At 42.6% G+C, this 243,793-nt stretch overlaps 4 protein-coding genes, 2 long non-coding RNA genes and 1 pseudogene across 45 annotated transcripts; 4 read left to right on the top strand and 3 right to left on the bottom strand.

The window, feature by feature from the left end:
* The first annotated feature begins 15,528 nt into the window (after nucleotides 1–15,528).
* On the top strand, nucleotides 15,529–70,802 carry HNF1B (HNF1 homeobox B). 6 transcript variants are annotated; one of them, XM_043583751.1, is made up of 9 exons: nucleotides 15,536–17,138; nucleotides 21,887–22,086; nucleotides 26,986–27,250; nucleotides 28,922–29,157; nucleotides 48,448–48,608; nucleotides 54,324–54,456; nucleotides 58,478–58,672; nucleotides 61,573–61,691; nucleotides 69,859–70,802. In XM_043583751.1, the coding sequence occupies exons 1-9, from the start codon at nucleotides 16,795–16,797 to the stop codon at nucleotides 69,877–69,879; spliced, it is 1,674 nt and encodes a 557-aa protein (XP_043439686.1). In that variant the 5' UTR covers nucleotides 15,536–16,794; the 3' UTR covers nucleotides 69,880–70,802. The 6 variants fall into 6 exon arrangements, with proteins under 6 accessions (XP_043439690.1, XP_043439693.1, XP_043439686.1 ...); XM_043583750.1 differs by having other exon boundaries at nucleotides 15,537–17,138; nucleotides 54,321–54,456; XM_043583756.1 differs by having other exon boundaries at nucleotides 15,538–17,138; nucleotides 27,064–27,250; nucleotides 54,321–54,456.
* A 32,609-nt stretch (nucleotides 70,803–103,411) lies between these two features.
* On the bottom strand, nucleotides 103,412–104,680 carry LOC122485257 (annotated as a pseudogene).
* Nucleotides 104,681–118,937: 14,257 nt separating this feature from the next.
* Nucleotides 118,938–140,723, top strand: DDX52 (DExD-box helicase 52). Of its 2 annotated transcripts, none has more exons than XM_043583797.1 (15): nucleotides 118,938–119,086; nucleotides 120,138–120,333; nucleotides 124,766–124,893; nucleotides 125,834–126,019; nucleotides 127,864–128,007; nucleotides 128,691–128,802; nucleotides 129,651–129,723; nucleotides 130,203–130,406; nucleotides 132,048–132,138; nucleotides 134,601–134,723; nucleotides 134,857–135,007; nucleotides 135,200–135,275; nucleotides 136,555–136,626; nucleotides 137,196–137,288; nucleotides 140,045–140,723. In XM_043583797.1, exons 1-15 carry the CDS (start codon nucleotides 119,000–119,002, stop codon nucleotides 140,100–140,102), a joined length of 1,794 nt encoding a protein of 597 aa, XP_043439732.1. In that variant the 5' UTR covers nucleotides 118,938–118,999; the 3' UTR covers nucleotides 140,103–140,723. The 2 variants fall into 2 exon arrangements, with proteins under 2 accessions (XP_043439732.1, XP_043439733.1); XM_043583798.1 differs by having other exon boundaries at nucleotides 118,980–119,086; nucleotides 120,172–120,333.
* On the bottom strand, nucleotides 131,833–143,707 carry LOC122485262. The gene is made up of 2 exons (XR_006297827.1): nucleotides 143,385–143,707; nucleotides 131,833–132,451 (listed from the first exon to the last, which is right to left on the bottom strand). It is a non-coding gene; the product is annotated as an uncharacterized LOC122485262 (long non-coding RNA).
* Nucleotides 143,708–143,805: 98 nt separating this feature from the next.
* SYNRG (synergin gamma) lies at nucleotides 143,806–230,343 on the top strand. 34 transcript variants are annotated; one of them, XM_043583778.1, is made up of 23 exons: nucleotides 143,806–143,998; nucleotides 150,792–150,832; nucleotides 154,353–154,471; nucleotides 168,641–168,771; nucleotides 169,416–169,521; nucleotides 170,058–170,169; nucleotides 177,976–178,185; nucleotides 179,184–179,417; nucleotides 180,329–180,406; nucleotides 183,094–183,290; nucleotides 183,891–184,139; nucleotides 186,007–186,140; nucleotides 190,999–191,117; nucleotides 191,320–191,382; nucleotides 195,238–196,185; nucleotides 205,882–206,340; nucleotides 208,118–208,281; nucleotides 209,081–209,134; nucleotides 209,967–210,063; nucleotides 211,892–212,040; nucleotides 226,134–226,244; nucleotides 226,597–226,632; nucleotides 227,637–230,343. In XM_043583778.1, exons 1-23 carry the CDS (start codon nucleotides 143,922–143,924, stop codon nucleotides 227,766–227,768), a joined length of 4,020 nt encoding a protein of 1,339 aa, XP_043439713.1. In that variant the 5' UTR covers nucleotides 143,806–143,921; the 3' UTR covers nucleotides 227,769–230,343. The 34 variants fall into 34 exon arrangements, with proteins under 34 accessions (XP_043439713.1, XP_043439701.1, XP_043439702.1 ...); XM_043583768.1 differs by having other exon boundaries at nucleotides 143,835–143,998; nucleotides 154,350–154,471; nucleotides 177,976–178,278; XM_043583769.1 differs by having other exon boundaries at nucleotides 143,835–143,998; nucleotides 154,350–154,471; nucleotides 177,976–178,278; nucleotides 205,885–206,340.
* Nucleotides 230,344–231,618: 1,275 nt separating this feature from the next.
* Nucleotides 231,619–232,868, bottom strand: DUSP14 (dual specificity phosphatase 14). Its single transcript, XM_043583799.1, has one exon. The coding sequence runs from the start codon at nucleotides 232,866–232,868 to the stop codon at nucleotides 232,272–232,274; it is 597 nt and encodes a 198-aa protein (XP_043439734.1). The 3' UTR covers nucleotides 231,619–232,271.
* Nucleotides 232,867–243,562, top strand: LOC122485261. Its single transcript, XR_006297826.1, has 3 exons — nucleotides 232,867–232,971; nucleotides 242,470–242,484; nucleotides 242,720–243,562. It is a non-coding gene; the product is annotated as an uncharacterized LOC122485261 (long non-coding RNA).
* The last annotated feature ends 231 nt before the right edge of the window (nucleotides 243,563–243,793 follow it).

Here is a 243,793-nt window from a genome sequence, read left to right on the forward strand (position 1 = left end):
TCAGGAAAAGCACGGTTGGGGAAGGAAACCGAAGTCGTGTATACACAATAAGATCAGAGACATGTGGCATGCTTGCCCCACCTGGGAGGGTGGGGCCCCAGATCTTACAAAACAAGTCAGCCACAGCAGGCTGCACAAGCAATGTTGTGAGGTGGGGAAAGCCCTGGTTTTTTGAGTCAGAACATCTGGTTTCGAGCCCCACATTTGGCACTCTCTAGCCAAGGGATCTGGGCCACACCACGTATGCACTCTGTGCTCTGATCTACTCATTTCATAATCTGGACATATAGATGTGCTTTGTAAAACGCAAAACATTACCCCCAGGGGTGGAGGTACAAGAAGAGACTGGAACCGACAAGAGCTGGATTTGGAGGCTCTTACTAGAAGAAATCTGATGTTGGGCAAGTTTTGTAATCTTTTAAAGCTTTGGTTTCCTTGTGTGTAAAATGTGGATAACGCTGCCTACCTTACAAGACTGTCACGAGGATTCCTGAGACAAAGTTTTTAAAATATCTAGCAGAGGGCTCAGTCCACTGCCAGCCCCGTCCAGTGACTACACCTAAGAGGTTCGTAATGGACAGATAGGACTGAAGAAAAGGACCTTAGAGATCATTTCACTCCTTTTTGAAACTAATACACCAAGGTGCCTGGGTGGCTCAGTCAGTTAAGCATCTGTCTGACGCTTGATTTCGGCTCAGGTCACGATCTCATGGTTCATGAGTCGGAGCCCCAAGTTGGGCTCTGGTCAGTGCAGAGCCTGCTTGGGATTCTGTCTCCCTCTCTCTCTGTCCCTCCCCCACTCATGATCTCTCTCTCTCTCTCTCTCTCTCTCTCTCAAAAATAAATAAATAAATGTTTAAAAATGAATGAATAAATAAATAAGTAAATAAATAAATGAAACTAATAAGCCAGAGCCCAGAGAGGGCTAGTGACTTGCCAAAGTGATCCAGCAAGTGAGTAACAGAGCTAGGGCTGGTGGTCAGCATTCCTGATGGGTAGGTCAATGGCTTTCCACCGTACCTCTTTCCACTGTGCCACCAGTGATGATGAAATCAAGGATCTCTTCCTTGACTTGGGCCCTTTTAACTCTCTTCAGTGGGCTCATCCAGTCTGACAAAGATTCTGAGGGCTTCTTGGCAGTATAACAGTACAGAGAGGGGGTTCTTGAATGGTCCTTTGAGCCTCTTGGATTTCTCTGGGGCCCTGCAGTGTTTGCACTGGTCTAGACTTTTTCCACCAAACCTCCCGGCAAATATTTGAGGGCCTCGATACAATGCCACACAAATAACCATATCTAAAGCTCTCCCTCAGGTAAACAGCCTGAAGTCCTTAGTCAGTCGGCAGTGATCAGAGGAAAAACACCAAAACCAAAACCTGGCTCCTCTAAACAGTTTTTAGACAGTAAATCTCAAAGACCACCCAAAAAGTGATACATTTTTGGTGTGGTTAAAGTCCCAATTGTTTTGTATATCATTCATTGGAAACCCAGAGAGGTGTGTGTGCACTGTGTGTGCCTGTGTGTGTGTGTGTGTGTGTGTGAGTGTGTGTGTGTGTGTGTGTGTGTATTTTAACCGCTTTTCTCTGATACAGAAAAAATTCCCTATGGTAGGCAAATGCTGTTTTAAAAAGTAACTTTTAAACTTCAAAAACTGGTAGGAAAGGTTTAGACTTCCTCCCAGAGGAAGGAAAGACTTTAGAATTAGATTCAATGGACAAACTTTTTTGCTTTGGAATTATGAGATGGTTCACATAATAGGTTTCCTGTCAGAAAAAAAAATTGGCAGAGGAGAAAAAAACGGTACTATTTCCTCACATATTAGCAAATCTGGCAGGAGGACTAAAGCAGCTTTGGACAAGGGGATGGGGAGAAAGTCACATGAAATCTCAGGACTAGTGGTTAAAGTTTAGACCAAAGAAGCTACAGTGGGCCACCACAGGTTAGAAATCACCATCCACCACTCCCAATCTTCAAAGAGTCTTTATACAACCATCCTTACTTCTGCTCTACCTTCAAACCTTGTAAATTGAGAATCATAGTTCTTAAAATCATCGACATTATTTATCTCAGGTAATCATGGGTTAATCAGATCAACGACCCACTGGTAATCAATAAGCCAGTGGTCTGATAGACACAGGGAACAAAAGAACTTTAATGTATCATTACTGACAATAATAACAACTGATATTTATTGAAGACTCACTCTATGACATCACTGTGCATTATCTATTTTTTGATGTTTATTTATTTTTGAGAGAAAGACAGAGTGTGAGCAGGGGAGGAGCAGAGAGAGAAGGAGACACAGAATCCGAAGCAGGCTCCAGGCTCTGAGCTGTCAGCACAGAGCCCGACGTGGGACTAGAACCCACAGACCACAAGATCGTGACATGAGCAGAAGTTGGATGCTCAACCGACTGAGCCATCCAGGCATCCCTCACTGTGCATTATCTAATTTAATGTTCACTAAAACTATGAATTTACACTATATTAGATCCATTTTACCCATGTAGAACCTAGTTCCTAACAGGCACCCTATTCCAGTTTAAATACAGGAAGGTTTTTTAGAAATAACTAATAGAATTTCAGAATTATAAAAGATCATATGATCTTAATGTAGTGTCTTATATGTTCATCCTCCTCACTGATACTTGATTGGTTGTACTTCATAAGCCACAAAGAGGATCACACTATAAAATGTTTGAAACCTTTTATTCAGTTAACATATTGAGATATCTTTATATAAATAAATAAGGATTTAAAAGTATCAACAGCACTTGAGATTAAGGAAACAGGCACTTTCTCATTTTGCTTTAATTTTTTACGAAGAACACAAAAAAAGCAAATTATTTCCATTCCTAAAAAACAAAATCAGATTCCAGTACTACATCTGCCTGTGTGGCAGGACACTGACACAAATCCATTGACACAAAAAATCAGTAATAATCATTTACACCTGCTTAGAACTATATGGTTTGCAAAGCACGTTTGCATACAGCTTTACCTTATCTTCGTAGTAATCTTATATGACATGCAATATGATGCCAACTTTCTGGGTGAGAAAACTGAGGTTCAAAGAGTTTATAGGACGCATGACTCAAGGAGAGACAAAACCAAAAGGTAGAAGTTGGACTCAGGTCTCTTGATGCTAAGTGGTTCATATATTCCACTACTATCTTTCTGTGGTTACCTATCCATGTGCCCTGGGTCCTAAGTATTCTCTGGATTCTGCTTGGCCACCTCTTCCTAAAAGTTTACATTATGAGCTTTCACTCTGGGGATCTGCTGTTTTGAAAAGGACATCTGTATATAACAGCTGCTTTTGATCGCTGGAAAGATAAGGGTAACACCTTCTTAATCACTTGTTCTCAGATAGCCCCTCTGTGGAAAGATGATCTACACATTGCAAGTATGAGTATAGCACCTTCCAGAAGGTCCTTCTTCCCCTCCCTTGCCGTGGACTTCCCTGAGCCCTGACTACTTGCAGAGCCCAAGTCATGGGGGGACCTTCCAGAGAAGAACAACCACAGTCAGCCCTTAGTGTGTGCTTCCTATGTGCCAAGCATCTGCCACTCCTCTTTTTATTAAGTCCCAACAATGATGGTGTACCCATTTTCACATGAATAAACTGAGATTCAGGAAGGTAAAGTCACTAGCCCATGGTTGCAGTCAATAAGGGATACAATGGAAATTCATACCCAGTCATGTGTCCCCGCATGCCATGCTCCTCTTGGCTGCCCTTGAGAAGTGAGTACACAATGGAAAAGGAGGAATCAGAAATCCTGTTTGGGTTTTTAAAAGTATATATCTTGGGGGCGCCTGGGTGGCGCAGTCGGTTAAGCGTCCAACTTCAGCCAGGTCACGAACTCGCGGTCCGTGAGTTCGAGCCCCGCGTCAGGCTCTGGGCTGATGGCTCAGAGCCTGGAGCCTGTTTCTGATTCTGTGTCTCCCTCTCTCTCTGCCCCTCCCCTGTTCATGCTCTGTCTCTCTCTGTCCCAAAAAATAAATAAGGGGAGGGGCAGAGAGAGAGGGAGAGAGAGAGAATCCCAAGCAAGCTCCGTGCTGTCAGCACAGAGCCTAACTTGGGGCTCGTTCAGGTCATGAGATCATGACCTGGGCTGAAATCAAGAGTCGAATGCTTAACCAACTGAGCCACCCAGGCGCCCCTTGATCATTTGTAAATGTACAGTTCAGTCTTATTAAATATATTCACACTCTTGTGCAACCTTGATAGTGTCCATATCCAGAAATTTTTCACCTTGCAACACTGAAACTCTGCACCTGTTAAACTCTAACCCCTCACCCTTCCTCCTCCTTCACCCCACACAATCATCATTCTACTTTCTGTGCCTATGAATTTGACTGTATTCAGTATATCATATAAGTGGAGTAATATGTATTTGTCTTTTGTGACTGACTTTTTTCACTCAGCCAAGGTTCATCCATGTTGTAGCATGTGTCTGTATTTCCTTCCTTTTTAATGGCAAATAACACTCCATTCAAGGTACACACCACGTTTTGCTTACCCATTCATCCACTGATGGACACTTGGGCTCTTTCCACCTTTTGGCTGTTGTGAATAACGCTGCTATGAATATTGGTGGACAATTATCTCTTCGAGACCATGATTTCAATTCTTTCGGGTATGTACCCGGAAGTAGACTTGTTGGATCACATGGTAACATTTATTAGGTTTATAATTTAAAAAATAAAAGTTTTTTTTTAAGCGAACGCTCGCATAGATTAAAAAACATTTAATACTGAGGCATGGAAGACAATACTGAAAGAAGATGATGGGCTTAAGGGGTCATTGAGGTCACCATGGGCTCCAGGAGCACCTGTTGGACTGTGTGATGCCTGAGGGCAGGGGCCAACCTTGGAGCTTTATACTTCAGTCTACCCCATGCCCAACACCATGCCTGTTTTCTTGCAGGTGCACAGTATACATGGACTGAAGGAATGATTTCACCAGAACATCTAGGAAAGTGACAGATTTTCCCAAATGTAACAAAAGGACTGCATGGAAGCAGTGCCCCAGTGACAACGGAGGACAGGACTTTATCGCTGGGTGACCTTGGGCACTTAACTTCTTGGGCCTTTGTCTCCTGTTACATGAAGACACTACCACTTGGTGTCATCATCGCAGGATTACTGTGAAAATTCACCATTCGTTTTTTCAACAAATATTGTATGCCTCCTGGCCCCGGGCTAGATCAAATTCTAAACAAGCATTCAATGAGCATTGCTTGAGTTTTCATTTTGTACCATTTTACGCAGTATTTTTGTATTCTTTGGTTAGTTCTACACTGAAGTGACTGGTGTCATTCCTTTGCCTTTAAAGCAAGGCTCTAAAAAGAAAGTGCTCAGGGCTTTCTGAGGGCTTCAAACATGACTTTCTTCTGTTAGCTCTATAAACCAGAAGATTGTCTCCCATGTCCTGCAGGAGAGAAGCCCTGGGTCAGGTGCTTCTGGGAAACTGCATTCCTCTGCTCTCTGAAGAACCCATCGGCTCGCCTAAGCCATAATGGGCATCTCCAGCTGCAAGGAGAAATTAATGAGGTGTGCGGGACAGTGATGGGAAAAGGTCAGCCTCTCCATCACTCCTGACACCGCTGCTAAGTGAAGGCCACGGAAGGGAGCTAGCTATAGGGTAAGAGAGAAGGACCAGAAAACAATATCCACTTCATTAGCTGGTGATTCCGAATGTGTGGAGAGAGGCCAAGGTCCAGCCTACGAACTGTGACGGGACATTCTTACAACACGGTGAGGTCTGGGCAAAGGCCAGCCCGAGAGCGTCCTCACTGCCTCTATCCAGTGGCATCCTGGGGACATTTTCCCTTTACCCTTTGCCTGCCTGCCTCCCCCACACCTTCCTACCTTTCTTTTCTTTTCTTTTCTTTTTTCTTTTTCTTTTTCCTTTTTCTCTTTCTTTCTTCCTCTTTCTCTCCCTTTCTTTCTGCCTCTCCCTTTCTTTTTCTTTTTCTTTCCTTCTTTCTTTCTTTCTTTCATCTCTCCCTTTTACCTTTCTTCCTTTCCTTTTAAAATTGTATTAATCTGACCTCTTTTTCTCATTATCCTCCTTTTCTTCCTTTGATCCTTTCTCTCAACCTATGCCTCCAATCAATTTCCCCTTTTTTCCAACTCTTAAAAAATTCCTGAGAGGCAGGTATCTGGTGGCATGTAGGAAGGTTTTCACTTCTAAAATAAAATAAAATGTAGCACTTTCGTGCATTAGAACAGGGGTCCCAAAGCAGAGCTCACAAGGTGATACATTGCAGGGACAGGATGAAAACATGAGGTTTTATTTTCATGTTTATGTGAATTCTGCGGCCTTTTTTAATATTCCTGCTTGCTTTATAATGAGCACAAAGTATTAGCCCAGTTGCACACATAGTAAGTGTATTGATTACTTAATACAGATAATGGGATTGAGGTGCTTGAACATTTTTATTTTAACTGAGAGGAATAATTGGGAAAACCATTTACAGATTACTGCTTTAAAGAAAAACCCCTTAAAAACTAATAGTTCAGGGGCACCTAGGTGGCTCAGTCAGGTAAGCATCCAACTCAATTTAGGCTCAGGGCATGATCTCATGGTTTGTGGGTTCAAGCTCTACACTGTCGGTGTGGAACCTGCTTGGGATTCTCTCCCTCTCTCTCTCTCTCTCTCTCTCTCTCTCCACCCCCCCGCCCCCCGCCCTTCCTGTGCTCTCTCTCTCTCAAAAAAAAAAAAAAAAAAAAACATAAACTTAAAAAAAAAACAACCAACACCTCATTCAACCATTCAACCCATTCCTATTAACAGTGAGTGCCTTTGACTACACTCAGAGGGGATTTCTGGGCTCCCAGGGCCCCAAGCTGAGGGGATACTACAGGCTGAAAAACTACACCGAGCTTGATTTTCAGTTCTGTCACTGGAAAGCCTTCCCTGGGAAGACCCCTCAGTACCTCGTGTCTCCCATATGCTCCTTCACTTGGCTGCCCTTTGACCTCTCTCCAGAGCGTGCCATCCTCTGACCTGCTGTGGCTCCGCTCGCTCACCGGTTCTGTGGTGGGTCCCCCCACTCTTGTGGAGTGAAAGCTCCGTGAGGCCAGGCCTTCCTCGGCTTTCCTCCCTGCTGCCCCCTGGTATGAGAACTGTGCCCCCCACACATAGGCACTCGGCGAGCACACAAAGTGCCGCCAATGGGACCAAACAGGGCTTGAGGGCATTTCCTTAGAAATGGGGTCATGGATCTTCTCTCTCCTCTGTTTTATCATTAGTCTTCTGAAGGCTAATTTCACAGCAACTGTGATGCTTAATTTCACTGAGTTAGAACTGGCCAGACTGAACTCCTTGAGGGTAGGAGCTCTGCCTCTAAGGTCTCCAAGCTCCCAGCATTTCACGTAGAGTAAATGCTTGATGGCTGTTTGTTGAATGAATAAGTGAATGTTGTCTGGGCCTTGGACATGCAGAAAGGTGGCATCAGCACAGAGAGAAAGTGGTTTGCCAGCAAGCACCTTACAGACTGCCGGCAGGGCAGGGCTCGTTCTCAGGACCACAGACTAACACAGAAGATTTAGAAAGTTTCTTTCCTGTGGCTTTAGATATTTACAATCCACTTAGAGGAGATAAAACAGAATCATGTAGTGTCTCCGAAAAGCTCAGAGTGGTTTCACGTTTCCCACAACCACAAAATGACAGGTTTAAGGAAGAGAGGGTAAATTCGTAGGCCCCGCTGGTCAGTCCAGTCCGTGAGTGCTGAGAACCTACTATGTGCTGGTGCTGCCTTAGGATCTGGCAACACAAAGATGAATAAAACTGCAATCCCGCCTTTGAGGAGCCCCCAGGCTAGACAGCTGGTGAGGTCATTTCAACCATGTGGGCAAAGAGCAGAGGGAGAGATAAGTGCAGAAGATACTGGAAGCATAAAGGAGGAGCAGATAACCCCACGGGTGCTCAACCTCGGCACTGTTGACATTTGGACCAGATAATTCTTTGTTTTGGGGGCTGTCCTGTGCGTTGCAGGGTGTTTAAGCAGCATCCCTGGCCTCTACCTGCCAGGTGCCGTAGCAACCCCTAGCTAGGACAATAAAAAATGTCTCTAGACTACAGAAGTCGTGGGGCCCAGTGCAATATGAAAACATGGGACCCTTTATTCAAAAAGCAGGGAAAACGAGTGTTATTGAAGATCCTGAAATATAAAGATTTTTCAATTCTTCAGTGATCTCTCTCTCTCTCCCTCTGCCCTCCCTCCCTCCGTCCCCTCCCCACACACTTTTTCTCTCCTCCTTCCCTCCCCCCCTGTTTTTATTTGCTACCTCATGTCTCATTCCCTGGGGAATGGGGACATGCTACTGGGGTTAGTGCAAGCCCCCATAGGTGTCTGGGGACTGCTCTGTGACTCAGTGTGCAAACGTGCACTCCGTCACCAGCTGCCAGTTTCCCTCCTGACCTGTCAGCTGCCCAGGTCACGGTGCCCCATCTGTGGGCATGGAAATCAAGCCATGCATGTACCCTTTCCGCCACTGCTCCTCTGACACAGACAGGCAACCCCCAGAGGTATTACAAGGATGTGGCTTGGTGAAGGCCTTACACAGCCGCCTGCCTCATGCTCCGTGGCATTGCCAGCTTGTGTCAGGGATGCTCCACCCTGAGATACCACACGGCCAGAGCAGCCTATCCCAGTCTCCCCGTGCCCACAGTCAGGTCCCCTAAAGGCACAGAGGGAGGCAATGGCTGCCGGGTGAGCGTGGGGAGACAGGTCTGGCAGGGCTAGGGACACCAGGTTGTGCAGGAGCTGGACCTGAAATTCCATCCCAGAAAGTCAGGGAGGCGACAGGAGATGATTCCGGTGAGCTGAGGCTCCAAGCCCCTGGGGCCAGCTCTGTCATCCCACCAGTCTTCACTTACAAAATAGAAACTCAAAGGTAAAATTATTAAGAATTTCGGGACAGGGACTAAAGTGCGTTAAACCCCAAGCACATCCAGGAACACCCTGCCAGACAATGCCAGATCTGCCCTAGGGGCCCAAACCCGCCTCGGCTGAGAACCACTAAACTCATTCCAGGCTTTGCTGGGGTTTCCTAAGGGAGTGAGCCGTCAGCGGATCCCAGAAGGCCGTGGGGGACCAGGAATCGCTAGAAGGAACAGAACTCATCAGGAAAGTTTCCTGTGGCGCATGAATTTTAAAGCAAGTTTTCAGAGGAGCTGCAGAATCTGGTTTGCGCTTGAAGGCTTTGCTCAGCCCTTCTTTCTGCCTGAAACACTCTCTGACTTCTTGTCAAAATCCTACTTATCCTTCCAGGGCTCTGAGCCCCTACAACACTTTGCTGGCTCCCCTATGATTATTAGCATTTTTTCTATGATTAATTGTGCCAGGTGGTTTATGTATTTATCTTTCCTGCCAAATTCTACGCTGTTTTCTTTTTTCATAGGTGAAGAAACCGAGGTTCAGAGCGGCCCCTCGCCCAACGCCACACCTAGGAAGTGGAAGAGGCAAATTTCAAACTCAGATCAGCCTGACTCCAAGCCCCATGCTGATTCCCCTGTTGTATCTGCCTCTTGGCTACAGATGTTAGAAGCCAGACAGCGCTATTTTGATTTCTAACTTGGTATGATCAGTAACCGGCTTTCTGAACCTCAAGCACTCTGAGCATCAGCTGAGAAAACTAAAAGTAGGAGTAATAATACTGTCTCATGGGGCTGTTAGTAGGAGTAAGTGAGATGTCTTATGTAAAACAGTCAGCACAGGGCTTCTTATAAAGCCGCTCCATTCTAACTAGAAATAGAAGTGTTTACATGTCTCTACGTCCCACTATATAAATCGAATCTTGCCCATCTCAGTGGCCGGACACCTACCGCAGCACCTGGCACGTAATGGGTGCCCAGTAAATGTTTGCTACACTGAGTCAGCAACCCTGCAATGCTCTTTACCCCCAGGCCTGGGAGCAGGGACTGTGTCTAGTCACAAGAGCATTGAAGGACACCATCCCCTCAGTGTGGGGTCCCGTGGTCACTGTCATGCCCAAGGTGCATGCGGTGGACAGCACTCCTGCCCAGACACAGCAGGCAGAGCGAGCACAGGGGCCACCAAGGGGAGGGGGGCGGAGAGGAGACAGGTGGGGGAGGCACAGGGTAAAGCAAGTGCCTGGCAGGTCCTGCCTCACAGACTGGACCCGGTGTCTTTCCCAGCACTCGTGCAGCTTTTCAGGAGTGGAGATGGGAGTTTCCAGGCGTGTCTTATTCTTAGGTCTTGTACGTGGGCCGCACTTTGTGCTACAAACTGTGTTTGTCGTTACACACAGTGTTGTGGAGAAAACGCTGGCTTCTAGATTCAGAAGACTTGGGTCAAAAGATGGTGGGTCTGCCACCTTCAGGGGGTCGGTCGGTTTTCCTTTCGGAGCCTCGGCTTCCTCATCTGTGAAACGGGAATGGTAATGCCTGCCTTGCCTTCTTTACGGGACTGTTTTGAGGATCAAAGGAAAGGAGAGAGCTCTTTGCACACCACTAAACCCTGTTCAAGTATTACAGTTCTTTATGTGGCAGATATCTCCTTGGACAGGAAAGACTGATCTGTCTCTCACACACCTGATCACAAGATGTCTCTCTGTGCCGAGACCATCCGGGGTGCTCCTACATGCTCCCCCCTCAGTTTGGGTGGGTAGAGGGTTGGAAGTTGCCAGGAAGGGCCAGAAAAGAGGCACTGAGAACGCGGGATTAGAAGGTCCGTCATTCAGATCCCAGGTTCCGCTCCTTAACCATGTGTGGGTCTCCGGGCCAATCCTTCTCTCTCAGAGGTTCCATTTGCTCATCAATAAGGTGGGGTTGATACCACCTATCTCGTAAGTTCATGAGGAGAAGGGGAGAATATAGCAAGGGCACCTCACTAGCACTTATTTGAATATTAATCTGGAAACAGATTCCAAGGGATTTTAGTAAAGACTAGCACTCTTCTTTTTTTTTCTAAATACCATACCCGAGCCCACATCGTCCAGTAAACACTTATGGAGTACCTGCTGTGTGCTGGGCCCACTGCCAATCACTCTTCATGGCTGTGCTAGGAGGAGGAATAGATTATTGCTCTGGAATGAAGGCTCTCTGTGCGAGGTGTAGTATTTATTAGTTTAATATCGTACTAGGTTGCTAGTTTTTAATTTAATCTTTTACAAGCTACTGGGAACACCCTATTTCTAAAAATGACCCAGGAGAAGGATGTGGCTTGTTGAATCGAAATGAGAGAAATCTCTGCTACCCCTAGGAGTTTCCCCGGCGAAGATCATCTGATAGCAGCATGTTTGGGAAATAGAAGCACAGAGTGGGAAGGGGTTTCTAGAAAGAAAGCTGAGGCCTGGGGTTGGTGGGATTTGAGATTTTCCTGTATTCATTCGTTATTAGCTCACAGCTCTCCCGTCAAAGGACTTCACACATAGCAGACGCTTGGTAGTATTTGTCAGTGAACTCAATCCAGAAGCTCTCCATTTAGAGAGGCAGTGGGGGGGACGGGGAGGGAGGGAGGGAGTCCCTGAGCCATGTCCTGTGATTGAGGAAGCAACTTGGTTGTAGGTAAGCCCTACTCTGGCCAGCCCGAATAACAAGATGTTCTCCTGTTTTATCGAATTTAATTCTTCTATTAACCCTATAAGGGATAAATTCCATTATTATCACCATCTACATGTGGTGATGATATATACAAAGACTCAAATAAATTAAGTAACTTGCACAAAGCCATAGCCATACCCACCCCCACCCCACCCCCCAGAAGCAGCTGGTTTGTTTGGCTCCAATGCTAGGATTTCTCTAGTGCAATGTTCTGTATCTCTTGGGAAAGGCATTTCTCCTTCCTATATCCGCTTCCCCAACCTGAAAATACACTGTGATATGGGATGACTACAAGATCTCTTCAGATCTCTGGATTTCTACCTGTGTAAGTGCTTTACCCAAGGGTTGAGAAACTGTGGCCCATAGGCCAATTCCAGCCAGCCAGTTGTTTTTATAAATAGTTTCATCAGAACACAGCCACACAGGGGCATCTGGGTGGCTCAGTCTGTTGAGCATCTGACTTACGCTCAGGTCATGATCTCATGGTTCATAGGTTCGAGCCCCGTGTCAGGCTCTGTGCCGACAGCTCAGAGCCTGGATCCTGCTTCGGATTCTGTGTCTCCCTTTCTCTCTGCCCCTCCCCGCTTGCACTCTGTCTCTCAAAAATAAACATTAAACCACAACTTAATTGCTGACAATTTGGGAAATTGAGCAGTACACATAAAGCAGCAAAAATCTTCCTTAGTGGCGGCATCCAGAGATGATCTCTTGTTCCTTTGTTCAACAGCTATTTTATTGAGCATGTGCTATGTATCAGCCATCTCTCCAGGCATTGAAGAGGAGGACTTGAGACAGTTCCTGCCCTCATGGAGTCTCCTGTCTATGGTGTACTTTTTCGAGAGCTGCTCAAAAGCCCCGTGGCCGGCATTACACAGAAGTCCAGTCTGAGCTCTTAAGCCATCTGCTCAAAGGCCTGGAAACAGACAGCCTGGTAATATGGAACCATTTAGAAATGTCAAATCATAGAAGATTTATTTTTCAAAGAGCAGAATCAGAGGCTCAGAGAAGGATGCTCACCAAAGCCCTTGGGAAGGTGAAAGAGTCCTCCAGAAAGGAGTATTGTATCCAGAGCTGGAACCTCAGACTCTAACCCTGCAGTGCAGAAAGTTCTCTAGGCTACGGACAGTGCTAATGGTAAGACCCTCCCCTGCTTCGGAGCAGGATAGAACAGTATTTATGTTTTACTCTAGAGAAGATTTCGTTTTGATGCCTTCTAGGGACTGCCAAATCAATGGGAGAGCCTTGGAGAGTGGGAGTGGCAGGAGGTAGAGGACCAGGCTCTCTCTGCTATAAGCAAAGGAGGGTAGCCATGGAAAGTAGGGGGAAGATGGTGTGCCCAAGAGCAGAAAAGGAAAATCACTTATGCTATGAAGTCACAGGAGAGTTGAATCCACTGGAACTATGTTTGCCATCCTGTGAAATTTCCAACATGGTGCTCCAAAGGCCTTCATCCAGTAATGAGCCAATTGAATTTTAAATGACCTTACACCAGGGCCTGCACTTCCTATAGCAAATCTTGTGATTTAACCTGCAGGTGCATTTTTTGAGTAGAAGAACTTAGTATGATCTCTTTAAATACAGTGACTACTAAAAAAAAAAATAAGCTAGGAATGAACGATATCAAAGAGATCAGTTGCCTCACTTGTTTGCATGTTTTCATGACCTATATCTCTGCTTCTTTCTCAACTGTGGGAGCCGGTCATCCTCTGGGAACTCACGATTACTAACTCATTTAACCCTCACACAAAAACCCAGTAGGGCATATTATTATCATTTTTCACATAAGGAATCTGAGGGTCAGAGTGATGATGCACTATGCGGAAGTCACACCGCTGGTTAAGCAGATCTGAGACCCAAACTGAGGTCTGTTTGATTTCAACACCTACCCTCTATTTCTCTGTCGTGGATCCTTCACTTCTGCTGTTTCAACTTCCCATCTCCCAAAGCAGTAAAAACTGGAGACTTTCCTCTTTTAACCCTGCTCAAAAGTCCTGAGCCCCAATCCCAGCCCCTCATTTACTCCAAGAGCTGCAAGCCACCTCCTTTAAAGTGTCTTATGGGGGCGCCTGGGTGGCTCAGTCGGTTGAGCGTCCGACTTCGGCTCAGGTCACAATCTCACGGACCGTGAGTTCGAGCCCCGCGTCGGGCTCTGGGCTGATGGCTCAGAGCCTGGAGCCTGCTTCCAATTCTGTGTCTCCCTCTCTCTCTGCCCCTCCCCCGTTCATGCTCTGTCTCTGTCTCAAAAGTAAAATAAACGTTAAAAAAAATTAAAAAAAATAAAGTGTCTTATGGTTTATTTTCCCACCTTTAAAAGGAGGCTACTATATCAGTTCATCACCATTGTATCCCGTGTGAAGCATAAGTACAAAGTATTTCAACTGTACTCTTGTTTCCCCTATTTGGGGGAAGTTTCACCAAAGGGTTTTAAGAGATAACTCATTGAATTAGCATTTATGACCCACATCCTGAAGAACTGTCTGCTGAGATCATTACACTTTTCCTTTTAAATGTCCATATGAAGAGGTAGGTATTGGATCTGCTCACAGAGCTATAGTTGCTGTTACTTACTGAGCACCCATATTACACCAGGTATCGTATCCAAGGTAGGAATGAGCAGGAGGATTACAGGAAGTTGCTGGACATGAAGAGTCAGGTTGACTGAAAGGCATACCTGGACACTCATAGGAAGTTTCCCTCTGAAAGTGAAACTTCCCCTACGTTCACATCATTGGCCTGGGGTAGAGGGGAAAGAATGGGTTTGCTACCACCTGAATTTTGAGAGATAAGAAAACTTGAGTCAGACTGGGCACATGGTAGTTAGAACTACAAATCAAAGCTTTGTTGTTAAAAGGGAAGTGATTGCTGGTTTTTTAATGGGTTTTCCCAGCCGAACACAGAAACTGATCTTCAATTACACTTGACTGCTTCTATCATGATAGCAAGTGAGACACAGAGAAAAAGAGATTGTTCTCCAGGGACATTTACTCTGAACACTTCATTATCCTGGCTGAGGGGATCTCGGTAGGCAGAGAATGTTCTCCCATTGGGCCGAATTGTGAGGGGCAAGGACCTGCCATATGTCACAACAAACTAAAAGACAATAGGGTGAAATGAAGGACCCTCATTTCCATGAACTTATTAACCCTTTCTCAAGGGAAGAGCCTGAGACAGTGTAAACTTCCTGGAAGGCTCCATACACGCCATGCACACAATCACCCCCTTCCTTCTGGCTCCCGGGCACGTGTCCCAGGCATCCCCAGCAGACCCCGTGTTTAAGAGGCACCTCACTCTTAGCAGTCAAACTTGGATCAGCCGCCCCTGGAGCTTCAGCTCTAGCACACCTAAGAGATTTGATCCAGAATGAAGCAGATGAGAGCCGCTGATCCTTCCTCCCCCTTGCCGAAATTCCACATTTCCCAGAACTAGTCCCAACTTCCTCCTGCCTTTTAAAGGTGGGAATGGTAGGAGATTTTGGTTAGAAGCCCCTTTGCAAATTCCCTGCTGATTCTGAATTTTTGTCCCTAATCTCCCAGTCCCTCCAACCCCAGTGCTGGATCTGCCCGATTCTGAGAACACTAAGCCCCCAGAGGGGTTAGATTTTCCTACTGGGAACTGGCTTCCTTCCCTTTCCAGGCTGAAAAGCGTGAACACCAATTATTAGACCAAGGGGTTCACAGGTGGTCTCATTCAATGTATGCACCACCCCTCCCCCTGCACTGTCCGCTGCAGTATTTCTCGGATGAGGAACTGAGGCTTAGAGAGGGTCAGGGGGTGTCCTCTGCCTATGGGTCTGTGAACGGTGGATCCTAAAAAGCCCCTTGCCCTGTTCTTCTGCAGGTCAGAACCAGCCCGCACGTCCAGGTGCGCCGCAGGCCTCCTTCCTTTCCCCCCTCGGCGCCCTGGGGAGATGCAGGTGAAACTCCCACAAAGCTGAACTGTTCCGGTTTCATTCCTGACCGGACCCAGGTGGAAAAAAACTTCATTCCCTCAGCGGCTTGGTGGGCGTCTGCTCCCACCAGTGCTGCGGTGACCTCGCGGCGGCAGAGCGCCATCCTGGGAACTGCTGTGTCCTGGAGCTGCGAATAAACCAGCAGGCAGTGGCCCCGGGGACACACGGCTCCAACCGTCCGCGCAGCTAGCTGCTGGCCACGCGTTGCTTTCGCGGCTAGCAAGAAGGCCCGGCGATTCTAGTTTTGCCCGGAAAGCGGAGGCGCTTTGATATTCCGGGTTTAAACAGGAGAGCATGGCCCAGGCGGCCAGCTCCCGCGAGGCTTGGGCAGCCTAGGTGCAGCCTGGCTGCTTGCGGGGCTCACCTTTGGCTACTCCCCTGACCATAAATTAGTGGGCGCCTCCTCCCAAGGGTTCTCCGGGCCTCCGTCCCGCTCGCCTACGCTCTCCGGGACAGCAGTTCTGCAGATCCAAACCTCCAGACCCGTGTGGTAAGGGCCTGGGGTCTGCAGAACGGTAGGAGGGGTAGAGCTAAATGGGGTCGCGGCGATCCGCACTCACCCCGCCTGACACCCCCACTTCCCCCGGGTCTCCGCGTCCATTCCCAAGGAGTCAGTTTCTCCTCTCCAGGCTGGCTCTCCCTGCCGGCCACCTGCGTCTGTTGGGATGCCTCCGAAGGTCTCTACTCTTTGCATCCTCTTCCATCTCCTTTCAAGAGCACCCTAACTTCTTCCAGCTCTCATTTGAACCCCCAAAGGGCAGTTTCTTCTCTCCAGACTAAAACTGGACCCGCAGCGGGTGGAAAAGCCCCAAAGCCTCCCACACTACGCTGCAAGCTACTTGCTTACCAAGTCCAAAGGTCAGCTAAAGTTTGGCTGATAAACAGAACCAGTACAAGAAGGTCTTCAGCCCCCCAGCGTGAGTACAATGGACCCTGGCAAGCCCTGCTCCCGGCCCGGGTCTCCAGCTCTCCACGTCTGCTCCTCATGCGCTCCCTCTCTCGCTTTTCCCCCCTCCCCACGACCATTTGCATCTTGCCGAAAGCCGGGCCCTCCCCACTAATTTGCATATCTTATATGGCCTAATGGTGGCGATCATGGCAAGTTAGAAGTTTTCTGACTCCTCTCGGAGGAGACTCCGGGACCCCGGGGAGTAACAGGTGTCTGAAGGGTGGGGGGGCTCCTGGACTTGGGGTTCGCTTGTGAAACTCCCCTCCACCCTCCTCTCTCGCGCCCACCCCCTCACCCCCTTCTTTTTCTGTCCTTGGAAAATGGTGTCCAAGCTCACGTCGCTCCAGCAAGAACTCCTGAGCGCCCTGCTGAGCTCCGGGGTCACCAAGGAGGTGCTGGTCCAGGCCTTAGAGGAGTTGCTGCCATCCCCGAGTTTCGGGGTGAAGCTGGAGACGCTGCCCCTGTCCCCCGGGAGTGGGGCCGACCCGGACACCAAGCCTGTCTTCCATACTCTCACGAACGGCCACGCCAAGGGCCGCCTGTCTGGGGACGAGGGTTCCGAGGACGGGGACGACTATGACACCCCTCCCATCCTCAAGGAGCTGCAGGCGCTCAACACCGAGGAGGCGGCCGAGCAACGGGCGGAGGTGGACCGGATGCTCAGGTAGGCGCGGACCGAGGTGGAGCCCCTAGAGCCCGGGCCTTGTGCCTGAGCTCCCCTGCTTCAGACCCCTCTCGCCAAGTCCGTTTCCCACCAAGGAAGTCCCCCGGGGGGCGCTCCGCTTCTCTCCCGACACCTGGACCCCTCCCAGTACCTCAGTCGGAGGGCCCTGAATCCGGAGCTCCCTCTCCCCCTGCCCAGGCCAGCGCCCCGGTCCGCGGGGTCCTCCCGGCCTGGGAGAACCGCAGCGGCGGAGCCCTTTGCGGGAGGATTGCGCGCGCTACTGAAGATGCGGGTGGGTGCAGTGAGACGGTGACCACTTCCCAGGAGCAGAGACTCGGGCCGCACAAATCCCGGGCGGAGCATTTCTCCCGGGCCAACCTCCTACCCGGTCCCGGGAAACGCAGGCCGGCCTCGGGCGCAGCGTCCTGCTGTTCTTTGCAGAGGGCCTGGGGGCACCCGGGGCCGGGACTCGGGGGGCCAGTGCTCTGGAGGGCACTCCCATCTGCAGCGCCCATGCAAGGCCCCAGGATTATCCGGAATCCTCAAAGCCGGTTCAGATTTGCAAAAGGAAATGTTTGCGTGTCGCAAGGCCCGGCCTGACCCGCACCGGGCAAAAGAAGCACGTATCTAAGCAAGCGCGGGGGGGGGGGGGGGGGGGGCAAATGCGGCTAAGACCACATTCGCCGAGGATTTGGTCGCCTACTGAGAAAGAAGGGCGTTTCCAGATCTCGCCCCCGACATCCCGGCGTCCTGGGGAATTCAGGCAGGCTGGCGGGTCCGGGATCCTTTGCAGGGCCTCTCCGACCGGCCGAGGGCTTTGACAGCTGGTTACTAATTATCCAAGGAGCCCAGCGGTACCCTTAGACCGCACGTCTCTCTCGGCCGCTTGGCTTGAGGACCGAGCCCCTCGCGTGGCCTCGGACACTTGAGCGCCACGGTTTCAAGGCAGGGGCCAGGACCAAAGTTGCGCTCTGATTCAGGCAGCCTCGGTCGCACGGCCGCAGCAGCAGTTTGGAGTGGGATGTGACCTTGCATTTGAATTTGCGATCTGAGGGCCCAGCGGCTTAGTCTCTAGCAAAGACAATGGGGGGATTTCTAGTCCCCCCCCCAAAGTATTTGGCCATTCGTAGGTTTGGGGTTCCTGCCTCGCAGTTTCCGCGAGCGGCGGCGGTTTCTCCCGCGCCGGGGTTCGGTCGCAGGAAGGCGAGGGGTCGGAAGAGAAGCAGCCAGGGCTCCGGGGCGACCGGGAGGTCTAACCGAGCTCCCGCCGCCTGCCACGGGGAGCCAGCGGGGCCCGGGCCCATCCACCTGGCTGCAAGCGGCCGCTTGTAGCGGGGCTCTGGGAAGATTTGGGCAGCGCGAGGCGACCCTGGGCCCCCTCCGCACCCAGCCCCGCGCTGGGCTGGACGCAGCAGAGATGTAACATAAACGGCAGCACGTGGAGTTAGGGTGTTATTAATTTATTTCTATAAATCATCAACAGAAAGATACACAAAGAGTCGTGATTAGGTTGAAAAGAGAGGCGGGTTATTCATTGGTGAAGTTGTAAAGGCGGCTTAGAGGGGGAAGGAAATCCAAACGCCGACGCGGGTCGGCTAGCCGCTGCCCTCGCGCACGCCGGGCGCTGCGGGGCGCTCCCAGCCAAGCCCCCCCCCCCCCCCCCCCCGGCGCCGGACCTCGACTGCCCCGGCCGCCCCGGGTCGCGCGCACCTGCAGGCCCTGCCCGAGCCTCGGCCCTGTGCCCTCCGCCCAGCTCCTGGCTCCAGCGAGGCGGGGAGGAAGGCGAGGGGCCGAGCCCCTCACCCCGGTATAGACGCTGGACAGACCCAAGGTTTCCCCCCCCCTTTCCCCGGCGGGCGCCGCCTTCCCTCCCCCCACCTTCGGGAGTGCTCAGACTTTATTAAAGTAATTTTTCAAGAAATTGCTAGCGGTTCCCAGGTCATTGCACGGTCGGCTCCTGAGCACTCCCTTTTTTGCCCACCCTGTTCTAAAGCCGAGAGAACAGAACTAAATTCACTCTTTGGACTGCCTGGACGCTCTTTATACCTCCTAGAAGGGAAAGGCGACAAGGGAAGGTCCGGGGCTGAGCGTCGCCCAGCCCCGGGACCCGGGCTCCGGGCTCCGGGCTCCGGGCTCCGGGCTCCGGGCTCGGAGCCTCCAGCGCCGGCCTCTGCCCTGGGGCGCCTGCAGCGTTTGCAAAGTGGGCTGCTCCCTGAGGAAGCCAGAGCTGAGGCTTCTTAAGGAACGCGAGGCGAGCCGTGCTGGGGTCCGGGGCTTTCCTGCTCGTGGGCAGCAAAGTCTCGGTTGGAAAAGGAGCGTGCTGGGCCCACTCGGGGCGCTGGGGTCGGGCGTTTGACACCTGCGCCCCGAGCACGGTGGCGGCTCGTGCTTCTCCGGGTCCGTGTATTTTTGGGGGTCGGAACCCCCCCCATATAAGCTGTATTTCCAATGAACAAATGTAAGCGGCTCTCAGGGCGCTTCCCGGTGAACCCAGGTGAATTCTGTGGTCAGAGCTGGAAAGGTAGAAATAACTGCGCCATCTTACCCCTGACTCCTGTCCTCAGATGCGGGCTTAAAGGTTTGCTGCATTGCAGGGTTTCCCTGAGCTTTTTTTTTTTTTTTTTAACCTTCCAATTGTTAGGCTAATATTTCTTTCCACAGAACCCTTCCCTCTAAAGAACATTACACTATTTTGCTAGGTTTCTTAGACACACGAAATGAACACAGGTGAAGAAATTTGAACAAAACGGAAATAGTCAAAGAATCTGTTAAAGCGGTATTAACTTTGAAAATCCAAACACTCTAACTTTTGAAGCAATTGTATTTGTTGGAAATGTTTTTCCGCCCTAAAAACCTCTGTGGAAATACTCGTCAGAAGTAAGCTTTAAAATGATCGCGGGTGTTTATAGGGGTATGTGCATTCCACGGACCTGTTAACACTACTTTTAGTCAAGGTGAATTTTACATGTATGAAACTGGAACGTATTTTCACATTTTTTGTTTTTGTTGTTAGTTTATTATGTTTTGTTACTTGGATGTAGCTTTATAGATACTCGGGAAATGTACTAACTTCTATATAATTAATCTTAAAAGTTTGTCTTTCCCAAAAACATCTCCACCAAAGCCTGTGATTTCACAAATTTAATACCAGACTTGTTAAAATAGCCACAATTATTCAAATGCTTACAAAATATGTTTAAATTACTAGGTTTCTAAGTTCATCAAGCAAAAACTAATTTTATTTGACCTACGATAGGCACCATTTAGAAATGAATTGGCTATTTAATTTACAACACTATCCGTTTTGTCCTCTGCTTTACACGTTCTTTATTGTTTGGTATGAAACTAATTTTTTCCCTTTTTTTTTCATGTTCTATGAGGCTACTATGCACATCAGCATACAGTAAAGGGGTGCTGGGTCTGTTTTAAAAGTTAAATATACAGCTGTATTAAACAAACAGTACATGTGACGTATTGCATTAATACTTTTGTTCTATACTTTGCCTCATTTTCTTAATTTCCTGTTTTAAATTATATCTCTCACTTTTAAGTTAATAAGCAATAAAAGATACTAGCGAAGTTGAAAACACTTTAAATAAGTGCAGTTCAAAGGCCCTAATACATTGCTGTAAAGAAACTTATGCGTGCCTGTGTTTATGAGAAATGAAAGCATACACAAGTTCTATCCCAAGCTTGAAATTTATGAAAGCCATTGCCTTCCAGAAACCCTTACCCTATATCAGGTAGGAACTGTAAGAATACAGGAAACCACGGCATTTGGAATGCTTAATATCTGATTTAGAAATTGAAAATATCCCCACTCTGTTTCATCTGAGAGGTGGGTCTCTGGTGACTTGTTTTTTGTTTTTGTTTTTGTTTTTATGTTTATTTATTCTTGTAAGAGAGAGAGACAGAACAAGAGCAGGGGGCGGGCAGAGAGAGAGGCAGACACAGAATTGGAAGCAGGCTCCAGGCTCCGAGCTGTCAGGACAGAGCCCGACATGGGGCTCGAACTCAGGAGCCGTGAGATCATGACCTGAACTGAAGTCAGACGCTTAACTGAGCCACCTAGATGCCCCTGTTTTGTTTTGTTTTTTTAAGTTGCCTCACCTCACTGGAACAATTCTTCACTCCAGGAGGAACCTCATTGTAGTTCTTAAAACTTCTGAAACTCTGAAAACTGTTTAGCATTTGGCCAAGAAGTTCTCCTTGCTTCTCAGGAGATGGGCACACGTTTCACTCCAATCGCATAAGCTAAGACACCGAGACACCCACTCGGAATGGAAATAAGGTAGAAGAGGTCTAGCATCAGAACTGATGCTGGCCCCCATCATTGCAGGATCAGCCAGCCCTGCCCTGAGCTAATGGCATCTCCACTTTTCAGAAGTGGAAAATTCTTGCCTTCAGGTCCCTCACTTTCCAGGAAAATGGAGGAAAGCAAAACAAAATGGGAACTTTTCTTTCTGCTTAATGAGAGAGAGCGTTGATGGTGCTGTCCCATCCCTGAAGACAGGAAGTCCTCCTCACCTTTACCCTCCTGATCTCATGTGAAAGGGACAGAGTGTACTGTATGGAAGATTTCATCTCCCTTTTTTCTAGGTTCTGTTTTGGCCTCCCCTCTCTCCCAAGGATGGAGAAATGGGTGAAGATCAAAGTTTTGCAGAGAGTTTAGGTAAAACTCCTAAAAAGAGAATCTTTCTCCCCAGACATCTTCCACCAGAATCCTAACCATCTGCTTATCTGTCTAGTGAGGACCCCTGGAGGGCTGCCAAAATGATCAAGGGCTACATGCAGCAACACAACATCCCCCAGAGGGAAGTGGTCGACGTCACAGGTCTGAACCAGTCACACCTCTCTCAGCATCTCAACAAGGGCACCCCCATGAAGACCCAGAAGCGAGCAGCCCTCTACACCTGGTACGTCCGAAAGCAACGGGAGATCCTCCGACGTAAGTGCTTTAATCCCCCCTCGACCTCAACCTGTGGTGACCTTTGCCCTGATTCTGACCCCCATGGATGCCTCAGTTTCCCCTTCATTGAGAAGGCCTACATAGCACTTGGCAAATATAAGGAAGCTGGCAGGTGGATTTGGTTTCCATAGTTATTGTACAATGGATTGGCTTCAATCATTTTCTTTTCCCATGGTCCTTACTACCCAGCCAGCTACCTTTACAAGTGCTTAGTGTATGTAGTGTACCTTGAATTTTCTGGTCCCTGCTTCCAACACCCTTCTCTTTGAAGCCAAGTAAGTCACAGTGGAATATTGTCCCCCAAGTCAGCCAAGCAGCTGCCCCTTGATATATAACCACAGATCCGAGTTTCCAAGGAAGATATTTTGTAGCAATCAATAATATTGATCACTGTTCCTGCTCTCTTTCCCCCCCCCCTCTGAAGAGAGCATACAAAATTGAAGATATTTTTATATATAGATGTACTCAGAACTCGACCCTGATATTTGGGAGGGCGGGGGGAGGGTGCGCGTGCATCCTGAAGCAACTCAAGGTGATTACTCACATTTACCAAAATCCATAAAGCTTTGAGACTTGAGCCAGTGACGCTGCCTGATGAAGAAGCTTCTCTGGCTAAATCAGGACACAGCACAAGTGTCTGCATTTGGAATTCTGACCGATCAATACTTGTCATTTCCATCCCCATCCTCAAATCTCCTTTCTGTCCCAACATCCCTTCCTCCTAGTAATACCAAGAGATTTTTGTTTTGAAGTGTCGGGAAGTTGCAACAGCCTTTGAATGATATTCTATGTTTATTTTAGGACAGCATACTTCCATTATCTTTTAATTATTTCCATCAGCCCCTTTCCTAGTAAAGTTTTGTATGAGTTTCTGCCCTTCCCGTTATACTATCCTCTGGGCCGTGGGCTTCTCTGTCTTTAAGATATGTTTCCACTGCCTTCTGGGTTGGAATTTCTCCCTTCTCACTGGATGGCCACTTTTTAAAATCATTCTTGTTTTCTGTCCTACACTGCTCTGAAGTGATTGTTTCAGTATTTATGGTCTCAATGTCTGTGGGCTGGAAAGGCCTTCATGGCAGAAGGAAAGGTTTTAGACCTCCATCTCCTATTGTGGCTGCTTGTCTGAAGCATTAAATGGATAGATTAGAAGAAGCAAAGCGGCATAGGAGAAGAGGCCCACTCTGGGTTGACTCACCATCCATGGTGACTAGGTCTTTAAGAATTTGTGTGTCTGACATGAAGCAACTCTCTGTAATTCCTGAAAAGGCCTAGAACATTCTCAGGAGACACAGTCTCCGAAGGCCAGGGAACCGTTGGGCCTGCCCTCGCTCCAATCCAAGCCCCATGTGGTGTCTCCAGTTTGAGCTGCCTCTCTGTGTTCAATGGGAGTCCCCCCAGAAAGGAGAGGGAGACAGGAAAGGCCAGCTAGAAGCTTTGAAAAACACACAAGTCCTAGAAAATTTCACCACATGCTTAAGAAGAAACATTTTACAAAAACATACAACAGGCTCTGCCAGGGATTTTTTGAGTTATTGTTATTACTGGTTTAAAGCCACGTGAGACCTAAACCTTAAGAAACATTCCTTCATTCTGTAAATACTGTATGAACATCTATTAGGTGCCAAACACTGTGTGGGGCTGTGAGATACAAAGGCCCTCTTCTCCAGGGACTTACAGCCCAGTGGGGGAGATGATATGTTTGAGTGGATCATGACAGCAGCTTTCTAAGAGCTGTTATAAAGGTGTTATAAAGGTGTACACAAGGGGCAGCAGAGGAACTGCTAAATTGCCTAGAGACCTCACAGAGGGCTTCCTAGAGGAGGTGACATTGGAATTAATTCTTGAAGGATGAATATAAGACACGTAAACACGGGATAAAAATTAGGAAATGAGATGAATAAAAGAGAGACACAAGTGAATGGGGTGTCTGGAAGGAGAAAGAAGTGGGAGAATTTAAAAAGATGATACATGGGTGCCTGGGTGGCTCAGTCAGTTAAGCGTCCAGCTCTTGATTTTTGGCTTAGGTCATGATCTCACGGTCATGAGATCAAGCCTTGAGTCAGGCTCTGTGCTGACCGTGCGGAGCCTGTTTGGAATTCTCTCTCTCCCTCTCTCTCTGTCCCTCCCTCATTCTCAAATAAATAACCTGAAAAAGATTACATAAATTGTCTTGAGAAACTAAAACTAATAAGTGATAATATTCATGGGCCCATCTGCACATAGAGAACCTGCTTGTCCAAGCTGGCTCTGAGTCTGTAAAGAGGCTGTTGAAACCAGCTTCTCCAAGGTAATTTTTATGGGCAGTGAACATTTTCTGTCTCTCTGCTCCCCTCCCCCCACCCCACATTAATCTAGAAGGAAGTGGAGGAGAAGTGGTAGAGGCCAGAGTTTGCTTCTTCAAAAATTGAGAAGCTAGGGCCCTGAGGTGGGTAGAGCCTGGATGGTTCTGGGCCCCCACAGGCAATGTATCAAGGCTGATCCCGGCACACACATAGTTCTGAACACAGTGCCAGTGGCTGCCCCCTCAGAGGACAGCCCCGCGCTTCTGGGCAGCTGAGTGAGCCTCACACCTGCCACAGACAACAGTGGAGTCCATTGTACTACCTCCATCCAAGTCAGATTGGAAGGTTTTGGGCATGTATTGGTTGGGTTTTGTTTTTAGCAAGAGATGATGCATAGGCTGCTGATAAGGAACTTCGTGTCTTTAGGCTGGGTTATGTCGTGGCTGATGCCCTACATTCATGTGACTTCGGACAGGTACTATAACCAGTCTGAACCTCTGTTTCTTCAGTTACAAAGTGGAGATAATGATACTTCTTGCATGTAGAGGTTGTGAGAACTAGACAAAGGGATATGCTTAGAGGACCTTCTACGATACCCCTCCAGGGGAGTGGTTCAATAAATATTCATGGTTATCACATCTCTTCATAGCACATGAAAAGCCTCATGTTGATCCTGGGTCCTTGGGATTATTCATACTGGCTTTTGGCTCTTACTTATGGTGACTCCACAGGGTCACAGTGAGGAGAGAAGACACTGAGCGGGGAACTTCTTTCTCTCCCTCTTATTGTCCCTGAGGTAAATGCATTAGTTGGCTGCCATGAAGCCAAATGACATAAGAGGTATGAAAGCACTTTGAGAGATATGGCGTCCATAGGAATTCGGGTCCCCATCACCATTCTGACTAGAGGTAGATGTTCTGAGAGACTGTTGAGTGACCCTTAGGTGTTCACCCAGTCCCATTCCACAGGCAGGGAAGCTGAGGGCAGGGGGGAATTAGGTGACTTGGCTGGGACCCACCAGTATCCAACCGAGGCAGTGGCTTCCTGCCAGTAGATTTGGCAGAACTTTCCCTCAGGTATCTAAAGCAAGTGTTGGGAACCAGTGAAAACACCGCTTTAAGTAGCCTGAGAATTATCCAAAGTGGGTGGGGCCCAAATCAAAAGCCCCAGTGACATGGTCGGTCCATCCACCGAGGAGTCTGCTTGTACCTTGGCCAATCGGCAACCGGTTCAAACAAAGCCCAACACCACCTATCGCTGAGTCCTGAGTCCAGGCTGGTTAGAGGCCCACTGCTTCTGAAGATGGAACCAAATGGAAATGGATCCTTAGATTGGTAGTAGGTTCCCTATTGCCAGAGGGAATAGACTGGAAAACCACATGGTAGGGTGTTGTCAAGGGGATTCAAGTATTAAATAGTAGCCCCAACTTTGAACCTTGGAGAATTTTGGATCGAGTTGCCTCTGAGACCTGCAGGAGGGACTCTAGGAACGAAGAAAGAAAAACATCAAGGTCCAGAACATGGGGACCAGGAGTTAGGAAATGAATCTGTTATGTGTCCTTGCTCAGCAGGGCGGTTGGCCTCTATGCTTATTCATCTGTAAAATGGAACTAATGACCCTGAACCCTGCTTCATGCAGATATGAGGAGGACAACAACAAAGTTCGCCCACAAGTAAATATCAAACCTCATTTAAACCATATAGGCTAGGGTGTCATCACTGGGTGAGCTGCCACCTTTCATTCATTCATTCAACCAAAAATGTATCGAGGGTCACTATGTACCTGGACCCTGGGAATTGGGTGGACAGGGAGCATCATTTCATCTATATTTATCTTTCTCCAACTCATTAAATGCCATTGCTAGAAAGATCCTGTGTCTGTAGACTTGTGCATTTGCCATCTTTTAAATGTGCAGGCAAGTCTGTGAGACATTTCCCTCTGGGGCTATTTTCCTCATAAATGGACCCCTGGACACACACATACACACCATCACTTTTGAAATGATCTGAAATCAGAGAGCTTCTTCTCTTTCTAATATAAAACTCCAGTTCTATTTATTTCAAAGTACCAGTCGACAGGTTTGGGTCCTGGGTTTTTCTAAGAACATAGCATCATAATGTGGACCCCTAGGATCTATGAGGAGAGAGGAGAGGTGGGGAAAGCTGTTTTTAGTCTCTGAATATTTTGTCTAAGTGCAAATTGTACCTTTGAGCCCTTTCCCTCTAGACCTGAGACTTGGTTGAGCTCATCCTCTTGGACACCAAAACACAAGATGTCAGGATTCAGAGGGTTGCTTCATTGTCTGAGAGCCAGTGATCCAATGAAAACACATTACCACTAAAAACAATGGTTGGTCATATTTGAGCTCCTTTAAAGAAAGGAAAGGGGTGGCTTTGTGGGGCAGACTGAGGTGGGCAGAGAGGAGCCTATCATGGGCTTCCCCTCCGTACCCCACACCCCACATGTAATAACGGCAGATGGCAAAGCTTCGGGGAGAAGAATAAAGGTGTTTTTGTCTGTCCGTCTGTCTGTCTGTCTGTCTGTCTGCCAAGTGAAGGCTACAGACCCTATCAAATCTACTCCTCTCTCTTTGCAGAATTCAACCAGACAGTCCAGAGTTCTGGAAATATGACAGACAAAAGCAGTCAGGATCAGCTGCTGTTTCTCTTTCCAGAGTTCAGTCAACAGAGCCAGGGGCCTGGGCAGTCCGATGACGCCTGCTCTGAGCCCCCCAACAAGAAGATGCGTCGCAACCGGTTCAAATGGGGGCCCGCATCCCAGCAAATCTTGTACCAGGCCTACGACCGGCAAAAGAACCCCAGCAAGGAAGAGAGGGAAGCATTAGTGGAGGAGTGCAACAGGTAACACGACCAGAAACTCACTCAAGCAGGCAGGCAAGCACACGGACCTGAGATCCATCCCCTCAGTCCCAGGATATTGAAATACTGATTATCCAGCTAAGTGTGGCTAAATTGGGGTTTCCCAATGTGTGTTCCACGGAACCCCAATTTCAAGTCAAATAAGACTTGAATAAGTCAAATAAGTCTCAAATAATTTGAGAAACATCAGATGCATACTTCCTCTTGGGGAGTCATGGCATAAAGTAACATATTAAAGATTCCAAGAAGGCCTAGAGTCAAGAGACTTACTTGGCTTTGTTGAATTGATTGTTAGCTGTGGAATCTTTTTTTTTTTTTTTTTCTGCGGGATATTTACACCATGAGCTATTATTGCAGGGAAGATACTCTGGAGAGTCTAAAATATGCCAGTGAAATGAGAATCATGTGTCTGACCTCCATGCAGACTAGGGAAAAACCATTGGTCTAAAAGGAAACTTGGCAGAAAAGACCTGGTCAGATCTGTCCAATCCACTCTGCCCACACTGAATAGAGTTCTTTTGGTATCTTAACAACTGCATGTAATTTTAAAGAAAACTATTAGAAATCCTTGGGATATCTTATTCATTCATTCATTCATTCCTGCCATCCTCCCTGACTCCAACATTGATTTTTTTAAGTTTATTTATTTATTTTGAGAGAGAGAGAGAGAGAGAGAGAGAGAGAGCGAGCACTCGCATAAGTGGGGGAGGGGCAGAGAGAGAGAGAATCCCAAGCAGGCTCCATGCTGTCAGCATGGAACTCAATATAGGGCTGGAACTCATGAACCATGAGATTCAGACCTGAGCTGAAACCCAGAGTTGGACACTTAACTGATTGAGCTACCCAGGTGTCCCTCCAACATTGACTTTCTTAAAAGTCTGGTCTTTGCTCTGGCCAACACCTGTGGTCTCTCTGTTTCTGGGCTGGGCTGGCTCTAGCAATAACATATGGCTGGGGAGGTCAAGCCAGGAAGGGGGAGGCAAAGCAATCAGCTTGGACATGTCACAGCCTATACTCTGTCCCCCAGCTAATGAGAAGCCCCCTAGCATCCAATAGTGTCTAAAAGTCTCTCTGACACGTGGAATTGGGGTTTCATGGGCAATGATAAAGCTGGAGACCAGCCACCTCGGCATGTTCTCCTTGTACCTCACCCAGCCTGCCTTTTGGGGAGGATTCCTGTGGCACAAATGAGGAATTTGGTTTCCCTGGCACCCTTTGGGGATATCCAAACCCCAAACGGCCAGAAGTCCCTTTGAAGGGAATCAGAGCTAGTGAAGGACGTCACCTTTTGTAGGTCGGGAAGGGTAGCAACATAAGATGTCAAGAGGCCTGGTGTGGACCTTCTCCCTGAATTACCTGCCTCTCGACTACTCTCTTCTTGTAAGGAGCCACACCAGAGGCCTATGCCCCTCACTGACAGGGCCACAGAGCTTGTGCTGCACCTGTGTTTGGCCCTATTCCCACCATGTCATCAGAGAACTACTACACAGGCTGGACTTTTCTCATTACAGGCTTTTCCCCAGGATCTAGCTCTACCCTTGGCCTCTTCGTACTCCTAACTGAGACCACTGGGATTGTGTGTCTGGGGCCAAACACCGGCAAGCCTCCCCCTGGCTGTCCTTGCTCACCATCTCCCCCACTGTCCATCCTCAGGGCAGAATGTTTGCAGCGAGGCGTCTCCCCCTCCAAAGCCCACGGCCTGGGCTCCAACCTGGTCACTGAGGTCCGTGTCTACAACTGGTTTGCAAACCGCAGGAAGGAGGAGGCGTTCCGGCAGAAGCTGGCCATGGATGCCTACAGCTCCAACCAGACGCACAACCTGAACCCCCTGCTCTCCCACGGCTCTCCCCACCACCAGCCCAGCACCTCTCCTCCAAATAAGCTGTCAGGTAAGCCCAGCCCAGGCCTCACTGCCTTGGCAGCCCAACCGTCCTGCTTCCCGCCATGGGTCTCATCTGGGTCAAGACTTTTCAGAGGAGGAAATGCTCTGGGATGGTGCTCAGGCTGGCCTCCCGTTGCCAGAATGTTCTTGTGAAAACAGTGTTTGGCTGTGGTCAGGTTTCCTCTGAGTCCTTGCTCAGCCTCCAAGAGCCCCTCTCCCCAGTCTTCTCTGGTCCCCTTTCTTCTCCCTGTGTGGCTGCTGACTCAGCAAGTCAGTGCGGCTGTCAGATTAGACGGAGAGGCTGCCTTATTGGCATGCCAGGTCCACACTGCGGGCAGAGGGGTCACCTCCTCCACCCCTGTCCATATCCTACCCCAGGGCTCTGTCCAGCTCCAGCAGGAGGAGCCCAGGGGCCTCTGGGGAAGGGCCACTCTGTTGACAGTCTCTGCTTGTTCTCTGCCAGAGTTTGGGTGGAAACAGCCACATAAAGTCTTTGCACTGATGAATCAGCCAAAACTCATTGAGTACCTACTGTGTGCCAGGTCCTGGCCTGGATTAGCATGCCTCTGCTGTGGGGTGTGGGTTTATCAGGGTGGAAGCCCTATATGCTGAGTGTTCCATCACACATAGTCTGAAGGCACTTCTCTGCCTGGGGCTTAGTTCTTCCAGGAAAGCTGGCTTCCCAGAATTAGGATGCTTATTGAGGCCGTCATGGTGCCCGTGTAGAAAGAGTATGGCATGGTCTCCCACCTGCTCTGGGGAAGGGCTTGCAAAAGGAGAACCAAGCACCATTTCCAACTCAGGGTTGGTTCTGAAGTCTGTTGCTTCCTTGCCTGCTGGTTGCCCCACTGCTTGGAGAGCCCTGAGGTCTGGGGCTGGCCTAAGTATTGGGGGGCCCAAGCTTTTGTTCTACTCTGTGCTCCCACCAGGATCTCTGGGAGCCTGAAACTGTCCGGCATAAACCAGGGCCAGGGCTAGGGGCTTCTCTGGATCCAACTCCCATAGAAGGGGAGGCTCAGCCACACGGGGAGTAAGTTTTGGTTACTTTTGAGAGGCAGAGGAGCCCCTGATGGACACTGGTCCGATTGCAGAGTAACCCAGTGCCTTAATGGAAATTCAAAGCAGGGTTCAGAGGGCAGTGGCAAACGGCATGTGGCCGGCACTGAGCAAGACTGGAGCACTTGCCGCCTGCAGTGATCCACGGAGCTGGCTCTGGAGCTGTGGGGGGCGTGGTTGGGGCAAGGGGCATTATTGAGGAGACAATGGCTATTGTGTTGGGACCTGTGATCTCCACACCAAAGTCAGGGAGCCTGCAAACCAAACAAAGGCCCAGCAGCTTTCTGACAAGCTGGGGTTGTGGTGAGGTCACCACAGGGTCGTTAGCTTAGGCCTTCTGTATATGGACAGGAGACAGAGAGGGGCTGGAGGGACAGGGGCAGGTCCTGGAAGCTGAGCAGGGTGGGTGGAAAATACAGTCCCAGAGCCCTCTGAGTGGAGTCCCAGAAGGCATGGCCCACTTGGAGTGGGTTCTCTGGGGTCTCCCTAGATGTTGGCCTTTGAAAAAAATCATGGAATGCTAGAACTGGGCAGAACGTCAAAGAAGGAAACTGAGGCTCAAAAGAAGCAGTGACTTGCCAAAGTTATACAGAGCGATGGTGGCAGATGGGACTGGAACTCAGGCCTGCTGATTCCCACTTGGTACAGCATAGATGCACATGTGTCCCTGCCCACAGGAGCATATTGTCGTCTTGGGAAGACATTGTGCTGGCATGGAGGGCCCAGAACCATCTAGGGACCAAGGCTGTCTTTCAGGGTTTTGTGTGTCTTTCTAGGGAGAGACTCCTATTTATGGAGCATTAATTATGGGACATTGTATATTTTCAGTGGCTGCCCTTCCCCTCTGCCTTAATTTTCACTCGGGGCTCATCAGGATAGTCCTTTCCATGCCCAGAGAGTGGATGCTCTGGACTTAGTTTTGAAGCCCACATCTAGCCAGCCAGATTGATTCCCATAACTGCAGCGTGACCCAGCCATGTAACTTCTCTGAGTCTGACTTTCCTGTCTGTAAAATCAAGAAGTCAGACCTACCTCATCGGGTCCACGTGAGGATTAAATGAGAGAATGTATAAACACCATCTTTCCCAATAAACTGTAATTGCTATCATTATCACTCTTGTTATTACAGCAATGGGAAGAAGGACCGGCAGCAGAAATCCATTTCCTTCTAAATTTCACACACTGGGGCATTATTCCTAAGAGGCAGTGACATGTGACCTGGCCCTGGGAGTGGAAGCAGAAGCGGCCACTGGGCTGGGGCCTGGGGTGCAGGATGCTGGCATGCATGTCTGTTTCCCCCTCTCAGGTTGCGGGGGTGGGGGGGGTGGGGGGGTGGGGCACGTGAGGTGAAATGGGGCTGCTGGGGAACGCACCCAGGGCTAGGCCGACAGCAGGCTGGAGCCCAGCACTCAGGGAGGGCTACAGTCCAAAGAGCCTCATGGTGCACTTCCTATCATGGGCCCCATGGCCAAGGTACGCTCTCTAACGAACCCCAGAATGTACGTGGGTGTAGAATACAAAACGAGCTCTGTGGAGGCCGAGGAGAGACCAACACCCAGAGTCAGCAGCAGCACCAAACACCCTCCAAGGCTAAGCTGGGGAGACAAGGCCCCCGATCTCCCTTCCCCGCACTCCCTCCCCTCTGAACGCCAGCCTCTGAGCCAGGAGGACTGGAGGCACTTTAGAGACAAATCTTTCCCTTGAACCTTCTTCCTGGAGAGGAGAGCATCCCTTCCCTAACGAGCCACCTTCTCTCCCAGCCACTCTGGGTGTGCTGTGGCCCACTTGCCCACGGTGACCACAGTGTGACCCTGGTCCTGGAATGTCCGGCACAATAGGAGTGGCAGGAGGAGCACTTTGCCTCTGTCAGCGGCTGATTGGTTACAAGGTGCCCTACAAACACGCTGTCAGCAGAATCAGCTGTTTTCGGCGTTGCCCCTCCCGGCTTTACAATCACACACCAGCATGCAGCCCAGGGTTGTCATGGCTTTGTCTCCCTTATGCATGCTTAATTGCCAATTAAGTTGGGGCTTTGAACCAGCCTGGCTGCCGCTGATGGGCCTTCATCTTTCCAGTGAGTGTCACAGGGGCACCCTTTGTTTGCTCTTCTTGGGGGCCTGAAGTTACTGTAGCAGGCTGCAGGCAGCCATTTATCTTCAGCCTGGAAGGCCTTTATCTGCACACACACCCCCCTCCCAGCCCTGCTCTCGCCAGCAGGAGCTGTCCCTGGTTATAGGCCCCATGACAGCCCATTCTGAGGCCATTGAGCAGGCCCGGAGTGATGGCCCCTACCTCCATTCTGGAGTGGAATCAAGAGAAAGGCCCCCAAAAGGTCAGAGAGCAGGGCTGTGGCGAGGAAGGGGACTGGTTGGAGACAGGTGCTTGTATTGATTGTCTCGAGGAGGAGGAGGAGGAAGTTGGTGTGGAATGGAAGCTGGGCTAGCCTTGGCCCAAGCCTTGGGGCCAGGCTGCATGATCTGTGGTGGCCTGGCTCACTGTACCCTTTGCTCCAGCCTGCAGCTGTCTGCGACAGCAAGGGGGGAGCGGAAGGTCTTCATCAGCTTTCATTCAGCCAACACATCACATCCTCACTCTTCTATCATCTTTTGGGAAAGAGATTGAGGCTCATTCTCCCAGAGGTGAGAGGAAGCCCTTCCAGAAGAATCTTTGGGTACCCTGATGGACAGCCTCTTTAAGTGGAGACCTTTATTTCTGTGGCTGCTTACTCCTGCTTCTCTTGCCCTTTCTCCAAGCCTAGTGGACTTGATGGTCAGATCAGAGCTTGAAACCCAGAGAATCCTGCCTCCCACCTCCCCCTTGTGGCCTCTCGCATGCCCTACCAAGTCAACCACAAGAGTCCAAAGACTGAGTCTTAGACAAATCAAACTCTGGGCCAGGATATCTGTGTGGTTGCTGCTGCTGCTTTCCCTGATGCTGAAATCTGTAGGACCCAAAGAAATCTCAAAAGTGCCCAACGGAAGGGTTATGGCTAATGTGAATAATCATAACAGCTAGTATTGATTAAATATTTCCTGGGTTCCAGCCCCTGCGCTGAGCGCCTCCATGCATCATCTTATCTAATTCTCATGACAACCTTGTAGGGTAGAAACTTTCTGTACCCATATCCCCATTTTACAATCAACGAAGGTGAAATGTTTGGAATGTAGATAATTTGCCCAAGTTCATATAGTTAGCAAGCAGTAGAGACAGGTTTTGAACTATTACACACTGACCATCTCTTCTGCTTTATGCAGATGCTAAGAACTTTTCAGGCATGGAAACCAACACACACACAATACCCCCACAGTCCCTTCTTTTCCCACATTCTTATTGCTCCCCTCTGAAAGACAAGAGGCTTTAGGAGAGCATGGCCAAGGATGGGGGTCTCCCAGTCTGGCTAGTTTACTGCTTCCCCTGCACCAACTGTTGCCCCTGACCAAGGTAGATTCTGCACTCTGCAGAAAGAGATGTGAGCCCCCTCTTCCACCACCCCATCCCCATCTGGGCAGGGATTTGAACTGCCCTTGCATTCGGCACTGTCTGGGGCACTAAATGCCTTAACAACTTAATGGGGCTTCTGAGACAGCCCGGTCACCTCAGCTCACCTCTGAAGCTCCGCCCCCTCCCCAGGCAGCAGACAAGGGGCGGGGCGTTTATGAGGGTGGTCGTAAAAATATTCATCTCGGCAGCAAAGGTCCCCACAGTAAATAAGCCCTATTGTCCCAAAGTAGCAGCTTATTTCAGTTCAGAAAAGAAACAAATGCCACCTTGAAACATCTGGTGTTTTAGGAAACCCTTTTGTACTGACTGGGAGTCCAGGGGTGGACCTGGCTCCACAGTTCTCCTTCAGAAGGACTTTATCTGACGGCCATTTTATCTGCTGAATTTGAAGGTCATTTTATCTTGCGGTACCACCCCATCGGCTGCCGCTAGATTGAGGAAGACAATCAGGATATTAATGAGATTAAGAGGCCCAGCCTTCAGAGATTCTGCTGGCAACCTCCTCCTGATAGTGGACCGAGCCTGGTCTGCATACAAAGAAACCTGGCTGCTGGGCTGGTGGGGCTCAGAGCTTGTGCACAAAGGAGCCAGGAGATACTGGAGTGCTATCACTGTAGGCAGCCCCCGTGGGCCATGCCTAATCCCCCTGAAGGACCCTTAGAAGATTCAAGGACTCCTTGTTGCCTCCAGTCAGCACTGAGGAGGAAGGAAGCTGCCAGTAAACACACAGCCCCTGCCTGCAGGTTATAGAAGTGCCCTTGGAATCTGTTTGTTGAAGGTTTGATGGGAACGGACAGGAACTTGGGGGGAATTAAGCACCAGAGGTACAGAGAGCGGCCAAAATCTGTGCAAGGGCCTTTGAAGCTAGCTGCTCGATGAGAAGGCACAAGATCTGGCATTTTGCCTCTACCCACTTTTCGATGAGAAGTACAAGCACAAATGGGGAAGCTATATATATATATACACACACACATACATACACACCCACATATATGAAAATTCATATATATATGAATGAAACATAGCCCCAAAATAAGGTCAAATGAAGCATTCAATTGTGGTTATCATCCTAGGAACTCTGGTATAGGGGTTGACAAACTTTTTCTGTAAATAATTTAGGCTTTTTGGGCTGTATAGTCTGTCTTCACAATTACTTGACTCTGCCTTTGTGGGATAAATGTGGCCATGAACCATATGTAAACAAGCGAATGTGGCTGTCTTCCAACAAAACGTTATGTACGGGACTGAGATTCGAATTTCTTTGGCCTGTTTGGACCACAGTTTGCAGACCCCCACTCTAGGATAATGGTTCCCAATACCTTGCCACACTTTAGAATCAACTAGGGAGCTTCTAAAATCCCAATGCCCAGGGGTGCCTGGGTGGCTCAGTTGGTCAAGCATCCAACTCTTGATTTCGGCTCAGGTCATGATTTCACGGTTTATGAGTTCGAGCCCCTCATTGGGCTCTGTGCTTACAGCACAGAGCCTGCTTGGTATTCTGTCTCCCTCCTTCCGTGCCTCTCCCCTGCTTGCTCTCTATCGCTCTCTCAAAATAAAAATAAATGTTAAAAAAAAACTTAAAAATCCCATTGCCCAGGCTGTGCCATAGATGCCTGACCATCACCCGGATGTGTGATACAGATTGAAGATAATCTGGGGAAATGCTTTTCTAAATCCAGTGGACGTAGCAACGAGTCATAGACTATGCAGGCAGACCTGAATTCCAACCTCAACTTGGCCTGTGTGACAATGGGCAAATCTCTGGGATCACTAAGCCCCAGTGTTTCAATTTGTAAAACGGGACACCAACTCATGCAGAGGCTATGAGGATTAAATGAGCTGGTGTATGTAAAGCACCCTGGATGTAGCAGGTGCTCATGAATGGTAGCTATTGCCATTCCTTGCAGGGCCTTGTTTTGGGTTTTTATTCTGCCTCTTTCTCTCTGTTCCTCTTGGAGGTTTCTTTCAACCCTGACTTTTGGAGAATTTGAAGGGTTTCCAACTAGACACTCATCTTGGTGTTTGTGGCAGATTAAGTCTGGCTTCTTGTATAATGCAGTTTCTCATTCTTCCAAGAAGGACTGCTCTGTGACATCCATAACACATGTCCAGTGCCATATCCAGTACTATAGGCATTTAGAGCAAAAAAACAGAGCTGGGAAGCGCCAAGGATTGTGGGGAGGAGCGGAGGCTCATGACCATGTAGCAGGAGGTCAGGTTCATAAGATGACCCTGAATTTCCTGTAGGGCATTTTTCTCCTTTAAGGAGGCGCGAGCACCCTGCTTGTTAGTAATTAGCCCTGGGATCCTGCCAATTAGAGGGGGTGTGGTACTTTCTTGGTGGAAGCCTGATCAGAGAAGCTTAATGGCTTTTGTTCTTAGGAAGGAAGCTCCCCCAAATTTCAGGCACAAGAGCAGTAAGAAGGGGAGGGTGGACACAGCTCCTGCAGTGAACGCAGGAAACCTCAGAGGCTCCAGAGGGCTGATTCTCTGGAAGCTGCTTCCCTCAGCCTGTGAGCCTGCATCTGCCTAAGATACGCCTTCCTGTTGCCCTGTGCTCTGGCTTCAGCAGCCCGACAAAAGCACCACTGTGTAAGTTTAGCCACTGAGGAGTCAACCGATGAAGCCCAATCTCTAATGCTTTCAGGAAGTCAAGAACCATCTTTCTCAGAACACACACTCACCTCCCTCCCAAGCTGGAAGAACACCATGCAGATATCTTTAGTGTTTAATGACTCTCCCAGGGAAGTCTCCATCCCCTGAGGCAAGCTGCCTACCGGCAGGCCCTTGCCTGGACTGCACTCAAGAAGGGTGTATCTGGGTAGCAAGGGGTAGCATCCCCAAAGAGGCTTGGGCTTGATCTATGGTTCTTTCACTCTCTGATGGTTACTTGGGCTCTTTGAACCTCAGTGTGTTCATCTATAAAATAGGGATCAGGGATGTGATGTCTGTCTCCTCAGGGCTGATGTGAGGCTTAAGTATGATAAAGGGCCCAGCAACAAGGTGCCTGACAAGGTATTGTTGGGTTGGCTCAGGAGCCCTTAGGGCCTTGAGAGAGAGGAAGAGCTTTGGGTTTCCTTGGGTTCTTGACTAGGGTGTGGCTTGCAGTTTCACCCTGGAAGTTTCCTTTTCCATGAACCCTGCTTCTCATTTGAGACGTCAGAAACCATGAAACCCAGGTATTGGCAAGACCTGTGCTTCTTACACCTCCATCCCAGCCCACATAAAAGGCATCTTGGGAGCTCATTAAAAACACCCACATCTCCCCCACCTACACCTTTTAGAATCAGAACGTGATGTTTTGGGGGGGGGGGGGCGGCGGGTCAGGCGTGGAAAGTTTCAATAAACTCTCTAAGAAATTTGGATATACAGTCAGGGCTGGACGTCACAAGGCCAGATGGAGCAGGAGGGTCCTGAAGGGGTTGATGATGATCCTGAAGGCCCTTTGCTAAACTAGGAGAGGTGAGGCAGCTGGGGGAAGGGCCCTGGACTAGGATTCAGGAGACCTGAGCCGCGAATGAGAAGGGGTGACCTTGGGCCAATCACCTAACTTCTCAGGGATTCTGGCAAATGAGGGTGTCGGACCTTTCAGCTCTGACAGGTGAATATTTGGAGATTGCATGTAGCATCAAGTGTTGGGGCCCAGGCTCCTGCTGCCTGAAGTAGCAGAGGGACATTGGTCATTGTGATATCTTATTGTTAAGCTCATCATCTGTCTGTCTCTCGCTCCGTCCCCATTTCAGGAACTGTGTGCTGTTACAATCCTTCCACCTTTATTAGGGACCATTAGAGCTTTACAGCAGCGGCAGATTGGGTGGGGCCAGTCACAATAAACAGATTTATAATGGGTGTAAACGAGACACCTATCACTGCTGAAGGTTAACACTTTCAGGGCCTTTGAGTGGCAGCCTGCATGCCCATTGCCTTCTGGCCCTACCCAAGGCAGGGTGCCGCTTCCTGGTCAGCACCTCTTGGACTGGGTTGGTGATGAAGCCCAGGGAGTTCTTGTTCAGCGAGCGGGGAAAACCTCTGAATAACATCTCCCATTTATGTCACATCAATTTGCATGGTGGGTACAAAATAGCTGCTTGATTTATCTCAAGATGTTTTACCAATGGAAACAGAAACAAGCCTTCTCCTCCTTCTTGAGAATCTTCCTGCTGGGTGAAGTATAGGGTTTGCATCCCTATATGTCAAAGAAAAAGAAAGAAATCCAGTAAGTCTCATTCTCCCTGTGAGGAAAAGTAGTTCCCGGAGTCTCTAAAACTGTGTATGTATGCTGAGTGGTGGAATTCCAGGCTGTACCCACATTGAAGCCCGAGTTGGCTTTCTTCACCACTATGTCCCCAGTCCATAACCTGTGCCTGGCACATGGTGGACATTCCATTATTTGTGCGCTGACCGTATCTATTATAAAGGGCTTCTTGTCCAAAACCTGAATGCATAAATCCCCTATTTTGTAATCTGTTTTTTCAGGTTTAGAGTTAAACTGACAAACTCCATAGTTTGTCTCGTTTTACGTAACATAGTACATATTATGATTTAAAGCATATTTTCCCTTTTCTAGAAACAATGACATCCAGCTCTACTTTCATTGATACTGCTTAACCAAAGTATACAGTGTATACACACACACACACACACACACACACACAACCTCCAATATTTAATGTTACCAGGAAGTTTTCAAAGAACATATTATTGGGGTGCCTGGGTGGCTCAGTCAGTTGAGCATCAGACTCTGGATTTCAGCTCAGGTCATGATCCCCGGGTCGTGGGATGGAGCCTGGAGCCCCATGTTGGGCTCTGTGCTAAGCGTGGAGTCTGCTTAAGATTCTCTCTCTTTCCCTCTGCCCCTCTCCCCTGCTCACATGTGCTTGCTTGTTCTCTCTCTCTCTCTCAACATAAAAGAGAGCATATTATTATTCTTTTTCTCTTAATGTTCTACTGGTTTAGTTTACTAGCTTAGTCTACTAGTTTAATTTAGTTCTACTAGTCAGCTTAATGTTCTACTACATTAGTTCCTATTATAATTTCTTACCAGCATGTCTTGGACAAGAAAAGAGCTAGAATAGATCTTCCTGAGTTTATGTTGAGTGAGCCAAGGTCTAGAAAAGGGCCTGGGTTTTTCTTGCAGATCAGAGTCATTTGGAGAGATGGCTCTAAGCAGCTGCCATCCTTGGGGGACTGCTCCCTGAGTGCTTCGCTGGTGCTCCTGTTCAGTGGAAGCCAGTAATCATCCAACCTCCAAAGCCTCAGCCCGATGCCTGGTGCAGCCTGGGACCAGCGTCCGTGAGCTGGTACCCAATGGCTATCTGTCATGCTGCTGCTGCTGCTGCTGCTGCTGCTGCTGCTGCTGGGGGAGCTGCCTCCAACGGTGGTGATGAAGAGGCTGGGGTCTGGCCAGGCAAACTCCCGTAACTGGGCAGCTCTGACACTTGCCAGGCCTCAAAGGATCTTCTCCCCGGGTGTCACTTCCCAGCGGGGCCCTGCTTATGAATGGGTCGCAGTGGAAAACCTCTCCTTTCTAAGGCAATTTTATGAGCCTTTCAGTCACAATACAGATGTCTGTTTTTAGGACCTTACTTTTGTGTGGACACCCAGTGGCTCAGTCTGCTGATGGCTTTATAGCCTTCTTCGTTCCCCAGATCCACTAGAAGCGTCATCGTCCTCCTCGCCAGCCAAGCCCAGGGGCCTTTGTTACAGCTACATTACCCCTCCCTGCAAAGGCTGCCTCTGAGAAAAGAGACCCCAGGAGCCAGACTGCGGCAGGGCTCTGTCTGTCCTCACAGCCTTTAGGCCTAACGATGTCCGCTTTTAACCCTTCTAAGTTTTCACTCCAGCTTCCTTTGGAGAAAAAGGCATTTAAGTGACATTTAGTGTTGCCACAGTAAATTCCCATTAATTGATCCTTCCTCAAAATCAACCCGATGAGCCTCAAGCTGGGTTCTAACAGAGTGAGTCCAAATTCGGGCTTCCCACCCACAGCCCCAAACCTTTAGAAATGCTCAGCCTGTGCCCATGGAAGCACCCATTTCAACACCCCCCCGCCCCCTGCTTAAAGCATCCTAGGTAGTCAGAGTTATGCTTAGGCCCCAAGAAGTCAGGAATGGGTAGGCCCCCTACAGGCACCCCCATTGGCCTTTTTCACCCTAGGTAAAGCACTAACGAGATCCAGGCTGCTTCGTAAGCAATACTCCTCGGTGCACTCACCCTGCGCCTCCAAACACAAAATCACCCCAATGTGTCAGTGCTATTTCTATTTTGATTATATTTTACTCTTGCTTTCTCCTCCTCTCTCACTCCCCCTTCCTCCTTCTTTAAGGGGCATACCTCCCACTAACCTCAGCAAAATCAGGAGACCTAGAGGAGAAATGTATACCACTGTCGCTTTTGCACCCCTCAGCTCCACAGACCATGTGGAACCTGGTCATCAGTTGCTCATTCCACCAATATTTACCGAGCACCTCCCACAGGCTAGGCTCTGTGCGAGGTGCTGAGGACACAGGGGAGACCGCAGGCAAGGTCTTGCCCTCGTCGGGCTTACATTCCAGTGACAGAGACAGTCAAGAAATGAGTAAACAAAATCATTTCAAACTCCTTGGGGGGTCACGATGGAGGCTCAACCTACCTGGAATCAATTTGGGGCTTACGGGGAAGAAGAAGAAGGGTCGGCTTCAGGACGCCGCTGACTTGCTGGGGGCCCCTTCACAAGAGGTAGTGAAAATAACCTCTTCCTCTTCGAACCTCAGCTTTCCATTCTGTCGAATGGGCACCCGTGACACATTGAGAGCAGGCTGCGTAAAACACTCACAGATGTGAGGGCTTCTCAAGTTCTCGAGTGCCGGCCTGGTTTCTTTCACTTGTAACAGCGGCCTCCGGGCTGAAGGGCTTGTTGCAAAGCATCTGATGTTTGCCTGCAGAAACGGGCTCTCCAGTAAGGACCAGGCATGCTGGCCGGTTTCTGTGGCCCTCCTACCTCCCCACATGTGTGATTTTCTCAGGTGCACTGTGCAGGTCAACTTCTGTTCCCGGCCAAGATGCTTTTGATGGAAGACGATTTTTTTTTCCCCCGTTGGTTACATTTGCTTTGATTTTTATAAGAAAACCAGTTTGTGGGCTTTCCTTAAGTATCACTCAACTTTTACTCCTTGAGTTCAAGAATGTTTACCGTCCCCGCAGGCCTGTCTGTGTTTCTCCTCTTAGGAACTGGGCTCCTAACCCAGCCACCTCGGGTAGAAAGAGATGTGGAATTAAAACCCAGCCCAGTGTTTCAACTGCTTCCGCCTTGCATCAGCTTTTTTCCTCTCAGGCTTTCGGATTTTTAATCTGAACTCTTCGCAAATGTTAATCTTTATCCCCAGAGGGGAGGAAATGAGAATAAGAGCTGGTGGTAGTCCCGTGTTACCAGTGAGGAAACTGAGGCAGCCGTGCTATCTCCTTTATTTAAAGCTTTTATTTCTGGACCTCCCAGTTCACATTCTTTTATCCCAGATGAGCCTCTCAGACGGTCACTAGACTGAATCATTTGCGTGTCTGCCTCTTTTCTCAAGAAAGTGACTCCTCTATGGGGAGAGGGGGAATGGATTTCTGAGGATAGGTTCCCGGGCCTAATTCTGCCTGGCCCCCTCCCCGGCCGTATGTGTTGGCGTCATAGGAAAGACAGCTCTGTCTACCCGTAATTGATGGGCAGAGTTGTTTCCTTTGGGAGGAGCTTTCTCTGTCGCACGCTCCCGCTTGCCTGGGTTTAAATTCCCAGGTTCTAGACCCAACAGGGTTGGGCTGTGCTCTGCATGAGGTTAGAAACACAGGGGAAGAATGCGTGTGACAGAGCTCTGGCCAGTTGAGTAATGTTTACTCTGTTGGTGGCTGGGACGCTCATTCGCGCTGGCAGAGGTCCATCAGCCGGAGGAACATTCCTGCATTATCAGGGATGGGAGATTGGTTTTGAAATGTCAAGGGTGAAAGGCATCCCACCAGATCCTGGGTGAGGCTCACAGACCCCAGTAAAAAGGACCCCCTCGCTTCAGCACCAAAGGCCACGTGGGGGTAAGCTGAACCTCACGTGGCCCAGGAGGCCACACCTCCCACTTTTCTTCTTGCTAAAAGGAGCGATTCTGGTCATGTTTTCCTGGCTGACGTTGCTCTTCTCTTTGCCTAGCATTTTCTCTCTGAGCAAAACCCGGTGTTTCTCTTACCTTATTTAATTCATTCATTGTTATGGCTTCTGAGGAAGGAAGATCCATATGCCCATCTTGTAGATAAAAATACCAAGACCCGGGGCGCCTGGGTGGCTTGGTCGGTTCTGCGTCCGACTTCGGCTCAGGTCATGATCTCACGGTCCGTGAGTTCGAGCCCCGCGTCAGGCTCTGTGCTGACAGCTCAGAGCCTGGAGCCTGTTTCGGATTCTGTGTCTCCCTCTCTCTCTGCCCTCCTCTATTCATGCTCTGTCTCTCTCTGTCTCAAAAATAAATAAACGTTAAAAAAAATTAAAAAAAAAATACCAAGACCCAAAAGTTGATTGGTCCAGAATCATCAAGGCAGAGAGACAGAAAGAGAGAGGGTATTAGTTTCAAGTGTCTAGTTGCTGGTGTCCTGTTGATTTCTGGAATTGTGGAATTGGGATCTCAGCTGCTTTTAGAAGCTCTAAGAGAGGGGTGCCTGAGTGGCCCTGTCAGTTAAGCATCTGACTTTGGCTCAGGTTATGATCTCATGATTCGTGGGTTCGAGCCTGTGTTGGGCTCTGTGACAGCTCAGAGCCTGGAACCTGCTTCAGATTCTGGATCTCCCTCTCTCTCTCTCTCTGTCCCTTCCCTGCTCGCGCTCTGTCTCTCTCCCCAAAATAAATAAAACATTTAAAAAAAATTTAGAAGCTCTAAGAGGGCTATAGTTCTAAGCCCCTGAAGCACAGGTTTCTGAAAAGTCCCCGTGGTTGATTACTCCCTAAGCAGGTCCTCTCTGGGGTCCCTCCCACAAGGCAGTTGTGTCTGTCTTTGAAAACAGATACATGGTCAGTTCTATAGAACCCAACATTCACATCATAAAAACCACTGTGCTCTGTAAAGTAACCCAATAAAAACTATGGGGTTTATGGGGACGAAATGGGGTTAAGGACACAATACTCAAAACTTCTTCAATGACACCCCTTAGAAAGATAAGAATCTAACAAAAACATTAGCCGAGTTTTACACCTGTTACGTGGTTAGGAAATACATAAATGCTGTAGAATGATAAATATGGCCCTTTACCTTGAAAACAGTCCTGCAGTTTGCCTTCCGAAGCAGGCATCAGAAGGGCTGTGGCTTGAGAGTTAATGTGAAGTAGGAGAAGGAGGGTTGTCGGAAATCGGAAGGAAAATTGTAACTCTAGCTGTGGATCAATGTGGCTTATAGCACATGCAGTGAACTGTTGGTAGGTGCTCAGAGTGTGTGTGCGTGTGCGCACGCGTGCGCATGCATGTATGTACGTGCACACACGCTAGTATGGTTAGTGTTGTCCTTTGTGGCTCCGTTCAGCTGGGTGCCGATTTCTGAATTCCTCAAGTGTGAAATTCATGTTACACTCAGATTATCCCATATTTGTCAGTAGAACTGGAACACATCCACACTTTAAATACCAACATTCCCGCAGGACTGACAGCATTCTCTCCTTCTGCCAGAGGGATGCTCCCTTGTTCTAGAGCATGAATGCTCAAAGCAGCTGAGGGCTCATTCCTTCATTCGGGAAATATTCACAGTCCCAAGGCCCTCTGTGAGGCTCCGAAGAAGCAACAATGAGTAAAAAGTCATCCCTTCCTTTAAGAGGGAACAAGAAGTATCCTATTATCAGAACATTATGGTGCAGGGTGTCCGACTCCTACTGTAAGAGTCTTGACTGCATGTAAAATACCAAGGGCGAAGCAGTTAACTATCAGAATGAATCAAAGCGAGTTCCACAGAGGAGATGGCATTTAACCCTCTTAAAAAATGTGGCATGGAGAAGAAGGGAAGAGCTTTCCTGGCAGAGGGAACAGCAGAAGCAAAAGCACAGAGGCAGGAGATGGCAGGGCCAATGTGACGAACGGCAGGTGCTCTGACATGGCTGTATGGGATGTGGTGAGAGATGATACAAATAAGGCGAGCTGGAGTCACAAAGACCCCATTCTGCTAGTCTTGGGTTGGGGTTTTTCCAGAAGACAGCGAAGGGCCATCATAGGTTTCCAAACAGGACAGTGACGTGGTACAAGTTTGTTTGAGAAAGAAATCCTAAGCTCCAGCAGTGAGAAGAGTGCCCTGGAGGTGGTGCTGGTGCAGAAAGTGGAATGTGGAGACGCTGGCTTCTGGAACCCACAAGCTTCTTTCATGTTTTGATGTGTTTGTCACTAGATTCTAGCTGGGATGACGTTTACTGCTTATGCCGTGGTTCATAGGACCAGCGATGGGGGCATGGCCAATTAGTGACTTGAGCCAGGAAGAGAGTGGAAGGTACAGGGCCACGTCTAGTGTTGTCATATCTCCTGTGGGGCCTCTGGGGCTGTTAACCTGGCATCTTTGGCATCGTAACCCAGAGCCCTTGTGGTATATTCATTTTCAGAGCTTGCAGTGGTGAAGGAGGAAGGGAATGTGCTCCATTCCCCGAGCACAGTACCTGCCACATGATAGGTACTCAATAAAGTTTTGTAACCTCAGCCTCTTGAAAATGTCTTTTAAACAAAGACAGTCCCAAAGTAGAAGGAATGAGGTATCTTGTGCCAAACACATTCTGGGGACTTTCACAACCACTGAGTCGTTCATCTTCTCCCCATGACCCTAAGGGGCAGATACTGTTAACAGCAGAGAAACTGAAGCTTGGGGTGGTTAAGTAACTTCCCCAAGGCCACACAGCTAATCTGTGGTAGAGCCAGGATTCAAACCCAGGTTGCCTGACTCCAGAGCCTCCTCCACTTTGGTTCTCCTTTGAAGTACCCTTCTGAGTTTGTGAAATACACAAGGACCTGGCCTCTTTCCTTCCTCTGACAAGAACACCTATTTCTGGGGGATCGCCAGTGGATACTTTGTGATACACCTTCCATCCCCTTTAAGGTGGCTACCTGATTATAGCCACCTTCTCTGGGTCCAGAGTGACTGCCAAACTCCTTGGTGGGAGAAGCACCAGTGGGAAAGGTTACAGGTGAATCTGGAGCTGGCAAGCAGCCCCACCAGCTCCCACCACACTCTGCAGTGAGAACAGCACCCCCTCCACACACCCCTAACAGTGGGCAGACCTCTGGCTCAGAGATGAGGAAGCTGAGCTCACCCAGGACACTGATGGCTGAGCTGAGATCAAACAGAGATGATCCCCTGCCTGCCAACCGATGCTGTCCCTTAGCCAGAGGCCTAGGCCCCTGTCTTTCTTTTTTTTTTTCAAACTTTTTTTTTTTTTTTTGGGACAGATAGAGACAGAGCATGAACGGGGGAGGGGCAGAGAGAGAGGGAGACACAGAATCTGAAACAGGCTCCAGGCTCTGAGCCATCAGCCCAGAGCCCGACGCAGGGCTCGAACTCACGGACCGCGAGATCGTGACCTGGCTGAAGTCGGACGCTTAACCGACTGCGCCACCCAGGCGCCCCTCTTTTTTTTTTTTTAAGTTTATTTATTTATTTATTTTGAGAGAGAGAGAAAGCACAAGTGTGGGGGGGGGGAGAGAAAGTGAGAGAGAGAGAGAGAGAGAGAGAGAGAGAGAGAGAGAATCCCAAGCAAGCTCTACCCTGTTAGTGCAGAGCCAGATGCAGGGCTCAATCTCATGAACCTGAGCTGAAGTCCTACGCTTAACCACCTGAGCCACCCAGGCGCCCCAAGGCCCCTCTGTCTTTAAACAGAACAGCTCCACCCTTACATGAAGCTGTGCTGGGGGAGAAAACAAGGTTTGAAAACCACAGCAGCCTTGGGCTACCCTGGCTGGATTCTAACAAATGGCCCTTGACGCTCTTCTGCCAGGCTCCCTCCTAAAGAAGGCTTTGTTTCCTATGGGTATCCTTGGTTAATTATTTTTAAATACATAATTATGTAGCCTGCAGTAGGGGAGAAGCCTCCCTGTGACCCATATTTGATCACCAAAGGACGGGCCCTCTTCCTTTGGCCAAATTAAATAGGCTAAAACCAGAGTCTGTTTGACTTGAGGCTGAATCGATGATGGGGACAGGCTGGGAGGTGAACACACACCTGACTCCCAGCGTTATCACCACTCTCTCAGGAGCAGAGCATCTTGGGGAGGTAAATAGCTGGCCGGGGAGTCAGAGAAAGCAAGAGAAAAACAAGGTGAAGTGCAGTCCCTCCAAAAGGAAAGAACGAGAAAACAGGAGCCAAGCTTGCCTCCCAAGTAGTTTCCAGGGCAAAACACATAAGTGGTTCTTCAGAGTAGGATTCTTGGGGAACTATGCTCCATGGACAGGTCATTCCATTCAGTACTTAGAATCTGCCCTAAGTTGCCTAGAATTCTAGAGTCTTAGGGCAAATATCCTGGGGTCCATCCCCATACTAGCTGCCTCCCGACCGATAGTTACCATTTCTTTAGCATCATGCTAGGAAACTTTTAGATATATTCTCTTATACAGAAATTGCCCTGTGAAGGAAGTGTTCCCTTCATTTTATAAGAGGAGGTGAAGGCACAGAGAGAGAAGTAATTTTTCCAAGATCGAACATCTCCTAAGGGCAAAGTGGGATTTGAGCCTGAGTTTGTCTAGCTCCTGAGCCCACAGTCTTCCCATTGTCCCTCCTCAGAAAATTCTTCCTATTATTGCTTTGAAACCTGCCTCCCTCTTTTCTGTTGGATCTTCTCTGCCTCCTGAGCTCACAAGGCACAAATCTTTCTTCTATGTCACAACACTGTGAGCTGTTGGATGTATCCTGCCAGGAGCCCAGTGGTAAATGTGAGTGGAGAAAAAAGACCCAGTGTGATCCAATGGGATGAATAGAGGGTAGGAGATAGGAGACACAGGGACTGCAAGATAGGTATGGAGGACCGCGGGCAGGACTGGGGAGGGGGTGTTGGTTCAGAGGCAGGGGAGCCTTCCTCCTTTTAACCTCATGGCTCCTGTTCCCCCAAAAGTGTGGTGCCCCAGACCAATAACCACCAAATTCCAATTTGCCACCGTCACCCCCACTGACAGCCCCTTGAATCAAAGGATGAGGACAGCAACCAATAGAGGAAGCCCATAGAGCATTCATCAAGCCACTCAGAGTCAAACACGTTGCTCTTGAAGGTTAGAACCCTGCCTTAGCATTTGTTTGTTTTCTTCCCAGCCCTCTTAAGCTCTAGGTCATATCAGCCTTGGGTAATGTCCTTTGGATGATGCCAGAAGAGTGGCTTGGGTCTCCTCTTGGCAAGCTTCATCTTAGTGATTTGGAGGCTGCTGGTTATGGCAGCTTGCCTGGCCCCTGGGAAGGGGGGCTTTGTAGCCTCCTTGGGCAGGTGGGGCTCCAGGGGGAAGCAGGAAGCAGGACAGGGGGAAACAGACCAATAGAATCAGTATACTTTATACAGTAATGGTTTGTCTTGGGAAAGCTGGCAAAAGGAGAAGCGTAGCCAGATAGTTGGCCCACCCCTCCAAATAATTGCATGCCCAGAGCACTGGTCTCCCTCTCCTGCAGGTAGAAATAGGGTCCCCCAAGCCTTTTTGTCAAGTCCAAAGTGCAACACAAGAACACAGTCTTTGTAGGCTTTGAGCTTAGGGTGAGATGCCCCAGCTGCCTCCAGCTTTGTCTTTGTCTGTTTCACGGGCACATCTAGCAGGACTTGGACTCTGCAAACTGGGTCCAGGTTACTTGTGCCCCTTCGGTAGCCTTCTCTGCCCAGTGCTTTTCCTTTCCTGAGCACAGACCTCTGTTTTGGTTCCTGAACCAGAGGGAGGGCCAGAGTAGTGAGGCTATAAACATGCTTGGTTCTCCCCTCCCTTGCAGACCTAACTGCAGTGGTTTACTAAAGCATCCACATCCCGCCTGTGTGTGCTGCCTGCCCCACCTCCCGGCAGACTCGCCTTTCCCTGGGCCCTGGAAGTCAGCCAAATGGGACCCCATCAAAGGAATGTGAGTTCCAGAGCCACAGACCCCCAGCTACAGCCCCATCCCTGACCTGTTCTGCCTGTGTGCAACACCCTCCGCCTGCCCACCCCAGCCTCTTGTGCTCAGCCATAATAGTGGTATGCAAAGACCGATGCCTTCCACTCTGGCTCTTACAGGGCTCCCTGGACAAGTGCCTCTTTGTAGGACGGGTCTACTCATGCTTTGCAGCCCCACATTGCCAAGAGATGCCAGGGAAACATTTCTAGAAGACATTTTGAAGAATACAAGAAATACTCTAGTTAGGAAGAGAAGGCCAATCTCAGCCCCTAAATCCCTCAAGAAGTATGCTGAAGCAAGAATAAGCAGAATCCTTTTGTCCACTCGCTCATTCGTTCGTTCATTCATTCATTCATTCATTCATTCCTCTGACAGATATTTATTGAGTGGTTACCAAGTGCCAAGGCACTGGGGATACAGCAATGAGCAAAAGAAAACAGATAAAAATGCCCTGCCCTCAAGGAGCTTACATTCCAAAATTAAGTAGAGTCCACGCCAGCCTTTACCCTGGAGAAAGCCAGCCAGTGTCTCTCATAGGAAACAGGGGAGGAAAAGGCAACTTTGGGTTCTTGTCATCCACCGTGTGAAAACAAGGGGAGTCAAATGTGTGTTCCAGGGCCCTGAGGACACTCATGTCTGCTGTTGGGTCTGTCTTGTTTTGCAGGAGTCCGCTACAGCCAGCAGGGAAACAATGAGGTCACTTCCTCCTCAACAATCAGTCACCATGGCAACAATGCCATGGTGACCAGCCAGTCTGTTTTACAGCAAGTCTCTCCAGCCAGTCTGGACCCTGGCCACAATCTCCTCTCACCTGATGGTAAAATGGTGAGTACACCTGGGCCATTGTAGCTCTGGAGCTGATAAGATAAGAGGCAAAACAAACACAACTTCTCACAAGGCCTGCCTCAAACAATGAGCCATTGTAGCCCCGGAGGGGAAAACGGGGGCTGTCCAGAGTTGGGACGGAAAGGTAGAGCTGGTGACCCAGCCTTTGGCGGGTGGAAGAGGTGTTCGGTTTGAACCCAGCCAATAAATCTGACAGAGTCCTGCTCTCATTTTATTGATTGAATGCCTCATAAAGGAGCAAGCCGGGTGGGACACTGTTTGTTTTGGGGCAGGCAATGACATTTGTGTTGATAAAATGTTCATTCGTAACCCCCCCCCCCCCAAGGCCTCCAAAGCCAGTCTTTTAACCTTAGAGAGTATTTCACTTTGAAACAAGCCCCCTCTTTCTCTTTGCCACACCCTGGTGCCGGCAAGGAGAGAAATTAAGTCAGGATGTAGTGGGTGGCAGGAGATGGAGAGAGGCTTCTTGAACTGGGACATCAGGTGGTATGTCAGTGCGGAGCAGGGCACAAAATGGCGGTGGGGCGGGGCAGGGTGAGGTGAGGCTTACAAGGAAAGTGAGAAGCACCGACTTTGAAGTTCCAGTGACCCGGTTCAAATCCCAGCTCTAGCATTTAATAGCTGTGTAGCCTTGGGCAGGTTACTGAACCACTCTCCGTCTCTCTCAACTATAAAACGGGCATAATAACAGTGCGGTTGTTGGGGGGAACAACTGTGATAACAAGGGAAATACTCAGCACCGTGTTAAATATTCAACAAGTGACTGGTGTTATTGTTAATGTCAGTGTTCCTCTCTTTAACTGAAGTTTTCTACAATCATAACCACAACCCACACCCAGATGTAAGTTTAGCACACTTGGCGAGGAATAGACTCTTTTTGAATTTGAATTTTCAAGGCTCTCATTCTCTAACAGCACGAGTGCAGGGGAGCGCAGCCCTGGAGAGAAACAAGCATTACGACACGAGTAAGGGCAGGAAATGGAAAACTTTATTCTTTGGGTCATGCTCCGTGTTTCAGTGGGGGGGGTGGGGGGGGGAGGAGCTGCAGGTTCCTGGCTTCCACGCTCAAGGTGGAGCCGCACACATTCCCTCAAGGTGTCTGACCCAGGGGCAGGTGGGGGCCAGCGTGGGGGAAGGGGATGGGGAGCAGATGCCATTTTAGACCTTGACGTGTGTGCTGTGTAGGCAACACAGGAATGGTGAGTCACAGGTGATTGAGTCCCCAGCTCCCTGGAGGAAAAACAAAGTGTAGTTTCCAAGAGGAGTGCTGGCTCGGCCAACTCTTGTCTCGGGGACGCGAGCTGCTTTCCCTGGTAGTGGTCTGTGCAAACAAAAATGAAAAGGCGCTCCTGGGGGAGGCATTTTGTAGCCCCCTTTCCCTCCCCTCATCCCTTATGCCTTTTCTTCATGAAAAACCGTTTGTGTGGCTACTTTGTAAGAGGCACAGACAAGTCTTCATGAGTCACTTTGAGACCCAAACAGGTTAAGAGTAAGGATTGCCCAAGCTGCCCTGGGGAAGAGGGTCTTGTGGAAGAAGTCTTGACTTCTCAGTGCATGAAATCCTTCAAGTCTCTGCTTCTACTGCTTGAAGGTCCTTGGGGTTTCCCTTGCACCCTCCTGCTCTTTTTCGTAAGAGGCAAGTGGCCTCACCCCAAGCCGGGGCTGCTCCAAAGGCAGCCTGCAGACACACTTTCTGCTTCCTGTTCTGTTCAGCAGTGCCCTAATGGCCAGTATATTATTGGATTGATGATTGACCAAGAGAGCACACCTCAACGTTAGCAAACACCTGGAAGCTTGTTTGCAGGGACCAGCTTTTTACTAGTCTCCAACACCCTGGTTCATATGTTATGTCACTATTACTGGATGCCCAAATTCAAGAATCTGTTTTCTGTTAATATCTAACAGGTGCATCACAGATTGTGGTCCACCAAGGCAAGAGTGGAGTATGGTTAAAAATAACACGGGCAAGAGAACCAGTGTGTGTAAGCCTTGGGCTCAGCAATCAGATGGATGTTGCTTAACTTTAGTTTCCTCATCTATAAAATGGGGGGTAATAATGCCTGCGTCATGGGGTTGGTGTGAGGGCTGCTTATAGCTCCGCTGTTGTTTGGGTAAGCCCCATGTGAGGAGTGACAATCTCTTGTGTACTAACTGTCAGTGGGATGTGAATTGGAAATCTTACCCCAGTAATTAGTTTGGGAAATGCTGCTGATCATTTGAGCTTTCTTTTGCACTATCTGTCCCCTCTCCCATACCCAAATGCATTGACAAAAAGCTGGCCAGATTCAGGGTTGCAGTTTGTGTATGTTGAACCTTGTTGTTGTTTTTTTCATAGATAATTTTTTCAATGTTTGTTTATTTTTGAGAGAGAGACAGAGCATGAGAGGGGAGGGGCAGAGGGAGAGGGAGACACAGAATCTGAAGCAGGCTCCAGGCTCCGAGCTGTCAGCATAGACGCGGGGCTCGAACTCATGAATGTTGAGATCCTGAGCTGAATTCAGGTACTTAACCTACTGAGCCACCCAGGTGCCCCCCTCCTTTTTTTTTTTTTTTTCAAAAGCACATACTGGGGTGCCTGGCTGGCTCCATCAGTGGAGCATGTGGCTTTTGATCTCAGGGTCGTGAGTTTGAGCCCCACACTGGGTGTAGAGTTTACTTAAAAAAAAAAAAATAATAATAATAATTAAAAAGCACATTCTGGATTCTTTCACATTGAAGCAGTATAGCCTAACAGTGAGAAACCTTGGCAGCAAATGGCCTGCTTTCAATACCAACACCACTTCTTGTGCAAATTTCTTTACTTCTTCAGCTTCAGTTTCCTTGTCCACAATGTAGGGGCAATAACACTAACCTCTTAGGCTGTAGGCAGTAAAGCACTTAGCATAGGTGAAAGTTCTGCAAATGGCAGCATTCATGTAATTCAAACCCAGCTGCGTCCTTGGCAGCCTGGGCTTCCTTCAGTCTTGGTGACAAATAGAAAAGAATGGTTGCATTTTAGTGGGAAGGCACTTGACCAGGGTTACCCCCAAACAGTAAGTATTTGAACTCTAGTAAAACTGAGTTTGAATTCTGGCTTCCTCACTCACTATTCAAGGGACCTAGTGTTAGTCTTGCAACTCTTCGGGGGATCAGTCTCTTAATCTGTAACACAGGGGCAGTGATAATAATGCCCTCCCTAGCTGTGTCGATACCTATTGAGGACAGTCAGTGGAAGCACACTATAGACTCTGAAGCCATGCACATTTAAGTTGTTTTTATCGTCGGCATCTGCGTTTGTCTTTCACCATTAAAATCAAACATTGAAACAGGAGAGATTACCGTCACTTCATTGACTTTCTCCAAAGGACTACATTACCCAAAGGAAGTCCGAAGGCAGGTTACTGATTTTTTTTTTTTTTAATGACTCTGACATTTTGAAAAACAAGTCCAGCAAACAGGCTGGTTCTCTCTTGTTTGATGTGGTCGGAATTCCTTCTTGGTCACGTGACCCCCCCAACTCCTTTCTCGATGCCCATTTTAAAAACACAAACAAACCTGTTTGGTTTTTTCTTTCTTTCTTTTTCAAATTAACCTTGGAAGCTCTGTGGCTGACCAGGTCAAGGTGGGAGATAGTGTCTTACCTGGGTGCTGGTGTGCGACCTATAATTTGACAAGCTCTGGGAGGAAGGGCAACTGAGTTACTCAGACACTGAATGTTTGTATCCTAACCCTAAAATGTTTCCCAGTGGTCCTGATACCATCAAGAATGTCTGGAGCAGTTCACAATGATGGGAGACCTCTATTTTCCTTCCTTCCTTCTTTCTTTTCTTCCTTCCTTTCTCCCTCCCTCCTTTCTTCCCTCCCCCCCTCCCTTCCCTCCTACCTTCCTTCCTTCCTTCCTCCCTACCTTCCTTCCTTCCTCCCTCCCTCCTTTTCTTCCTTCCTTCCTGATTTTATTTTTAAGTAATCTCTACACCCAACGTGGGGCTTGAATTTACAACCCCGAGATCAAGAGTCATGTGCTCCACCAACAGAGCCAGCTAGGTGGCCTGAGACACCCTTTCTTAATAATTTTAGAAATTATTTTAAAACTGTAAGTATTAAAATGCTTCATCACCAAAAGTGTGTGTGGGTGTGGGTGTGGGTGAAAGTGATAGCTCCTTATAATTAATGGGGAAACACTGGAAGCATTTCTGAAAACATCAGAATCAAAGCAAGCACATCTATTACAGCTGTTACTGTTTGATACTATTTAGAAAGTTCTAACCAATGCAGTAGACATGTACACATATGAGTACTAGCAAGGAAGAGACCCAGCACATGTGCTTGTGATGTCATTATACGTTTGGAGAAATGAAGAAAATCAAAAAGGAAAAGACACCGTTAGGAATAAATAAAAGGATTTGATCCCCCCCCCCAAGGATGTATGAAGTAAACACGTGAAAATCAGTAGCTTTCTCTTACTAACCTATCACTAAAATATAATGGTGAAACAGAATGGGGGCACCTGGGGCCGAGGGCTTATTATTTAGTAGCTTTCTCATTACAACATCAGTTCCTTGACCAAAAAAAAAAAAAAAAAAAAAAAAATCTTTTAATGGATAGTGGAGATTTGGAAAAGGTAGAGAAGCCCAATGATGTCTGATCCCTCTGCAACCCTTGATAATAATTGCAGGGGTGGGGAAAGTTTCTTTCTAAAAGAAGTTCTCTAAAAGAACTCAAATTCTAGAGGCAGACAGACCTGTGTTTGAATACCAGATATACCATTTACTAGGTTATTGGATCTTAGGCATTATACATATCTACTCTGAGCCTTGGTTTTTTTCATCAGGGAAACAGGGATGGCAGAAGTATCTGCCTCATGGAACTATCATGAAGTTTGTAAGTTAATGTACAAGTGGTACTTAATGGAGCCTGTAGTCCGTGAAAGCTTTCTTGCACTTCTGCCTGGTCCCCAGTCTGCTCTCCCAGAGCATTTCTTCAGTTATTATTTTTAGCAGCCACGTGTCTTTAGCTCCAATAATATACAAGGTACAGAGCAGAACAGAGGATACTTCCAAATTAAGCAAGTGACAGTCCTCTAATACCCCATGGGCAGAAGAATGTCTGAGGCAGGCTAGGAACTCAGAGATAGTCAACCAATGAGGGGCACCTGGGTGGCTCAATCAGTTGAGCCTCCAACTTTGGCTCAGGTCATGATCTCATGGGTTGTGGGTTCGAGCCCCACATCGGGCTGACAGCTCAGAGCCTGGAGCCTGCTTCGGATTCTGTGTCTCCTCTCTCTGTCCTTCCCCTGCTTGCACTCTGTCTCTCAAAAATAAATAAATGTTAAAAACATTTTTTACTTAAAAGAAAAAAAATAGTCAACCACTGGAAGCATCATAGGGAAGGGATTATTGGGTATTTTACTTCTCTATCTCCAGCATCTAGAAATGTGCCTCAGTGTATGCTTAATAATTTTTACTGAATGAATGAATGAATGAATGAGCTGTGCCAAGGAATTGCTCAGTCATGTCATTAAAAAAAAATTTTTTTTTTCTGTCAGCACAGAACCCAATGCAGGGCTCAAACCCACAGACCGCAAGATCATGACCTGAGCCAAAGTCAGTCGCTTAACCGACTGAGCCCCTAGGTGCCCCGAGTTATGTCAATTTGGACACTGCTTTTTGCAATCCCAGCTCCACTCATGGTGTTTTTGTTTTTTTTCTCCAGCAGATCTCAGTCTCAGGAGGTGGTCTGCCCCCCGTCAGCACCTTGACGAATATCCACAGCCTGTCCCACCATAATCCCCAGCAATCTCAAAACCTCATCATGACCCCCCTCTCTGGAGTCATGGCCATTGCACAAAGTAAGTTCTGTTCTTGGTCAGAAAACTTCGGGGGTAGGTAAGGAGAAGTGTGGGAAGTAAGTCAACCTGAGTTTCAAAACAGTTCCTGGCAGACCCCCTTCAAACTCACCCACCACTTGTAGGATTTGATTCCACTTGTTTAGTTCCTTTTCTCTCTCCTCAACCATATTTGGATTGTTTAGCCTAAAGAAAGAGAAAATAACAGAATCAAGGTGAATCTTGGGCACAACTCACCAGCTGTGCATCCTGGGGCAAATCATTAACCTTAATGAGGTTCCGTTTCCTCATCTGTGAAATGGGTTGCTGAGGTGATCAAATAATAGTGTGTAGAAAGATGCTTGCCAATCTATAAGGCGTGAGTATGTATAATATCATAGCTTATACTTTTGTCTAGTGTTCATTTCGACCCCTAAGTTTGCGGTGGATTTTCCACGAAGTTATGCTGATGTTTCTTTGTGTTGGCAAAGATGGAACAACGATGGGCTTCCTTCTAAACAGGGAATTTCATGTGGTCATGGGACGCCTGTTTGCCCAGTGGTGCAAGTCCAGTGAGAGGGAGCTCTGAGGGAAACTGGCGGAGCATCCCCGAGTCTTTAAGGAGAAACATGGCTGGAGACTGGTGAATGGATCAGGTCCTCCCAGGTCTAGGAGGCCCTCATTCCACATCCTCACAGATGGGCCAGTTCAGGGCATGGGAAGGCTGACTGGGGCCATGTCTGTGGATGGCTCTCTCAGAATCCTAATGTGGATGAGTGTTCGGTGTGTTCTCAGCTCAGTCGTGAGCTCAGACCAAGTTACCACTGTGACCCTGGGAAGCGCTCCCAAGAAGTCTCAGGAGGGATCGAAGGAAGGCGCATTGCTCATCTTTCTTTTAACGGACATTGTTCCTCTGCCCTTGTGGCCGCACCGACCCCTCTGTATTTTATCACCTTTTCCTCTTTCTCTCTTCTCTCTCTCTAAATCAGCCCCAGCAAAGGTAGCAACTCATCCCTTCTGAGGAGATGGCTTATGTGTTCTTTGAGGGCAAAACAGGGCTGGGCCTACGGGAGGCACAGCTTTCCTGAGTATGTGTGGCTCTCGCTGTATCCTCAACTGCTCAGAAATGGATGCACCCAGGGCGCCTGGGTGGCTCAGTAGGTGAGCGTCCGACTTCAGCTCAGGTCATGATGTCACGGACTGTGCGTTCGAGCCCCACATCGGACTCTGTGCTGACAGCTCAGAGCCTGGAACCTGCTTTGGATTCTGTGTCTCTCTCTGCCCTCCCCCACCCCCCCGCCCACTCTGTCTCTCTCTGCCTCTCTCTGACTCTGAAAATTAAACCTTAAAAAAAAATTTTTTTTAAAGAAATGGTTGCACCCTGCATTTCTTTGCAGAGAGAAATGGGAGTAGAGAAGCATTTAGAGGGCTTACCAAATAAAAATTTATTTTGAACTTACTGCCTTTTCACAGGAATATGGTAACCAGACTAACCCCAGGGTTTGATAATGAGATAGGATATCTAAATCCAGCTTGCTCACCTTCTAGAAGATTTGAGTAAAAGATCCATGAGTAAGATATGCCACCTCTTTATTTCCACAACCAAAATGATACACGAACCACCCCACTCTCCTCTTTTCTTCCCACATCAAGCTTTGGCCGACAGCTACACAATTACATATTTTCTTTTTTTTTTAATGTTTTTTTTAATGTTTTTATTTATCTTTGAGACAGAAAGAGACAGAGCATGAGCAGGGGTGGGGCAGAGAGAGGGGGAGACACAGAATCCGAAGCAGGCTCCAGGCTCTGACCTGTCAGCACAGAGCCCGATGAGGGGCTTGAACTCACGGAGTGTGAGATCATGACAAGCTAAGTCGGACGCTCAACCGACTGAGCCACCCAGGCGCCCCCACAATTACATGTTTTCTTAGGCACTATCTGAACTAAAATTTTTCCTGGAGCTATTCCATATTTTTCAATCTCGTTCCTCCTAATCTCCTCCACCCACACTTGTCTACCTTCTCCCTGTAGTCCTAATCTACTGCAGGTGGGCAGCACCAGAGTGTAGGTGGTCCTTGGAAGGGTGTGCGTGTGTGTGTGCGTGTGTTTGGAGTGGAGGGAGCATGAACAATGGTGAGCATCAACAGAAAACCCAGCTGAGACACATGGTCCTACCCTACGGAGTGTCAGGATGAAGAATTGCTTGCAGGCACCCTCATGTGGCCAACTGTTGGGTTGAGTGTGTGGGTCCTGCCTGGGGACCACAGAGGCCCATGGAAAAGTGATAACAAAGGCCCCGGCACTGCCAACTCCTCACTCTGTCTTCATCCCCTGGGCTGCACAACATGCTTCTTGGGCAGGAACCAGTGCGCAGAAAGCAGGGGGAAAGGCCACGAGTCACACTTCATGGGAGCTAGGATGACATCAGTGGCTCTGGATCCTGGAATTGAGGCACAGCAACATCACAGACGGTGTTGAAAATAAGATTCCTGGGCCTCACCTCGGAAGTTTCTGACTCATTAAGTCTTGGGTGGGGCGGAGGAATGTGTATTTCTTAAAGAGCTCCCCCAGATGACTCTAAAGCACAGGCAGGTTTCAGAACCGTGCCCTCAAATGTCATCCACTCTAGGCAGGGTAATTTGCTTTTCTGGGCAGGGATTTCCCAAAAGAGCAGCTGTAATGGGCTCCCCGGGGGAACAGCAAGCATCTGGGGCCTTCCAGGAGACTGAGACCACAGTGGAAGGCAGGAGAGGGAAACAGGATATCAGGGTATCAGGTGAGCCCCTGGGGAATGGGAGATAGTGCTGGTGTGAGGGCGATCAGACGACCCGGCCCCATCCCCACCCAAGGAAGCCAGGAGGGGGCTTCTTCCTTCACTTCCGCTCAGGAGACTTGCCTTTTAGGGTTCTGATAACAGTATCAGCTAAAGCCCTGAGTAAGCAGCAGCTGAGGTCTTTGTGCTATCTCCCTGGAGGACTTCCCACAAACCCACTTCTGGAACCCTCTCTGTTTCAGGAAAGGCTCTCTAGGTGTCCCTTCCGCACTTGCCTAGACACCTTTTTCTGGATTTTCTTCTTCCCTCCCATCCTGCCCCCCACTTCACAGAAAGCACAGTCAAAGGAACATTGACAGCCCCAGGAAAGAGGTCAGGGTGTCTTGCCCCTGATCCTCTCATCCCTACTCATACTCTGCCTCAGCTGTCTCCCCCACACTCCTGCCCAGAGATGCGGGACCAGGGACCCAGTCTCTGTAGTGCCGGCCCTGGTTCTGAAGAGGCTTCAGGACACAGGCATGGAGCAGTACCACAGAAGCCTCCCACCCCCAGAACAGAAAGATGGCAAGAACCACTGTAAACTGTCAACCTTTCACTTACGACTTCCTCCTCCCAGTACCTGGACCTCTGGATGCCACAAGCCCTGTGCCACCGGATGAGTTACGTCCACTTCATAGAACTGGCTGAGGTCTGCTGTTTTTCCTGCTCTCTGCTATCAGCAAGAGAATGAGCACCTGACCTCTGTCGGGGTCTTTGCACAAGTCCACTAAATGAGGGTGTTCTGGCTTCGTACTCCTAGGACTGTGGAGGTGGTTTTGTTGTTTTGTCGAAATGTGAGTTCCTGATCACTCCTGCCCTCTGCTGGACAGACAGGCCTGGGCACTAATCTGCCTCCTTTAACTGCCCTGAGGGCACCGGGCAGCCCTCTCAGGGAGTCGGGCCTGGAGGGAGTGGGCAAGCAGAGGCAGCTTTCCCAGGGTCCTGGCAACCTCAAGTTTGGGAGGTGCCGGGATGACTTTGGGAGACTGTCATGCCTCGGATCTGTGTAAGCCCATTTCCATCTACAACTCACTGTGGAATGTCAGCAGGTCGATCTCTCCAAGCCTCAGTTTCTTTGTATAACGGATCTAGAAAGTCGTTTCCTGTGCAATCTCTCAAGCAAAGCTCAGCCTTGCCTGGCTCACAGCAGGGGCTCGGTGGGTGACCTCATCCATGCACTCAACCCTCACCTTCCCGGAAGCCACCTCTGATCTTTCCTTCTTGCTCCCACAGGCCTCAACACCTCCCAAGCACAGAGTGTCCCCGTCATCAACAGTGTGGCTGGCAGCCTGGCCGCCCTGCAGCCTGTCCAGTTCTCCCAGCAGCTACACAGCCCTCACCAGCAGCCCCTCATGCAGCAAAGCCCCGGCAGCCACATGACTCAGCAGCCCTTCATGGCGGCCGTGACTCAGCTACAGAACTCCCACAGTAAGGATGCAGGCGGGTTGGGGTGGGGTGGGGCGGAGGTACCAGCAAGGGCCCTACGCAACCCACCTCTGCCCTCTCTGGATCTGTACTTGCTTGGAAGTATACTGATTTGGTCACTTTTCTCTACCTGTTATCAACCCAGACAGTGTCTCAGCATGACCTTCCTGTGGTCTGTGCCTTTCCTAGATCCCCCCCCCCCCTTCCTGGAGGGCGGGCAGGTTTGAAGAGGACAGTTGAGGGCCCACTTTACATAAGTGGAGTTGGAGAAAGAAAGCAGGGTGTAGCACATGTGTGGGACACATGCCACCATTGCCCACTTTGGTACCCATGGAAGATATCATCGATCAGCCACAGTACCTTTTCCTGATGAGCCTCAACTTAGCCTTTTCAATCTGAAAGTCTGAGCAGCCATTACCAGATGGCAAGAGTGGGTATGCAATTTGCATCCCATGTGCCCTCCCTGAAATTGAAGAATCTTCTAGAATCCCCGTGCTCTCCAATTTACACACCCCAAACATCTCGAATTGAGAATCATGAGCACAGGTGGAAAATGCCATCTGCATGCCATCCTGGATAAGGAATATTAGCACTTCTCCCCTCCCCCAACCCCCCCCCCCCCCGCTAGTTCTCATATCCTATTTCTATACCTACTCTCAGTCCTGTCTTTCAACCACTTATTTCCCACCCACAGCCAGCCACTAGATCTCTGCCCTCCACCCTGAGCCCCAGGCCCCCAGCCCTCTGGCCATGTCAGGATACAGCCCCTGGCCTACAAGTCTGGGGAGAAATCATGGCAGGCACCATCCCACAGGAACACCAGAGAAGTCTCTGTAATAGAGTGATCATCTCTTGGAGTCAGACACACCTAGATTTAAATCCTGGTCCTGAGACTTACCAGCTGTGTAGCCATTGGTAAGTTATTTAGCCACTCTCTGGGCCTCAATTTTCCTCATCTGTAAAATGGAAATAATAATGTAGAGTGATAATGGAGATGAAGTAAGACTTGGTATGAACCGTGTTTGGTGAGCATAAGAGTGAAAGAAATGCAAGTCATTGTTTATTAAGGGAGTTTTTAATAAGAGGAGGCAGGAATGGGGAAGGGGAGTTTTGTTTCTCCCCGGCTGCCTCAATCGGAGCCATGGGTCTAAGGAAGAGCAACCAAGTTCGGCCTTCTATCCTCAGGCTCTGTCCCCGCCTCAGGCCTGTGGAGCTTGTTTCTACGCACCATCTCACATTCCAATCACGTTTTGTTTTTTGTTTTTTTTTTTTTTTGTGGCTTTAAAAAAAAATCTGCCATAGCCTGTAGCAGAGTCTGGGACCATATATCATGCCCCACTTTCTGTCTTTTCAGGGCCTGGCAATATGCCCCCAATTGTCCCTGCCCCCTCACCCGGGCAGGATTCCTCCATGGCCAGGCCCAGGTGGGACAGCCAGAGACTGGTCACCAGTGACCTGTGGACCACCAAGGACCAGCTAGGGGCCCCGGACCAGGAAATAACCGGCCTCCCTCCACAGGAAGGACAAGCTGGGCTAGCAAGTGGTGACATTTACCCCATTCCCTACTAGAGGATGCTTTGGTAGAGAATAAACTGCTCCCTCCCTCATGGCCCAACAGCCACATGCTTCTGTTAGGTCAAGTGACCTGGAGTTTATATGAATCTAATGGTCAGTTACAGAACTCAAAATGTTCTAGACTTGGTGAACAAGTACTGTTAAAGCTAAAAACCGAGTCACATGCTCCTGGATGTTTTATTTGAATCTTGTCTCCCTTCGTCATCCTTCCTATTTCTGCGATGCCATGATGTGACATACAATGTCATTTTAGTGCGGTCTGGAACAACCCAGATTTATATAATTATTTATAATTGTACAATTGTTGATTATACAATTAACTATATCCATGTCTAATTATCATTGTTAATTCATTTATTTTTTTTTAATTTTTTTTAACGTTTATTTATTCTTTTTGGGACAGAGAGAGACAGAGCATGAACGGGGGAGGGGCAGAGAGAGAGGGAGACACAGAATCTGAAACAGGCTCCAGGCTCTGAGCCATCAGCCCAGAGCCTGACGCGGGGCTCGAACTCACGGACCTCGAGATCGTGACCTGGGTGAAGTCGGACGCTTAACTGACTGCGCCACCCAGGCGCCCCTGTTAATTCATTTATAATTGCTTGCATGAGGCCAGGTGCTTGAGTCACGGCAGATACAACAAGCATGCGCTGGCCAGTTCGTTTATGTTTGCTAACTGCTTAGAACTTTTTTTTTTTTTTTTTGTCTTAAAATCTCTGATGCGTCACATATGCCTGAGGGGGCCACTTGTTGATGTCTGGGCACCTAACATTTTATTGAAAGTCAGGAGAACACGGGGCACCTGGGTGGCTCCGTCGGTTGGGCGTCCGACTTCGGCTCGGGTCATGATCTCACGGTCCGTGAGTTCGAGCGCCGCATCGGGCTCTGTGCTGACAGCTCAGAGCCTGGAGCCTGCTTCAGATTCTGTGTCTCCCTCTCTCTCTGCCCCTCCCCCATTCATGCTCTGTCTCGCTCTGTCTCAAAAATAAATAAACACTTGAAAGTCAGGAGAACAGAAGTGCCGTACACTACTACATGAAAGACACTGTGCAAAGCTCTTTGGTACAAAGTACTTTCCACATGATGTTTTCTAACCCTACATTCCTATTTTACAGATGAGGAAATTGAGGTTAAGTAATTGAGCAAGGATTTAAACACATGGCTGGTGTTTTTACCCCAACACACTGCCTTCCAAAACATCGCCGCCGCCACCACTGCCCTTCCATCTGCCTGGGGACACAGGAGCGATGGGATGGGATGGGGTATCTGTAGCTGTGCATGTGCTTGTGTGATCTCAGCTTGACTCTGTCTTCACTCTGTCTCTCCAGTGTACACACACAAGCAGGAACCCCCCCAGTATTCGCACACATCCCGGTTTCCGTCTGCGATGGTGGTCACGGATACAAGCAGCATCAGTACGCTTACCAACATGTCTTCCAGTAAACAGGTAATGCCGGCAGGAAGTCAGGAGAGGGCAATGGCTGGGGCTACTGACGTGCAGAGAACGTGGTGCGTGTGGACTGAGCCATAAGCCTGGTCCTTCCCAGGCTCCTGGTTACTTGCTAGAGGAATCCCTGAGGTCACAGGGCAAAGAAGATGGGCCACAGGCTAAAGGGACTGACTGCTCCCCCAGCTTTGCCAGCAAGAGCAAAAAATGACTACAGCTTGATAAATCACTGGAGACTGGGTGACACAGAGCCTTTAGGTAGTGAGACTGAGTATTCCCCAGGGGATTAATCAGTGAGCCATAGAAAAGGTGTTTCCAAGGGAGACTCAGGAAAGTCACACCCTCTAAAGAGTTTCATGCTTTGCAAGAGGGACCCCTTTGAGGATTTTCCACAAGTTAATCAATGGAAAAAGGGAGTAAGCAGTCAGGGTCCTGAGGCCAATTCCCCCAGTCCAAGACCCATGCTGGACCCAGAACGCTGTAAGCCCCAGAGAATGACTCAATTCAACCGACCCATGGAGATGCCCCAGTAGACAACCTGGCCTTAGAGGGGACCTGCATTTATTTGGTCTGCTGTCAAGAAGCTTGGAATTGACTTCCTGGTGCATGAAAACTGGGAAATTCAGAGGCTTAGTCACTCTTTCAGTGGATGGCTGGTTCCCACCTCCATGCAGGGTTGATGGAGTAGCAAAGACAACCAAAGGTGTGGCTCATCATTGCCGCTTGGACAGCTGGACTGTCACGGGACACCGAGAGTTAGGAAATAGGACAAGATGTCTGAGCATGCATGACAATTCCAGAATAATACAATAGGACCTTTTAGGAGCTGGGGTCTGTGCAGTGTGGGAACTGTTTGGCCTTTATTGATTACTAGATAAGTAGGCAACAACCTTGAACTTCATGTCAGTGGCTCTCAGCAGGGTTTGGTCTTGTTGATGGTCTTTTATCCACCTGAGCCCTGCGAATCACACCTCCTCCACTGCCACATGCTGCCGAGCAAGTTCTTTCATGGGCTCAGGTTCTCTGTTCTTCCCTTTGCCCACATCTCCTGGTCCTGCAGTGTTGTGGAGCAGTAGCTTCTGTTCCTGGTTTGCCACTTGTTTGGTGACCTTGACCTGTCTGAGCCCTTGTTTCTTCAGCTTTAAAATGAGAGTTGTAACATCTCCTTATTCTGGAGATTCAATGAGGTCATGTAGATTAAGGGCCTGGCATGTCCTGGGTGTGTGCGTGTGCGTTCATGAAATGCGTGCACACGCGCGCGCGCGTGCACACACACACACACACACACACACACACACAGCCTAGGTAGCTGGGCTCTGGAGGTGGGGAGAGAGGGAGCATTGTGTGGGACCGGCTCTGCCACTCTTCTCTCACCCAATGGAAGATGAAAGGACACCCCCTGTTGCTCTGCCCTTCGACTCCCGTGCGATTTCCCACTCTTTGTAGTGAGCAGGGAAAACATTTATCTGTGCTCACAAATCTCAATCAGGGGGGCAGCCAGGCGCAGCAGCCCTGCTTGGGAATACCTTCCCCTTTGAAAGGTTTATCAATCCATCTGCCGCTTGGTCAGCCCTAGACAGGGCTGTGATTAATTATTCCTGTCTTCCCCAAGTTGACTTTGATGCTTGCTTGTTGAAACAGGCCCTCTGAATTCAGGAAATTGTCTCTTAATCAAAATACTTGGAGATGCTCTCTGAGCATCTGGCCCCCAAATGGCGTCTCCCCTCCACTGGACAGAGTGGCCAGCCGACCTTGAAGCTGCATGAACAGCCCTCTAGAACCACCGTGAAGTTGTCCCTAAGTCCCTGGATATTCCAGGAGTCTGGTAGTAGACACATTTCTGGGATGATAAGAAGGATGATCACGCTTAGGATAAAACTATTCACATAGCATTTTATGTTTACACTTCTCATGAACAGGATCTCATCATTTCTTTGTATTGAAACTTCCTTAGTACAAAGGAATGAACTGAGGCTCAGAGGTGGAGAGTGACCTTCCCAAGGTCCAACAGGTGATCACTTCTAGAGCTGGACCTTTAGACTCTGGGCTTTGGCTCTAAATCCTAGACTCCTTCCACCTAAACAATATTTGTCTTCCAATATCCATCTCTAAAATACCCATGGTATTTGCTGCTGTTGTGGAGTTAACGGTCAGGAACAAGGGTAAAATCTAGCCCACGTAGGTGTTCCAATCAGGAAACTTCCTTCCTACAAACTGAAGAAGAGGAAGCGGGGGGAAGGGCAGAACGAAGTCAACTGAGGGTACAGGTGCTGCCTCCTGACGGCAGAAAGAACCAAGGTGAAGAAAATTTGCACTAACTCTGTTCCCAAGACAAAGGGTCAGAAATGAGTTCCGGTGGCAATTCTGCTTTCTCTTTGTTTTAAAGTATTATTTTCCAAAAGGAGTTTTAAGACCATTGCTGGGAGTTGGGGGCACATGGTGTGAGGAGGGGAAGATCCCTTGGTTATAAGTATTGGGTGAACGGCTGGGTTAAAGGCGGGGCTTCTCCGAATCTTTCACATGCTGCTGTGTGCCTCGAATGGGGCCATTAGTGTGCACAGAAGCTCCGGGCAGAGGGACACATCCTGGGCAGTGCTACTGTAGAAGCACCCCAGAGTTCTAGGAAAGCCCAGCAGCCTTGCATTAATCCTGGTTCCTTCCCCACTCGCCATGTGACCTTGGGCAGTTGATTCACCCTGCGAGACCACTTCTGTGTCTCTCGTGGAGAAAATCCTACCCACCCCCCACCACACGATCTTCAAAGTGTAGGAGACAGTGTCTGGTACATGGTCAAGTACTCAGAGTGCTAACCCCCCCCCCCTTCTCCTTGCCACCTGTGATCCTGTAGGAGATACTTTCTATCGACTTCTTCAAAATGTAACTCACTGAACTACATGGGGTCAAAGGAGGTTCACTCCCAGGATAAAAGCAAATAGAGCAGGGAATGCCTTTGTGCTTAGCCAAATGCCTGGGCTATAGTAGACATTCAGTAAATATGAGTGAGTGAGTGAGTGAGTGAGTGAGTGAGTGAATGAATTCAGAACTAACATTTTTTGAGTGCCTCCCATTTCCATAGCAGCACTCCGAGTGCTTTTCCATTCTTACCTTTCGTGGCCAACCTTCCCCACCCATTCTGCGAGGCCGACTTACAGAGCAAAACACTGAGCTTCGGAGGTGGGATGGGATCTGGCCAAATTCACAGATGATGAACCTGGAACTCGACTTCCAGACTACTGGTCTTCTCACTCCAAATCCATTAGGCAATGCTCTCCTTCTAATATCCATTTTTAAGCACTCATAAAAATGACCCGAGGTTATGTAGGTAAAGGCTAAAACTAGGATTTGAACTTGTATCTGATCCCAGTGTTTTCCATTGTCAGGACAGACGTGCCCCAGGGCCTTGTGGATCACATTTCAGGAATCTCAGGGTGGGACTGTCTCACCTGCAGCTCCTGCCCTCCGTCCTTTCCAGAGCTTATGCCTCCCCCTCCTCCTCAACCTTGGGTGCTGGCGAGTTACCATGCAAGTGGGTCTGTGCCTGAGCTCCTGCAAAACAATGCCCCGCCAGTCTGGAAACCAGACCGCAGCAAGCACCGACCTTGGTTAGAACAAGTGTGGGCAGGCTGAGAGCCGAATCCTGTTTCCACAACCTCTGTGCCTACAGCTCCACTTCCTAGTTTATAGAGAGGTCAGGAGAGGGCCCCCAGAGCAGCCACCAGTCAGGGGTGCTGACAGGGAGGTGGACAGCCTTGCCATAAATCCCTGGCAACTATTCCACAGCTTCCAACCGTCTCTGCTGGTGGTCAGCCAGTATGGTGTGATGATTAAGAGCACCGACTTGGGAGTTAGGCAGACCCAGGCCCAAGATTCTACCACCTTCTACCTGGGTGACCTCAGGCAAAAGTCCTAGCCTCTCTGAACTTCAGTTTCCTCATTTGTAACATGAAAATAATGATTCCTCTTCTGGACGGTCATTAAAAAGACTGAATGCTATAAATCTTGTAAAATACCTAGCTTGGTGCTTGGCCCAGAACACCCAGCCCATGGCGGCTGGGGTGAACTTGGCCTCCCCTGCTGGCAACCCTGAGGAAGGAAGACTGTAAGTAGCATTTATTTCTCCGTGGCCTCCCTGTGACCACACTCAGAAGGTAGAAGGAAATAACCTTCCTCGTGTTTAAGAGCATAGACTTTTCTGTTGTGAGACCCTGGGCAAGTTATTTATAATCTTTCTAGGCCTCAACTTCCTTGAAGTATAATCATTACTTCTAATTAATGGAGCCATAATTAATCTAACTTAATAACAGCAGGAAGTTATCTGTACTCACGGTCCCTACTTCCTCACCCCCAATTCTGTCTTACGGCTATTCCTGATGGGCATTTGTCCTGACACCGCATTAGAACCTCTCCGGTCCAGCTCACAAGTACCACCATATTGTCAAACCCAATGGGGACTTTCCGACCTCTGCCTCTGACACAGCTGATCCTCCCTCCTTTTTTCACTTGGTTTCTGGAACGATACCCATTCCTGGTTCTCCCCCACTGTGGCACTCCTCATTCCCATAGCTGGCAGCTTGTTTTCCCAACATTTTGTTGTTGGAGGGCCCTATCACTCATTCTCTTCTGTGTTCACTCCTGGGTGATCCCCAATCCCATGGCTTTGGATCAAGCATACACACTGATGGATCGTGTACTTCTGTCTCCAGTACAGACCTCTCCCTTGAGTGGCCCATTCACAAAGCCGGTGCGGCTCAGGCATGTACATGCAAATGCCCGGTGTATCTGACAAGCCTCACCAAAATAGGAACTCTTCATTTTGCCCGTTTCTCCCTACTCACACTGCTTCGTCCTGGGGCTTCTCCGTTTCCAGAAATGGTAACCAGTTATTCAGGTGAGGTCCCTGGGAGTCTCCTTGATTCTTCTCTGCGTGCCCTACAACCAGTCCATGGATAAGCTCTGCGTCCCACATCTGAGCACTTCTCACTCCCCACCAGTCCAGCCCCTGCTCTCACTGATGCCCTGCACTGGCCCCAGCTTCCCACTCCTACGTCCACTCCTGCCCCACGATGGTGGTTACTGTCTGTTCACTACGCAGCAGCCAGAATGATCTCTTAAGAAGGGAAACCAATCATGTCACCCCCACCCGCGTCAAAACTCTCCAATAGTGTCCCATTGCAACCAAGCTGAAATGGAGGCTTCCAAGGCCTCCTGCCGTGTAATCAGCCCCCTGCCGGCCCTGCCCTTCTCACTTCCTTCCTCTCCTCCCTCTTTCACCTGGCTTCAGCTGAACCAGAATTGAAGTGATCTCACTTCAGGACTTCTGCATTTGTGGTCTCTTCTGCCCCCCAAATTCCATAATGCACATCTTTTCATGCTTGCTCCCTCATTTCATTCAGCTCAAATGTCACCACCTCCAGGAGGCCCCTCCTGATTCCCCTCTATAAATTATTCCCTTTGGCTTCAAATCACCCTAACCTATCTATCATCATGCTTATATTTCTACAGAGTGTTCATCTCCATCTGAAATTTTATTTTGTGCACATATGTACAATATGTATACACATGTGTGTACACATACATATATATTCATTCACTTTATTGTTCAGATCTCTCTCTAGAATATAAACTCTGTGAGGGTATGGACAGGGTCTTATTTGTGGCTGCATCCCCTGTGCCTAAAAAAGTGCTAAGTATGTAGAAGACATTCAAAAATGTATTAAATGAATGAATATAATTACCTGCTTCAAAGGGTTGATGTGTGAATCCAATACAATGACGTGAGTAAAGTCCTTCCTTAGCACAGTGCCTGGTACACAGTGGGACCTCGATAAACGTTAGCTCTTACCATACATAATCACCACAGCTACCACCCCTTTCAGAGGGAGGTTCCCTCAGATCCTCTGGGCAAGGCCCCCGAGGAGCTGGGTGTGCCAGGCCTTGGTTCTGAGGGACCACAGCGCACCCCTTATCAGCTGTTTGTGTTTAGACTCTGAAGGGGACAAATAACTCTAGTTCCTTTGACAACATTTAGGGCTCTGCCACCATTTTATTATGTGAGCAAACATTTGATAGCTGGGAAGCCCATCCCTAATGACAGGTCATAGAATCTCGCTGGCGTCTCCTTATCTGCCCTTCTTGTTTGCTCTTCTATTGAAACCTGCAAGGTCACAAGCCATTTTCTCTCTCCTTCCCTGAAATCTGAAAATTGGAAAAGGGCTGATAGTGGGAAGTAAAGAGACTCAAAAGTGGGGGCGGGCGACGGGAGGAAGAGGAGGCAAAGGGTATCAGAGGACCCTGACAAGGGCCTCAAGAATTTAAAAGGGTCAGAACTGGTCCCTTCAAATGAATGCACAGCTCAGTCGCATTCTGAAGAGGTCTCGAGGGCCGTACGGACTAGGGCACCACCCTGTGTAGCCCAGTGTTAATTCTGAACACTTCCCATGTATCGGCTCACCCGATCCCTCTACAACTTCCATTTTACAGATGAAAAAACTGAGGCACAAAGAGAATACCTTGACCAAGAGCACAAAGCCAGTAGAAGACGCTTAACCTCAGAGCATAATAGAAAGAACATGTGCCAGGAGGGTACCCGGAACCAGTTTGAATTTCTGTCTCTATGCTGTCCTAGTTCTAAAACCCTGGACAATTCATTTTCTTTGAACTCGTCTTCCTAATCTGTAAAATGGGCATAATGGCAACCTCATACAGGATTATGGCTGGGAGCACTGATTTATGAGATAATAATGGGATAATAGGCCTTTCATAGTAACGGTAGGGGGGGCTGTGCGTGTGTGTGTGTGTGTGTGCGCACGCACACTTATGTGTGCTCCTGAGTGTTTAGAGAAGAGTCTTTAGAGAAAGAGCCATTAAGTCAAAAGGCAGAACTTTCCCTTAGATGCCCAAACAAGTGAAAGGGAAAGAAGAGACAGAGGGAAGCAAAAAGGGCCTCCCTGGAGGGAAAAGGACGGGAATGGTGTGCCATGACGGTTGAAATGAATGAGGCCGAGGGCTCTGGAAGGGGTGACTCCTCTCAGGAGGTTTCTCCATCTGTTCTGGGGTCTCCTGCCCTCGTCTGGGCATCAGAGGCCTTCAGCCCAGGTCTCTTGTCCTATTAGGAGCAAGCCTACAGAGAGCACTTTCCCACACTCCTTCCCTGATGGGTCGTTTGAGCAAGTGGCCATTTTCTCATGTGCTCAAGTAGATCGGCAGCATTGGCACAATCTGGGAACTGATTAGAAATGCATGTTCTTAGGTCCACCACAGGCCCACTCCATCAGAATACGCATTTTCACAGGATGTCTGGTATTCTTAGGTCCATTGAAGTTTGGGGATCAATGGTCTAGGGGACCCCAGCCCTTAGAGGTCTTAGGAACAGGACCCTGACTTCCATGAGAGGCAAAAGCTCCTGTCCAGCTGCCATTGCAACCACACCAAGCACATCGTAAAACCCACTCTCAGGGCACCTGGGGAGAAGCTTCCAACTTCGGCTCAGGTCATGATCTTGCGGTTTGTGACTTTGAGCCCCACGTCGGGCTTTGTACTGACAGCTCACAGCCTGGAGCCTGTTCAGATTCTGTGTCTCCCTCCCTCTCTGCCCTCCCCCCTCTCAAAAATAAATAAACATTGGGGCGCCTGGGTGGCTCAGTCGGTTAAGCGTCCGACTTTCGCTCAGGTCACGATCTCGCGGTCCGTGAGTTCGAGCCCCGCGTCAGGCTCTGGGCTGATGGCTCAGAGCCTGGAGCCTGTTTCCGATTCTGTGTCTCCCTCTCTCTCTGCCCCTCCCCCGTTCATGCTCTGTCTCTCTCTGTCGCAAAAATAAATAAATGTTAAAAAAAAAAAATTAAAAATAAATAAATAAATAAATAAACATTAAAATAAAAACCCACTCTCAAAGAAAGAGGAGCTTGACTCCAGAATAAAGGTCAGTGAGTTATGATTAATTCAAGGTCCCCAGCAATTCACTTCTCTCTTCTGAAGTGGCCAGAAGATCTGGCTCCCGAGTGTTCCTAAAGGGAGTGTGCTTCAGGACCAACACTGTGGCATCGAGCAGGCACTAGGTCCTTGGCCCTTTGGCGGCTGACTTGGGTCTCAGCTCCCCTGGAGAAGACAAACCAAGGGCCATTGTCCCCGCTAACTGCACACGGCTGAGCTCTCTCTGCTCTCTCTGCAGTGCCCTCTCCAAGCCTGGTGATGACCACACATCACTTGCTTTGTGCACAGCAACAAGGACCCTATTTTCCACACCATCACCCTCCGGGCAGCTGTCACAGAAAAGCCCAGTGACCTGACAAGCACCTTCGAGAGGTCTCTGCTTACCTGACATCTTGCTGACGCTTCAGACAGCCGCTCCGAGGCGCAGCCCTTCCCTTCTATGCAGTATTGTCGCCATGCCTCTCCCAAGACGTCAAGTACTCCCATCCCGCCCACAGGCGGGAGACAAGAAACCGCAGAAGAGGAAGAGAGAACGCTGTCGTGCCTGCATTATGCTCCTTCATCGAACAAACTGATGTGAAAACTTGAATCTGTTACTGACAGGAGGAGGACACGTGCTGTTGAACTGAGCCAAACACACTGTAAATATCTGCAGACTCCCCCCCTCCCCACCCCCTCCCAGCTGATCTCGAGATTTCTTTTGAAGAAGTAAATTTGTCCAATGGGTGTAAACTATAACCTACTGTAATTAAGTGCAATTTCCCCTCCACTCCCTTTCGCCCCTACCCTGTATATAATACTAAAGTGTCTATTAGTTTTCTTTGTAAAGGTCAGAGTTGAATTTTCAAAGTGATTTGCCCCCTTTTTTCTCCCCCCACGGAGATGTATCCTGAGTCGGAAGTGAAGCCTCTGCCCCTTTCCCTCAGGCCTGGACACACACAGGCACTGTACGTTTGGGACTGACTGCCAGCCGACTCCAATCTCCTGATGTTAAGACACACCTCTGGATCCTGGAGGGGCTGAACATAGTGTCAGACTAACATCCTAGCTTCCGGTGGGGCTAGGGGTTCAGTCAGGACACCACCCAAGAAACCCCCAAGGCAAGGAAACTGGCTGCTTCATAGCACAAGAAAAAGTTACCCTTTCAGAAAGCCTCCCATTAAAACGATTTATTTTATCACCGCCCAGAGTCTCATATTTCTGTCTCTGACATTTCCCCTGCCCCGGTTCCACCAAGAGCCCCTGGTTCCTGTTCCCCTTGGAGTTTTCCACTTAGTCCATTGGATTCATGGCTACACGTCCTAGTGTCTTCACACCAGCTGTACTGCTAAGGTAAGAAGAGTTAATTCCCCTCGCCAGACTCCACAACCCCCCACCCCCACCACCAAGGGATCTGGCCACAGTGGGAGCCCACACCTTTGTCTTCCCTGCAACTCACAGGAACAAAGGAATAGAGCCAGCTCTTGGTGACTCTTCGTCATAGGGACAGATTAAAAGCGGAAAGAATGGAAACCCTGTGGGTAACTTTTTTGGTCTCGTTTCAAGCGTTAATCCCAGTCTTCCTTCTATGGAGCTGTTAGTCACTAGGAGAATGGGAAAACTCTTGTGGTTGCCGCCTCCTGTCCAGCTTTGCCCCTCGGGCCAGGATGCTGACGAATAAAAGCCAAAGGCCTGGACACTCCACCAGCAAGGACATTGCCACAAACAATCCAGTGCTGACTTCAGGAAAGAGGATGTACCTGTCTTCCTTGCCATCTCCTCTTATACAGCAGAGACCTACCAGCATGTGGTTTCTTGCTTCAAGTCAGAGCATTTGCCAGGCGCAGTGTGAACGAGGGAATTGTGCTGAACAGGTTGCAGGCAATAGGTGCAGTGGAAGACGCACTTTGCGGTGATCTGGGCAGATTTACTGAGTATGTATCCTACTATGTGCCCAGGACAGGGATGGGTAGATAAGGAAATGCCGACCTCCTTTGGTTCCCGGCTCCCCTGGACGATGTCACGTGAGCTGAAGTGGTCAAGAGGACATTCCTAGTTTGGTTGAGAGGAGCTGGGGCGGGCCACTGCCAAGCACCACGTGTCAAGAGAGGCCAAGATCCCCTGTCACTAGTTGAGATGTCCTATTGGATAGCTCCTGTGAGTTCCAGCATGAGGAAGGGAATACAGGCCTCAAGCCCGAGCCTCAGTTGGAACCCCATATCTGGACTCACGTTGTTTCTGGAACAAGTATCTTAATTGGGTACATTTTAGATCTTGCATTATTGCGATAGCCCCGAGAATGCAGAAGGTCTTTTCATCCAAGCAGTCATGTGGGCAGAACTGGAGGCTGACGGGAGTGAGGATAGGTAGGCTGGGGAAGGTTCTAGGGACTTTTCCTAACCAAACCCTATATAAACCAAGACATGTGGAAGACAACCCTGGCAAGGTTAGCACCTCCCTTCTGCATCAAGCAGGGACCTTCTATACTGGCTCTACAAGGGACAAGGAGGCCACCATGTAGGGTTCAGGTGGAATTACCCCCTCTGAAGATTTACTTGTAACTAAAAACTCTCATTCTTCCCCCAGAACTATATGGACTGACATTTCCAGGGCCTCTCTTTACACCTGGAGCCCAGACTGACAGATGGCTCTGTTTTCCCATGACCTACTGTCATTTTCTGGGAAAAGCTCTGGGGAAGCAGATTTCATTTTAACACTCATGGAAATGAAATCAGTAATGAAGACCTGCCTTCAAATGCATTAACCTTTTCCATGTCAAACAGTGGACTCTTCCCCCAACTAAAGCAGAGATAACTGGGGGGTCAGCCGCTAGATTCAGGCGGATAAGAACACAATGTAGACACCCAGGGAATCTGATTTCTTGGCCCACGGCTGGAGGCAGGTCTTTGGTATTCATTTGGGAGCCAGAATGCCCTGATTAGAATCTCCAACTCCAGCACTTAACCCCATCCTCTGTGTCCTCCATTAAATTGAGTAATGATAATAGTACCTCCTGTATAAGGTTGTTTGAGGAGTGAATGAGTTGAGACACTTGGAAGTGTAGCTGGTATGTTGTGTTATCAGTACTCTCTCATCCCACAGTGACATCTTGCATGGTCTTCCAGGCTTTGTTGCTATTTCCAGATAACCTCACCACAAATCTGATGCTTGATAAAACAGCTGGTAAAGTGATTTTCTTCATTTCTATGGTGTATGGCAAATCCAGCCAGGGACCAAGGATGAGTCAGGGAGGAGGCATCTGAGGAAAGGAGAAAGGCCTGACCGAAGAGAGTCTTTGTCTCCTAAAGGGAAAGAAGAAGGTGAAATGTGGTGACCATTGCAGGAAGTATGAGAGCCAGGAGGCTGAGACTACAGCTGGTAGTGGTCCTAAGGGTTGGTGGGGGGCATGCCAGAGGAGTGCCCAGAGCAAGCAATGGTGTGGGTCAGGAAGAAGCAGGAGCAAACTTCTTCCCAAGGAAAATCAGGGCTGATGTGTTCCCTTCGAATTAGGAATTAACTCAAACAAACACCGTCAAAATCTGCTCTGGAATGTGAGATTGCTGATAGGGGCCCATGCAGTGATATATGACATATCCATGTTATAATACTTCAAACATATCCCGATTGCATCCTATAGGCTGAATACTCATGAGAAGCTGCAGTCCACTAAACCAAATGGCTATAAAGCCTGCCCCTCCCTCCCTCTCCCCCTCTCCTCCTCCCCTCTCTCCCTCCCCACTCCCTCTCCCTCTCCTTCTCCTCCCTCTCTTCCTCCCTCTCTCTGCCCCCAGTTCTGGTGCAGAGGTCATTCTGGCTAGGCAAATACTAGATTGTCAGCCAAGATTTATAACATGCCTGTATTTTTTAAATGAATCTTTGGGGTGTGCAGGACTTGACACACGCCTGAATGACCATTTTTTCCTGGGTGTCTGTACAGAGATGTGTGCATGTATAGGGAGGAAATGTGTTCTAAGGGACAGCAGAGCAGAGCAAACAAAGTGAGGGGAGTGGGGGTAACATCAAAAACAGGACTCATCAAAGCAATTTTCACACAGTCCGTGTATGTATGTTTACGTCAACAAATCGTACAACACAAACGACATATTTCTTCATAGTTTCCACATAATTAATTTTCTTACATACTGTCATATTCCCAAAAGGCAGGTTTCTTTTCTCTGCCCTATTGTCCAGAGATCCTTACTAAGCCAATCACATCAAACTATTCTCAATTACGAGAGGGATAAAAAGAGAAAGCTAATTTTTTTAAAAAACAAAAACAAAAAAATCCCAGTATAAGGAAAATGTGCCTGGTTTCCTGAGCTTTATAAGTCCTTCCATGTATCCCTTTGCTTTTGGAAACATTACCTAGTCCAAAATTATGTTTCTCATTTATTCAAGAAATACTTACTGACACCTATTATGTGCCAGGCACCATTGTTCTAGACACTGAGGGTACATCAATGAACCAAATAAAAATCCTTCCCCTCTTGGGGCACCTGGTTGGCTCAGTCAGTGGAGCGCGCGACTCTTGATCTCAAGGTCATGAGTTCAAGCCCCATTTTGGCTGTAGAGATTACTTAAAATCAAAATCTTGAAATCCTTCCCCTCTTGAAGTTCATTCTAGTGGGGGAAACAAGCAGTAACTGAATGCGTGTGTGTGATGACAAAAACTTCTACGGAAGCAGGGAGGTTAGAGGAGCTCGAGTTGAGTGACAGAATGGCATGTCAGGGATGTGGGATATGACAACAAATGACAGAGGGCAGTTGTCACTGCCATCTGTAAGCACTGCTGTGAGGACTTGGCTTTTCCTCTGAGGGATCTAGGAGCCATCAGAGAGTCATGAACGAAGCAGAGACAAGATGTAACTATGTTTTCAGAGGATCCCTCTGGCTGCTGAGTTGTACGGAGGGGCCAAGAGTGACGGCAAAAAACCATCAGAAGCCATTGCTGTCATCAGCCTGAGACCAGGAGTGGCAGAGGAGCAATGGAAGTGAAGAGAGGCAATGGGATTGTGGGTGTCCCCTTGAAGGAAGAGAATTTGAAGGCACCAAGATTTCCCGGTGGTTTGGACATAGAGTGTGGGAAGGAGAGGCTCTGAAGGCCATTGCAAGGTTTGGGGCCTGAATGAAGTAGGAAACAGAAATTGATGCAGAAATGAAAAACAGGGTTGCCTGAGACTAGACTCTATCCCAGATTTTTTTTTTTTTTTTTGAGAAAGAGAGAGTCGGGGAGGGGTAGAGGGGGGGTAGAGAGAGAGAATCTTTTTTTTTTTTTTTTTTTATTATTTTTTTTTCAACGTTTATTTATTTTTGGGACAGAGAGAGACAGAGCATGAACGGGGGAGGGGCAGGGAGAGAGGGAGACACAGAATCGGAAACAGGCTCCAGGCTCTGAGCCAGCAGCCCAGAGCCTGACGCGGGGCTCAAACTCACGAACCGTGAGATCGTGACCTGGCTGAAGTCGGACGCTTAACCGACTGCGCCACCCAGGCGCCCCGAGAGAGAGAATCTTAAGCAGGCTCCATGCTCAGTGCAGAGCCCAACACAGGGCTTGATATCACAAACTGTGAGATCATGACTCTTGAGCTGAAATCAAGAGTCAGATGCTTAACCGACTGAGCCATGCAGGCGCCCCTCAGATATCTTTTAAAGTGGCACTTTAAAAGTGGTAGGTCATGCTGTGATGTCTGCTACTATATCCCTGATGTGATCTCCGAGCTCTCCAGGTGGCAATAACATGACATTCAATAATGTATCCAACCAATGTTTATTGAGTACTTACTATGTGCCTACTCTTCTAGGCATGGGGAGAAAAGCGGTTTAAAAAATGTCACTTTTCCCGTGGCGCTTATGTTCAAGTGGGAGGAGCCAACAATAATACACAAACATACATCATGCCAGGAATTGTTAGGTACTAGAAAGAAACACAAATAGCCAAGAAAGGGGCTGGAGGCAGGGAAGGAGGTGAATTCATTTGTAGGGGGATCTCTGTGGGAGACTGTATTCATTTCCTGTGGCTGCTCTAACAAATTACCAGAAATATGTTCTCTCACAGTTCTAGAGGCCAGAAGTCCACAACCAGTATCATGGGGCCAAAACCAAGGTGACAGCAGGTCATACTCCCACTGGAGGCTGTAGAGGAGTCTCTCTTGCTTGCTTCTTCCAACTTCTGGTGGCCCCATCACCAGTCCCCACCTCCATGGTCATTTTGCCTTCTCTTCAGTGCCAGATCTCCCCCTTCCCCTTCTCATGAGGATACATGTGTTTGCGTTGCATTTAGGGCCCACTGGATTATCTAAAGTATTCTTCTTTGGAGCACCTGGCTGTCTCATTTGGTAGAACGTGCGAATTTAGATCTTGGAGTTGTGAGTTCAAGCCCCATGTTGAGATTACTTAAAAATAAAATCTTAAAAAAATAAAGTTTATTTATTTATTTTGAGAGAGAGCAAGAGAGCACGCATGTGCGTGCATGTGAGTAGGGGAGGGGCAGAGAGAGAGAGAGAGAGAGAGAGAGAGAGAATCCCAAGTAGGCTCCATACTGTCAGTGCAGAGCCCAGCAGGGGGCTCAAACTCACAAACCATGAGATCATGACCTGAGCTGAAATCAAGAGCTGGATGCTTAACTGACTGAGCCACCCAGCCCCCCCCCCAAAGCAATAAAATAGAATAATCTTCTTTAATCATATCTGCCCAGACTTTTTCCTTTTAAGGTAACATTTACAGCTTCCAGGGATTAGGACCTAATATATTTGGGGGTCATTATATAGTCTAATACAGAGACTTTATGACAAACCCAGAATAGAACTTAGAGTGATAGTTTCTTTTGCACAATTTTTGAATTAAAATATGATTACTTCACAATAGATATAAATCAAACTATCATGCTGCATGCCTTAAACTTATACAGTAATATATGTCAGTTATTTTTCAATAAAACTGGGGTGGGGGCAGGAGGGAAATCATCATTATATTTGTAAAACAGATTGCCTTGCCCATGAAACATGAATGACAATGAGGCTTCTTAATCTTTAGGAAATCTACTTTCAACAGAATCCATACTTTGGAGAAGCTTAAATTAATAAGTAAATGAAAAACCTAAACATGTTGCTCATGTTTGTATCATGGAAGCCAAACACCAAGCTACCACTGTAGTTAGGGTTAACCATTCATCCACTTCTTTGTTCATCTAGTAAATATTTGCTGCTGCTGTAGAGAGTTGTGGTTAAGAGCTCAGGCTGGAGAGCAATAAAAAATCTGGATTCAAATTCTGGCTCTGCCCCTCACTAGGTGTGTGATCTTGGGAAGTCTACTTGGTCTGTTTCCTTATCTGAAAATAAGGTTGGCATAGGATTAAATGAGAGACAAGGTGCATCAAGCCCTTTGCCTGGTACATAGAAAGTGTTCAGTAAGTGTCAATTATTGGCATCCAGTCCCTCCAGGATTACAACATGAGAAAACATGATGGGCCCCAACTTCACTGTCACTGAATGTTTTTCCCCAACTAGGATGTAAGTTCTATGAGAACAGGGGGTTGGTGTTTTGTTCACTGTTTTGGGCCCCATCTTTTGGTACCTGGAACATATTAGGTACTCAGTAAATATATTTTTTTAATGTTTATTTATTTGAGAGGGAGAAAGAGAAAGAGAGAGAGAGAGAGGGAGACACAGAATCTGAAGCAGGCTCCAGGCTCCAAGCTGTCAGCGGGGAGCCCGATGCAGGGCTTGAACCCATGAAATGTGAGATCATGACCTGAGCTGAAATCAGATGCCTAACCAACTGAGCCACCCGGGCACCCCCTCATTAAATATTTTTTGAATGAATGAATGTGCATATGTATGTCATGGAGTTTACTAGTTAAATATCTGGAAAATGACCCAATGTATACCTACCACCACCATGTCAAACTCGTCAAACTTCAAAGGAAGGAGCAAGTCATTATTATTGCTTTTATAAATGGAGATAAGAAGAAAGGAAATAGATAATAGATAAAAATGGAGCTCCTACATGCAGAAAAATGAACCTGGACCACTTTCTTACACCATATACAAAAGTAAACTCAAAATGGATGGAAGACCTAAACATAAGACAGCAAGCCATCAAAATTCTAAAGAAGAAAGGGAGTAAAAACCTCTTTGACCTTGGCTGCAGCAACTTCTTACTCAACAGGTCTCCAGAGGCAAGGGAAACAAAAGCAAAAATGAACTACTGGGACCTCATCAAAACAAAAAGCTTCTGCACAGCAAAAGAAACAATCAGCAAAACTAAAAGGCAACCGACAGAATGGGAGAAGATATTTGCAAATGACATAACAGATAAAGGGTTAGTATCCAAAATCTATAGAGAACTTATCAAACTCAACACCCAAAAAACAAATAATCCAGTGAAGAAATGGGCAAAAGACATGAATAGACACTTCTCCAAAGAAGATATCCAGATGCCAACCAACACATGAAAAAATGCTCAACGTCACTCATCATCAGGGAAATACAAATCAAAACCACAATGAGATACCACCTGACACCTGTCAGAATGGCTAACATTAACAACTCAGGCAACAACAGATGTTGGTGAGGATGCGGAGAAAGATCTCTTTTGCACGGCTGGTTGGAATACAAACTGGTGCAGCCACTCTGGAAAACAGTATGGAGGTTCCTCAAAAAATTAAAAATAGAACTACCCTATGACCCAGCAATTGCACTAGTAGGTATTTATCCAAGGGATACAGGTGTGCTGTTTCGAAGGGGCACATGCACCCCAATGTTTATAGCAGCCAAAGTATGGAAAGAGCCCAAATGTCCATCCACTGATGAATGGAGAAAAAAGATGTGGTATATGTATACAATGGAGTATTACTTGGCAATCAAAAAGAATGAAATCTTGCCATTTGCAATAACATGGATGGAACTAGAGGGTATTATGCTAAATGAAATTAGTCAGAGAAAGACAAATATCATATGACTTCACTCATATGAGGAATTTAAGATGCAATACAGGTGAACATAAGGGAAGGGAAACAAAAATAATACAAAAAGAGGGAGGAGGACAAAACATAAGAGACTCTTAAATATAGAGAACAGAGGGTTGCTGGGAGGGTTGTGGGAGGGGGGATGGGCTAAATGGGTAAGGGGTATTAAGGAATCTACTCCTGAAATCATTGTTGCACCACATGCTTACTAAGGTGTAAATTAAAAGAGAAATTATTTTTAAAAATGGAGGTCCTAGGTAATGCCTTATGGCTAGTGTAATACTAAAGTTAGTTAGATTGGCTTGGAACCCATTCTGGCTCCTGAGCTGGCACTCAAAAAGGAAAACCAACAACAAACCACTTCTATCTATCTACCCATGGGCCCAACCTCTATACCTCATCTGCAAATATTCCTATAATCTGCAGGAATATGCCAGATTGCACCCTTCTCAAGTACAGAACCCCTTGACTATGCCTTCTTTACTAGCCTAACCCAGGTCTTCATTCCTTTAACTGTGTCCTTTGTATATTTTCATTATGCAGAACATCTAAGTATGGTGGAGAGGCATGTGAACAGGTTCCCATTCACTCATTCATTCAACAAACCTCTTTTGCACACTGACTTTGAGCCGGTGTAGTGTGGTGGGTACTGAGGGCTCCAAGATGCCCTGAGGGAGTTCCCAACCTGGCTGGGGAGACAGACAAATTAACAAGTGATTGTAATGCAGTATGTAGGTGTTAGAAGGTAGAGTGGTAGGACAGTGGAAGCAATTCTGTTTAGATAGAAATCAGAGAAGGTCCTTTGAAAGACGCTTGACATCATAAAAAATGAGTGACAGTTCACCAGGCAGATGGGGGATGAGAAAGACATTTCACGTTGAGGGACCACAACATGCAAAATGAATGTCCAAATCAATGAGTTCCCAGTGTTGTTTCAGCCCATACCTTCTGTCTTCTGCATGCCTGGGACCCCTGCCTGAACTTCTCTTGCCCTGGTTCTGTAAATCATGATCTGACAGGCTGCAGGGTCCTCAGGTCAAGGTAATGGGTCACTAGCCAGCTGGTGCCTCTGAGGAGTGGACCAGAGTCTGAGAATCAAATATGTGGGCCCCACATCTCAGATGAGCAGAGGTAAGGCGTGGGGTAAGGCATGTGATGTTTACGTTCAGAAACTGCAAAGCCACTAGCCTTGCAAAGTGTCATTATGTCCGCAGGTGGAGGGTAATTTTCTTGTTACTCAAGGACTCTTGATCGGGTGCAAATTGGTGTCTGGGGAATTGCTTTATGACCCAGAGCCAGGCAGCGATAGATAGGAGATGTGGTTTGCTGGGCAGAAGTTTACAAGGCAGGAAATTGCTTCACTGGGTACAACCATTCATAAGAAACACCTCTGGGAAAAGGGAGACTGGGCTCCTGGCAGGTCTGCCCCTGGCCATTTGTTTACATCAGCAACAACCCATGTTCCTGGTTACACAATGTGGCAGCGTCACTTTGAGTGGGGGCTCTTTGCCCCATGGAAGAATAAACACATTCCTTACTCGCAATGGAATTAGCAGACCTCACAGGCTTTTCAGTGACTCTCCTGGAGGCCTTAATGTCATAGGAAGGTGACTCTAAACATGATTAGCTATACAACCAAACTTAGTCCAAATTTGGTTGAATTCCCCTTTAAATGGCAGTGCATGTTTAGATGAAGATGCCCCAAACGTGAAGGGTGGAAAAGTGTGACAATCTTTTGTCAGTCAGTAGCCAAAGCCACACAAGGTTTCTTAGAAACAATTCAGTCACTGGTGTAGGGGTCGTTGGTCAATCTTTGGGGAGGAGAGGACAGGGCTGTGGGTTGTTTGGGTATATTTCAAAGCCCATATTTTCATTGTCCCACCAACTCTTAGCTGAGTTCTAGAGTCCAGAGTTTTTCTGCATTAGAGCCATCAGATCTGCACATGTCATGGAGAGGAAAGATAAGGGCAGTGGCCAGTGTCTCCAGAACCATGGCGGGTGGGGGGGGGGTCTGTCTGGCAAGTTACTGGAGGCCTCCAACCCAGCACTGCTCATTAGAGGCAAGAATCATGAGGCACCTGGGTGGCTCAGTCAGTTGAGTGTCTGACTCTTGATTTCGGCTCAGGTCATGATCTTGTGAGTCATGAGTTCAAGCCTCGCACTAGGCTCTGTGCTGATAGCACGGAGCCTGCTTGGGATTGTCTGTCTCCTCTCTCTCTCACTCTCAAAATACATAAACTTTAAGAAAATGAAGCAAGAGTCACGCCCTGGGCCCTGCTCTTCCCCACTGCCTTAGTCACCCCATCTTGGTCCCATCCTGGCCAGGTGAGTTTCAACGGGCTGCTTTGCTTCTCTGAGGCCTTGGGTTCTGTATCTGTGAAATGGGGGACTTAATGTCAATGTGCCACTTAGGGTCACAGCTCTGAAGTGAGAATCCGGTGAGACTCTGAATGTCCTCCTCTCAAGTGTGTTCACACACCATGGTTTGGTGCATTGTCCTAGGGCACTTGGGCATGTGAGGGGACGTGGATGGAGATTTTGTTTTATGTTTCTTACCTTTCTAAGAGGAGCTTCAGATGGTAAACCCGCCATTACCTCTGACTTAGTCCAGAACCTGTTATTTGTGTACCTACGCTTTTGGACAGAACATTCCAGAGCAGGAGCAGTCAAAGGTAGAAGGACCTGGGCCTGCCCCATCTGTGTTTCTTTCATTTACTTCCTTGGAGATTATTCATGTAAATCTGTTTCCCATTTGCAAGTTCTTTTTTTTTTTTTGGTAGTTTTATGGTTTTATTAACACAAATATCACATGCACATAAGCTGTCTGTCTCTTCAATTTCTTTGCTGCGCAGGCTGGCGTTGGGATTGGTGGCTCTGATGGCCAGCTAGGCTGCTCTTTCTACAGTAGCTTTGTGGTTCTTGGAGGAGATACTGTGAGCAATCTCTGTACAGTAAAATTTGTTACACATCAGCAGCACTTCAGCCTCCTTGACATTGTGAACTAGGAACTTCTGGAAGCCACTGGACAGCCTGTGCTTTGTTTTTTTATTGGTCCTGTAACCAGTGTTGGGCATTAAGATCTGACCCTTGAATCTTCTGCACACCATGTTGTCAATGCCTCTGGGTTTCCACTGGTTGCACTGAATTTTGACATATCAGTCTGAAAGGCACCAGATGAACTTCTTGGCCCCCTGTTGCACAATCTTGGACTTCACCAGAGGTCTGAGAGTGGCCATGATGCCAAGTAGGAGCTGGCTGCCACCTCCGCAGGTAGCCGAGGAAGAGAGGAGAAAGTGGCGTGTGAGGGCTTTGCATTTGCAAGTTCTACAGGGGCCAGACCATGTCCTTCTTGGTCACCATTATACCTCCAGTACCTCATAGGGTGCCTGGTGCATAGTAGGTTCTCTATAAAGACATGTTGAGTGGATAAAAGTTCATCAATGCATGGATGAATAGATAAACGGGTTGCATTTTTTTTTTAATTTAAAAACCATTGGTATACTGAATCCACAACAAACCTATGATGGACTTCGGATCGCCCAGTTTCTACCTCATCAGATAAGCAGGCAGCCTGGATTCCTAGTTTCCTTGTATAGATGGAGCAGCTGTGTCAGGGAAAGCAAGGTGGGGCATAGTGCTAAAGCCCACCAAGGGAGTCGCAAGGATAGTCATTAGCCATTTGGGTAATTAGTTCCTTAAGTATCCATGTTACTAGTTATTTTCCAGCCACCTCAGGATCTCATGCTTCTGTTGCCCGGCCCTGCCCATTCCCTGTGAAGGAGACTGCAAAAAGGTTTAGAGTCACTGTCCCTAGACATTTGGGGAATAGTGTTACAGGCACTCTATCTCCAAATCCTGCTATAGGAACCGGGACGAATCCAGAGGAGAAAGGATGATCCTATGGGTCAGCCTGGAGGAGTGTGTGGCCAGCACAGCATAGGACAAACCCAGAGGAGTGTTTTGGTATCAAGGGTGTGGCAATGCAAGCATGTTAGAGACTTGCTTCAGGATGGCACCCCTGAATGTGGTGCCTGTGTATGGGTCTGATGTCCTAAAAAGCATGCTTCTCACCCCCAGGGTACAGGAGCTGCAGTAAAAATAGTTCATTTTCCCAGAGCATTGATTTTATTCAGAGATAAGTAAATTGTTTGAGTTTATTTGTTTAAATTCAAGTTAGTTAACATACAGTGTAGTGTTGGTTTCAGGAGTAGAACTCAGTGATTCATCACTTACATACAATACCCAGCGTTCCTCCCGACAGGTGCCCCCCTTAGTGCTCATCACCCATTTAGCCCATCCCCCCCACCTCCCCTCCAGCAACCCTCAGAACCCTTTGTTCTCTGTATTTAAGAGTCTCTTATGGTTGTCTGCCTCTCTATTTTTATCTTATTTTTCCTTTCCTTCCCCTATGTTCATCTGCTTTGTTTCTTAAATTCCATGGATGAGTGAAATCATATGATGGTTGTCCTTCTCTGACTTATTTCCTTTAGCATACACTCTATTTCCAACCACATTGTTGAAAATGGCAAGATTTCATTCTTTTTGATGGCTGAGTGAATATTCCATTGTGTGTGTGTGTGTGTGTGTGTGTATCACATCATCTTTGTCCATTCATCAGTTGATGGACATTTGGGCTGTTTCCATACTATGGCTATCATTGATAATACTGCTTATAAACATTGGGGTGCCTGGGCCCATTCAAATCGGTATTTTCATATCCTTCAAGTAAATACTTAGTAGTGCAATTGCTGGGTCATAGGGTAGTTCTATTTTTAATTTTTTGAGGAACCTCCACACTGTTTTCCAGAGCGGCTGCACCAGTTTGCATTCACACCAATAATGCAAAAGTGTTCCCGGGGCGCCTGGGTGGCACAGTCGGTTAAGCGTCCGACTTCAGCCAGGTCACGATCTCGCGGTCCGTGAGTTCGAGCCCCGCGTCAGGCTCTGGGCTGATGGCTCAGAGCCTGGAGCCTGTTTCCGATTCTGTGTCTCCCTCTCTCTCTGCCCCTCCCTCGTTCATGCTCTGTCTCTCTCTGTCCCAAAAATAAATAAACGTTGAAAAAAAATTAAAAAAAAAAGTGTTCCCTTTTCTCTGCATCCTTGCCAACACTTGTTGTTTCCTGAGTTGTTCATTTTAGCCATTCTGACAGGTGTGAGGTGGTACAGAGATAAGTAATTTTAACTGCATTTTTATATAAAAGCAAATGCATGAACATGATAGAAAATACAAAATTTACACACATTTTTAAGATAAAATACGGGGCTTCAGAGAACTCTCCCATTTGCAGTGATCTAAAACCACAGGCCCCTTGAGAAACACAAATTCAATCTTCTCTGGCATTAATGGTACTTCAGTAGAAAAGTTTCAGAAGCACTGGCCTGAAAGAGCCATGCAGAAAATACCACCCATTGACAGTGTCCCCACCTTCCATGCATGATGCTAGACCCTTACTCCATGCAGGGAAGGTCCCCTTGATGAGACAAAGGCATCGGTACAGCAACAGCCTCTCACTTCATCTGGGCTGACCCTTGGATCCCAAGAGATCAACTTGCTGTCCTTCTTCTCCCAGGTTGTCCGAGACATAAGTTTGAGAGGAGAGGAGTTACATTCCTTTTGTCATTTGCTGTATTTCCCGTGGCTAGTACAGCGCTCAGCACAACGAAGCACTCAGTTAAGTGGGTTAGGATGAACTTAACTCCAGACACCTGCACTTCCTCCTTCCTTCCTCCTGAGGGCAGTGGCAGCTCTGGTCTCGGATCCCTAGGGAGCCCAAAGCAAACAGCACAGGCCCAGCTAACAGCAAGTGCAGCTCTAGCTGGGACGTGGTGAGGAGGGGTGGGGGAGGGGGGGCAACTTACACTTCCTTTGTTCCCAGGCTAACAGCTTAAGAAATTCTTTCCAGAGACACTAGTTTTTTACTTTTATTCACATTTTTGAGCCGAGGACGCTGAGATGACAAAGGAAAAAGGCTAGACAGGCAGATAGTGAGTTAGCAGCTCTGCTCTGAGTATGCAGAGATCCATAGTGAATGGGATCTGAGTCTGGGGTTACCTGCAGTAAGTTTACTCTTTGGCAAACTATGGTTGCCCAAGCAGATTCCCTGGGGGCCCCCAGCTCTAGCTCCTTCCTGAGACCTCCTGCCTAGTGAAGCTCCTCTGTGTCTCCCTGGCATAAGTCCCCCCTGAAAGCGGGAATGGTGTCTAAACAATCTTTGTGCCCCTTACTGCTTAGTGGAGCCTCTGCACATAAGACACCCCCAATAAATATTTACTAGTGATGAGAATGATGGCAACTTACCAAATAGTTATGAGTCATTTAGCGAAGTTGTATTCTGTGCAGTCTGCTGGGCCTAGAGTTTCAATGACAAATAAGAAGCAATCTCTTCCCTCAGGGGGCTCTTGGCTCAGCAGGGAAAGCTGCCTTCTCAGACAATATGAGTGCTGCCTGCTCTCTAGCCAGTGGACCCAGTAGCTAACGTGAAAACTTCTAAAGCCTCTGAGGTGGGCTTGGCCTCCCACAGCTGAAATCATGGGGGGCCAAAGGGTCCCTTTGGCATTAAAGGGGACCTTTCACAATCACAGGAATGCCCAGAGTGGGTGGGCTGGAGGGTGACCTTCCCATCACCCCGTAGGAAAGTGAGGCCAGGCTAACACCTGTTGAGACAGGTAACTCCCATTTGCCCATTGTCCTGTGTTTGCAGAGGAGAAGCAGAGAACTCTGGGGAGGAAGGGGATGGGTCACAAGCAGGTGAGCCTGCTTTGGCTGGCACCAAGGCATCAGCACTGAGGTGGGGGGCCATCCCAGGAGGATGTATAACTCCAGCTTTCCAGGTCTTACCGTAAACAAGCTGTTTCTCAAGCACAACATTGGGGGGAGGGGGAGGGGAGCAGGTAGGTGGGGACAGACTGGAGAGGGGCACTGGGGGGAGGTAGGAATCTAGCACAAGTGTGCACATTAGGTTGTAGAGATATAAGAGTTCAGGAGGGAGGGAGAATGGGAGGAGGGGAGAAAGAGGGAGAGGGAAGCTAATATTGTATGGGATATTGAGTTGATTAATAATAATGCTTGATCTCTTGTATCATTCCCTGTGGCCCAGGGCCTGAAAGGTCTTAGCCGTGCTTTGGAATGCAGTGAAATCCTGAGGCAAGCCCAGAGAGCCAGCCCAGTGGAAACACTGTCTTACCCAGGTGTCTACTCTCTAGAAGTTTCTCCCCCATCCCCAGAGTTCCTCAGTGAATTTCATTGCTTGGGGGAAGGGGCCGGTGGGCAGTGTCTCTGGTCACAACTATAGCTTCTGAGTCAGGAGCACAGCAGAGGAAGAGCAAACTGTCCACTGGCGCTGCTTTTTTGGTGGAGGGGAGATGGGGAAGAGGAGACTCTAAGCGGGAGGGGCAGGCCCATGGCCGTGAAGCATCAGTGCTGCCTTTAGATGCCTCTTTCTCTCTTCAGGTCTTTCCCTGCCATTCATTCTTACCTGATGCCACTTGAATAAAAACCTCGCCCAGGGGAAGCAGCACACTGCAATTCGCCCTGGACCACACCCCAGTAGACCACCTGGAGGAGAGGAGACTAGGTATTTCCTTCTAGGTGGGAGGCCTCCTCTGGACTCTGGCCCCAGTCTGCATTCTGCTCCTGGGTGAGACTGCAGGCTCAGCAGGACTTGAAAATATCCCCCCCCCCCCCCAGGACCCCTGGAGCATGCCTCCTTCCTCCTGCTTCCCCCAACACATCAAATACAGCAGACCTGGGTGGGAGGGTGGAGTTAACAAACACAGCCAGGCTTGGGGGAGGCTTGCAGGCCTCTCCTTCACACTCCCAACTCCAGCCGGAGGAAATCTCACCACCGCCCCTCCCGGGACTTCAAAGCCAGCTGTTTGTTTGCCTGGCTACAGAGCAGCAACAATGCTTTCCCTTTTGACCTAAGAAAGCATCCCTCCATGTTGCAAGAAGACTACTGGCCAGGGGGGGCAGCCTAGAGCACAGGACCCTGCTAACAGGGCTGTGAGGTGGGCATTCCTGTCAGCCTGCCCTGCCAGTATCAGACCAGAGAATGTGTTGAGAAGGCCTGATAGGAACTGTGTCCCCAGACCCCTGGATACACCTCTGGAAAGACTGCCCCAACCAGGACTCAGTTCAGAGAGGGCAGGTTCCAACCCATCACAGGATGGTGTAACTGGCCACCAGAATGTACCGGGGAATGGAGACCACAACCCCATGTACTACCTGCTCCCTTGAAGGCTACCCTTGGTTCCAGGAACTGCTCACCACAAAAATGGTTGTATGGTGTGTGTGCTTGTCCATGTCAGGTGTATGTGTGTCCATGGGCATATGTGTGTACAGGAATGTGCATATCCCAGTGATCCCAGACACCAGCATACAGTTCTCGAGGAACCATGCCCTTGACTTACATTCTGAAAACAAACTTTCATGCTTGATCTGAATGCAAGAGCAGAGAATGGTACATGAGAAGCAGTACATTAACCCAGCCAATCAGCTCAAGAAATGGAGAAACCAATCTTAGGACTTACTTAGGCCTTATTTAGCCTTCAACTTACTTCTGCCAGGTCAATGATACACTCATATTTTCAGGGATCCTCAAAGAGGCATGAAAAGTCATCCCAGGTTGTAGCACCCAGCATGCAGTTAGACCTTTAACAAGATTTTTTGGTAATGATGATGATGATTTTTCCCTGAAGAATGCCCCCCCCCCCGCCACATTCTCTATCCCACGCAGAAGAGGATACTAAGAGCATCTAGGCTCTTTCTGAAGAGATGGCCCCACAAGAGACACACTGTAGTGTAGGGGAAAATGTGTGGACACTAAAGTCACCAACCGCTGGGTTCACATCCTAATTGTGTCACTTATTCCCTGCATGACCCTGAGAATACAATTTAACACTCTGATCTTACATTTCTTCATCTATAAAGAGACTGAAGCCTATCAGAAGACTCTACCTTCAAAAAGGAATATTGCTGGTGATTATCATAAGAGGAAATTATTTGGCGAAGGACAGCCTTGGGGCAGGAACCCAGGTCTGGGCTGCAGGTTCCACGCATGTGACGTCCTTGGTAGCTCCCTTCACAGTGTAGAGACACAGCACCCATGGTAGTTTAGAGCGCAGACATCACTGCTGGACTGCTGGAGTCCAACCCCACCTACCACTTTCAGCTGCTTGACCTTGCACAAGCAAGGCACTTAATTTCTGTGCCTCAGTTGCCTCATCTGTAAAACAATGCTAATAACAGTCTCTACCACAAAGCACTGTTGCCAAGACAAAATGAGTTAATGCATATGAAGTACTTAGAAAATGGATGGCACATCGTAAGTGCCATGTAATGTTTGCAATTTTTATTATTGGAATGCCAATACTGGATTCACATAACACTGTCCTTGTAAATACTGTTCAGGAGAAATTACAAATATTTGGTGAAGATGAGAAGCATGTGTCAGAGTAGGAGAAGGCTTATTGATTTACAAGTATGCATTGTGAGCAAGACAGGGGCAAGGCAGATTTGGGCAGCTAGGATTTCAGTCTCAAAAGCAAACCCTGAATTCATTTGTGTTAGTCAGATAGAAGGATGGATGGTAACCCCACTAAGCCAGGTAGTATAAAGCTGAGCAGAGAACTCTGTCTCCTGCTGTCCCCTCCCTTCCTGGGGTTCTTCTATCATCTCTTAAGAACATTTTAAAAACCGTGAGCTTCCTGGTTTCACATAAGAAATTTAAGTTTAACTCTATGGCAAAAATCTCAAAGTACCAATGCTCTGAAATTTGAGTTTTATCTTGTCCCAGAACAGCAGCCCCAAATGACTTCACCTACCCCTGACTGATCAGGTGTTTGCCGGTAACCTGTCGGCAGCCTCCATATTTCCCCTTTTGTCTCTGTAACAGAATAGATTTCTGTCCTAGTTTCTCCCTACAGACCTCGCCCTGACCTAGAGAGCTCCGAAGTGCTTCAGGAAAGGATATGGGGGATGGAATGGGGAAAAAGCCAAATAAGCCACCATGGCTCCTAGCCTGAATTAGTAGGCAATGCAGAACAACCTCTCTTTGCATTCTCCAAGTCCAGATCTCACTCTACACAAGGCATGCTTTATCACATTTATAGATGGCTGGTTATGAAGTAGGAACACAAATGACTAAATTTAATGAGAATATGCATATATATATATATATAAAGCATATATATATATATATTTCTTCTTTTGGGGCTTTTTTCTTCTCTTTTTAACAAATAACAGATTTCCAGAAATGTAACTCAAATGAAAAACATATGGGTTTAGTTAACCCTAAACTTAAGTCAACAATGTGCCATAGTTGTTGAGAAGACAAAAATCTAGAGTGCATCAATAGAAGCAACTGTGTCCAGATCATGTGACATAAGAGCCCAGCCATGTTTGCAATCAGACCCCACCTTAAAATCTGGCCATCACTTTTCTTTTCTTTTTTCTTTTCTTTTCTTTTCTTTTCTTTTCTTTATTTCCTTTCCTTTCCTTTTCTTTTCTTTTCCTTTTTTAAGTTTATTTACTTTGAGAGAGAGAGAGATAGCAAGCTGGGGAGGGGCAGAGAGGGAGAGAGAGAGAATCTCAAGTAGACTCCACTGCCAGTGCAGAGCCCGATGAGGGGCTCAAACTCATGAACTATGAGATCATGTCCCAAGCCGAAATCTAGAGTTGTTCACTTAACTGACTGAGCCACCCAAGTGCCCCACTGGCCATCACTTTTCAAGAGAGATATTGACCAACTGAAAAGCATTGAGAAGAGAATAATCAGAATAGTGAAAGGTCTGGAAACTCTCATTCAGACAACAGCAAACATCCTAGAGATGAGTAGTCTCACAGGGAAGATCTAATGAGAACATATACTTGAAGAGGTGTTATGTAGAGGAGAAAACACATTGCTCTCTGGACCAGTGGGCAGATTGTGGATCCACATGAGAATTATTTAACTGTTTTCAATGAGGAAACCCTACCCTAGCAGTTGGTGAAGGCTGGAGGATGATCTTGCTGGGATGTGGTATAGAAATAACTACATTCAATAGGAGGTTGGATAAGATAAGCCATTCAACTGTAAGAGTCTGTGAGTTTATATTTTTAAAAAAGTTATAAGTAGGCCAAGTCTTCTGTTTAGGCAAAACAGAATATCTGCCTCACACTCCCAATATTAGAGTCATTTAACTGGGTAAAGCCATTGTTTGTTCTGAAATATCTTTTTTCTTTTCTTTCCTTTTCTTTTCCTTTCCTGTTATTTTGAGAGAGAGAGCAATTGAGGGAGGGGAAGAGAGAGAGGGAGACAGAATTCCAAGCAGGCTCTGAGCTGTCAGCACAGAGTCCAATGTGGGGACTCAAACTCATGAACTGTGAGATCATGACCTGAGCTGAAATCAAGAGTCGACACTTAACTGACTGAGCCACCCAGGCGCCCCTGAAATATCTCTCTTAAAGTGAAATATGTTATCTAAGAAGCATGACACATTAGCACAGATAGCTAGTTAGAGGGAAGTTTGGAATCATGGAAATAGCATTCAACTATGAATGATATTGAATAGCATTCAACTATGAATCAGATGATTGTGGTTTGAACCTTCCACTTATTATCTATGTGGTCTTAAGCAAGTTATTTACCTCTTTGAGTCTCTGTTTCTTCATCTATTAAATGATAATAAAAATGCATATTATCAAATACCAAAGGCATATACATTTTGCTGGTACAGATCTAGCAGGCACAGCATAGCTCCAGAGCCAATAATTCTGGTGACATATCATAATTAAGATAATATGTTCCTTTAATAACAGCTATCAACTTTCACCACTTTCATTCATATTTTAGCGGCTATCCCAGGCAATGCAATAAGGCAAGAAAAGAAATAAAGGGTATAATGATTGGAAAGTAAAAAATAAAATTACTGCTATTTGTTGACAATGTGATTGTCTTCATAGAAAATTCAAGAGAATTTATACACAAATTATTGTAACTATTACAAGAATTGTGCAAGGTTGCTGAATTCGTACTCATCATATCAAAAAAATCAAAAGCATTCTTATACACCTGCAAAAACGAATTAGGAAGTGTAATCTTTAAGAGTTCCTGTCACTATATGCACAAAAACTAAAAAGTATATTGGTATTAGCAATGGATCTAATAAAATTATGTTGACCCAAATGGAGAAATTATAAAACCTTGACAGTCAGAAGGCCTAAAAACAGAGCAATATACCATGTTCATCGATGGAATACACAATATTATTTTTTAAATCCCAAATTACTCTATAAATTCAACATAGTTCCAATAACAATCCCAATTTGGCCATATCTGTGCATAGAGAACTTTCAAGCTAATCTGAAAATATGATAGAAAACAGCCAAGAATAGTAAAGACAATTTTGAAGAAGAAGGAGGCATTTTGCTTTACCACAAGTGAAAATTTTTAATAAGGCCATAGTAATTAAAATGATGTGATTCTGACACAGAGAGAGATAAGTAACTCCAATGGAATGGAATAGAAAGCTCAGAAATAGACCCACACATTTAGGAATTTGGCATTTACAGCAATGGTATCACAAATCACTGAGAAAATGATGGACAATTCAACAAATGGTGCTAAAATAATTGATTATCAATATGGAAAATTAAAATAATATTATCTTCTTACCTTACACTGTATATAAAGCACAGCTGAAAGCTTTGATGTGAAAAAAGCAAAAATTTAAAGCTCTTAGAAGAAAATATTGGAGAATAGTTTTGTGCCCTTGGAGTAGGACAAGATTTCTTAGGTAAGATCCTAAAAACACAATAGTATAAAGAATAAATTTGAGTATGTTAAAATATAAATTTAATATATTAACTGTGTTTAATATATTAATTATATTGAACTGGGAAAAAAATCCACAACAAACAAAGTTAAAAGTCAAGCCCAGAGTGGGAGAACATCTTTACGATGAATATTACTAACAAAGGGTAAGATCCAGATTATTTAAGAAATTCTAACAAATCCACTTTTTAAAAAAGGATCAGGGGCGCCTGGGTGGCACAGTCGGTTAAGCGTCCGACTTCAGCCAGGTCACAATCTCACGGTCCATGAGTTCGAGCCCCGCGTCAGACAAAACAGCAGACAAATGTGAGGGGCGGTAATTATACAGAGAACAAGAGGATTAAGTGAATGTTCATATACCAAATGCTGATGAAGTGAAGGGACCCTATACCCTCCAGGAAAAGATTGGGAAATGCTTCTCTAAGGATTCTGACTGGTCCAAGGGGAAAAGCTTAACACTTCTGACATCAGGGGCTCCCCCAAGGACATGACCCAGCCACATAACCCTACAGTGAGCCCCATAATCTCAAACTCAGAGCTCTCAGTTTTTTAGTGCCCCATGTTTATATATTAGTGAGCATCTGGGGATCACCAGACTACTAAGGAAGATCTCTACCATAAACAATAGAGATGAAAACAAACACAGAAAAAAGCAACCTGGAGAAAACAGGTTCTAAGTAGGAAAAGGAAACTAAAGACAAATAAACAAAATCTGAACAAATAAAAAAAGATTATTATTCTTAGGTAAGAGTAGATATTACTACATCCATAAAACAAGAGCAGGAAGCTTTGAAATGAACAGTCAGGGAATTAAAAAAATGTTAGAAATTTAAAATAAAGAAATTTAAAATACATATGATAACACCAATGGAAAACGTAATAAGTGGATTGGAAGATAAAGTTGAGAAAATTCCCTGAAAGGTGAATAAAAGACAGAAAAAAAAAAAAAAGAGAGAGAGAAGATAAAATAAGACCAATCCAGGAATTCCAACATTTGAACTATAGGAGTTCCAGAGAGAACAGAAAAAATGGAAGAGAGGAAATTCTCAGATAAATAATCCAAGAAAAATTTTCCAGAGGACATGGCTTTCCAGATGGAAAAGGCTCACCAAATGTCCAGCATATCAGATGAAAACAGATCAATCCATCCATACATATTCTTAAACACATAAAACACAGAATAGATTCAAACCAACTTCAGAAAAGTAGTTACTGTGAAAGTATGAGAGGGGAAAAGAGTGGGAAGGAATACAGAGTGAGTTTCAACTAAATCTGTAATGTTTCTTCAAGAAGGAACTGGATATGGCAAAATGTTAATTTTTGTTAAATATGGGTAGTAGTACATGAGTATCTGTAATCTTCTCTGAACTATTCTTATATGTTTCATAATTAAAATATAAATGCAATGAGGCTCAGGAAAATACATAAGAATAATCACAGCAGCCAAAAACTGGAAATAAATTAAATGTTCACCCCAGGAATATAGATAAGTTGTGGTATATTCATATGAGGGATTGTTCAATAAAAAGGAATGAACAACTAACACATGAATAATGTGAATGAATATCAAAGATATCTTAAGAAAGGGAGCCAGGTACGAAAATGTGTATGATTTAACAATAGGCAAAATGAATAGAGGGTGATAGAAGTCAGAATAGCCTAAAGAGAACAGAAGGATTAGGGGATTGAATGGAAAAGACAATAAGGGAACTTTCTGGGTTGATAGAACTGTTCTATACCTTGCTTTGAATGGAAGTCACATGAGTGTATGTAGTTATCAAAGCTCACTGAACTGAATACTTACAATCTGTCATTTTATTTTCTGTAAATTACACTTCAATGATGAATGAATGAATGAATGAATGAAGTGGGAAAAACAGGTGACAAAAGGGAACTTCAAAATTAAATTTTGGGTAGAAACTGGTGGTCTCCACTCTGTGTCCCTTCATGTCCACAATGTAAAAGTCCCACGTGGGTTTGGAGAGCAAAGGTTTATAGAGAGGGTCTATGTCTCTTTTGTATTTTCATCTTTTTATTTGCTCCAGAATCCACATGTAATGGTACCAGTGTGATGGTCTGCTTCAGAAATCTGGGAAGAGGTAGACAAAAATGCTACAAAGAAAAATCACAGAACTCACATCTCATCTTGGCCAGCCTCCTTCCGATCCTATCTGTGAAGCTCCCTGACAACATTCCTGACCAGGGGTGAGTCAGTCTCATGCCTGAACCTCTGCAGTGACAAAGAGCTCCCTCTTTGGTGCAAACACCAATAATACTAAGTGGGAAACCTTAGTGAGTGCTGTGCCTGTCACCATTCTCAGCCCTTTTTGTGTATTGACTCATCCCAAGTCAGCTCGTTCTAAATTTGGACAGCTCTACCTGCAGAAAGTTCAGACAGGACTCCCAAATTTCCCTGCTATCTTCATAGGTCTCTTAACTGAGGGGGAATGAGGATTTTCGCTTTGGAACGAGTTGCCCATGGAGATGACAGGGGAACAGGGAGTTGGTATTCATTGTGCTACACGTTTATCTTCGTAAGAACATCGTTTCCTGGGCTCTGAAGTAATACCAGTAGTAATAGGAATAGTTAACATTTATTGAGGCACATGCTCACTTTACTTGCATGTGCCTCATTTAATCCACAAAACAACCCTGTTTTTCTATAGACAAGCAACTTGATGCTTTGAAAGTTTAAGTCACTATCTTAAGGCCCCGGAGCCGGTTGCCAGAATTCCAGCCCAGGCTCTCTGACCAGAGGCTGAGCTGTTAAGCATTCCAGTCCTCTTCTGGTACCTCTCTGTGGTCTGAGCAAATTGCCTTCCCCGTTTCCTTAAGTATGAAACAAGAGAGCAGCATTTGAAGACCCTAAAGCCCAGGCCTCACTCCCATAATCTGTGTTCTAAGCTATAGGTGTCTATAATCCTTTCCCATCTGGAATGTGCCCAGCATAACCTTTCCTAGGGCATCCAGCTAACATATGGAGATTAGGAAGAAGGGGAAGATGAAGAGATACATGACCCTATGACCCAGCAATTGCACTACTAGGAATTTATCCAAAGGATACAGGAATGCTGATTTGAAGGGGCACATGCACCCCAATGTTTATAGCAGTGCTATCAACAAGAGCCCAGTTATGGAAAGAGCCCGAATGTCCATCAACTGATGAATGGATTAAAAAGATGTATGTATATATGTACATATATATATACACACATATACATACATCTTTTTAATCCATTCATCATTTTATATATATATATGTGTGTGTGTGTGTGTGTGTGTGTGTGTGTAATGAAATACTACTCGGCAATGAAAAAGAATGAAATCTTGCCACTTGCAACAATGTGGATGGAACTGAAGGCTATTATGCTAAGTGAAATAAGTCAGTAAGAGAAAGACAGATATCACATGATTTCACACATATGTGGAATTTGAGAAACTTAGCAGATGATCATAGGGGAAGGAAAGGAAAAATAAGATAAAAACAGAGAGGGAGGCAAACCATAAGAGACTCTTAAATACAGAGAACAAACTGAGGGTTGGGGGGGTGGGAAAAATGGGTGGTGAACATTAAATAGGGCACTTGTTGGGATGGACACTGGGTGTTATATGTAAGCAATGAATCACTGGATTCTACTCCTGAAGGCAAGACTACACTGTATGTTAACTAACTTGAGAATTAAAAAAAAAAAAAAAGGGTTAAATTCCAAGCTTTTGAAGCCAAAGAGAGAGAGGGAAAGAAAGAAATACATGAATGAATGAGTGAACGAATGAAGAGGAATCTAGCATTTTCCTTCCAGAAGGCTGTCCCCAGTAAACTTTTCCTGGAGTGAAAAAAAAAAAAGAAAAAGAAAAAGAAAAAAGGGTCCTCATCTTACTTTTTAGTTTCAGTTGCTTTTCACCAGTTGGCTTCAAATCCCAGGGCATGAATAAAGCCAGCTTCAACCCCAGGGCTTTCTCTCAAGGCCCAGCTGTAGGCTAGAAGCAGAAAGTGAATATGCGCAGAGTGGCCAATTAGTTCACTGACTGCCCTCATGACCTCTGACCCCTGCTGGGCCACCCCATCCATTAGCTGTCCTCTGCCCCTCCACACTCCTCTCTCCCAGTTAGAGTCGATGTCGGGCCATTCTCTTTCAGCAAAGAAACATGCTCCCGCATTCAGCCAGCCGCTTCCACTTGCTGTTCTTTTGTCTCCTCCCTCTGTTGCCCTTGTTGCTAACCTGGTCACCACTCCTTGACCCTAGGCTGGGCTCTCTCCCCGCCTGGGAGTGGGGAGGGGCAGTATGCCAAGGCAGGGCTTGCTGGGAGGAAGAAGGCACACTCTTGCTTTTCCTTTCCACTTGGATTTCAGCCCACAAGCTTTGAGTTTTAATCCCATTCCTCATCGTGAGAGAATCCCTGTAATGCTTTCTCTGGGATGATGATTTCTTTCAAAGGCAAGTGTTTTTGAAGATTTCTGTGAGTTGGGAAGTCAGCAGTATGTTCCTTTGAGATGTTGGCTATTCCTCTATGAGGTTGGGGGGAAAAACTATATGTATAGAATTTCTGTGTATATATATATATATATATATATAATATGTATAATATATATGGTTGATTAAGAGAGAAAAGGCTAGTTCAAGATTATGGGTGTGTGAGTGCCTATTTGTGAAATAAGGTAAAGCATCTATCAAAAGAGGAAAGTGAACTAATTTCATTGCACTTGAGAAAAGCCTTCTAAGTGTTCATTGCATCTGCTAATTCTTTAGCCTTCCAGCTCAGAGAGCAAGGGAGCTAGTGGTGAGTTTACTAGAAAAGGCTACGTTTGGGGAAGTCAGACCCATTGCATTGAAATCCACGTCCTTCCACTTGTCAACTGGGTGACTTTTGGTAAAAACAGTGGCTTCCAATTTTCTGAGTGCATTCCATGTGCCGATCACTTTACATACGTCATGTCATTTAACCTCATAATATAAGCAGCAAGGCAGACGTTACTAGCCATCAACCTCTCTGTTGTCCAATAAAGAAATGAAGGCTAAGAGAAATGAAATTATTTGTTCAGGGTTGTATAAATAGTAATTGGCACGAAAGGAATGGGAGTGAGGTATACATGACCTCAGCATCCTTAAAAGCAGTGCCATACCACCTCCCTGTTACAGCGCACCTGAGTTATTTAAGCTTTATGAGCTTTGGTTTCCACACCTGTGAAGCACCTGATAGTAATGACTAACCAGTCCCGAATGCTTATTATATCTCAGGCATTTTTCTAAATACTAACATTCCATATCTCACTTAATCGTCTCAAAGTTCTTTTTTTTTTAATGTTTTATTTTTGAGAGAAAGACAGAGTGCAAGCAGGGGAGGGACAGAGAGAGAAGGAGACACAGAATCCGAAGCAGGCTCCAGGCTCTGAGCTGTCAGCACAGAGCCAGATGCGGGGCTTGAAGCCACAGGGCCGTGAGATCATGACCTGAGCCGAAGTTGGTCGCCCAACCGACTGAGGTGCCCCAATCGTCTCAAAGTTCTAAACACAAGAACTGTCTTATTCCCCTTTTACAGAGAAGGAAACTGAGGCTTTGAGAGGTTGAGAATCCAGATCGTACACGGCTAGTAAGTAGCAGAGCTGGGATTCTATTTTGAGCCTGTTTGGCACCAGGCCCAGGCTCTTTCTTTTTTCTGCTCTAGGATAGTTGCCTCAAGAAGGCCTGCTGACCAAGAAGATAGAGTCTGTACACGAAGAGAGGGCTACAGGAATGTAAGGAAGGAGGAAACGAATCCCAATGGAGAGCAACGCGGCCGGTTTTGTGGGTGGAAATTCACTTTAATGCCGGTAAGGCTCAGAAATACCGCTGTTTTATCAAGTGAGGCACACCCTAATTATGTACTAGTGTTTATGCTGAAGATGGGGGCAGAGTCCTTGCCATAATGTCTAATAAATAGTAAGGCAGGTGCTGTATCTTATTTATCTTGGTCTTACTCTCCCTTTCCCTTCCCCTGCCCACCCCCATGGCAGCTTGCATAGTGCCTTGCACCATAGTAGATAGAGGTCCCTCTGCCCCTATCTTTCATTCCCTAAATGATAAGTTCCTACGTCAGGAAGGATTTGGTTGGGGCTAAGTGGCTTTCTTGGTTTGGAGGACGCTGCAGTCCCACTGGAAGACCCCACGCTGGAAGACCCCATTCCCTCTCCTCTCTCTCCCTGCAGCACCTCTGTCAAGAAGCCCACAGGCTGAATGATGGGGGGCCCGCTGCACCAGCAATGATTTATGGTTCTTTGTTATACAAGCCCTTTCACATTCCTCCCTGTCCTCTTTTTTGCAACCAATTCATCATGACATTTAAATGAAACTTCGGATAGGGAACTCTGGTTCACAGTCCCGAAGACAATCATTCAGGACACCTGAGCAACAATAGATCTAGTATTCAGATCTATAAAAAGACCACTCCTCCATCAGGATTATCTCAGATTTCCCTGCTTTTCCCAAGGACCCAGGGAAATGCTTTTATTTCTACCTTAAAGAATCCCAGGACTCAGCCTGAACAGTGAAAAGAAAGGGGCCACATGCAGCAAACTGCCTAGGGAGGACAGTGCTCTGTAATTTCCCCATAATTAAAATAACAGAGGCCCCACGGAAGATATGAAAACAGTATATCAGTCCGGGCTGCAGAATAACTTTGCAAAGGTGCCTCAGAGTTGTTTTACTCAGTGCTCTGGGAACCCCAGCTTTGTTGGGTCAATCAACCATCAAAATGATGATGGCAAAGTGAAGTGAAATTTTCTTGGTTCTTCATTCTATTAATATGCGCTGATGTCACACTAATCAAAGTAAACCCTTTAGCATGGCTGTAGGAGTAAACCAGCAGTGAGCATCTCCTTCTGCTTGTTATCAAGCCTCTATCACTCAGACCACTCATGACATACCGTATGCTGGCATTATCTTGACTATGTCAGTACAGTCAGCAGAATTGAGACTTCAATTCTTCAGGAAAAATCACATACACTAACTTTAGTACAAAATCATTGTAAAAAAAAAGAGCATTTTAAAATGTTTATTTATTTATTTTGAGAGAGAGCACAAGCAGGGGAGGAGCAGAGAAGGAGGGAGAGAGAGAATCCCACGCAGGCTCTGTGCTGTCAGCACAGAGCCCAACGTTAAGACTCAGACTCACAAACCGTGAGATCATACCCTGAGCCAAGATCAAGAGCCAGACCCTTAATGAACTGAGCCATCCAGGAGCCCCTGGGCATTTTTTTAAAAATTTTTTTTTAACGTTTATTTATTTTTGAGACACAGAGAGACAGAGCATGAAGGGGGGAGGGTCAGAGAGAGGGAAGCACAGAATCGGAAGCAGGCTCCAGCCTGTCAGCACAGAGCCCAACGCGCAGCTCGAACTCACGGACCGTGAGATCGTGACCTGAGCCGAAGTCGGCCGCTCAACTGACTGAGCCACCCAGGCGCCCCCCACTGGGCATTTTTAATTTTATTGATTGACTGTTGTGTATCATCACCTTATTGTGAAAAGAACTATGATAGTTAGAGACTAGCATCCATACATGATTTTTTTTCACATGATTTTTCATAACCAAGATAAGTAGGTGATGCCTTCTAATTTCTTATTGCACAATGCTAAACTCACTATTCTCTGTGCCTCATTTTCCCTTTGTACACAATTAGGAGATGAATGTTTCACTTCCTACCCTTCTCAAAGACAAAACACAAAATGCAATGTAAACAATGAGATATTTTCTATAATAATGTGTCCAAAAAGTTAGGCATACATCTTAATTTCAGGGAACCACATCCTACTTTAAATGCACCAAGGACTCTCAAATCATATCATTTGTAAGACAAATAAGCCCCTTGTATACTGGTTTAAACCATCCACATTTTCAAGTAATAAGGTTGCTTAAAAGAGAAGTTCATTCAGTTAAACTTGCAAAGTTCCTAGAGTTCACTCTATGCACTTGGTAGTATAAAGTATTTTTAAGTATATATATCAGCTTCAAATGTTTATCATTTCAGGAATGTCTTTGCTTCCCATTCCTTAAATGCAGTGATTTACCTTTGACCTTAAGATGTAACATTTCATTGTTCATTCCAGATGATTCTGTTTCTGCTTTGTCATTTGCAAAATAGGAGTTTATCCCAAAGCAATTAGACAAAACAAAGTAAGAGACATGCATTTAAAAGATACATGGAAGGGCACCTGGGTGGCTCAGTCATTTGAGTGTCCAACTCTTGGTTTCTGCTCAGGTCATGATTTCACAGTTTGTGGGATTGAGCCCTGCATTGGGCTCTGCACTGACAGCATAGAACCTGCTTGGGATTCTCTCTTTCCCTCTCTCTCTCTGCCCCCTCCCTCTCAAAAATAAGTAAATAAACATTAAAAGAATTTTTAAGGGGCGTCTGGGTGGCTCAGTCGGTTAAGTGTCAGACTTTGGCTCAGGTCATGATCTCACAGTTCACGAGTTCAAGTTCCATGTCAGGCTCTGTGCTGACAGCTCAGAGCCTGGAGCCTGCTTTGGATTCTGTGTCTCCCTCTCTCTCGGCCCCTTCCCCACTCGTGCTCTGTCTCTCTCTCTCAAAAATAAATAAACGTAAAACATTTTTTAAATTTTTTTAAAAAGTAAAACAAAAAAGATACATGGAAAATAAATAAATAAATAAATAAAAGATACATGGAGAGCAAGATCTTTAAAATACTAATGTTTTATAAAATTTGTTAACATTCACACAAATTAAGTAATATCAAATATGACAATCTGAGTTGTATTTTTGCCCAAGAGTTCTGTCCCTCAAACTGAAAATAATTCTGTGTTAGATCCACAGTTCTTAAACTGTAGCCCAAGATACCACAGGGTGCATAGCAATAAGCCTATGGGGAAGCACAGAATATTTAATTTGTTTGTTTATTCCAATATGCCTAACATATAGTGTTACATTTGTTTCAGGTGTACAAAAAGCTATTCAATAATTCATACATCACCCAGTGCTCATCACAAGAGTACTCCTTAACCCCATCACCTCTTTCACCCGTCCCCCTACTCACCTCCCCTCTGAAACTATCAGTTTGTTCTCTATAGTTAAATTTCTTGGTTTGTCTCTCTCTCTCTCTTTTTTTCCTCTTTGCTCATTTGTTTTGTTTCTTAAATTCCAAAAACGGGTGAAATCATATGTTATTTGTCTTTCTCTGACTTATTTCACTATAATCATATATATGCCATGTCTTATTTATCCATTCATCTATCAATGGATGCTTAGATTGCTTCCATACTTTGCCTACTGTAAATAATGCTGCTATAAACATAGAGATGTATGTATCCCTTTGAATTAATGTTTTTGTGTTTTGGGAGTAAATGTCCAGTAGTGTGATTACTGGGTCGTAGGGAAATTCTCATTTTAACTTTTTGAGGAACCTCCATACTGTTTTCCACAGTGTCCGCACCAGTTTATATTCCCATTAGCAGTGCACGAGTGTTCCTTTTTCTCCACATCCTCTCCAAAACTTGTTTCTTGTGTTTTCGACTTTAGCCATTCCAACAAGTGTGAGGTGATATCTTGCTGCTGTTTCAATTTGCATTTCCCTGACGATGAGTGATGTTAAGCATCTTTTCATGTGTCTATTGGGCATCTGGAAGTCTTTGAAGAAATGTCTGTTCGTATCTTCTGCTCATTTTGTAATTGGATTATTTGGTTTTTGGGTGTTGAGTTGTATAAGTTCTTTATATATTTTAGATACTAATCTTTTATCAGATATGTCATTTGCAATATCTTCTCCCATTCCATAGGTTGCCTTTAGTTTTATTGTTTCCTTTGAGTGGAGAATCTTTTTATTTTGATATAGTCCCAATAGTTTATTTTTGCTTTTATTTCCCTTGCCTCAGGAGAAATGTCTAGAAAAATGTTGCTATGGCTGATATCAGAGACATAACTGCCCATGCTCTCTTTTAGGATTTTTATGGTTTCAGGTCTTACATTTAGGTCCTTAATCCATTCTGAGTTTACTTTTGTGGATGGTGTAAGAAAGTGGTCTCATTTCATTCTTCCACATGTAGCTGACCAGTTTTCTCAATACCTTTTGTTGAAGAGGCTTTTTCCCATTGGATATTCTTTCCTGCTTGGTCATATAATTGTAGGTTTATTTCTGGGTTTTCTATTCTGTTCCATTGATCAATGTGTCTATTTTTGTGCCAGCACCATACTGTTTTGATTATTACAGCTTTGTAATATAACTTGAAATCTGGAATTGTGATACCTCCAGTTTAGCTTTTCTTTTTCAAAATTGCTTTGGCTATTTAGGGCCTTTTGTGGTTCCATACAAATTTTAGGATTGTTTGCTCTAGTTCTGTGAAAAATTCTGTTTGTATTTTGATAGGGATTACATTAAATCTGTAGTTTGCTTTAGGTAGTATAGACATTTTAACAGTATTTATTCTTCCAGTCCATGAGCATGGAATATCTTTCCATTTCTTTGTGTCAACTTCAATTTTTTTCATCAATGTTTATAGTTTTCCGAATACAGGTCTTTTACTTAGGTTTATTCTTAGGTATCTTATTAGTTTGGATGCAATTGTAAATGGGATTGTTTTATTAATTTCTCTTTCTACTGCTTCATTATTAGTGTATAGAAATGCAACAGATTTCTGTACATTGATTTTATATCCTGTGACTTTACTGAATTCATTTGTCAGTTCTAGTAGCTTCTTGGTGGAGTCTTACGGGTTTTCTATATATTGTATCATGTCATCTGCAAATAGTGAAAGTTTTACTTCTTCCTTACCAGTTCAGATGAATTTAATTTCTTTTTGTTGTCTGCCTGTTGTGGCTAGGACTTCCAGTACTATGTTGAATAAAAGTGATGAGCGTGGACATCCTTGTTTTGTTTCTGACCTTAGGGGGAAAGCTCTGTTTTTCCCCATTGAGTGTGATATTCACTGTGGGGCTTTCGTATATGGTCTTTATTAGAAACATATAATTAAATTTTTTAAGGGCAACATAGTGATACTCAACATCTGTTAAATTATGTGAACTTCTAGTATGAGGTAGATTATGGTTTCAACATTAAACTTACTCTTTTAATGATGTCATATCTTTGCAAAGATGAGTTTTCTGCACTTGCTGTAATGAAAAGCAAGTACTGCATGAATACCATCAGTATGGAGCAGGAAATGAGTGTGGTGGTGTCCATTATGAGCTCAAGGTTGGAGAAGTTGTGCAGCACCCAACAGCCTCACATCTCCCATTAGCAAGTAATTTGACTATTTAAAAATGAAATAGGGGCACCTGGGTGGCTCAGTCAGTTAAGCATCTGACTTTGGCTCAGGTTATGATCTCACAGCTTATGAGTTCCAGTCCCGCGTCGGGCTCTGTGCTGACAGCTCAGAGCCTGGAACCTGTTTCCGATTCTGTCTCCATATCTCTCTGTCCCTCCCCTGCTCACGTTCTGTCTCTCTCTCTCAAAATAAATAAACATTAAAAAATTTTTTAATGAAATAAGAATACTATTCGCTCTTTCAATTTGTATGTATTTTAATGGCTACTCAATTGTGAAATCATAAATATGTGTTAAGATATTTGGATCTAGGGGCGCCTGGGTGGCTCAGTCGGTTGAGCACCGACTTCGGCTCAGGTCACGATCTAGCGGTCCGTGAGTTCGAGCCCTGCATCGGGCCCCTGTGCTGACAGCTCAGAGCCCGGAGCCTGCTTCAGATTCTGTGTCTCCCTCTCTTTCTGCCCCTCCCCCACTTGCGCGCGCTCTCTCTCAAAAGTAAAAATAAACATTTAAAAAAAACATGAAGGCTTAATAAAAACAGAGAAACTTTTTTCTGTACTCTCTCTCAAACACACAAGACATAATGAGGCCCAATGGGTCCCTCATCTCCAAAAGTCTAGGATCACTCAGGCAGGTAGCCCTACACAAAGCACAATGATGAAGGGTATAACCAGGAGCCACAAGTATGTTTTTCTGTCACCTTTTCTTAGGTTATCAATGCATTCAAGAATCTCGTGATTTCTTTGCAGTGATTCAAAATCCCTAGAATAACAAGAATGTGATCAATGTCCCAAGGTTCCACACCATGTCATGTTTTTGTTTTTTCAAACTCAGAGCTTGCCAGTGCAAGAACTTTGTCTCCAAAGCCAAGGTCTGTAGAGACTTTCTCAAACTGGCTGAGTGTAGCACCTGCATGTGCTGACAAGAAGCCTCATCATCTGCAGTCAGCTTCTCCCTAAGTTTCCTGAGAGCTGCTAGTATCTCCACTTTGTCTTGAGTGTACAGGCCTCTTTCCAACTTTCCTGCCATGAGATCTCCATCCATCCCTGCTCACCTTGTCTGAAGGTGCCCTGGTTCGTTCGTTTTCTTTCTTTCTTTCTTTCTTTCTTTCTTTCTTTCTTTCTTTCTTTCTTTCTTTCTTTCTCTTTTAATGTTTATTTAATTTTTGAGAGAGAGGGAGACAGAGCAGGAGTTGGGGAGGGGCAGAGAGAGAGAGAGAGAGGGAGACACAGAATCTGAAGCAGGCTCCAGGCTCTGAGGCATCAGCACAGAGCCCGATGCAAGGCTCAAACCCATGAACTGCAAGATCATGACCTGAACTGAAGTCAGACGCTTAACTGACTGAGTCACCCAGGTGCCCCTGTCCTGGTTGTTTCTTTGCAAATAATCTGATGACCTCCAAGGTTTTATTTTGTTTTGTTTTGTTTTAATGTTTATTTATTTTTGAAAGAGAGAGTGTGAGCAAGCAGGGGAAGGGCAGAGAGAGAGGGGGACAGAGGATCTGAAGTGGGCTTTGCACTGACAGCAGAGAGCCTGATGCAGGGCTTGAACTTGAGAACTTTGAGATCGTGACCTGAGCCAAAGTCCTAGGCTTAACCAACTGAGCAACCCAGACACCCCTGAAAACCTCCAGAGTTTTAAAGGCCTGGCTGATAGCTGCCTTCCAGTTGCTCTCCACTTAGCAGTTGCTTTCCACTTAGCTCATCTATCACAAAGTCGTATTTTCAGACTTTTAAATTTTCTCCATTGAATCATTAAATTCACTTAGTTGTTCCAGAGTTTCCTCTTTGGTTTCTTCATATTCATCTCTATCACATTCCTCTTTGCATTCCTCCAGAGCTTGTAATTGCTGCATTAGTCTGTTCAACTTTCTTCTTCCAATTTAGTTCTCTAAACGCTGCTTTAATTTACTTGTCTCTGTCTTTCCTCTGGAAGCCATTTTGATCTCTTGTCTCTTAGCACTTTGAACTCTGCACCGTGTTGACTGGTCCCAAAGTGCATAGACCCACAGCTGTTGAAGTTCCAACTGTTACAAACTTGAGGAAAGTGAAATTGTTCATCAGGACTACAAGAGGCTCAGAGTTCAAACAACTTGGATGTGCAGTTGGGTCCTCAGGCCGTCGGGTTCCCCTCTCCCCAGGACAGTTCTTTTCAATGATCTTTTTACTTATTTCTGTGTAAAAGGAAAGAAAAAAAAAAATCCAATTGCTTTTTTTAATAACTAGAAACAGAATTTGTCTCTGGTAATAACAGGGAGTTTTTAAAAATGCTATCAAAAACTCTTTTCCAACAGGTTTACAGCTTTTCAAAACAAAATATTTTTAGGGCGCCTGGCTGGCTCAGTCATTAGAGCATGCAACTCTTGATCTTAGGGTTGTAAGTTTGAGCCCCTCCTTGGATGTCGGTAGAGGCTACTTACAAAAAATAAAATCTAAAATAAAAAATGACCAAAATATTTTCTTAAAATTTTGTCCAAGGAAACATCTAATAAGATTTTTGACCTCCCACCACTCCCCTCTCCAAATTGATGGCTAAGGAGGCAGGCAGAATCAACTTGCTATGCATTGATTACAGCTTTTGTATTGCCGTAGCTTAGCAAACTCCTTGGAGGTGTTTTAATTACCATTTATTTTTAATTTTTATATAATCTCAACCTTACAGAAGAGTTGTAAAAATAGTAAAAAAATCCCTGTAATCTTCACCAAGATTTCCCAAAATTCATATTTTACCACTATAAATTTACTACTTTTCCCTTTGTAGTTAGTTAATATTTTGTGACAACATACTTTGTAACTATGTAAATATCCTGTTTCTCATCCAAATGTCACCCACTAGCTTAACCATCCTCTACCAATTCAACTATTACTATGATGGTTGCCAAATAGTGATTTTCTAATCATTCCTTCTACATTTATTAGCTACCATTCTACTGTAAGGACTCACTTTCCCTTCTCCCACATTTGTTATTTACTCTCTTATTTACTTATATGTTTTTATATTCTTATTTTAGTCCATAGGTGGTACTATATTACTATTATTTTTTATTTTTATGCTTAATTGTCCCAGATTTGGCTGGTTGGAGACTTTTCAGTATGGCTGTTTATCATTTGGACATGCCCCACCATTGTTTGAGCGCTTCCTAACTTAGTAGCTTAAAATGATGCATAATATGAGGTTCATCATATTCCTTCCCAGCTCAAGCTCTAGAATCAGCCAATTCTTCAAGGAGCTCTGGCTCCTTTCAGTAGCAAACAGGATTTAGAAACCACATTCTGGGTGCCCAGTGTGCTTATTACTCCTGGGACGTTATTGCTTCTGAGATTTCTCAGTGGACAGAGCTAGGAAATTATATCCACATCTATCCACACATATCTATATCTACTATGTTAAACACCATGAGTTTGAACTGTCTTGTCCAATTCTAATCCATTATTATAAGATATATTCTACTCTCCTCTCTTTCCCTATTTGTAACTCTCTTTTCTCTCAGTGAGAAAATTGAATTCCATTGTTCATAATATTTTTACTCATTTACCCAATCCCAGAATACACGGCAAGAAGTTCTAGAATTGCTACCAAAAACAAACAAAAACAAAGACAAAAAAACTAACCATTGTAAAAACAAACCCACAAAGTTTTTGTGGTTTTTTTTTTTTTAACATTTATTTATTTTTGAGACAGAGAGAGACAGAGCATGAATGGGGGAGGGTCAGAGAGAGGCAGACACAGAATCTGAAACAGGCTCCAGGCTCTGAGCTGTCAGCACAGAGCCCGACGCGGAGCTCAAACTCCCAGACTGCGAGATCATGACCTGAGCCGAAGTCGGCAGCTTAACCGACTGAGCCACCCAGGCGCCCCCAAACCCACAAAGTTTAATATTCATTTATAGTTCATTTTTTCTGTAGTCTGAGAATATACAGTTTTTTAAAAATTGTATTCTTAGGTTATTTGGCTTGAATTAGTTCCCCTCCCAACCCTCACACCTACATTTCAGTGTGATTTTATTATTCATTTGAAATGTAGTTTGATTTGTTTGTATTCCGTTGTTAGGGTTTCCCTTATTTGCGTGTGTGTGTGTGTGTTTCTTTTTTTTCCTCAATATACGAATCATGAACATGGCTCTAAAAGAACCATACAAAAAGGAATCTTCAAAAGAAATGTCATTTTCCATCTTCTGCTTAGTGTCCACCCTCCTCACCCTTTCAATCACATTCCCACCCACCTCTGGTAAATAACCAATCTCATTAGTCTCTGGTGTATCTTTCCTGTTTTCCTTTTTGACCAAAAAGCAGGCACAGGCCTATTTTCTCACTTTCCTTTTTTTCTTAACACAAAGGTAGCATTCTCTTTTGTTTTTTGCTTTTTTCATTAAACAATATATACTAGAAATCATTTCACATCTGTATGCAGACATCTACCACATTCTTTCTAACAGATGTAGAGTGCTCTATTTTGTGCTTATATCATAGGTTATCCAACCATTCTTTTATAAATGGGCATTTAGATGGTCTTCAATATTTTGTAAATACAAACAATGCAGCAATAAGTGACCTAGAGCATATGTATTTCCATATTGTTGGAGGTATATATTTAGGGTGAATTCTTAGAAGTAGGATAACTAGACCAAAAGTAAACATATTTGAAGTTTTTAAGATATGTGGTAAAGTTCTAATATAGAGCTTTAAAGTAATTTTTGTGATAATGTTCACTACGTATTTATCCATATAGGTATTTTTGTTTTAGATTCTGGGCTACTAGACTTTGTATGTCTTTTAAGCAGCACAATTATATCTTAGCAAATGTGTTCTGGTGATTATAAGCAATTGAATAACGAAATCCTTCTTAAGTAGATTAGATTTTGTACATGTGTATTTAATTAGATTTTAGCACCAACAGTAGTAATGTCAAAAATAATGAAGGAAAAATCCCTTAGATCTGAAAAGCAATAGGTATATAAGGCTAGATCACATTCTATCTATGGGGATGATCAGGGACATCGTATTTTTACATCTCTAAGGAGGAGGTATTTCCTCCCAGTAGAGTTGATGATCTGAAGTCACTGGAAAATGATGAATAGTTAAGGGAGCCAGTTTTCTGGTGCTACAAGGCTGGTTAATTATACTGTAAATCATGCAAACACCGACATTTTGAACAAAAAGCTCTCCAGACATCATTTCCTTCTCACTGAAAGAACAATTCTTTTAAAAATAGGCAGACTGGTAATTATCTTAGGCTGAGAATATACAAAATACAGACATTAATCCCTAGAGATGCAGAGAAGCTTTATGGCTTTGAAGTCTGTGAGGCATTTTAAAAATGCTTTATAAATATGATTTGACACTCTTGATTAAGCATTGTAGAAGCAAGAACAACCAACTCCCACCTCTGTAGTCTGTGGTCAGTATAATAACATTATTCTTGAGTTTTATTATTTATGCCTTTCTTTTGGGAGTCTTCCTTTATATAAATTCTGGGATTCCCCAGTAATTCTCTACCCTTTAGAAAGGTGAATGTTTCATTTGGAAACCTTTGTGGGATTTGAGCTTTCACAGATGAAGATCAAAGATAGAAATTAGTCCTCCACTCCGTTGCTAACTGACGTCAACAGATCCTCCCTTGTCCCTTTTGTTTTTTCCACTATAAAAGGAAAAGAATTTCTCTATGGCCCAAATATTGCTATTTTACCACATTTGCTTTATCATTTGTACTTTGATGATTTTGTTAATATAGTGTCTGCAAGGGTTCTCCACTGTAAATTTACTATTTTTCTCTTTGTAATTAATAAGTACCTTGTGGGACATACATGTGATTCTAAATATCCTCATGTGTTTCTCACAGGCAGGGAAGAATTTCATGAAGAGGCCTCAAATTCACAATAGGCGTCCTCACTAGATCTCTTTAAATATGGTATTATTGAAATTACCTCATGCCAAACATCTATACCCAAAGAAAACCACATTTCATCTGTTACTGCTTTCATCTTGGCATCAGTAAGATGAGGCAATGCAGCCTTGCTTAAGGCTGGAGTCACAAGTTTGGGAATCACACAACCTGGGTTCAAAATGTAGCGTGGCTATATACTGCCAGCTACTTAATGTCTTTGAGCCTCAGTGACTTCTTCAGAAAAACAAGAATAATTACCAATCCCATAGGGTTGTTGTGAGGGTTCAGTGAGCCCTTCTAATATGAAAAGTACCCAGAACTGTGTGCAGCATTCAATAGGCACCAATAAATGGTAGCTATGGATAACTAATAATGAGAATATTATTTTGGTTAGTTTTCAGCCCTGATGGAATTTCTGTTTCGGATGGAGACATTCTGCTATATTAAATACCTATACCGTTGATCCAGCCTCAGGCCAGAGCTGATTTAAAACCAGAAAAGCATACCCTCCCCTGCAATTTCTCCCCAGGAAGTTCCACTGTGGGGTCTGTGGATCTAGAGTTTATGCCAACTCTTTACTTCAATGCGGACTGTCCTCTTGGAGGTTAGTAACAGGATTCCAGAGCCCTTTATTCCGACAAGACTGGAGTGCCACCATGAGGTCAGCTTTTGTCCTGATGATATTTACTTGAATTCTGTCCTGATGACAGGAATATTTGAGTAGTTACATTTATATTGCATTATACTTACATTAAAGCCTAAAAAGTACACTCTATTGACTCTTGATGGGAAGAAAACAATGTACAAAAGGTATAAAAATTTGGATTTCTTAAGGTACTTGATTTGGATTTCTAAACTACCACAGTACTGGTGACTCTTGAGAATTTGAAATTGAATACTTAGCTCCAAGGAAACTGAGATTTTTATCCAAGTGTGAATGGTTGCTGATTTGTTACCTTTGGCCAATCACCCTCTCCTCAACTTCTATTTTAATTAAGCCCCTGAAGCTGTGATCTAGAAGTCTCTAGCTCCCTTTGCAAAGAAATAATTCCTATTTCCAAATGTCCCATTAGAAACTCCACTCAGGTACCCCATAGAAATCTCAAACTCAGCCCACACAACATTAAAGTGACTATATTATCCTCACACAAACCTAGCCCTCCAATATTCTGCATCTCCACAAACAGAGCCACCCTCACCCAGTCACCTAAGTTTGAGACGTGGGAGTTGTCTTAGGTTTCTCCCTTTCCCCATCTTCCTACATCACTAAGGGAGTCCTCTCATTGTCACCTTATTGTCCCTTAATTCTGCTTCTTTATCCTCCTCCCTCTTGCTACCACCTCTTCTCCTCCCTAGACTACTACTGCAATATTCTTTAGGTCTCTATAACTTCAGACTTGCCTCCCTTCCATGCTGCTGCTAGAGTGATCTTGTAAAATGAAAAACTGCTTATACCACTTGCTTAACATCCTTTAATGGCTCAGTGCCTTCAAGATCAAGTCAAAACTCCTTGGTATCCCATAAGGGATAAGGAGCCTAGTCCTTACCCACCACCCAGATCCAACTCTCGCTGCATGATCTGCTTCTACCTTGTTTTTAAATTAACACAAATGCATGCAAATTATTTCTTTACATTATCTCCTTCATTATTAGAATTTGTAACCTCACGGGGCGCCTGGGTGGCGCAGTCGGTTAAGCGTCCGACTTCAGCCAGGTCACGATCTCGCGGTCCGTGAGTTCGAGCCCGTGTCGGGCTCTGGGCTGATGGCCCAGAACCTGGAGCCTGTTTCCGATTCTGTGTCTCCCTCTCTCTCTGCCCCTCCCCCGTTCATGCTCGGTCTCTCTCTGTCCCAAAAATAAATAAACGTTGAAAAAAAAATTAAAAAAAAAAAAAAAGAATTTGTAACCTCATGTCAATAAGTAACTTATGTCATACATCTTTCCATCCAGAAATAGGGCATTTAATATTTTTTATATCAATGGCAAACAGATTTGCTGTTTGTTCCATTTGGGTCACAGCTGTGACATTTCTGTGCACGTGCAGAATGAAAACACTGTAGGATAGCCCTATACTGAGGTTCATGGAGTGAGGAATATTAGAAAGTTGGAGGCTGATCTCTTTCTTCTGTTTGGCAAACCACTAGATCTCGGCACTAAGCTTCTATTTTTTTTTTTTAATTCAAGTATAATTAACAGATAGTGTTATATTAGTTTCAGGTATACGGTATAATGACTCAACAACTTTATATGTTACTCAGGACTTATCATGGTAAGTGTACATCCCCTTCGCCTGTTTTATCCAGCCCCACCACCTCCCTTCTGGCAGCCACCAGTTTGTTCTCTGTATTTAAGAGTCTGGTTTGGGGCTTATGGGTGACTTTGTTGGTTAAATGTCCAACTCTTGATCTCAGCTCAGGTCATGATCTCACCGTTCATGAGTTTGAGCCTCCATCAGGCTCTGTGCTGACAGTGCAGAGCCTGCTTGAAATTCTCTCTTTCTTCCTCTCCCAGTCCTTCCCTTGCTCTCGCTGTCTCTCTCTTTCTCAAAAATAAATGAACCTTTTTAAAAAAGAGAGTCTGGTTTTATCCATTTCCAGCTTTGTTGAACCACTAGTAGATCCCCAAACACAACAGGCTTTTTTCATACCTCTTTATGTCTGTTGCTACTGTTTCCCTTACTTAAAATAGTTTTACCTGTCTTGTCTAATTTCTCAACATCTTTTTAAGGGTATGCAAACTTTATCTCCCCTATACACCTTTCCTAACCTTCCACAAAGTCCATACTGCCACCACAGAGCAACTACCTCCTTACCTTCTATAACTTACACAACTGTACCTGTAGAATTTTCTTGCTTTCTCTGAAAGAAGCCCTCTATCCTTAGCAGACTTGATGCTACTTGAGAGCAAGGACTGTGTCTAATCTGTCTGTATATCCCTAGGCCTAGGGCATGCCAAGCACCCTGAAAACAACAATCACAAAATTGGGGGAATAATAGGCGGGGAGTAGAGAAGAAAAATATTTTCAAAGACATAATTTGAAGGCATGGAGTCATCACTCTGTTTATAAAAACAAGATATCCCAACTAGCACCCACTGCAGTGTTATCCAGACTTTGTGTTCTCAGCTGTCCACTTGAGAAACCATGTGTGTCTACCAGTCAGACCATACTGGTTTTTGGAGAAATTCCAGTTCTACAAAACCATGATTCCATTTCCTTGCCACTTTTATTGACGATGGTTTTAAATTGCTTTGTTTCTTTTTTTTTTCCCCAAGAGGAAATGGTCTCTTAATGAGTCACTTGGACATTGTCAAGATCAGAATTGATAGAAGTCTGACAATTTCCATTTGACTTTTTCATTCCTTCAGCCCAAATTGATTACAAAGCACCAAACAAAAGACATAGGTCCTTTCCTAAATCCACAAAGTTGGCAGTTTCAGAGATCCTTGTCTATTTTTATTTCACCTCATTAATTCAACAAGATTTATTGACCACTTACTATGAAACAGGCTCCATGAGAGGCAAACATAATATAAGGATAAGTGAGATACAGGCCCAGCCCCCCAGAGGCTTAAAGTCTGGTGTGGGACAGATTTGGAAACAATTACAGTGCAATAGGAAAAGAGCTAAAATAGAGGTATTTACGAAGTGGCATGAGAACTCATAGAAAGAAGACAGATTATGTCAAGGAGGGGATATTCAGGGTAAGCTTCACAAAGGAGAGGAGATATAAAGCTGAGTTTTGAAAAATATAGGAGTTTTCCAGGGAGGAAAAGGAGAGAGGACATACCAAAAAGAAAGAAAAATATGTAACCAAGGTTCAGAGTTAGAAGACTCTGAAAAGCCAAAACGAGATGATAAAATTAAAGCTTAGAGGAGTTAACTTGCTTAAGGTCACACAGTTGGTAAGTAAAGGGCTGAGGGAGGCGGGGTGTTGAACCCAAGCTGGAGTTATTTGTGGGAGGATGTCATATTTCTTAAGAGTGTTGAGAATTATTGCTCAGGGCCTGGCATACAAGTTACAGGAACTCAGACTACATTCAGTAGACAATGGCAAATTACGAGAGGTTTTTAAGCAGAGAAACAACATGGCCCCATTTGGGCTTCCAAAAGATAATTCTAGCAGTGATTTTTTTTTTTCAAACATTAAAAATAAATTTATTCAGGGGCACCTGGGTGGCTCAGTCAGTTAAGTGTCCAACTCTTAGTTTCAGCTCAGGTCATGATCTTGAGGTTTCAAAGTTCAAGCCCCTCGTCAGGCTCTGTGCTGACAATGCAGAGCCTGTTCGGGATCCTCTCTCCTCTCTCTGCCCTTCCCCTGCTGCGCTCTCTCTCTCTCTCTCTCTCTCTCTCTCAAAATAAATAAATAAACTTAAAAAAACTAAATTTATTCATTAATTTTTTTGAACAGTGCTATTATGAACATGCATGTACATGTATGTATTTGAGTTCTTGTTTGAGTGCCTGTTTTCAATTATTTCAGGCATATACCTAAGAGTAGAGTTTCTGGGTCATATGGTAATTCTATGTTTAATGCTTGGAGGAACCAACAAATTTTTTTCCACAGAGGCTGAATCAGTTTTGCCTTTTTAACATAAATATATTTAATGCACATACATATATTTTACCACAATGTATGAGAGTTCCTATTTCTCCATGTTCGTTAACTTAGCAAATACACACGGATTACTTTAAATGTTCAAAATATAGTGTGAGGCTATAAAGAGGAAAGAAATGGAACTGATATTTTAAGACATAATGAGGCCAGACGTCATCTAGTTGATTAAATTATGAATGTGTCATCTAATTCCTCAAATTCTTCACAACTCATGATTTAAAAAAATTTTTTTGAATATAGTTGACACACAATGTTACATTAGTTTCAGGTGCACAACATGGCGACTGAACAAGTTTATATGTTATGCCATGCTTACCACAACTGTATCTACTGTCGCCACACAACACTGTTACAATCTCATTGACTATATTCCCTATGCTGCACCTTTTATTCCCATGACTTATTCATTCCACAACTGGAAGCCTGTGTCTCCCACCCCCCTTCACCCATTTTGCCCATCCCTCCACACCCCAGCAGTGATTCTTAACCCTGACTGCAATTAAAATCACTTGAGAAGCTTTCAGAAATTACAGGCCAGCTACTCTGATCCAAGGCAACTTGCTGACTTTGGTGTTAGGCAACAAATGAAGGTGGTTCCTAACACAATCAAAACAGAATTTCTGGGAATGGGACCCAGTTTTCTTTTGTTTTGTTTTTTTTTGTTTGTTTGTTTTTAATTTTTTTTCAACGTTTATTTATTTTTGGGACAGAGAGAGAGACAGAACATGAACGGGCGAGGGGCAAAGAGAGAGGGAGACACAGAAACGGAAACAGGCTCCAGGCTCTGAGCCATCAGCCCAGAGCCCGACGCGGGGCTCGAACTCCCGGACCGTGAGATCGTGACCCGGCTGAAGTCAGACGCTTAACCGACTGCGCCACCCAGGCGCCCCTTGTTTTGTTTTTTAAGTTGCTCAGAAGATTCTAATGTGCAGTGAGGGTCAAGAACTACTCAACTAGGAGAAGGGCTGAAAGATGGAAAAGAACTATTACGTATTAAGCACTTACTATACATGAGATTTTGTTCCAATAACTTTAAACAATAACTATAATCTCTATACGTTAGGAGATGTATATATATAGTATCTTGAGCCACTTAAACCATTTTGAGCCCTGTGTGATGAACAACTCTATTGTTCCTAGCCTTCAAGGTAAATATTATAATCCTATAATCCCTATTTTAACAATGAGGAAATTGAAGCAGACTGGTGAAATAACTTGTCTAAGGTTGTCACCATTAGTAGATACAACTGGATTCACCTGTAAGTCTTTCTGATAGCCCAAACCCATGCTCTTTTCACTATACACTATGGCCTATGAGCCAAGCTCAATTCTCAGAACAATCCTTAAGTGTCACGATCATCATTTCACAAATGAGGAAATTGGTCCTGATGAGGAAATTAGTCCAATCAGGCTCATCTGAATAGGTCACAGCCTACATGGACAGGCTGGGAGGGATTTAAACTCAGACTTCTTAAACTCCAACTACATGCTTATGAGAATTAAAGTATAGAGCATATATATTCAACACTCAATACAATTCGTTCCTCTGAAAGAATGGAGGCATAATGGATTAATATAATCTAGAGTATTCTTTTTTAAAAAATGTTTATTTATTTTTGAGATGGGGAGGGCAGAGAAAGAGAGAGTCTCAAGCAGACTCCACACTATCAGCACAGAGCCTGATGCAGGGCTTGGACTCAAGAACCATGAGATCATGACCTGAGCTGAAATCAAGAGTCCAACACTCAACTGACTGAGCTACCTAGGTGCCACAACCCAGAGTGTTATTCTTAACAAGGAGAACCATCCCTAGGTCTCAGGGGGCTAACCCTCTGTTGAACCACCAATTCCAGGGGGCTTTTGCAGGGGGTGGGAGGGGGGCGGAGATTGGGTCACAAAGAATTCTGTGACAACCCTGTATCATATTTACCTGAAAAATTTTAACCCTGGCTAAATTCAACACTACAACGTGTTCATACCCTTATCTAAGCAACTGAATCATGCTGATTGGTTTCTTTTTTAAGTCACTATCTCCAACTCCTATGGGCATTCACTGCTCAGCAATGTTACACATTTTCCTACTAAGTTCATTTTCTCACTCTTAGAGGACACTATTTTCATATCATTTCTTGCATCCTCAACCCTCCAATGCTCCCTGACAAAATCTCATCCCATTCCCTTCCTATTAGTTTGCCTCCATTCTCTGTTGCATCAACAATTTCTATCTTTTCACTGGATCATTCCTTATGATTTACAAGCATCCCTTAGCATCTATCTTTAAAAACATCAAAAACAAAAAGCGAAACCTCCTTTGAGCCCACATCTGCTTCTAGTTAACACCCTACTTCTCTGTTTTCCTTCCCAGCCTAACCTATTGCAAAGAGTTCGCTTCAACACAGTCCACCTTTATCAATTCAATCATTTGCATCCATCATGCCACTGAAACTGATATTATCAGGGTCACTAATGACCTCCATGTTGCCAAATGTAGTAACCTTTCTCATTGGTCCTCAGTCTCTCAACAGCCTTTAAAACAGCCTACCTTGACTTCTTCCTGAAATTTTCTTCTGTCTTTGGTGACACCACATTCCTTGTCTTCCTACCTCCCTGGTTACTTCTTCCCAAACTTCTGTGTTATAGGTGTAGTCTTCTCTAATCTACCTGATCTCTAAATGTTGGGGTACTCTAAGGGTCAGTCCTGGGTCCCCTTCTCACCCCTATTCACACAATCTAAGTAACCACCTTCATAATCATGCTTTTATTTTTTTATTTTATTTATTTTTTCATCATGACTAGTCTAATCTTTAATCCCCATCCCCTATTTGCCACCCCCCCCCCACACACACACCTTCCCTGTGGTAACCATCAGTTTGTTCTCCATAGTAAGAGTCTGTTGGGGGTGTCTGGGTGGCAAATCTTGATCTTGGGGTCTTGAGTTCACACCCCACACTCAGTGTAGAGATTACCTTAAAATTTTTTTTTTAACTAAAATAAAATAAGGGGTGCCTGGGTGGCTCAGTCTGTTAAGTGTCCAACATGGTTCATGGGTTCAAGAGTCCTGCCTCCTGCTCTGTGATGACAGCTCAGAGCCTGGAGCCTGCTTCAGATTCTGTGTCTCCCTCTCTTTCTGCCCCTCCCCTGCTCATGCTCTGTCTCTCAAAAATAAATAAATGTTAAAAATTTTTAATTAAAAAAATTTTAAATATATTACCCAAAATTTTTTTTTTAATTTAAAGAAGAGTCTGTTTTTCGGCTTGTCTCTTTTTTCCCCCTTTGTTGTTTGCTTTTTAAGTTCCACATATGAGTGAGATCATATAGTATTTGTCTTTATCTGACTTATTTTGCTCAGCATTATATATCATCTCTCTCTAGTTCCATCCAAGTTGTTATAAATGGCAAGATTTCGTTCTTTTTATGACTAATATTCCCATATATATAATGACAAATATGTATCTAGATAGATAGATGATAGATAGATAAATAGACAGATAGATAGTTATCTCACAGTTCCTTTATCCATTCATCTATCAATGAACACTTGGGCTGTTTCCATACTTTTGCTATTATAAATAATGCTGCAATAAACATAGAGTTGTATGTATCCCTTTGAATTAATGTTTTTGTATTTGGGGGGTAAATACTCAGTAGTGCAATTCCTGGATCATATGGTAGTTCTATTTTTAATTTTTTGAGGGACCTCCATCCAGTTTCCCACAATGGCTGCACCAATTTGCATTTCCTTTTTCTCTATATCGTTGCCAACACCTGTTGTTTCTTATGGTTTTGATTTTAGCCATTCTGACAGGTGTGAGGTGATATCTCATTGTAGTTTTGATTTGCATTTCCCTGATGATGAGTAATGTTGAGCATCTTTTCATGAGTCTGTTGGCCACATGATTATGCTTTTAGATATGGCTTGTCACCACTTACATAGGGATTGGGTTCTGAAGTCAATTCATGAAGAGAAGAAAATTCATGAAATAGAATTATTCTTGGAAATTCCTTAAATCTCCTATAAAGCATGGTAGTTGTGGTTTCACACGTTGATTTTTTAAATAGTTATGACCATATTTATGTGCCAAATTGAAGGCCAACATTTCACTTCCTAATAAGCTCTACGTCAATTATTTTCCTCCCATGTTGAGATAAATTGTTTTCATGAAGCAACAGATAAAGTACTTCAGGCTTTCACTTATGGGTCAGGTTTCATGAAAAATACTTATTTTTAAAAAGTGGACACAAGTTGAACATCACGATTCTCCTTCTATGAGAGGGAAATGGGGGGGCTGATTCCATCTGAGAATACAGCAGATTTACATTCCCCATCTCATGCTTACTCCACACTTGCTTTCCTTGAATGTAAAGGAATTACCCACACTATTTAAAGTATTTCTTACACTCTTTGGTTGAATATGTATAACTCAATTTTAATAAGTTAAATGCTTTTTAGATAGTATTCCATTGTACCATTTATATTTTGATGGCTCCTAGATTTATTTCTCCAGCCTTGACCTTTCTCCCTGAGATTCAGACTTAGGGAACCAACTACCTACCCAGACTTCTCCGCTTAAAGTCAATTAGGTATCTTAACATGTCCAAAACATAGCGATTAATTCCTCACCACCACCACCACTCCCATACCTCATCCTCACCAAAAACCTGTTCTTCCATAGTGGTTCCTAGCTCAGTAAACGGCATACCATCTACCCAGGGGTCTAGGCAAAAAACCTCGGAGTGATTTGTGTGATTCCACCCTTTCCATTACCTCCACATAAAATCAATCAGGTGCATTTAGCTCTACCTCCAAATAGATCCCAAATCTATCCATTCATCTCTATCCACACAGAGACCCACCCTAAACTAAGCCACCATCATCATTTCTACTTTGACTAGCCTTCCTGTTTCCAGTCTTAGCCTTTCTGCATCCATTCTTTAAATAGCCAGCGTAATCTTTTATAAAACATTCATTCAGTCATCAAATATTTATTGAAGAGTGCACAGAAACTGGGAATACAGTAGTGAAGCAAATTAGATTCCTGTGCTCATGGACTTTCATTCTAGAACGGGGAGAGGCAATGCATAAGTGAATAATTTTGTACAGTACAAATACAATGAAGAAAATAAATATAATGTAGTATGCTAAATCATGTTCTCGCAGCAAAAAAAAAAAATAATAATAATAATTAAATAATTAATACCTTCACAGCAAGTTTAGATTAAAATCCAAACTCCTTACTATGACCTCCTTATACGACTCAATGAGATCTGGTTTCTATTTGTCCCTCCAACCTTATCTGTACTACACTTCCTCATTGCAACTTGGCTCCAGTCACCCTGACCTTTCTATTTCCTCAATGTTTCAAACCTTTTTCCCCCCTTCTTCAAATACATGTTTCCTCTACCTGGAATGCTGTTCCCGGATCTGAGAAAGACTGCCTTCTCTTAGCTCAAATATCACTTCTTCAGAATGAACCTGACTAATTTGCCTAGAAGTTGCTCCCGGTGCCTTTCTCTATCAATTACACTGTTACTTGTTTCATTCACAGCGCTTTTCACTTTCGAAATTATCTTGCTTAGTTAACAATTTTGTCTCCACTTATATGTAAGTTTCCTGAGGTGGGGAATCTTAAGGTGTCGTTCACCAAACTACCCATAAAAGTCTAGAACAGTGCCCGGCATAAGAGCATCTTGATAAATAATTTTTTTAATCAACAAAGACAGGATATACGATCCAGACTCTCAGAATCGCCAGGCTCCGCCCCCTCCTCCCCGCCCCCCCGCAACCACTTCCGCCCTTGGCTCGGGCCCCAGACTTTCTAGGAGAAGTTCTCTGCGCAGGCGCCCTGCGGTCGCGGAGCTGTCTGGGTAAAAATGGATGCTCACGATCTCTTTCGCCGGCTTGGCGTGGGGGCCAAATTCGACGTGAGACGTTTCTCGGCGGACGCGGCGCGATTCCAGGTACCGTGCGCAGAGCAACAAGTCTGAGTAACAGGGAAGGCGCAGGAGCCTGAAAATGATCTGGCTACTGGTAGAGCCGGCACGCGGAGGCCGTGGCCTGGTCGTGAGGCATTTCCCTTCTTTTTGCGTTGGGTTCGAGCGCAGACCTATCCGGTCAAGTCCTGCCTTCCGAGTGAACTCTTACTCCTCTTTTATAGTCTTAGGTGGGCCTGGCACGGAAAGCCTTGCCCCCTCACCGGTTTCTAGCTTATTCAAAGCACAATTAGAATCCTTTCAAAAGTAGCTATTTCTCCAAAACTGGTGGAAAGGGATTTCAAAAACAGAATTAACCCCAAATGAAGAGAACAGTTTCTTTCACTGTAGTCTACCCAGGTTGGCTTGCCGTGCGTATAGCTTTAGTGGGCATGGGTCTTTTTATTCCCACAACCTCATGGCGTGTAAAGTTACCTATGAGAAGAGTGATTTAGAAATGGGGAATCTTACATAGGAAAGTGGCGGGTGAATGATAAGCCAGGAGAAGTTAGTTGGAGCCCGATTATGGAAAATCTTAAGTATCAACCTTGCCATTGGGCGACACGTGTGTTTCACCTTTCTCTGGCAGTATGGTGTTAGTTAAGAGTCTGAACTCGAGACAGATTTTTGGGGTCCAAATACTTTTGAGACCTTGGTCAAGTTGTTTGACCTCCAAATGCCGAGAATTTTTTCATTGGTAATATCGCTGTTTACCTCTTACCGTTGTTGAAGGCTGAGGTAATTTAATATATACAAACATGCTTAGAAATCTGTCTGACAGCATATAGATGTTATGCTGATAAGCATATATGTGTTAACTGCTATTATGATTGTTATTACTGTTAAAAGGTCAGGAAAGTTGTCATCTTGTGTTCTATTTGCCCAAAACACACTTGTCAGTTCAACAAACACCTTTCACCCTTGGTGAAAGGGTAAAAAAAGATGGTGAGTTATTAGACCCACATCCTTACTTGCCAATACTGCTTGGGTGAAAGCAATGTCAGTCGGTAGATTGCTTTTTAAATTTTTTGGGTTTTAGGTAGGAAAAAGGAAATATGACTTTGATTCTTCAGAGGTGCTGCAGGGACTGGACTTCTTTGGAAACAAGAAGTCTGTCCCAGGTGAGTTTGGAGCATCAAGAACTCATCAGGAGCTTCAAGATGAAGAGAAAAAAGAAAGCCTAACTGAAAGGAAGAGGGAGCAGAACAAAAAAAAGAGGAAGATGATGACTTCAGGTTAGTTCTTGGTTTCTTTTTTTCCTTCTTTATTATTTTTTTTCAGTTACAAAAATATTAATACAGGCTTAAGGTCAGATAATATACTGTCATTCCATTAGTTAATGGCATTCAGGTTGTTTCCAGGTATTTCCCATTACAGATATTGTTACAATAAAGATATTTGTGGAGGGCCTTAGATATTTGTGGTTCATTGGTTGAGCCTCCGACTCTTGATTTCGGGCTGAGATTATAATCCCAGGGTCGTGGGATTGAGCTCCAAGTTGGACTCCGCACTGAGTGTGGAGCCTGCTTGAGATTCTTTCTCTCTCTGCCCCTTTCCCCCTGCTCACTCACACTCTCTTTCTCTCTCCAAAAAAAAAATACTTGTACATATATCCTTTTGTCCTGTTATTTCTTTTTTTTTTTTTAAGTAAAAATTTAAATAAATGTTTATTTACTTATTTTTGAGGGTGGGGAGGGGCAGAGAGAGAGGGAGAGAGAATCCCAAGCAGGCTCCACACTGTCAGCTGTCAGTGCAGAGCCTGACTTGGGGCTTGAATTAACGAACCTAGAGATCATGACCTGAGCCAAAATCAAGAGTCCTCAAAGGACTGAGCTACCCAGGTGCTCCATAGGTCCTGTTATTTCTGTAATTAGCATCCCAAAAGTAGAATCACTGGCTGAAAGAGTATGCTCACTTCTTTCTCTAAACATATACTGAAAAATGACTTCCCACACCCTTGTCAATGCTGGATACTACTGGTCTTAAATTCTTTGTCAATCTAATGAATGAAACTTTTTTTGTTTATATTTTCTTGATAACTGGTGAGGTTGAGCATTTTTTTATGCTTTAGTGGATATTTACATTTCAACATTTGTGAACCATCTGTTCTTACTCTTTGCCTATTTTTCATAGGTTTGGTTTTTCTTTTTTCTGTACTGTATCTTCTTCGTTATAGCTGTTAAGTTTTCCTAGCTATTTACCTTTTTCAATAAAATCCTTATACATGGTTTTTAAAAGTTATACAGTGGTTAGAAGTAAATCTTCTCATTCTTCTCACTATTTTTAGTCCCCTATTTCTCCAGAGGCAACCACTATTAATCATTTTCTTATGTATTTTTGTAAAGATATATATTCATTATAATTATACTTCCTTTTATTACCTGAATAATAGCATACTGTATATGTTATTCTATCCTGAACCCTTCCTCCTCCTACACTTTGTTAAAACAACAACAACATATTTTGGAGATTGTTTGCAACCAGTAGGAATTGCACTGCCTTTCTCATTTTAACAAAATAGTATCCCATTGTACATTCCATAATCAATTTAACAAATTCCTTTGTGATGGACATTTAGTTTGTTTCCTCACTTTTGCTATTATGGTGTTGGCAATAAATGCCATTCCACTTATCTTTGTGTGTATGTGGGGGTTATATCTGATAAATTCTTAGAAAAGAAATTTCAGGGGCACCTGGGTGGCTCAGTTGGTTAAGCGTTTGACTCTTGATTTCGACTCAGGTCATGATCTCATGTTCCTGTGATGGAACCCCACGTTGGGCTGTTGGGCTCTGTGCTGAGTGTAGAGCCTGCTTGGAATTCTCTCCCCAGCCACTCCCCTGCTTGTATGCACTGGCGATCTCTTTCTCTTTCTCTCTGTCTCTTTCTCTCTCTCAAACTCAAAATAAATAAACATTAAAAGAAAAAGAAATGGAATTTCAAATAGATTAACAAATCTGTTAATCTATTGTTAATTTCAAATAGATTAACAAATAGATTTAAATTTAGGTATTTTGGAATTGTCCACCAGAAACATTGTATCAACAGGAAGTCCACTGCTGTGTTCATTGAATCATAGTATAGGGTATGCCATTACACATTGTAGGGATGTTATTACATAATTCTTGACAAGTCCTTGTATAAGGACATTTACTTTGTTTCCACAGTTTTGCTGTTACAGTGTTACAATAAAAGTCATTTTACTTCCCTGGCTGCAAAGCCTTCCACCAACATTAGTTAAAAGAAAAAAAAAATGACCAGCCACAAATTTGGGAAAAGGATTCAAATGTTAAGCAACCAGAAATATAACTTAGCACATATGTGGCATAGTACAGAGTGGTGTGGCACACCATGTTTTTGTTTTTGTTTGAGAAAGAGAGAAAGCACATGCACACATGTGTGGAAGAGGGACAGAGGTAGAGAGTCTCAATCCTACTACCTTAAGATCATGACCTGAGCCAAAATCAAGAGTCAGACGCTCAACTGACTGAGGCACCTGGGTGCCCCATGGCATATCATGCTTTGATTGTTCAACTAAATATTTTCTCCCTAAAATGATAATGTAGAATCAATGTAAAACAAACTCAGTTAAAATTCCAGTAGGCTTTTTGGTTAGAAATTGACAAAGGAATTAAAAAAAAAAAAAAGTTAGACATACACCTACCATATGATGCACGTATTTCACTCCAAGAATTTACCTAAGAGAAAGGAAAGCCTATGTCCTCACGAAGACTTGTACACACATGTTCATAGCAGCTTTATTTTCAGTAGCTAAAAACTGGAAATGACCCAAATGTCCTTCAATAGGTGAAGGATAAACAATTTGTATATCCATACAATGGAATGCTACGTATAAGTAAAAAAGTTAACTAACTATTGATACATGCTCAGCATGGATGAATCTCAAAATAACTATTCTCAGTGAAAGAAGCCAGACTAAATTGAGTATATACTACATGATTCCATTTATATAAAATTCCAGAAAAAGCAAATTATCTCTAGTGATAAAGCAGATATGTGGTTGCTTAGGGATAGAGCAGTGCATTAAAAGGGGCCACAAGGAAATTTGGGGTGGTGATGGGTATAGCTTGAATGGGGTGATGATTTAACAGGTGTATACATATGTTAAAATTCCTCAAATTTATACTCTTTTTTTAATGTAATTTATCTATTTTTGAGAGAGAGAATGAGAGTGCAAGAGGGCTAGGGGCAGTGAGAGAGGGAGAGAAAATCCCAAGCAAGCTCTGCACTGTCAGCACAGAGCCCAACACGGGGCTCAAACCCATGAACCGTGAGATCATGATCTGAGCAGAAATCAAGAGTCGGACATTCAACCAACTAAGCTACCCAGGCGCCTCTCAAATTTATACTTCAAATAAATGCAATTTATTGTATGTCAATTGTGCCTCAGTGAAGTGAAAAAATTTTAAAAGAAATATCAGAAGTGGTCTTGCTTGTTGTTCTTCTTAGAATTTTTAAGGTTATTCTTACATATTTATTTTGCCATGTGAACTTTTTTTTTTTTTACGTTTATTTTTGAGAGGCAGAGAGAGCTCAAGCTGGGGAGGGGCAGAGAGAGCGAGGGAGACACAGAATCCGAAGCAGACTCCAGGCTCTGAGCTGTCAGCACAGAGCCCGACACAGGGCTCGAACTCATGAATCATGAGATCATGACCTGAGCAGAAGTCAGACACTCAACTGACTGAGCCACCAGGTGTCTGCCACATGAATTTTAAAGTCAGCTAGTCTGGTTTCCAAAACAATCCTGCCATGACTTTTCGTTAAACTAATTTTAGTTATAGTGAGAATAGCTATCTTTATATTACAGTAGTCCTTACTATGCTGTGTTCATTGCTATTATATTTTCTTTCATATTTTCATATGAAATATTTTCTTTCATAGTATTTATTTTCTAACTGTTTACATACAGAAAAACTGGTTGTCTCATTGAAATCTCTCTTAAATTTTTTTAAATGTTTTTATTTATTTGGAGACAGAGCAAGAAGGGGAGGGTCAGAGAGGGGGGGGCGGGGAGAGAATCCCAAGCAGGCTCCAAGTTGTCAATGCAGAGCCCCATGTGGGGCTCAATCTCAGGGACCATGAGATCATGACTTGGGCTGATATCAAAAGTCAGACACTTAACTGAGCCACAGAGGCGCCCCTGGAATCTGTTATTTAAGTATTTTCAATTTGATCTCTTGTTGTTTTCAAGTATACAGTCATCTACATATTACACAGCTGAAATAACTTCAGAGCTCTGATTTTACCAACAGAGAACTTGCCTCTCCGTTTCCAATTTTTATACCTCTTATTACTTTCTTTTCTCTAGTTGTATTAGCTAGTGCTTTACTTTTGTTTAGTGTGAAGCTATGGCCTGTTTGCTACACTCAAGAATGTTGCACTTAAGGGGCGCCTAGGTGGCTCAGTTGGTTAAGCATCTGACTTCGACTCAGGTCATGATATCACAGTTCATGGGTTCTAGCTTCACATTGGTCTCTGTGGTGACAGCTCAGAGCCTGGAGCCTGCTTTGGATCCTCTGTCTCCCTCCCTCTCTCTGTCCTTCCCTGCTCATGTTCACTCTCTCTCTCTCTCTCAAAAATAAATAAACATTAAGAAAAAAAAAGGATGTTGCATTTAAAATCTTTTAATTTTTTGATATATATTTTAGAAATTACTTCTCAAGAAGAAGGTTCTATACAGTGGATATCATCTGTGGAAGCAAAAATTGAAGATAAAAAAATTAAAAGAGAAAATAAACTAACTTCAGGGAAGTTGGAGAATCTCAGAAAAGAAAAGGTTAGAAAAATGTCTTAGCCCCAGTTGATTTTCTGACCTAGTGAATTTTCCCTTGTCCTTGGAGTGTTCTGTTGGTAAAAGTGAATACAGTATGTGTGTATACACACATACACACTATTCTTATATAGTATACTATATTTATATACTACATACTATGTAATTTCTTGACCTGTTCAAATTTCAAGATTGATAATGTATTTGGAATGAATCTTTTTAAATTTCATATCCCCTTTGATAAACAAAATTTTCCCCCTTTCTAATCTTTGTTAAGCTGGTTTAGAAAGATTTCCTCTGACAGGGATTTGAGAGTTAGAAATCTTAAGAAACCTATTTTATACCTTGGGACTAGGGGGAGTAGAATACAGAAAAAACAACAAATATATCATTGTCATGTCTGTTGCACGCCTGCCATGTTACAGATGAAGAATATTGTTCAGCTCACTTCAGGAACCCAGAATCCAGAATTTGGCTCTCTATCAGAGAATGGAAAATAAACCAAATCAACACTCTAGACTCTGTTTTTGGTCCTCAGTTTTAATAAGTAGAGTTTAGAGTAAATCATCAAAAAGCATTGGCACTTGTGTGGTTAAGTGGCATATAAAGAAAAATACTAGATGGATTCAATTTCTGCCTTCTAGAAGCTTATATAAAATTACAAGTTAATAATGATCATGGTAGCATATTAATATGAATAACACATTACTCATGGTATTGACACATTGATATGAAGAAAGTGGATGGATGGGTTTTATTGTTATAAAGGTCTTCTGTCTATGAAAGAGCATGAAATATATCTAGTATCTGTATGTTTTAGTGCTTGGAATTTCACCAAAAAGTTTCATGCTACTAAAGCTTATCCTGGAAACTGTTATTGTTGCTTTATAACATCTTATAAAGTATATGACCATAGTTATGGTGACCCCTTTCTTTCACTTTTCAGATAAACTTCTTCCGGAATAAACACAAAATTCATGTCCAAGGAACTGATCTTCCTGACCCAATTGCTACATTTCAGCAACTTGACCAGGAATATAAAATCAATTCTCGACTACTTCAGAACATTCTAGATGCAGGCTTCCAGATGCCTACACCAATCCAAATGCAAGCCATTCCAGTTATGCTGCATGTGAGTATGAAGGTCTATGATGCCTCTAACATTCCTTCCTCTATGTATTAGCTCATTCTCTTCCATATTTGAAGTTTTCCTTTCTACCTTATCTCCCCCTGTTGAAATCCTCCCTTTACTTTTAAGGTTCATCTCAAATGTCTGTGCCACCATATCACTATAATTCGATGTGATCTTTTTCTTTTACCAACCCTGTTTCCTCTATCACCAGTTCTCCAAGGTATTCAGTGTGTTCTTTTTCTTACCACATTTATCTTACACTTTACTCTATGTTTATACTAATTATGTTTACCTTTTGCATTTTTCTAGAGTGTAAACCCTCTGAGGATAAGGACTGTTCTGTTTATTCATCCCTGATTAATTTATAATTCCCAGGAACTATTTCTGAAATATAGAATTCTTGTACAGCCTGACTTTTTTTTTTCCCAATACTTTTTGCTATTCAAGTATACTTTATATATTAAGATGCATACATTGTAAGTTCACAGTTCAGTGAATTCCAACAAGGCATATCCTGTGTAACTGTCACCCCAGTGGGGATGTGTAACATTTCTGTTGCTCCAGAAAATTCTGTGCCCTTTCCATTCAGTCCTCACTCCTGCCCAGAGGTAACCACTGTTCTAGTTTCTATTGCATGTATATTAGTTTTGCCTCTTCTAGAATGTCATATAAGTGGTATCGTCCATTATTTATTTTTATTTTTTTATCTCTGGTTTCTTTCACTCTGCATAGATTGTTTTTGAGATTTATCCATGTTGCATTGATCAGTAATTTGTGAGTAGAATTCTGTTGTTTGAAAATACCACAATTTGTTTATCTACTGGTTGATAGAGGTATGGATTAATTTAAGAGTTTTGGAAATGAAATTTTTCTGAGGTTTCTTTTTGTACTAATGAGAGCTGACTTCCCCCCCCCCCCCCCCATGTAGCCAAGATGGCCTTTGGTTCTGGTAGCCAAAAGATATGTGTTACCTTTTCATCCATACTTGTCCTTTCTGTTTTCTTTGGGAACTGAAGTGAGAGTACTTTTGAATGTTGTTGACTCACAGTATAGTAAATTTGCTTCTAATTTTCATTTAAGATTATTTCTGTTGCAACTTAAAGCTTTAAAATCATAGTGACTTTTTGAAGACTGCCACATAAATTACTGTCACTCAGGATATTGCCAGTTTTTATTTATTACCTTCAGCCATTCTGTTATTTATTAAAACCTTCGCTATGGAGGGGCGTCTGGGTGGCTCAGCTGGTTAAGTGTCCGGCTCTTAATTTTCAGGTCAGGTCATGATTTCATGGTGCATGAGATCAAGCCACGAGTTGAGCTCTGTGCTGATGGCATGGAGCCTGCTTAGGATTCTCTCTCTGCCTCTCCCCCCACACTCACTCGCTAACTCGCTCTCTCTTAAAATAAATAAATAAACTTAAAAAAAAAAAAAATCTTCCCTAGGGATTGAGCAATACTGATATTGGGGGAAAAGTTGGTTTTAGAATTTTGCTTTGATAAGAGTTTAGTGCAAAAGAAAAATTGAAGTAATGGAAATTGAAATTGGAATTTCAATGGAAAAGTAATGGAAAAGTAATGGAAATGGAATTGAGGTTTTGAATTATCTTTGGATTTTAGTTATCCATATTCTTTACCCAGTTCAAATGGAATTTGGTGGCAATGCTCAAACTCCACTGGGGCACTGGTGGATGATGTTAGAAAAGCAAATGTGGGAAAAGTTAGATTAGCAGTGGGAATATGAATGACTGCATTCATTATTATTTTATTATTTCTGTGGCTGGTTGCATAACTTAACCACGCTCTGAAAAGTTTATGTACTTATATGTAATATGCCTTGTTTTTAGGGTCGAGAACTTCTGGCTTCTGCTCCTACTGGATCTGGAAAGACTTTGGCTTTTAGCATTCCCATTTTGATGCAACTAAAACAACCCACAAATAAAGGCTTCAGAGCCCTGATTATATCACCAACACGAGAACTTGCCAACCAGGTATGACTTGTAGCTTTGAAAGAGGATGGGTTTGGTGTTTGCTTCAGTCATTTCTTTTATGAGGGTAATAAAAAGATCTCAAAAAGAGTAAGGTCCTTGTTTTTTGGCATGGGCAAGTATTCTGTACAGGCACTCTATTCTGTATCTTACTGTTCATGGGCAAGTTTTTTGTCTTTTTATGATGTTCTAAAACAACGATTTTAACATTAATGATTCTTTGGTAAATGCTCTAAGACCTTTTAAGCTTAGGCTACGGTAATATATAGGTCCTCTCTAAAATGTATTTTTCTCACCTAGATGAATGAAACCTCATCTCCGGTTTTGAGAGGAAAAAAAAAACCATACAGTGACCTGTTCTACCCTTCCAATGTGCTTAATAGAAAATACATGCCAAGCATGAAATAGTTTTATAATAGCACTATGTTCTAAAAACAGTACATAGCAGATTAGAAAATGCCGAGATTCCAGGTTAATGTACACGTGTACATGTGTACACGTGTACATTAATGTAAATGTGGTTTAATTTCCCACATTGAGTATAGGGTTTACTTAAATAAATAAAACTTTAAGATAAATAAATAACTTATTCATGGGTTGGTAATAGATTTATTTTAATGTAAACAAGACAATACATCTCATTTAAGTATCTTAGCAGCTAATGTTTTTATCATTTTCCATTTTAGATTCACCGAGAGTTAGTAAAAATCTCTGAGGGAACAGGATTCAGGATACACATGATACACAAAGCAGCAGTGGCAGCCAAGAAATTTGGACCTAAATCATCTAAGAAGTTTGGTAAGGGATTCGTGTTTGAGCTGTAGAGCATGCAAGGGACTTGCAAATTACAGATATTCTGTCACCTAAGAGTTCTTAAAAATGTAGGCATGCACACAATCAGTTTGGTTTTTAGAGAAGCTAAAAGAGATCTCCCCGTTCCCACTCAGTAGTTATATAAATATATACCAGTGATTCTCAACCAGAGGCAATTTTGCCCCCACCCACCTTCCACCCCAGGGACATTTGGCAATATCTGGAGACACTTTAAGTTGTCAGAACTGGGGTGCTACTAACCTGTGGTAGGTAGAGGCCAGGGATGCTGTTAAACATCTTGCAATGCACAAGACAGTCCCCTACAACAAAACATTATCTGGACCATAATGTCAGTAGTGCTAAGGCTGAGAAACCCTGCCTTATACTATTGATTTTTAATCTGCCATGGAAATACTCTGCAGGTAAGAATGGCTCACATCCCTACCCTTGTATCAGTCAGAAAACCAGCTTTTACCTGTCTCTCATCTTGAGCTTCTAAGTAAAATTTCATTTAAAAAAAGGATTTTTCTGAAAAACAAAATGAAGTATTTGAAAATAACACTGTTGGATTTTAGTGTTCTTGCTTCTTAGAAGTTGAGTAGGCAGATCAAATATAAAAGAGTAAGCATAATTTGTGCTATCATGGATTAAAAAAATATATATGTTAGTTTACAAATAAGAAAGAACTCGTGTTGGTGTAGTAAGATAGCGAGTATAACCTCCCCCTCCTCTCCCCTCTTCAGGTTATTCACTGAAATTCAGGAGACTTAATTCCCTAGTTTGAGGGAGATGAATCTTGCTTTTACAATCTGTACTATTTGTTTCTCCTATAGATATTCTTGTGACTACTCCAAATCGACTAATCTACTTATTAAAGCAGGATCCTCCAGGAATAGATTTAACAAGGTACAGATAACATTTTAATCTCTCTTATGTGTATTTTCACTTGGTTGATTATATTTTGTCCTTGATTGCTTGTATTATTGCCTTTTGAAGCTTGCAGTCTACCAACTTCTAGTCAGTGTTTGTGCTGAGAACAATGGTTTTTATTAAACACAGGAAAATAACTGTCTGGTCTAGAAGAAAGTTACAGATTCTGATAAGCAGTTAGTACAGAATTCCCTTAGATGTTTTCATAGCTTTCAGCAGTGGTGATGGAGTTTATAAGGTCTATGTGAAGCTCTGTTGTTGCTATTGGGACCTCCTTTCTTTGAGGCTAACAGAATAGAACACTACTTTATGTTTATCTTGTTTTTACCTTTTTCTGGTATGATGTGTGGATCTGAAAAGGAGCATAATGGTTTGACTTCTTGTGTCCCCACAATTTAGTGAAGCATCTTAGATCTTCCAGTTCAATACCCACAAATTGTGTTGTTATTTCTTAGTGTTGAGTGGCTGGTGGTAGATGAATCAGACAAACTGTTTGAAGATGGCAAAACTGGGTTCAGAGACCAGCTGGCTTCCATTTTCCTGGCCTGCACATCCCATAAGGTCAGAAGAGCTATGTTCAGTGCGACTTTTGCATATGATGTGGAGCAGTGGTGCAAACTCAACCTGGACAATGTCATCACTGTATCCATTGGAGCAAGGTAATTGTTCTTCTGTGTTATCCACTGATTTTTGTTTTTTTAATACAAGTCCTTTCTTTTTTTAGATTCAAGGAGATAGGTTGTTTGGCCTTAGATTAATAACAGGGAAAGTTTTACTGAATTCTTTAAAGTCAAGATTGATTAAGCATTTTCTATTTTAGAATAATCCAAGGGGAGATTCTCAAGTTGTCATGTTAGTATTTCTGTCATTCAGTTGATTTTTTCCCATCCACAAAGCATGACCTGAGTTCTGTAGCCACCCAGGGGATTTAGTTTCTTGGATGGCTTAATTAAGTAGGACGACAGAGGAGAAAGCTGATATTACCAAGCCCCTTGATTTATAATTCCTTTAAAAAAATACTTGGGGGAGCATTTTATGCTAAGTGAATGTGCACTAGTAGAAAAAAGTTGTAGGAAATTATAGCCACTTGATAGAATATTGTGCAACCTAAGAAATGGTAAGTATGAAAATTATTATGAAAAAGTTCTTTATAATACCATATTAAGTTAAAAAAAAAAAAAAAGCCAAATGGGACAATAAAAAATACCCTGCCTACTTTAAACTTAAAACTTCTGTTATATAAAAAGAAAGTAGGGGCACCTGGGTGGCTCTGTCAGTTGAACGTCCAGCTCTTGGTTTCAGCTCAGGTCATGATCTCGCAGTTTGTAGTTCAAGCCCGGCATTGGGCTGTGCAGTGACTGCCCAGAGCCTGCTTGGGATTCTTGGTCTCCCTCTCTCTTTGCCCCTCCCCCACTCTTGCACAAAATAACTCTTTCTCTCTCAAAATAAGTAAACTTGAGAAAAAAAAAGAAAGCAGAACAAATTCACCATAAATATAAAGGCAGACAACAGAAGGGAAAAAATATTTATGACATAGTGTAATGTACTACAGCATCCTGCAATGTTTATAAAGCCTTAAGATACCTCCCCTCCAACTGTCTACTCAAAAACTCTTGCTAATCATTAAGAAAAAAGCTCAGACAAGTAATAATGACCTTAAAATTGTTCTAATTATTTGATCCAGTAATTTTATTTTTAGAATTTTTTTGTAATTAAATACATGAAAATTTATGACCAGACTACAAAAAAAATGTCAAAATTTATTCTAAAATGGTAGAATTATGGACAATTGGTTGTTTATTTTTGAGTGAGAGAGAGAGAGACAGAGTGCAAGCAGGGGAGGGGCAGAGAGAGAGAGGGAGACACAGAATCTGAAGCAGGTTCCAGGCTCTGAGCTGTCAGCACAGAGCCCAACGCGGGGCTCAAACTCACGAATCATGATATCATGACCTGAGCCAAAGTTGGACGCTTAACTGACTGAGCCACCCAGGTGCCCCAAATTTTCTTTAGATAACATTTATAGTTAGAATAAAACATTTAAAAATAACTTTGGGGCACCTGGATGGCTCAGTTGGAAGATTGTGTGACTCTTGATCTCGGGGTTGTGAGTTCAAGTCCCCCCTTGGGTATAGGGTTTATTTTGTCTTCAGATTAAGGTATAAATAATTAAATGCTTATATTGACAATGGAAAGGTTGATTCTTTGGGGGTTATATGTAAGTTTTTTCATTTATTTAGAATTCAGGCTGTGGGGAAACAAAAATTGGTTCTTGTAATCTTCAAGGTATGTTTTCCTTTCAGGAATTCTGCAGTAGAGACTGTAGAACAAGAGCTTCTCTTTGTTGGGTCTGAGACTGGGAAGCTTCTGGCCATGAGAGAACTTGTTAAAAAGGTATATTTGGATTATCTTCTTGAATTTGGATGAAACTCATCAAGACTTAGATGACTGGTGGGAGGCTGAGCACTATTCCTATATCATATTAGTAATCCAGTGGTAAATTTGTAAGCACATTAGGTCAACTGTTGTCCCAAGGCTGGGAGGCTCACCACTTAGAATATGCTAAGTTTTCTGTTCCAGGTCAGGGTGGGCTAGGAAAAGACCTACCTCCTGCCCTGAAAGCCTCTTTTTTCCACATCTTCCATATCTGTATTGGCTCCCTTCATCTCCCACCATCCTTCTGCTGGTTTCTCATAGAACTGGAGCACTGTAGAACGAGTAGGACACTGAGTACAGTTTTCTGTTTTTATCCCTTCAGTAAGTATTGAGTAGAAGCCATAGTTAAAAAGTTAACTATGAGGGGTCAGGGCAGGGAATAATAAAACAAATAGAAATCCTAAGCCCTGCCCTTAGAATTTGTTCTTTTTTAGGGGATAAAAGAAATATACTTGTGTAAGATAGTTTGCAATAAAGTGTCATAAAAGGGTTTTTCTTAAAAAAATTTTTTTTTCCTAACGTTTATTTATTATTGAGAGGCAGAGAGAGACAGAGCATGAGCATGGGGGCGCAGAGAGAGGAGGAGACACAGAATCTGAAACAGGCTTCAGGCTCTGAGCCATCACCACAGAGCCCGATGTGGGGCTTAAACTCACAAACTGCGAGATCCTGACGTGAGCGAAAGTCGGACGCTCAACCGACTGAGCCACCCAGGCGCCCCATAAAAGCATTTTTCTTAAGCATCCCTGTAGTCTTCCTGGGGCCAAGAGGGAGAGTTGAATTGGTTGGGGATAGCCTTATGGAGGAAATGCTACTACTGTGGGCCTTGAAGGATCTGTGAGATAAAAGGGTGGGGGAAGTTAGTGGTTGGAGGAGTAGCTAGAGCAAAGTCTAAGCAGTGCACGTGAACACAGTGGGTTTGGGAGACTCATGAAGAGGTCACCTGTCTAAGGCAAAGAGTTTAAGGTGAGAATTAAAGATCAAGTTGGACAGGAAAGTAAGGGTCACCTTAAGAGAAACCACCAGACATTTTAAGGAAAATTACTTAAACAGTGACTAAAAGTAAGGAAACCAATTAGTACGTTGTTAAATTAGGCTGCTTAGAGATGAGGAGGAAATAAATGAGGGAAATGAGGGTGACAGCCTCAGTGGTGGAAAATTAAGAGTAGTTGGAGGATGCAAGTACCTAGTGACTATAGAAGGGGTGAAGAGCTTCAACTTTGGAGCCAGACTACCTGGACTGGAATTCTCGCTTTAGGCAAATTAGCCTCATGCCTTTGTCATGTATAAAATGGAAATAATAGTATTTCCCTCAGGGAATAGTTTTAGTATTAATGAGTTAATATAAATATAGCGCTTACAATAGTGCTTGGCACATGATGCTTGTGCATTAGTTTCATCAATATTCTTAAAGATATCATTTGGCTCTAGGAAATTTAAGGTTTTCCACATGGATACTCAACCTAGAGATTATACATCAGGGATCTCTAGCCATGTCTGATCCTTAGGAAGTCTGTAAACCCTCTGATGATATGTCAGATTTTGTGTGAATGCATGGTTGCCTATTAGAAAGCTTCATAGCCTCGGTAGATTCCAAAAGGGGAGTTTGTGAACCAAAGTAAAAAGGTTAAGCCCTGGGGCGCCTGGGTGGCTCAGTCGGTTAAGCATCCGACTTCGGCTCAGGTCATGATCTCACGGTCCGTGAGTTTGAACCCCGCATCAGGCTCTGTGCTGACAGCTCAGAGCCTGGAGCCTGTTTCAGATTCTGTGTCTCCCTCTCTCTCTGCCCCTCCCCTGTTCATGCTCTGTCTCTCTCTGTCTCAAAAATAAATAAACGTTAAAAAAAATAAATTAAAAAAATTAAAAAAATTTTTAAAAAAAGGTTAAGCCCTAATACAGCAGTTGAAAATATAGAAAGCTGGTTTGAAAGAGACATGGGGTTTGATGATAGAAATGTAAACATCTGGTTAGAGCTGGTAGTTGATAAAAGATTCTGTCTAACATAGTAAGATAGCGGTTATATTGAGAGACCGGAGAACCAAAGACTAAGCTTTGGAGGAATACCCACAATTAGGATAAACAATGAATTAAAAAGAGAGTTAATACATTTTAGCAGAATTTAAAAATCTCTGAGGCACAGAAGCCAAGAGATGATTGTTTTAAGGAGTGGGCATCTATCATTGTAAAAGAGTAAAGGGGATTAATTAGATATTATTGGAATTGGCAAGATGAAATAAGAGTTCAAGCTGAGAATGGATGGTGAAGAAGATGGAAGCAGGTGTAGACCACTGATCTGAGAAATTGGCAATAAAAAGTGCATTAAATTGAATTTGGTGCTTTTATGAACTAAAATCATATGAAATACTGTGATTTTATTCTTGATTATGGGTTATATGTGCTGATTTTTGCCTTTCTTTTAGGGTTTCAACCCACCCGTTCTTGTTTTTGTTCAGTCCATTGAAAGGGCTAAAGAACTATTTCATGAGCTCATATATGAAGGTATAAATGTGGATGTTATTCATGCTGAGAGAACACAGCAACAGGTAAAGCCAAATGTGTACTTTGAAAATGATAAAGAACAACTAAATTTTAAAATATTGGCATGAAATTTATGAAGTACTTGTTTTCTGTTCCCAGAGTGGTACTAAAACATATAACACGTGTTTTATTAAACAGAGAGATAACACAGTCCACAGCTTCAGAGCTGGAAAAATCTGGGTTCTTATTTGTACAGCCTTGCTAGCCAGAGGGATTGATTTTAAAGGTGTGAACTTGGTGATCAACTATGACTTTCCAACCAGCTCAGTGGAATATATCCACAGGATCGGTGAGTTGTGTCTCCTGTCCCCACCCCTGCCACCACCGTTGGGCACCACTCATTTTAATGCCTCCTGTTCTCTTCTAATGTGCTTATTTTTTTAGTGCTCATTTTAGTCAAAAGCTAGGGCCTTATATGTAAATCTTGAAGTTCCCTTTCCCCAGAAAAGTGTTTTTATGGTCTGATTTTTTTTTTCCTTAGGTCGAACTGGAAGAGCAGGGCATAAAGGAAAAGCTGTTACATTTTTCACTGAGGATGATAAGCCATTATTAAGAAGGTAAATTAGGAAAAATAACTTAGTATTAAGATGGCAAGATCACTTCATAAGTATATGTACACACAATTAACAGATAATTACAAGATGGTCAGGTCCCAAATTCTGTTATGGTGTTAGTCAACCAGATTTTAGCCATGACCAAGGGAAAAATGATCAAAGGGCCTTGATTTTGCCTATCCATTATTAGATTTTGGAAGTACTCATAATGGAATGTTCGTTGTTAAATTTCAGACTCAGGATTCTCCCAATAGCCATTGGTTAATATTACTTATAATTTAATAGTGAGGTTTTTGGTTTAGTGAATAAAGTTAACCCCTGAGTCTTGTCATCCCAGTCAAAATTATCCCTTAACCATGGTGCATCCTTCCCTTTAATCTTAGGGGCATATGGAATTTTATGTTTAGTCCTAGGAAAAACTATTTTAGTAACATATTCCAATATTATTCAGTTGCAGCCCCTTGAAGCCTGGGTAACATATGATATACTTTTAGAACCTTGGGTCTTAATTTAGCCCATCATCATAGATTTTAAAATAAAAGCGGAGTTTCCTACATTTTAGCTGCCTACAGTGAATTTAGACTCACGATAATTGATAGCACTTCACATTTCTAAGAAATTAGTTATGGCCAAAGGCAGTTTGTACTTTGATCTGTTCAATTTGTGCCTTCTGAACCTTGGCTCTGGCAGCCTTGGATTCACTTTGAGCAGACTTTTCACAAGTTCATGTGTAGAGTAGTATATTCCAACAGCCTAGATTGATCTACAGTCTCCTCAGTAACTCCAAGCATGTGAATATGATGACCTCCATATCAACATAACTATGCCTCTCAGTTTTCCATCTGGGAAATGGGGATAATGATAGTATTTCATTAGTAAAGGGTTGTTGTGTATGTTGAATAAGTTATTATATACGTGAAAAGCCTAAGATAATGCCAAGTGCATAGGTAAGCACTAGTATCTAATAAATTGAAGCTTGTGCCTTCTTTAGTTCGTGCCTCATCCAGGATCGGGTTTAGTAGCTTTTTAGGGCTTGATAAATGTTGAGGAGAAATAGCTGCTAGATAAAATTCCTCATCGTCACATGGATTTCAGTCCAGCAGATAGTTCTAATTCAGTGTGATTACATCTGGTGGTAATTTACAGCAGAACACTATACTACATTAGTTTTTTTGTGTGTAGTTTTAGTTCCTCTTGAGTTGCACAGAGGGTTTAATGCATAAACATCACTTTAATGCTTTATGGGTTTATACAGATTTATGCTTATGGGTTCCTTTTTCAGTGTTGCCAATGTTATACAGCAGGCCGGATGTCCTGTACCAGAATACATAAAAGGTTTCCAAAAACTACCAAGGTACAGTCTTGAATTTACCTAGATCTTCTCCCTCTCTTTCTCTCTCTCTGTATGCATTCTTGCTTTCACACTCTTACAATTACAGTTCTAGCAATACTACTACTTTTAGAAATTTTAAAATAAAAGTTAATTCCTTTTTAATATCTGTGAATGTTATATCTTGTCAGTTTTTTCATTCTTGAAATATTAAGTATTCAGATTTTTAAAAAATTATTCAATGTAAGTGACGAAATATGCTTAGAATTGATTTTAGTTCATAGCACTAATAGAAAACAGTTGCTCAAAATCAAACTGTAATGCTTGTTGGCACAGGCTATAAGTGTGACACAGGACATATTTTAATCATAATCAGTGGCTTTTTAAGAAATTGAATTTATCATCCCTTTGGGTTACCTCTCTAAATGCTATTAGGTAATTTGGCATTTTAAAGTGGATACAGTGTCATCATAAACCCGTAAGTAGATTAAAAAGTGAATTTTTATGATCAAGAATCAAAACCAGTTTTAGCTTTAGCTATTTTTGATTAAGTTCCACTGAATTTAATTCTTTCCTCTCTTTGTAACTTTCAGCAAACAAAAGAAAAAGATGATTAAGAAGCCATTGGAAAGGGAGAGCATTAGTACAACTCCAAAATATTTCTTAGAAAAAGCTAAGAATGAACAGTAAGTATATGATGAGAAAAGTTGGCTGTTCGACTCTGTCATATAGTAGGCGCTATTTTTCCTTAGAATAATTTTTTGAGGTAGAATTGATAGGTTCAGTCTGTTATATAGAATGTGATAAAAGTAATACATCTTAGGTTGCCTGTGATTTGGGAACTTGGATGATTCAATCTTGGAATTTTTCTGTATTTGTATATTAATAATCAGGTTTTTTCTATCTTTGAAAGTATGATTTCAGTTCACTTTGAATTAGGATTGCACTGCCCACCACCTCCACACAGCCTACACCAGGACATTTTGCTGAGGCAGTTAGGGCTATTGACTCACATTGATGGAGTCGTCCCTGAAGCTCCCTATTCAGGCAGGATTTCACTATGATCTTAGGCTTATGCTGAAGCACACTGTAACACCTCTAAAAAGTATGCTTTGGGTAAATTTGTAGTGGCTTAGCTGAGTTTTATGAGGATGTTAAAGCATTGATTTTTTTTGGCACACACAAGACTACCTTTTGATAGGGGTAGTCAAAACCATGCTAATCAATGCTACTCTTTACACTATTGAAGGAAAATGACACTTCAAATTCTACTGGTACCAGTTAATATATAATATATATAAAATGTAGGCATTTACCAAGTACCTTTTCTCCTGCCAGGTGCTTGCGTAAATGAATGATTATAAAATGAGGCTCCTTTCCTAGAGTTAGGGAAAGGAGATTAGTATACATGAAAAAAATTAGAGAATAATTTTAAAAAAAAATTTTTTTTAACGTTTATTTATTTTTGAGACAGAGAGAGACAGAGCATGAATGGGGGAGGGTCACAGAGAGAGGGAGACACAGGATCTGAAACAGGCTCCAGGCTCTGAGCTGTCGGCACAGAGCCCAACGCGGGGCTCAAACCCACAGACCGTGAGATCATGACCTGAGCCGAAGTCAGACGCTTAACCGACCGAGCCACCCAGGCGCCCCTAGAGAATAATTTTTAAATAAAAGTTTAGAGATGAGAAATATTTTGAATTGGTGTCATTACAAAAAGCTTCAAGGAGGTAGAACTGTCTTTAAGGACAGGTAACATTTAGGCCATATAAAAGAGACAGGCATGAAAACTGGCATTGCACTTTCCTTCTACGTCTTACTTGACATTTTGTATTGACTATGAGAAAGTGACATTTGGTTCAAGTATATAGAGTGAACACAGTGTCCCAAAGTTTCAGTGAGGTTTTAGGCTTTAATAACTTGGTAAAAATAAATGCTACAAACTTACAAAAGTGTCATTTGAAAACTTAAAACATTTTGTTTGTACTTATTTTTGTTAATTCTTAATATGTTTTTAAATTTTTTTGTGACAGCAGTTCTGGGTAACACTTAAACCAGTGGATTGGTAGAAACAGTCACCCTGCTTGGCCACCTTGGTCACCTAACCTGTCTTGTTAGATGTTTTCTTGTGGTGGGCTGTATCATAACTGTTGTGTATGCATCAGAACCTTATTCTTTGAGTGATCTTAAAGCAAGAATTAGAAATGTAATCTCTTCAGGCACTGAGCAGCAGCTGATGAAAGTTTTAACAAAAGTCAGAAATCAACTGGAGTATAAGATGCTGGCTATGTTGAATGTTAATAAGAAACTTCAGTATTTTAAAGAATTATACTTTGTTGATTTTTTAAGTTTGTAGCATTTACACTTGAGGTGTTAAAGCTTGAAGCTGTGCTTTGAGACTTTGAGGACACTTGGTATAAATCTCGTCATTGCAGCCCCCCATGTACAATGCTATCTATGGCTGTCTCCATTGTCCTTACATTTAAAAGCCATCCTTCATAGAGCATGTAAACAACACCTGATCTGACCCTTGCTCACCTTTTTGGTGTTTCTTTAATGACCCTAGATGACCCTAGACCCAACACTAGATGTTCCTTTAATGACCCTACCCACACCTTGCTGATAACTCTGAAGTTCATATCTTCAGGCCCAGCTTTCCACATCAACCTGAATCCTGTTGCCTAGTGGACCTGACTTTAGTCCCTATAAACTCAATCTGGTATAGTGAAGGGAAAAATTGGATTTGGAGTCAGAAGAACTGTCTCTAATACCACCTGTTCTTGGGGTATTAGTGACTTTGGACAAGTCACTTATCCCTATGTCTGATGGAAATAAGTATGTAAATCATTGCCAACTCTGCTACTCAAGGTTGGTTGAGGATTAAATGAGTTAGTATACATCCAGGAGCTTTGCATTACTAAACTATAGTATGAAAACATTGGTTATCTTCTCAAAACTTTTTTCCTTTTTCTTTGTTAAACACCTAATTGATGGGATTCATCAAACTCTAAAATCAGACAGTCAGGGTTCATATTTAACATTAATTACCAGTGTGTGATAATCAGCAAGTTAACCCCTTTGGCTCATAAAATAAGGGTAATAATCGAATCTTTTTCATAAGTTTGGGAGATTATCTGAGTTGATACATATGAAGCACTTATAGCAGTATCTAGCTCTTAATCAATGTGAACCCTTATTAGGCTACAGTCAGGCTGTCTTTTATACCATGTTGTAGTGTGGTTTCCTGTGATGTTCTGTCTTACTTAGGGGTTGTGGTTTTCTAAAGGGCAAAAACCACATCTAATGCATCCTTGTGTTCCTAGTGCCTCATGTACTTGATTATACAGTAGGCTTCAGGAAACGTTTATTAAACTGGCAGAGTTTTAGACAGTACGTATATCTAGAATGTTAGATTCAACTTTCTTTAATTTTCTTGTCACAGGAAAAAGGTCACTGGTCAGAACAGCAAGAAGAAAGTAGCTCTTGAAGACAAAAGTTAAAAACCAACTTTCTAAAAGACTTTATCAGAAATGGAGTTTAATGATCCCAGCATGAATGTTGTTTTCATGGAATACTTCAAATCCTGTAATCACCTGTAACATTTGAAAGCAACTACAAGAACATGGGACTGATGAAAAATGATCCTAAACTATCAATGCATCATGTCAAATTTCAATCTGTAGGTGACTTTTAACTGATTACACAATGGAAATAACATTCATTGACATTTCTGCGGTTTGAATCCAGAGAGATACTTCTTATAGAAGAACAAAAGCTTATGCTAAAATTAACACCCAAATGTGGTGAACTCTTAAGGATTTTTCCCTTCAAGTATGAAGGAAGGTGTGATGTATGCTGTGGAGAGTCATCTGGAACCAGATTTAAAAGTAAAGCCTTGAGGGGCGCCTGGGTGGCTCAGCCAGTTAAGCGTCCGACTTCGGCTCAGGTCATGATCTCACGGTCCGTGAGTTTGAGCCCCGCGTCGGGCTCTGTGCTGACAGCTCAGAGCCTGGAGCCTGCTTCAGATTCTGTGTCTCCCTCTCTCTCTGACCTTCCCCCGTTCATGCTCTGTCTCTCTCTGTCTCAAAAATAAATAAACATTAAAAAAAAAAAAAAAAGTAAAGCCTTGAGACTGAATGGCCCTTTCTACCACCACCACCCATTCCACCCTCACTTTTTGAGGAGGGGAGGGTGCTGGACAAGAAGCAGCACAGGCTGTCTACCAAGATTAACTGCTCTCTTTATTTTACTATTTCTTACTTTGTTGATGGCCTTTTGTGGCATGAGCCACAACAAACAGCCTCTTCTGTGGCTGATTATTCAAGTTCCCTAGGATTTTAAATTCTTTGATCTATTAAATATCCTTCTACCCCATTGGTAAGATAGCTTATACCTTACTTGTCATAGTGTTGCAACTGTGAGATTATGGTCAGCCTCTCCCTTTCTTTCTTCCATTTTCTATCACTTAATCATGCCCTTCCCTGTCTCTTTCCATTCAAGATTACTTTGCTCGAAAACTGATAAACACTTTATCCTGATAAGGAAGAATGTTCCTGTTACTTGATATACCTGTGGCTGCATTCTCTTACAGCTTGTCTTTCCTGAGGTTTTATGGCCCTGTATCCATTTAGTAAACAGGTCTCTGCCAAAGCTAAAGAATTAAGGTTATATAGTGATGGAGACTATTCACTCTTAGCAGATTTTTCTTAGTTGCTAGTTTTGTACAGCTGGAATAAAAAATCAACTCCATACATGTGAAGTACTTAGAGTGGCATCTGAGAAGGTTGCTAGTTATTATCAGTACTACTACAGTACTATAAATAATCTTAGCTTAGTAGCATTTGAATTACACTTAATAATTTCCTTTATTGTCAGCCTTTTATTCGAAAGTCAGAACAGGTAGATTCCAACTTGAGTATTTTAAATGAGACAAATTGTTCACCTTCAGAATTTATGTAAATGGAGACCATTTGCTATAAGGTGCAAAAAAATAACTACAAGCATGTGATTTTTCTCTGTTCTTGCAAACACATCCTTGCCACTATATATCCTGGAGGTAGTTGTGATGGTGCCACCTCTTTGCCAGCTGTGTGACTTTGAATAGGTTCTTTAATTTCTCAGAGCTGTTTTTTCATGTATGAAATGGGGGTAATACAACTATGTCTCAACATTGGAAGGACCCAGCTCTGTGCCTGACATGTTACAAACTCCTGCCAAATATTCCTTAAACAAACATGATATATTTGGTGAGGAATACAAAGCTTAATAACAGAGTCTGTGCCCTTAGAGTGTAGCAGTGACTATAAAGTAAGGGAACAAATAGTGTGGCAAATGTTGTGTTAGACGTAAGGCCAAGGTGCTGAAGCAAGGGAGGATTGAGGATTGGCATCTAACATGTCATGGAAGGCTGACATCCTGTGCTGAGTCTAGCAGATGTAGGAATCCACAGGCAAAGGAGAACAAAGTATCCAGGCAGAAACAAGAGATCACATCTTGATCCTTCATATAGTCCCTTCATTTGTCTTTATTTCCTTTTTTTTTTTTTTTTTTTTTTTTACTATTTTCTTCTGTGTAACTACCCATCCTTAAATAACAGTGGCGACATCAACTTGTATCAACTTGGTTTGTCAATGGATTCATACTGAATTTAGCATATTTATGTCATTTGGAACTATATGCTACACAAATTTCAGTTTCACCTAAAGAGGAGGAATGAGATTAGTTATGAAAAGAGAACAGGTGATAACAAATAGCTGGTCTAGTGAAATGAGCAAGGACTTTTATGTGAAACGTGGGCTTGAATCCTGGTGCTGCTGCTTTGCAGCTCTATGACCTGGACAAATTACAACTTCTTTTAACCTTGGTTTTCTCATCTGTAAAATTCCAATACTAACTCTTAGGGCCACTGAGGATTTGAAAAAATGCAGTAAGGCTCCCCACCAATGATTTGTGCCCAATAAAGGATAACTATGATAAATGGTTTCCCTGGGGGTACCTGGGTGGCTTAGTTAAGCATCTGTCTTACATTCAGGTCATGATCTCACAGTTCGTGTGTTCCAGACTGGCATCGGGCTCTCTGCTTAGTGAGCAGATCTCACTTCACATCCTCTGTCTTCCTCCCGCTGACCCTCCCTAGCTCCGCGTGTGCGCGTGCTCTCTCTCAAAAATAAACCTTAAAAAAAAAGTGGTTTCCTTGTAAAACACCTGAGGCAAGAGTGAAAGATAAAGCCAGTTATAATTAATCCACTACTTGCTAATAAGCAAACTGCTTTAAGACTTGAAAAAGTTGGGGCGCCTGGGTGGCGCAGTCGGTTAAGCGTCCGACTTCAGCCAGGTCACGATCTCGCGGTCTGCGAGTTCGAGCCCCGCGTCAGGCTCTGGGCTGATGGCTCAGAGCCTGGAGCCTGTTTCTGATTCTGTGTCTCCCTCTCTCTCTGCCCCTCCCCCGTTCATGCTCTGTCTCTCTCTGTCCCAAAAATAAATAAACGTTGGAAAAAAAAATTAAAAAAAAAAAAGACTTGAAAAAGTTTACATTGGACTTTTGTATTTTACTCACAGTAGTTCGCACAGGGGAAAAAAAATAAAAGTAAAAATATGCCCAGGTGGGTTCAGAATAATGATGACCTGCTTTCCAAACACCGTTGTTTTGCCCTGCTTGCAAGTACAGGGAAAACGGGTTTTGGGTGGCTTGGTGGCAGAACCAAACACAAGCACGTTGGAGGTTTATACGTGGGTTGTGTTTATGTGAGTTAGGCTGCTTTACTAAGTTAAAATTTAAATACCTTCATCTTCTGGGGTGGGTACCAAATGGAAGCTGCCGGGTTCTGGGGCAGAGATGATCACTCATCAGCGCTGTGAAGCTATCAAAGGAGCGTCCAGGATCCATCTATTCTTTACGGGTAAAAATCATAAAGGAATACCCGTGCACTCATCATTGCAGTTTTCAAAGCAGGATTCGATCTTCTCTTCACTAACCAACAAGGTGCTTTTTCAAACTGAGGAACGACAGTGCTTTACCGCTGGGCCGCCAGCCGGGCCCTGCAGAGAGCCTTGCCAGACAATGAATCAGCTACCCGAGCCGCCCAGACAGCCTCAGAACTAGAAACACACGTGGAGGACCCCGGGGGGGCGGTGGAGTCACGGGGCGAGAGCGCGCGGCCGCCGCCCCTGCCTCCGCCTCTGGGGCGCGGGGGATCACGTGGGCGCAGGCCCCGCCCCGTCGCCGAGTTCGCGGCTTGGTGGGGCTGGCTTTTGCCCCGGAAGTGGCTGTCTTCAGCTGACAGCTGCTTGTAAGGTGGCGACGGCGGGCCCGGAGAAAGATGGCGCTGCGGCCAGGAACGGGAGCTGGGGGCGGCGGGGCCGCGGGAGCCGGCGCGGGGGCCGCCGGGGCAGGCAGGTGGGTGTGAAGAGCCGAGTCGGGTCCCAGGGCTGGCTCCGCAGGGGCGAGGACTGTTTGGAGGTTATGACGATTTTCGCCCGCTTCGACCCCTTTTTCCTTTGGCACTGGGCTACGGGAGAAAGGGGTCCCCCCGGGGATCTAGGCCGAGTGGGTGGAGGAGCCCGACATCCGTGTCCTGTTTCCCAGGCTCAGGGGCACTGGTGCTGGGGCCGAGCAGTGAGCGAGAGCGTCCCAGTGCGGGGAGGAGAAGAGGAGGAGGAGCAGGAGGTGAGGGTCCGCTTGGCTGAGCTGGCACCCAGCCAGGCTGGGGAGAGCAGCAACCCCGACGCCTCGCTCCGAGCGACCAGACTTCCCTTTCCCAGGGCTTGCCGGGCTTGAGCAGGGATAGAGTCGGGAAGGCTCTGGTCACAAAGGGAAAGATCTGGTCACAAAGCTGAATAGCTGTTTGCAAGAGGTGTGTGTACTATTCGTCTTCCCCCCCCCCCCCCTTTTAGAATGTTCTGTCCTTTTTATCTCCTTAACACACGACAAACAGCAGGAAAATCTGAAGACGTTTGAATGGGCGTAGACGTAACTCTTAAGTCTTGTCTCCTTATTAAAATCAAATCACTATTAAACAGCAGTTACGCAGTTATTAAAACAAAGCTTCCAGGCTTTTACTTAGACCTTAAACAAATCTGCCCTCTGCCATATAAGTAATTGCCTGTGGTTCTCATGTCCAGAATGATAAAGGAGAAGAACGTTTGCAACTTGACAAGTTCATCACTGAAGGAAATTTTGTTCTGGGAAGTTTTCACCCCACTTGTATAATGACCTAGGCTGAGTTTGTTTTGTTAGCCAACACATAGTGCATACACATTTGAAGATAAAATTAGCGCTTTATCTTCAGCATCCTAAATTATTTTTGGAAAACAAAGTGTTAGTTTTTTGATAGGCAGTGTTTTAATTTTGGAGTCACAGACACTACTGAAGTGTAGTCTTTAAAATTATCACCTCCTGCAGTGTTTATATATAGGCTAGGAAAAAAAGGCGGTGGCTGTTGAATAAACCACCTGTGTGCAGCCCCATTTTTCGTTTCCTCTACACATCTTTCACTTTAGATTTAAAACTGTTTTTCTAATTTACGCTGTTTCATCGCAGTCTTTTATGAATACTTGATATAAGTCAGGTTTTGGCTGCAGAAGACACATGTGTAATAATGTCTTTTCTATATGTGATAACAGTTTCTAAAATGTTCTCGAGTGGCATTAATTTGATCAAGTATATGATTAATCATAGCACGAAGTTCTGGGAAAAATATAAACTTAAAAGAATTTGGTATTTTAGGCCCAGGGGTTTTCTTTTGGTGGTTTGGTTTCGTTTCTGTTTTGGGTGGGTGGGGAAGACCTTAGGTGCAGAAAGTTGAGTGGATCATTCTCCTTAGTTTACAGTATTTTAATGTCACCAGTCCATGAACACACATTTTAAAAAATAAGTGTGGCCTGAGTTGTGATAGAAGTTAGAATGATTGATTTTAAAATTTCTTTCATCTATAAAATTTGTTTAGAGTAACATCTGCCTTCTAAAACTAGAGGATATATATGAGAAGGAAAAGTAGTTAAAATGATCCTTGCCTCGAAAAATGTGTGGTGAGCGTTACATATATTGGAAACTTTCTGGGGCTGAAAAGCTGTATGCTCAATAAAGAAAGGATAGTATGGTTTTTAACATTATGGTAGCCTAAGTATATTTCTAAGGGAAGAGCCAGGCATTGTTTCTTAGCTTTTAGTGGAGAAAATCCAGAAGCTGTAAGGTACCATTTTTCTTAGATACTTGTTTCTATTCTGAGAGACTAAACAAAAAGCAGTGGCATTTTCCAGCTTTATTAATGTTAGCCTACTTTTGATAGGTATCCTGATTGGGCTACTTTAAAATAAATGGTAGAGTTACATAAAAAGGGCAAAATTTACCCAAGAGATGTGAAGTAGAAAAAAAAAAATTTTTAAGACAACTACAACAGAGAAAAAATTGTTGAAAGATCTTGATTAGTCTGTATCCTTCTGGAATATTATCATTTGTCTATTTTTTTCCTGCTCTTTTATAAACTCCTTAAGGGCTTCCTCATCTTTTTCTCTTCCACTTTCTCTTCCACTGCTTCTGGCACATTCTAACATAGAAAACATTCTAGGGGCGCCTGGGTGGCTCAGTCGGTTAAGCGTCCGACTCTGGCTCAGGTCATGATTTCATGGTCCGTGAGTTCGAGCCCGGTGTCGGGCTCTGTGCTGACAGCCTGGAGCCTGCTTCGGATTCTGTGTCTCCCTCTCTCTGACCCTTCCTCGTTCATGCTCTGTCTCTGTCTCTCTCAAAAATAAGCATTAAAAAAAATTTTTTTAAAAAAGAAAACATTCTATAAATATTTGTGGATTCAAGACACATTGAAAGCAAAGGACTATTTTATCTGGGCCTCAGTTGGAGGAAGAGGAAGTGGTCAAGGGATTGTCATAGGAGATGTGAAGGCCTACTGAACGCAAGGGGAATAGCACATAGGCCAGATGGATTGTGACACTAAGTGGGAGATGAGATTTATGAGATAAAACTGAAAAAAAAATTGTGCTGGAACAGGAGGGGGCCTTGGATATAAACTAAGGAAATTCCATATAAGGGGGAATCAATACATAGTTTTAACCCCAGGAATAGCCTTATCAAATGGTCCTTTAGGAAGATGCGCCTCACCTCTGCTATATGAGCTGTATCTTGTAGACTCTGGAGGTAGGGAGATCCTTGAGGAAGTGTTGCTGGAGTCCATGCCTGAGAAGTGCAGGTTAGTAGCAAAGGTAACTGAAAGGGGGAACGAGTGAGGTACGCATGTGGCAAGTAGACATCAGTTCTGCTTTCGTGCTAGGCTATCAGTAAAAATAGTGGGTTTTACCTTTGAAAATAAATTGTTGGTCATCTTGCTGCCCAGTTTTGGGGGGCTTTTGTTTGGTTGGTTTTGGCTTTTTTTTTTTTTTTTTTGGCCAAACTTATGCTTTCTTATCAGTGTCTTAGCTGCTTGTCCAACCAGTCTTGAAGCACGTTGCTGTTAGTCTAAACATTCCAGAGAATCATACGAATGGTACATAGGTCACTAAGGAGTTTGGGTTGCTAAATAATTACTGGAGCAAATCATGTTTGTCAGTAATGTTCTTCATTCAGTTTTTGTTTGTGTTTTCAAGGTAACCTTTATGTGTGTACATTTATTCTTGTCTATTTGATTGTCTTAGTTGGGACCTTGGCAGACTTGCAGTTCTGTGTCCTCATTTGACAGAGGGGGAACAGGACAAGGTGGTGAAGGGGTTTGCATGGAGCTTTACAGTTAATTTATGGCTGAACTGGAAAAAATGTAACTTCAGTTTCCAGTTTTTACTTAGCCACTAAGACATACTGGTAATTGTAAATCTTTAAGATTTGGAAAAGTCTTGACAAGTTGATTATCTAAATGCATTGTTTCTAAGTTTATAAATCTTAGTGTATGTAAGTACCTTTAAAAAAAAAAACGATACTACTGAATTTCAACTTGCAGTTTAAACATTCTATCCAGTTAAACAAATTACTTAGCTAATACATCTTGTGTGCAGTACAGAAAAGTCCTCTCTTTGGGTGCAGGCCTGCTTGTCAGCAGAATTTGCTAACAGTTCAGATCCTCTTCAAAGCTATAAATAACATATAGTCAGATAGATGTCCAACTAGAACTTGGTAAGCCACCTGAGAACTTTTTTTTTTTAATTAAAAATATGTTAGAGCCAAAAGACTGTAAAGTTTGGTTTTTAGCCTTTTTCCTGGGAAGGGGGGGTATTACACACTAGAAAAATGCAAGGACACATAAATTTGGCAAATAATTTCTAGCTTTCACTAGATTCTAAAGATTGCCTGAAACCCCCTTCAGATCCTTGACTCCCAGATTAAGAATCTTTCCCACTCAGACGTTTTCTTCCTTGAATTGTTCCATTTTCTTTCCCTCCATTCTCAAAGAAAGAAGTCCCTCTTCCTTTTCAAAGCAGATCCCTTTTGCTGCCAGGCTGTGTCTAAGCATATCTTTTGTATCCTAAACCTTTCTCCCTACAGATCCAAGAGTTTCTCCTCCTCTTAAAACTGTTTACTCAAAGATCGGCATTTTCGGAAGCAGTGATCTTTTTTGTTAATCCTCATTCTGATCAGCTTTTCTACAGCATTAAATACTGGTGACTACTTCCTTCTTCCTGAAATATGGTTCTTCCTTAGTTATAACTTGCAGTTATAACCAAGTCCCTTGGTTCTCAATGACCATTCTCTACTCAGTTTCACCATAAGAATTCTCCAAGTTGCTCGTTGTTGTCGTCTCCCTATATATGCACATTCCCTTGGCTATTTCATTCACAACCAGAGCTTAATTTTTTTTTTTTAACCTTTATTTAAAAGAGCCTAGCCATGGGCCCCTGGGTGGCTCAGTCTGTTAAGTGTCGGACTTCAGCTCAGGTCATGATTTCGAGGTCCGTGGGTTCAAGCCCCGCCCTGCGTTGGGCTCTGTACTGACAGCTCAGAACCTGGAGCCTGCTTCAGATTCAGTGTCTCCCTTTCTCTCTACCCCTCCCCTGCTCATGTTCTCTCTCTCTCTCTCTCTCTCTCTCTCTCTCTCAAATAAATAAATGTTAAAATAAAAGAGCCTAGCTAGATTGATCTGGACTCTTCTCCTGAGCTTGAGTTACTTTTCTGATTGCCTGCTAGATCGCTCCTCAGGGATGCACATCTACTGCCCTTCCCCCCAAACCTACTCAAGGGTTCCTTCTTTTAGGAAACAGTATTACCATCCTTGCCATTTGCTCAGGCTCAGAATCTCAGCAATGTCTTCAGCTCTTTCTGCTGCTTCACTGCTTTTCCCCATTCTGCCAATTGCCAGGTCCTCTTCATTCTTCCTTTTGAATAGCTTTCATTCACTGCCTCTTTTCCAGTATCACTATTCTGGTTATAGCTCTTTTCATCTCTTGTTAAGATTATTGTGGTAGAGGGTGCCTGGGTGGCTCAGTTGGTTGAGCGAGCGACTCTTGGTCTCACAGGTCATGCATGATCCCATGGTCTGTGAGATTGAGCCCCACTCTGGGCTCTGCACTGACAGCATGGAACCTGCTTGGGATTCTCTCTCTCCCTCTCTCTCTGCTCCTCCCCTGCTCACGTGCACATTCTCTCAAAATAAATAGGTTCTCCCAGAGTAAACTTAAAAATAAACATTATTGTGCTAGTTTTTTTGCTGATTCTTTTTGCTTCAAAGCTCTGCCTTACCGTGTTTCTAGAAAAACCTAAACTACATTTCTGATCATTTCACTCTCCTGCTTAGAACCTCTCACATCAGGGAAATGCAGATCCAAATCATGAGGTAATACTTCATACCCCTTAGCATAACCATTATCAAACAAACAAAAACAAAGTAACTACTGTTGGTGAGGATGTGGAAAAATTGGAACCCCATGCATTGCTGGTGAGAATGTAAAATGGTGCAGCTGTTGTGGAAAACAGTTTGGCAGTTTCTCAGAGAATAAACACAGAATTACTATATGACCCAGCAATTCTACTCCCAGGTATATGCCCAAAATAATTGAAAGAGGGACTTACACAGATACTTGTATACTAATGTTCATAGCATTATTTACAACAGCCAAAAGGTGGAAACAACCCAAGTGTCCATCAGCAGATGAATGGATAAGCAAAAGGTGGTATGTACACACAAGGGAGTATTTGTTATTCAGCCATAAAAAGGAATGAAATGCTAATACCTGCTACAACATGGATGAACCTTGAAAACATTATGCTAAGTGAAATAAGCTAGCTATGAAGTATAAAAGTATCATATGATTTCACTTAGTGTGAGGTAGCTAGAATAGCAAATTCATAGAAACAAAAAGTGGTAGCTACCAGGGGTTGGGGGAGGGAGTGATCGTGAGTTCTTGTTTAATTGGTATAGTCTTTGTTAGGGATAATGAAAACATTCTTGAAATGGATCATGGTGATGGTCGTACAACATTGTGAGTGTACTTAATGGTACACGCTATACACTTAAAAATGGTTAAAATGGTAAAATTTTGTCATGTGTGTTGTACCACAATTAATAATCTCTGACTTCATACAATATTCAAAGTAAAATCAAACAGCTTAAAGGTCCTCTACTGTCTGCTTGCTTCTCTAATCCTGTATCTTATATTCAATCCTAAATCTCTAAACACAAAGCTCTGGCCTCAGAGCTTTTGCTCAAATTATATGGTATGACTCTCTTCAAGGTTCAGTTTAAAAGATAACTTCACAAAAGTCCCCGAGATATAACCCATCAAATTAATCTTTTTCTTTTCATCTCTACTAGTATTTGGGGCCTCTCATAGCACTTAGCACACTTTATTTGATGCTGCAGTTAGTAGCTTGCATGCGTGTCTTCAACAAGACTGTGCACTAATTCAGTTCCCTCATGTAGTAGTTACTCAGTAAATGTTCGCCAAATTGAATATAATCCAACCTTCTCAATTTATGGATGGAGAAATTGGAATCCAAGGAAGTCACATAGTGACAGGCCAGGACTAGTTTCAACGTCTTGTTTTCTAGTTCACAACTTTTCTCCCTGCACTGACATGCCTGCCGTCATGCATCCTGTGGATGTTCGATCTGTGTTGATATCGGGTAGTTCAGTATCATACTACAGAACAAATGTCAGGACCCTGTCCACAGTTCTTTTGTGTATATAAAGAATTACATGTTTTGTTTGAAATCTTTGTACATAGAAGATCCTGATATGTTTTTCTTCTGTTTTTAGCTTCATGTTTCCGGTTGCAGGTGGAATAAGACCCCCACAAGGTATGTGAAAGCTGAAATTTTAAACTTTTTATTTTTCACTGTTATGTTTCTGAACTTAGGAACTAATTGGATAAAGAAGTCCTATTGCTGCAAAATAGAGTAAAATTTTCCTATAGTCTTGAACCCGTATGCCAGCTATGCTTGAAATTTCTCAAAAATTGTGTAATTCTAGATTGTTAGCTCCCTAGGGCAGAGGCTATGTCTGCCTTATGCTAGTTGGTATCTACAGCACCCGGTATGCTGATAGAAAATTATAGGGGCTCTGTGGATGTTTGTTGAGTGGATAAAAGAACCTCTTTAATTGTTTGATACTACCGTGTTTTCTCTGTATGAATTTGGTTTTATGTATATAAGAGATCACGTATTCTGATTCAGTATAAATTATTTTAAGTCTCATTTTTATTCTCTTCAATTTCTTTAGTGGGTATATTCCTTCTCTCTGTTTCAGACAAGGCCCCACCAAAGTCAGTTCTAGCTGTGTCTTCAGGGAAACCATAGTGAACTGATCTAATCTTGACTCATGGTACTGTGCCACTGGGACACAGTGTCAAAGAAAGAATATGTCTGCCCTTCTCTTCTTTCTGCTCACACCCTCTTCACTGTACCCCCGACACATACCAGTCTGCTTCTGAAAGCTGGCCCTTCTCACAAAGCCAATATTGATTGCTTATGGTAGAATTGCTGGAGAAACAGAGACTCCCAGATCACCAATAGAGATGAAGGATAACGAGTGGCTCAGTAGCAGGTGGTCAGTGCCTCATACTGACTTTGTCTCCGTTTGTAATCAGTGATGGAGGTTGAGTTTCAGGTAAATTTTTCCAGGAGTCAGTTGTATTCCTTTCATTGTGCCCACATTTATGCATTATTTAAGCTATCTGTAATTAGATATGTCCCAGATTTGGATAGAATAGTTTGAGATCTTTTGTTCTTTAGGAAAGCATTACAGTTATTCATTTTCATGGCTCAAGATTTTGCATTTTTATAAACTTTAAAGTAAGACTCTGTATATAGAGCAAGAAGAGAGCCCCAAAGATTGCCTGATATTTTTTCTTTTGGAATTGTTTTGAGATTTTTTTCTTTTTATGAAGTATGTTAGAGTAGACTTTTCAGTCATTAGAAGACTTTAAATTATGCATGGATTGTTTCTCAAAGCATATACGAGAAGCTGACAGGAAGAGTCGCCAAAAGATCATGAGTAGGTGAACAGGAGACGAGAGAGACCAGAGTTTTCACTGTGCATACTTTTATGCTTTTAAACATTGTACCAAATACCTAAATTACCCATTCAAGAATTAAATAACAATAATTCAAATGAATAAGACTGTAGGTCCAAAGAGGCAAAAGGGAGAACATGTAAGTTCCATGAGGGTAAGAACCTCTTGGAACTTGTTCACTGCCATGTCCCTAGAATGATGCCTGACAAGGAGTAGGCCCTCAAATATTTGAATAAATGATTGAATGAATAAGTGAATGCCAATACTTCTGTTACTTACAAATGTGGATGTTCATGCTTCTAAAATTAAACTGTGAATAAGTAACCTTTAAGGTACACAGAACCCACAAGATAAGCATGGTTACTTTCTCAGACCTTTAATTTTTTTTTTAACTAGTTAGAACCAACATAGATGTAATAAAATGCAAAATTGGATTGAAATTTGTGTTCGGCACGGGTAGGGAGTTTTGTTTTTTAAGTTTATCTGTTTATTTCAAGAAAGAGAGAGAGAGAGAGAGAGAGAGAGAGAGAGAGAGAGAGAGAAAATCCCAAGCAGGCTCCGCATTGTGAGCTCAGAGCCTGACATGGGGCTCCATTTCGTGAACCATAAGATCATGACCTGAGCTGAAATCAAGAGCCAGATGCTTAACTAACTGAGCCACTCAGGCACCCTGGGATTTTATTTTATTCACAGTTGAATACCAGCTCTCTAGAACTGTGCCTAAAATATAGTAGGCACTTAGTATTTATTAAATTCCCAAAGGGATGTTTCTTCAGTCTCCTCCCCTCTTGGGAATACTAAATTGAAAAAATTTGGGAGATACTATCCTCATGATCATTTTCCTGCCATTGCATCATTTAATTGTCATGCTGATGGTTATTTGTGGTAAATGTTATATTAACTATTCATATAAGGAAAGACAAGAGGAAGATCATTCCTTCAAGCATATTAGGTATTAAACAGTTATACAGATGAGAAACCGAGGCATAGAAGTTAAGCAAGTTACTCAAAGTCGCAGAGGTACCAAGTGACATTTCTAGTTGGCATCCAGAGTTCATGCTATTTAGTATATGTGTTATTGTATTAGTTATATGCTGCTGTGTAAAAAATACCCCAAAACTTTTTTTAAAAAATCCATTTTATTATTTGACACTGTGTCTGCAGATCAGGTATCTGGAAATGGCTTCACTTGGGTGGTTTTGGTTCAGGGCCAGAGAGATTGCAGTAAAGATGTCAACTAGGGCTGTGGGCATCTTAAGGTTTGTTAGGGCTGGGTCGTCTGTTTCCAAGATGGCTCACTCTCATGGATGACAAATTGTGCTGCCTTTTGGCAAGAGGTTTCAGTTCCATGCCACATGGATTCTCTGTAGGACTGCTTGAGTATTTTTTTTTTTAATGTTTATCTTTATTTAAAAAAAATTTTTTTTAACGTTTATTTATTTTTGAGACAGGGAGAGACAGAGCATGAACGGGGGAGGATCAGAGAGAGAGGGAGACACAGAATATGAAGCAGGCTCCAGGCTCTGAGCTGTCAGCACAGAGCCCGACGTGGGGCTAGAACTCACGGACTGCGAGATCATGACCTGAGCCGAAGTCGGCTGCCTAACCGACTGAGCCACCCAGGCGCCCCTGTGTTTATTTTTGAGACAGAGCATGAGCGGGGGAGAGGCAGAGGGAGAGGGAGACACAGAGTCAGAAGCAGCCTCCAGGCTCTGAGCTGTCAGCACAGAGCCCGACACAGGGCTCGAACTCGTCAACTGTGAGATCATGACCCGAGCCAAAGTCGGACGCTCAACCAACTGAGCCACCCAGGCGCCCCTTGAGTATTCTTATGATGTGGCAGTAGCTTTCCTCAGAGCAAGAAGGAAGATACATTGGCTTTTAAGAACTAGCCTTGGAAGTTACACACTGTCATTTCCACCATACCCTATTGGTTACACTGGTGAGCCCTATTCAATGAGGGAGGGAATTACAAAAGGTATGAATATGAAAGGGCAGAGATTGCTGGAGCCCATCTTGAAGGCCAAATGTCACAATTAGGTCATATATTAGTTTTTTTAATATGCATAAAAATTCTGTTATCTTCGCTTTACAGATGAAGTTTTGTAACTCGCCTAAGATCTCATAGCTAAGTAATTAACTAATGGAGTTGGAATTCATATTCAAGTCTGTCCCACTTCATGGCCTGTGCTTTTCCACTAAACTGTGCTGCTTCCCAAGTAACAAGTTGTTTATGTACTTACAGTTTTTGGAAAATAGACTGTAAAATATATTGACTTTAATGATGCCCTTATGTTTTTCAGCAGGACTGATGCCAATGCAGCAACAAGGATTTCCTATGGTCTCTGTCGTGCAGCCTAATATGCAGGGCATGATAGGGATGAGTTACAGCTCTCAGATGCCCCAAGGACCTATGGCCATGCAGGTACTGGCTTTTTTAACCAATAGTTTACACAGTTATTGTTTGTTGTTATGTGTCACATACTAAGAGCTGCATACTAGGAGCCTAATGTTCTATTTGGCAGTAAATGTAGTCTGAATGTTAGGTGGCTTCCTTCAAAATGAAATGAAGATATGTTCATAAGAGTGTGGGGGGAAACCAAGATAAATCATTTAAGGAAAATCTGGTGACTACTTTATTTGATTAGTGACTTAGAATTATTATTATTATTATTATTATTATTATTATTAGGACAAGAAGAAGAAGAAGAAGAAGAATTTTAGAATGACATCTTGGGAAGTTCAGGGACCTAATGCCATGAAGTAGCATTGATAGAAGTAGCATTGCTCTCATGAAAGGAACAGTGTCATTGTTTGGAAGACTTAGGGCCTTCTTTATATTGAATTATGTAATCCCCATAACAACTTTTAAGAGGTAGTGTCTCCATTTTTCTGAGGAGGAATCTGCAGCTTTGTGAGGATGCTCACATTGCATAGGAAGTTGGGATTTGAACCTAAGTCTTGAGTAAGTTTGTATTATCCAAATTATACATTGAATTCTCTCTTAAGAGCATTAGGGAGCCACTGAATAGTTTGAAGCAGTGGAATGACACAATCAGATTTGTATTTCAGAAAGATCATCCTGACTGCTGACTAGAGAATGGTTGGAGGGAGAGAGGAGGGCAAAAATGGATGGAAGGAGAATCATTAAAAGGCTGATGTAGTGAGAGCAGGTGAGATGTTGACTAATTAAAGCAAATACTATTACATCTTTATTTTAGAATCGGTAAATGAAATTGATGGTGTCAGGATTTAGTAAGCACAGCCTAAGATGGGCTGATTCATTTTGGATCTCCATGTCTTTGTAAATTATCTTCTCTAGCTATGATATCCATTTAAACCAAGTAACCAAATAAACTGAATCCAGGAGTCTGATCTTTGAATGGTTGAATGCAAAGTGTTATGGTGTTATTTTTTAAGTAAACATATTCATTCACAAATCAGCCAGAATAAAAAGTTTCCATACTGTTAAAAAATATTTTCATGCCATATATTTTGATTTTACCCAATTATTTAAAATTTTCTATTTCAGTGCATTTATCACGTATAAACACATATATATGATTTATAAATAAGTAATATTTGGGATTTATAAGCAGAATTTAAGTTGAAACTTGTTATGTTGAAGTTGTATAGGCAAATGAGGCTTCATTTGTATGTAAAGATTTAGGAGGACTTTTGGAATCATTCCTTATTCCTCTCTAATAGAAAGAAATAGGAATAGATTGAGCTTTTGTAGGTTTTTTTTTTAATGTTTATTCGTTTTGAGTGGAAGAGAGTGCGCATTCACAAGCAGGGAGGGACAGAGAGAGAGAATCCCAAGCAGGCTCCATGCTTAGCACAGATGTGGGTCTCGATCTCACCATGACATCATGACCTGAGCCAAAAACAAGATTTGGACGCTTAACCAGCCGAGTCACCCAGGCACCCTGAACTTTTGTAGGTTTTAAATCCGTGTTACTCAGTTTTTGCTAGGTTATGCTGTAGAAAAAGCAATCCCAAAGTCTCTGACTTACAAAAACAAAGGCATGTCCTTTGAAGGTTGGCTATGACCCCACTCTGTGTTCTCTTTATCCTGAGACTCTTACCTAGGACATCCCAGACTTTTGGCATAGGGCAAAGAGATGGCCAAACGCTGTTATAACTTTTAAAGCTTCTTCTCAGAGGTTGCATTCATTAGTCACTTCTACTTACCAAAGTAGTGTGACCAAAACGAACATCAGTAAGGGGAAGAACATACCAGGAAGAATGCACATCACATAGATGTGTAATCTTAGAGTAAAGGCAGCAAATAAGTGGAAACAGTTTACCAGAGAATGCAATATTATGTTTTTTGTTGAAAAGTGTACAGTATAATGATTAAATAATTCTATACAGGGAGCCTGCTTGGGATTCTCTCCCTTTCTCTCTGCCTCTCCCCCACTTGTGTGCTATCTCTCTCTCTCAAAATAAATAAACTAAAAAGAAAACAATTCTATACATTACTCAGTGCTCATCAAGATAAGTGTACTCTTGATCCCCTTTTTTCCAACCCTCCTCCCAGCCACCTCCATCTAGCAACCACTAGTTCCCTTTATTTATTTAAAATTTTTTTACATTTATTTATTTTTGAGAGAGAGAGAAAGACAGAGAGAGGGAGGGAGGGGCAGAGAGAGATGGAGACACAGAACCCGAAGCAGGCTCTAGGCTCTGAGCTGTCAGCACAGAGCCCCGTGTGGGGCTCAAACCCATGAACTGCGAGATCATGACCTGAGCTGAAGTCAGACACTCGACTGACTGAGCCACCCAGGCACCCCTAGTTCTCTTTATTTAAGAGTCTGTTTTGGGCACCTGGCTGGCGCAGTCGGTTAGCGTCTGACTTCGGCTCAGGTCATGATCTCACGGTCTGTGAGTTCAAGCCCCGTGTCCGGCTCTGTGCTGACAGCTCAGAGCCTGGACCCTGTTTCAGATTCTGTGTCTCCCTCTCTCTCTGCCCCTCCCCCACTCATGCTCTGTCTCTCTCTGCCTCTCAAAAATAAAGAAAACTAATAAAAAAAAAAAAGACTGTGTTTTGGATTGTCTCTCTTTTCTTTCTTTTCTCTTTTTTTTTTCTTGGTTGGGGGTGGTGGAGGGAGCTGTTCCTTTGTTCTGTTTCTTAAATTCCACATATGAGTGAAATCATGTAGTATTTGTGTTTCTCTGAGTGACTTGTTTCACTTGGCATTATAATCCCTAGGGTCTTTCTATATCATTACAGATGGCAAGATCTCATTCTTTTTTTTGGCTGAGTAATATTACATTATATATATATATAAAAGATGTCATATATATGTATATTACATCTCTATCCATCTATCAGTAGACACTTGGGCTGCTTTCATATCTTGGCTATTGTAAATAATGCAGCACTAAACATAGGAGTGCATAGTGTTTTCATTTTCTTTGGATAAAAAATACCCAGTAGTGGAATTCCTGGATCATATGGTAACTCTATTTTTAATTTTTTGAGGAACCTCCATACTGTTTTCCACAGTGGCTGCACCAATTTGCATTCCCACCAAAGGTGCAGGAAGGTTCCTTTTGCTCCACATCTTGTCAACACTTGTTATTTCTTGTATTTTTTATTTCAGCCATTCTGACTGGTGTGAGGTGATGATCTCATTGTAGTTTTGATTTGCATTTCTCTGATGATAAGGGATGTTGAGCATCTTTTCATGTGTCTGTTGGCCATCTGGATGTCTTCCTTGGAAAAATGTCTATTGAGGTCCCATTTTTAATTGCCTTGTTGTTTTTATGGTATTGAAGTATATAAGTTCTTTATGTAGTACTTTGGATATTAACCCTTTATCGGGTATATTATTTGCAAGTATCTTCTTACATTCAGTAGGTTGCCTTTTCATTTTGTTGATGATTTCCTTTGCTTTGCACAAGATTTTTATTTTGGCGTAGTCCCAAAAGTTTAATTTTCCTTTTGTTTCCCTTGCCTGAGGGGACATATCTATAAAAATGTTTCTGTGGCCAATTTCAAAGAAATTATTACCTATGTTTTCTTCTAGGAGTTTTACAGTTTCAGGTCTTAAATTTAGGTCTTCAATCCGTTTTGAACTTATTTTTCTGTATGGTGTAAGAAAGTGGCCCAGTTTCATTATTTTGCATGTAGCTGTCCAGTTTCCTAGCACCATTTGTTGGAGAGGCTGTCTTTTCCCTATTGTATGAACTTGCCTCTTTTATTGTAGATTAACTGACTGTATAAGCATGGGTTTATTTCTAGGAGCTCTGTCCTGTTCCAGTTGATCTTTATGTCACTTTTTGTACTGGTACCATATTGTTTTGATTACTACAGCTTTGTAATATATCTTGAAATTTGGGATTGTGATACCTCCAGCTTTCTCAAGATTGCTTTGGCAAATAGAGCTCTTTCATGGTTCCATATAAGTACATCTTAGTATATTATTTGTTCTAGTTCTCTGAAAAAATGTTGGTATTTTGATAGGGATTGCATTGAATCTGCAGGTTGCTTTGGGTGATATGAATATTTTAACAACATTAATTCTTCCAATCTATGAGCTTGGACTATCTTTCCATTTGTTTGTGTCATCTTCAGTTACTTTTATCAGTGTCTTATAGTTTTCAGAGTATGAGTCTTTTGCCTCCTTGTTTAAATTTATTCCTGGGTATTTTATGACTTCTGGTGTAATTGTAAATGAGATTGTTTTCTTCATTTCTTTCTGCTACTTCCATTATTAGTGTGTAGAAAAGCAACGGTTTTCTGTATATTAATTTTGTATCCTGAAACTTTACTGAGCTCATTTATCAGTTATCATAGTTTTTTGGTGGACTCTTTAGGGTTTCCCATTGATAGTATCATGTCATCTGCAAATAGTGGCAGTTTTACTTCTTCCTTATTTTGGATGCTTTTTATTTCTTTTTCTTCTCTGTTTGCTGTGACTAAGACTCCCAATACTATGTTGAATAAAAGTGGTGAGAATGAATACTCTTGTCTTGTTCCTAATGTTAGAGGAAAAGCTCTCAGTTTTTCACTGTTGAATATAGCTGTGGGTTTTGGGTATATGGCCTTTATTATGTTGAGATATGTTCCCTCTAAACACATTTTGTTGAGTTTTTACTAATGAATGGATGTTGTATTTTGTCAAGTGCTTTTTCTGCTTCTACTGAAATTATCATACAGTTTTTATCCTTTCTCTTGTTAATGTGATTTATCAGTGTTGATTGCAGATATTGAGCCACTCTTACATCCCTGGAATAAACCCCATTTGATCATGGTGAATGATTTTTTTAACGTGTTGTTAGATTTGGTTTGCTAATATTTTGTTGAGGATTTTTATATCTATGTTTTGCAGACATATTTGCCTATAGTTTTCTCTCTCTCTCTCTTTTTTTTTTTTTTTTTGTTTTTGTTTTTGTTTTTGTTTTTTTGTAGTGACTTTATCTGGTTTTGGTATATGGGTAATCCTGGCCTCATAGAATGAATTTGGAAGCTTTCCTTCCTGTTCTATTTTTTGGAATTGTTTGAGAAGAATAGGCATTAACTCTTCTTTAAATGTTTGGTAGAATTCACCTGTGAAGCTGTCTGGTCCTGGACTTCTGTTTTTTTGGGAGTTTTTGATCACTGATTCGATTTCATTGCAAGTAATCAGTGTTCAAATTTTCTATTTCTTCTTTCTCATTCAGTTTTAGAATGTTACATATTCCTAGGAATTTATCCATTTCTTGTAGGTTGCCCATTTGTTGGTATATAATTTTTCATAGTATTCTCTTATAATCCTTTGTGTGGTTTTTTCTCCTTCATTTCTGGCTTTATTTATTTAGAGTCTTCCCTTTTTTCTTGGTGAGTCTGGCTAAAGGTTTATCAATTTTGTTTACCTTTTGAAAGAACCAGCTCCTGGTGTCATTAATCTGTTCTATTGGGTTGTTGTTGTTTTTTGTTTTTGTTTTTTTTCAGTCTCTATTTTACTTATTTCTGCTGTAATCTTTATTATTTCCTTCCTTTTACTGTCTTTGGGCTTTTTTTTTTTCCTAGTTTCTTCAGATGTAAGGTTAGGTTATTTATTTGAGATTTTTCTGGTTTCTTGATGTAAGACTATATTGCTATAATCTTCCCTCTTAGAACAGCTTTTGCTGCATCCCAAAGATTTTGGACAATTGTGTTTTCATTTTCATTTGTCTCCATCTATTTTGAGATTTCCTCTTTGATTACTTGATTGACCCATTCATTGTTAAGTATGTTATTTAGTCTCCATATATTTGTTTTTTGTTTTTTTGTTTGTTTGTTTGTTTGTTTTTTCAGATTTTTGCTTGTAGTTGATTGTTAGTTTCATACTGTTGTGTTTGGAAAAACTGCATAATATGATTTCAGTTTTTTTAATTTATTGAGATTTGTGGACTAATATGTCATCTGTCCTGGGGAATGTTCCATGTGCACTTGAAAAGAATGTGTAGTCCACTGTCTTGGGGCCAAATGTTCCGAATATGTCTGTTAGATCCCTCTGATCCACGTGTCATTCAGAGCCACTGTTTCCTTGTTGATTTCTCTCTGGATGATCTCTACATGGATGTAAGTGAAATGTTAAAGTCTCTTACTATTTTTGTATTACTGTCAATTTTTTCCCTTTATGTCTGTTAATATTTGCTTTATGTATTTAGGTACTTCTATGTTGTGTATAGGTATTGGCGATTGTTATATTCCCTTGTTGTCCTTTTGTCTCTTGTTAAAGTCTGTCTTGTACGATGAAAAGAAAGCTAAGGTAACAACATTTACACTTCCATTTGCATGGCAAATGTTTTTACATCCCTTATTACTTTCAGTCTGCATGTATCTTTAGCTCTGAAGTGAGTCTTTTGTAGGCAACATATAAATGGATCTTGTTTTTTATCCATTCAGTCACCCTATGTTTTTTGATTTGAAAGTTTAGTCCATTTACATTTAAAGTAATTACCGAGGGGCTCTTGGCTGGCTCAGTCAGTAAAGCATGCAACTCTTAATCTTAGGGTTGTGAGTTCAAGCTCCCTGTTGGACATAGAGCTTACTTTAAAAAAATAAAACAGGGGCGCCTGGGTGGCTCAGTCGGTTAAGCGTCTGACTCTGGCTCAGGTCATGATCTCACGGTCCGTGAGTTTGAGCCCCACGTCGGGCTCTGTGCTAACAGCTCAGAGCCTGGAGCCTGTTTCAGATTCTGTGTCTCCCTCTCTCTCTGACCCTCCCCCATTCATGCTCTGTCTCTCCTTGTCTCAAAAATAAATATAAACGTTAAAAAGAAAAAAAAATTTTTTTAAATAAAACAGGGGCACCTGGGTGGCTCAGTCGGTTAAGTGTCCGACTTTGGCTGAGGTCATGATCTCGCAGTTTGTGAGTTCGAGCCCCACATTGGGCTCTGTGCTGACAGCTCAGAGCCTGGAGCCTGCTTCAGATTCTGTGTCTCCTCCTCTCTCTGCCCCTCCCATGCTCATGCTCTGTCTCTCTCTGTCTTTCAATAATAAACGTTAAAAAATAAATAAAATAAAATAATTATTGATAGGCATGTATTCATTGCCATTTTGTTACTTCTTTATGATTGTTTTTGTCATTCTTTGTTCCTTTTTCTCTTGCTCTTTTTCCTTGTGGTTTGATGGCTTTCTTTAGTGTTACGTTTGGATTCTTCTCTATTTTTTTCTATTATAGGTTTTTGATTTGTGGTTACCATTAGGTTCTTTTATAACATGTTTTGCGTGTAGCAGTCTATATGAAGTTGATGGTCACCTAAGTTTGAGCCCATACTAATAGCACTAGATTTTTACTCCCCACCCCCACGTTTTATGAATACAATGTCATATTTTACATCCTTCTATTTTGCAAATCACTTGACTGATTCTTATAATTCTCTTTACTGCTTTTGAGCTTTAACCTCCATGCTGGTTTTATAAGTGATTAATCTGCTTTTATTTTATGTTTGTATTTACCTGTGAAATTGTTTTCCTTTCATAATTTTCTTACTCCTGATTATGGCTTTTTTTTTCTTTCCAAAGAATTCCCTTTAACATTTCTTGTAAGGCTGGTTTAGTGATGAAGTCCTTTAACTTCTGTATGTTTGGGGAACTCTTTATTGCTCCTATTCTGAATAATAACCTTACTGGGTAGAGTATGTTGTTCACAGGATTTTTTCTTTCAGCACTTTGAGTTTGAGTATTTCATGCCACTCACTTCTGGCCTGCAAAGTGTCTGCTGAAAAGTCAGCTGATAGCTTTATGTAAACTGTTTTCTTCTGATGTTTTTAAAATTCTCTCTTTATCACTACTTTTTAAATTATTGTGTGCCTTGGTGTGGACCTTCTTGGGTTCCTCTTATTGGGGGCTCTCTTATTTCTGGATCTGGATGTCTATTTCCTTCCACAGATTAGGGAAGTTTTCAGGTATTATTTCTTCAAATAAGTTTTCTGACCTCTTCTCTCTGTCTTCTCCTTCTGGGATCCCTGTACAGCGAATGTTACTACGCTTGATGATGTCACAGAGTTTGCTGAACCTGTTTTTATTTTTTTATTACTCTGTTGTTTTTGCTGTTCAGCTTGGTTGCGTTACATTACTCTGTCTTCCAGGTTGCTGATCCATTCTTCTGCTTCCTCTAGTCTGCTGTTGATTTCTCCAAGTGTATGTTTAAATTTCAGTTACTGAATTCTTTAGCCCTGACTGGTTCTTTTTTATATTTTCTATATCTTCATTGATGGTCTCACTTAGATTCTCACTATTTTCTCAAGTCCAGAGAGTATCTTTGTGACCATTACTTTGAATTCTTCATCAGGCATATTGCTTATTTCCATCTCATTTAGCTCCCCTCCTACCCCTTTTGATGTGGTTTTCTCTCTGTAATTCACTGTGGAAGGTCTATTCTGTCAGTCTGCAGGTTGTTTTCAGAATTAGTCGCATAGATGTAGCTCCTGTCTTGATGTGCCCATGGGAGGAGGTGAGCTCAGGATCCTCCTACTCTGCTATCTTTCCCAAACTACTCCCATTCTGGTTTGTTGTTGTTGTTGTTGTTGTTTGTTTGTTTGTTTTGTTTTTTCCTTATGCAGGCTCTACATCCAATGTGGGGCTTGAACTTGTGACCCTGAGATCAAGTCGTATGCTCTACCAACTGAGTCAGCCAGGTGTCCCCTGGTGTTTTTGGTTTTGTTTTGTTTTTTGTTTTTTTTATAGTAGTTGTCCTAATGTGCGTGAGGTAGTATATCATTGTAGTTTTGGTTTTCATTTCTCTAGTAAATGATGTTGAGTATCTTTTCATGTGGTTATTGGCCATTTGTATATCTTCACTGGAGAAATGTTTAAGTCTTTTGCCCTTCTTTGAATTGGGTTTTTTGTTGGTGAATTAATTGTGAGAGTTGTGTCTATATTTTGGATATTAATCCCTTATCAGATATATGATTTGCAAATGTTTTCTCCCATTCTGTGGGTTTCCCTTTTACTCTGTGGGTAGTGTCTCTTAATGTACAAATTTTTAAAGTTTCATGAAGTCTAAGTTGTTTGTTTTTTCTTTAAACGTTTGGTAGAATTCAATAGCAAAGCCATTAGGTCCAGGACTTTTCTTGTTGGGAGATTTTGATTACTGACTAAATCTGTGTAGCTGTATAACAAGTTCTCCCATGTTATTCTTCTTTTCAAAATTATTTTAACTCTTCTGGTTTATCTGTCTTTGCATATAAGTTTTAGAATAACGTTGCCTATATCTATCTATGAAAAGTCTGGTTGGAGTTTTGATAGGAATTACGGTAAACCTTTTTATCAATTTGGGGAAAATTGACATCTTTAATATGTAGATTCTTGCAATATATGAGCATGGTATGTCTCTCCATTTGTTTAGATCTTTGATTTCTGTCATCAGCACTGTATAGTTTTTGGCATTTAAGTTCCTTAAATTTTTTGTTAGATTTACATCTAAGTTTTTGAGTAATTATAAATGGCATTGTAGTTTTTATTTCAATGTTCTGTTCATTGCCAGTATATAGAAATGTGGTTGATTTGGGCATACTTGTTTTGTAACCTGCAACCTTGCTGAACTCACTTATTCTAGGAATTTTTTTGTAGATTCCTTGGAATTTTCTATGGAGATAGTCTTGTCCTTTCATCAAATGTTAACATGCTGTATTTGCTTCACATTTTTAAAAGAAATGAACAAAACAGTTATAATTTCCTTCTTCTACTTCCCCAGAGATAGTTATCACTATCATGAATTGAGTGCTTAGTGTTTTCATATGTCTTCTTGTACTTCTCCTGTTTTACATGTTTGAATATTCATGAATATTATATATTGTCCAGGTTTTAAAGGTTTATGTAAGCATGTACCCTTCTGCATTTGAGTTTTTTAGTTGACATTGTTTTGCCCCAGAATTTATCCCTGTTATAGAGTGCTGCCAAATATATTCATATAGCTACTGTGTAGTGTTCCACTGCATGAGTATATATTCTTCTGTTGGTGGACATGTAAGTTGCTTCCAATTTGTTGCTATTTGTTTTGTTTTTATTGATTTCTAAGAGTTCATTATATCTTCCAGATTCTTACCTTTGTGGTTATTTGTGTTGCCAATATCTCCTCCTATACTTTGGCTTGTTTTTTAATTTTTTGGTGAGGTCATGTAGAAGTTAAGTCAGATGGATAAATCATTTCTTTTATGGTCTGATCTCTTGTGTGCCTCATTAGACCTAGTCCTACCCTGCGATCATAATATTATTCTTCTTACTAAATCAACCTGGAATTGTTCTGTGCTATCAGATATGTGAGTCTAAAGGTCTAATTTTATTATTTTCCATTTGAGTAGCCAGTTTTCTCCAAATCATTTATCAATATCCCATTCTTTACTCATTGATTTCCAAAATGCTGTACTATCCAATTTCTTGATATGCTTTGGATTAGTTTCTGAGCTCTTCTGTTTGTCCCATTGCTATTTCTGTCTGTCCCTGCATCAATAAGTATCTTAGTCTCCTAATCTAGCCTAAGATAAGCCTTGATATCTGCTAGTGTGGATCCTCCTTGTTCTTCTTTTAAAGAATTATAGCTATTCATGGTTCTTTCCTCTTCATGATAAGTTTTAAGATCAGCTTGTCAAATTCCACATAAAATCTGCTGGGATTTTTATTGAAACTGACATTTTTAACTTTTTTGGTCTGTGATATCTCTCCAGTCACTCAAATCTTCAGTAGCCTTCAATATTCTTCATCTTGGGAGTGAACTTCTTTATCTTGAATGTCTTTAGCAGTTGATTGGATGTATCTCAGATTTCTGAGTTATTTCTTTTGTCCTGTCATTCACCCAGCATATAACTAATGATTAGTATTTCTTAACCTTTAGGTTTATCTAGATTTTAAAAGAATTAGACTGTATGAATGTATAAACTAACTTTTCAGGAATTTGAAAAAGACAAAATGCCATTTAGCAAGTTTGAATCTTCTTGAAGAACAGAATTTTCTAAATAGGAAGGCAAAGTGTATAATACCTTTCCTTCTTTTATTCTTTATTATTTTTGTGGAATATCTGGTCTGTTAGTCTGTATGAGTTGAGTGGTTTCTTTTGCATTTTATGTGCCTTGGGTAAATGAAGTCAATTTAAAAAGGAACTTAATCCCTCACCACAAAAAAGAAATGGTGATTATGTGACATGATGGAGATATTAGTTAATGCTGTGGTGGTAATCATTTTGCAGTATATAAGTGTATCAAATCAATAGGCTGCATACCTTAAAATTACAGTGTTATATCAACTGTAGCTCAGTAAAGCTGGAAAAAGTAGGGGATTGATTAAGTAAATTATTTTATTTAAATAAAGCTAGAAAAAAAATGTAGTCCTAGGACTATGGTGCTAATTTTTAGCACCAGGAGAACCACGCTGTGATTAAAAGTAAGTATACATTGCCATCCCCACTCAAGATTTACAATAAAGAGTGTTAGTAATTAAGTAATATGTATTACTTATAACTCCTATTGTAAAGTCCTAAAGCCATTCATAAGGCTTCCAAGCTACTACTATTCATTGAGCAGGTATATGCCTGAGCATATGAATAGACACAAAAACAGATTAAAATTTGTTTTAAGTCTGAATCTGTGGTTGGTAATTGGAGAGGCAGCGTAACATAATGATGGAGAATATGCACTTTGGAACCAGAAGCTGCCTGTTTCTAATCTTGGCTCTGTCACTTACAAGCAGTAAGTAAGGTAGTTGTCTCTTTTGTACTTCCGTTTCCTCATCTGTAAAATGAGAATAATAGTAGCACCTACTGCATAGGTTTGTTATAAGGATTAAGTTAATTAATATACATAAAACCCTTAGAAGAGTCCCTGGGACATAGTAGGGGCTTCATTAGTGTTATTAATAAGACATTCTTATTAATAAGATATTCTTGTTGATCATTATCAGAAATTCTCTAACTCTAACGATCTTACGTATATTGAGAATAATGTATGTAAATCCCTAATTCTATAGCTGGCATATGGCATGAACACAATAAAATGATACCTATATTGTAACTGTTAAGTGTTCATTTTTCTTATCTAGTTGCCTTAATTCTGTATTTGCTTGCAGAATCTTATTTTGTTCCGGGAAAAAAATGGGATCATTATTGTTTTTGAGAGAGTACTTCTTTGTTGTCAGTAACTTTTAATAATTATAATAGCTGCTATTTACTCATATATGCTACACAGTGCTCTAAGTGCTTTACCTATATTATTTGTATCCTCCAATCCTCTGCTATTACAGGGAGGTGCACTTTTTTCAAGATTCAGTATGAGGTGACATTTTTTAAGTTTTTTTTCAATGTTTATTTTTGAGAGAGAGAGAGAGAAAGACAGAGAGAGATTATAAGCAGGGGAGGGGCAGAGAGAGAGAGAGAGGGAGACATAGAATCCAAAACAGGCTCCAGGCTCTGAGCTGTCAGCACAGAGCACAACGCAAGGCTTGAACCCATGACCTGTGAGATCATGACCTGAGCCAAAGTTGGATGCTTAACTGACTTAGCCACCCAGATACCCCATGGTGGTATTTTTGATAATTTCTAAAACAAATATTTTGAGGGAAACACTTAACAGGACTTCTTCAACAAACATTGTTAGATTAAAATTGATATCTTAGGGGTGCATGGGTGGCTCAGTCGGTTGGGTGGCTGACTTCAGCTCAGGTCATGATCTCGCAGTCTGTGAGTTCAAGCCCCGTGTCGGGCTCTGTGCTGATAGCTCGGAGCCTGGAGCCTGCTTTGGATTCTGTGTCTCCCTCTCTCTCTGCTCCTCCCCTGCTTGTGCTCTATCTCTCTCTGTCTCTCAAAAATAAATAAATGTTGGGGCGCCTGGGTGGCGCAGTCGGTTGAGCGTCCAACTTCAGCCAGGTCACGATCTCGCGGTCCGTGAGTTCGAGCCCCGCGTCGGGCTCTGGGCTGATGGCTCAGAGCCTGGAGCCTGTTTCCGATTCTGTGTCTCCCTCTCTCTCTGCCCCTCCCCCGTTCATGCTCTGTCTCTCTCTGTCCCAAAAATAAATAAATGTTGAAAAAAAATTTTTTTTAAAAATAAATAAATGTTAAAAATTTTTTTTAATTTTGATATCTTAGTCTTGTTAAAAAAAAAACGCTTCACTAAAAATGAATTGATGAAAGTCTGAATATATTAAATCCAATAGTGTGAATATAATCTTTACCTTAAGGTAATTTAACTTTTGGTGGTTTACATTAATTTTATATAAGTAGGGGAGTTGCACTTTATTGCAAACACATTCTTCACTCACTATAACTGAAAGAATCCTGGAATCATAGACTAGGCAATCTGGGCAACTAACATAGCAGGATGCATGCAGTCAGGTTTTTGAAGGAAGAGAGGATAGGTTTAGAAGAAGCAAGGAGAAATATTCCCCTTTTACAGGAAACATGGAAGAGAAGCAGCAATCTCCAGATAAGAGGGCTTCCAGGGATAGCCATATTTCAATTAGGGAACAGAAGGGGAGCCTTTCAGGGAGAAGGCTGAGGCATAGGAGAATTTCCACTCAGTGTAAATTATTCATTATCATTCTTGTCAGTGCCATCATCATTATTATTAGATTTTGTGATTAGCTATAGTGTGGTACTATTTTTACTTCTGGACACTTGAGTAAACTTTATACTGTGGTATTAGTATGTAAGTTATTACTGATTAAATATATTTTATTTTCTGTATAAGTTTGGCCATCAGGCCTGTGATACTGAACATCAAAATATTCATTATCCTAGCATACATATCAGAAAAGCATGTTTTAATCTCATTTTTGGATTAACTACTGTATGCCAGCCTCTTACCTATTGCTGGAAAATACAAAGACAGGTAAGATATGATACCTCTTTTCAAAGAGTAGAATATATCTCGTGTGTGCACGTGTGCTTCCATGCACACACACCCTCAGACTGTTAGCAGTGGTCACATCTCCGACAATGAAGGAAATGAAAGGGGTGAGATAGTAAGGGGAACTTTACATTTTTTGCCTGTGTTTTTTGACTCTATTGTTTAAGAAAGTCCTATAGTTCGTTAATAAAAATATTAAGAAAGAATTTATGGAAGTTATAGTTTTTCTTTGTAATAATTAAGAGGAAGAATTGTATTTTCTAAGCCTTTGTTTCTTTCAGGCAGGGATACCAATGGGGCCAATGCCAGCAGCAGGAATGCCTTACCTTGGACAAACACCGTTCCTGGGAATGCGTCCCCCGGGCCCACAGTACACCCCAGACATGCAGAAGCAGTTCGCTGAAGAGCAGCAGTAAGAGACCTCGGGATTCAAACCTGAGGACACATGATAGCAGTTATTTTAGGAACAGTCACATGGTTTCTAATGCACATTTGAAGCCCAAACAGTCATGTTACCTTTAAGATTCATGAAATACTTCATTATATATAAGTTTTAAGCAAGGACAGACGTTAGAGAGCCTCTCACTCAACTCTCTAATTTTACATCTAGAGAAAGGGCAGTTCGGAGAAATGAAGCGACTTTGTCAGGCCAGATTACACAATTACTAGCAAATGTAGACTTCCTGATGCCCAAAGCATTGTTCTTTCTCCTGTGAGACACTGCCTTCCCAAGTTGGAGTTTTCTTTTTTGTCTACTTGCCTGTTTTTTGAGATTACTTTTGAATGCAAAAGATTTGTCTCTTCCCCTTCCAAATTAGACAAGGAATAAATTCATGTCTATAATTTAAGCATATATTTTTTTGGACACCTTTCATATATTTTGAAATTAATATATTGGGGAAATAGTACTGTCATAAGGAAATTATATCTAATTAGCAATGAAGTTGTTAGTTCTAGAAATGTAAGGCAATACTGCTGAAACTGTTAGAAGTATGAATAGAACACAATTGATAATGCCCCTGCAGTTAGTTCTTTACTATGTTGCTTTTCCTTCAGAAAACGATTTGAACAGCAACAGAAGCTCTTAGAAGAAGAAAGAAAAAGACGCCAGTTTGAAGAGCAGAAGCAAAAGCTCAGGCTTTTGAGTAGTGTGAAACCCAAGGTAATCTTTTCCACTGCCACAGCACACACACGCCTTGCATGTGCCTCATGCTCATTCAGTGGATTCTGTCACTGGGGCACAAGCCCAAGCTTATGCTGTGGTTGGTTGATTTTGCCTTATCTGATTCCACAAGTGAAGAATTCTCCTTTTCCTATAAGATGCTGTATGGTTGAGGAGGGTGGGCTATCAACCATCATCTGCTCAACTCCTTTTTACTACCACTGGTGTTTGTGATCTTTTCTTGGGAAGGTTAATCATGGATCTTGATATTAATTAATTCAGGATACTTAATATCAGTTGTATCCTGAAGTATTTATAAATGGACCTTTTAATATTTTTTGTATTTTATAGTGTTGTTTTATGCCTTTGGTATACTTATAACACGTACCAGTGTTTTTCTGATTCAGAGAATTCCCTATCAGAAGTATGCGGTAAAAATTTTGAAAATAGACCAATCTCTGTACTTTTAATTTGGGAGGATCTAGGATGAAGTGAGACATAAGTGAAGATATATCCATACATTTATTGTCTTCTAGACAGGAGAGAAGAGTAGAGATGATGCTTTGGAAGCCATAAAAGGAAATTTAGATGGGTTTTCCAGAGATGCTAAAATGCATCCTACTCCAGCATCGCACCCTAAGAAACCAGGTAATTTTAATTTAAAATTTTCTTTTGGAGGGGCGCCTATGTGGCTCAATCTGTTGAGCGTCCGACTTCGGCTCAGGTCACGATCTCGCAGTCCGTGGGTTTGAGCCCCGTATTGGGCTCTGTGCTGACAGCTCAGAGCCGGGAGCCTGCTTCGGATTCTGTCTCCCTCTCTCTGCCCCTCTCCAGCTCGTGCTCCGTTTCTCTCTGTCTTTCAAAAATGAATAAACGTTAAAAAAAATTTTTTTTTTTATTTTATTTTGGAGGCACTTGGGTGGCCCAGTCAGTTAACCATCTGGCTCTTGGTTTCAGCTCAGGTCATGATCTCAAGGTTCGTGAGTTTGAGTCCCACATCAGGCTTTGCGCTGGCAGTGCAGAGCCTGCTTGGGATTCGCTCTCTCCACCCCTCCCGCTCATGCACACGTGTGTTCTCTTTCTCTCTCAAAATAAATAAAACTTAAAAAAACTTTTTTCTTTCATTGGAAGGTGATTTTCTGTGTGTTTAATTGACCAGTGTGTGTGGGTATTATGTCAGTGCTCATCTAATCCTTCAAGCTAAGTGAAGATTTGGATGTTTAAAATTTACAGGGGGTTAAGAATAACATATCATTAATAGGTGAAGAGTTGTCAAATCATTCAGCCAACCAAGTACTTTTTTCTGCTGGCATATATTACATTAATAAATTTTATCCTAAACCCATATATTGTAGTACCTTTTATAGATGGGATCAGGAGGGAATAATCTAATATTGGCACAGTAACCAGTTCTTGACTTTCTGGGACAGCTTTAACTCTGTCCTATTAATTTCACTTGTTAGATTATATACTTGGATACAAAGTAAAATATACAGCAAGATTGAAAAGAGAATGGATATTAGGAATCAGATTGAGTTCAGACAGGAAAAACATAAGTAAAAATGAAAATTTTAAGCTGAATAAGCTAGTCGAGAAGTAATTTAAAAATAGATTTTGGGGGGCGCCTGGGTGGCGCAGTCGGTTAAGCGTCCGACTTCAGCCAGGTCACGATCTCGCGGTCCGTGGGTTCGAGCCCCGCGTCGGGCTCTGGGCTGATGGCTCAGAGCCTGGAGCCTGTTTCAGATTCTGTGTCTCCCTCTCTCTCTGCCCCTCCCCCGTTCATGCTCTGTCTCTCTCTGTCCCAAAAATAAATAAACGTTGAAAAAAAAAATTTTTTTTAAAAATAGATTTTGGAATGCTGAAACTGTACCCTGCGTGGAACTTAGAAGAAGGAGAAGACAGGAGTGGTCATTGTTAGGGCATGTTCTGACCATAGAGAATGACCTTTTTGGACAACTAGGTGTAGTTTAACAATCTCATTGTTAAATAATAAATTGGTGTTTTGATATTTAAATAGACTCATGAGTTCAGTCAACATACATTCAGTTAATTGCTTCTTATCCAAAAAAATAGTTTTCTGAAGCAAACCCAAGAAGTTTCCAGAGTTTCTCCAGTTAGAGACTTAACCTAGGCCTAAAGTATATAAAAAGAGTTTCCAGCCTTTTACCCACCAAAGTCATCTTTTAATCTCCCCCCGTATCATAAAATATTGACTATACAAATTATCACATAATTTTGTACTTATCACATATATAACTGTGAGAGTTTATAAGCCAAAATATGTACCACGTAGGATTAACATAATTCCAGTCAAATGCAAAGAAACATTTATTTAGCCTTTGCAGCCTTATTGCTTATTAAGTAGGATCCATTTAAAAAATACTCATAGTAGGGCCACCTGGGTGGCTCAGTTGGTTGAGCGTCCGACTTCAGCTCAGGTCATGATCTCACAGTTTGTGAGTTCGAGCCCTGTGTCGGGCTCTGTGCTGACAGCTGAGATCCTGGAGCCTACTTCAGATTCTGTGTCTCCCTCTCTCTCTGACCCTCCCCTGCTTGTACTCTGTCTCTCTCTCCCTCAAAATAAATAAACATAATTTTTTTTTTTTTAATACTCATAGTAGCTCTTAGTTTTCCATTACTGCTGTTTTCTACCAGTGCTGCTCTGAGAACCCAAATTGAGAGCTTAAATCTACACTCTCCTAACCATTATTGGGAAGGGTTGGAATTCATTGGATCATAGCTTTTTTTTTTTTTTTAACAAAATTAATTAATTTTGGGTATTCATTTTGCATTACCTGGAAGCATTAAAGGTTCTATTTCATGGATCTGAAAGAGAAGCATGTAGTATTCCCATTTTTCAGATAAGAACCTTTTTTTTTTTTTTTAATTTACATCCAAGTTAGCATATAGTGCAATGATGATTTAAGGAGTAGATTCCTTAGTGCCCCTTACCCATTTATCCCATCCTCCCTTCCACAGCCTTTCCAGTAACCCTCTGTTTGTTCTCCATATTTATGAGTCTCGTATGTTTTGTCCCCCTCCCTGTTTTTATATTTTTGCTTTCCTTCCCTTATATTCATCTGTTTTGTATCTTAAAGTCCTCATTTGAGTGAAGCCATATGGTATTTGTCTTTCTCTGACTAATTTCGCTTAGCATAATACCCTCTAGTTCCATCCACATGGTTGCAAATGGCAAGATTTCATTCTTTTTGATTGCCGAGTAAAACTCCATTGTATATATATACCACATTATCTTTATCCATTCATCCATCGATGGACATTTAGGTTCTTTCTATACTTTGGCTATTGTTGATAGTGCTGCTATAAACATTGGGCTGCATGTGCCCCTTTGAAACAGCACACCTGTATCCCTTGGACAAATACCTACTAGTGCAATTGCTAGGTCATAGGGTAGTTCTATTTTTAATTTTTTGAGGAACCTCCATACTGTTTTCCAGAGTGGCTGCACCAGTTTGCATTCCCATCAGCAGTGCAAAAGAGATCCTCTTTCTCTGTATCCTCACCAACATCTGTTGTTGCCTGAGTTGTTAATGTTAGCCATTCTGACCAGTGTGAGGTGGTATCTCATTGTGGTTTTGATCTGTATTTCCCTGATGATGAGTGACATTGAGCATTTTTTCATGGGTCAGTTGGCCATCTGGATGTTTTCTTTGGAGAAGTGTTTATTCATGTCTTTTGCCCATTTCTTCACTGGATTGGTTTTTGGGTGTTGAGTTTGATCAGTTCTCCATAGATTTTGGATACTAACCCTTTATCTGATATGTTGTTTGCAAATATCTTCTCCCATTCTGTTGATTGCCTTTTAGTTTTGCTGATTGTTTCCTTTGCTGTGCAGCAGCTTTTTGTTTTGATGAGGTCCCAAAATTCATTTTTGCTTTTGTGTCCGTTGCCTCTGGAGATGTGTTGAGTAAGAAGTTGCTGTGGCCAAGGTCAAAGAGGTTTTTGCCTGCTTTCTCCTCAAGGACTTTGGTAGCTTCCTGTCTTACATTTAGGTCTTTCATCCATTTTGAGTTTATTTTTGTGGATGGTGTAAGAAAGTGGTCCAGCTTCATTTTTCTGCATGTTGCTGTCCAGTTTTCCCAGCACCACTTGCTGAAGAGACTGTCTTTATTCCATTGGATATTCTTTCCTGCTTTGTCAAAGATTAGTTGGCCATACATTTGTGGGTCCATTTCTGGGTTCTGTATTCTGTTCCACTGATCTGAGTGTCTGTTTTTGTGCCAGTGCCATACTGTCTTAATGATTACAGCTTTGTAATACAGCTTGAAGTCTGGCAGATGAGAACCTTTTTAAAAAAAGACTACTTCTGTGACATTAGACTTTCATGAATGTTAAAACAACTTAAAGTAGTTAAAAATGTGAAAAAGCTTTACATATAGAAAACCCTAAAGACTACCAAAAGAATGTTAGAACAGGTAAACGAATTCAATGAAGTTATAGGGTACAAAGTCAACATGCAAAAATCTGTTGCGCTTATATATACTAAGAGCAAACTATCAGAGAAATTAAGAGAACAGTTTCATTTACCCTTGAATCAAATAGAATTAAATAGTAATAAAAATAGTAATAAATTTAACCAACGAGGTGAAAGACCTGTATGCTAAAAACTTTAAGACATTGATGAAAGAAATTAAGGAAGACACATACAAAAAAAGGAAAGATGTTTTTGTGCTCATGAATTGGAAGAATTAATTTTGTTTAAAATGTCTCCCAAAGCATTCAACAGATTCAGCGCAATTCCTATCAAATTCCAGTGGCATTTTTCACAAAAATAGAACCATCCTAAAATGTGTATAGAACCACGAAAGACCTTGAATAGCCAAAACAGTCTTAAGAAAGAAAGCTCAAAGCGTGATGTACCCTGATTTCAAACTATATCAAAGAGCTGTGGTAATCAAAACAGTATGATATTGGCATAAAAATGGAAACATAGATCAGTGGAACAGAGTAGAGAGCCCAGAATTAAATCCAACTGTACATGGTCAATTAATTTATGACAAAGGAAGCAAGAACACACAATAGGGAAAGTACGGTCTGTTCAATAAACAGTGTTGAGAAAACTGAACAGCCCATGCAAAAGAATGAAACTGGAGCACTGTTTCACACCATACACAGAAATTAACTCAACATATATTAAAGACTTGAATGTAAGACCTGAAACCATAGAACTCTCCAATGAAAATATAGGCAATAAGGTCCTTGATGTTGGTTTTGGCCATATTTTTTTGGACCTGATTCCAAAATCAAAGGCAACAAAAGCAAAAATAAACAAGTGACTTGGGGCACCTGGCTGTCTCAGTCAATGGAGCATATGACTCTTGATCTCAGGATTGTGAGTTTGAGCCCCACATTGGGTGTAGAGATTACTTTAAAAAATCTTTTTTTTTTAATTTTTTTTAATGTTTATTTATTTTTGAGACAGAGAGAGATGGAGCATGAATGGGGGAGGGTCAGAGAGAGAGGGAGACACAGAATCTGAAACAGGCTCCAGGCTCTGAGCTGTCAGCACAGAGCCCGACGTGGGGCTCGAACTCACGGACCGTGAGATCATGACCTGAACCGAAGTCAGACGCTTAACCGACTGAGCCACCCAGGCTCCCCAGCTTTAAAAAATCTTTTAAAAAAATGGGACTGTATCAAATTAAAAAGCTTCTGCACAGCAAAGGAAACCATCAACAAAATAAAAAGGCAACCAGCTGAGTGGGAGAAAATAATTTGCAAATCATAGATCCATAAGGGCTGATATCCAAAATATAAAAGAACTATAACTCAATAGCAAAAAAAATCTAATGGAAAAAAATGGACAGAGGATCTGAATAAACAATTTGCCAAAGAAGACATACAGATGTTCAACAGGCACATGAAAAGATGTTCAACATCACTAATCATTAGGGAAATGCAAATCACATTGCAAACCACAATGAGATACCACTTTATACCTGTTAGAATGGCTGGTATCAAATAGACAAGAAACAACAAGTGTTGGCAAGTATGTGGAGAAAAGGGAACCCTCATGCATTGTTGGTGGGAATATAAGTTGGTGCAGCCACTGTGGAAAACAGCATGGAGGTTCCTCAAAAACTTAAAAATAGAACTACCATATGATCCAGCAATTCCACAAGTGGATATTTATCCAAAGAAAATGAAAACACTGACAAAAAAATATACTCACCCCTATGCTTATTGCATCATTATTTAGCCAAGGTATGGGGCCAAGGTGTGGGGGCAACCTATGTGTACCTTGATGAATGAATGGGTAAAGAAGATGTGGTATATGTATACAACGGAATACTACTCAGCCATAAAAAAGAATGGAATCTTGCCATTTGCAACAATGTAGATAGATCTTGAGGGTATTAGACTTAGTAAATAAGTCAGACAGAGAAAGAAATCCCATATGATTTCACTTGTATGTGGAATCTGAAAAAAAAAATAAAACAGAAAAATATAATAGAATGGTAGTTGCCAGGGTGGAGTGGGGACGTGGGTGAAATGGGTGAAGATAGTCAAGAGGTTCAAACTTCCAATTATAAAATAAGTCATGGGTAAATAAGATGTGGTATGTATATACAATGGAGTATTACTTGGCAATCAAAAAGAATGAAATTTTGCCATTTGCAACTACGTGGATGGAACTGGAGGGTATTATGCTAAGTGAAATTAGAGAAAGACAAATATTATATGACTTCACTCATATGAGAACTTTAAGAGACAAAACACATGAACATAAGGGAAGGGAAACAAAAATAATATAAAAACAAGGAGGGGGATAAAACATAAAAGACTCAAATATAGAGAACAAACGGTTACAGGAGGGGGTGTGGGAGGGGGGGATGGACTAAATGGGTAAGGGGCACTAAGGAATCTACTACTGAAATTGTTGCATTATATGCTAACTAATTAGGATGTAAATTTAAAAAATAATTAAAAATTAAAAAAAAAATAAGTCATGGGGTTGTAAGGTACAGCATGGGAACTGTAGTCAATAATATTGTAATGCATATTTGAAAGTTGGCCTAAAGTTCTCATGAAGGGAAAATTTTTTTGTAACTTTGGTGAAATGGTAATGAGACTATGGTGATCATCTCACAGTGTGTACTAATATCGAATCACTGTGTTGTGCAGCTGAAACTATAATGTTATGTGTTAGCTGTACCTCAACAGTAATAAAAAGGGCAGATTGAGAGGTACTTAGTCCAGTTTGAATCTGGATGTGGATGATGGAAGGACAGAGATGGAGATAGGGATGATGTTGCCTTTATCTGCCTATGTGTAACTCTAGTTTTTATGTATTAGTTATTAAATGTTTATTTATTTGTCTTAAGAAAGAGGTAGAGAGAGAATCCCAAACAGGCTCCGCACTGTCACTGCAGAGGCTGACGGAGGTGGGGAGGGGTGGGGGAGGGGGAGGGGGGATCTCATGGCTGGATCTCATGAACCGCGAGATCGTGACCTGAGCCGAAATCAAGAGTTGGACGCCTAACTGACTGAGCCACCCCAGGCACCCCTCTATGTGACTCTAGTTTTTTAAAGTTGCTTTATTTAAATTTTGTGGATTTTTAAAAAAGAATATGAAGAAGCAAAAATGATATTGTTAAATGATGCCCCTGTAGAGAAGGTTTATTACATAAGTAAATCTCACATTTAACAGTAAAAAGCCCCAATGATGTTGATAGACATTAGAGCCAAAGATCTTTTAAACATAGTCCTCAGTCAGGGTTTACTTTCTTAAAAGGACTGTTGAGTTGTTTGATTTAGCCCTTTATGGCATCCTGATTTTGATGCTTTTTATAATATCACCTTGGTAATGTGTGTAATATTCTTTAGTAATTTTCATTCCTCATGTGGTAACTTCACTGATGTGAACTACATATGCAAAGTGTATGGATTAGTCATGATACATCAAAAATGACAAGTATGTATCATGCATTGTTTCTGACTGGCATAATTAATCATCAGAGTATATATTTGTCCAAAACATATTCAGCAACATATAGGTAGATTTTCTAATATATGGAACATATTGGTTGAGAGGATATTATGCAACAGATCACTTGGGTGTCAAAAGTAATCACCACTTAAAAAAGTAATCACTACTTTCATGTAAATTATTAGTGGTCTCAGAGGAAAAAAGTGGTATTAACCTAATAAAAGAAGGAAAGAAGTTTTGAGTTTTACATTTTTCTGTTTTTGAACAAAATGCAAAATAGCTATAAAACTGCTTTTTGAAAAGAAATGAATTATGTGTAAATAGCCATCAAAGTGTTTTTCATTCACTTAATAATTCCATTTGGCTGTCATTACATGTTATTTCTTGTTCACTTCTGTTATTCATGTTTCAGTATATTCTTTTGGGATTGTACTGCATCTTAATTTCTTTTTCCTTGTTGATTTTCATTTCCGTGTGTTTCATTGCCATTTTCCGTTTTGCAGATTATCCCACACCATCTCATTCTACTAAAACTGTCTCCCCATCACCTGCCTTTCTTGATGAAGAAGAATTCAGTGACTTTATGCAGGGGCCCGTTGAAGTTCCCACATGTGGTCCTTCTTCCACTTCCCAGCCTTTTCAGTCTTTCCATCCCACCACCCCATTTGGCCAGTTGCATACACAGAAGGCTGGAGCACAGCCTCTCCCTCCAGGTCAGATTCCAGTGTCTTTTGCCTTACATGGTGTCCCTGGGCAAATTCCTTCTTTCTCTACTGCTGCAGCCTCATACAATGTACAGAAAGCAGGTAACTCCTAGAATGTTAATGAAAGTATTCTTAAAATAATCTAGGATAATTTACTTCTCTTATATAAGTAGAGTAATACACTGATGTTGGTAAGGAAATGTGTACCGGAATATATGAGTACTCTTGAAATTCACCAAAATAAGAATATCGATTTTTTAATTCTGGGAGCTTCACATTCTGGAAAAATGATTTAAAACTTTGGCTCCTAAATTAGGAGCTATTTAAATCACTTTCAAACTTTAAAAGCAAACTGATTTCTACATGAGATTTCTCTTGTTTGGGAAAATCACCAATATTTTGTTCAGAGTAACGAGCCAAGAAGAGTTGCTTTAGAAAGTGCTCTCTGGTTCGGTGGTAGAGCACTTGGGGGTCAGACGCCTGGTTCTCCATTTATTTTCAGTGTGTCCTTGGACATATTTTGAAACTGAACCTCAGGTGTATCACTTGTGAACTAAAGGGGATGGGAGGCACTAATACACTGCTTCTTGAGACATTGTGCTGAGAAAGATCGTAGCAGATATGGACTTAGTCCAAACTTCCTCAGTTGGCAGATGTAGAAACAGACCCAGAGGTGATGTTACTGGCCAGAGGCCTCCCCAGCCGTGAGGGGAAGTGTCTCTGGTATAAGTCACCAGATTTCTAAGGTAGTACTCCTTCCACTATACCATTCGACCTGCTGGCTTACAGAATTCCTGAGAACCAAAGTAGGTAATGATGTTTTAAGTTCTCTAAACTCTCTAAAGCCTTTCAGGTCCTATACAAGTGTGTAGTGATGGGATTATTTCAAAAATCTACATTATGTGTGGCAGGGTCTACCCTTTAGAACCTGGGGGTGGAAATGGATGATTGAAAAAAATCAGAAATTTGCAATTATATACAAATAACCCTTCATGCTGTTTGTTTAGGCCCTTCCTTGGAGGAGAAGCTCCTAGTATCTTGTGATATAAGTTCATCTGGGCAGGAACAAATTAAATTAAATACCTCTGACGTTGGTCACAAAGCCCTAGGCCCAGGTTCCAGTAAGAACCATCCCAGTTTAACGGCCAAAAACGGGGGTGCTATAGATGGACGTGTAAGTGGTACCACCATTGCAGAGGCAGAAAAGACTTCAGACCAAAACCTATCCATTGAAGAGAGTGGTGAGCTCATGAAATATTCAGCCAAAGTTTATTTAACCAAATATCGCTCAAATGCTAACACCTTAAGCATTAATCTTAAAATGAATGCTGCTTGATTTTTGCTAATCAGTATTGTGCTTAAAATATTTTTAATGCATTCCTTTCTCCAATTAACCCCTACGATTTTGCTCTGAATTCTTTCCGCAGTTATTCCTTTTAAAAATGTTTGATAACCAGTTTTTTTAATCAGAATTATTCCTGATTTAAAATTTCTTTTCCTTTTATTTTATAAAAGCTTTTTCCTTTCTTACACTTTCTATTCTTCCATAAGGGTTGAAAGTTAAAATTTAACTGGAAAAGTCACCAATGAGAATATGATTTTGCTTCTGTGAAATAAATCATACACACTGCTGCCTAAAAGGTCCAAATTTTTATAAACTTAGCTTGCAGAGATGAATTAGAATTTGGGCAGCCTAGGAGGCAAACTTTTGGAGGATATTTTACTGAACAGAATAAAAAATCCTATACATCCAAGGCAGCAGTGTCATATTCAGGTGGAAAAAAGTCAGACTGTACAAAGAAATATTATTAAAAGCTGCAGGTAAAGCTTGAGCAATTACATTTTTTTACATAGGTAATTTTTAAACCACCAGCTGTCATGTTTTCTTCTTTAATTTGTAATACACATGAAATGGTGCAAGCCTTGTATGATTCAGAATATTGATTTGGTACATCTTAGGGTTTTTTTTTTGTTTACTCTTTAGGACATAGTTAACGTACAAGAGAAATTTAGAAACCAAATATTTTCATTGTATTGGTGACTTTTTTTTAGTATCTCCAGCCAGCGCTCTTATAAAAAACAGTGACTCTGCGATTTCCCCATCTTCTGCATGGACTGTTATGTACATTAAATAATGTTTCTTATCTTCTAGGTGTGGGAGTATTTCCCTCACAGGATCCTGTTCAGCCCAGAATGCCGCCTTGGATTTACAATGAGAGTTTGGTTCCAGGTAAAAAAGCTACTTTGTCTAGGATTCCCATCTGGATATTTTGCTTCAGATGTTGAAAACGTAGTTGTGAATATTTACTGTTGTGATTACAAAATATGCAGAAGAAATTTTTACTTTTTTCTTGTTTATTCTTTTCTGAAAGAGTACAGAAAATTGAAAAGGATCCAATATTTAAAACAGCCTTATAGGTGAAATGGCTATATAAATGTAGGAGAAATGTTTTGCTCTAATGTTTTACTGACCATCATAGACTTTTATTTCTAAAAGCTTTCCCTAGATTTACCATGCTTTAAAAGATATGGTTATTGGGGTGCCTGGATGGCTCAGTTGGTTGAATGTCCAACTCTTGATATTGGCTCAGGTCATGATCCCTAGGGTCATGGGATCATGCCCTGTGTCAGGCTCCACACTGAGCGTGGAACCTGCTTGAGATTCTCTCTCTCCCCCTCTCTCTTGCTCACGCATGCACATGCTCTCTTTCATGCATGCGTTCTCTAAAATTTAAAAAAAAAAGTTATTATAAATAAAAGATATTGTTTATTTCATAGATTATTAATAACTTACCAATAATAGTATTAATACATTGAATGTAATTTTATGAACTCTTGGTGATTATATATTTTAAAAATCTATTCTTACGACTTATCATGTAGTATATGAAGTGAAAGACTAAGTGGCATCTTTTTCAGTCAACATTGGGAGGTGATGTTTACTTTTCTCTTTATAGAGATTATTACTGTTGAGCCAATAAAATCACGAAGGTGCATATTTTGTGATAGTATTCAGTTGATACCAGAAAATAGTCTAAGCCATGGCTGATGTGAATACAGTAATGACTATTACAGCAGCATATGTTAATCAGTTTTAATATATTGTGTCTTGTTCATTTTGCTCTATTTTGCCAACCCCTTGAAATCTAAAGGTAACTTTCATCAGATCTTTGGTTTTCTAGATTGATCATTAGACTAAAGTTCTATGCTTGATTAAATAAAAGTCATGCAAGGGTCCCTGAAATTCTGTTTGGAAAAAAACCAGTAATATCTACTTTACATCATTATCACATACTCAGTTGAAAGGCTAATTTCCCCAAATCCTGTGAGACTTCAGCTGTACATAAAAACAATAGGTTTTCTTCCAAGTGCCCATTAGATAATTTGCATCATCTTCTTCTCTGTCTTCAAGCCAAACAAACAAAAAGCCAGATCTGGTAAATTTTGGAGTTCTGTCCATTTTCTGCCAGCTTATACTCATTTTGTACCCTCCTTGTGAACATACATGCACACATAGTTTCCTAGCCAAAATATGTGTTCTTATGGCCAGCCTACTAACCTATAATCCATATTTAAATATTAGATGTAGAGGCACCTGGGTGGCTCAGTCGGTTGAGCATCTGACTTCAGCTCAGGTCATGATCTCACGATTCATGGGTTCGAGCCCTGCGTGGGGTTCTGTGCTGACAGCTGAGAGCCTGGATCCTACTTTGGGTTCTGTGTCTCCCTCTCTCTCTGCCCCTTTCCCGCTCACATGCTGATGGTTTCTATCTCTCAAAAATAAACAAACATTAAAAAATTTAAATTTGAATTTCAGGTAAATAGTAAATTATCAATTAGTACAGAAGTGTGTCCCATGCAGTATTGGCATCCTAAATTTTATATGACAACCTCGTCTCTAATAGCCTTTCCCAACTTGTCCTTTGGAAACCCCATTTTATTGTGGAAAAACTCCCAACAGTCCCTTCCTTTTTTCAAACATGTATTCTGCTTTCTCACCTTTACTGAAACTGCCTTTCTCTGAAGGCTCTATTCCCATAGCACCTTACCCAGTGATGTTTTCTCTCACAGACTCTGACTGAGGCAGGAGATAGGTGGTATTGGTATAATTCTTGCCTCCCCACCACTGTTTTCAAACTATTCCCACCATCATTATTCTACAACTTGTCTTTTAAAGCATCTAGGGGTGCCTAGGTGGCTCAGTCGTCTGACTCTTGATTTCAGCTCAGGTCATAATCTCGCGGTTTGTGAGTCTGACCCTTGTGTTGAGCTCTGCAGTGGCAGCGCAGTGCCTGCTTGGGATTCTTTCTCCCTCTCCCTCTCTCTCTTCCCCTCACCTGCTTGAGCTATTTTTCTTCTCTCTCTCTCTCAGAATAAATAAATAAACATTAAAAATAAAGTCCAAAGCATCTGTTTATACCACCTCCATTTTAGTGTTGTTACTTTCTCTGACCTTTGGCCCCAAATCTTCATTTTACCACGCTCCATCCTGTCTTCTAAGCTCCAGACCCTAATTATATTGGATATTTCCAATTGAATGATCTTTATAGCAGTTCAAACCCTGACACATTTTCAGTTCTATTAAAGCAGTTTGACCTAAGATTATTCTTTTAAAAAAAATTTTTTTTTAATATTTGTTTATTTTTGAGAGAGACAGAGCGTGAGCAGGGAAGGGACAGAGAAAGACAGAGACACAGAATCCAAAGCAGGCTCTAGGCTGTGAGATGTCAGCACAGAGCCCAACTTGGGGCTTGAACCCACAAGCTATGAGATTATGACCTGACTCGAAGTAGGACACTTAACAAACTGAGCCACCCAGGCACCCCAAGATTATTCTTATATAAGCAACAATGACAACAGAAAATAGCAATCACTTATAATATGTTTACATTTGTAATCTGGTCTTTCCTTTGATAGATGCCTATAAAAAAATTTTAGAAATCACAGTGACTCCAACTGGAATAGATACTGCTAAACTTTATCCCATTCTGATGTCATCTGGACTGCCCAGGGAAACTCTTGGACAGATATGGGCCTTGGCTAATCGAACTACACCTGGCAAACTTACTAAGGAAGAACTTTATACTGTTCTCGCCATGATAGCGGTAACACAGGTAAGAGACTGTTTCTTAAGTTAGATCAAATAACTTTTCAATATAAATCCTTTTGACTACAACCATGTAGAACTCCTTGTATATTAAAGTTTAGATTATTTTTAGGATACAGTACTTCAAAAATGTACAGTTTGCATCATGCACATACTAGTAAAATGTTCCTTTGTTTAAAGACTATTAAATATATTAACATTCTCTGACCTAACTGTATCCTTTATGAACTTGAAAGTTAGTAATAGATGAAATGACTCTTTATGTTTTTGAAGTCCTTGTTTAAAATTCCTTAAAGTGTTCTTGATCTGCTAGCAATTTTTGTCATAATACAGAATCACTTTAAATGCTTTGATTATAATGAATTAACCAAACATGTCAGAGAGTGCATTGCCACAATTGTTATATGTCATCCATTTCTTTGCCTGATACTAGGTCTACGTTAACCTTGTAAGTTCTTTTCTTATATCAAATTCATGAGTTTTGGGAGTCAAAGTGGAAACATACCTGGATTACAGATTTTACACTTAGGTCTCTCTTTGCTGGATTTAGACTGTATGTGGTTTGCAGTCCCCTAAAATGTTTCCATTTTCCTTCTGCTCTGTATAGAGAGGTGTTCCTGCCATGAGTCCTGATGCTTTAAACCAATTTCCAGCTGCTCCTGTTCCAACTTTAAGTGGATTTCCTATGACTTTGCCTACTGCGGTGAGTCAGCCAACTGGGATGTCTTCAGGCCCTGCCGGCTCCATACCCCTCAACCTTGGACAGCCGGTCATGGGCATTAACCTTGTTGGACCAGTTGGGGGAGCTGCAGCCCAGGCTTCCAGTGGCTTCATGCCAACTTACCCTGCGAATCAGGTAAATGCAGAAGCTGTATGTATTCCAAAGAATCCCTGAAAGTGAATCTGGGCAGCTTTTTTCCAAGGATGCAGAGAAGATTGCTGTATTATGATGGACATTGGAGGTGAAAATTAGGCAGTATTAAAATAATACAAAATTAATTTTTTATTATTTAAAAAAAAAAGAAATTTCTTAAGCCTTAAGAGATTTGAATTTTGGCTAGAAGTTTATAGTTCCTTATAGTATATACGTTTTAAACATCAAGCTTAATAAGGTTAACTAAATTCCTAGACTGTGTCTTTTGGGGAAGCTACTAAACCTGAAATTTAAATGCTTCCATTTATTTTTCACTTCTCAGATTAGCAAAAAATTTAGAAAACATAATGTTTAGTGAAAATGTGGGGGAAAATAGTTTGTTGGTACAGCCTTTTTGGAAGGCAGGTTTGGTAATAGCTACCTAAATTCTAAATGTCTGTATCTTCTGACCTAGCAGTCAAACTATTAAGGATCTATCCTACAGAAATAGTAACTTAAATTAGCAAAAATATGCAAAGATATTTGTTATAGCATTGTTTGTTAGAGTAAACAGTTATAAATAGCTTAATGTCCATCAGAAGAAGGAAGGTTAGGGGCTCCTGGGTGGCTCAGTCGGTTAAGCATCCAACTTCGGCTGAGGTCTTGATCTTGTGGTTTGTGAGTTCAAGACCCTCATCAGGCTCTATGCTAACAGCTCAGAGCCTAGAGCCTGCTTCAGATTTTGTGTCTCCCTTTCTCTCTGCCCCTCCCCTGCTTACACTGGTCTTTCTCTCTCTCCCTTTCCCTCTCTCTCTCTCTCTCTCAAAAATTAAATAATAAACATTTTAAAAATTAAAAAAAAAAAAGAAGGAAAGTTATGGGGCACCTGGGTGGCTCAGTTGGTTAAGCGTCCAGCTCTTGATTTTGGCTCAGGTCATGATCTCATGGTTCATGGGTTTGAGCTGAGAGTGTAGAGTCTGGGATTCTCTCTCTGCCCCTCTACCACTCATGCTCTCTCTCTCACACTTTCAAAATAAATAAACATTAACAAAAAGGAAGGTTAGATAAAATTTGCTTTATTAATACAGTGGTAAACATTTGATTATTAAAATGAATGAACTATTACATGTGCAACGTGGAAAAGTCCACTTTATAGATATTATTATATCTTTTTAAAAAGCGGAACAGTGTAGTATAAACTCATTTTTTAATAAAACAAATGAACTATCATGTGATTAGGAGTCAGTGTTCACTGTTGACTTTATACATACACATGATGGATTATAACAAGCTTGCATCACACATGTAATTTACATCATGTATAAAATGTTTTTTTAAAGATGGCAGTAATCTATTAAATGTAATTTGTCTATTTAAAAATTGTATAGATTAGTTCTTTAAACAGTCTTTTACAATTTGTGCAAGAGAGTATCTAAAAATTCAAGACAGATTCTTGTCCTAGATACTTGAATTGGTATTATATCTAAAGTGCGTTCTTTTTTTTAAAAATTTTTTTAATGTTTATTTATTTTTGAGAGAGAGAGTATGAGCAGGGAAGGGGCAAAAAGAGAAGGAGACACAGAATCTGAAGCAGGCTCCAGACTCCTAGCTATCAGCACAGAGCCCGACGCAGAGCTCGAACCCTCGAACTGAGAGATCATGACCTGAGCTGAAGTTGGATGCTTAACCGATTAAGCCACCCAGGTGCCCCTAAAGTGCATTCTTCTAAACTTAGGCAGTCACACCTACCTAATATAGGTACCTAAATGGGGAGATTTAAAAGGTAATTTTTGAGGTTGACAGTTATGGATTTGTTAGTTACTATTTTATCAATTCAGTCTTTCTATTTAAATGTCCTCTACAAACCTAGGTGGTAAAACCAGAAGAAGACGACTTCCAGGATTTTCAAGATGCTTCTAAGTCAGGATCCCTTGATGATTCATTCAGTGATTTCCAAGAGTTGCCTGCTTCTTCAAAAACAAGTAATTCCCAGCATGGAAGCAGGTAGAAAAGAGCTGAATATAGTTAACATTGTATTTAATAATTGAGAAAGAGGCATCAATAGTAAGAAGCCTAAGTAAGAAAAATTAAGACTTCTTACTCTCATGCTTTTCTTGATTATTCCCTCGTTATTCATACTTGTACCTTTGAAACTTTTCTCCCCTTAGTCCACCTAACAGTTGAGCACCACCATTTCCTCCCAGTTTACAGCTGCTTGCTAATATATATATATTTTTTTTAATTTAATTTAATTTTTTTTTTTTTTTTTTGCCTGTCCTAAACCTGATTATAGCAGAGTGCACCTTTGTAGTGATGACTTCATGTACTTGTAGCAAATGCAAGCCTTTGGCTATTGAAAAACTTTTTAGGCAGGGGAACATAATTTGATATTTTTGTAATATAATGTACTGCTGATTCTCCACAGAAATCCTAATTCAGAAATCTAAATATGTCGCCAATACCTTTCCACCATTTTTTAAAAGTTTTTAGATAGTACTTCTTCCACAGAGTAGAATATACCAGGCTTTGAGCAAGCAATATGAATTTCTTCAATTATTTTTGGAACTTGTTTTTGTCAGGATACATGCATCATTTTTCTAATGTTCCTTGTTTGTGCAGTATCATTCATCTTTTCCATTTTAACGAAATGAGTATCTTTTGACGCTTCCTGCATGTACACTGTAACAAGAACCAAGGGATAGGTATTATAGGGAATGACACATAGAAATATTTGAGTGGTGGGACTATAAAGTACTGGGATTTCCAAGCCCACTACACCAGCACACACATGTTGACCTGATAGACACGTAATATTTTTCAGATCTTTTCCTTTGAATAAAATGTGTAAGTTCTGCTATCTATAACATATCTGAATGACCCAAGGCATCTCACATTACCTGCATAAAATTAGATTCATTATTTTGCTACTCAAAGCTAAATAAAAATTTGTTAAATTAGCATTCCCTCCCTTGGTGAATCATGTCACCATGTCCAGTCACCAAATCAGAAACATGCTATTTATTTTTGGCTCCTCACTCTCTCCTTTAACCACCATCGACTCTGTACTCTCTGCTTGCCGTGGAAAAAGGCTGTGTCTGATCTTGCTCCTGCCTAGTCTCTTGACTGTTGCCCTTTCCCTACAGCTCATGTCCCAACCATGCCAGAGCAACTCCAGACTAATGCTCTTTCAGGCTTCTGACCCTTTACCTTCTTCAATCTGAAATTCTCTCTATAGTTAATTCTAGTTCTATTTCAAAAATCAGTTTAACATAGGAAGTTTTTACTAACCCCACCACTTCAGTCCCCACCTCAAAGATGAGGGCCACTTACTGCCCTGGTTCATTTTGGACGTCTGTGCCCTGATTATAATTACTGGTTTATCTGACTCTCTGTCTCACTTGGCTGTCATCCCTGAAGATAGTCTTTCACGGCTACATATGTAGTACTTAGCCATGATATATAATTAATAAAGGTTTGTTGGGTGAGTGTGATGTAGCATGAAGGTTATAAACCAGATTGACCAAATTAGTGGTTTACTCCTCTGGAAAAAAACACTCAGTAGATGGAATTGAAATTTGGGCATAGAAAGTTGTAAGATGGTGGCCAGACCTGAGATATATGGAATATTAGCAATTTTGTGTGGCATTATCTCCACATAATAGTTTACTTTCATACACAGTCATACTTTGTAGACTTGTTTTTCAGTTCTGACTTGATTACTTCCATGCTTACATGAAAACATTTTGCTCATGTCTAAGAATCCACATTCACTGTTTATTTACTCATTCAAAAACATTTACTTACCATCTGCTGTATGCCAGACATTGGGGTAGGCACTAGAAATACAGAAGCAGAAAGCACAGTTCCTGCTGTAAAGAAGCTTAGTTTTATCTCAGTATTTATATTATCTGATGAAATTCTCTTAGAATTGGTCCCTCAGTGTGTGTGTGTGTGTGTGTGTGTGTGTGTGTGTGTGTGTACATGTATAATGAATTCCCTAGTTTATGATCTGTAATGCATATTATGAGTTTATTTTAAGGGATATTTATTAAATCATGGTATAAATAGCTGAGCTTAAATGAGACTGCTTTGGGCAGCATTTTAAAGCAAAAAATGGGCATTATTTTTCAGAGAAGATGAAAAGGCAAGTATGGTGTTAGAAGTAGGCTGGAGTAGAGAGTATTGTTAGTCTGTGAAAAAAATCTCATTAGTTAAGGGCAGCACCAATGTGGGATGTCTTAGGATTTGTGACGTAATCTGTCAAGCATTTTAGAAATAAGAAGTGGCATGATGAAAGTGATCTTGGTACTGTGTGGGATAAATTCAGCTGCCATAGTAATCCTGTTGTGAGATGATGAGGTGTACTCTGGGTTTAGAGTTAGGCACTGAAAAGTGTGCGTGTGAGAAATTGGTCAGGCTCAGGGTTGAACTGGATGTCAAAGGAGAAAGAGCACTTGAGCCAGCATGAAAGGGGATCTGGAAGTCAGCAATGTCTTTCATTTATCCATCCAGAAAATACTTACTGTGTGCTGGGCACTGGGGAGCTTAGAACAATAAACATCACAGATATGGGGCACTGATAATAAAACAGTTCACAAAGAATTAAGGTGTAGTAGGGGTTTGAGTTGGTTAGTTTCATTTTACTTTTTAAATGGCTGTATTTAGTGTGGTGTCTGTCCAGTCGGATGGGAGCCCCCAAATGCCAGGCAATGATCTGGTGGAAGCTGGTGATGTGGGGAGGTGAAAGGATTCACCCAAAGATAGTTTACTGAATACACTGCAAGGGAGGGGCAGGCAAGACTGCAAAGGAGAGACCATCTGCCAGGAGGCAGTGGGTAGGGGCCGTTTTTAAAGGGGGAAGAGGAGTAGTTATGGCTGGTGAAGAATGGAATTTGCCCTTTTTGGTAACTGTGCCTGCCTGGTTGTAAGTAGCCCATTGGTCCCTTAGGGCCTATAGATAATTTGAGGTGGTCACCCCATGGGCATGTCTATTCAGCCAGGTGGTCGCTGTGGGTCCTTTTGCCTTGATCAAATTTCCATCGCTCACGCCTGTTTTCTAAAATGTCTCTACATTTAGCAGGGTAAGCAACTAAGTAAAAGCATCTACTACAGCCACACGGAGTGGTTGTAAAACAAATGGATTCACTAGAGAAAAAGCAAATACTTTTTTTTTTTTGGCCAAATTCTCTTAAGGTTCTTAAATTTTAAAACAGTATGCCTCCTCACTGAGTACCTTTCATTAGTATTAAAGAGTAGAAGTAACAGTTCTCATGTTTGGAATAGATAACTACTTTATATAACTGGCATAAACACTGTCATGGTGATTACGGTTTTTTGGGTTTTTTTAAATAATTTCAGGGAACTAGAATGAATTACTCATTTGTAATATGCATAAAATTACAGTCTGAGTCTGCTTTTTTTTGAGTGGAATTTTATTTTGTTGACTTCCGTCAGTATTTCATTACCTTGGAGTTCCTCTATTTTTTTGCCAATTCTGAAAAGAATTTTAAACAATAATAATCAATTAAATGTCACATTTAGTAGAAGATTTTACCAATGGGCTTTATAAGACCACAACTAAAGTTGGCTATTCATGAAAAACAAATTGATTGTTCAACTTTGTGATGTTTTTTCTCAAATATTAATTACTTTTATTTATATGTAACATGCTGTTCAATGAGTTGTAGTTTAATTACTTATGAAACTTAAAAATCCACCTATGATGTATAGGCAATGACCTGTTTGTCAAGATCAAATATGTAGCAGCTATTTGGTAGTGATGTGAAATTCTAATATTTGATACACTGAGTCCTAAAGCACTGTGGACCTCCATTAGCATGCCTGTGCAAGAGCTGGGTTTTTTACCTTGCTTGTAGGCTCCTGATAAGACGATTTAAATGACTGTGGAAAGATTTTTGCTTCAGGGCAAAGAACTCAATAGAAATCCATTTCTATAACTTGTGTGTGTGGTATTGAATGACACAAACTAGTGGGGGAAGGTAGTCATTCATATGTAAAGTTGTTCTTCCAGGGAGCTGCCTGGGTGTGATAAGAAGGAAAAAAAAGGCAATGCTTTTATAGTATGTGTTTAAGCCATCCAAGAATTACCCACACAGATACTACTCATTACACTATTTTTCCATCCAGCGAGAAATATGTCCACAGGCAAAAGTATCTTTATCTAATTTTGAAGTGATTGTTGTTTTGCTACAAAGATAGCTTCTGGAACCGCTGATGTGATCCTTGTAAAAATGTAAATTGTATTAACTCCACCGCTGCTTATCAGATGTGTGAACTTCTGCCAGTAAGCAATGCAATAAGATCAAATAAGAACAATTTACATCCTGGCTTGAACAACATTTCATAAATAGATTTTTATCTTAACTATTCCACCTCTGCATTCTGAACCCATTTTAAAGAATGATTTGTACTAAGGTTAACATAATTTACTCTAAAATATTGGGTTTACATATTTGGAACAGTTTACTTTTCCAGTGTTACGGACCTTAAGTTAACATTCTAGGAGGTCATCATTCTATGAGAATCTATTTCCAGTGCCATTCCAATTGTTTTTGTGGTTTATAAAGATGATTAGATGGTCAGCATCGGTCTGACCCATCTTGAAATAATCAATAATCAATAATCAATAATCCCTCTCACATGGAAGGCATTTCAATATATTTTCCCAAAAGAAAGAGTTTAAACCTCTGTGGTGAATATATATAGTTTCTGAGTTTTAAGGCAGGGAACCATGAATTTTAATCAGGTACCTACTTGCCATTTTAATTCTAAGCTCCTACTTGATGATAAGGGAAGGATTCAATGTTCTAGTCATTAAGAAATATTTCATTTTCCCTTTTAGTACCCCTTCTTTGTTGATGCCCCTTCCTGGCACTAAAGCATCAGCTTCGATGGATAAGTATGCTGTGTTTAAAGGAATTGCAGCTGACAAATCCTCTGAAAGTAACATTCCATTTGGAGGTAAAAACACGTTGTCAGTTCACAAACTTATGAATGTAACCTATGAATGTAAACCTTTTTAATGGTGGCCTTTTATGAGAAATGTATAAAATGCTTACACCACTTGTCAAGTATGTGCGGTTAACCCAGTCCGCCTTACTTATTTCCTTGAGTTTTAATCTCAAGTTTCGTATTCTTAATAGACTCTGTCTTTTCATCATAGAGCCTGGTGATAAATACAGTGCTTTCAGAGAACTTGAACAGACAGCAGAGGGTAAAACTTCAGGTAAGTTTTTGATTCCTTAAATGGATAAATTTCAATTTTTAAAAAATTTTATTCATTTATTCTTAAGTAAACTCTACACCCAACATGGGTCTCAACCTCGAGCCGGAGATCAAGAGTCATGTGCTCCTCTGACTTAGCCAGCCAGGCTCCCCTCAGTTTTTAATAAAAGATATTTTTGATGATTCTTTCAGGGACATTCCTGAACATGTCTTTATTATATTGTGTGGGTGAGGTTTTTTGGCTTTGTGCCTCTGGAAATTACAAGGAAACAAAATATGGTTCAGTTATTGGAAATTCTTTTCTAAAATTTAGGGCAAACTCCAAATTGAGGCAATTTCTTCTGAAGCTAGTTATGTTCCCTTTCACTGGAAACCTTCAAGCCCGGACAGACTTCTGTATCAAATGGAAGGCTGTGACTGTCCTCAGTTATTTTAATGTTTAACAAGAACTGGAACTGTTGGCAGTGCAGCGATCTGTGGACTGTGCAGAAGTTTTGCAGCAACCAGTCTTTTCAAGATTTTCAAACGTGGCTATAATTTAATAAGATGAAGTAACAGGGATTTATAGAAGGGCTTAAAGAGAGTAGAAGGGAATACAGAATGATAGTTTAAGAACCGTATGTGTGAAGACCGAAAGTTATGTTTGTGGTTAAATCCTAACCGGATGTGTAGGGTTTAAATAATCCATAGGTCAAATCATGTCCTTCAGAGTTTAAATGCACATGCTACGAAATTTGCATACTCTCATGAGGATTTCTTCCTGGGGACTGTCTTTGTGTACTGAATGCTCAAATTTAGAATATCCTTCGCTCATTTGTTGTCACCCTTCTGTCCAAGGGAGGGGGATGAGAGGAGATTGTAGGAAAGGTAATGTAGGAGTAAAAGTTCAAGGAAAAAGTGTACTACTTAAATATCTCTAAAAAGGAAAAATCCACCTGTCCTAAAAATATTCATTCCTTGGGAATCCTGGGTGGCTCAGTCGGTTAAATGTCCCACTCTTGATTTCAGCTCAGGTCATGGTCTCACGGTTCATGGGATCAAGCCCCGTGTGGGCTCTCTGCAGGTAGCCTGCTTGGGATTCTGTCCCCCTTACCCCCCAACGCCAACCCCACATTTTCCCTGCTCATGCACATGCTCTCGTGTGTGCGCGCTCGCTCTCTCTCTCTCTCTCTCTCTCTCTCTCAAAAATAAATAAAACACTGGAAAAAAAATATTCAATCCCTTATAGTTGTCAGGTTCTAGAAGTATTTCCTTCTGTTGCATTCAAGCCTTTAGGATGTAATAACTTTGTTCCTCAGTGCCTATATTAGGCACTAGGAGTACAGAGATAAAACCCTACAGGAACTTTTGGCTTGTTAATTGGTCTTTGACTCCTAGCAGTTCTTTCATCACCTCTTGGACCAAACTGAGTTTGGAGTAAAGAGCATGGTTTACTATCAGAGTTTTTTGTGTAGTGTGGTATTAATGATCATATCATAGGGGTATTATTCCTGGGAAAAAAGGAAATATCACTAAGCTCTGTCACTTAGTAACCTACAAAACGCACAGTTCTGAACACAATACTATATGAATTTTTTGTAAATTCTAAGACACCAACACACTTGATGCATTCAGGCCGATGTATTTTTAATGAGAATAAAATAAAATATATTCTTCTAAAATGAACAAAAAGTTGGCACCTCTACTGGAAGTCCTTAAAGTTAAGTCAGGAATGAAAGCACACCAACAAAAATGTCAGCAACAATCTGGGGTTCTGTTACTAAAGTACTATAAAAGCAGCACTAAGGTACTGCTTACATTTTGATGACAAATGTGATCTCTTTTGAAATGTTTTTAGGACGTAAAAAGTGACAAGTAGAGAGGGGAACTTATGAGGATTCAGAAGGATTCAGAGGATTAATGTACCCTCTGATATGCAAGCTTCCAATGACTGCAACTAATTTATTTGCTCCCAAATTCATTTTGCTTTTGAACTTGTAAACCCACCCATTTTATCTCTTTTTGACCCTTTCACCCAGCTTACATTTCTAATGGAAACGTTTACAATTCCTCAGTAAGTTTAGTTTGCTGTGGTGATTTCTTTTTAAAAATAACAAAACAAAACTTGTCAATTTCACAGATATTTCAAAGTAGCACATCAAAAATTTAGACTGACAAAATCGGCTGCTTATGACGTTTGCGTTTAGGGAAATGATACAAATATTATCAGTGATATACTTACCTAAAACAGGGTAATTTTTTTAAGTTTTACATCTGCTTCTCCTGTCAATTTGTGAAATTGACTTTAGTCTTATTAGTGGTATGTCTTAAAAACTTTAAAATACAGAAATTATGAATGCTGTTCCTCTCTTTCTAAAATTTCCCTAATAATATTAAATAGATTTCTCTGTGTTGATAAATTATGCTGGTGAATTAAGCCTCAGATTAAGAGGAAAAAATCAGCTTCCATTGTTTCCTGTGCTTTTTTCTTATATTAAAGTATTATCGTGTTATAAGCACTAAATATTTAAAGGCTGTTTTATTATAATGACAGTTTTAAGAATCAGATTTTGGTTTGAAGTACACTTTTATGGCTCATATGTCTCTAGATCTCATTTTTAGGGACAAATAGAATTTGAAAAATGGATGAAGAATTACAGCCTATGTTTTAGAATAGCATTAATATTTTTAAATAATAAGTGATGTTGGTGTAGCTATGTTTATATTTGGTTTAGCTCTGATTTTCACTACCTGGTAAAATCTAGTAGATTTTATGGAAGACCTTCAGACACCATTAGAAAAATTGAGATCATCTGTTTCCTAACCTCATACTTAAGAGTGATAACGTCACTCTCATAATAAAGAAAAGAAACTCTGTTTAGAATCATGGATTCAGATTTTTATCAACATCTTAACTGAGTCTATTTAATTGTTTATTAGAAACACATTAGTACCTATTTTCTCTAAAAAATAATAACAAAACATTTCAGTAACTCCTTTTTCAGAGTAGCACAGTATAAAGTTTAAATAGTGTCCCTTGAAATTTTTAATAGTGGAGTTGGTATTTATTCAAATCCTTTTGAATTTTAATAAATAAGAGTAATTACTAGTTGGTACAGTGACATGGCTGATTTCGAGATAAGCCCAAGTGCTCACAGATTCTTTTTCTGTGAGATTCGGCTTATTTGTTATATAGAGAAGCCACTTTAAAATGTGTCCTTAGCTGGAATGAATGCTTTGCAAATAAGTAGATACCTTTTCATAATTTTTCATCAAAGTTAGCTTCAAATTAATGCCTCCACGTACTTGAGCAAGACCACTTAATATCTAACAGTATGCTTGAAGTACCTAGTTGAGCAAGGTGTTTCACATCCTAAATATTAGATGCAGGATTTTTTGTAATACTTCACTAGAGCACCCATGATACTTTTTTCCTGATTGATCACCATGTAAAACATTTTATCTTTAAAGGATCATCTTAATGTCTCTCTCTTCAGGAACCTCCAGCACCCATTTCTTCCTTTCTTGTGTGCTTGGCCAGCTGGCTGTAGTGAGAAAAAAGTCCTGAGAGCAGTGCTTTTGGCCACTTGAAGGGTATGGCACTAGGACACGTATCACGTTAAAATGAGCAAACGAAACTGACATGGTTAGGTGCTCTCGGTTTGATTTTTATTTATTTTGGTATCACTAGCCTTTGGCATGGAAACAGATGTGTAGTGTCCAAAGAGCTGTTTTGGTAGGGTGTAAGCTGTGGTTGAATGATGTCAAGCTAGTGAGGGGCAAGTCTTTAAAAGTATGCTTGTAATTTAATATGCTGTGCATCATGTGGTGTTCAGCTCAGCATTCTTATTTATTTTGCCGTGTTTTTCTCTTTCAGGAGAAAACTTTGCAGAATTCAGATCTGCGAGCACTGATGACGGTTTCACCGATTTTAAAACTGCCGATAGTCTATCACCACTAGAGCCACCAACAAAAGACCAAACTTTTCCAGCATCCTTCCCCTCAGGAGCTGTACAACAGAAACAACAAACACAAGTGAAGAATCCTCTGAACTTAGCAGACCTTGATATGTTTTCCTCAGTTAACTGCAGCAGCGAGAAACCATTATCTTTTTCAGCTGCTTTTAGTGCATCCAAATCTGTTTCCACACGGCCACAGCCAACAGGATCTGCTGCAGCTACGACAGCACTGGCATCAACTAAGATGTCTAGTTTGGCTGATGATTTTGGAGAATTCAACCTTTTTGGGGAATATTCTAGTCCAGCATCTGTTGGGGAACAGGATGACTTTGCAGATTTTATGGCTTTCAGTAATAGCTCTGTTTCATCTGAGCAAAAGGCAGATGATAAATATGACGCCCTTAAAGAGGAGGCTAGTCCTGTTCCTCTAAGTGGCAGCTTGAGCAGCACAGTGAAGAGTGGACAGAACTCCGCTGCCACGTCCACCAAATACGATGTCTTCAAACAACTTTCTCTGGAAGGATCTGGACTGGGTATTGAAGAACTGAAGGATAATACCCCTTCAGGAAAAAGTGATGATGATTTTGCTGACTTCCACTCTAGTAAATTTTCTTCCATGAACTCAGACAAATCTCTGGGTGAGAAATCAGTGGCTTTCAGACACACCAAAGAAGACTCTGCTTCAGTGAAGTCCTTGGATCTCCCTTCCATTGGTGGCAGCAGTGTTGGCAAGGAGGACTCTGAAGATGCACTCTCTGTTCAGTTTGACATGAAACTGGCTGATGTGGGAGGAGATCTTAAGCATGTCATGTCTGATAGCTCTTTGGATTTACCAACAGTTAGTGGCCAGCATCCTCCTGCTGCAGGTGAGGAATTGGTGAGACTACTCTGGTAATGGTGATGTAGATTTCAAAGATGGTTCGGTGGGTGTTGACTTATAGTAGAGTAAGGCTCTGGCTCTTAACCTTAATGGATTTCTAATAACCTCTTCATTGCCAGTCCCATTGAAGCAGTGTTTAAATTAGATTCTGTGGGTACTTGGATATATGGATCCCATGAGTACTCTGGAACTTAGACTGGATAGCTAAAATGTTTTTATTTTCAAACTCTAACCCCAACTTGGTGTTAGAGGCACATAAAAATCCACTGCTAAATGAACCCTACATCACCAGGAATTTTATAAAGACTTTTGCAGTGTGGGTACTGTTCCTCCATTTCTGTGAGTGAGGTCAGTGTTTTCCTCTCCTTTTCTCTTCTCTTGGGTCTGTTTGGCAGCGGCCAATATAGTATTCTGTTTGGCTGACAGAACTGATTCTTGTTAGGCCAAGTCTTAGTAAAAATTAGTTTAGCCAGTCGTACTGTGGTTTGCCACACCCCCACAAGAGAGGATGGAAAGAGCTTGTGTGTGGATGTCCTGTGTGCCAGGGTCTGGCAAGGAGGAGGGCATGAGTCGTTAGTGGAGTTCAGGTACGGTTTTCAGCGTTAACTCTATTACTGAAAGTATTGAATTGTAACACATCTGTAGATGGTAGAATAGGGTAACTACTCACTTTCTCATAAAATGTTTGAAAACATCCTATAAGGGAGCCCTCTTTAAATTCTGTATGGATTTACATGTAGCAGTTTATTCTCTAGTCCAACTTCCTGACATAAAATCTAGATTCCCAAGTGTCCTCGTTTTTATTTTGTTTTGTTATTTGCTATGTTATATAGAAAGATAAACCCATTTTGTGGCCTTTAATAATGAGAACTATCTCAGTATTACTGTATTATTCTAGAAAACGTATTATGCATATGAAGGGTTTGTTGTTTTTCTAACTAGAGAGGGACATGTAAGACACTTCCAAGTTTACAGATTCCAGCAGAAATGTTAAAGAGTATTACGGCTTTTGCATAGATCACATTGGTAAGTCAGAAAACAAAATCGCCTCCATCCTTTGGCTATTGAAATGTTGGAGGTATCCTTAAACGGGGTGCCGAATCGAGAGCAGGTGTTCAGAGACCGTGTGTGTCTCCCGTGGCGGCTTGCTGAGGCTTTGTCTAAGGGCGGTGGGCTGTCTGCGGGGCTCCTTGTGCCCCTGACTGTTGACTTCCTTTTTTTGTACTTTTCCTCAGACGTTTTCCTATTTTTTTGCTGCTCTTTGTTTGATAGGGTGATTTTGTTTCTCTTTTTTGTACGAGCTGCTTGAGCCACCGTGGTTGGTTGCAGAGTGCTCTGTTTTTTTGAACAATATTTGATTTTTATTTAAAAATCTCATAACATGTATACTAGCCTTCTGGACTCTCAAGTTACTAATTAGAAGCTATTTTTCTGAAAGTGAATCTATATTCTTTCATAGTGCCAAGCTAGATGTCTTTATGAGATGAGTCTAATCAGGTTTGTGATGTCTTTCTTTTTCCTTCTTTTAAAATTTTTCCATTTTATTTGGGGAGGGGAGGTCTTTTGACTGAGCTTGTTCTGATTGACCTGTTAAAATAATCTTCTGTGCACATGTTCTTTTATGTATGTTTGGAACATTCCCAGCTTGGAACCTGTAATGTTCAAGCCAAGTCTCTTCAGTTTGAGGATATCCTTAAAAGCATATTGTTTCCTCTTTTTAATCTGTAAACCTCCTGTCAGAAAGAGCAGTATCCCTTTAGAGCGGTTGTCACAAGGGGTTGATGTCTGACCAATGGGCTATATTGTTGTTGGACAAAACTGCTGCATAAATGTACTGTAGAAGGTAAATGGCAGGGACTTCTTCAACGCAGTTTGGTTTTTCTTTATCCTCACATTGACTGCAGTATCTCATGCTCTCTTGGTCTGAGGGTTAAAGATAACTTCTTATTGGAGAAATAAAAAATGGGCTGATGAAAAGAGAATAAAACCTAGCAAATTGCTATCTCTGGACCTTAGTGTTGTTGAGAAACCCTAACTTAACTCTGAAAGGGATACTGTCTCTTTTAACTCTTACAATTATTCTTTGTATGGAAGGTAGATAATACTAATAATAACATTGCCTGATTTCTCTGCGTATTATTACATTTAACCCTTTGGGCCCTTGCTGCAATATAATTTCATCTAGGCTGCTTTATCCCCACCACTAAATTTAATCTGGCCCCAAAGCATCTTGATGTGCAGTCATTACAATCATCTGGTTTTGTTGGCAGCAAGAGCTTACCCTCATTTGTGACACTCTCAAAGGGTTAGCGAGACTTCTGTAGCTCCCTACCTACCTGTAAAGTAGCTCTTCTTTGACATTGAAAATCGTTGTATTTTAATCAGCGCCTTATTATCAGTATTTTTTTCTTTTTGGCTGCTTTTCTGATGTCTTTTTTTCAATTTAGACATTTTCTGTGTGAATGTGCCTTTTCGAACTTGCTTTGGTATATTCCTCTGCAAATACTGATCTGCATGCTTATTCTGATGACTTCTTTTCCAGCTCTTCTGTACCACTCTCTTTTGTGATCTGTAAGTCCTATGTTAATAAATAATTCTTTGGCATATTTTGAAAGTGTGGGGATGTGTGTAATTTGTACTTTTTCAGGATTAGACCAAAGAAATACCTGGTCCATATCAAGTGTAAAACAATAGCACTTCCTGTGATTAAAGGGTTTTCCCTTTTGTCTCTTCAAATACCTTTCTTCTAAGAAAGTATTGGTTTAGCCCTTTCCCCTAATAATCCCATTGATATAAATTTTTAACATGGCACTGGATTAAAACATAACTTTAAATGTTTAAAAAATAAATGTAAACCTTACACACTGTGTAATAGGGAAAAGTTACTCCTTTCTTCTAGTGAGAAAATGGGAGTCGATTTTATTGCTTAGTAAACCTCACAGAGCCCACCACCATGAGGAGTTGCACTGTGAAGAGGGGCAGGTGAGGGACAGCTCTAATAGTTGAGTGTTGGGGACAGGGGATACATCTGTTAATAACTAGATGTCTGTAAATTTAAAATAAATCATGAAATGGTGTTGAGATGGGCTTCTGAGCACAGTACATGCAAACTGAATTTCAATTGATAATCTTTGTGATGGAGAGTGTTCAGTGTTAACATCAGGAAGTCTTCAGGTCTGAATTCAGTGTGGGTCTGAAATAGGTGCTCACCCTCTACTTGTAGAGCCTGTTATCTTTCCAACTTCAGAATGTATTATAAAGCTCACAGTCCATAAAGCAAGTTCTTAAAACGATTTTAGGATATCTTCAAAGCAAGCTTTAAATCACTTTCATTTTTTGAGAAAATAATTCTAGAAAGATGCACAAAAGTTAGCAATAAGAGAATGCTAAGTTTGGAAAATATTTTTTCTATCTTAGAGAATATTAATAGCAAAAAACCTTAGGAATACTATTGTTTTTTAGATCATAAACCCAAGACCAATAAAAACCTTGGAAAAAAGGATTGTTTCCATGGTTTCCATTTTTTTCTTATATTTTGAAATTTTAGTTCTTTTTTTAAGATTTGAGGCAGAAAGAAATTAAACCATTGAAAATGAGGATTTTGAAGAGGATTCCAGAGAGATCACTTACAGTATCTGCAATAGGCCATTTGGGAAAGAAAAAAGTTGCATGTTGGGGGTTAGATTAATTCAAAGAGGGGTACCCAGGTGGCTCAGTCAGTTAAACGTCTGACTTTAGCTCGGGTCACGATCTCACAGTTCGTGAGTTCGAGCCCTGCATCGGGCTCTGTGCTGACAGCTCCGAGCCTGGAACCTGCTTCAGATTCTTTGTCTCCCTCTCTCTCTGCCCCTCCCCTTCCCATGCTCTGTCTCTCTCACTCTCTCTGTCTCTCAAAAATAAATACATTTAAAAAAAATTTTTTTAAGTAATGTTTAGATTAATGCAAAGAAAAGCTGAATCTGCCATTCAAACTACTGTGTTTTCCAGAAATTAATGCTTTAGAAAGTTGGATAATACTTGGTTTCAGAAACCTTGTGTAAATTATATTACATTTTAATTATGATGTATGCTGCTAACTAATTTGGAAGAAAGAGATCTTGGTGTAGCCTCCATCTAGTGATAATACCAACTGCCCTTTATTTAGAATTTTCTAGCGCTGTGTATGAGACTAATCTTGTGGTGGCTTTGGCTAAGAAATTGCTTTGTCAATGGAATTATCTAATGCTAAATTGGTCCATCTGGGACTGCTTTATTTTGTCCTTTCTGCATTTATCTGAGCAGGCTGAACTGTGTGTAAAACATAATCACGTTCATAAACTGAACAGTTAATTTTTCTAGAGTAACATTACTTTTCGGGAGGAAGTCTTAATAATATGGTAATATAAACTTGCAACAAAGACTTGAAGAACTCTATGCTACAGGTTCAAGCAAACAAACAAATACTGTTATGTTTACTCCTATGCCAAGTAAAGTAATCCAGTTACTGCTGATGTCACACATCAGTGCCTGAGCAAATGTACAAGTGTATTCATATTCTACATTCACTCTGTTGTTCACATTAAAATCTCTATGGAGTTTTAAAAGTAGCAAATGAACAGGAAGGGGATGCTGGCAGTATTGAAGAAGCTGGGCTAAATCCAAAAATAATTCAAAGAATCAAATTATTTTTATTTATTGTTTATTTTTAGTCTTTTTAAAAAAATTTTTTAATGTTTATTTTTGAGAGAGAGACAGAGTACGAGTCGGGGAGGAGCAGAGAGAGAGGGAGACACAGAATCTGAAGTAGGCTCCAGGTTCTGAGCTGTCAGCACAGAGCCCAAAATGGGGCTCAAACCCATGAACCGTGAGATCATGACCTGAGTGGAAGTTGGACGCTTAACCGACTGAGCCACCCAGGCACCCCAATTTAAAAAAGAAAAAGAAAAAAAGTTTGGGAAAGAGAGAGTACAAGTGGGGGAGGGGCAGAAAAAGAGAGAATCCCACGCAGGCTCTGCACTGACAGTGCAGGGCCCAAACTCATGAACCGGGAGATCATGACCTGAGCCCAGACCAAGAGTTAGACACTTAATCGACTGAGCCACCCAGGTGCCCCAGAATCAAATTATGTTTAAAGAGCTGCTTCTAGCTTTGTTTTTCCATCAGTTGAACTCTTTTGATAAGTTGTTTTGGAAAAGGTTGGCCCAGTGGCTTTGAGAGCATGATAAGATTATGTGCATAAGAGGGTCTTCTGGGTGCTGCTCTCTCCCTTGCATGGCCAAAAGGCCCTAAATGTAATTGCCATCTTCTATGCTCATTTGGTGAGATTGTTAATGGTGACCATGAGCAGTCCTGCTGTACATACAGTTGATCCTTGAACAACATGGGGGTTAAGGACATTGACCCCCAGTGCAGTCCAGAATCCACATACAACTTTTGACTAATAGCCTACCATTGACCAGAAGCCTTACCGTATAAAGTTGGTTAACACATGTATTGTATTATATATTGTATTCCAATAAAGTAAGCTAGCAAAAAGAGTTATTAAGAAAATCACAAGGACAAGAAAATACATTTACAGTACTAAACTGTATTTATTTTTAAAGATCCATGTATAAGTGGACCTATGCAATTCAAACCCATGTTGTTCAAGGGTCAGCTGTATGTCCTGACACCATTCCTTAGCCTTCCAGCCCCCTCTGACTTAAAATACCCACAGAGTAACTGCTTTTCTTTATTGAACTTAAAGCACTGACAGGAACCTGAAGGTGCTTACAGGTAGCATGGGTATCATTTAAACCCTGGATGTATGTGAGTCGGTACAAATGAAGAATGGGAGGTGTCTGTGCAAATTAGAAAACACTAGAAGGCAATCTATACAGCAGCCTTTTGTAGCCTGTCATACTTAACACTGTGATCACTTTCCTCTTTTCTTCAATAACTCTCAGAGTATTTGAGACTTACAGGACACAACCCAGGTTTTATAGTTAATAGAGAATGTAAAGGCAGGATAGGGCCAGGGGTAGAAAGAAGTTGAAATGTACACATATTTCATGGTTTGCGTTGGTAAGTGAAGTTTGGATTAAATCAGCATTGGAAATTAAAAGATATTTCTTCCTCAGTCCAATGTGCATTTTTATTGCTATATAAAACACTGGAGAATAGTGGATTTTGCACATGTATCCTTTCTTCTTTTTCTAAACCCCCATCTCAAAAGCCAGTAACGTAATCATCTGGGCATATGCTTACGGCTTTAGAAAAGGTCCATGGGAATTGGTATGGCCTTTGTGTCTTGTGGCAGCTCACATTCTTTGTTCCAAGAAATACCTTGTTTTTGTGTTCAACATCCGTTCGGAAGGGATTTGAATAGAGGTTATGGAAAAGACTGATAGGGTTACTTGCCAGCATAAGCAAGAAATCCATGTCTTGATTTAAGATCCATGATGGAAAGGAGCTAGCATAGTTTATTCCTTTGGCCTCTGTAATAGGACATTCCTGGTTGCAAACAAATATCTGTATTACAGCACACAATTTGGCCTATTATCCGTGTGCAATAGCAGTTCTACCTAGCACAGCCTAAGTAAGAGTTCTCCTGTAGACTTGGAGATACAGTAGTGATTCTCTGTTTGTTTTATTGCAGCCCTTCTGCTTTCTTTTTCCTTTTTCTTTTGCAATTTTCAAACTTCAGCTATCGAATGGAAGACCCAGCCATAGAAACTTCAGTGATTACAAAGTGTGGGTTATTCCATATCATTTTTGTAGACAGGGCTTCCATCACTTATGTTGTAGTTCTCCCAGAATCTTTAATATTTTGAAGACTGTCATACAGTAATACATGTAATTTGCTTAGAAAATGTAAAACAGTTATCATGGGCAATGAGAAATTTCCTTGGCTTACCCTACCCCTCAGTGAATTGATTTACCACAGTTTTCTTAGAAAATGGTTTACTAATATTCACCATGCCAGGAAATACTACTCAGTTTAATATTATTTATAGATACTAAGATTTAGGAATACCACGTTCTCATATTCCTTATGTAATTCAGTTTCAGTATTTCCTTATGCGTTCAAATGAATTGCACTTCAGTACATTTTTTTTACATAATAATGGCCAATAAATAAGCAAAAGTAAACTTTTAAAATCAGCCTTGATTTTGGTATCCAGCTTGATCAGCTGGATTTTGGTATATCTTATATATTTACACTTCATTTTTTTTATATATAATTTTTTTTTATATAATTCATTTTTTAAAAATCTTTCATTTGGTCATTTCTGTGAGTTGCTCTAAAAGGCAAAATGTTATGTCTCTCATTTTTAATAAAAATAAGATTTGTTGAAGATCTGTAGTATTATAAAAATATTTAAAAGCTCTTCAGCTAAGGTAATCCCTTATTGCTCATAATGCCTTTTACCTCATTATAGTGCAATCATTTCTGGTTGTTTTTTTAACCCTTTTTTTCTTATTGCATAAGTGCACAAAAGGGTCTTTTTATTACCATAGCAACTGGATTGTGGTTTTCGAACTAGAGCCTAACTTTCTAATAAATTTACCGTCAGTCTTTGGGAAAATTGCTACCCTTTTAGGAGGTGAGATTCTTAAAGCAGTTCATAATACAGCTTCCCCAAAAAGCTTTCTGGTAGGGTCCAATAATAAAAATATCTGTATTCTGAGACATTTTTCTGAACGCACACGTTGAAGACCACTCTCATGTGTCACTGCGTCTGCCCCTTGATTGAAGTTTCCCTCACTGGAGTCAGGGCACCTTCTGATCCCTTTAAATAGTAGTAGCTGGGGGTGGGAGGCACGAAATGCTACAGCCAGAGATTAAGAAAGCATTTTGCCTGAAGCCTTGTTTTATTCATTCTAAACTGTACAGTTTTCACCTGAATCTTTGTCTCCCTCTTGTTCAATAAGCCAAATTTGAAAGGGTACCATTTGCACCACAGAGGTTTAAAATATACTGTTCTATGAAAGCTGGTACCCGCTTTTGGCTGGTTCGCCTTTTGTGTAATCTAGGGTTTTCCACTGTTATTATTCATTTAGTACCCTTTTCCTACTTGAGTTTAAAGCGAGAGAGGTTTGGTTTATACTGTCAGGAGAGCCATGGACATGGCAGGAGCCCCTTAACCCTCAGAGGAAAAAAAGAGAAAATGACCGAGTGTGGTTCACCTGTTGACTTAGTTCGGAAAACCTGGATCACCGAACTCGTGAGCATTTGCCTTGTAAAGTACACTTGTAGCCGTCAGAGAGAGGGAGTCTGCCTTTGGCCCTCCGGCCTCGTAGACAGCGACCAGGATGAAACTCAGCCCGCCAACCAGGCTGCATAGACTGCCCTGCTGAAACCGGGGCGCTCCGCACGAGCGGCTTTCGCCCTCAGCTGGGTGTGCTTTTTGAAAATGGGCAAGAAACTTTCCCTTGTCAGACCATTAAAGTGATGAGTTGGCCCTTCATTTGCACTCTGAGATAACTCCATCGTAGACCCTAAAGCCGCACCTAAATGTCAAATGAAGGCCCGGGGCAACTATGCTGTACAGATGTTGCTATCATATACTGCTCACCGGGCATCAAGCGGGGCGGCCCTTTCCACACATTACTGGGGAGTCGACACAACACAGGCCCTTCCGTGAGCAAGACAAGGTTAAGAAACGTTAAATAACTTGCCTAGTGTCACACAAGTAGTAGGTGGCAGCACTAGAGTCGAACCCTGATGTGTCTAAATCAAAAACCTACATTTTTTCTGGTGTTTTATGCTACCTCTCAGATGATCTAAACGTGTATTAAGAATGCTTTGTGAAATGAGTCTTCTGCCCCAGCGTTTCCTTCTTTTTCTTCTTTCTTTTCTTCTTTTTTTTTTTAATGAGGGGCTGATACATAGTTGAAGGAGAAACAGGAGCCCACCAGGACCCAGACCTTTGATTCTATTTTTTAGAGGCTAAAGTAGATTAGGTTGATTTTTCTTTCCTCATATTCCATCACAGCAGTATGACATCATATTGACCAAAATAACAACTAGGTAAGTAACTGCTTAATTAAAATCTATCGTTCGATCTTGCGAGACAGAGACTCCTGAAAACTGGCTAAAAGTTAGATGACATTACTTACACTTTACTTTTGAGAAATTGTCAGTTTTTCACTAGTTTGTCATGTACATTCTGTCCATCCGTGTGTTAAAGGAACATTTCCCAACCAAGCTGGGGCAAAAGGCACCAGTTGTAGGCAGGGGGTATTGTAAGTACATCTTAAAACTTGTAAGTGAACAGTTTATCAAATAACCCTAATCATGTCATATGTTGGTAGATGATACTCCTGTCTTTTATAGTAATCTTTATATGCAAAGAAAATAACTCTGTAACTAAATATAAATGCCAACTCAAAGCTAATGTCGGTTTTTAAAGATCAGATTTTATAGCCCAATTCCTTTAATTTTAGTACAAGCTCTAAATGTAGTTAACTCCAGCATAGCATAAAACTAATCAAATATGCTAGACATTTTGCTTCTGCAGAGTTTAGGGCATTTTGCCTAAATCATGAGCTTGCCTCTAATTGTGGGGTCTTATTTCCCTTTCAGATATAGAGGACTTAAAATATGCTGCTTTTGGAACCTACAGTAGCAATTTTGCAGTGAGCACACTTACGAGCTATGACTGGTCAGACAGGGATGATGCGTCTCAGGGCAGAAAACTCTCTCCATTTGTCCTCTCAGCAGGAAGCGGGTCCTCCTCAGCTGCCTCGGTTCTTCAAAAGAAAGAGACTTCATTCGACAGTTCCGAAAACATCACCATGACCTCTCTCTCCAGAGTTACAACCTTCACAAATGAAGATGCTCTTCCAGAGGCCACCTTCCCAGCTTTTGCCAGTTTTAAAGATGTGATTCCTCAGACCAGTGAGCAAAAGGAATATGAAAGTGGGGACTATAAAGATTTCATGAGACAGGACTTGCCTACAGCCGAACGGAGCCCGGACGCCACCTGTCCAAGCCCGGCCTCCAGCGGCACTTCTCACGACACTCCCAAAGAATGTGCAGATGACTTTGGAGAGTTTCAAAGTGAAAAGCCCAAAATCAGCAAATTTGACTTTTTGGTGGCCAATTCACAGAGCAAAATGAAATCCAGTGAAGAAATGATCAAAAGTGAGCTGGCGACCTTTGACCTTTCTGTTCAAGGTGAGTTGCTTTCAGTGTCGACTGTACTGTGGTGGTTTCTTCCACTGAGATATTAGATGTTCTTTCTAACAGAAAGTTGGTCTCTGGTTTAGTGGGAAATGGATTTGCAGCCTCTGAAATCAGGGTCTATTATAGATGGCTATACAAAAGGGTTTGCAGCTAAACTGAAGTCAAGGCTGTATCCCTCAGATAATTGCTTTTTGGGCTAAAAACAAGCACAGCATACAGTCTGTTCATTAGCTTGTTGGCTAGAGGGGTACTGTGTTAAAAGAGCCAGAGAAATGGATTTGATGCACTTGGGGACAAGTCAACCCTGCTCTTATTCCCTGGCTATGGACTGTGTTTTTTAATCCAGAGGCTGCAACGTGGGTCTGGATCCAGTCTGCAGACTGTTTTTTTTGTTTTTGTTTTTGTTTTTGTTTTTTAAGTTTATTGATTTATTTTGAAAGAGCGAGCACGAGTGAAGGAGGGGCAGAGAGAGAGGGTGACAGAGAATCCCAAGTAAGCTCTGCATTGTCAGCACAGAGCCTGATGAGGGGCTCGAACTCACGAAACCATGTAAACATGGCCTGAACTAAAACTAAGAGTCAGACGCTTAAATGACCGAGCCAGCCAGGTTGCCCCTGCAGACTTGTTTTGATTGAGCCACACAGAAGGTTTTTTTAATGTGCTGCCAGCCAATAAGAATCATGAGATTTCACAATCTGGATTTCTAGCTTTTCTTGAAAAGTAATATCTGGCAATACTAGGCCTGTATCCCCCCTTTTGACAATCAGGTAGAGCTGAATGGCACTGCCCCCTCTAATAGATGGGGTATGCTGTCCTCCTTGTCACAGTACCCATCACCTCTTCTCTGGCTGACCCACTTCAGTCATGCACTTGACCTGCCTGCTCTCTGAAAGCATTTGAGTTTGCCCCTTCTGCTTTAAGCCCATCCTGACAGAAGGCATCATTGATTTCTGTTGGATCGAGAGTATGTAGGAGCTCAGTGCAAATCCGTGACTAATGACTGGAAAGGCAACACGACTCTTACGCACTGATATTTAAAAAGACACTTTGTCCTCCAGACTCCAGTGGCTTTGCACTTGTGCTAGATCAGGGAAGAGTAATGGAGAAAATTAAAGTCAGGGAAACCAAGCAGAAGTGAACAACCAGAAGGATTCAACATAGGGCATACTTCATTTTATTGCGCCTCCTGGGTACTGTGTTTTTTACAGTTTGAAGATTTGTCACAGCCTTAGGTCAAGCAAGTCTGTCAGTGCCATTGTTGCAACAGCATTTGCTCACTTGTGTCGCCGTGTCACGTTTTGGTGATTCTTGCAACATGTCAAACTTTTTCACTATTACATTGTTATGGTGATGTGTGATCAGTGATTACAACCACTGAAAGCTCAGATGATGGCTGAGCTTGTGATTTTTTTCAATGAAGTATTTTTTAATCTTTGCACATTGATTTTTTTTTTGGACATAATGCTATTTATTGCCCACTTAGTAGACTATAGCGTAGGGCAAACATAACTTTTATCTGTACCGGGAAACCCCAAAATTCATTTGACTCACTTTATTGCAATACTCACTTTATTGATGTGGTTGGGAGCCAAACCTGCAACATCTCCGAGATATGCCTGGATAGCTTGCCAGAGGAGAATGAACACGGATTGTGTTTCTGAAAGCCTCATGACAGAAGCATCTAAAGAAGAGGGTCATGTTAGCAAGGAAGAGCCTCGGCTTGAATTAAGCTGAGTAATCAGAACCTTTGTGCCATCCACTTCTCCAGGATCACACAAAAGGAGTTTGAGCCTTGGTGATAAAGAAATAAGCCGTTCTTCTCCTTCTCCGGCTTTGGAGCAGCCTTTCAGGGACCGTTCCAACACTCTGAGTGAGAAGCCGGCTCTGCCTGTCATCCGTGACAAATACAAAGATCTGACAGGAGAGGTGGAGGTGAGCAGGGGAGTTTTCTACAGAGGGGCAGGGAAAAGACCAAGTGAGCACTGAGGGCCTCAAGAAAAACTTGCTTTCAACTTTCTGTGGGGAAGCGAGGGACAGAAAGTCACAAGGCACCAGACACAAAATATTCAATTAAAGTGAGAGAATGGCAGCATTAGCCCTGGATGAAAATACTTCTCAGGTGGGACATCTGCTGAAAGGAGTCAGCGGCCCTAAAATTGAAATTGTTCAGGAGACTTCACGAGGGGGGGTGTTTGGGGGAGTTTTTCTTTGAGCACTTAGACTTTATCACTTTAGACTTAGTGAATGTTAAAACACCAGATAGAGGAGATGAGGAAAGTCTGGATTTGCTGCGTCTTAGTCCCACGCTGTCTTCCTCCTACAGCCGATACCCTTATGTCTCCTCTGTGCCCTCCTTGTCGTTCATACATGCTCACACACACACGGCCTCATAACTGTGGAGTGGGAAGCTGGTGGTTTAGTATTAGTTCTTGTACTAGACACCTATGTGGCGAGTGCCTTTGGAGAAGCTTAAACTATTCCTAGAACCAGTGAGCCAACATTTGCAGAGGGAAGCTGCTACAAAACATTCCCCTCAGACTCACAGATCATGTGCTCAGAAGGTGCACTTAGTAATTGTGAAGAGTCATCAGTGGTTTCAAGAGATAAACCATGCTTGAAGTAGAGTGTTTTTAATAAAAAGTAAAGCCTTCCAATGCTCTGTACATTGACAGAAATCATAGAGGACTCCAGTCCTGCCTGTTTAACCCCGTTGTTTTTATAAATTTCACAGGAGAATGAGAGATATGCATATGAATGGCAGAGGTGCCTGGGGAGCGCCCTAGATGTGAGTATGTCACTTTTGCGGTGCTTTCACATGTGTGAGTGCTGTCTTGTGCTGTTTTGCCCTCTCCTTGGTGCCTTTGAATGGACAGAGGAAAACTTGAGGAGAGCCCTTCCTCCATGGCCTTGTGCAAAGGGAAGCTGGAGGGAAAGCCATACGGCTTAAGTGAGGCTTCTTTCACGTGTATGATAGCAAAAGTGGCTCATTTGTCCCTTGTGCCCTCACCTGTCACTGTGTTTAAGAAATAACAGTGAGGGGCGCCTGGGTGGCTCAGTTGGTTGAGCATCTGACTCTTGATTTTGGCTCAGGTCGTGATCCCAGGGTCATGGGATTGAGCCCTTTGTCGGGCTCCATGCTGAGCATGGAGCTTGCTCAAGATATTCTCTCTCTCTCTCTCTCTCTCTCTCTCTCTCCCTCCCTCCCTCCCTCCCTCCCTCCCCTTCCCCCTTTCTCTCTCTCTCTGTCTCTCTCTCCCTCTCTCCCCCTCCCTCCCTTTCCCTCTCCCTCCCTCTCCCCCCCACCTCTCCCCTTCTCACATGCACATGAGCACATTTTCTGTCTCTCTAAAGAAGAAAAAAGAAAATAACAAAATGATATCATTAATGCTGCCTAAATTAAAATAATATTTAAACTTAAAGAACCTCTGTCTTTTCCAAAGAAATGGAGGATGGTTTCTTCAAGGTTAAAATTAAATTCTCACATTTGTTTCAGCATGGTCATATACATATATCAGTCAGTCATGCTTTTTCACACCTCCTGGTTCTCTACTAATAGTAAATTGATTTGCAATGACTTTTCTCAATTATATAAGGTGATGTGATTTCATTTCTTATAGGTCATTAAGAAGGCAAATGATACCTTAAATGGAATCAGTAGTAGTTCTGTGTGCACAGAAGTAATTCAGTCGGCCCAAGGCATGGAATATTTATTAGGTATGTTCATTTATGTTTTACTTATTCAAAATCCTGACACTTGACAGTATTTTCAGTTTTCCCTTACATTAGGTATTTTAATCTAGATCTTTCAAGTTACATATGACTTCACTAAGTAGTATCTGCGTTTGTGGGTGAGATGCTTAAGTCACAGACAGAAACCACACTATTTGACTTAAGGTATCTGTGGCAAAGTTTTTCAGTCCTTACTATACACATACTAGCAGCAACAATGTAAAATTGCATCTGTGTTACTGGTTTACTAGAATGAAAACATTGGGTCTCTAATTAATGCCTTACCATGCTCTGTTGATTCTTCCTCTCCACCCCTTCACTTCATCACCGATTCCTTACCTCCCTGACTACCTTCAGCTGTTAAATGTCCCAGTCCAGCTTGAAACTCCGGTCTCTGTCCAATCTGGTGTTCTTTGCCTCCTGAAGCTCCCGCTTGGCCCGTAGCCAGAGCCACATGCACTGGACCCTAGTCTTTGTCACATCTCTGCTCAGGTGTCACCCGCTAAGGGAGGCCTTCCCTGACCTCTCTTTCTCAAAACTGTGCCCTCAACCCCACCCTCATCCTTCCTCTCCCATTCTCTGCTTGATTTGTCTTTTGTCCCGTCAGCTTTAATATCTTGTATATTTTACCTTTTCTTATTTGTTATCTGTCTCCCTCCCCTGCAAGGAACCTCTAAGAAGGGAGTGATTTGGTCTGTTTTGTCCCCTGGGAATGTCTGTAATACGTACCTGAGCGCCTGGCACGTAGTAGTCCCTCACCAATACCTGCTGGATGAGTGGGGGGGGGGGGGGGGGACGGGACGTGGTCTCTCCTGCAGTTCCACTGCTGTGCTCTTGTTCCTCCTTCCTGCTCAGACGGCCACGGCTCTACTGCGGGAACACACCAGGTGGTAGGGCACCTGTCTTTCCTTGCACACATCGCCTAGTGTCTGTGAGGGGTTGTCTGAGAAGTCCCCTCACTTGGCATAGGATAGGCAGTGACTCCTGCCCTTCCTCTGGGGAAAGAAGAGGAAAAGCCACAGTGGGCTGTACACAGGTTGATGAGGTACTGCTCTGCAGACAACTCCTCCAGTCCTCGCTTCTAGAGGCTCAGGTAAAGGTTGGGGACGTGTCTGGTGACCGTCCTTAGAATGTGAAGATACTTGGCACCTGTCCTCCTTGCTTGATGAACTCAGCCGCAATTCAGAGACCACGGGAAAAGAGCCGTCCTGTGTTCTGTTAGGTTTATAAAAGATGCGTGAAGCCACAGGGTTTGTAAATCATTGGGCATTCGGAGAAGTGAGTTGTTTCTTAATTACTTTGTGGTGATACTGACATTCAGATTCTTTTAAGCTTTTGATATTCCCATTTTCAGCCAGTTAAATGGGATTTCCCAAACTTAAACAGATGGGCTTACAAAGAAGCCAGAAAGAAAATGAGCTAATACTGCATAGTGCCTAATGTTCTATGGGCACTCTTCTAAGCCTTTTACAGTATGAACCCATTTAATCCTCTTTGGTGAGGTGCTTTTAGTATCCCCATCTTACAGATGAGGAAAGTGAGGCTCAGAGAAGTTATGTGACTGGCCCAGGGTTACACAGCTAGTAAGCAGCAGAACTGGGATTGGAACCCAGGTAGTGTAGCTATAGGCTGTGCTCTTACCAGTAAGTTACCCTGCAGCACTGGAGGTGGACTGGTCCCAAAGAGTGGTAAGTTCACTTCTATTGAGAAACAATCCATATTTCCAGCTAAGATACCTGCACGCAGTAGTGCCGCCTTGTGCCGCCCACCTCTCTGCACTGCCCGCGCCCAACTCCACTCTCTCACTCTGTAGGTGTTGTTGAGGTGTACAGGGTGACCAAGCGTGTGGAGCTGGGGATAAAAGCCACCGCGGTGTGCAGTGAGAAACTCCAGCAGCTGCTGAAGGACATCGATAAAGTGTGGAATAACCTCATTGGCTTTATGTCCCTGGCCACACTCACGGTAAGCCCATTAGATGTTCAGCACTTGCTTTCCTTTCCAGAAACCTCAGTGGTAAATAAAGCAAAGTGTACGTTCTTGTGGTGGCCCTGACTGAAGGGTGACGGTGAGGTGCCTGCTGGGTTGTGTTACGTTAAAGGACGGAGATAATTGTGTGGTTCACTGAGTAGCACCAGCTTGGCTTCTGGATTGCACAAAGGCCTGTGGGCCTCCATAAAATAAGACTGTAGGAGGACATTCACTCTGTCAACATCCTTCTTCTTTTTTCTTCTTTTAGAGATCATTTATTTAGTCATCTCTACACCCAACGTGGGGCTTAAACTCACAACCCCAAGATCAAGAATCACACGCTCTTCTGCCTGAGTCAACCAGGCTCCCTGTCTGCATCCTTCTTAAGTCACATGCGTATATGCACGTTTTGCAAAGCATCGATGTGAGTTCCTCTGTTCGCACTTCTAGTTCTTTATGACCCTGCATGTGTCTTTCTAGAAACTGTTCAGTGTGACTTTCTTAAACGCCTTTTCCGTTTTTTAGGTCTGTGGATTATTTCCACTTCTTCCTGTTCTGAATGGTTCTACTCTGAGTATCGTTAAACAAATGACTCTGTGTCCTTTCAGGGATATAGTTCCTCCAAGACCTAAGAGGTCGGAGTGTGTGTTTGCACACGGATGCGCGTGCGTTCGTATGTAGCTGTTTCTTTTATTGCGTGGCTCTCCAGAGAGCTCAGGCTAGTTGGCAGTGCTGCCAGCAACATGCAAGCATACTTTTCTTTACACTGTGTTCTAGCTTTCTTTGTCCACTTTTTCATTTAGCAAGGGTATATTGAGTCCCTAACGGTGTTTTTATAGGTCTTTCATTTTGTAGGGGCTGTGCAGTATTCCAAATGATAATTTACTCTTTCTGTTTCCTTTACGTGTAAATTGATTACCTGTCTTGGCCATTTGACCATATGTTCAATGAGATATGGTTATTGACCTTACGTATTTCACATTTGTAATGGATGTACACACACACACACACACACACACGCACACACATACATCTATGGGAAAGCTTATATCAGTTATTTTCGTCACCTGTTCCCTTCATTTTCCATTTCATTGGGTAAAACTACTTTATTTTTATATATTCACACCATTCAGTTTGTCTCTCTGATAATATCCTTTATTTCACAAAAGTCAGAAATTTATCTTCCTTCCACAGCTGGAAGAAATACGCTATTCCATTTTCTTTCTTTTTTTCCTTACATATAACTAGGTGGCCCATCTGAGCAGGACTGCGGCCACATGGTAGGTAGCAGTTGTCCCTGAGCTGTGCCCACAGCCAGGCAGGGAGTAGCTGTCCCAGCACATGTCTCCCCAGTGTTCATTGTTTCTGGTTTGCGGTATTAAGTTCTTAAAGAGTTTAAATCATTGCCAAATTCTCTGTTTTGTTCCCTTGGACTATTTTTCAGTTTCTACAGTTTGGGTCATTATTTGTTAAAAAAAATACAGTTCTGGCCAGTACAATAAGGAATATAAATATTTGAAAATAAGAGATAAAATTATGCTTGTTTGGTGATATGAAATATTTATAGAAATCTGAATTCAAGAGGTTAAATTTATTGAGTTTGGCAAAAATTCATAGCATTCTTACATATTAATAATAGCTAGAAAGTGTAATAAAAATGGGAACCTTATTTTGTTAATGCATTCAATCACTCCAGTCCTTATCACTTCTGACCGCATAGCTGGAGTTGCTGGTTCATTTTGTTATCCCCTGTCGTAATCTACTCTGCAGGCCCTTCTAGCCCATTCTTTCTGAAATGCAAGTCTGGTCATGTCATTCAAATCCCATTTAAAATCTTGCAGTGGGCTCTCCATAGTCTTCAGGATCAAGTTTCAGCTCCTTAGCTCAGTGTATAAGGCCTCTTCTATCCCCTGGATTGCCTTTGCTTCTCATTCTCTGTTAGACTGCTTTTCCCTCTGGCCTCTGCATCGTTTCCCCAGAAGTCATTCCAGAGAGCCCTTCAGTCTGAATTCAACGCCCTTCCGGTGTGTGTCCACAGCGCCTTTCTCTCTGTCCTCGCACTTACTGCGCTTATTGGTAATCGTGTGCTTGCTTCTTGCCTGGTTGTCTGCCCCTTAAAAGCCAGACTGTGTCCTTTTTTTTTTTATTTTTTTATTTTTTTTTAACGTTTATTCATTTTTTTGATAGAGAGAGACAGAGTGTGAGTGGGGTAGGGGCAGAGAGAGAGGGAGACACAGAATCTGAAGCAGGCTCCAGGCTTTGGACTGACAGCACAGACCCCGACGTGGGGCTCGAACTCACAAACCGTGAGATCGTGACCTGAGCCAAAGTCAGACGCCTAACCAACTGAGCCACCCAGGCGCCCCCAGACTGTGTCCTTTATTTCTTGGTGTTCTAACACAGTGTTTTGTGGGACTTTGTACTTTTTCTTTTATACCTTTTGACCCTTCCAATTTTTTCAAACTTTTATACCTCATAATGTTAATAACTGGTTTAAATTAAAAAAAATTTTTTTTTTTACATTTACTTATTTTTGAGAGACAGAGCACAAGTGGGGGAGGGGCAGAGATAGAAGGAGACACAGAATCCGAAGCAGGCTCCAGGCTCTAAGCTGTCAGCACAGAGCCCAATGCGGGGCTCAAACTCATGAACTGTGAGATCATGACCTGAGCCCAAGTCAGACACTTAACCGACTGCGCCACCCAGTCGCCCCCTGGTTTAAATTTTTTAAATAAATGCATAAGAAAAATGAAATGGGGGAAAAAGAAAGGAAGAGAGAGAAGGTGAAGTGCTTTTAAAGTGCTTTACAGGGGCGCCTAGGTGGCGCAGTCGGTTAAGCGTCCGACTTCAGCCAGGTCACGATCTTGCGGTCTGTGAGTTCGAGCCCCGCGTCAGGCTCTGGGCTGATGGCTCAGAGCCTGGAGCCTGTTTCTGATTCTGTGTCTCCCTCTCTCTCTACCCCTCCGCCTTCATGCTCTGTCTCTCTCTGTCCCAAAAATAAATAAACGTTGAAAAAAAAAATTAAAAAAAAAAAAGTGCTTTACATTTGCTAGTGGTGAGCGGTAGTTAGTTGACTTTACCCTTTCTAGGAAGGGTAAGGAAGACACGATGAGTTCCATGATTCACTGTGTTCATAACATAAAAATAAACCCACTACTCAGGAGACACATAATTATTCCTGGTACTGATACCAGAAAGAAATTTCTTTTGGGGGCTCTTGTAAAGAGGAAACTAATGTAACCTGTGTTATCCTCAACATCCTTTCAGCAGATGAAGCAATAGATTTCACTGAGTCATTTCTTATGAAATCTCTCAGTATAGGCCAATTTGCAGAGCTCCAAGTACAAATTAGTGAGAGTCATTCAAGTGTGGAAAAATAGACTAAACGGGAAACTAGGAAATAGCATGGCAGTGCGTCCTAATGGTGGGCTCACATCTTTGCTCCATAAAGAAAACATAGCAAATCCATGAGAAATACACCAATATCCCAGTAGAAGCTGAGCAAGACCATGAAGTGATTCATACAAGAGGAGGCACAGCTAACCAGTAAACATTAATTCAATTCAAGCAAGATTTCATTTTTTTACCTAATAGTAAACCCAGTTTTTGTTTGGCTTGTTTATTGGAATCCTAATAGTGTGGATGTGGTAAAATGGGGACTGTTTACTAGAAAACATAAATTGGTACCACCCTATATAGAGGGTATTTAGCAACATACTTCCCACACCCACCCCCACCTGTGAAGTCCTTGAGGACAAGGACCAAGACCACGTTTTATTCTCAGTCTGATCACAGTGCCAGGCACTGCATAAATACCCAATGAAAGTTGAATGAATAAAAGGACTCACATTCTGAGTAGTTAACTCAGCAACTTCACTTACAGAATAACTTCCTAAGGTAGCAGTTCTAATACAAGCTCACAAAAAGAAGCAAGTTAAATGCACAAGTTGTTCTTTGTAAAAGTGAGAACTCGAGAGGGTCAATCAAGTAAATTGTGTGAAGCATCATATATTGGGATGTTGTGCAGCCATTTTTTAAAGGAACACAGAGTTTGAAATAACACAGAATTGTTACTATGGGGCTGGAAGGGAATGTGCCAGAGTGGCAACAGGGTTGTGCTTGGATGATGAAACCATGGGTTTTTTAATATTTCTAAGCTCCAGCTACAAATAAAGTGGGTTGATTAATGGCGTATTCAAGGGTGGCTGTGGAATAGAGGAGGCTCTGTTACCAGTTGTTGATCGTAGAGTTCAGTGTGTTGTTACCTTTGCTTCATCAGAGCCTCTGTACCCAGTCTTACAGAGGTCTTACCTCAAAACTCATTCGTGGCATGTTTTTAGGGCAACAAGATGTATAAGACCAAGCATTAGCAGTCTAGAGGTCAGCACGTGTCTGGTTCTCTCCTAATTCATCCATCTTTTGCTTCCTAACTTTGTGCTGGTATGAACCAGGTAAAAGCCTAAATATCATCATCATTAGCCAACTTTTACTGAGTGCTTACCATGTGCTGTACCCTATTCTTAACTCTTTATATTGTATAATTTACTTAATACAGAAGTGTTGAGGGTAGATACTATTATTCTTCACCTTTTACAGATGAAGAAAATGGGGGCACCAAGGTATTAGACCTGGATTCAATGTAAAAGACCTCTGCTTCTCCCCCACTATACTCTGTTGCCTCCTTGAAATGGGCAAGCTGGGTGGGTAAAACCAGAGATGAGCAAAAGCCTTTCTGGGGAAAGAGGGTTGTTACTTACTTAGTCGATGAGGTGAAACACCAGGCATCTCTCCTGGCAGCAACTTGATAGAAAGAGTCAAGTTCTTTTCTGTACATTTCCTCCCTGTTGTTATAGCCCAGGACTAAAAACCAGCTTAAGATTAGCCTCCCCTTTTCCATTTAGATTTTAAGATTCTTTGTTTTTTCTTTCTTTCTTTCTTTCTTTCTTTCTTTCTTTCTTTCTTTTATAATTAAAGCTTTTAATTTTTTTCATTGTACAATGCTTTGAAAACTAGATTTCTATACAGACCCTCAAATCAGCCACCCATCTCTTCTCTTCTAGCGCTGGTAGAAAAAAAAAATGGCCACGATAGCAAAGCTTCTTTCTTTGCCGTGAGCTCTTTGAAGAAAAATTATCACAAAAGACCCAGTGCACTAACCAAGCTCATTATGTATTAATCCTTTTCAGTTTGGGGCAAAGGATAATTGAGGAGAATCCTGGCTTGAGTTGCTTGCTATCTTGTGTTTCCTTCTTGAGGTAGCTGCTGCCACTGGGTGAGGTGGAAGCTAGTTTCATTCTTGTACAACTTCTTAGACATCCAAGCTCCCCACAGTGCCACCGCTGCTCATGAGAAAGGCTTGCCTTCTGGACTCTGCCCTTCCAGGCCTTCCTTCCTGCCTTCCTTCCTGTAGGAAAATGCAAAAAGCTCAGTTGTATCATTCAGTAAGTTTTGTTACTTAAATCATTCAGTGCGTACCCCAAATAATAACCAACAGTAACCAATGCCCCTATACAAGTTAGAGGATATCCCATCATTCCAGGTTTCCTTGTGCTCCTTCTTCGTCATCATTCCACTCTGAGGTGATCCCTATTCTGATTTTTTATACCAAGGGTTAGTTTTGTTCAGACCTTTTTAAAGAAACCATAGAGGGGCACCTGGCTGTCTCAGTCGTTAGAGCCTGCAACTCAATCTCGGGGTCGTAACTTTGAGCCCCGCATGGAGTGTAGAGGTTACTTAAAGATAAAATCTTAAAAAAAAAAAAAAACAAACAGAATTTGCTTTTGTGATCTTGGAGAAAGCCTGTTGGGTCTGGTTACCCATCTAACCTGGGAAGTGTTGCCCTGTTCACGTATGGTGATTTTAATCCCTCAGTGTGTCAGAACGTGAGGTAAATGGGAAGAGTTGCCAGGCATTCATGCCCTCTCATTCAAACTCCCCTAAGGAACTTTCATATCTAGCATCAGGGTCTGGTGAGTGATTTTACCTGACATTTTTTTAGACACTGGATTACAGTATAGAGATTAATTAGTCTGCAACTACACAACACAGGAATGCATTCAAATTGTATATGAACACCGCTGAGTATTCATTGTTGTATTTACCCATGCTTTTCCAGTTATAAGTGCCTTTCTTCACCGAATTAGCTGTGACAGAAGAACAACCATTCTCTGCTCAGATATTATTCCTAATTATACCGTGTCATTTTCTCTTGATAACTGATAGGTCTTTGGTCTATAAAACTTACTTGAATTGCCTGCTGCTTGAAGAATAGCATAGTCTCCAGAGGAAGTCTAAGTCTTGTCACAAAGAAGCTTTTACCCTAAAAATAGATAGATGTGTGAATGTAAGTGACACAAACCAACACGTGTGGAGTTCACTTAGTTGCAGCAAAACTGTGCAAGCCCCAGGGACTCTGGGAGCAGAGAAGTCACTAGAGAGGGGTGTGGCTGATGTTGTGGTGGAAGCTTTTAACTCTTTATATCACTGCTTCGTTTTAGGTAGAATTTAAAGTTCCTTAATGAACCAAATTGCCAGTGCCAGGCTCTTTGATTCCAGTAATATAATAGTTTATTTGCACCTGGATCCTGCCGGGCATTGTGCCATATTCTTGACATTCATTCTCATTTAATCCTGGTAACAATCCTGTAAGGTCAGTAGTATAATCCCCATTTTTACGGGTGAAGAAATTGGGGCTCAGAGATGAAACTTGCCCGAAACTGACAGAGCAGGGATTTGAATGTGTATTGTAGTTTTAAAAGTCCATTTTTCCTATTGTGTCAGTGCCAGCTTCGAGGATGCTTTTCCTCCATGAAGACATCATGAAACTGTTCCCGTCAAAAAGTGACCGCATTGCCTCTCTTCGGTGAAAAAGTCATAGAATATTAGTGCTACATCACAGTAGTAATGCTTGGGCTAAGGAAAGCAAAGTACACAATCCTAAACTCCAAACTGTGGCTCCTTGATATTTATTGAAGCTAGAAGTTACAGTGCAAAGTTTCCTGCTTCCCTTTCCCTGCAGCACGCATGTCATCGTGGACCAAAACCCCCCCTTGTGGTACAAGTACATCTCCTCTGGGCACAGACTGAAGGTACTGGTTGTGTCTCGGGAGGTGGGAATCACCAGTTTCAGGGAGATGAGTGAATTGTTGCCTAAGGGTTGAAGTTCAGTAGGTTTGGAACAAAGAGAGATTCATCCCTGGAAAACAAAACTGATCCACTTTTGCCATATAAAATCTCCAAAAAGAGACTGCGATCTTATTCTGCTGACCTCTAGTCCACTGAAAATCACACAGGCTTTGATGTCACTGTTATCCTCAGTATAATATAATCCTTTATTTCCTTTCTTTTTTGTTTTTTGTTTTTATTTATTTATTTTGAGAGAGAGAGAGCACTCACAATTGGGTGAGGGGCAGAGAGGGAGGGAGAGGGAGAATCCCAAACAAGCTCCACGCCAGCAGCCCAGAGCTTGACATGGGGCTCGAACTCCCGAACCATGAGATCATGACCTGAGCCAAAACCCAAGAATCAGACACTTAACCTACTCGGTACCTGTACTTCCTTTCAACGTGAAATAAGCAGTGAGTTTCAGAGTATATACTTCGTGTTGCTGTGGCATTTTAGGAGATCAGTTTATTTTTAGTAATAATAACATTTTTGTCATCTTGCCAGTGCCACACAATGTTTTAGAGACAGAATCTTTTTTTTTTTTTTTTTTTTTTTTTTAAGTTTCTTTACTTAGAGAGAGGGTGTGTTTGCAGGGGAGGGGCAGGGGGAGAGAAAAAATCCCAAGCAGGCTCTGCACCACCAGCACAGAGCTCGATACAGGGCTTGAACCCATGAACCATGAGAGCATGACCTGAGCTGAAATCCAGAGTTGGATGCTTAACCAACAGAGCCACCCAGGCACCCCGAGACAGAATCTTCATTGTGTTTCTGCATGGCTGTCCTCGTTGACAGAAGGTGATATGGTAGATGGAATAATGTGCCCCTCCCTTGCCAAAGATAACCATATCCTAATCCCTGGAACCTGAATTTGTTACCTTAGGTAGAAGGGACTTTACAGATGTGATGAAATTAAGGGTCTTTTGATAGGGGATTTATCCTGGATTATCTGGGTGGGCCCAGTGTCTCACAAAGAGGAAGGCAGGAAGTAAGCATGAGAAATAGAGATATGACAGAGCAAAGAGAAAGACTGGCACATTCTGCGCTATTGGCTTTGAAGATGGAAGGTGGGACCTTAATTCAAGGAATGTACAGGTGGTCTCTAGAAGCTAGACAAGGTAAAGAAACAGATTCTCCCATAGAATTTCCAGAAAGTACACTGTATTTCCAGCCCATTTTAGAATTCTGACCTGCAGAACTCTAACAGAATGTGTTGTTTTAAGCAGCTAAATTTTTGCTACTTTGTTATAGCAGCTATAGGAAAAATTAGACAAAACATTGCAACTAAGAATCCAGATGGTTACATTGTAACCCAAACCAAAAGTCTAGAATTACTTGTGGTACCTGTGTCCAGATAGTTTTTTTTGTATCAGATTAGGCTGGCTTATGCTGCAGTAACAACTCCCCCAACCCAGTTTTAGTGATGTAACACAGTAGAGCTGTATTGCTCCTGCTACATGTCCATCTCAAATTGGAGGGGTCTCTGTGGACGGGTCCTTCACTCAGGGGCCTAGCTGACAAAGCCTCTACCACATGGATCATAGCTGATCCCTGTGAGAGGGTCAAGGGAACATGACAAAGAGCACATCGGTTTTAAAGGCTTCCTCCCAGAAGTGCCTCATGTGACTCACATGTACAAATTATGCAGCTCTGCACAATTTAAGGGGATCAGAAAGGCCCATCCTACCATTTGTCCAGAAGAATTATAATGAGGATGTTTGTAAAGAACACTAATTACTACCAAATTCTTCTTCTTCAATAATGATTTTCTTGGACATCATTTTAGCAGCTTATTATTGGCTAAAGATTCAGGATTATGTATCCCAGTCTGACTCTGGGACTCAGTGTATGCAGTCATTTGTAATAGAACTACTTTTAGAAATAACTTTACTAAATGCATGAAACACTTGCTAACTGATGTAGATGATGTTCAATTTAAAATGTCCTGTAGAGGGCGTACCTTCTTAAAGAATTATGGCCGAGAATTGGTGTCACTTTGTTACTGTGTACTACGGCAACCTCCTCCAACCCCCCCCCCCCCGCTTCCCCCCCTCCCCCCCGGGTTATGGCAGTGTATTTATAAAAGTTAATTTTTATCATTTCAAAGATTAATTTGACCACAGGATAGTTTATGCAGAGTCTTACGATTTTTACGGGAGATTACAAAATGACCTTTTCATTCGTTTTCCTTATGCCTTTGGTCAAACAGATACCTAAAGGGCTGGTATTGGATTGATTTCAAGATTCAGAGTTTTCCTAGATTCTAGTTATTTCTCAAATAGTCCTTATTCAGTAACATGATAAATATCTATAACGTAGGTTTATGGAAGTGCTGCTATGTTTTTAACCTCTTAAAAAAGCTTTTTAGATTTTGTCAAAGTGAGTAATTTTTATCATTTAGGGCATTTCAGAGCACTTTTTTTTTAATGTTTATTTTTGAGAAAGAGCGAGAGAGCGAGCATGAGCAAGCAGGGGAGGGGCAGAGAGAGATGGAGACACAGAATCCGAACAGGCCCAGGCTCTGAGCTGTCAGCACAGAGCCCGACACAGGGCTCGAACTCACAAACCGCGAGATCATGACCTGAGCCAAAGTCAGACGCTTAACTGACTGAGCCACCCAGGCGTCCCTCAGAGCACTTTTTATATATCTCTGAAGGTCCCAACAGCAACTGAGGAAGGCAGGTAAGACAATGAAACTGTTAACAGAATGGTGACAGAATGGGACAGCAAACAAATAATAGCACCAGCTGCCTCTAGGGTTGACCAGACTTGGTCATGATTGCACTAGAGAAGAAAAAAGGGGAAAAAATGTGTGGGGGGGGGGGGGCGGTTGGATTATCATCTGGATTGGTTAAGACCATGTAGATTCACTTCAAGGTCAGAGTCCTCATGCACATAGTTGAAACATCTGCCTCTTCTTTCTTTGAGAACTGTCTGTCCTTCCTTCCCTAGGTGTGATCTGAATGCAGCTCAAGTTAGTTTAAGAAAGGTTTGTGGGGGGGTGGGGGCGGGGGGTGGGGCACCAGGGTGGCTCAGTCTTTTGAACATCCAGCTCTTGATTTTAGCTCAGGTCCTGATCCCAGGGTCGTGGGTTTGAGCCCCAAGTGGGGCTCCACACTGAGCATGGAGCCTGCTTAAGATTCCCACCCCCTTTCTAAACAAACAAACAAACAAGTAAACAATATCATCTGTTTCTTAAAAAAAAAAAGGTTTGTGGACCTAATGCATGGTTATTATTTCAAATTAGAAAGGAATGGTCAAACATCATGTATAATCTATACACTTTTATAGGGAGAATCCCATTTTTTTCTCCTAGGGAAAAAATAATACAATTTTTCAAATACAAAATAATAACTCCTCAGTGGTTCAGCCTCAACTAATTGTAGAAAATGTGGCCATTATTTTGGCAGGAATTTGCCATCATCCTGGGTCACATCAGTATCCTTTAGGACAAACCAGCCAACATGCCGGGCTCCCGGATCCTTGACCCCTGGACTCCGGGACCCTTGTCTCCATGGCACTTCGGCCACCCACTCACGTGATCACATCACACCGCAGTACCTGTGCCCTCTTAATTCAGACCTGTTCTGAACCCAGATTGGTAACCCTCTAACTTGCTTATGCTTGGCTTACGCTGCTTTTGTTTCAGGTCCTCAAGATAGGACAGTTGTTTGATCCTTTTACTTCGATCCTACCGACTCCCATCCTCACTTGCTTTCTACCTGCTTAGTCCTTAGCAGTTCTTTGTGTCTGTCCTTGGACGACCCCTGATGCCAGTTTGCTTAGAGCTGAGGGATTTTCTCAGAGCTGAAACTGGGACGGTCTTGAGCAAACTAGGAAGTTGGTCACCCTGGTCAGCATCCCTTCCCAGTGCCAGGTTCAGTGACCTCACATTGGTGCCTTGACATCAGCCGTGGTGGGAGTATTTTTATACCATGGAAATCCGCAACTGCTACAGATCAGTGCTTAATTTGTTGTACTGTTGATTGTCTAGACTTATGAAGGTTATCGAGCAGATGTTAATAATGCAGATCAGACATCAAAGTATACTGTGTCTATAGCCATTGTATTGTGAATACGTCACAAAGCTGAGGGAATGTTCTCCAGCGTTTGAGAACAGTTACCCAATTCAACATAGTCACTCATGTATTTGACAGAGGGGGGACATTCTGAAATGTGCTGCCTCATTTCAGTCTTAGCCCTTCACTGAGAAACACCAGCCTGCACTTACAGCATCCACACTCTGGTGAGAGCAAGCACAGGCTGACTGTGGATCCCAGGATTGGGCAGACATTTTCAGAGAAAGCACTGTGAGAATCAAAGGATTATATGGAATTTTCAGTAAAGATAATTGTATATTTATTATTTGTAAATTATGTGCTACTCAGTCTTTATATCAATAAGAATTTATAATAAGCTCATGTGTGCGCGTGCGCGTGTGTGTGTGTGTGTGTATTTGTATGTGTGCACGTTTCTTTCTCTTTGGAAAGTCATTTTTTTTTTTTTTGAAAGTGGAAGAAGGGGATGATTTTGCCCCCAAATTGTCCACAGGTCTTGCTAAACATCCTACAGTGCAGAGGACAGGCCTCACAACAAGGAATTATCCAGTTTAGAATGTCAATGGTGCCAAGTGTGAGAAGCCTCTGCTCTAGGGCGTATATAAGCAAAACAAATTGGTTCCGGTATATCTAAAACTTAGTACACTAAGAATGTAACTCTTCTGGGGCGCCTGGCTGGCTCTGTTGGTGGAACATGCAATTCTTGAACTCGGGGTTGTGAGTTCCTTGAGCCCTGTGTTGAGTATAGAGAGATTACTTAAAAAGAAAATCTTGAAAAAATATATACAGCTCTTCTGAAACTTTTTTTTTTCCTTCTTTTGTTTTTGTTTTGTAATTCAAGTGCTTTTCGTAATTGAGGGATAACTTACAGTGAAATGCATAGATCTTAAATATATAGTTGGATCAGTTTTGACAAATGCATTTAGCCATGTAAGCCCACACCCCCAGCAATGTATGGAGTATTTTCATCACCTCCTAAAGTTCCCTCTTGTCCTGATCTGATTCCAGAAATAACCACCATTTTCCGTAGACTTCTGTCATCAGAGAGTTGCCTGTTCTAGAACTTTATATAAAATTAATATATATGTGCTTTTCTGTCTGGCTTCTTCACATGTTTTAAAAATTCATCTAAAAAGAAAAAAATTCATTAAAAAAAAAAAGGCGCCCCTGGCCAGCTCAGTTGGTAGAGCATGCAACTCTTGATCTTACAGGGGTGAGTTCGAAAACCCACGTTGGGCATGGCACTTACTTAAGAAGGGGTTGGGGGGAATTCATCTACATTGTTGCATGTATCAATTTGGTTCCTTTTATCAGTGAGTAATATTCCATTTTACTAATATACCATGAGTTTTTAACTCACTTTCTTATTTATAGATAGGTGCTATTTCCAGTTTGGCTTATGTGAATAGAGCTACCATGAGCACTTTTTGTGCAAACTTTTGTTAACATGTTTTCGTTTCTCTTGGATAAATACCAAGGAGTGGAATTGCATATAAGTTCATATAGTAGATACGTATTTTAACTTTTAAGAAGTGAACAGCTTTCCACAGGTGCCTGGCTGGCTCCATTGGTAGAGCGTGTGACTCTTGATCTCGGGGCTGTGAGTTCGAGCCCCACAGTGGGCGTAGAGATTACTTAAATAAATAAAACTTTTAAAAATTAAAAAAAAAATTGATAGCTTTCCAAAGTTGGGGCCTGCCCTCTTACCCCATATTCCACAGATTTGTTGTAAGGAAGAAATTAGATAATGCACCTGAAGAGCTTAGCGTGGTGCCTGGCAAGTAAGGGCTTCACTGATAATAGCTGTATGTGTATGTACTCTCTAGCTGATAATGCCTCATTCGTCCATCCTTGAGCAGTAGGCCCATCCATGTATCTGTCTTCCTGCTTCTCTGATGTCGGAACTTGGCTGCCCCCACACAACTCCAACTCCACTTAGACCAAACCGAACTCCTCCCAGCCCTCAGCCCCAAATGTGGGTCTCCTTTCGCATGCCTACTATGCCGAGCCCTCCCAGCTGCCTAAGCCTCACCCCTCCTTGCACATCCCACACATGACCCGGGCTTCTTCAGGTGGCCGGCCCCCGCCATTACTTCCCTAGTTCTAACTTTCCTCACTGTCTCCCGGACCCCTTACAGTGGCGTTGTAACTGAGGTGCATGCCTTGAGGATTGCCATCCACAGTTCATTGCCCACACCTCACCCAGAGGGATCTGTCCGTAACACAATCCTGATCCTGTCCCGGTCCAGTCAGAACCCTTAATGGCTTCCCAAGATACAGTCTCTTCTAGTCCTTCCAAGACCTTCATGCTGGAGTTCCATCTCCTCCCTCCTTTCATAAGCACGGCTCCCACACGCTTATGAGTGTTCTTCCCACACTCTGTCTTCTGCTTAGAGGCCTTGCCCTTGCCTGTGTTGCTTGTTCTACACAGAATAAATACCGTCCCCTCCCTTACCTCGCCCTTCCCCGTTCCCTCACCTAGCATCTACCTGTCAAGACTCAGGATGTTTGTAAGTGCCAGGAAGCTTTCTCTGTCATCCAGCTCTTTTCCCCTCGGGTTGGAGTAAGTGCCGCCCAGCCCATGTGCTCTGGGGTAGTCCTTGTGGCCCTGTGCTGCCTGCTACCCGCCTGTCCCCACCCTCGACTGTGAGTTCTCAGAGGACGGGTACCGGGTTTTGCTCATGCTAGTGTCCCGAGCACCTAGAACACAGCAACTCTCAGTAAATGTTTGGGAAATTGAACAATTGTATCGATGGTATTAGAAGTTACTTCACTTGCTGCTGGACCTACTGGGGATGAGTGATCAGGGAGTAAAGCCAGCAGCATTTGGAATTGCCGAGTCCTTACTTGTTTGTCTTGTTCTCCTAGCCCGATGAGAATTCACTGGATTTTTCCTCTTGTATGCTACGGCCTGGGATTAAAAATGCTCAGGAACTTGCCTGTGGGGTGTGCCTTTTAAATGTGGACTCCAGAAGCCGGGTGAGTGACACACCTTCCCCCTGCAGATGGCACAGCGCTTCCCTGACATGACCCCTGGGGATGACCCCATCCAGCCCACTTCACTGCAAGGTCTACGACCACAGGTGGGGATTTTTATAAAGCCCTGAAGTCTGACACGGAAGTACATGTACTCTTACAAAAGGGCAGTAGGGGAAGCCATTGAGTGAATGGAGGTAGTTCCTCCCTCTCTAACAGAATGCTGTCTGCACTGTGCCCGCGCCCTGTGCACAGTGGGGTGGTAGAGAGAGGTGAAGCCTGTAAGGCTTTGTTTGGGGGCAGGAGGCCCTGTCCTGGGAATTTTGTTGACCTTATGGTTTCAACGTTATTTCAGAAAGAAGAGAAGCCTGCAGAAGAACATCCCAAAAAAGTATGAACCAGTTATACACGATCTTAGCATCTCCATCTTAATTTTGAGTGTGGAAAGCCAATCAGATGATTCCACTGCCATCCTGAACTGTTGTGACCATGAATCCTCCCTTTACTGTCTGTTCCCATAGTCTGTTTGATTTGACCAGCTAGTGTGTCTGCGTGGGTCCACTTGTCTTGTTTGCATGTTCGTAGCTCTTGTAATTGGCTTCTGGTGTTACAAGTCATTTTTCCCTCTGTGATGAACAAGGTAACAGAATGAGCAACTTCTGGAAGACTGGAAGTTGTGACATGGAGCGAGATCAGAGAGCATCACGATTTGGCAGTGATCAAAAACAAATTGGGGTTTAGAGTTCTGTGTTACTTGTTTACTTGTAGTGCTTTAGGACACCCTCCAGGGAACTGAGGTGAGGACTGGCTGGCTGTGACTTACCTGTAAGCATTAGTCATCTGGAAGTAATTCTGACCTGTTCAATGTCTTTATTTTTACAAATCCTATACCTATTTGGACTTTTTAATTACGTTGATTCCGTTATCAGGTCCCAGTGGCATTCGACCCTGAGAGCTTTTAATCTTTTGTTTTTTCCATGAGAGGACTGTAATCAGCCCCAGAAATGGAAGGGACTGTACGTATCATTCAGTGCCAGCCTGAGGGCAGGGCTCCCTTTGGCACAACGAGGGATAAAAATCCTCCACAGCTATTTTAGTTCCCCGTAACATGAACACCCCCACACACAACCCCCCGTAGCCTCGGTCTGCCTTTGCTATGAACCATTTGGCCTTCTTTTGCTGAAACTGGGTTTAATGGTAAAGATTTTTTTATGCCTTTAATTAGCAGCAAAAAACTTTCTCACTTGAACCCTGTAGCCACCTGCTCAGCTTTTGTGTGTGTGCCAGTGTGGCCTCAGCCTCTGTGACCTGGCGAGGGATGCGTGCAGGGTGCCGACCAGCTCTTAGGTGCAGAAGCAGCCTGACTCGCCCCACATATCTGTTTATTTTTGGCAGGCATTCAACTCCGAAACGGACAGCTTCAAGCTGGCATATGGAGGACACCAGTATCACGCCAGCTGTGCCAACTTCTGGATCAACTGTGTTGAACCAAAACCTCCCGGCCTCATCCTGCCTGATTTGCTCTGAAAAGTACCTCTTTGAGGTACCTACTGGGTCTGTTTTCCCATCATACCCCAGGAGGAGACAGGGACCAATGAACAGAATGCAGGACTGCGCAGTTCGCTTCCACGAAGCTATAGGAGGAGTTCCCTGCACGGTCAGGGGTGAGAAAGAAGCTGCGAGCTCCCAGTCGTTCCTGCAGACATTTGTCCCCTAGGTCCCACCACAAGTCTTAGGGATTTGAGGTAAAATTGCCCTGCCCAAACTGCATGTGGCACCAGAAGTTTGCTAACTTCTCTCTAGTTCTGCTAAGATGTCTTAAAATATGGCACGATTTTCTTTAAGGAATCATTTGCTGCTGCCGTGTATTGAAACTGTGAAGAATTGACATTTTGACGTTTGAAGAAAAATAAATTGTAATAGGATTGGAATTGGCAAGAACGTTTTGAGCCAGTGCTCGCTTCTATCTAGAACCCTGCTGTCCTGTGAAGTAGAATGCATTTACCCACATGTAGCTTGTTGATATCTGAAATGAATAAAAAGGGGACATTGTGACTAAACTGATGTTCTTTTTATCGAAAAACTTCCGTTCATCTCCATCAGACGATGGAAGTGGGTGAGGGCAGATTTACCGACTTTGCGGTCACAGCTGAACCAGTTCTTCTTTTGTTCATTTCTCAAACTATCAGCGTTCAAGAAGGCATTTTCTCAAAACACGCCTGGGCACTTTGCAATGGATTGAATGTTCATTTTGACAGAGGCCCAAATCTTTGTGTATCAGGATGAATAAACACCCTTCCCCTTTCGGAGCCTTCACTGAAAACTTTCTTTTACCTCAAAGACTGTGAACGTGGTATTTTTTGCAGACAAGTTTTGGAAAGGCAGCTGGATGAAACCTCTTGGCAGTGGCCTTTGTCCAAATGTCCAGAAATGACTGCAGAGGGACCAGTACTGCCTGACTTCGCAGTATTATGTGAGAGACCTGAAAATTCATTCACAGTTGGAAGGTGGAGTTCCTGGCCTACTGAGGCAAACAGATGTATGTATATTTATGGTTGAGGTACATGACTTAGAAACAGTGGAAGCAAAGTGTTCAAAAACTGCATGGAATTCTGGAAGGAAAAGGCTCATGCTTGCTATCTGGTGTAGGGAATTTGCTGCTTAGAACTGAATGCATAAAATCAGAAAGAAAGAAAAAAAAAAGCGAAGTGGCTAAGGACTGTGAAGCTGTGAAGCCCTGGGAAGAACAGGCCAACCTAGGACATACACGTCTCTGACTTGTAAATTCTGTGCTTTACAAAGAGATTTTGACTCTTGTGTTTCACAAGTCGTGTGACTTAGGCTCTGACCTCGAGTCAGTTTTTATTTGTGAACTGAACAAGGTCATTTTGGGTATAAAATTGCCGTTTTACATAATTAAGTAGGTGGTTTTCCCTTCCTGGCACTAAACTTGAGGGGATCCTGTTCTATTCCCTTAGTGGTGTCTTCTCCAAGGAAGGTATAGGACGTTTTTGTTAAACAGCTGTTGATGAGGCTTCTGCTTTACCTTGCTGGGCCCCAGAATGCACAGGGAAGTGTTGACGAGATAAGTCTGCTTCTCATTTTCTCCAGATTCCCTTCCAGCTGGGTGACTGACACAGCCTGAGTTATTACCCTCAGGGCCTTTGTCCTCCACAGGGCTACCTGACTTAGTACCCACAGCATCAGGCTGGGTCCTCAGGCTTCCCTGAGGCCTCTGTCTCCACTTCAGCCTGAGCAGCACCTAGAGTTTCATCACGGCGCCAGGACTGAAGCGGGCCTCTGACCCGTCTGGTACATTCCATGGTAGGGCAGGATGACCGAATCTGCCTTTGTTTGCAGTTAAGAATGTCTCCCAGTTTGACAGGATTCACAGCGCTGAGACAGTTTCTGGAAATGCCATATGGGCTGCTATTCTGTCGCAATGGCCTGTGTCAATGACATTTTTAACGTGTGCTCACCTGCTAACCAGAATGGTTCCATTCCTAGAGAGGTTGCAGAGCGCAAGGATAATCACTGCCGGCCTCACCAGGTACGGCAGGTCTGGTCACTCCATGGGAGGCGCTAGAGGCATATACAGCAGTCGCCAAAAGGCTTTGCTATGAAAAATACTGTTTAGTAGTGGAAATGTTCACTCACATACCACCAGTAAGGATTTCCAGAGTGTGCAGCCATACCCTTGCACTTTCTTTACGTGTGCAAGTTTATTCAGACGACTCAACACTGCGCTCCTCTACATCTCGGCTCTGACGCGCCAGAGTCCAGTGTCCTTGGAAACAGTAACCAAGGTTACTTCTTTCCGTACTGCGCGAGGTGCCGACAGCTCCCGCCCCGCTGCCTGAGTGGCGGTGAATAAGCGCTTTTCTCTTTTGGTATTGTTTTGCTTTTAGACGTTTTATGGCTTAGTGTGTAACTTAATTTTTGTCTGGATGTGCTCAATGTAGAGGCGGCACAGGGTATATTATCCGTGCCTTATTTGTCCTGTGACTACTAGTTAACACTCTAAATAGGTTGCATATTCTAAATTACTTGAATATTTTGTATGCATGTACCTATGTCTTGTTTAAAGATGCCTTCTACTTGCCTTTTGATAACTTGTGTGATCCTAAGCTTTGGTAAGATTATAGGGCCTCTACATTATAGAAACTTGAAATGCTTGCCCTGCACTGGGGATCACCACAGAAATTCCCCTAACAAACACCTTCTAGGTCACACGCCTTCCTTTTGTGACCAGCTAATAAACTCTGACATTTAGATTAGAAAGGTGTTAGGCTTAAGTACTAAGAATGCTTAGTTACATCCCAGTAGTGGTGTTGGCCAGGATTTCTGCCGGAAATTTTCCTACCAAGAACATCTGTCACCCAGTGTTCTCTTACTGTAGTACAGTGGTTATTTTTGGACTCTTATCCAAAGACTACAGGACTTACAGTTTGCCTTCATACTAGAGAAGCCATAGCATCCACAGCCACGAATTGCTTTGTTCTTTTCACTGCTTTTCGATCATGTGCTAATTGATGCAGCATTCATTTATGGGTTCCTCTGATTTCCCAAACTATTAACCTCATTTTAATTTTCCTATTTAGACTGTAGTACATGTTTATAAAAGTGACTGGGAAGAAACAAGGTAGAATTTGGATGAAACCACTGCCACGGACCAGATAAAAATCTAGAAAATATAATTTATATAAATATGTAACCACCGGCATATTTATGGCTTCTTGTCAAGACGGGCCAAAAGCCTAGAAAATTATTCCACAGAGAAGCAAGCTACAACCTACGTGGCAAATGAAGAAAGATAAAGCAGCACTGTGACTGAGCAGGGGCAATCTGATGGTTCCCAATAGTTTGTGAGGAGTGTGGAATAGGGAAGAACTAATTACACTTCTCCCAAGTCCCTGATGAGTTATGCTGTCATATTTATTAGGAGCAGTGAACCGGATGACATGGTTCCAAGTTTCAACAAAAGAAGTCATTGTTGTTTGATGGTCACTTCTATGGAGGTTTGGTTTAGGACATTTTGTGTAGAGCAAAGGCATAGCTTTTGTTAAAAAACAATTTCTTTGATGGAGGACTCACTGCTTTGGTGCACTCCAGTTGCCAAAGACATCCGAAAACTATCTTTTTTTATCAGAGTGGACACTCTGTGCTGTTTTCCACAGCTTTAGCACTGTGACTGATATTAACGTCTGCCCATCTGCAAGGATGTGAAACGCTGACACAGTTCAGCCGAGAGGTCTATTTTAAGTGGCATAGTTGTCACCGGAGCCGGATTTTAATGCAGTTACTGGAGAGCATCTTTCTTCCAGCATCAACACACACATACACACACCCTGGAGTTCTTAGTAAAAATTCTAATAGGTTATGCAGATATATTTATTAAAAATAATGCTAATGTAGTCCTGGGGCACAATGATTCCAAGAGGGTGTTTGCAGCAGATTTCATTATAATTACTTAACAACTAGATAACAAAGGTTTTTTTTTTTGTTTGTTTTTGTTTTTTAACTTACAGAGTCACTAAATAGGAAAGGAAAGAGTAGGGCTAATCCAGTAGAGACTGAAGCTGGTATCAATCTTCCCTAAGCATTTGTGTGGTCAGCAGCCTTGGGCAAAGCTTGTCTCTAAAGGGTTAATCAGGACCCAAAGTGATTTTTGCACTGAGCTCCTCTGGCACCTGCCGTGATGCCTAAAGGCATGGGATTCAGAATATAGCAGAACCAAACAGTTTATTAAACTGTTCAAATTGTTAAAAATGATTAAAAGCCAGTTAAAGATTTTCATAAACACTATTCCAAAATGTTAGTTTTAAAAATGTTACTAGCAATGTATGCATTCCCCTTATGTTCCTCCCCCCACCCCCCATCTTTTAAAATAAACCTGAACACCCAGTGTAAAAAACACTTCAGGGAGAGCCAGGAGTCAACCATTTGAAAAGAAAGGTGAAGAGGGGAACAGACGGTGTGTAGCAGATGCTGGTACTGCTCAAGGGGCTGCTGATGCAGGCTTTGGTGGCATTATATCCCCCAGTAAGGCATCAGGTGTCGGGACTCTTTCTCATAAACGTCTGGAACTATGCCATAAGGTGTCTGTACCATTTTAACTGTCGACTTCCCAAAGAGCTGGCGCTCGTAGTCTATCAACTGCCTCCAGAAACCTACGTTGGGCCTGATGACAGGCCTACGGGCTTTCACCCAGTTGTACGCCTCCAGCAGGCACACACTGTGGAATTTCATCAGGTAAGCGATGCAGAGAGTGGCCGAGCGGCTCACCCCCGCGGCACAGTGCACCAACGTGGCCCCATGCTTCCTGCTCACACTGTGGATCTTGTCGGCCACAGTGTCAAAGTACAGTCCAATGGGGGCATGGGGCATGTCAGCCAGAGGCACTTTAACATATTCAAATTGGGGCCAGTTGAAATTGGGGATCTCAATGGTAGCATTAACGATGCAGGTGATGCCACGAGCTTGGAGGAGGTGCCGGTTGGAGGCCACACTGCCTCTGCCCAGGAAGAGAGAGGAGGTAATTTGAGCGATGCCTCCTATGTCTCCCTCAGAAATCATCCGAGGGGCCATGAGAGTCCGTGGGAGCGTGCTGTGACCTCTGGAGCCCATGAAGATGCCAGCAATCACACTTGCATCGTTGGCAGCAAGACCAGAGGGTTTTGTGTTCCTCCACCAAGGAATCCAAAATCAGTGTCCTTCCTGCAAAACACAGGTATCTGTCAGTACTTTAAATGCTATCGATTCTTGATTCATCATGGCCTTCTATAGTTTTGTGGAATGGGAAGGTGAAAGGATTAGAAGTGGTCATTTTCTATAATAGACTCCATTCTTTCAAGGATGTAGACAAATCATTTCCTATTGATTAACAGGAAAAGTAGCCTAAAATCAAGGTTAAAACTCAGCTCTCTGGTGATTCTATTAAAAAAAAAAAAAAAAAAGAGGTACTAAATGGAAATAGTCATTCTATTTTAGAAATAGTCTAAACGCAGAAACATGCCCAACTGGTTCCTGAACAGCAATCCTGCAGGGCCTTGCTCGAACTGAAGGGAGTGGTGTTCCTTGGTAATTAGGAAGAAACGAGAAATTCTGATCACTCCTGTAGCCATGTTCTTTCATACACTTCTTGCCTACTTATGCTGCTATGATTGCTATTATCTTCCTAAACCTAGTTCTAGACATAGCAATCTTATAAAGGTATAAAAATGATCACATTAGGTAATATATTAAAGGAACTGCCTTTATGAACTAAAAAGATACTGAATTCAGAATGAGTTCCAGAAAAGCCAGGACATTTGGTCACCTTAGCCCTTCGTTATTTAAAAAACAAAATAGCTAAATAGTAACTTGTGCTGTGGTGTCTCCATGGGAATAACCCAAGGCACTTTGAAGGCCATGATCTCAAAAATACAATAGTCTTGGGCCACCTGGGTGTCTCAGTTAAGCGCCCGACTTCAGCAGGGGTCATGATCTCACAGTCCGAGAGTTTGGGCCCCACATCAGGGTCACTGCTATCAAAGCAGAGTCTGCTTTGGATCCTCTGTCCCCATCTCTCTGCCCCTCCCTAGCTTGCGTGCTCTTAGCAGAGCATGCAACTCTTGATCTCAGGGTTGTGAGTTCGACCCCCCAAGTTGGGTATAGAGATTACTTAGATGAGTTACATAATTAAAAAAAATACATTAGTCTAAGTTCATGAGCAATTTTGGCTGACCTGACCCTGGGTGTGGTTAAATGAGAACGTCACCTTCCTCAGACAATTCTCAGCAGCAAGATGAATCCCACTGGCTTCAGATGCGTGTTGAAATTAAAATGTAGTTTAATATTTGAAAATCTACATTTAAATTAGTAGAGTATTTGATATAAAAGACTTTAATATTATATAATGCCCATAGAGTAAACCAGTAACAAAAGAAATGGAAAATATTGGTTTCCTGAGATTTCAGACACATCACTTTCTCACACTGCTTTATAGTCTGGGCCCACTGGGAAGTGTGTTCATCCCCACCCAGGGTAGGGTAGGGGCACCTAAAGTGATTTCAGCTGAATGAGAACACTTTCAGTTCCACGGACAGAAGTGGTGCTGGAGCCACTCACTTGGGAGGAATCTGGTTACTCTGCAGTCCTGGGTCAGGATCTGGAAAGTCCTAATTCAGAGTGTTGATCACAGTGGATACAAATCAGATCTGCAGAAAGACAAAGAGGCAACAATGTAGCCAATCAGGAAGTTCAAAAGAATTCCTCCTGGGTTTTTACTACTAAATTGGGTTTGACTGGAATAAATCTAGGGAGTGGAAAGCACGCTAAATATATCTAGATGTGCATTTAAAGGATGTGCCAGTTTGGAAGTATCAATCTAAGTCTCAGCTTTTTGTGAATGACGTGTAACCCACGGTGTGACAAACATTAAGTGCAGTTTGGGCCATAACAAGTTTTTTGAAAGGAAATGTAAGGCACTGCTCAATGGGCCCAGAAGAGAGGCAGAACAAGCTAGTCTCTTCCACGTGCCCTCAGCTAAGCCAGGCGCAGGGGGCCAGCTTCACAAATGCTACCTGCAGGAGGTGCTGGTGCTGCGGACAGCATCGGAAATCTCATTCTCTCTTCCAAATTGGACATCTTAGTTTTTTATGTAACAGTATGATGACCACCAACAAGCATTGTTAAAAATGGGTTCCTCCCCTACCTGTCCCTCTGCTTTTCCCAGGTAACCACCACATTTAACTTTTTCCACAGCTCTGTTGAGGTATGACTGACATACAAGTTGATACACAACTTGACCAAGTGTACAATTTGAGGAGTTTTCAATTTTTGAATTCTTTTTTATTTTTGGAGAGAGGAAGAGAGAGTGTGTGCAGAGGAGGGAGGAAGGAGGGAGAGCATCCCAAGCAGGATCCACACTCAGCATGGATCTTGATCCCTTGACTCTGAGATCATGACCTGAGCCGAAATCAAGAGTCAGATGCTTAACTGACCGAGCCACTCAGGCGCCAATGAGTTTTGAATTCTGTGTATATTCGACACACCATGACCTCAACATAATTTGATCCATCACCACCTCCAAATTTCCTCACGCTCCTTTATAATTCATTCCTCCCTCACCCTCTAGCCCCATTCCCAAGCAACCACTGATGTTTTCTGTCATTATTTTTACATTTCCTAGATGTTTATAAAACAGAATGATAATATAGGTTTTTTTGTTTGGCCTGGCTTTCTCACTCGCCATAGTTTGACATTCCTCTATGTTGTTGCATGTATCAACAGTTCATTCCTTTTTACTGCTGAGTAGTATTCCATGGTATAGATGGTTTATTCACTTACTGATGGAAACTGGGTTGTTTGTAGCTTGAGGCTATTACAAGCAAAGCTGATGTATAAAATGGTGTAAAACATTCATATATAGGTATCTGTGGAGGTATGCCTTCCTTTCTCTTGGTTAAATACCTAGGACTAGAAGGGCTGGATCATCTGACATGTTCCTATTTAACATTTTTGAAAAGCTTTAAAAATAGTTTTAGCATGCGGCTTGAGGGGCAGGCTTCTAATTAAACACACATGGATGTAATAAGCATCCACTGTCATCCTCTCCCTCCTCTTCCAGCGAGGAACTTGGGATTAACTGTTAAGTGCCCAGACATGTGTCTGGTATCCTGGTTTTGGTGGCTGCCACCAGGGGACCCACTGCCTGCCAGCTCTGGTGGTCAGCAGGGCTTGCGCCTCTGCACCCCATGAGATTGTTGGAACTGAAGAGACTTCAGCTGGCTACCCCCAGGGCACTGCACAGACAGCCAACTGAAACATACCCTCTGCCTTTCTGTGAAAAAGGCTATTGCTTGTTCTGGAGCTTGAGCCTCAGATGGAGGCCAGGGGATACCGTCTCTGTGCTTTCCCTCTGCCCCACTCTAGGTCTCCAGTATCTCCTGGAAAGGAACTTGTATACCTGTCTGGTGCCCTGATTTTTGTGACTGCTGCCCAGGGGGGCACCTCTAGACCACCTGGCTTGGCTGGCCAGTGGGACAGACAACTTTTGCAGTCCCACAGGATTATTATGTATATCTGCATATGTTAAAAGCTGCTGACTGAGATCCTCCCCTTTAGAACATGACCTGTCACATGGCCAACTACTAGGAGCCACTAAAAATAAATAGGCTGCTTGGACAGTCACAAAGGTTTGAGAGAAAACCAAAACTAAGGCAGTATTGAACAATCAGGCTTATCTCCTACACGAGGCCACTCCTTCAAGACTGGGAGAGGTGGCTATCTAATGCATAGAAATCAACACAGAGTTGAGGAAAATAAAGAAACAGGAATATGTTCCAAATGAAAGAACAAGATAAAATCTCAGGATACGAGATTGAAGTGATTTACCTAATAAAGACTTCAAAATAAGAGTCATAAAGATGCTCACTAAACTTGAAAAAGTGAACACAGAGCTTCAACAGATAGAGGATATAAGAAAGTACCAAATAGAAATCATAGCACTGAAGAACACACTAACTGAACTGGAAAATATACTAGAAATATATTAGAGGGTTTCAACAGGAGACCCGTATGACACAATCAGAGCAGCAAAAGAATGAGAAAAGTGAAGACAGCTTAAGATACTTATGGGACATCAAGTGGACCAACATTCACATTATAAGAGAAAGTAACACAAAATGTATTTGGAGAAATGATGGCTGAAAGCTTCCCTAACCTGGCTGGAGAAGGAAACAGATATCCAGACTGAGGAAGCTCAGAGAATTCCAAAGAAGAACCTAAAGAGACTCACACTAAGATACATTATAATCAAGCTGTTGAATGTTAAAAGACAAGGAGAGGATAAAAGCAGTAAAACAACTTGCTACATAAAAGGGAACCCCCCCCCCCCAAGAGTATCAGATTTTTTAGCAGAAACTTTGCAGGCCAGAGGGGTGTGGCACAACATATTCAGGGCAGTAAAAAAAAAAACTTCCAAGAATACCCAGCAAAGCTGTCATTCAGAAGTAAAGGAGAGGGTTTTCCAGACAAGCAAAAGCAAAGGAAGGAGTTCATCACCACTAAACTAGCCTTGCAAGAAATATTAAAGGACTTCTTTAAGCCAAAAAGAAAGTAATGGGAAAACACGTAAAAGTATAAATCTCATTGGTGAAGGTAAATATAGTAAAATTTAGAATAACAATGTAAAGGTGGTAGATTAATCACAAGCTAGTATAAAGGTTAAAAAAACAAAAGTAATAAAATTGTAAATACAATAATTAGTTAAGGGATATACAAGATAAAAAGATGTAAAATGTTGGGGCGCCTGGGTGGCTCAGTCGGTTAAGCGTCCGACTTCGGCTCAGGTCATGATCTCACAGTCCGTGAGTTTGAGCCCCGCGTAGGGCTCTGTGCTGACAGCTCAGAGCCTGGAGCCTGCTTCGGATTCTGTGTCTCCCTCTCTCTCTGACCTTCCCCCGTTCATGCTCTGTCTCTGTCTCAAAAATAAATAAACTTAAAAAAAAAAAAAGATGTAAAATGTGACATCAAAAATATAGAATGGAAAAAATGTATATATAAAGTGGGGGGTGGGGGGAGGGAGTAAAACCATAGAGCTTTAGCATGTATTCAAACTTAAGTTGTTATCAGCTTAAGACAGACTCTTGTAAGTTGTTATAAATAAGCCACATGGTAGCCACAAAACAAAAGCCTATAATAGGTACACAAAAGGTAAAGGAATCTAAGCATACCACAAAATCATCAAATCACAAAGACAAAAGTAACAGAATTTACAAACAGCCAGGAAACAATTAACAATAATGGCAATAAGTATGTACCTGTCAGTAATTAGATATAAATGAACTAAATTCTTCAATCAAAAGATAAAATGGCTGAATGAAAAAAGACTCATGTTGCCTACAAAAGACTGACTTCAGATGTAAGGACACAAGCATACTGAAAGTGAAGGGACAGAAAGAGACATTACATGTAAATGGAAACCAAAAGGAGGCTGGGATAACTATATTTACATCAGACAAAAAACACTTTAAAACAAAGGCTGTAATAAGAGACAAGAAGGGCATAACATAATGATACAGGGGTGCCTGGTGGACTCTGTCGGTGGAGTATGCTTGAACTCAGGGTTTTGAGTTCAAGCCCCATGTTGGGCTTAGAGATTACTTTTTAAAAACATGAAAAGTAGTTATGTACCTTACATAGGGACACCTAAGGATACAAAACAATATTAATAAACCCAAAGGAAGAAATAGACAGCAATAATAGTAGTAGGGGACTTTAACACCCCACTTTCGATAATGGATAGATCATCCAGTTCAAAAATCAATTCAAAAATCAATAAGGAAACATTGGCCTTAAACAACACCTTAGACCAGATGGACTTAAACCCAAAAGCAAGAGAAAACATATTATCAAGAGCACATGGAACATTCTCCAGGATGGATTATACATTAGGCCATAAAACAAGTCTTAATAAAAGAAGACAGAAGTGATATCTAGCATCTTTTCTGACCACAATGGTATGAAACTAGAAATCAATTACCGGAAGAACACTATAAAATTAACAAATATGTGGAGATTAAACAACATGCTACTGAACTAATGGGTCATAAAAAATAAAAAACTACCTTGAGACAAATGAAAATGGAAATCTAGCATACCAAAACTTATGGAATACAGCAAAAGCAGTTCTGAGAAGGAAGTTCATAATGACAAATACCTACATCAAGAATCAAGAGAGCTCTCAAAAAAAATCTAACTTTACACCTCAAGGAACTAGATTTTTTAAAAAAGCCCAAAATTAGTAGAAGGAGGGAAACAACAAAGGTCAAAGAGAAAATAAATGAGACTAAAAAAATAGAGACTAAAAAGACAATAGAAAAGATCAATGAAACTGAAAGCTCGTTCTTTAAAAGGATAATAAAATTGCAAGCCTTCAACTAGGCTAAGAAAAAAAGAGGACTCAAATTAATAAAATCAGAAATGCAAGAAGTTATGACTGATACCACAGAAATACCAAAGATCATAAGAGACTATTATAAATAATTATATCCCAACAAACTGGACAACTTAAATGGACAAATTCCTAGAAACATACAACCTGCCAAGAATGAATCATGAAGAAGTAGAAAATATGAATGGACCAGTAACTAGGAAGGAGATTGAATCAGTAATCAAAAACTTTCCAACAAACAAAAGTCCAGGACCACAGAGCTTCACTGGTGAATTCTACCAAACATTTAAGAATTAATACCACTCTTCTCAAACTCTTCCAAAACATACAAAAGGAAGGAACACTTCCAAACTCATTTTACAAGGTCAGGATTATGTTGATACTAAAACCAGACAAGGACATCACAAGAAAATTACAGGCCAATATCCCTAATGAACATAATACAAAAATCCTCAACAAAGTATCAGCAAACTAAATTCAATACATTAAAAGAACAATACATCACAATCAAGTGGGATTCATTCCCCAGGGATGCATGGATGGTTCAACATCTGTAAAACAATGTGATATATCACAATGAGATATCATTAGATATCTCATAGTTATAGTTAGAATGACTATTATCAAAAAGACAAGAAACAACAGGTGTTAGCAAGAATGTGGAGAAAAAGGAACCTGTGGACACTGTTGGTGAGAATGGAAACTGGTGCAGCCACCATGGAAAACAGTATGGAGGCACCTCAAGAAATTAAAAATAGAACTCCCAGGGGCAGCTGGCTGGTTCAGTCGGTAGAGCATGTGACTCTTTCTTTTTTTTAAAAATTTTTGTATGTTTATTAATTTTTGAGAGACAGAGCACAAGCAGGGGAGGCGCAGAGAGAGAGGAAGACACAGAATCCGAAGCAGGCTCCAGGCTCTGAGCTGTTAGCACAAAGCCCAACGCAGGGCTCGAACCCACAAGCTGTGAGATTGTGACCTGAGCCAAAGTCAGACGTTCAACCAACTGAGGCAACCAGGCGCCCCAGAGCATGTGACTCTTGATCTTGGGGTCATGAGTTTGAGCCCCTCATTGGGGGTAGAGGTTACTTTAAAAAAAAAAAGAAAATAGGAGTACCATATGATCCAGCAGTCCACTTCCAGGTATTTATCTTAAGAAAATGAAAACACTCACTTGAAAAAACATACGCACCCCCATGTTCATTGCCAAGACACATAAACAACCTGAAGATCCACTGACAGATTGAAGAGACAAAGAAAATGTGGTATAAATACACAGTGGAATATTATTCAGCCATAAGGAAAATATTACATTTGAGATAACATGAACACATCTTGAGGGAGATTTGCTAAGTGAAATAAGTCAGAAAAAGACAAATACTGTATCAGTTGTATGTGGAATCAAAAAAGAAAACAAAAACTGGAGCTCACAGATACAGAAAGCAGACTGATCATTGCCAGAAGTGGGGGGAAGGGGCACTAGATGGGTGAAGGGTGTTTAAAGATACACTTCCAGGTATAAATAAATCATGGGGATGTAATGTACAAATTAATAATACTGTATAGTATATTTGACAGTTGCTAACAGTAAATCCTTAAAATTCTCATCACACACAAAAAACTTATAACTATGTATAGTGATGCATATTAACTAGACTTATTGTGATCATCATTTTATACTAATAGAAATATCAAATCAGGGGCGCCTAGATGGCTTGGTGAAGCGTCTAACTTCAGCTCAGGTTATGATCTCGAGGTCTGTGAGTTTGAGCCCCACGTCAGGCTCAGTGCTAACAACTCAGAGCCTGGAGCCTGCTTCAGATTCTGTGTGCCCCTCTCTCTCTGCCCCTCCCCCACTCATACTCTGTCTCTGTCTCCAAAAATGAATAAACATTAAAAAAAAAATTTTTTTTAATAACTTGAAAAAAAAGAAATATCACATTATGTTGGGGGCACCTGGGTGGCTCAGTCAGTTAAGCATCCGACTCTTAATTTCAGCTCAGGTCATGATCTCACGGTTCATGAGTTCGAGCCCCACACGGGGCTCTGCACTGACAGTGTGGAGCCTGCTTGGGATTCTCTCTCTCCCCCCCACCTCTTACTCTGCCCTCCCCTGCTCATGCTGTCTCTGTCTCTCTGAAAATAAACTTAAAAACATTTTTTTTAAATCATTATGTTGTACACCTGAAATGTTATATATCAATTATACCTCAATAAAAAAAATAATAAAAGTTATAGCTTCATAATGGAGTGGTTCTCAAACTTTAACATGCATCAGAATCTTGTTAAAACACAGACTGCTGAACCACACCCCAAGAGTTTCCACTTCAGTAGTTCCAGAGTGGAGCTGGAACTCAGTAACTGGCATTTTGTAGGTGATGCTGCCAGTCAGAGGACACATCCTGTAGAGGTCATCCTGTAGAGGTCAGTGCTGGAGTGAGCCACCCAGATTCCCTGCTTCAAGACTGGGGCACTCAGAGTGCTGGAACACAGAGATCCTAAGTCCCTCCCCAGAAAGAGCCCTTGTCTGAAGGGTCCTGCCCCTGATGGGGACCCCTTCTGATGGCAGCATACATGAAGTATATAGGTGCGATCACATCCTGAAGAGAAACAAGAAATAGTTGCATAAGGAAATGTGTACAGATGTGTGTGTTAGTTGTAAATGGAAATGGGCAGAACTTTTATGAGAACATCCTGTCCTGCCGCAGAACACAGTCTCGTGCCCCTTCCAAGTTTTTCCCTGGCACGATCCTAGTGATTTAAAAAGCAAAGTCACTGCAGTAACAAACACAGAATTAGGCTCTCAAACTGCTGGTGATCACTCCCTTCCTGAATGTGGAAAATCTGGAAGATGCTAATCAAATTTCCAACCAGGTTACTTGGTTACTGTCTAATTAATAGTGACTCAGTCTTATGGTCTCCCAAATCATCATTCTGTTTGGGAAGTCACTTGCCCTCCTGAGGAAAGGGTTCCAGACTTGCTGGTCTTTTCATCAAGGATAAGTAATGGGTGGCCTGGAAGCCTAACTTACTCTGTTAACTCTCCTTTGTTGGGCAGTGCTAAGCCACTTGGTACTGCAAAGACAACAGATTGTGAGTCCTCAGGGCAGAATCCAAGTGAGACAGACATGATGCTCCCTCCCTGCTGCTGCTAGTCAGTCTTGTGCCAACAAACCTGCATAAAATGCTAAAGCTAGGTCCAAGGTTTAGAAAAACAACGTCTGCCAAAGAGCACTCAGAGGGCACAAATATAACTGATGCTCCTCTGACAAACACTCCCGACCCGTTTTACAGATCAGAAAATAGAAGGTTCTGGGGCGCCTGGGTGGCGCAGTCGGTTAAGCGTCCGACTTCAGCCAGGTCACGATCTCGCGGTCCGTGAGTTCGAGCCCCACGTCAGGCTCTGGGCTGATGGCTCGGAGCCTGGAGCCTGTTTCCGATTCTGTGTCTCCCTCTCTCTCTGCCCCTCCCCCGTTCATGCTCTGTCTCTGTCCCAAAAATAAATAAACGTTGAAAAAAAATTAAAAAAAAAAAAAAATAGAAGGTTCAGAAAGCATGAGATGATTTCAACTTAGAGAAGATACATAACAGAACCAGGAAGAGAAACAAGGTTCCGGGCTCCTAGCTCAAGCCCACACACCGCCTTTCTGTGAGACTGTGGGGAGTGGCTCAGCACCTGCCTTACAGCACTCCCAACACCACCAGCCGACGCCTTCAGTGCGTCCAAAGGGTCTTGGATCTGCCTACGAAGAATGTGTGTAAGTGCTACTTACAGAAATGCCCAGATGGGCTGAGCTACTCCAGTTTCTCCTATCGCCCAGAAGAAGGACATACTGCTGCAGACCCAGGTAGCCGTCAGGACACAGAAAGCTCCCTGACAGCAGAGGGACCTCACCAAGGAGCAGCTCCACAACAAGAAGCCCTAGTGTCAGTGCCAAGCTCAGGAGAGTCTGATCATGAAGGATACATGTGTATTCCATCATAGCTTTGTCAAAATTAACTTAGTAAATGTGTACTGGAAGACAGAGGAAGGGCATCTATTAGTGGAGTAAGAGACTGAGCCATGGTTGAGGGATCAAAGACTGCAAGGTACTGAGTGAACATACCACTCCCCCTGCAGCACACTTGTCTCTGAGATGACCAGAGGGCTCGCCAAGGAATGGCCATGTCGCTGTCCATGGTGTTCAACTCAGTTCTTCCAAGTTGCTCTGGCAGCTGCATTTACTTCTTGGAAGGAAAAAATGCTTTCCTGGCAAGGGGAACAGGGGTGGGGGGGGGGGGGGTGTGATGCAAGACAAAAAGGAGGAGCTGTCCTAAGCCAACCTCAGAGAGGTACTTCTTTGTTTACAAGTTACAAGAAACGTCTTGCTGGTCTGAATAATAACCATCAAAGCACTAAAGTGCTAAGAAAAATGCAGAATTAGTGTCTGTCCAGGTGGCCTGTAATCTCAGTGCATAAGCTATTAACACCTGATAGCTCCCTGCACTGGAGAACTCCTGGGGCACCAGCCTGGAGTTAGCACTGGGTATCCATACCTGGAGCTACCTGGAGTCACAATCTACTCAGAGCATCCATCCCCAGGCCACAGGGGCTAGTTTTCCTTCTTCTTCTTCTTCT

Source organism: Prionailurus bengalensis, chromosome E1, assembly GCF_016509475.1.
Source record: "Prionailurus bengalensis isolate Pbe53 chromosome E1, Fcat_Pben_1.1_paternal_pri, whole genome shotgun sequence".
NCBI lineage: Eukaryota > Metazoa > Chordata > Mammalia > Carnivora > Felidae > Prionailurus > Prionailurus bengalensis.

Coding starts and splice junctions, on each gene's coding strand:
- SYNRG (XM_043583759.1), top strand. CDS start 143,922: ATGGCGCTGCGGCCAGGAACGGGAGCTGGGGGCGGCGGGGCCGCGGGA. Junction 186,141..190,998: donor AATTCCCAGCATGGAAGCAG/GTAGAAAAGAGC, acceptor TTTCCCTTTTAG/TACCCCTTCTTTGTTGATGC. Junction 208,282..209,080: donor ATCTGACAGGAGAGGTGGAG/GTGAGCAGGGGA, acceptor TAAATTTCACAG/GAGAATGAGAGATATGCATA.
- HNF1B (XM_043583750.1), top strand. CDS start 16,795: ATGGTGTCCAAGCTCACGTCGCTCCAGCAAGAACTCCTGAGCGCCCTG. Junction 17,139..21,886: donor GAGGTGGACCGGATGCTCAG/GTAGGCGCGGAC, acceptor TTATCTGTCTAG/TGAGGACCCCTGGAGGGCTG. Junction 27,251..28,921: donor TTAGTGGAGGAGTGCAACAG/GTAACACGACCA, acceptor GTCCATCCTCAG/GGCAGAATGTTTGCAGCGAG.
- DUSP14 (XM_043583799.1), bottom strand. CDS start 232,868: ATGGGCTCCAGAGGTCACAGCACGCTCCCACGGACTCTCATGGCCCCT.
- DDX52 (XM_043583797.1), top strand. CDS start 119,000: ATGGATGCTCACGATCTCTTTCGCCGGCTTGGCGTGGGGGCCAAATTC. Junction 124,894..125,833: donor AGAATCTCAGAAAAGAAAAG/GTTAGAAAAATG, acceptor TTCACTTTTCAG/ATAAACTTCTTCCGGAATAA. Junction 128,803..129,650: donor TAAATCATCTAAGAAGTTTG/GTAAGGGATTCG, acceptor TTTCTCCTATAG/ATATTCTTGTGACTACTCCA.